Source organism: Hippoglossus stenolepis, chromosome 4 (genome assembly GCF_022539355.2).
Source record: "Hippoglossus stenolepis isolate QCI-W04-F060 chromosome 4, HSTE1.2, whole genome shotgun sequence".
Classification (NCBI taxonomy): domain Eukaryota; kingdom Metazoa; phylum Chordata; class Actinopteri; order Pleuronectiformes; family Pleuronectidae; genus Hippoglossus; species Hippoglossus stenolepis.
The window spans coordinates 8,368,873-8,600,256 of NC_061486.1; the positions used below are offsets into that span (position 1 = coordinate 8,368,873).

Below are 231,384 nucleotides of genomic sequence, written 5' to 3' on the forward strand. Positions count from 1 at the left end.
TCAGGCCTTCGCTACAGCTTTCTCATTTGGATCTGCGTGTCTCCTTCCCGCACGATCCCTCGCTGCCTGTGTTTTTCACTCTCGTCCGCACTGACAGGTTGTTGATGGAATAATGGAGGAGTTGGGCGTGCCACAGCTTAGCCAGTGATACAACCCTGATTGATGGGATTGTGGTGTAAATGACACATGCCGCAGCCCATATCCCAGGCCTCAGCCCAAGAAGTCATTAACCAACTGCCTGGAAATAATACTGGGACATACAGTGGACCGATAATGACGCCTGATGATTCATGAAGCTTTGCAAATGAACATATCCTGTAATTTGACGCATGTAGTTGTAATGTGCATCAATGTGTTTGTTCCTACGGACTATAATGGAGCCCCAGATATAATTATAGATAAGCATTGTTTGCTTTGAGAAGAATGGTTAATTATAATACGCAGTCACAGTGACTGGTAAAAATGTCCATGCATCATTAATACAAGGGAACGTTTATAATTGCACAAGTGATAAATTAAACTACACAACTCCTGCTCTCTGTGGCTAATTATGCTGTTGCACAACAGTTGCATTGACCGGTGTGCGCCGGTGAAAAATTACAAATGAGAAAGGAACGTGTGGACCTTGGCAGCCAGTTATTGTAAGAGTCGTTCCTCACAACGGGCACCTGAGATTGATCTTTCTCCCAGGTATTCATTTTCTATCCCTTTAGCATTTTGTCAGAGTGAGCAAGTTTAATTTGCAGGTTAATGTGTTGGTGGAGCGCAGGCACCTAAATGATCTGGACTTTTCGCAGATCACACAAACCAGAACAAATCCCCTCTGTTACTTTCATGCTCCCAGTTTTCATGCAAATGAACCGTCCTTTGCAAATTAGTCTGCCGTGACCTGCTGTTAAACTATTTGTTTGCTTTTTTACTTAATTAAAGTGGATGCATTCTTTTAGGAACCACGTTCAGGAGTCGTATTTTTAACTCGTACATCCCATTATTGTAATGGCTGCAATCTGCTGTTTCACCATAGACACCATGTATCAAAATACATCAGAACTGGAACGTGACTCATTCATTTCTTATATCAATTTATATGTATTTGAGCTAAATGTGGGGATTTATTTCAGGCAGCGTTTCGACTTGTCAGTAGCAAAAGCCCAGGTGTTGCTAATGGCATTAACAACGGTTCAATTACGAATAAGCCGTGACAGTGAGCCAACGTGCACAAAAGTCGGATCAAAGCAGCTGAAAGGAATTAAGTCACCATTAGCTTCATTAATGAAACCTGTGCTTTTCCTGTCAAATTGTCTGAGAGGTGAAAAAAGCCTTTTCTAATCATTTTTGAATCACTCAGGTAAATGAAATGACACGTATCATGTTTCCTTTTGTCAAATAAAGCAGGTGACAGTGGAGTTTAACTTCATATTTCAGTTCATGCTACATTAATGCAGGCAAGTTATTCCTCTCTTCACGTGTTTATCTACAGTCGTGCTTCAGATTTTATAACAAAATGTCAAATGACGCAGGAGCTGCTGGGAACGGCCCTGTTAGTTGGGTTGGTTTATCATAAAACACAAACTACTTAAAATATACAATATTTAAATAACACAGATATCAGAAACCATATTTCCATAACAGCAGATCTGATCCATCCTTAGAATCTGTCGGCACTAATAGACCATTTACCCTGTTTGAATCTATTCATCCATCCTCCTCCTCTGCAGGCAGATGGTGAGCTGTTTGCATGTGTCCATAATAATGTAAACACTGTTTTACAATTGTTGTTTGATTATAGATCAGAGCAGCACTGAAGAAACAAATTGTACAGTTAAAACCATCACCTGACTCTACACTGTACATTTTCTTCACTGCAAGAAGGTTTTGTATCATGGTGTGAAAGGACTGGAAATGGAATAAGTAAATTATGGGCTAAATGAACCTGATATTCAACATGTCAGATTAAGTGGGGCATAATTAACTGTTCTCTGTCGGTGAAACATGTTTTTTGTTGTATTCCTCTGTGTTTTCGCCCCAGGTTTTTCTACCTAATTGACGGGGGGGAAGCCTTCGGGGTGTCTGGAGATATGTTTAAAACATTTTTTTGAATCTAGATGTTTCGAATGGACAATAAACTGCCCATTAACAAAATATATATTTTCATTCTTTAAATAGACATTAGAAGCAACGACTAAAATGCCCGATGCTCATTCCAGGCCCGTAAGCAGGACGAGAATGTTCACGTGAACAGCTGGACAACTGTCCCGTGTAACTATGGAGACAAGGGACAAGCTAAGTGTGGTACAAGAAGACAAAAGATGGTGGAAGTAATGGTTACTAAGTCCCTGATATATAATGGACTGGATTGTTAGATAGATTCCACACTAAAGTCACACACTGTGGGAGACAATACTTAATGTCACAGGAAAAGCATTCGACACAGACTCACAAAGCTGCACAATGGCCATTTTAGATGAGACTCTCAAGTACTACACTTCATAGTGAGATGATCAGAAACCCACTCAGATTATTCTGATCCTCATTACAAATATCTGTACTTATGATCTAATCATTTTTTGGAATCAAATGTATGTTGCTATGTTGCCCTGAACATTAGCTTGGATCTAAAGTGTGTGTGTGTGAGTGAGTGAGTGTGTGTGATCAGCATCATGATTATTAATTATTGACGTGTGGTCACATTTTGTGTTGCACTCCGTGTTATAGATTGTTGTTTGGGATCATTTTTAGCTGCTGATGGTACATCTGCCTCATTCCATCATGTGGTTCTCGCTCCCAGCATTAGTGTAATTATCTTTTGTTTACCCGCCTGGTATAAAATAAGACCATGCGATGTGTAAAATTAAGCTCTTACTATGTTAAACGCTGCACTGGCATCCAAACACAGATAAATTGCACAGTCTACATTTGGTAATGTCACCATAAAAACCCCATTCTTCCCATGTTAACGGGAGCCGTGGTGACAGGCAGCTAACATGACTGGCTCCAAAACAAAGGTAAATGTCAGCGGTGCTTTTTAAATTTAGGTTTCCTGTCTGAACCTCCTGCCTCCTCGGTGCCTGCGGTAGCTTTAGGCCTAGTTATTACCTGAAAGTAGGCCTCTCTCCGGTAGGCACCTCATCAACATGACTGACACGTTTTGGGGGGAATGAGCTTGAGGGAGGCGAAGTGGAGAGGATCTTACAATTCACCTCCTTCGCTCAGAGCAAAGAGTAGCACATATTAGCTTTAACCGTACTGCAGCCTAATACCTGACGTGGCTCACATGTCAAGCAGCTTCTTTTTTTTTTTTCACCGACTGATATTTTGCACAACACATGCCACTCAGGGCCGTGGAGAGTGTTTTACACCTCTGTCGTCACTTCATTTTTGTAGCTCACTCAATCAAAGCTGGGAAAAAGGAAAACCAGTTTAACATCCCAGCGTGCAGAGTAAACTGATTTAAACCGAATGCACTCAGGGAACTTTTATTTCCCTTCTCTGCAGAGAGAGTAATTACACAGGCACTGTCGAGTAGTGTTGTGCGACATGACGATACATAGTGTGACAACAGCAGAATGTCTATCGTTTCATGTATTAGTCATTAAGGCAACTATTTGTCTTCTTCCACACAAGCACACATGCAGGCAGGAAACGTACATGAGGGAACACAGACAAACTTGGAGGAGAGTGAACGTGACACAGGTCATTCAGAGCAGGTGAAGGACCCAATAAAGTGGTTTGGGTAAAGATCAGAAAACCACACAAGGCACTCAAATCAAAAAGCAGTCCCAGGTTTGTGGATTACCGTCCATCAGAGAGAGAGAGAGAAAGACACCGTCAGGAATCCTGTGAAAAATAACAAACTTCATTATATGTATTGCATTGTTATATTTATTGTGGTAAACCTCCATGAGACTGCAGCAAAAACGTCCCAGGACAATTAAAAGGCTAAAGGTGTTAAAGGTTTTGTTAATCTTAGAATATTACAAGTAGATCAAGAATACAGGAGATCAGAGTATATGTGAGGTACTGACTATGATTCACTGTATATACATTCAGGCTAAGTCACTCTGGGATTTATATCTTGGGAGTATTTGCATTTTGTGCAATATTTAATTGGAAGCTGGTGTAGAGTCCACAGGATTCGGTTAATTTCATCAGTTTGATCGTTTCGAGTCAGACGCTGTCGGGCCCGTTTTCACTTCTGATGATTCACTGACGCCAGCAAAGATGGCAATAAAAAAATCTAAATGACGTTTTAAGTTGTGTAATTTACTACAACAGCGTCTGAGGCTCCTGTAGAAGTTGTAATTTTAATCAAAATTTTGTGTTGTGAACATCTGGACAGAATAAGGACAGAAATGCAGCCATTTAATTTTACCAGTTACTCAGTGAAAATATAATTTCAGAAAATTCTACTTTACACTAAAGTACGTGGTATAAATCTTTATGTTTAAACCGATAATTGATGGCAGCGGAGTTATATCATATCTTATATTCAAGGTTCAGCTCAGTCATTGATCCTCCCAGGTGGGAAACTCGGCTTGAACTCAGGTATGTTTACTTTACACTTAGTATTAATACTTTTCTGTGGAAAAAAAACATGACACGACCATGTTTATAGGAAAAAAACTTGTTTGCCTCAGTTTGTTTTGTTCAGATCTGCTTGTATTTACATTTGTACATTTGCCCTCGCACCTCTCGTCTCTCCGCTGCGAGTGCAATGCATGATGGTATAAATTGCTTGATTAGTGACCGTTGGTTGTACACCATGTGTCAAGATGCACTGTGGGAAAACAAGTAAATTCTCACTGAGAGGAGTCACTGGGAAGGAAATAGACACTTTTATTTTCAGCGCTGAAGTAAAAGAATAGCGGTGACCTTTTTAGTAAATAGAGTAACAACAATAACCGTGAGCATATGGAGACAGACACAATATTACATTTTGTGCTTGTTACTGAATTGTGCAATGAGGACATGCCACATTTAAAAGAACAAATTAGAACTTGTACTTGGACTAGAAGTTGTTGATTTTTTTGAGGGAGAATAAAATACCCCCAAAAGCTACTTAATAAAATATACACCACTATTTTTGAAAATGGGGCTGTGTAGTTGTTATTTATAACCCATTTACTATATTAGACCGTGCCCTAATTTGGAGAGAACTGGAACAGAGCTAGTGGGTTGTTTGTGGGGGGGGGGGAATGGGAGGCCTGCAATGCACCATTTTTGTGATTTCTTGGCATGTAAAAACTTCAGAAATGGCACCAGGCAATGCCAAGAGGGGTGGAGACGGGGGAGTATGCAGAGGCTGTGCAGAGTAGGTGTGGCAACACAACGAAAAACAGATTTGATCACATTATAACTTGGCATGATGGCGCGTCTCCGGGACACCGGGAGACGAATCCAGCTCCAATCAGGCTGCCAACTCTTTTTTTTCACTGTGTGTTTTGTTTTACTTGTTAGGTCAGCGGAGAGGAGAAGTGTGTAATGATGTGTGGTATTAGGGGTTTTAATGAGTGTGGTGTGACGTGGCTGTCACAGAGTTGTGGGGACTTTGTTGAAGTTGTGGGATTGGACTATTCCACGGTGCACAAGGAAGTGATGCGGTTTCCAGGGGAAATCGTACACTGGGCTCATTTTCCAACACCACTGACGAGAAGTTTCGTGAACCCCCCGGAAACACACAAAGCTTTTATCTGATCTACTCGCAGCACACATGTCTGTTTGGATGTGCTGTGTATTTTCTGAATAAGCATGTGTTTTCTTAAGCTGCAGTGCATAGAGCTGTCAGGGCCGCCGTGTTAGATATTCTGTGTGTGTGTTGGACTAAGTACAAACTGTAGGTCTTACAAAGTCTTTAAAAGCTGTGCGGGGCCACAGGCAGTCATTTTATAAAACGTTTTTGTATCCAGTTGCCGGCTGCCAGACGACATTATACATCTGGTATAACGGGAGTGATATTTCTGCAGAATGTCGTCGTCAGTCAATGAAAGTGTCTGCACCATCAGGCCTTTTTCAAACCACTGTCACCATGGTGAGCAACATCAGCTGAAAGACTCAAGGTCTCATGGGCAAATGTCAAGTTTTGCAAAAACCTAAATGGACTTAAATAAGTTGTTGGAGCCAACATCATATTAATTTAATCGTATTGTATTGTATCCAATTGTATCGTATAGTTTTGTATCTTATTGTATTTTCTCGTATCTTATATAGTATCGTTTCATATCTTATTGTATCGTATCGCATGGTAATAGTAAACCAATCTATAGACCAAACTATCCCGACAGGTTTTCCATCATGTTTTTGTTGCTATGATAATGAAATGTAAAATGATGGCATTGCAATTTAACTTATTGACTCTATAACTTTGCAGAAACACTGTAAGAAACTGACGAAGGAATGTCTACAAAGTTTCTGTATTAAAAATCCCATCAGTGTTCAAAGAGAACTGATCTTCCAAAAGTTGTATCCATTCATGAGATTCACAGAATAAGTTCATAATATTAAGAAAGTTGTAAATCACGAGAGCAAATTTTACAAGAATAAAGTAATTGATTTATTAATTATTTATGATTTTATTTTTTAAATCTCAGAATCATTTTTCTTGGATATGGCTCTAACACTGTCTCATTTAGTATCTATAAGGCTGTGGTAATTTCCTCGTCATGATCAGTAATCATAGGTGTTGTTGAATATCGATGTCCGTCGTCAGACTGCCACTTGCTCAGTGAGACAGAAGTCAGTCATAGTCGTAGCTCACACTGACCTGACACCATGCAGCTGAAGGGCAGCCACTGTCCCATATTGTATCAGTGAGCGAACAATAACAGTTTGTGACTTTGTCCATCTTACGTCTAATATGTCCTTTTTGAAATGTACAAGCAAAGCAGAGGGTGAAGCTGACTTTACAAACACCGCGCTCAAAGGAAAATGCAGCCATATGGATTTTTATGAGGCCATTGTTTTTGCCTGTTGACTTCCCTTTCTAATAAAAGCAGCACAACTGCGTCCAAGGATATTCCTCTCGGCAATCAGCTGCTCCCAAATGTAGGACAGCACGCTTAGCAGCATTTATCGTGAGGTCAAAGAAGTGGGAAATAACAAATGTGCTTAAAGATAATGAATACACTGTAAACCTGTCTAAACGAGTCCATCTAAAAACCCAGTGCTGCTCAGAATCAAATGAGGAATAGAGGGAGAAAAAGAAGAAGGTGTTGCTTGCTCGGTGTCGTGCTGAGAAAAATAAAATGTGCCAATAGTCTATACTTCAAAATCCATTTTTGAAAGATGTGATTTCAACCGTGCGGCAGTGTGAGAAATCCTTCACCTGCTGTGAGGACAGGAAATTCATTTGCTTGTTCTCCCCGACCATAGCAAGACTAAATCTCACACTGCTGCTCACAGTATGTTGGGCATTCTGCCCTTGAGCCAGGAATTAAAGCAAAGTCGGGACATTGTGTACCTCTTGATTATGTACATACAACAAGTCCTCGCTTTTTCCCATGTTTGACAAGTGAGGCCCAGAGATCGCTTGTGTGTGTGTGTGTGTGTGTGTGTGATGTGTGTGATGTGTGATGTGGAGTATTACCGGCTGAAATAGGGGCAGATGTGATGGCCGGGCGAGATTCAAGAGCTTCAATTGTTGCAGTGAAGGGTAAAAATACAGATTTGAAAATGCCCTTCCTCAAAAAGTGATGGAAGACATATGCGCCGTCCTATTTTCAGTGGAAATGACTGTGCCACAGGGTTTGAAGGTGTCAGGTCAGTGAGAGGACGAGCACGATGAATGAGGACAGTTTAGGAAACAGGAGACACTAATAATAATATGATCACAAGACCATGATTATGTTAAATGTTTTAACAAATCCTATGACCGGCAGTGCTACTGTTTAATAACATGTTACTGTCTAAAGTAATTCCACGCAAATTGTATTTTAACAGCGTTTTCATTATTTTTATGAAAATGTACATTTATGTCACAAAGCCTGATTTAAAATGCGAAAAGGAACAGGGCCTGTGTGAGTGCGGCGTGTTGATGGAGACTCTGGGTCAGAATCACCAGAAGAAAGCGTGGATCAATGCACATTTCCATCCACAGCTGTTGTGTGAATGTTAGGAGTTGGTTCATCGAGAAAAGCAGCTGCTGGAGCTGATTCTCCAGGCGGCCGCCATTAAAGCCCTGCAGAAGAAGAGGGCACGACCAGATGACGTAATCAACCGAGTCCAACCTCAAACTGTGAAAAATCACAGTTTGAATCGGAGAACACGATTGGGAATACGGCTTGAATCCTCATCTTTTGTTTTTTAAGCTGAGTGGAGGCTGCAAATTCACATATTTCATTTGTCATGTATAATTCTTTCTGCTTCCACTGCGTTCGGTTGAATTCTGCTTTTATGAGATAAAGTAATTTTTTTTTTACGATTAGTGATTTTTGTTGACGCCTAAAATTGAAAGTGCACCAGACAGCTGGCTGCAAACCCACCTGATACGTGAAGATGTCTGAAAGAAAATAGGAAAGAGACTAGACATTGAAATTTGTTTTCTCATGTATTGCATCGTTCATTTCTTTCTAACGTTTTATCATATTGTGATGTGACATCACACAATATTGTGATATGTGCTTCAGCTCCTATTCTCAGCCTCTCTGTCAACAAGCTGTTTGGCTGATGGACGTCTCTGTCAGTCTTTCAGTTTATTGTCTATTTATGAGTCAGCGAGAGGTTTTTGTTCACTTTGGCATATCGAAGCTGAAAACCAGTTGCTGACTGAATTAAACGAGTCATGTGGAATTACGCCGGATAATGGAGCCTGAGTTTATAGTTTGATGTGGATTGCTGAGACGTGTCTGACAGATAATGTGGTTGTCAGTTGCAAACATTGCAGCAAACCTCCTGTATCAATCTCTTGGGCAGAAAGTCAGGGTTTTGTTTTATTCCATGCATCTTTGTTGTATCCTCTGGCAGCCGTGATGCGTTGGAGTTGGATTAAAGATTTATACTTGTAGTTTTTCAGCATCTATAAACTTATATTTAGGTACAGTACAGGGCGAAGTAAGCGTGTGTGTGTGTGTGTGTGTGTGTGTGTGTGTGTGTGTGTGTGTGTGTGTGTGTGTGTGTGTGTGTGTGTGTGTGTGTGTGTGTGTGTGTGTGTGTGTGTGTGTGTGTGTGTGTGTGTGTGTGTGTGTGTGTGTTTGTTTCAGATGGTGAAGTTCTGGTATAACATTTATCTTCACAAAGTTTATAATCTTCAGCTTTTGTGATATTGTCAAAAATGCAAATTAAATTCTATATTTAATGTTGAGGTCATTCTTATAGATGTATATATATTTCAAGGGTTTTCTATTTTTCACCCTTTGGATTTACATACATGACGCATATTTAAAGCAACGTTTTTTAAATACATCCTATTAATACATTATGTAATTAGTGTAGACGTTGTGGCAGTTGTATTTGTTTACATTAGACTCTATAGATGCATCTAATTGAGCGTTGCAGTGAGCGCCCACTGTTAGAGCAGCTCTCCCATTCATTTTCTTCATTGATGTCTCAGAAGATCCCTTGTAGAAAGGACTTTGGATTTTGGAACCAGGCCCAGCAGCTACGAGATGAATCACCATCGCAAAACATTTGATTTGGAGGAATAAATAATATTGGAAATTGGAAGAAAGGTAAAGGCGGAAGATTGTTTACATAATTATTTTTGAGAGTGAAGAAGCTACGCATCGCATAAAACGTTGACAATGATCCCTTTCCAACGACTTCTAACACTTCTCTTCTTGAGTTTAACTTTGTGATTTTCACTCCCTTTGACTCTTTTCATCTCTGAAAAAAAAAAACCCTGCTACTTGTTATAAAAAGAAACCGTGGTGGCTCTGTGGTAAACATAACTTGGAGTCCTAGCCCAGATGATTCTTGCGGTTGTGGCGAACACTTCCATGGTAACAGTGAGCTCCATCATTCACAGACATCACTGAGTATTGTGGGTAGTGTAGTACCTCTACTTGACATCGCAGATGAAACTTGTTTTCCCTTCAAACACAGTTGATATCACACAAACTTGTGGCTTCTACAGGAGCAATAACATTCTTTCACAATCTCGTAACTTGTGCTAAATCCACCTTGGATGGTCACAACATTATGGCTGATAATCAACATCTCTATTCAAGAAAATGATTTGGATTTTTACTCCTGGAACTGTGCTGTTGAGCTCTGTAAAGTTAGATTAGTGTAAGTTCTCGATTGCCCCCTCGGTACATCTTATATTCAATGTTCATATAATTCAAATACTGACTGTCCCCAAGAGTTTTGTTTGCCAGCGCTGGACGCTCTGTTTGTGTTTGAGCTCCAAACTACAGATAATTACGAGGGCAGGGGGTTTTCAGATAAAAGGTAACGTTTAATGGGATAGTGGCAGTGTGACTCAATATTCAGCCGCCTCTGGGCAGGTTTGCTGCTTATCTCTGATGTCTTTTGTGGAGAATTTGCATGTTGCAGCGTCCCAACAACACTGTTATCTGATGGACTGGATTAGAGGTGCGATACGACCAAAATCTCATATCCCAGTAGAGTCCATATCATAACCAGATATCGGTACACAGCGTTACTCTGACTTACGTGTTACTCCTTGTCTCTAGCTTGTACATTGGGGCCTTGTCTTTGCAAATGTTGAGTTGTGTAACTGTTTTCACCGTGTGTGTGTGTGTGTGTGTGTGTGGGGGTTGTTTTGAGCACTCAGCTGCACTGTACTCTCATCTGTCGACTCTCTCAGTGCTGTTTGACATGATTCTTGTGAAGGTGTTAAAAGAGGTTAGTGGTGTTTGAATCTGTCGTGTGTGTCTGTCTCAGACATTTCACTCCCCAGCCACGCAGCCCCTGTTTAGGTACAAGCTCCACGTTTTGTCTTGGCTGCTCCTTCTCCTGTCCTCCTGTTTCTCCTGGAATAACCCCCCCGTTCTGTGTCACGCTCACTCTCCTCCGTGTTTGTTTGTGTTGTCCTCGTGCAAAATATCTTAGCTGCATCCGTTCTGCATGGACGAACGCAAAGCACCATCCAAATGAAGAAAGATTGGAGAGTGTGATTTTCTGCAAAACAAAACACACCACATGATAGAGCAATCAGTGCTCTATAGATGTAACAGGGATCATCTGTTTGTTTCAGCTATGGTGAATTTCACATTGTGTTGTAAGGTGTTTCACTGAAGAGGACATAAATAAACCATAAAGTCAAATTCATTTTACTAAAGGAAAAATACTTGTTGAATTTATGCTCATTTCTTACATTCCTATTACACCAGCTCAGATAAATTAACAGTATTGTTATGTTGTGAAATATTTCCCATATTATCACATTTTCTTAATCAACTTTCAGATATTCAGAGTTAATTTCAGAGCTCTATTTCATTTAAGGTGTCGGTGGAAGCATCTTGTTTTAAAATTGACTTGAATGGATTATAATGAAAGAAAATACTAAAAGTTGCTCTTTACGTCTTTAATACCGTTTCCAGACTGTTTAAAAGAAAATCTTAAAATGTTTATAAAAAATTAAATTAAATCAAATGAAAGTATAACATATATAAAAAAAGAAAAGCAAGTGTAAGAGGCAGGCTGTTTCTAACCAAACTAAAACTGCGTCAAATACGATGTAGAAATAATTCAGTTTTTTTCTGTGAGTGGGTGTACCACAAAACAGAAACTGATTACATCTGTTGAAAAACTTTGCGATGCATGAACCCGGCCGCGCTCCGTTTATCTGATGAGATTGAATTTCAATGCAGCAGTTTAATTTCTGTACTGTATCTGCAAGCTTTTAAAAAAACTCTCCAATAATTTAAAAAGAAGTCAGCATCGTTCTGGTAAACAAAACATATGAAGCTGTGTAAATGAACCAGTTGTGACCAACAAGAAGCATCATGGTCCATCGGTCAACACTTTCCAATGATGGTGGTATATGTAGCTGTTATGCAGTACATCATTACGTAGGTTGTTAGCCAGGAGGCAGTGACGGTCTCATTAAAATGGAACTTTAATTAATGATCTTGTCTATTTAATACAAGTGTCATGATGTGCATGAGTGCAACCCCTGCGCATTTACACGTTGTCAACACGACAACACACCCCGATGGCTATCTTTGGTTTATTCTCCAGGCATCAAGACAGTGTTTGCCTCATGAGGAAAAGGTGGGTTAAACTTAGAATTCGTCACAGAGACACCAGAGACACCTCACCCGCCCCCCGCCCACAGACACACTGACAGTACCTGAGGGTCTGGTCACTTTCATTATAATAGACAGCACAGAAGATTTGGTTTCTGCTGCAGTCACCAGGCAGCTGCAGGAGCACGGCTCTCTCACGCTCTGGCCCAGTAATTAGAAACCGGGCGGATGAGGGAACATCTCGTGTTTAACCTTCACATCCCTTTGTTTTATCAGAGGTGAATTCCTGCATCCTAATTGGACAACGTATGTCTTGCTTTTTTTTTTTTAAATCGTGTTGCCAGGGTCAGTGTTATAAACATTAATATGTATTTGTCGTCACAGTTGATTTGTTGTGTTTCATGTTCTGACAGTAATTAAATTCCTAATATTACAGATTTTGGATGTGTGCATTTTCAAAAAATAAGACATTTTCCATTTATGCTTATCAGAGAGCCTAGACTTCACAACTGGGGTCCAGCATAATGAGTTTTGAGGTGAGGTGTTTGGTCCTTATCCACACCACAACTAATTGTGTATGCCAAGTGGAATGCTTGGCTCGCTGCCCTTCACTGCATGCACTGAGGGAATCCCAAATTCCTGTCGTAAAAAAGCACAGGAAGCTGTGACCTCTTTTGAAAGACCATGAATCATCCTGTTATCTCCATCTCCTCAGCAGAGACTCTCATTCCCAACTATCACTGTCATGTCAGGGCTTGGTAAATAAAGTGGGAAGCCAGTGGTAATGACATTGCAAAGGCGTTCTCATAATTGAATTGGGGAATCAAATTTTCATGGCCTCAGGTGTGTAAACAATATTATGCACCAAACTCGAGAGGAAGTTTACATAGGAGGGAGCTTAAGTCGCACAAAAGGCAGAGTGATCGAGCGATGTGTTCAGAAATCCTCTTTTCAACAGTCTCGGGCAGGGGTAACGAAGCGCACACAGTCATTAGCATGCTCCGTGCGTGTCTAGTCAAATTACCTCTCGGTCTTGCCTCTGCGACTTAAAAACAACCAGCCCTTCAAGTCAGCTGATTAAATGCAGCATCGGCTGATTTTCCCTTAATTGGTGGTGCAACCTCAAGCGAAGTTCACACTCAAAATATCATTCTCGGGATTCCCAGCAGTGCTATGTTCAGCCTCGCCGGGGACCTCATTTATCCGGATACTCTTGAAAAAGACAGTTGCAAATAAAAAAAAGGTGATATTTTATTTTAGGGCAGTACAACAGCTCACTTACGTTCATTGGAATCAGCTGAACCACTCTGCAGGCTCATGCGGGGATTTGACTGTTTCACTTTGTTTTGTTCTGTCTGACGTGAACATTACATCTGTCTCCCACATTCCTCTGCATGTCTCCATATCAGTTTCTGGTGCTTTGACTAATTTCAGGCACTAGTGCAGTGCCTGTTTGGAATGGGCTGTTTGCTTGTCCTGTGGTGATGCTGGTTGCAGTTTTCTTTCTGCGGCCGTTGAGCCACAACAAGTGATGAGCGGCTGCAGGACTCCTCAGAGTTCACAGAACCCTCAAGCTGCACGTTGCTGCTCACCTGTTTGTTCACATGTCAGTGGAGCTCGACACAGGAAGTGGGGAGCAGGTGTCATGGATGAGGCCGTTGTCATGAAGGTGCTGTTGTCATGATTGGAAATGTCACTTACACTGATGAGCTGCCGGTGCCACAGAACGCTAGTCATCTTTCTATTTCTGCGTATCACATGTCCAAATCACACCAAATTCAATACATCTATCTATCTATCTATCGATCTATCTATCGATCTATATTGGGATAGGTAGTAGAAGTGTTTACATCTTTATGGATTCATTTTGTCACTGAGCCGGTAGAGTCTCATTCAGAACAATGTTGACCCTGCACCAATCTCCTTGGGTGTCTTTACATGTTTACATCTGACTTCAGCTAAGTCAAGATGTTGACTCAGTCCTGAAAGAAAAAGAATACTTTCACCCAATTGCTTCATTTGAACAGAAAACCTCCTCTCAAGCTTCTTTGCCTGAGACACTTTACACGTCCAAAAGTGGGAGTGTCGTTGGGCAGGGCGAAAGTGGAAAGCACTAAATCAACACTGCACCTTGACATTTTCGAAGACTCAATGAGAAGTTTTAATGCAGAGGTTAAAAGGCCTGAACACAATATTTTTCTGACCTTATTGAAAAGAACAGACAAATTCAAGACCTTGTTGAATGATATTAACCACAGACCCTCCTCCAAATGTCAATATGGAATTTTTATCCTTCTTTATCAACAAAGTCTGCAGCAAGAGAACGAACATCCCGCTCTTGTACAGGTCACAACGATTTCTCTTAAAAACCACTCCTGAGTTTTTTGACTCAATATCTATGGGCACTCTCACCGAGCTGATCAATAAATGAAGCCTTCATCTCTCATGCTCTCGACATCCTGCCTGCAAGGTGTTGGAAAAAAGTATATGGATCTGTCAGCCCTTATATTCTCTTTTATAATTAAAATCTCACTATTGAACGGTTCACTGCTTATTTTAAGAACAAACTTGCTCAAACCATTCTGGGGAAAAAGAAAAACTCTTAGGACGCTAACTTCAGGGATGATTTTAGACCAAATTTCAAGCCGCTCTTTTTTTTTTCTCTGTCTAGACTTTAGTAAAAAGGTGTTGCTGAACAATTTACGGCTTTTTTTTTAAACAAGAATGGATTCTTTGACGCATTTCAGTTGGAATTTAGGGCAAATCACAGGACAGAGACTGCACTCTATGAAGTGATGAATGATCTGCTGGTCGCCACTGATGCTGGAAAGTCTTCAGTTTTAGTTCTATTAGACATAAGTGCTGTGTTTGACAGTGTTGATCAATCAATTTCACTGCAATGTCTCAGAAATTTGGTTGGCGTCTCTGGTCTGGTACTTTAGAGTAGCCATTGGTAAATTATGGTCATCCTATGAGGACCAATGGAGTCCCTCAGGGTTCTGTCCTCCAACCCCTCTTGTTCACTCTTTACACATTATATATGAATAATGATAAGTATGCGGTTGCTGGTATTGGCCCTGACACAGTCAATCCTCGGTGTCAGAAGGATCTTGGCTCTTTGTCCCAGAATCTTGGTGTCTCGTTTGATAACCACCACAACCTGAACAAGCACGTTGAAAGAATAGCACAGTGTTGTTCTCTTTGCAGCTAAAGAGACTCCTGATTATCTGTTCAACATTACCCAGAAGAAACCTAGAGACGATCATACATGCTTTAATTTTCTCTTGTTTTGACCAACAGAGTTTACATTCAACACAACTTTCCAAAATGTAGCCACCAGACTTCTTAACTTATTCAAAAGACCATTAAATAAAAGATTTCTATTTAAGGAAATACTGTAATAAAGCACCTGTCTAGAATCCTATGAGTATAGTGGGTTGTTTCTACCAGCAGCTAACCACTTACCACTACCTACCCATTTAATTCTGTTGTCCAATTACTCAGGTAAATGAGACCTCACAAACAAGGACAACGTCTGATTGATAAAAGGAGGATTTCATGCTCCTCTGTCTAATCTGTGTGCAGGAACAGAATGAGTTTCAAAGGTCACCTCCCCGCCTCACACAGACATAATGGATATGTCACTTCAGTCTGCGCTTGTTGTGGCTTGATGTGTGTCGCGCCAAACTTCAGCCCTGAATCGTCAGCATGAAATTATATTCCGAGTCGTTTTAGTAAAGTACTGTAGCAGTTTATATTTTACAGTTTTCATTTTTTGAGTACTTGCCGTAGCAATCAGGGAGGTAAGCCAGAGACAGTGGATGGTGGTTGACCTTTTTCTTCTTGGCTTGCTTTACAAAACCAGGCAAGTTCATGGTCAGAACAGTTTCAATAGCGAGTCCTTTGCAGGTATGAAGGATTGTGCTCATACAGGACACGCGCCCAGGGGAAAGACACTGTAATTCAAAAGCCGTACAATATGTGGCATAATGCCAACTTTAATTCCTCAGCAAAAATCTGTTGGAGCTGGCCTCCTGCCACAACACTGAGTAAATCTTGCTTGTGCCAAATTAAAACATTATCCCAGCGTCTGTACAGGGTTTACTTTGTGGAAAGATGGCTAAAAGTGTGTGTTAAAGATGAATTAGTAAATTCTGTGGGTAATGTAGAGTAAAATCGACAATATTACTTCATGTGTGCTCGCCCCTCTTTTTTCCATTAAGAAAAAGAGGTAGGTTACGTTTTTGACCCTTAATGACTGTGACATTTCTAAACGTCCAGTAAAAGAGGACACATTGCCTGTCTTTGAGAGAGGAGACGGGGCAGCCGTTGGTCCGGCACTGGCCAGGAGCCCAAGAGATGGGAAAAGGCTAACCTTTTAAAATAAAATAAGATTAGGTCATTCATCCTTGTCTCAGCATTTCTATCGTACAGTTTTGTGCAGAGATGAGATGAAATCACAGCGGTCTGAACGCCCTTCACACCAAAACCCTAAAACTTGATTTCAAGCTGCCCATCTAAATACATAGCACCATACATATGGAGTAGCAGAGTATTGGAAAGACTTGCAGGATAGTTTTTTTTACCATGTGTCTTGCATATTGATCCCGGGAAGTCACTGCGTGCAGAACACAATCTCACACGGACTCATCTGTCAGGATTAGGGTTATATACAGATGCTGTTTGCATTAGAGAATATAATTCAGTTTGCTCAGAATGTGTACATGATTACTTGAGTTGATGATTAATTCTAAATGATGCTCCAGAATCTACTCTGAGCGCAGAGCCCACCAGAACCATTTTGTGTTAATTTTGACTTAATATTCATGCGTCTGTTCTTGATAAGCTTGTTGTCGGTGGGAAATGACTCATGCTGCTAATCCCTCAGCATCATTGATTGCGGTGATTAGTAGTCTCCAGAAGTGAATATTCATAGTATTTAAATGCATTGTGCTGAAATAAAGCACCTGACATTATTGTAGAACTAGATGACAAATTGATGTTTTTTTCTTTTTCACTCCTGATTTGTATTTAATTCCCAACATGTGATCTACTGACTCAATATCCCACAGGCAGTGAAATCAGAAATGAGATAATTACGAGTGATTATCAAAATAGAACCTGTACCTCTGATTCTTGTAGACAAAGTCATTTTTCTTCATTTCTTGCTTATTCATGACTTGTTGCTCTTTGGATTTGCTCGTCTTTGTGGATATTGCATTTGCAGATTTACATTCTGAGCCATTTTAATTCACAAGATTATAATTCATAATGAAATCCTCTTAAATCATTTCCAGCCTGCAAACCTGACTCCAGTCCGCATGCAGATCTCAAATGGATTTTTAATTAGGATTTTAACTTATTCTGCGATTGTGCTTCTTTCTTAAAAACAGACACATATCATCCAGTGAGGTGGCCTCATGCTGCTGGCTCACATTCAGCCTGCTCCTCTCCTCTGCTGTCTCATGTCCAGACACCGTCTCCTGTGCCGTCCCCCCTTAATCGTCTTCCGCTGGCATTAACACTTTCACTTGTCCGTCCCTCTTTACAAACTAGTCATTCAGATCCTGATTTACTGATTCTCAAGAAATTTCTCCCCATTTTTCAAATCTAAATAAAATCGTGGCATTCTGATTCCGGAGTACCTGCAATCATAAGCCTTTGTTACAGCCCAGATGGCATTAATCAATGCAAAAGTGGTGCATAATAAAACCTTTATTCTAAGGGGGTTTTCTGGCGTCCTGTGATCTGTTTAAAACCGAGAACCAGATAAAATATGGACACAGCACGGCCTTGGCTAAACAGTGTCCCACAGACTGTGATTTTGTCTCCGCGCCCTGGAGCTCTGGTTGAATAGGAGGCTGAGCTGAGCTGCTGTTCTTTCTTTTATCTCTTTGTCTGCCACTCGTCGGACATTGGCGAGTTCAATACTTATGAGGCATGTCTGCTTGGGATTGGATTGGCTAATCCCTTTTTTTTTTGACTATGTGATGATTTACTGCCCACCTGCCCCAAACAATCGTTTAACAGTACAGGTTCTGGACAGAAGTGAAAGCTCTGATAAATTCCAGTCTTGTTTTCATGGGAGGCATGGTGCTGGAATTGCTCTGCTCAGGGTGTGAAATGATATTTTAATGTTGGCCAATTCAGGGAAATGCTCTGTTTTGTTGCTACTTGACCCAAGTGCAACGTTTGGCACAGTTGTCCACTTAATTCTCCGTAGGCTCGCGCGAGCAGGCAGGTGCAACAGGAAGCAGGGAATGCTAATGACTAGAGTTTTTCTGTGGCTCCTGCTCAGCTGACGTGTGGTGTGCACCAATGCTCGATTCTTGGTCCTCTTCTTTTCTCCCTGTACTTGCTCCCCCTTGGTCTCTGAATTGGTCAGTTTAAGTGTATTTCTGATGATTATTATGCAGATGATGCACGGGTATATTTCTCTTTTATTCTAACGACCTTAGTAAACTGCATAACCGACATCATGGACTCGATTTGGGATAATTTCCTGCAATTTAAACATGACAAAACAAAGAGCATCACAGGTCCTTAGAGCAGCTTTTGAGAAATAAAACTGTGTCATGGTCCATAAGAAAATGTTTTACAACCTCAAATTTTTTTTTCTTTATCAACATATGGCTTTTGAGTGGCAGATGAGAAAAGTGGCATAATCATGTTTCCTCCGACTTAACTCACTTACTCAAGACGCAAGTGAAAACCTAAAGAGAAAACCCGTGTTTTATTCCCAAACTTTGTACTTTGAGAAAACCAAAACAGCTGCAGGGAGTCCGAGCCCCGGTCTGCATCGGTGAGTCAGAGGCATCAGAGCCTCCTGTTTTAGACCTCATGTCATTCCCGTTTAATATTTTCATTAAAGTGATTACACACAGAACCCTCTATGAATCCCGTGTCATTGTTTTATCAAAACCTAACTCACCGCCCGAGGAAAATACCTTGCCGATGACCTTTGGTGTGATAAAGATAAATCCCCAACTCTGGAGGTAGTTATTTTTCATGAGAACGCCACCGTCCTGAAACAGAATAAACCATTTTATCATGCTTGAGCGGTGCTTAAAGAGTACAACACAGTCAGGGGCCCCATGGTGCACCACCACTACCTCTTTCTCCATTCTTTATTCACTCTCACATCACAACCTATAGTGCTAATGCTCACAGCGTGTCCTCGGCAGGAAGATCAAATGCTGTGGTCTTTGGAAACAGTCGATTCAGCAAGGAAGTTCTGAGCTGCTGTGAAACGCTGTAATATGATATCTATAATCACCACTATCCTCAGTTTCAGTGGGATATTATTAAATTACACAGCTCGGCCTCTCTCTCCCCCTTCCCTTGTGTGATGTTGTGTGATATTGGCAGAGGAATTTATTTATGTGACTTATTGTGTTTCTGTGCTTCTCCCCTGGATTTAATAAAACATAATTTTTCAACAGGTTTAATACTTAGCAATTGAGATCCTTTAAGCAAAAGGAATTTTGGGGGGTTAATAAGAGAGATTTTAGCTTCTCACATACCGCATTGCATTATAGCAACCACACTTGTTTTCCCGTCGTAAAACTGGCCATTAATGAGCAATGATGCAGAATGAAAAGAAGCAAATGAGAAAAATGCCACTAAAAACAGAAGTAAAATATGGGTCAGAGGCACTTTTCCTCCAATGCTCGAGGCTTTTTATAATTTAAAAGCAAGAAATCACTATTGTCAGGCATCTTACAACACAAGCATGATTCCGACTAACAGTCCACATGCTGTGCTCTGTGATTTAAAGGCAATCACTTCAAAAGAGGAGGTCGCCAGCTTCCACACAATCGGACCTAGAGGAACACTCTGGTAATTCAATGTTTGGTCTTTTTTCCGTGCAGAGTCACAGCAAAGTTTTAAAAGGAATAGTCGAGGTGTTAAAGAGACGAGATGACGGCCAACGAGCAACAAAGCAGAGCCTCGCCGGTCTCTGGTGCATCATGAGTGAATTTGTGGTAAAGAGGCTTTTCACTCTCGCATTAACATAATTATCAAATGAGCATTTTTATGTTTGACATTATGCACCGTAATCATCGTCACACATCACGCAAAATATCTTTCCACCTTTTTTGCAAAAGCACCTATTAGAGGCTCATTACTGTGGATGTCAACACCATATATTTTTTTTAAACACATGAATCAATTCCGTTATAATTTCTGTTGAAGAATTAGAAGTGCACACATTAAAATTATTAATATCCATTAACCATCCACACAGTCCAGATCCTATGCAGAAAGCAGCTGACGAGGTAATTCAGATAAATGTATACACACATTAGGGATTCAGCTTTTTTTTTTTTTAAACGATGTCAGATGTAGTTAATTGAATAATTACCACTATTATACCCTGTGCAGTAAAACAGAGGTATGCTATAAAATATCATTATAGATGTTGGTATATTTTAAAAAGTGTGATGTCTGGAATAATATCTGTTTGTTCCATTACCAAAGACCCCATGCATTATTTAAAACCTACTCCCGTATATATCACGCCTGAATCATTTAGGTTCTGGTAAAAAAGACAAAAAACAGTGTGAGGACATAAACATCGCTGTCAAGTTTCTCATTATACGTCACACTTTAAAACCTGCTGAGAATACACAACCAAAGGAAGAATGATAGCTCCTGCTCGCAGCATCTGCTGAGCCTGATAAGCCTAGTGTAGGTGGTGTTAGTGAATCAAGACCCTTGATTATCTCCATAAGCCGCGTTGCAGTGGCCGGTTCCTAGATGTGGGTCTGGATAAGCTCTGGCCCCACACATCACTTACAGCTTTCTGCTTTCTGTATACCCAAGAGGATAAAGAAATAAAATCAGTTATGATACGTGTTGTACGGGTCGCCACACCGCGACAGTGAGACCACAGACCCCCCACCCCCTCCATTCAGCTGCTTTGTATCCTTAAAAACTTGGCACGTAGTCAGAGTCTCCTGGCGCGGCGGCTGCAACGTGCCCTCCAGCAGGGGAGCTGATAGGACGCTGTAATACAGGATTTTCAGGGAGATCAAATGTTGGTTTGTTGACAGCGTGACACAGGGTTGTGTTCGGGTGCGTGGCCCTGGGCTCCCGTTTGAATATCCGGCTTCTGTTTGTGGCCAAGCATGAAAACTGTGCGGCTGTACACTGATGCTGAAATGGACCCGTCACTTGTCAGGAAATGGCATTAAAAAGTAAACTTGACCTCCATAAATAAATAAATAGTCACCACAAACAAAACATAAATTGTGATTTTGTTTTTTAGTGTGTTTTTTGTCCTGTTGTCTCACGTTTTCTTCCGTTTATTAACGTCATCATCGACAAATTACCCTTAAATACTGGAAAAGCGTTGTTTTAACATGTTTGTCTTATTTTTGAGTTCAGGAACATCTGTGTTCTTGCCCCACTGAGAAGTCATATCGATGGCTGGGCTCCAAACACAAGGACTTTGAGAGCAGAGAATGGGGTTTATAAACCTCTCTGTCGTTTTAGGCCACTGAGACACTGTCATAATGAGAAGAGGTCCAGTTAGGAAAAGGCTCCTGGCTCATTGGTTCATGTTTTAAGTGAAAAATCTCTTTCTGAATACGTCCCTGCTGTGGGTTTGTGTTTACTTTAGTAGTTTCCTTCACTTGAACATTTGCAGGAAGCAACAACAGCATAAGTCGAGTTGATGAGCATCATATATCCTCATAAAAACAACCATAACAACCCTAAAACCTAAACTTTGTGTGCGACTTTAATTACGAGAACCCATCATTTATTCAAAATGAACCAGAGGCTACAAAAAGAAAAAGGAAAAATCCACTTTGTATGAGAAATACAGCACTGTGGCTGAATTCTTATTTTACTGCGGCCTACAGGACACGACTGACATTTGAAAAGGTTGAGCTGTGTGTGACACTTCAGAACAAGTTTAGAAGTATAGACTTTTTTCTGCACTTCAAAAAATGAATTACAGATAAAAAAAAAACTACATTCGTTTTGTTGTTTTGCTTCAAGTTTTATCTTCCAAAAAAAACAGTAGATAGGGTTTAAGTCTGAAGCTCCAGTGGAAATGGAAAAACAACAGAGCGGCGCTGCTCCATATTGCCGCGATACGTGGGTTAGCGGCGTGCTGTAAATACTGGTGGCAAATGTTGTTTTCTTTTGATATTTTCTTGTTTGAGCTGCTCCATTTAATGTCGGCAATAAGGTGAGCAGCGGCGCCATTACCTGTCATGAAGTGCCACATTAGCAGGGATCTAAATGTGCTCATTATTTATCGTTTAGTTTGGGTGCTATTTCTCCAGCAGAATAAATCTAAAATATGACTGTGTGTGTGTGTGCTGCGTGCAGAGAGGTGGGTGTGTGCATACGCTGGGCTAATGGGAGGCTAAATCATGGTGCCTCGTCTTCATCAGCGCTCTGTGAATTGCCTCACCGCAGTGGCCTGTGCGGAGCAGCTCTTCCTCTGTCCGGTGAGACTCCGGCTGCACGTTGATGCAATCTCTGCTTTCTGTAAGCTCTGCTATTGAATATCCCATAAAACACTCGGCATATTTGTTTTCCTCCTCCGAGGTGTGGCTACTTGACAATAGCATTTGAGTGTCTGCTAAAGGAGCTGACGGTAAAAGACCCCACAGATGTTATTTGTTGTTTCATCACAAAGTCATTAATGAATGTGAATGTGCATATTTTTACAATTATAAATAAATTACAGCAGCAGTCACAATAAGCATTATTGTCAGTAATTAGGCTAATGTTGAACACAAGTCTCCTGCATATTTGGCCTTGTTTTGTTAATAGAGGTTATGATTTAATGAAACCTCTATGAATGAGTGGAAACTAAAAAACTGCAGCGTGTGTATATTCACTCATTGTGGAGTCACACAGGGTTTAAACATCCCTAGTGTGTAAGATTCAGGTGAAAGGGATCTATTGAAATTGAACATAAGATTATACTAGTGATGTTTTCTCTCGTGTTTCATCTAAATTGTACAAATTGTTGTTTTCTTTACCCTTGAATGGGCCTTTTATATTTAAATACTTTGTATTTACATCTGGAGCTGGTCCTCTCTACGGAGGCCGCCATGTTTTCTACAGTAGCCCAGACTGGACAAACATTTTGAGTTTCTTTGACAACTGAAGCTACCACAGGTTCTCTTTGGATGGGGAAGGTGAGGTGAGGTCATTCAGCTGCAACATGCAACTTCACCACTAGATGTCACTAAATTCTACTAACTGAACCTTTAAGGGTTGCAGGGTGAGCTGGATCCCATCCCAGCAGACATTGGGTGACAGGTGGGGTACTACCTGGGCAGGTCACCAGCATATCACAGGACCATCATATAGAAACCAACCAGTCACTCTCACATTCACACATACAGACAATTTAGAGTCTTCAATCAGCCTAATCCCAATCTGCGTGTTGTTGGACTGTGGGACGAAGCCAGAATAAACCAGAGAAAGGCCCCGTGGCACCCAGGGTAAAAACAATCTGATACAGCTGAACCTCAGGGACGGCAGTTCGTGTTCCATTGTCTCACAGAAGCTGCTTCTGCTGCTGTCTGTTGTACCTGTACTTTTCTTTCCTCAGACAATGAGGTTTTTCACGGTGAATGTGTAATGAGCCCTTGTTAAAACGACACAGCGAGACTGCCAGACTCAGAGCGGCATTTCACTTCTCTCACCAGAGTAATAGGCCCAAAATTAACTTCTGTGTGATGTGTTAATCAAGCAGAATTGAATTCGGTATGAACCAGGCAACATGTATAAGATATAGAAGATTGGCTCTCAGTTTGGTGGTGAGAGGTCATTAGCTGAGTAACGTAATGAGAGAGACTTGTTTTGTTAAAATTTTCTTTTCTTTTTCCTTGTGAAAAGGTAGTTTTACTTCCCCTCCTGCCTTGAAACAATTTCAAATAACCTCAGCTTATCGGCCACCTGTAAGGACACGGATGAAGCGACTCAAGCTGCGCTGCTCTACTTTGGTGTTTCTATTTAAGCTGTGAAGTTTTCCCATCTCTCCCTTTGCCTGTCAATGCCTCAGCTGCCCTGCATCAGAATCGCTGCCCCTCCACCGTGAACTCCAACAGGGGGTTAGAGATATTTGCCCATCGCTCATTATATGCCATTATACCTACGTAATCATATCTGGAGGATGTCAAAGCCTAAACGCCAAACACTAACTATGTTCTGCTGCAGCATCAGACAAAAACAAACGTTGTCTGATTGGAACCAGCTTCGTTTTACGTTGTCACAAGCCAATAAGGTTGGAACCACTGATATAGAACATTGTCCAGTGTATGATCTGCTACATCTGCTGCTGCCGGCCTCATCGTTAAGGCCTGAGACCCTTTCACCGCCTGTGACTGTGACAATTCAACTTCAACTGTACATACTTCAAATTGTACATATCTTATCTCACCGTCCAAGTTGCACAATCCTTTTCTTGAGTTCACAAGGTATTGCACAATCCCTTCTCTAGTGTTTATAATATATTTACATTTAATTTTGATTGTTATTTTTATACTTTTTTATATTTTTGTTTACACCACAGCAAACTCCTTGTATGTGTAAACCTACTTGGCAATAAACCCTGATTCAGATTTTCACATACAACATTATATATTGTATATAACATTGCATTTCCTGGTGTCTCTCTCCTCTCTCTCTTTCTCTTCTCTCCCCTCCTTTCCACCCACCTCTCCTCTCCTCCCCATTATTCTCCGCCCACCCCCGACCAGTCCAGGCAGACAGTGGGCCACATTGAGTCTGGTTCAGCTCAAGGTTTCTTCCAGTTAACGAGGGAGTTTTTTTTTTTTGTCTCGTTTCAGGAACTGTCGGGTTTCTTAATAATTTTTAAGGTCTCGACCTCACTAACTCAAGTGCCTTGAGATAAAGATAATGTATTTCTTGATAAAATTGAATTGAATTGATTTTCATTCCAAACCTCAAATGTTACCAAAGCCAGAGTTTTTTTTATATCAGACACAAAAGCTCTTTGTTTCAAACAGGAATAATGGTTTGCTGTAAAAACGAACTAACTGCCCATAGTGAAAGCTGTCGGCAGTAATATTGTAATTTTCATACATTGCTGGAGGATTGATGAATACAAAAGCATCAATAATGAATAGACTGTCAGAGATATTGCAAAACATGATGTGCTCAACCCATTACGGACAGATCCTCATAAATAAAATGTGCAGACAAAAATTGATTTGACAATGTTTCCCTTTTCCCTTTGGTGATTTGTAACTCATTAGGTGTTGACCTCAACCGATATTTAAGACTAAATAACCTTGGCCTCAGTTGCACAGCAGATGAATGTTTGTCTGTTTAAAGTGATGCAATCGCTCCCACAGCTCAGCAACACCTGAGAATGATAAGCATCTCTCCGTCTGCATTTTCAATTTCTGCAGAGGAAAATATGTCACACTGCATTTTTCCCGCTAATTCAATCAGGTCTGATCAGGAAAGATTGGAGGAACTAATTTTGGCACGCTCGATAAACATGTAAATAGATGCAACTTTTTTTTCCGAAGCGCAGATTTTAAACTTTTGTACACGTTTGCTATGCAGGACTGGATTTTTGACCCTGATGGTTCAGTGGGTGAGTCAGGAAGCCTGTGTAAGGAGTCCCGTTGCAGATCTGATGAAACCAGAGATGGGAGCGCAGGGAGGGGTGTAGCATCAGCTCCTTTGATCTCCATCTACTTGAATGAGCACTGGCATAAATTGCTGCATCCACTATCAGCAGCGAGAATCAAATGAGATCTACAAAGCACGGGCCTAGTTCAGCTGATGCGCTCTAAGTATTGGCAGGGTCCAGATATAATTTACATCTTTGTAGTTGGAAGGGACAGATAAGACTGACAGATAGGCTGCAGGAATTAGATAGCCGGCTGTTTGGGTGCTCTTATTTTTTCCACACGCTTCCAGTCTGCATGGTGACGATGGGTGTGTGAGTGTCTGGAGTGTGTGTATTTTACAGAAAGATGGTGGAAGACAACATGAACTCTGAAGGAGTACAAGTTGTAGGTCAGTAAGTTTGGCAGCAACTTTAACTCCACCTCAGTCAAAGTATCATCACCATCAGACGCTTAAAAAGATTGTAGGCTGACACACACCAGCCTGGAGCTTATGTACGCAGATGTATTATTTTCAGAGCAAAGAAAGATTTTTCCATGAGAAATACACAATGTGGGCTGCCAAGAGAACTGTGTCTTTCTTTCTTCCCTTTGTAAAACGACGCAGCACAATCAATCTCCGCCATCGCCTTTCCCCGATGATGAGATCACAATCCGTCTCGCTGAAATTTGGCTTGGGACTTTCTGCCTACCCGTGTATATTCTGCACATCAATAAGACAATGTTGTGAGCGCCGAGTATTTATTCAGCGCAAACTTTATGATTGTGAGGAACAATGCTCTTGGCTGTCGAGAAATGTCCCCGCAGATATCTGCAACGTTCAAGGAATCTTTTCAAGATGAAAATGCTGATGCATGATCACAGTTTTCTGAGTTCTTTGAGGTGAGGCATGAGTGCCAGAATCAAAAAAGTGAACTCAATTTCGAACAGGCACTCGACTGAATTACATATAAATAAATAAAGCGTCGCGTTAGTTCATGCAGGACACGGAGTCATGTGCTCAGCTGTCAGAAGCTGTCAGCTCAACAGCTGTATGACCCCTCGCAGGATGCATGCTTGCATTCTTTAGTCAATAATTTAGAGGCCTGCATCATGTTTGCTGCTATATATAGATATTATTATTCTAGCGTGGTGCTAGGTTTCCATTGTTTGGGGTTTTTGCATGTGTTCCATGTTTTATATTAGCATGCTGCGTGGCCAATCCAGGAAACATCCGCGCCAAGCATGACTGTATTCCCATTTGTGCAATAAATGGTTAAATCATGACAAAGTGTTCCTGACTGAACATAATTTCCTAGAAAATGCCTGTGGATACATGAGCGTTGACTTGTTTGCATTTGTTCCAAAAACAGAGGTTTATTGAATTGAACAACTAATAACCTGTTGGTCCTGAACGATTCAGGCTGGTTTAAGTTCACTTCACAGCTCAGATCCATCAATGTCCTCCAACGTCTGTGTTCTGTTGTGGAGACAGTTTCACAGTGTCTGGTCCCACATTGAAATTCCGGTCCTGTAAAAGACACACGCATGGAGCTGAAAGATAACAAGCTGACTCCTAATCTCCCTAAATGTGTTGGAGGCAGGTGTTTCCTGTAAAACGAGGACACCACTGCAAGATCAAAGCACATTGCTTCATAAATTCTGTTGTCTCCTCCCGGGTTCGCAGTCGAAACGACCTAAAAGCTATTTGCTGTTTGGAAATGTTAAAGAAATGGAAAACACAGACGTATCTGCATCTTCAGTTCGATGATGGAGTCAGTATCTGGCGCTGACAAGGTTTCATTTTAGGTTTGGGCTGAGCGCTGAGCACTAATGGATAGTGCAGCGCAACATCTGGAAACATTTAGAGCCCAGAACAACAAAAGTTACTCTGGAGAAGTTATCCTTGCCATAAGAAAGGTCAATGGATAAATAAACGCGATGTTAACAGAAGTGGCTCTAAATCGTTTCTGTCGGGAGATACAGGGCCACCTCGGAAACAAAATTGAGTGTGCCGCTTTCACTGGGTGACGCCTTATCTGCACCAACTGCAAATCCTCTATTTTAGGAGAAAGGGAGATCTCTTTTTGCACAGGTTTCCTTTCCTTGCTGTTCAGTATGAGACTTCTCTTCCCCGTCTAGATTGGATATAACATCTTTGATAAAAAAACTTTGAAGAGAAAAAAGGCAGGCTACCCATATTCCCCCGGCCCAATTTAAATCCTGCGTTAATCTGATGAATCAAATCCACTGGGGAGGTTATCTGAGATCTCCTGGCCGATAACACCGACAATATCGTAGGAAGCTGATGTTTTGTTTTGGCATTTGAGGATTGAAATCTGTCGTGCAGCTGATAAACAGGGAGAATCCTCGGGCCTCCAGATGTGCTCGGTCACATCATTTAACCCGAGAAAAGTGGCTTTCTTTCACCGAGGCATCTGAAGAGTGAAGTTTAGTTGTTTAAACTCGGCAAGCGAATATCACACGATAACCTTTATTCAAACATGGCCGACTGTGTCCCATGTATATGCAACACGTCGCCTCACAAATGCTGCCTCTGTAATGAGAAATAGATTTGATTTCACGTGGCAGGAATCACTCTGGTGTCAAGAGGAAGCACGGGCAACATACTGCTTTTTCCCCCGGCAAACAAAATTAAATCAGTTCCTCTTTGCATTACACGATTGGTATCCGAAAACAAACGCTTTGTGTTGTTCTTCTGTTCTGGAGAGGCAGTTGGTGGTTGTGTTGAAATTCAGGTGCCGTCCCAGCGGATGATGTGTGGAATGGGCGACCATATGATCCTGTCTACAGTGATTACCTGCAGCATGGTTAGGTGAGTGCGTTCGGCTAATAAGTTGTGTGAAGTGATGAGTGCAGTGGAGTCGTCGCCGTCGCTCCTGATGGACATTCAACAACACGGCTGTCGATTTCTACAGCTCTCGTTGCTGTTATCATTGCGTCTTTGCACACGAGGCAAGAGGTGTCCATCTGTATTTGTCTTGTGTGAGTGTGTGTGAGTGTGTGTGTGTGTTCATCCACGAGTGTATGTGTGCCCAAGCAAGAGTTATATGTATAAGTCTTATAGTCTTACTGTCCACGGGATCAGCAGGATTAAATTCCCATTGTTTAAAGATACAACTGCAATTCAATTTTCTCCGATATCTTTCGATTGTTTTAGACCAGCAAAGCGTTAAAGTCCATATCGAGTATAGAGGAGGTGAAAATATATTTTATTGTCGATTTTTTTAATCTTACACACTGGATCTTTTAAACGAGTCTAAGACTGAATTATACCAACACTATTTGTTCTGAATGGAGTCCAAACAAAACAAGTTGTAAATTGTAAATATCTTGTTATTTTGTTTGATGAGTTGTTTTGATTCATAGTTTACTGGTTTGCTCACAAACAGGAACACAATAAATAATTCAGCTGGGTCCATTGTCATATTTCTCTTTAACGGATAATTGTTCCATCAACTATACTGTCGGTGTCAGATTATGGTGATATTGTGTGTGTATAAATGTATATAGATAAGCAGCAGCATCCACTGAAATGAGTAGATACAGTTAACATGTATATTTAATTACTGGGGGCAACATCAGAACTCAACATGTGGAACTATTAAAATATGGGATGGTCTTTTCTTTCTTTAAAAATTGATGGGAAACGGTGTTTGTGTCAGCAGCTCATTTTAAATGTACAGTAGCTGATGTGGTTGATGTAGATGATTTGTATGTCTGATGTGCTCCTGCCTCGGTTGAGTCACAGCAATGTCTGTTATTTATTGTTTTTATTAGATTTCTTTATGGTCACTTCCTGGCAGATTTGTTTTGTTATTCTTTTTTGACTTATTGTTTTTTTTTCATTGTTTTATATCATTCTTTCCAGATATGCCTGCTATAGTTTTAAATTGTATTTGATGTTCTCATCATCTTCTTATTATTAACAATGGGGTTATAGTATATTGCATATCCTTCTAGCCTGTATGAATAAGATCTTAGGACATTGCTGTAAAATAACTCATTGCTCAGTCAATTTTCCCTGAATAAATGATCATTAAAAGTAAAAGGAGAAAAACATAGGACATCATCAAAAGATAGGACATTATTTTTCAATAATTAAGTGTGTTTTTCTCTCTTTTTTCCCTTTTTAGATTATAGACATGATTTTCTGGAATAAAAAGTTGGAACCTATTTAAGTGCTGAATAACTTTCAGGTTAATAAGCAGATATTAAAAAGGAACAAAATGTGCAACGACACAGAGAGAATGTGGCCACATAAATCGGACTAAATCTGGTCGTAATGAACCATTTGACTTGCACATTTGCGATCGTGTGTGAGAGAGAGAGCTTATTCGCAATACTACCAATTTAGATTTTTAATTTCTCTTTGCAGCATTTAAAATAGTTGTTCCTGTTGTTGTACATGGTGTCATATCTTAAACTGTAAAGTTTGCAATACAAAACTATCCTCGACTGTACCATGGACAAGCAACAATAAATAAAGTGATCATGTTGTTATCCTGAAGTGAAAGTGAAAGTTTCCCAAAATCAAAATATTGCCTCTTTACTATGTTAATAGTTCACAGTGGCAAAATAAAAGCTTTATAATTATTATTATTATTATAAATATTTGATATATCTTTTGTTCCATTGAAAGAGAATAGTTTAAAAACAATCCAGAAAAGTTAGAGATCAGAGACTCTCCTTTCAGTAATTATCTGTCTCCATAATGAACTGTCTTTGCTGCACAGTTTCATATTTATGTTCTTTTTAAAGCACGCTGTGTGAAACGGCTCTTCTCTCACGGCTGTAGAGCTCCGGCTGTGCTCATGACATGTAGACCCACCCCGCTGCTGCAGGGCACAGCACAGACCACTTGTTTATTCAGAGTTTATTAATACTAAACGTGTCAAGTGTCCAAATTCCAACCAAAGCCCCTGCACCACCTGCAGTTACAGCAAATACAAACAGTATTAAAGAATATTGACGATGAGCAAATCGGATGAATGGTTCTGGAGAAACGTAAATTACAGATTCTTGCTCCATAGATGAGATTAGATGAGATTAGATTAGATTAGATTAGATTGGATCTTTTCTGCCTGCTTAGATCCTGTTTCTGCTCCCAATAACTCGTATTAGTGTCTGTATGTCTCGCCATTCCTCATCGTTAGTTCGCTTAGTCGTGCCTGACGGAAAATGAAGCTGACCGTAGTTCTGCTCTGCTCACAGTTTAGAAAGTGTAATTACTGTGTTCCTAATTATTAATGTATCATTTCACCACTGTGACCCATGCATTCAGAATCAGAGGGTTAATTTTTTTGGCCCGATCTGCAGATTAATCGCAGCGCCCGCTGGTATAATTGCAATCGCCACTCTCCATGTACAAGCTATGTGTTTAAAATGAAAACTAAAAATACGACAATAGGTCGATGTGTCACCCTCTGTGAGTTTTGGTTAAACCTTTACGATGTCCGGCCACCAAGCTGTGACTGAAAGCACAAGTATCATGCTGAGTAATAGTAAGTATGGTACCAGTGTGAAAATATGCTTCAGTCAGAACCCTGTTAAATATGTCATCCGCTAAGTTAGAATAAATAAAAAAGGTAAATTTAAAATACCTTCAAGTTTTCTTTCGCCCCCGGGACAATAGGATGCCATTAAACTCCAGAGAGGATTTTAGAGACATACTTGCAGCATTATGGAATAAAAAAATTGAACTGAAAAGACGCCGGCGATTCTGAAAAACTGTAAACTTCAAGTGTTATAATTTCAAGGTCTTTGCTAATTATTAATGATCCCATTGAATTATCTCTGAGACTTTCACAGTCGAGCATCGAAGAAAAGTCACTCACAGCTTTTCAAGATGCAGTAAACAAGTGACACGTAATTTTGATTTCTGTCCAGGATTATTAACATCTTTTTCAATTTGAGTGAAAACACACACACACACACACACACACACACTCTGTTATAGTCCTGACACTCCATTGTGTTCTGTGCCGTTAATATGCACATATAAACAAAGTGCTTGCTATTAGATGAAATTATCGCCACAGCTCGGTTTAATGAATGCTTGTGTGGAGCATAAAGCATCTGAATCTCCTCATCTATGGGAACTATCCAAAATGGGATAACTGAGGTGGCGGCTTAGCCAGCTTGTTTACCAGACAGATGGAAATGCTGTTTTCTATTTATGCTGGGCATGACACACCAACCCCCTGAGGCAACTTAGAGAGAGGAGGGAGCGGAGGGAGAGGAGGGAGAGCAAGCAAGCGCGTTGGTGTGGTGGTGATTATTCTGTCTTAAGTAGAGGGGTGTTAGCATTAGAACAGTCTCACTGCAGCTGTTTGGGCCTCACTCTCTCAGAACTAGGCTGCCCTTAGTTATGAGGGGAAGTCCTGACACGCACAGAATCCCTTTTGACAAATTGAGGCCACTGGGAAATAAAATTGCAGTGGTGGGTACAGAGCTGTGACATACTGCAGCGAGCCAAGTGCCTGGACTGTTAACGGTTTTTGTGACCTCACACTCAAGTCCACTCTGGCATCCATTCAGCGTGTCCCCCCCAGTCGCCGCCCTGCCTCCCTCCGAGGCCTCAGATCGGGATTGTTTGTGAGTCAAGGAGCTCCCCCAGACCTGCCTGAGTTTTGCACAGATTGACTTCTGGACCCTGCCAGGGGACGCAAGGTCTCGTCAGCCAACTTTTAACTGATACGTGACACCGTGGTAATCGGCCATGACAGCTCACTGTGAATCAGGGAAAACTTGTATATGAAATCATCATGCATGTGACACATGTGCCCCGTGGGGAGCGGGGTCATACCGTGAAAAGACTGGCCTTCAATTTTAGAAAACTGTCTAAGACCGTTGTGCTGCTGGTGAGCATCTGCCCTGCTGCGTTGTCCTTGAGCAAGAAAATTTAGTTCTGGCCCTGGAGCCATGCCTCACAAAAGACTTCAGTTAAGAAATAATGCAGTTATAAATAAAATATCACATTCTTTCTACAGTTCCCATTAACTGAAATACCATATTTACCTGTGATGAAATTCTTTTGTTGCTTTGATACTCAGACAGGTGGAGCGGCCCTGGGCTGTGCAGCAGAAACATCTACTCTCTTATCAGGGCTCAACATAATAAGCCGAATAAAAAATTATATTAGTAAGCGCAGCTCGATTTAACATTCAAATCAATCTCTTCTATCGACACAATTGCACATCATGAACATTTTCTGGCAGAAATTGGACGAGAAGTGTGCACGTTTGCGTGGGAGCCGGTTGAATGTGGCTCCGGCGTGAAATATAATGGTAGGTCTGGTCCCTCAGCTATCATTTGGGGGGGTTACAGTGGGGAAACTGGTGTGCCCATGCTGTCCACATTCACAGCGATTGCCTGTGGGGCCTGACAGTCTGCTGTTGCCTCTGGTAGGGTGAAAAGATGTGATGGTTAAGGAGGCTGTGACAGCTGGGAATAAGAAATGTTTTTAAAAAAGTAAAAAGAGTGGGTAGCTACTGATGAGAGAGCAGGGGTGGTGCAGGGTTTCTGATGGAGGCAGAGGAGTCTCCTTTCCGGGGATCTGACACTGTGCACCCACATCTGCTTACACAGACATTCATTCCACTATTCTTCTAACTCAATAACAAAGGCTTCGCTGCTTCCCCCCGCTGACCACGATACATTCCACTGAGCATAAAGACGGACAAGCGAAATGAGACTTGTTTCATGACGCATCATGGGACAGAAAAGGCTAAACGAGATTTTTATCCCTGGCCTTTCATAGAGAAGACGTGAGCGAGAATTTACAGATTCTAGATTCAAGGTCCTGTTCAGTGACATAAAAACAACAACACATAGACACAAGTAAAAGAAACACCGTTTAAAACAATTTTCAAGCAAAATAAAAGATTAAAAAGAGTCGTAAAAAAAGGATATTTTAATTGAAAAGAGGTAAAAATAAATTAAAAAGGATAAATCTGTAAAAACGAGTTGAAAGGGAGAAAGCAAAACAAAAAAACATGATAACCATGTAGAATATTAAAATAAAAGTAGAATCAGGCAGTTGGTTCCTAAGAGCTCTTCAGTGACTGCTGTTCTTCCAGTGTTTTGCTATAATGGTTGTTATCGGTATTAACACTGGTGATCACACAAACTGCTGTAGGCCAACATTATTTCATGGTGTTATGTTGTTGTGTCGACTCATATTGTGTGCCTCTGATATTGATTTTGTGTGGAGCTTAAGATCACTGGCAGATGGCCACGTTCTCATTATTCTCTCAGATACTGAAAGAAAGACGGAGTCAGCATGCGAGTGTCTGTGATTTGTTATTTTCCACATTTTGAAAAGATGTTCAAAGGATCAGACCGATCAGATGTCACAGGGCAAACTTCTACTACCACAGGAAGTGACATCATTGTAGACAGCAAATGTGTACAGTTACATTTCCTGGGTCGTCTATAACGGTGTCACGTTTGAAAGGATGTTAAATGACAAATTAAAATGTTTGTCTTGGTTCTGTAGTGTGATACAAGACATCTTTCGAGTTGGAGTATTTATACTTTAGCACTGTTGTGATGTCACAAACCTGAGAAACCAATCCTGTCAACTTGTGGGTGTGGCTCAGTAGCTGCAATAGGCACCTTTCCTGTAGGTGGCGCTGTGAGAGGGGTGGGGGTGGGCATGTAGCATATTCATGGGTCCAGTCACAAAAGGAGGAAAGTAAGTGTTGAGTTACATTTAATCCATTTTAAGGTCTTGAGGGGAATTTTGAATTTTAAATGTGTAATTTTGAGGAACAAAGAAGAATTGGAGTGTAATAACCTACATGCCGGAGGGGGGACTTTAACTATATTCAGAGGATCCTTTATTGTTAAGGGGTTTGAAAAGTCAGTAAATGTTGCAACAAATGCACTAAGTTGGAAGAGCAACGGTTCCATTAGATTAGATCTGTGCCTTTTAAATCATAGAAAAATAACTTTCTGTAAAGCTGTCAAACGAGACGATCCTCCTGTTCCACCTTTAAATTGTCATCTGACTTCATTCTCTTTCGAGTGCCATCGAGGAAGATGACCCGTCGTGATCAATCATGAATCCATACCTGACCAATCACCATGCATTAGCCGAAAGGTAACGTGTTGTGCACAAACCCCCTGTAAGAAAAACTACGAGGCATCAGTATATTTTAAAGTCTGATACATAACCAATGCTTTATTTACCAAAAGAAAAAGAAAATGGGGCCTTTATGTCTTGAGAGATTAATAAATAATTTAGCTGTTTAGCTGCATCCACTCCGATGCATTGAGGACCAAACCTTGTGACTGCCCTCTCGCTGAACTGCAGCCAATTTTGGTAAAACTGCATTAATAAAAAGTGGACAGGCTCTGTGGACAGCCTCTGCAATCCCTCACTCACTCAGTCATGGACATTCGGGGATTTAGCTCTTGACTGTGGAAGGTTTTTGCAGGCGTCTTTCTAGCAGGCTCCTCTCTGCAATAAGTGAGTGTCCTTGTTGGACTCTCAGATTCATCATAATGCAAAAAAATGTTATGGATTGCAAATGTTTTGATTCGTTAGAGGCAAAGAAAAGATGCTGAGTGGAATTTCCTTACACCCACTTTCTGATGCAGAGGGTGGAGGTCAGAGGTCACCTGTCAGAATGGGCCTTGCTTTCGCAGGCGGTGAAAGCAACTGACAGTTTTCACATGTCAGAGAAAATGTGTTTTCTTCAGAGTAATGTTACCAGAGGAAAAAAAACAAAACAACATACATTTGTGTGTAGTATTCCTTAACACACACACACACACACACACACACACACACACACACACACACACACACACACACACACACACACACACTCACACGTTGACATGAACACACAAATATGCTCAGACTCCCGGCTGATTTGTGATCTCGTTATATCGACGAGGCCACAGGCTTTGTAAGATGCTGGCTCGTCCAACCAAAACAGCAAACAGAAAAGCAGCGTTATTATAGTATTTAGCATCATGATGGGTTTCTTACCTCCTCAGCTCGACAATGAACAAGTAACCTTGTCTGTGTAAATTACAGACCACTGTGAGCTGCGTCAGGTGTCCGTTGATGTTGCTTTCATTGGTTTGTCACAAACAAAACAAGTCATTCAGCGGTGAAGGAAAAACCTGTCTCTCCCACAGTGGCAGTGGATTTTCAATGCGCTGAGCAGTCGACTATTTAAAAGCTGTTTGCTTTCATCCTCCTCGTTCTCACACAAAGACCAAACTGGCAAACATGAATCTGCTTTTCCTCACAAACCCAAGTTCTTTCCTCTAAATCTTACTCATTTACTGAATGAAACACAGACGCAGCCTCGTCACCACAGCTCATTTGCCTTGGCAGTCGTCGCCTGTGAAGAATCTTGTGGTGCGATTTACCTACAGTTGGAGAAACATTACCAAAGGTCGCTAGGGTGGAAATTTCATGAAAGACTGAAAGGTGTTGGAGACAGAATTTGAGCTGCTAAAGTAAATTAACACTTGAGTCCAGCGGTTCCCAGGAGACTCCCTCAAACAAAGGAAGGTCAACCGCTCCTCATCAGGGTTCAGACGAACTCTAACAGAGTCAGTTTCCTTGAGCTAGAACTACCTCCACAATAGAGGTTATGTGGAGGGGGCGGGGCTTGACCCAAGGACCAACCCGTTACATTTTCTTGTGAATCTGGATCAGGAGATGGATCCAGGAATTGTTTTCACTTTGTTAAACATTGGAAGGTTTTCTGACATCATTTATAGATCTTGATGAAAAAAAGAATTTGGTTTGACCTTGTGCACCAATTGTGGTATTGCAGTAAAATATAAAATGGGAAGGACTTGACAAAGGTTAGTTCAGCAGAAAGATTGAAGGTTATTGAAAATCATCTTGTGACCCCTCCGACTTATGTTGTGACCCATTGGCCCCGGAAACTGATTTAGTCAATTCCATGAGTGAAAATGCCAATTTAATGGACAAAAACATGTAATGAGCTAACTTATAAAACAGTATTATCTGTTTTGAGAAGCTGGAACTGGATACAAATTGATTGCTAAAACGATTTTGGTTTATGGACTAAGTTTCAGCACTATATGCTTTCACAGTTCATGTTACACATGCATTGATGCCGTATAGATTTTCGTGGTCATTTGCTTTCGGATATGGTTCCCTGGCAGGAAGAGTTCAGAGGTCACCCTGACAGGGATAAACCCAACACAGCCTCTTTTCCCTCAGTCAGTTGGGGCCCACATTTGATTTAGAGACGTTAAAACCAGACCAAGTGAAGCAGCACTCCGAGTAAGCAGTAAGCATTTCCCTCAGGACACCCTTATCATTTATTCTTTCATTTGTCCAAGGCGAGGTTTGAGACCCTGAGACTCAGGGGATTAATGTCTGTTGTGATAACTGACAGGATGTGCCGTCGGACTGCAATCGACAGCGCCGCTGAACCATGACGCCCCCTGCCAAGTATTTCATTTATATTTTAGCAATGAAATAAAAGGAAATAACCAAATCAAATGAATGATAAATGGAAGCACAAGGATAAAAAAAAAAAAGAGAAATTACATTCAGTGTCATTTTAAATGCAGAGCATATAGGTAGAGTAAAAATGAGGAGAGGAGGCACAAGGAATGCTAACCCGGTCCAAGTGCTGAGGATTCATCAGAGAGGGGGTCAGGCCGCTCTCATCACCAGCAGGTGGGTTTCATTAAGTTGTCATCCTCAGCAGCAGCGAGCTGTTTGTGTGTCGCTGCATCTCCACGGTGCTGAAATCCTCCACATTGGCTGACTGGGATGAAATGCACAGTTTTTCCAATATGTTCTCTCCATACATATATCTTTCACACAGTTTAATGTGGAAGTAGATTCATGAATATTTACAACATACAGGGTGTTGATTGGTTAGTTAGTTGAGCTTTATTTAAGGTTAATGAATCAAATTCTCATTGAGATTGAGAACTTTTATGTGAAAAATTACGTTGAAATTCTTTTTTGACATATACACAGACCCAGGATGTGTGATCAATCAGTGTGCACGATATTAACAGGCCTATAATTGCATTGCAATTGTATTCCAAAGTGAGCGTACTAAATGATATATCTCCACAGAGTGTGAATAGCAGGATTTCCCCCGCTCTTCCAAACATCATGAAAACGATACCAGCTCCCTTTTTATAAAACAAGACTCTCACCCTCAGGCAAAAACACTATTTCAGATAATGAGGCTGTCCAGTTATTAAACTGATCATAACATGTGATGCTACAGGATCTGAGGGAAACTGGAAACAGTTGGGCTGGCATGGTGGTGCGGGGGGTTCACAGCAAGAAGGTTCTGGGTTTGAATCCCAGCTTGGACGGAGCCTTTCTGTGCAGAGTTTGCAGGTTCTCCCCGTGTCTTTACTCCGATTTCCTCCCACAGTCTAACTGGGCTAAGGACTAATTGGCTGTATCTGTGAATGTGAACGTGAACGGTTGTTAGTCTCGGTATTTCGTCCCTGTGACACCCCTCCTCTCGTCCATGCTGTGATCGGCTCCAGCTCCCCCGGTGACCTTCATAGGATGAGTGGTAAGATGGTGGATGGATGGATGGACAAAGTGAAGTATAAATAGTAACATGGGACTGAATAATGTAACTACTAAAAATCAATGACTATCGTCCATCCCTCTAAACTTTCTTCTTTTTTTTATTTGATGCATTAATATTAACGTCTTGTTTGGCGGACAAGAATAATCGGCAGCAAGAAAGAAAAGCAAACAGTCATCATTAAAGAAATACGGATTCTGTGGCTCAGAGACGCTGCTAATGGAAATTTTATGCCGCCATTGGACCCTTTACAGAAGCGCCATAAATTCATGGCTGTGATGCTGCGTGTAAAAAAAAAAAGAATGGTGAACTGATGATTGAAGCAATTAGTGCCATTTAATTTAATTGTCCACATATTCCGGTTTAATTGCCCCTCTCATGCATATCATTCCTCTGGGTCTGAGAAAAGGGATATATTTACAAACTGTGAATGTCACTTCAGCCTGATAGAAGATGATGGTGGATGGAAGGAATTAACTCTCCAAAATAAGAAGATAAAATACTGTACCTAAAGTAAAACAAACACATTATACATTTTATACTTTTTCGCTATAAGGTCATGCAAATATTGCTCCATTTGTTGGGGATAGAGATGACGACTGCAAGAATGCAGTCGTCATTTGACTTCCTCCTGACCAGCAGAAAATGCCTCCGACCTTAATAATACTTTATTTCCCTGCATTTGTATCCCTTGTGAGCCTAGTGCAAAGTGCGGCCTTTAAAAACGAACCTGTCATACGCAGGATGAGAGTTTCCCAACCCGAGTGTGTCTTTGTGCAAAGAAAAACAGCCCAGTTCATTAGGAAGCATTTGGCATGGAGCACCGGCTTATTTCTCGGGGATCCACCAGGGCTATAACTGTGATAACCCCACGGTGACATCATTTGATAAAACTAAGCAGCATCATTATAACAACTCGGTGCGCGGGTCTGTTTGTGGGATCTGGGCTCTACAAAGGAACAAGGAAGACGGCGCAGCAGCAGAGCGTTTAGGTTGTCTCGACCAATCACGCTGCCAAGGACTGCTGATTACAACCACAATAATCAATGTGACATCCTTAATAGGCAAAAAGATAAAATGAAAAACAGAAATCCCACAACGTCTATGAGGGATTCGTACCCATAACACACTCGCCGACCAAATGATCAGATGAGACATTTTATATGTCGAGACGTATAATTACATTTTTAAGCAGCAGTAAATCAGGGGTGTCTGTGTTTGCGGCTACCTATTGGAAAGGGATCAGGATGAAATATTGGTATTGCTCCTCCGGGCTGAGAAGATGCTTGTTTCAGCATGTTGAGCATGTCACCTTTCCCACCACAGCCCCAATCAATGCCGCCTTGACAAATCTCCCCCAGAGCGGGAATCATATTTTCCAGGCGATTGAAGGGCATTTGCTCACCCTGGCCCTAACAGTGACCCAGCCCCGGCTCCCATTTATAACCTTTTCACGCTGCATGACACATTTAATCCGCTTTGTATTCACACACTGTCCCGAGGATGGCATATAGCTCCACGCTGCTCTCCATCTGTCATTGAAATCGTATATATATATATATATATATATAGGATCAGGACGTAAGATTGAATATGTTCAGCCAAGCAGTATTTAGAAGCATTTAAACACTCCAACCCAGTAATGTATTGTAACCCACCATTTTTATGACACCATCATTTTCTAATAAATTGCTCTGTAGTTTCCAGGAAGGAGCTGTGTCATTTGATATTTCATAGACATTAGTAGACCGTTGTAAATATTACTGCTCATTGAATCTAAGTGTTGAAAGTGAAGTGTGTTGTCATTTTTGACCTAAGAGTGAAAATCTGTACAATTGTCTCCAGATATAAAGCAGTTATTTATGGTAAATGTACTGTATTTATACACATTCATACACACATTCATACTTTTTCAAACACACACATCAGGGGTTCGGTCTCTTGCCCAAGGACACTTCAGCATGCAGACTAGGGGTCAAACCACAGACCTTCCGGTTTAATGGGCAGCCCGCTCTACCTCCTAAGCCACATTTTATAAAGTTTCAAATAAATTAAAGAGGAATGAAAATTTACTTGCAGTTAATTGGAGCCATTCTTTCGACAACTTCTTATAGCGTCAACACGGCCAACTCAATTCTACCTAAAATAACTGAAAAAAGCCTTTAAAAAAACTTCAGTAATTGGCATAAAATTATTCTTTTATCATTATATTCTCACTGGAGTGGGATTTACTCAGCAAAGTCCAAATGATAATGAGTCATTTCTGGCCTAGACTTGTTCAGTATTTGCTTATTAAAAAGTTCAGTCACCACTAATTCACCCACGTATGAATTGAGTCATGAAAAACAAGTCGACTTTAAAGATGTGTGCGCGCTCAGTGATGATCAGGTATATTAAACTGAGAGGCAGGTTTACTGGTCTCCCCCCGAAGAGAAAAGACTTTGTGATGCGACTGAGGTCAAAGTGTCAGTTTCTTATTTGATGAATTATGAGTCACACTTTTTTAGTAAAGTGTCCTTCACAGGCTGATGAGACCTACAACAATGTGTTTTAGGAGAGGAAGTGTTGTGCAGAGGTGGGAAATAACGAAGTACAAATACTTTGTTACTGTAAAATCTTTCAGATGTCAGAAAGATAAAACCTCAGGTAAAGAACAGATAACTTTTGACTTTCGCTCCCTACATTTGAACCAAAATATCTGTACTTTCTAGTCCTTACATTTTCATTGCCTTCCTTGTATTAAGAATATATATAACACACATTTATCCCCTGTTATAATATATTTTATATTGTTCTTTTATTGTTTTTTAAAGTAGGAGTGGTTTTAAGTTAAGTTGTCTTTGAACTGCATTGATGTGACACAAGTCTCAGTTTGTTTTGTGCGGATACAGTCAGTAGAAATGACCTTCAGAGGGTTTCATTTCTACCTTTACACTTTGAGTCCATTTATTTCAAAGGCTTTACTTTTATACTTTGTACTACTTTATACTACTTGAGTAAAGAGGTTGAATAGGTACTTATACGTTTACTACTTCAACTGCATAAATACTGCATCAAATCTATAATATAACATAAACATGTGATTCATGTTGTTTTTTTATCTGCTTTTCTTTACAGAACAACACAAATATATGTGCAACATTTAACATTGGTTTTATTTGAAGAAAGTAAATTCACTGGAAAGTTTGTGATGGTGAGGATGTAATTGCGTTAATGAAGACGTTTTTTATATCAGTGGATATAGAGGGGGGGAAAAATCCTTAACTTTCCCTGAGTTGTTTCTAAAAGCCTCCAGAACAAAAAAATATGGCTCCTCACAATTTGTGTATTTTAAAAGTTTCTACTTTTTCAACATTTCACCGCCCACTCTGTGCACGAGTGCACCTGATGTGCAGGCGTATAAGTGAATGTTATAAAGGCTTTGACCCATGATATCAGCCGACCATGTGAGTCAGATTTTAAATTGTTCCTTTTCTGTTGGCGAGTTTGCCTCCAACTATAACGTTTGATACACGCTAACCTTTAGCATGAGGAGAAGACACGCACCAGACATAAGTATGAATGAAGGGGCCTCTCAGGTGAGAAGGGCAAAATCATCCATTCATACTTTCTAAGTGCTGGGAAATGCAGCACGCCCGTATTTTGTCTGACATTTTAATATACAATGCTTTACACTGAATTTAAAATATATGTTTTTATGTCTTGGATTTTATATTCTGATATCCAATCTGCCAGAATCATTGAAATAAACACAACAACAAACTTCATTTAAAAACATCTCTGAAATAGGAACATGCTCTAAATTTGTGCTTTGGGTCCTAAAAGTCTTTTTATTAAATCTACAAAATCTTCCTTCTAAGTGATGGAAGCATGTTTTCATTTGTCTTTCTTTGTTCTCTCCAAGATAATTAATTATATGTGCAAGAAAAGCCAAAACGGTGAAACACACAAAATTACAGTTTTTTAAAAATCTCCATAATAAATTGGAAATGAAACACAAAAACAAACACATGAGGTAAGTGCCTTGTTCTGTGGATCAGTCTTGTAGCATTTCATATTGTGATTTTGAAATCTCAATGAAATAATAACAATAAAAATGAAATGAAATAAAAACTAAAAAAAACACTCTAAACTAATGTTTATGAGAAAGTGCCATATTGTTGCCAGATAATCGCCTTTCTTCCAGCTTTGAATGAGAATTAATTATGGGCTTAAAATAACCAGCAGATAATATAGTCAATGTTCTCCGGAGAATATATCATAGGTGAAATGAAACCAACATGGTGAATACAGCGCTGTGGCGTTCAGGGCTGAAGCATGTCAGCGCCAGTAGGGAGTTAATGGTATGATTTGAATTACATGTTGTGTTCCCTCATCACAATCCCCCAAAAGGTCAAATAGGGAAAAGAATGTCAGAGAAATCCTACACCCACCAAGGTAAAGAGAGCCTTGTCTCAAAGTCGCCTTAGTTATATATTATACATGTAAATTCTATCGCTGCTATATTACTGCTCACAGTTTTGTAGAGTAATAGAGATTCGACACGAGAGCAGAGCCTCCTCTGAAAAAGGAAAGATACAGCAGATAAACAGCCCTATAGAGACCCAGTGAGCAGAAGCTGTGCAGCACCGCAGTGACCAAGCACAGGTAGTAAAGGGGAATAAATAGAAGAAAGTCACGACCTAAATGTAGGGCAGTGCGATAAGGGGACACACATAAAACCTCTCATCTGACAACTGAACCCCTCCCGAAAACAAAGGTGCACCTGCAGGCGGACGAGAACAATGAGGCTGGGGAACTGCTGGGGTCAACTTCCGCATTGTGCCCAAGATGGGAGCTGGAATTTGTGTGTTCCCACGATGGTTTATCGCTGTCTCCCTGAGAACATGTCGGATAATAGCACACAGTGTTTTTGCAAATGTCGAAAATCTGCAGCCACAAGGAGACGGAAACAGTGGCCGTAACGGAAAGTATTGATGAATGAGCTTCTCAAAGCCAAACTTGGTTTTCTGCAGTGACGTCACCCGCCTCACAGCAGAGCCCCCCCCCACGCCTGCCTCGGCCAACTCAGGCCAACGACATATTCAACCGTCACATACATGGCAGGTGGCCGCGGGCTTCAAACACGCTTTGTACCGTGCCACAGTCAAGAAAATACTCCTGGATGGAGTAGAAAGAAAAACTGTAAAAATTCAAATGAATGGACATCTAATTATTGTCCATTAATTTGTATCATATAACCAGCAAATTTGAAGTTCTACATCTTACTCCTAAACCATTTTAAGTTACAAATTTTCTTTTTCAACTGAAATGATTATGCAGCCATTTCAAAGGATACGAGATCAACCTCTGAGGAGTTTTATTCTACTGAATAATCTATTCTGTTCAGTTCCATGGAGACGTGGTTAAATTCAAAGTATTCTAAACTAATTCACAATTTGAAGAAAATGATAATGGGGAAGTGCACGCTGCATGTTAAAAGAAAGATCCAAATCCAAAGCTTGTTTTGAAACGAGAATAGATTAGGGATGAAATGAATGTTTGGTACCCACAGGAAAAAAGGAAAACAAAAGCAACACAATTCACAAAATTAGATACGTGGATTATAAATTTTGTAGTTAAGTCGTCAAATTTGGGGTTTTTCGGTCAAAGGTCAAGAGAAATTTTATCCGGAAAGCAAATTTTCCAGATGTCCACTTATACAGAGACAATCTAAAGCTTTAGAAGATTAATTTTCCATCATATGACATCGTATGATATGTGATATCCTGAGGAAATCCCCCCAAAAGTCAGAAAATAACATCATGCATAGGTCAAGCATTGAGGAAATTAAGTGATAGTTAAGTCAAGCACTAACTTAGGAAACCAGTAAGGTAGAGACATGATGTGCAGCTTATTTAGATTAACTCATCATAATATGACATAAATATTCCAGTATAAATAAGTCAGCATTGGACACGTGCAGGTTATGAATCGACCCTGCGACGCTCTTCATTATTTATTTATCTCTTTTTGTCTTTAAAATAGATTAAATGAAATGTTGCTGTTCGTTTGCTGCAGACTTCTAATGCTCTCTGTGGCCACAAGGTTATCTCTTTGTGGAGGAAATGTCCTCAACTATCTTCTAAATAAAGAATTAGAAAAAAAAGGAAAACACGGAGGCTGCCAACCACACTCTTAAACTTTGAAGGTGATACCTGATTCTTTGTATCAGCAGGAAACTGTTGCCAAGGGAACAGAATTACTTGACTGTTGATAAAGAATGTCAGGCAATCAAGAGGGAGCTGGAGGCGCCGAGGCACATTCTGAGAGGGCGGCAACTCCACCTCCTCTCTGAACAAGGATGTGGGAACCCTGACAATCCATCAGCTTTTCCATGGTTGCTGGTCAGATTGACTGGGATCAGCTCCAGACTGCTGTTGTTGTCTAAACGTCTCTATCTGAGCATGACTTCTGCAGTGGAGGCGAAGACAGTGAAGCAAAGACATTCATAATGACTGTCATTACCTGACAAAAATAGACCTCGGAAGGTCACCTGCGAGGCAGAGCCGGTTTTACACAGAGAGGCGGCTAACAAATGTTGCTGTGTCGCTCTCTGAAGATCTATAGCTTGACATTTTTCCTCGTCCTTTCTGCAGCATGTTGGCTCCACAGTTTCAGGGGGGGGCTGTGAAATCTGCACACAGGAGTCTCTTGTCTTTATGTAACGTGTCTAATTTAATGCTACTTGTTTCAAGTAGGAACTCTCATGGGGGCTCCACCAAGGGATCAAGTGTAAACTGGCTGAGAAATATTTTGTTACAAGCTCTGGACTTTATTTTTATATCCTTTATCTCCTGGGACTAAATGTATAAACAATGCACAAGAGCAATATTTCATACATATAGAAGCATCTCAGTGTATGAACCTTTCGGGGCAGAGGCCAATACCAATATTAGGATGTAACAAATTTCCTATACTGATATATTAGCTGATATATATATATAAACAATATAATAATGATTCATAATAGTTATCAAAGCCGTATGAAAAAAGAGAAGTAATTTAGCCTTGATGTGTTACATTCAAAGCATTAACTTTATATGTACTCAAGTAAAAAGAAGATACAAAAACAGCCAAATATATAAAAATCGAATATAAAAAAATAGCATAATTAAATGTTACGTAAACAAAAATGCATTTGTTGTTATTGTTTAATCTATAAAAAACTTTTCATAATGGTGCATATCTGCAAACATGAACGTTGGCTTATGGTGGACTTTTTTTTAATAATTTAGAATACACAAATCCATTTTCTGTTTCGCTCTGAGTCTCGGTGAGATATTGAGTCAATTAAATATATATTGAATGTATGTGAGGTATTTGAAGGCAAAAATCATTATTTAGTGTAAACAACTCTGCTGCCAAAAATCTTGGACATGAGTGATTTAATCTGTAGCAATGTGTTCGATTTTTAAAAAGTGTGTTATTATCCTCTGTGGAAAAAGGTTTCTCTTAAAAAAAAGTAGTAGCTAAAGTCATCGAAACAAATGTGGAGGAGTAGTCGTACAATTTGTTTTCTACAAAAGTGCAAAGTGGAGTGGAAGTAAAAAGTAGCATAAAATGGAAATACTCGAAGTACGAGTATCTCAAAGTACAGTACTGGAGTGCACCAGTGACCTTCTCTGGAAATAAGCACAACAATCGGTACAGGCTTCGTTGCAGAATCTCACCCGTCGCACAGTCTTTCGAAATCCCACTATTTTGCTGTTGTTTTCATCGAGAGGTGTAAGAACTGGAGCAGGCTGAAGTATTAGTAGGCAAACAGGTGATTGAGGGCAGTTACTGTGGGAGTGGATTGTGTTTACACTTCCACAATGACTGAGAAATATAAAAGTGGATCTTTGTGACATTAAAAAGCAGGTTTCTGTCTCTGTGCATATGCAGTTTAATAGATTGTATCAATATCAGAACATGTAATATCAATATAATATAATGTAAAAAATATAGATTAACAAATTCATTTAATAGAAAGATTATGACGGCGGCATCAAGTGATTCAATCTAAAGCGAGAATAGATCCGAGCTTTGATCAAAACCTGTTTGCAAATTCATAAAATACTGTCATGATTACCTCAGTGACATTGTATATAAATAATTCACTTTTTAATTTGCAGTTGGATTGATAGCACATCTTTTCTTCAAATTGTTCAACATGTAAATGACAGGAATTATTTTTAGGGACTGTCTGTTTTTCCCTCTTTTTTATTGCTGAAAAATTCTCATTTCAGTCAGGTATTAAATAATGACAGGTTCACTGCAGAAGTAATTACAGGATCCACCGACCAGCTATTGCAATATGAATGTGATGGTAATATTGAAAGCGAAACAATTAGATGACTCGAAAAAGGAGCTCACCACCATTATGGACAAAGTGGCTATATACCGTCATTACTCCATCACTGGAATGTAGTGATTTCAAAAAGCATCTCGTGTTTTTGAGCGATTTATTCTGAGGTCTTCAAAGTGATGGAAGCAGAGAGCAGGGTGTGCGAGCTCGCCGTGTTCCCGTCTGAATCATGCCCCGTTCAAAAATAGTCTCAGCATCAAATTGGAAGTAATTATGATTCATTTAACGCAAAATCACCTCTCTGAAGACTCTCACCAGCTTTAGTGTTTGAATAACATCTGAAGAAGGAACATTTCATTCCCATAGTTGTGTATATAATTAAAACAAATAACTAAAATGGTAACATTATATTCAGTGAATACTCCCGGATACACCCCGGTCTCGTTGTGCGGTGACGGGATGACATGAAAGCTGCAGTTAAGGTAATGCTGGAAGGAGGGGGGGGGGAGTCTTTTTGGCTTTTGCCTGCATGAAATTCACTGATGTTGAGCCATATTTTTAAGTGTCTTGGCAGAACTGATGCAGAATTAACTGTCATATAGAGACGCTGCCAAGTTACCACCGAATCAGAATCCACCAAATTAATAACCTTGACTAAATTACAGTTGCTCTGATTTGGATTCACGCAGAGCTTTGTAAGGATCATCCAAATGTAGGTTCGTAAGTTTTTATTTACAGGTGTGAAATGACGGGAACTAATAGAGACTAAACGGAGGTATTTTGATCGAGGATTACCGTTGATGTTGCTTTTGTAAACTTATCAAACAGCTTTTTGTGAATATTTCCATATTTATAGTGATGTGTGGATATTTGAGACACTTAAGAACAGTAGTAGAAGAAATACAGTAAAAGAGTATTTAATGTGAATACTAGAATCTAACTAACCCTCACCCCTCATTCATGTCAATGCGAAAACAAATAATTTCTATTTAAATGTAGTTATAGGAAACAGTGAGTCCATGAAATACAGCTCCAGACCAAGCATACGAAACTGCAGGTGTCCACTTTGTTTTGGTAATGTGACGTATTGCATCGTACCACAAGATGGAAAAAATAACGAAAACCAAGATTGAAGGTTTTGTTTCCTTTAACAACCCACTGCTCTTAAATACTTCAGCCTAGGGCCATTGTAGGTTCACACAAATATTGATCCAGAGGAGGTAATATTGTGAAAAATACAGTTTGACATTAAAGTCGTAAATTTACAAGAAAAAAAAGTATAATCTCACAAATTTGCAAGTCACATAACAACCTGCGATGGATGATAATCAAGTTATACTGTGATTAGGGAAACTTTGCAATCGGATTAAGCGATGAGGAAATATCTGCTTGTGTTCGTGTGGGAGAACTGTAAATGCAGAGCACAGCTAAAAGTGATAAAATGGAGATTTATTGGGGAGATGAGGGTTGTGGAAGGTGAAGGCTGATGGCAGTTTGCAGGAGGGAGCCACGGAGGCCTGAGCTGGGAGCGGGGCTGGATGAGTGGCCAGTCGAAAGGGGAATGAGGTGGGGGGAGCGGACTGACGAGGCAGGGGGCTGAGTGAAGCTGGAGACAGCTGGAGAGATTGCTCATTCATAGGGACTGTTGAGTTTCTCTATGATGTTGTAAGGTCCTGACCTTATTATGTAATGTGCCTTGAGATGACGTATGTTGCGATTTGGCAAAACAACATGGATAAAAATGTATTGAATTATAGAGAGGTGCATTCTGTGGCATGCGTCCCCACTTAAATCTCTGAGAATATCTATTTTTTCTCCTTAACATTTCCTTAAAAATGTCTTGCAGTACCACTATAAAAGAAACAAGGAGGAAGCGAATGGCTTGGCTCCATGCGAAAGTAACAAAAGCCTGAGAAGTGCGGTTGGATGGATGGAGTTACCTCAGGGCCACACCAGCTGTTTCCCCATTTCCAGTCTTTATGCTGAGCTTAAACAAATTAAAAGCACACAAAGAAGGCTGCATTGAGATGTCTATTTACTGCAGAGTAAGCATATGCTACCTCACTTCAGGTCATATTCTTTCTCTGCTTCTTGTGCTGTAGATTTTTTGCTGGATAAGGGCTGCTGCACACTAGAGGATAATCAGGCCCATTTTAGACCCGATTTCCCACTCCATCCTGGGGCGTTCCTGACTGCAGGTCACCCGGTGTCGATGATCAACCCAAATAATCCTGATGTGGTTTACAAAGCAAACTTAATGCTATCGATTGAGTCCCTGATCTCGAATCATCATTAATATCTAACATGTTAGAGCGAGCTGACTCGGCAACAGGACGTTGCGTAATTGTATAAAAAGAACAATACATTTCCAATTTACCTAAATGAATAAACCAATTCCTCCTTCTGAGCCATGATTTCATCCGTTGTTTGTTTTTCTCTTACATTTTGTTTGTCGCTGCAAAACAGAGCACACAACGTAGCTCCTCCTCCACGTTTTTAATTTTCCTCTGGAGTCGCTTTTAATTACACAAGATTTCCGTTTTCCACACTCCGCCATTTGAAAAACTGAAGAAGAAGAATCAAGCAGGTTTCTGAGAGATCGCAAGACACTTTGAAATCATTTCCAACAAAAGTGTGTGGTCTTATGCTTCGGCCAAATCGTTACGCGTGTGTTCTGACGATTATAAGATTAAAAAATCGGTTAAATCTGTCATTATGTCTTTGATCTCCCACCTTTTTTGAAATTGGTTAAGAGTTGAAAATCCTTGTGTGTGCACCAGGCTTTACTGGAGATTCAGAGTACAATTTAGACAGGGAAAAAATTAGATATAGTTCAAATGCTGAATTGGATCTGTCATTATTTCATAGACACTGCCCATATCACTTAACATGAGTGGATGGGAGTGATAAGTCGTCTATTTCCAGAGACGATTTTACACTCTACCTCCGTTTCCAAAGAAACTGGTCCTGTTCGCTCTCTAACTCAGAAACTGTTGAAATGAAAGTGTCCTCCATGTTTCCGAACCTGTTCGAGCAAATGGCTTGAAAGTGTGAAATTGTTGCGTTATCATCAGATAAAAAGACACCTCACAAAACCGAATTCCTCAAACTGAACAAAAGACGAACAAGTGGGTCAATTGTAGTCGTATATAACAGTAGTAATCCTTATCTAATCGGAATTGTTCTGAGAAATCATTAAAAATAATTCTAGCAGGGAATGAATCTGCCGAGAGGCCCTGCTCTCCATTAGCTTCATTGTTAATGATCACACAGTTTTCTGCACTTAAATGAATTAATGTCATATGTGATTTCTAGCCGTTATTGCCTCGAGCACGTTGTGAAGAACATTTGATGAAATTTCAACACGTCAACGTGCGGTTGAGTTTAAGTGCATGCGAGGTCAGGTAGAGCTGTTAAACTCCATCTCCTTATTCCTCTCTCACTCAGATACGGGCAGACTCGTACAGCCAGTATCTCCGTTTTCCTTTCTTCAGATTCTTTCCATTTCAGCCTCTCTCTCTCTCTCTCTCTCTCTCTCTCTCTCTCTCTCTCTCTCTCTCTCTCTCTCTCTCTCTCTCTCTGTGTTGAAGTAAAAAGCTTTTGTAACGACAGGGTTCCACCCTTGGTATGAGTTCAGAAACAATCCCCCGGTTCTCAAAGATGAGATGTGGAATTGATGTTGGCGCCACACGAGCCAGACCCTGAGCCAGTAATTTAGCCAAATATGATGCTCTATCCTGCAGAGGCGAGTAGCATCAGTTGGCTCGGTGCAAAAAGAGAACAAACAGAGCAACAGTGTGTACTTTAACTGTGATGCAAACCCAACGCTCCCCTGATGAACTTCTGATGAATTTCTCATTAAATAAACCTGCGCATGATGTTGGATAAGTGGAAAGATAAAACTCAAATCCTTTTGAACAGACATAACTGAGGGGAAAAAGTACCTCAGGGCTGTGTGTCAGGTATAAAAACAAATAAACTTTTATTTTCAACCTTGTCTTCTACATATTATTTTTTACTCGTTTCGCAACGGCTAAAGCATTTTGAAAAAAATTGGATTACGTGTTTTTATTGAAATTTCGAGGACACATTTTTATTAACTGCTGCAAGTTCAGGTCATTCAAACTAAACGGCAAAATAAGTCATTTGCGGTCGTCCTTCAGAAACACATCTACATTTCCACAGTAACTGTAAGTGACATTTTGTGAACCCAAACAGCCATCCTGGCCTCTTGTGATATCATCCATCCATCCATCATCTATTACGCTTGTCCTTTAAGGGTCGAAGGATGGCTGGAGCTAATCGCAGCTGACATTTGGCGAGAGAGGGGGGGTACACCCTGGACAGGCCGCCAGCGTATCACCAGGGCAACGTTCAGAGACAAAAAACCATTCACACTAACTCTCCAAGTAACCTAACCCCAAACTGTATGTCTTTGGACTGTGACAGGAAGCCGGAGTAACAGGAGAAAACCTGTGTGGACACGGTGAGAACATGCAAACTCCAAACACGCAGGCTGCTGGCCAAACCCCGACTCAAACCAAGAAGCTTCTTGCTGTGAGTCCCTCCATTTTTATGATATCACAAAATTGATATCTCACTATTTCCTCCTTTGCTTCAGACGGATACGATAAATAATTCCTACACGAGACGGCTTTGTCCTGTGAATGTAAACAGCCGTTGTTTGGGGGCATTCACAGAAATAACTGATGCTGTCGTTTTTCTTCGGAGGACGGTCTCGCAAAGGTATGAAATGTCGTGCATTTGTTCCCCCCCCTACAATTTCCGCTCATGGCATCCAAAGCAGATTTAGGATATCGGTGTCGGGGGGTTGTGCAATATGTCACCATTCATTAGTATTCCCCTACAGGGACATAAATCTTATCTTATGCAACTGTGCTGCATTCACCCGCTGCACACCTCTAAACACAGCTATGACTTCTGTGCAGGACAGGAACACGATACATTGCGGACTAGGAAGAAAAAGCAATCACGTCTTTCTCAGAACCGTTTACTCGTAGGTAAAAATGACATCTTAGAGGCAGGGTTGCTTTTGGCACGTGTTGCCGAGATGTCATTTCAATGATTCGACATATCAAACGTTTGATCCTGTCTTATCGATGTGTATCTGGCCACAAACTGTATACCAGGTACAGCACTGTCATGGTGCCTGAAGAGATTTCACGCATTCTCAACCCTCGTTGCCACATTTAATTGCTCAAAAGAGTCGCTATGCTGTTAAACCAAAAGAGGATTAAACATCAATTGATCTTCCCCCTCATGCCTTACACTGACATCCTTTACCAGGGAATGCATCCTATAAAGGCGCTAACAAGCATGAGTCCTTACTGCTATTCACATTCTTTTTGCACAGCGCTGCACAGTTTGACTGCTGTGTCTTTCTATGAACACCGCCTATTGAGACGTTATCTGTCAGAAGTGACTGAAACTCAGCATCTTTTAAAAAAAAGTGGTTACTGTGCGTTGTCTTTCTTTGACTGTTTTAGCACCTGCAGCCTTTTCAAAGAACTGAAATATTAACCCAGTTTAAGGAGCGATAAATAAACGTCTGCATGTGTTTCACGTGGAGGTTTTGAGGAAACATTTAGTTCATCGTAAAGATGTCTCATTTATGCAGTGAGAAAAAAACAGCCTGGTTAAATGTGTCATGGCTTGAATATATTATACCCAGTAATGCGGTCATGTTACATAGTTGCTCCATTTATATTAATGCAGAACAAACATGTAACTTGAAACGGTTTTATTTTTCAGAGTTTGATCCCTGGCAGAGATTGAGCTGTGATGATATTGGTCAGGGAGAGCAGACGTATCACAGTTGGTGCTGCATGACAGTAGCCATTGAATATTGAATGATCAGTCCCTGGGGAAATTAATGGACTATCACAGCAAACAGGCTCTATCACAAGTCTGCTTGAAATGACAGAGGCAGGAAAGAGGCGAGGGAAAAACAGGAGGCTCAAACGCTGAGCGTACTTAGTATTATCTATTGAAGTTGCAGAGCTGCAGGTGCCGAAGGCTCAACAACACCTTTCTCTCTTTCTTTCTTTCCCTCTCTCTCTCTCTCTCTCTCTCTCTCTCTCTCTCTCTCTCTCTCTCTCTCTCTGTCTCTTCCTGTGTACATACTTGACTCCTGTGCGGAAAGAGCAACAACAGCTGTTTAACCTGAAGCGCTATTGTCCAACTGTGGGATTTGTGGATAAAGGCCTGTCAACGTAGAGACAGAGTCGCCGCAGTCGCCCTGTGAATTCATCACATTCACTATTCCACTATTAAATGACAAGTATGGAGGCTGAACAGCTGCTCCTGAAATCAGATTTTGCCTAACGTGCAAGATCCCCATACAAAAGCATGCCCCGCGAGAAAGAGGAGAGAACTTGAAACCAATAATATCAGATTTCGTTCCCTGTGTTCAGGGTGTTTTAATAGCCGATACAGTTTGCGGGGAAGCCTGAACAGGCTGCCTCCCTGTTGGACAGCTGTACTAATGGAATCATGCATAGTCTCAATTAGCCAAGTCCCAGATCTGCTCTAAGTGCCAGGTGGAAACAAGACATTGTGTATTCACAATTTTGTTCCTCTACTGCGGCCTAACTAGAAAACATTGAATGAGAAATTAGTGTCAAGCCTAAAGGCAAATAGAGACCACATCATCAGAAAGGTACATTAGAATCAAGTCTAATGATTGTCATGAAATAATCTTATGCATACAGTATCAATCACACTTAGCTTAGAGGGGAGAAGTGTATTTATTAACATACAAAATCTGCATCGTCAGGGAAAACTGTGCACCATGGACAGTAAAGTGCAACAAGAATGGAGGAGCATGAATGACGCCTTTGTTTTATTTGTGCAATGCTAAAGACTCGCTGAATGCAGCCTGATGCAAACGTGACATTTTTTCACGATGCTCTTCTGTGGGATAAAACCACCACTTAAAGCATTTTGTGACAGCAGGTGATGCACGACTCAGACATCACCACCTGGAGGCTCTGGAGCAATGTGCCAAAAGACCATCAAAGAAAGAGCGGTGTTGGTCTGGGGCCAGGATGTTTAGTCTTTACAAGGTGTAGATGAATGTCTGTGGAAGAGATTTGTCTCGATTATCGCTGTCGTTTTTTCAGATCCCTTTTTTGTGTGTCAATTTCCTCCTAGATTTAAGATACAAACAGAAACAAAGGGCTGGTTGGCACAAAATCACATAAATGAATGAAAAAAGCCGTGGGTTGAGGGAGAGCAGGTTCTCCACTGATCGCGTGGTTCATATCTCAATCCTCAGCTCCCCCTGACACCATGTTCTTAGGGACGCCGGCATATTGCATGGTGACTTGCTGCCATCGAGGTGTAAATGAGTGAATGGGAAAGCAAAACTATGTAGCTCTTTGGATGGAAGCACAATATTACTGCGGCCCTGAGAGCTCCACGCACTACAATTTAAGAAAGTATGTACAAATACACACAGCACATGTAAATCAAGATCAATTTGACAACGCATGGGCTGCAAATAGAAAACCCACGCCAAATACTATCCATGGATCTTCATCAAAGCATTGAACTACAGTCAGGTTCATCACTTGTTTAGGTCCCCTGGAAACATTTCTGCTGTCGTTTTCGCAACTTTCAGTGCGTTTCTGTATTTGCTTGTGTTGTGACTTTTTCCAGTGCATGTGTCGTCAAATTGATGAAGATGTTTTCTTATTTTGTTTGTGTCTTTTCTATTTGCATGTGATTTTTAAAATTTCCAGTGCGTTGAGCTTTCTCGTCCACCGTAGTTTCTTTTAAACATTTTTTTTACCTCATTTGTAACTCAGTATAGTGAATGTTGCACCTCAACCCACAGAAACTGAACTGCTATTTTGATTTTAATTATAATTTAGATTTTAACATCTGTTTATCTGATTTTATGTCGTACTAGTGAGCCAAAGGCAATTTTCCACTCTTGGTGGGCTGTAAAGTTATATCCATCCATTCATTGACTCATCACAATGTGTGAATATTATCTGTGCCATATTTTATTGTAATAAAGTGAAGCAAAGTTAGAGGTTTTATTAGGGACCGTCAGTAAACCGAGGGGAGAACGACCAATAGGGGGCGGTATATACAGCTTGGAGCTGCTCCACAGTGACGAAGATGTCGACGCAGCTGCTTCAGAGTTATGGACTAAAACAAAAGTCATGTGACAGAACGTCAAAGGTGAGACCTGACGTGTATGAGTATATATGTTTCCATCTGAGGTGAACTTCACTTCAGCTCTTGTTCAGCTGCTGCTTCAGTGTTGGTGGTAGAAAGTTTCCTCTGGAGTCTGTGGCTTTGTGTTGTTAGCATCAAGTAGCATGTGTGTCGGTAGCAGCTTTGTGGACATGTTCAGTTTGTATGTTTGGTGTTTGTGTTTGGTTCATGTGAAAAAGGTTGTTATGGGCGTTTAGTCGAGCTTCTATCGGTTCTACTGAGGTGTAGCTTCTCCATATTTCCTACATGAGACCTCATCACTGTCTGGTATGTTCACCTGCGACCAGGTGAGTTTCAACAGGTTAAAGAAACTGTAGACATGAGTGTGTGACTGTGAACTTGTCTTCTAGTGTCTAAATCATGGACTAGTTCATTTAGAATTTTATGAATTGAACTTTAATAATTTAGTAACGTGTGGACTCAAACTGAACTACACCCACATCAAGCTTAAAAACCCAGTGAACTCTGTATATTACATATTGTTCATCAGTAAGGATGTAAATGTATCAATGCCAATTATAAAGCATTATTCCGTGTCACATAATTCAATGTGCATTTGAATTCATTCCATTTTATTTAATTGTTATAATCACACAAAATGTTTGTTAAAGTCCTGTGCCCCTGCAACTTTTAGGGGTCCCCTACTTATAAAGGTGTAGCTGTGTCTCAATTCAGCGGCTGCATCCTTCGGAGTCTATTTTTGAAGAAAGATTGCGTCGTAACTAGGCCCAATTCGAAGGCTCCTTCAAATGCGATCTTCCATCCCCCGACAAGCGAAGGCTCCATCAGGTGGATCCTTCCCAGCCCAACCTATCCCAGGATTCATTTCGCTTCAGTGGTGAATCGTCTTTCAAAGAGATAGAGCAAGCGATGAGACGTCCAATGTTTGAGTATCGCGCCTCAACTCGACCGAACAGCTAACGGTGCACGTGTTTAAAAAAACGTTCTCATTGGCTTTGTTGCTAGGCAACAGCAACAAGGGCTGGACGAGCTGGTAAACTGCGATCACGGAAAGCCTCTGTAGACCGGACCTCCTTTGGCAGATAGACTATGTCCTCTGAGGGATGCAGCCCTTGAATTGAGACACAGTTTTTCCCTCATGCTTCACCTCACTCCTTTCTATTGTTGTACACCTTGGGAGAGGTACGTGACATTTGGCTCATTCAAGTTCTTGTATGTTAGCTTCTCTGTCATTTTAAGTTGATACTCGTTGGTTAAAAAGGTATTGTATCATATGCCACCCTACTTCTGATGTTAAATTTGTGAAGGAGCTCCACATATGTAAAGATTGACCGGAGGATTTGTTTTTCCCTTGATTTATCAGAATAAATGAAGATTGCCTCCACATTAGTTATGGGATATTTGGGCCACTTTTGCCATTTTACAAATGGGCCACTTTAGGCTCACATCCATGTGCCATCCGGGATTCTTCAGTTCATAATGAACCCGATACCGCGTAAACATTACCAAAATCACGTGGCCCAATAGTCAAGGTCTGAGCCGGACCATGAATTTGGAGAATCGTTCCACCCCCACTCATCAGTGAGCAGCTCTGTTTCACCCCACTGAACACAAGTAATGCATAAATCAGCATCTGCCCTAGGGCTTGACTCGCCCTCCACCCCCTGAGTGTTCCCTTGTGATTGAAGCTGCTTTGACATTCACCTGTCTGCCCTCACAGGTGAAGTAACAGACCAGTAGCTCTAACCTTTACTCAACCAGTGATTTAGCCTGCCTGTCCACACTGATAACACACTCTATCAGAGTCGGCTGGAGAAGAGGAGATGAGGGCTGCTCTGTGGTGCCGCTGTGCTCAGGTAGGGCCTTTAGTCACTGCCACCCATCCTCTGCGTGTTAGCCGGCAACCACCTTTTATCTCAGTCTTGGTAGCCTCTATTCCTCACACCCAATGAACCCTAGCACTCATTTATTCTGCAGTATAAAACCCTGTTGTGGAACCTTGAAACTCACCAACATGGACTCATACAATGGCAGCCTACAGATCCATCTAGTCCTTTTATCCTTTCACTCACTCTGAAGCTCAAATCACCTCATCTATGGGCTGACCGGGGCTTCACTCTGATTGAATGCTGTCATTTTGATGAGATTACTTTTTGACTCAGAGATGAAACGCTTGAACATTTCAGACATATTCTAGACTCCGTATTCACAACAGCTTTAACTCAAGCAACAATGGCTCATTGATAAGCTGCATGACTAATTTCTGTCTGCATTCTGCAAACGAGTACAATATAAAGGAACCAGTGTTTTATATCGCAGACCTTGATGTGCTCTGCTCCAGCTCGAACACTGACGGACTAAATTTGTCATCACTCATTACAGTGCTAAGGTTGAGTTTGCGAATAATATCTTATATAACCTAATAAAAATGTAATATTATTAAAGCTGTCAGACAATATACACATTTCTAAAGTTGGACAGTCAGGTTAACAGAAAACACAAATTAGGTGAACTGGTGATATTGTAAAACTTTAGCGAAGACTAAATGAGCTTCATAACGTGAAGCCCAGGATTTTCAATTAAGAGTCAAAACTTGTTTGACATTAAGACTTTATGTCACTCCATATTTTCCAATGCAAAACATTGAATATAAATATTCATTCAACCGGTATATGTCATCAGTGATTCTCTTTGAGTTTGTCTCTTGAGCTTCCTGCCTTGCAAATGAGGTGCATAGGCATATATCTGTGAAGTCTGAAAAGTCTCCGTGCTTCTGTTCCTGATGACGGGGGACTTTTACAGAACAATCATCACCTAATATTGTGCCGCTTGTGCATTCAGCTCAAAACGGTGTTTAAGTGAATGTGTATGCGGCATTTCCCCCACTGACAGATGTTCTCTGAATCTGTGCTGTGAGTGATTATGTTTGTCAGGACGATGGTGTGTTTGCCAAGCACTGGAAAGGGAGATTGGGAAGTGAGAATAGACAGCTGAAGCACTGTGTTGATTGCCACTTCCTCTTTCAAGATTTGAATTTGGGTTTCTCTGGGTAAAAAAAAAAAAAAATTGTATTCGCCTACTGCCTGTCTGGTGCTCGTCCTGCTGCACTGCCAATCAAAGCAGTGTCCACCTCATATCACGATGCCAACGCTTTAGTGGCTAAACAAGCCACATCGCAAAAGCAACACAGACCGAGCCCTTCGTCTCGACACCAAGATGTTCCAGCCGCTCTCGCTCCTCCTCTGACTGAAGAGCCGTGATAAGACAGAAAAGAACAGTGGTCCAGATAAACAATACAATAAAAGGCTTGTGTACGTGCAGTCAGACTCTGTTGATCTTGTAATAGGAGTAACAAATTGTCTCCCTTGTAATCAGCCTCTCTTTGCCTGCTGTTCTCATCAAAATTCTTTTGAATGCTCTGTTGCCATGGTACCTTGAAAAATCTGCTGCTGAGATTTTTTTTGTCTTCCTGGTATAGCACTTCTCATATTTCTGTCCGCTTACCTCACAGACGAAAACACTTTGGAACAATTTGAGACAAAATTAGTACATAATGTAAAAACAGATTGTTTGGGGTGGGGGGGGGAAGAAAGACACTGAGAAAATAAAAGAGGAAGTATTCTGCTGGGTTCCCTCTGCTATATTTTCTTTGGATTAATTCTGTTTAACTCCAAACTCTGTAAGAAATACGAGGGTTGTGAAATTGCTCTCATCAGGACGGGTAGGATCAGGGCCAGTGGTTGAGATCATAGTCACATCACCAGCACCATGCACACAGATCTAATGATGTAAAATCTACAGGAAGGTGCTCTCCGACTTCTCCACCACATTTATACATAGGTTTTAGATAGAAGTGCAGAGTTTACCTATCTAATCTTTCTTTCAAAGTATGACTTTCAGAAATATAATACGATCAGATATAACCTGCTGTCTATATCTTTTACCTGTCTGAATCCCAGCCTCATACATCAAGAGTGCAGTGAGTCACATTTTAATAATACTGAGTAATTTTCTTTTGACGAGATTTAAGATTTCACGATACTAAGATTTCATAAATTCTGTTAAGATGTACTTAACATTGAAATTTCATATGAAAGGTGGATAAAATAAATGTAAGTGGACGATGCTGGATGTAAAGAAGAACTCATAGAGAATTAACCCCTGACTCAGGTCTCCTTTACTTCTATGCAGCATTTTAGCCTCTTTCAACTTATTGTTTAGGTTTTACAGCTTTAGTGTTGTGGTTCACTCTCACTGCTCTCATTAATCCTGTATTCAGGCGCTGCAAGCAGCTTTTTTTATTTCATCAAAAATACTCGGTACACTACCTGCACAGCACCGAACAGCAATCAGACACAGTGAGCAACTAGCCTGTGAACACAGCGGCGGATTCAGTCGGATATTCAGTAGGAGACTCTGCGTGCTAAATGGAGAATTTACATTTGTCAAGGAGCCAATACTGAATGCTAATGTGCCAGCTGGATGTGTAAATAAGCAACTGCAATGACTTTATGAAGGGCTAATATGACAGTGTTGTGTTTTCTGCTTGTGATGCATCCCCCAAAGTGGCCAAAAACATCAATGAAAGCAGCTTTACTAGAGCTCATACCTCCACCAAGGCCCAACAGTCACCTCGTGAAACCACATTTTAATTCACTGGTTCCAGATTTTTATTTGGACCTGCATCAAATTACACACACTCATAAACACCACTCCCTTTAAGATGCCTGATTTGGTTGTTTTTTTTCCAGCAAACACATGAATTATCCTCGGAGAAATCTGTGAAAATGTTAAACATGCTGTCTCGCAATTTCCTGCCAATCCACACCAACATTTGATGGGTTCTTCCCTGACCCACATTGCATCCTTCCAATAAGCTTCATGTTAATCCGTCCTGTAGTTTTAGTGTAATCTTGCTCACAAACCAAACCAACCAACAAAGGGACAAGTGTGAAAACATGTCCTCCTGAGTGTAAGAAATAGAAAATATAACTTTTGCGACGCTATGTGTTGAGATTACACCATGTTTTTAAACAAAGGTGAAATGCATTTAGCTGTGTTAGCTTTTTTTAAAAATCCAATATAAGTTGACTTCCGCAAACCTTTGCTTGCTGATGTGCTGACTGACGTGCATCTTTATGTTTAAGGGGTAAAAAAAAGAAAACAGTGTTGCCCCCTTACAGCAAAGTTCAAGATCAAAAGAAGCAAAGAGGAAGAAAAAAAATCCAGCTGCTCTCAAAGAACAAAGCTTTAATGTCAGAAACCCTCACTCTCAGCGTTCAGCAGGATTACTTGATAACTTGCAGTCGGTGATAAAGGTATTCAGTAATATCCTCGACGCCTATAGACGTAAATGGCTCACTATGAGAAAAACTGAATTTTTTTTTTGTAAGACTGCAGACATGCAGAGACTCATTAGCTGTAAAACAACAGATGTGATGGATGATTTCGTGGCGCTGTGGAAAGTGAAAGTAAGTGCTGAAATACTGAGTTACTGAGTGCAGGAGCTCCATTAAGAGATAAGGTGTCAAAAATCTTGTACAGAGCCACTTTAAAGAGGCCAGACATCCCATGTCTGCTTTTTCTTTTATTGCCATCAAAAAAGGTGTCTCTTGGTCCAGAAGGAGGTGATTTAAATTTCATTAGAAAATAGAAAGAGAGAGAGAGAGAGAGACCTTTTGGATCTTAACCCAAGAATTGACGGGGGACCTGATTTTTAAATATATCCTGCAGCTGTTTCAATATGGTACAATGTCAGACCCTTAATTATGTTTCGTGATATATACTTTTTAATATTTTTTTAAATACTGGCATCTACGAGGTTATTTAAATGTCCTTGTGAATTAACTATACATGTAATCTTGTAAGACCGGTGAAAGCTTCAGCAGCTAAAAAAAGAATCCCATTTGCTCTTAAAGCTTTGTCTGGTGTTCCTACACAGCAGCAGGATTCCTTTCAGGCGAATAAAGACAAACTTGGAGAATTGCTTGTACCTCACACTTCCCCAGATGGCCTATGTCTATCTTTAAGATTTTTTCCATACAAGGACACACACTGAAGAGCCCTTAAAGCGGCCAAGTAGCACTTATTTTATTTAGAATAGAGCAGGCCAAGGCTGACACACGCAGTGCACAGGGAACATGAAAGAGACTGTACTTGCGTGACTGGTAGGACAGGAATAATGTATAACATTTGTGTCATTTGAGACACAGGTATAGCGTGAGACTGACCCAACATTCTTGCCGAGGCAACAGAAAATGCAGAAGATCCCTTGTGGTGTGGTGTGCGGCACATATTCCTCCGACTGTAAATGTCGTTTTATCATAACGTAACCGGAAGCGCTGTGTTCTTTTGATCCTTTCCTTTTGATCCTACCCAGATCCGGAGACAAACCCAACACAACAAAGAAACACTAAGTGCTTTCATGATTGCTGAATGTACCTGGTACAGGCCAATCTGAGATAAAACTCCACGTGTTTATTCTCTCGATTCGCCACTCCATGTGTAGAAAAAAAAACAACGCTGATAAACCGATGAGAGACCCTTATTACATCTACAGTGCTAACTCATTGGATGGTAAGATGAAGGCTGTAGAGCACTTTTAGATGAACTTACACCGTGAGAGAGAGAGAGAGAGCTCTGATGTACAGTGTGATTCAGCTGTATAAACAAGACTGATCTAATCCATTACAGAGCTGCTGCAGTCATGTTGCTGTTCCTGAAGACAGTGAATTACTGTCTCTGTCACTGTACACAAAGATCGACGACACGGCAGCTCCCCAAAAGTAAAGCCAAAGCATCTTGATCGACCTCTGGTGGCTGGCTGCAGTATAGATCATGAACCCTTACTCCTCCATGTTAGTGGATGGGACGTGGACCAAACTGAAAACGCCCAAGTACACGTGGTTTTAATTGGTTTGGTTTTAATTAGTCATTTGATGCTCTACGCTACAGTTTTGCCCATTTACACACATTCAAACATTGTGTGTGTGTGTGTGTGTGTGTGCAGAACTTTCTCTGGGTTTGAACTGCCGACCTTCTGGTTAGTGGACGACCTGCTCTGTCTCCTGAGCCAGCACGCGTATCGATAACACACCTCCAAACCCTGATCGTTACAGGGCAGACTGGCTCCAAGTGACATCAAAGGTGCATGACAGCCTTTTGCTTTAGGGATATTTTAGCTCCATTCTTTTGTACAATGAGAGCAAGTGGAGATGTGTCGTCCATCTTTTTATGCAGTCTATGGTTACTGCACTGATACAAATCCCAAGTCAAAGTACATGCACATGCAAGACTACTTGCTGACATGTTGAACTGATGGGGCATTACATTTGAGGCCCTCAGGCATGTGCAGCTGTGTTTCAATTGAAACAGGCCTCTATTGACATGAAAGGAATAATTCACCCCCATAAAAACATAGTGCAGCACAGAGGAGCTGATTTTTATAGTGTAGATATTTATCAGTTTAAACTCACAAAGATATTTAACCCTCGATTTTGAGACACTGGCCACGGATTATGAAGTTCAATGCACTCGGTACATTTTAATCTGTTGGAAGCTGTGCTCTCCTTCACCTGATGCACGGTGGTCTCCCTCTCTTATCTCAGGATAACACCACTGGGGTGTCTCCCCCATCTGTAATGTATTCTCCCTATCGATCACTGTCTTTACAATCAGGTAGGCCTGATTTATCCTCTTCGACCTGCTGTTGCCTTCTAAATCTTCCTCTGTGCGGCCGTAACATTTCAGGAAATGTTGTTAAAATGGCAGTTAGCATACATTTTTTATTGCGGCCTGCATTTTCATTCTGTATTTATGACTTTTGTGGTAGTCTAGTGTTCTCTGTCAGTAGAGCTATATTTTAACTAGTCTATTTCCCCTGCAGGTGATGTGAAAACTTAAAGTAATAAAATATGAAGCTATTCTTCTGATCCTGACAAAAAAAACCTCATATATATACTGCTAGCATTATATTATAGAAATAACTCTATTCACTCTTATTAACTATTGATGGTTTATCTCACCAACACTGTCAGTAACTGTCAAAACTTGACCATAGCAACCACCAGCCTCCTTGTTTCCTCACCTCAGACTGCATCCTTCAACTCTGAAGGGATTTACTATTACAAATATATATTGTTGAGGTATTGGCGGGGCCCATTTGGACTGCAGGGGCTGCAGGGGAATACTTTACGACCCAGTATTGCTTTTATAGTTAATTTAATTTCGGGGATTTGTTAAAGCTGAACCAAAACACATTGTGCTATTCGATGCAGTTGCTGAGAAGGAGCGATGCTTCTCATTCCAAATCACAAATGCTGTTATTTTGGATTTTGATTAAGGGAATTGTTTGGATTATTTTGAGCCGTCCATTTTGTTGAAGTGCACAAAATGCATTTTAATTTAAAGTCTGAAAATGTACAAATATTGATGCAAACTTAAATTTTTGCATTTCCCCCTCTTTTAATTATGTATTGTTTTTTTTAACAGGGGTTAGGGCCTCATATTAACTTTTAACACAGGGCCCCATAAACTTAAGCCCTCTGCTCTCTGGGCTCAACCAGGGAGTCACTGTCCTTAATAGAAATTGATCCGAGCAATTTATAAAACCAGTCACAAGGGCTGTGTTATTTCAGAAATGTCATTTCTAGGTGGACATGTACAGTCACTGTGTACATGTCCCCCTAAATTGAGCCGCCTCTGTGTGTGATATGTTCCAGGTCATTAAGCAGCACCTCTGAGGGTATTAGTGCTGGGTGTGGATCTGAGTGCTGAGACCCCCCCACCCCGCTCTCTCTGCTTGTGTTTTGCAATGGGCCATAGGCAAGAGTGAGATTCTTTATTAGAGTGGCTGGGTCAGACTGACCTAATATGCTGTTATGCTTTCAAAGACTAGTGTGCACTGTGCAGTAATTTCATCACTTTTGCCAGTGAAGACAGTTAAGATTGACAATATCCCTCAATATCACACTAATCAATCTCTTTTACAGCACATTACTATGAGAGGGAGCTTCGCCCCATGGAGTGCAGTCAGATATAAATAGCAGATTGGCTTCTTTCACAGCCCTTTTTCAATTCCCATCAGTATTCGCTGCATGCATCCTATGCGCTCACCCATCTCATGAACACACATGCTCATTCACATCGGGCCCAGTGCGATCACATAATGCAACTTAAGCTCTACACACCAGGTTCTGTGGCACAATGACATTTTGGAGGATCGGCATCAATTCGAAAAAGCACAAAACTAGTTTTCAGGCAGCATTTGAACAACCTAAACTCAGCCGGTTTCAACCCATTTGGAGATAACTGTGCAGTGAGTATTTGCTGAGTAACAGTGAAGTGGTAAGGTTTTGGTGGAACTGCTGCTTCTCGAAAGAGAAGAGAGAGTCTTTGTGAGTGGCCCCCGAAAGGAGTTTGTGTCACGTTTCCCTGGTCCATTTAAAATGCCCTGGCCGTGCTCCGCCTATTATGATGTGCCCTTTAATTACAACAGGCTGCTGCTCTTGTAGTGAGAGTTAAACATCAGATAATTGTGCCACCTGTCATGTTGTAGCTGTGAAACTAAAGGATTATATGAAAACCTGCAGCTACGGAAGTTAGATATCAGGAAACAATGCAGAAGAAAAAGAAATAGTCATATCAACTTTTGCCATTTCTATAATAATTTCCTGAAACAGACATTAAGGTAATGAGCAGCATCCTTGTTAGTTATGGTACTTGTATCTCCTAACATTTCCACATTATTATCGTCTTACACTTGGGAACTGTTTTGTGTGATATTTTTATTGTATCTTAAAATCTCTTTATTAGACGAGGAACCTGATTAATTCAGCTCACAGCAGACCTATTCCATTTAAATCAATTGCACTTTAAAGGTGAAATTTTCTGCACGTCTCAGGTCTGTAATACATCCATTTAATATGCAACGCGGTTGCAAGTGTGTGCAATGTGTGTGATGCTGCTGCAGTGAAATCAATTGGATTTGACAGGATTTGTCAAGTCCACCAGAATTCCTCCTCTCGTCACATGCGCCTGTGGCCTCCGTGCAGGCGGGCAGACAATACAGTTGGGGATGAATATGCAGAAAAAACCCCCACAGACATTCAAAACACGTTATCCTCTTCTTAGAGGCATATTGCGTATGTGCACATTATGATGAAGGATGGGCTGTCTGCGGCTTTTCTTCTGCAACTGTGAGAGGATTACCCTTTCATTTTTTTCATTTTTTCTTTATCTTTCTGGTGGGTTGATATTCATGTTCATTTTTCTGTGTATATATATACGCTGGATCCCTGTTTTGACTGATCTGGATCAAGATGAGTGCTTGTCCCAAAGTCACAGACATGTGGGTGGTCAGGTTGTTGTGATGGCCATTCAAGACTGAGCCGGGCAAGGAAATAGGAGTAGAGCAAAGCAGTGGACAGCTCTGATCCCCATGTAGAGGGGTGAATGGGATTTCTTTGTCAGTGCAGCAATGACCCACAACCCCCTCCATCCCCTCACCCTCCTTCCACACCCTTGCAGTGCCTTGTTGTGCTGGACTGAGCCACCAGCCCATCCGGAGTATCACAAACACCCCATAGCGCCTCCTCTCTGCACGAGCCCACTGATCATGTTCAACCTTTTCTCTCCTTCTTCTTCTCCTCCTCCTCCTCCTCCTCATCCAAACCCTCGCTGTGCCTTGTCGCCCTAAATGTGTTTTAAATGCAGCCTAAGTGACATCACATTGCTGCAGTGCTGCAGTCCATGAAAGGTGTCAGTCGTCTCCTCTGATAACCAAGAATTTGTCCACTGGCCACTTGGCTCTGCTCTGCTCTGCTCCAGACATCATGGCGTGACTGCGTGTATTCATTTGCTCTTATTACGCAGGTGGACGCCCGCATGAGGAAGCAGATAGAGGCGCAGCTTTGGGGGGGGGAAAGCTCTGCCTGTTCTCCGGGACTGAGCAACAACACCATCGCCCTGCCGCCACATCCCACCACCGCGTCGCTTCGCTGGAGGAGCGGACAGACAGGAGTCATGTACGAGAACTGAACTGCTGGGAGGATCGCGCACGGTGCCGGAGGAGAACGCGTGTGATCGGGTGCATGGGTGGGATTCCTTCATTGCGCCTCGGACAGGGGAAGTTATCACAACAAATGGCCTCAGCAAAGGCAAACAGCTGCCGGTGAACCAGCCGTGTTGGGGATCGAAACCCGGCGTGGACGCACAGTTTTCGACCTTCGTGGGTTTTTTTTTTTTACCCTGACGGACTGGAAGCCTTGATTTCACCGTGAAGCGGCTTTTTTTTGGGGTATCCTCCAGGAGCGCAAATCATCCTGGAGCTTTCCCTCCTCTCTCCATCAATTCACAACACGCGTGAGGTTGTTTTTTTTTAATGATCGGATATGTAATCCAGCGTTACAAACCCTGTAGTCTACGCAGGGGACTTGAAACGACCACGTACTGACGCTTTAACCCATTTTTTCCTTCTTAGCCCGGCTCCGGTCGCGAGCGTCACACTCTCTCGGATTTGGGGGATTTCAGCTTCACACGTTCTGCCTCCGAAAGCCTCAATCGGATCGTACACTGGGATTTAAAGGTGGGGTTTGATTCCACACGCAGGTAACTGGAGGAGAACACCCCGCGGTCCCTGCTCGGTGACACTTCGGCAGCAGATTGTCCCCCTCGTCGCGTCCTTTTTGGATTTTTTTTCTCCTGCACAGCCGCCACGGTTTTTTCTTTTTTTACGCGTGAATTTGGGAATAAATGAACTCTCGTCAGCACCTGAGATTCGCCGTGTTTACCCGGGGAGACGAGTGCGTGGACGGTGGGAATCATGTGCAATAGGATCAACCCTCCAGAATCTGCGGTAACGGTCCCACTTTTGGTAAGTCACTTATAGACTTGGTGAGAAACGTGCAATGGACTTTGGCACCTTTTGGATGAAATGTATGTCCCGCTGAACAGTGTCTGATGTACCGCATTGATTGGGCAAACTAGTAAATGTAGCATAGAATAATAGGCCCTATATCTATCTATCTATCTATCTATCTATCTGGTTCTGTGGGACGTTTGCAAAATCTTATTTCCTTGCTCCACTTTAAATGCAGCCATTCACAGCAGTCTCCTGGTAATGCTGATGTGATGTTGGGTCTGATGTGCTCAGGTTACTTGAGAGAGAGAGAGAGAGATCCAGCCCACACGTGGTGGAGCAGATATTGATAGTATTAGTGCTGCTCCACAGTCTGTTATAGGGCAGAGTCCAGCGGGCCCCCAGAAATAGCCCCGTCATACCGTGTGGCCGTGCTGTGGCTCCTGTAACTGTGCGAGGAAGATGGTTAAGATTGGAGTTGAATTCCCAGAGACTGGAGCCGCATGTGGAAATGGCCCGGGCGTGTCTGCATCAGCACGACGCATGCAGAGCCCGAGACTTTTCATAAATTAGCAGCAGCACTGAAATCCTCCCATCCTCCCATCTTGGGCCAAGTGCACTGACTGGTGAGAGAGTGGACACTTTCACTGTGATTATGAGGGGGGGGAGACTTGCTAATGTCCTGTGACTTGAAATGAATACAGCTAGGTGATTGTTTTTAGTTTGGTAGTGAGGCCTGGTCCCAGCAGGATGCAAGTGTGTGTAGAGTTAGAGGGATGCACACCTTTTGTTTATTATAATCAGCCGAGCACGTTTAGAGATGACAAAGAGATCCAGAAGCACTGATGCTGCATGATAATGATCTCATGGGTGCTGTGAGTAAATGCTGGTGATTACGTTTGCAGCTGGGATTTTTAGCCCCCTCATCATTTTCCAGTTACCCAAATAAGCTCAGCCTCCTCAAGTCCAACTCAGCATTTGTAGGAAGTTTGTGGCACTCCAGCTTTTTCTAATTTGGTGCTTAGTGCCAAAAAGGTCAGTGTCTGGTCTGTGGACACGCTGTTCATCACTTTAGAGGACACAGGCAACAAAACATGGGAGAAGCGAGTGTCCAGGATGGCTGCGTTGGACGCGGCGAGGTTGTAAATCTATTAAATTGAGGTGGGGTTAGATGTCAATATACTTACACTAAAGTCAAGTGAACATCCCTCATACAGCTCTGCTTTATCCACATAATGCCATCCAAGACATCCCCTGGGGAAGATGTCGGCACTGGCCAGCTGTGTTGCCACATCAGGGCGTGCAGTGAGTGCTGCTGCAGCTTGCATTGCCTTTGGGAAACACTGACTAGCAGATGCATCTTTTGTATGCACCGTTATTTACCCCGACTGAGCCTTAGGACTCTATGTATGTTACTACATGGCAGAGCACCACCTCTTCACAGCTGTCGACTGAAATTACACAGCGAGATGAAATATGAAAGTTGTCACAGGGTCTTGGCTTTGTTCCATATTCTGACAGATGCCTCTAATGTCTAAGAGCAATAAAACACACTGTAAACATCAGAACAGGCCTTTATGGTAAATCACAAAAACAAAGGAGCAGCTAACTCTGGGACTCGGCTCACTGTTATTGTTAAGTGTTTAAGTAAAGGTTGAGCCCAGTGTTTTTGACTGACTGTATGAATAGAACAAATTGAAATTGTTTTAAGCCGTGCATCACAGGTTTTTAATGCAGGGGACTTGAAATGACTCCTAAAAACAGGGGTTAATGAGGTTTCTTCTTAGGATGGTTGATACCCTTGAGCCTTATTGGATTTGTAATTTGAATTAGCAGTGCATGCAGAAGGGTGCCTACGTATTTTAGATGTCTTTCTCTACTAGCTTTGTGTGCTACAGTAAGTGGTGGCGTTCATGTCTTGGGCTTGTCAATGAGTTGCAGACTGTTACAACAGAGGCTCGGAGCGCTTGCTGTCATGCGTTGGCCTAATGCAATCAGGCAGGACGGTCATTATCATGCATTATTGCCAACACTTCTATGTATAGCAGTGCAAGTGCAGGCGGGGAAGCACTGCAGAACAAATTCATATCTCAGCAGGTAATGCAGAGAAAGAACGTGACAGGGTGAATGAAAGGGACAATGTGTGTAGAGGTTCCCCCTTCTTCCTAGGTTGCCATATATGGGCCGTGGGGTGAGATTAATGGGGTCTCTCTGCCCCTGCCATTCTGTTGCATTGTATTACAGCAGCCGCTCATGTTGCTGGGGCCATGTGTTAGCATTATGAAATTGGTACCAGTAGAGGGTTATCAGCCACTGCAGGAATGAGAGAATTACAGCAAGCACAAGCTATTGATCCGTGTTTGGAAGAATGAAAGACTAAGGAGAATATGTGGACCTGTTTTCGTTCTTTGTACAAGACATAAGAAAGTAGCCATTTACAGTGAGTCATGCTCGCCGCTTGAAATTTGCAAAATACATTTGCTGAAAAGATAAAACGTTTACCAGGCTACTCTAAGATATTATTATAAATGTCAAAATGTCAAAAGTGATATTCATGGAGTTTTTTCCTATCTTTATTCTTCGAGAGCATTATTTAATCATTTCACGTTCAGATTCTGTAACGTTTTCCCACAAAAGCCTGTGCTCGCTCTCAAATAGCTTCTGCTGAAGCGCAGATTTTATCTGCTTAGGCTCAAAACTGTCTACACACAGATTTACTCTTGCTGCACAAATGTCCTGTACTTGAATTTGAGTCCTTTTCCTCGCGCTCAGGCTGCCTCTGTGCGCACACGAAAATAGTTTCGCGAGCGGATTTTTGTGAAATGACCCTGTCCAAAATTCCCCAACCACTAGAATGTCAGGTATGATGTTGACTAATGACATTGCCAGTGCCTTATTGTGGGCGTGTTCGCTTTACTTCTCCCAAGAGGAGAAAAAACTGCACCGAGGCGGGGGCTATTTTAGCGAGAGGGCAGGGTTGAGCAAAAGAATCTGAAAAATCTGAACGTGAAACAAAGAACTTATGCTCTTAAAAAATAAAGACACCACTTTTGAATAATGTTGAAACTCTATAGCTATTGACTCCATGGACATACATTAATATGGATGAACAGTATCACAGTACCAGACCCCAGAAGGTTTGTCTCTATATGAAGGAATGTGCAATTTTACTTTTAAAATCCAAGCCGCGCTTGTACTCAGGCATTATCTGGAAATAAACAACAAAGGATATTATGATGCAAACCATGACAGACTTAAAATAAGGGTTTTCAGTAAATAAAAAAAAATCTTTATATCCTTGTTAAAATTTTTTGAAGTCTGGACTCAGAAAAGCACAATTAAAGAGTAGAAAATAAGTAGCACTACCAATTAAGTTGTTATCAGTCGACAGAAGGAGATGGATGTTCCTCCCAAGGCAAGTCAAGTTGTTTAGTGCTCAACTTGAAGAAATGCCATAATTACCACTAGCCCAAAAGATCAGAAGAGTAGCCAGCAGAGCGCTGAAGCAATTAAACCAGCGCTACCCTTGGAATTTCTTTCTTAAGAGTAGCGAGCTACAAAGTGACAGGGAAAAGGCAGCGCTGCAACAAAAGTACTGAACACAGGTGGAACAGGTAAATAACACACAGGACTCAAGAGGCATAAAACACTTTCCACTTTTCAACTTTGCTGCATCATGAATTTCACAAGGAGCAAAGCGTTACAGCACTAAAATATTATACTAAACGGTTACTGCAGGGATATTTCACAAGTCGTAAACCCAGCTGCTGGTCACATATGTGAGATATTTGATAGCATATGTATAGATTAGCCTGTTTTCCTTCTTCAGTGCAGAATCAATTATTTGACAGGGGTTGAGGATTCAGAAGATGTTTTTTTGCAGAACATATTGTCTCACATGAAGAGGTGAGATTAGCTCAGATTGTTTGCATGAGAGAAAAACCATGAGGTAAAAGAAATCCAAAGACGTTCGTGTGAGGAGGATTTTAAATGTTGTTTTGCCCGTCTGAAGGTGAATGTGACTTTATTAGCCCTGTGGCAGACTTGTGGCCTGTCTAGACTGTACCTTGCATCTCCCTCAATGCATGCTGGGAGAGGCTGCCATTCCCCGTGACTGTGCACAGTTTTGAAAATGGACGAGTGATCTGCATTATTTGCTCGAAGTGACTTGCTCTGTTGCCAATGCCACAACAAATACGTTAACAGTCAATCAAACGCTCCGGCTAACATTTGTTCGCAGGGCTCCAGTCAATATGTTGGGATGAAACAAACTGTCCTCGCCTGCAGTACAACAAAGCAGCAGGAATCGAACTCCAATAGAATTTAAAATTGCCTAAACTACAGTAGATGGACTTTATAATTTTTTGCACTTGGTTGTGTTTTTGCATGTCTGGAGAGCATTTTAACCTTTGGAAAAGATGGTTCCTTTTTATCCCGGAGGCTTTTAGCCCCTCACATCTGAGCAGTACGTCTGAATAAGGGAAACTGTCATTTACTGTCGCAGAGCGTGAATGTGTGCCTGTGGCGTGCCTGTTCGCCACGGCTAAGGTGCTGTTTGTTTCTGACAATGACTGATAAAACAGCTGAGCTCAAAGAACTACTAGTGCTTAAGGACTGACCTTCTCAGCGCTACACGACGAGTGTCTCATGTAAAATGGAGCAATATGGTGTGACCAGAATGTTCAATGGGAGCGGGCGTAGGGGGCAGTGCAGAGTTATTTTCAGAGACTAGCTGTCTGAAGCAGGTGTAGAGATTCACATAAAGATCTATAGAGGGTCAGGGAGCTAATTCTTTCAGGGATACTGTGCAGGATGTGGTATGATATTGAACACCCAGCTGAGCCCGGGGATGAGCAGCAGCAGTTACAATCCAAACGTTCCATATTCTGCCTATTCAGAGCAGCTAGTGTCCTCACACAAATATTAAATGGGGAAAACATGTCACCTGCTGCAGAGCATATGGTATTTAAACTGCAGAGGAGCATCACATTTTATACCCAGGAGGCCTACTGTACTGCACGGCCCCAGACACTCCCCCATTCCCTCTGTTGACTCGGATAAGAAAATTATTGGTGGCATCTGTCTTCCACAAGAACCACTGTTGTGCTGTCATCCTGCCACTATGGCGGCATTAAACAGTTGATCCTGACACGGTGTGTCAGAGCCTTTATATGGTCATTTAAATAAAGCGACATGATACTATTATGTAAAGGGGAGGCGATGTGGTACAGTGCAACGGCAAAATTGCCGCTGACGTCTTACACCGCTGCTTCTTGCCTTCTCCTGTTTACCTGAAGGTGACATTGATTTAGATCATGCTTTCAGTAGCCGCATCTGGTCATATTGATCAATATCTTCTACCAGAGCAGCATTTCCCTTTTGCTCTCTTGAGAAAGCCAATTAAGTGAGCTACAGTACAGGCTCTCATACAGAACTTGAAATGCACACAAACACTATCTTCCCCACAGTCCCATTAAATAATGCATAAGAACAATATATTATTGTGCAGCGCTTATTATTACCATAGCTCTTACCAGTTCTATTTCTCGTCTGAACTCGGTAGCATCGGACAAAACATGGAGCATTTAATGCCCTGTTTGTTCTTGACTGAGACATTAGGAGGAAGATAATGCCTCGGTGAATTATGCCTCCTGAATATGCCACTGTGATGAGAGATCATTCTGTCCTTACATATTGATTTGTTTGTCGGAGAGTCGTACGGCGTGCTCCTCATCAGACTGCACCCGTCTCATTGGAGAGGTGCAACTCCTCCGCCTATTAAAGTCTGAGCTCACAGAGGCATTCACTTTTCTAGTCAAGCAAACCGTTAAGAGCCTCAGCCTTCACATTCTGTTGTCTATGTTTGGATGAATGTCTGGCTTTAATAGACGCATGCATTACATTGCACCACAGAGCTAAAACAAGGAGCCTGTGAATAACATCTTATCACTGCCTTTGTTTGTATGTTGTTTTATTTTGAAAGTGTCTGTGCATGTTGTTCCAGGACAGCTTCAGGGACTGGATATATCTTCACATCATGCTGTTTGATGCTGTGCAACCACAATAGGCTATTGTTTTTTACATTTAGATGAATCATAGACGATCATTACAATAGTTTTGTTGTGCCTACATTTTTTATTTTTTTGTATTTTAAAACTTAATCAAAGGGAATGTTGAATTCTGAGAGATCTCTGCTTGGCATCTTGATTTATTGACTCGACAAACAATAGTGAGGAGAACAACTCTTCTGTCCTTGATAAAATCTCTCCAAAGTCTGAGAGGAGACATTTTACATTACATTACATTTCATTTAGCTGACGCTTTTATCCAAAGCGACTTACAATAAGTGCATTCAACCATGAGGGTACAAACCCAGAACAACAAGAATCAAGAAAGTACAGAGAGAGACATCACCGGTCTCACTACTAAAAACGCAGAGCAGCTGGATATCTGTACATTTGGCTCAGATCCATGAATTCAGATCTACTCTGTTGCAGGCTTTGTTGTATGTGTCATTTGATATGTATCTAAAAGAGTCACAAACTGATAATTTACTGCTTTGGGCTATTTTAAAGCAACAGCCACCTATAGAATGTTTAATCTCGGTGTGTGTGATGTGTTATATTTGTGTAAAGCTGCAAATGAGCCATTTAAATCCTTTGAGACCACTAAAGGCTTTAAAGCTGTGAAATACTGACCAAATTATTCTCAGAATAGATTTAAGGTGTAGTATTAGAAGAAATGTAGCTCAGGTAATTGCTGATTAGCAGTATTGATGGATTTAGCATGTATCGCCACTGCAGATAAAATGTGTTTTACAAACCTAATCTGATTGTATGTTTGATTATCCTCTTAAACACTGCATGCTAAACTGTGAATAATTGCAAAACAGGCAAATTAAGTGACAACCACATGAAATGCTTATGCAGTGGGGCCCATTTCTTTGGGTTCAACTCCTTTAAGTAAGCAGAACACATTGATCAGCACATTATTGCACATACATGAGCAGAAGGTCACTAAAGCCGGGTGGATTTCATGCTGACGAAGAGGTTGGACTGTGGCTCAGAAAATCTATTCCCCACATCAACATCTATCGGATATTTAAATCCTTGTTTCCAAACGTGTTCACTCGAGTTTCAGCTATTAATTACACAAGTTGTTGCTGATGCACTGTTTCTAACTGTGAATTCATTTTAGTAATACCTCAGTTTGGTGCACTATGTATGGGAGTAGGGTTTGGCGCAGGTGGTGGAGCAGGTTGGTGGTTCGATCCCCAGCTCCCCCGTCAGGAAGGGCATCCAGTGTAAAAAAAAAAAATAAAATAAACAAGAAAAGCCAAATCAAAAACGCAGATGGTGATCGGCTGTGGCAACCCCTCGCGGGAGCTGCAGGAAGACGACAACAACAACTTCATTTTAGAGATATGTAAAGTCTTGTTTCTTTTGGTTGGTTTTTGTGCCACTGGAATGTGCCCAGCGACTCCCAGGATGACTTGCTGCTCAGTAGACTGTATAAATCCTGCAGAACCTGAAATGTTCATGTGTTGCATGTATTCAGTGCTTGACCATGCAGAGTGTTGCATAGATTAGCATAATATAATTTACATGATTATAGCTATAGCCTTTTTTCAGGGCTAGTCAGCACACATTGTCAGTCCTTTCACGGACATCCACCCATCTATCTACATTCTGTTGCCAGTTGCCTGTAATGTCGGACTCTTTTGGGACTTTTGTTTTCTGTCCTTTTTATTTTGGCATAATATTTCAATTCATAGAGCCTAATGGGGCCTCCAAATCCACAGAAATCTGTGTGTGAATGTCTATGTATCCATTTTGTCCAGCTGCCAATTCGTCTGTCCTTGGTGTCACCGTCTCTGAGAGCTCCCCTGGTTATTTGGCAAATACAAACATATTACCAGCGCCAGCTTCAGCCAGTCATGGGACGAACCAAGGAGAGCGTCCACATAAAAACAACTAAGAGACTAATGAATGGCAGTACATTGGGTGTGTAATTGTGTTTGACATTACACTGAGTTGTGATTAAAACTAACGCCATTTTCCAGATACTGAACAGCAACATTGTTGAAAACGGGGAGAAAACACACACACACACACACTGTGGCCTAAAGAGGATTTCTGTCAAAACCTTTTTGAGGATGCTTCTGTCCTTTTATTGGAGCACTGACAATATCCCCAAAATCTTTATTTCTTTTGGAACCGAGCCTCATGTGAAGTGGATCAAGTGCACACTCTGCTCTGCTCTGCCAAGTCACAATGTTGCTTCAGCCAAATATAGCCTATAAAAGGCTATAATTGTACATTCTCTGTACCTTACCTGTGCTTAAAGCTTGTGAAATACCTACAGTAGTTACTGTTGGGATACAGAGCGGCGGAAAATGCAGTTTTACCATTTAGTGCAGAGAAATGGCCACGCTGACAATGTCACCAGCATTTTTTAAGAATAAAGACTGTATCCTATATTGCAGTTGGTGAAGTGTGACCGCATATCGTGTCCTACATAAATGGAAATCTGTACAAGGGAACGAGCTAAAGCTTGTTAGTCCTGCACACTAGTTTGCTCTCTATAGGACACCGGCGTTCAGCTGGGGCGGTCAGGTCGCTGCCAAATGTCTGCAGTTGATGCGATGCTGTTGAAATAATTATGAATAATGAAGCATGCATAAGCTCCTCTGACAAATGGCACAAATGTAAATGGTAATGTGGTGGTTGGGATTTTAAAGAAAGAATTAGGAATCTCTATCTTATGTCCAATTAACCGAGTAGTAAAGGACATTTGAGAGGGTTTTTGTTCTTAGCTACTCAATTTCTAAACTGACGTGCTTACATAAGACAAACCAGTCAGAGGGTGGGGGGGTTGAAATGCCATGTTCTCGATGAAATCTCTTGTGATCTGGGGAATCATCCGGAAGGGCCCGTATTGAGGGTTGCTGCCTGACGTGCACGAGATGTGAATTGGCAAAACAAAATCAGACCTCACGATTTGAAAGAAAAAGCGTCAGTGGCGTAACAGTGTCGGCCTTCAGCGTACCTGTCTGTCAGGACGCATTGAGACATGCCAACCAAACTCTGCGTCACGGAGAACAGTCCCCAGCAGAAGGTCAGATGTGGATCTCGTTCATACGAGCGGCGCTGTGACGTTAAACAATACAAAAGCATTAACGTTTGATACCATCATCTCATACCGTCATATCATCAATACACCCTGTGGCAAACTACCAAATAGTATCTTCCAACAGGCGGTGGCTCCGTGCTTTTGGTTTTTTAGAGCCATGTAATGCATCCAGTTATTGACGAGGCACTTTGACAGGCTTCAGCAAGACCGGTTCATTAGATCGGTCTGACAAACTACTTTCGCCATCGAGATGCTTGATAGATGATGACTGGATGCGTTCGTTGTGGGCTGGGTGTCTATTGACTCAAAGGGCCTCATTAATGGTGGCCAGGATTAGTGATGTAGGACATTCATAAAGTGTGTCGGCCTCCTCCTGCAGGTTTGGATGGATGGTTGAAGGCACCAGGTTTATTCTGCAGCGATGGGAAAATAAAGTATGTTTACAGATTTGCTGTTCTGTAGAGATATTAGTACTTAACCCCCGCTTTTCCATTCTGCATGAGTGTGTACTTCACCACATTTCAAAGGGAAATATTGAACCTTTTTTCCGCACCACATTTATCTGATAGCTGTTGGTACGAGCCTTTAAAATGGACAATCTTAAACCAATGCTCCAAAGGGTTTATTCTCCAGAGTGAGTGTTTTGCATGATGATACTTAATGGCTTATTTGAGGTGTACTGAGGTAAATTCATTATCACTGGGAGGTTTTTCTTTACATGGAATATCTTTACACTTTCACATCGCCTCTGTTACTAAGCAAAGGATCTGAACACTTCCGGTGCCATCGGGTTTCACTTAGTTTCATACTTGACACTGAAGTCAAACTGCAACTGTCACTTCTGTTTTATGTCTTTTTATTGCTTGTCCTTTTAGAATGCGAAAAAGATATTACATTTAGAGACGCTCATGTTTTTTTCCCATTATCGATAAAGTTTTCTCATTATATTTCACTGATTTGTTCAGTTCAGATCTTTATTATCCCACCAGGGGATTTATGTTTTCCAGCAAGATGAAAACTGTGAGAGCAGAAAGCACAAACACAGTAAACACACAAGATGACAAGCAAAGATTAATCAGTGAATGAGATGGAATAATATTCAGTTTACATTGATATATGGCAGAGAGAAAAAAAACACGGAATCCTCTAATTTGCCAAGATGAAACCAGGGAATATTTACAGTTCTTCATTATTCTTGCTTGAAAGAACGACTTATAAGATGAATCACTTATTAGGAGTTTCAGTGTGTTTTTTCATATTAATCAACTTTAAGATTAATCGACTAATCATTTTAACTCTAATTTGCTTTAATGTCACACAAGAGAAGAAAGCAGCAAATCCTCACAACTGAGACGCTGCAAAAGAGAATGTTTGGTATTTTTGCATGAAAAAAAACCAACCTACACAATGAATAATTTATCAGAAGAGTTCATTTTCTGTGTTAGACAAATAATTCTCATTCTACGCAATAATATCACCTCTAGTATTTAAACAGTATTGGAAATTGGATGTATTTTCATATAGTGTCATTGTATCGCACATATCACAGTCATAGATTCACATTTATCTTGAGTCCTGAGTCGTATTGCCCCGTTTTTTTCACAAAATTAGTTAACGATGGAAGAAACGTGTCGCTTAAAAGATTATTGAGCTTCGTCTCCAGTGTTTGGAGCTCCAGGAAAATCTTTTTCATGTACACAAATCTCCATGAAAGTGTCTGAGATCCTGCTGCAGAGATGACGTGACGTTAATTTAGGGCACATATCACATATGTCACTTTCTGTAATTATTAATCCTCCTAACCAAAGGCAGCTTAGATCTGTCAGCTTGAGCTCAGCAGGTAAGAATGAATCCCAATTATTGATCATTAATTGACTCAAGTAGGCCTCTACAAATGACACAAATACATTATCTAATTGGAAAAGTGCTGCGTGTTAATTCGACAAACGGGGAAATCTACAACTTTAAACAGTTGCCCTTTCCCTGATGTCTCCTACGTTGTTTTGCCAGATGATTGGGAGCTGCTTTGTGAATGCATGTCTCGGAGGAAATAAAGCTCCAGTTCAGGATGACAAGGAGATAACGTCTGAGAAATCCAGAACGAGCGCATGTCACCAGCGCAGTAATGGCAGATGGATGCCGCTTTGATCCATGGTTGGGGAGGAGAAGTCGATTGAGTGACTGCGATAAGGCGTTCAGCAGTTAAGCACTTCCATTGTATCCTGACGTGACTGTATTAAGACGCCACTGACATTTTAATAACGCTATTATTTAAAGAGGGGATTGAAATTGAATTACAACATATGTATAATACGACTTCAACAATCTTGACAGTATTTTTTAAAAGTGGTTTGAAGTTTTGAATCACATGTTAACAAAACGATACTGGAGGAACATGTGTTCATCTACCGAGTGTCCTATTCAATCGTGCAATTAGAGAATTCCACGTGAACGTCTTTACAGTTGCAAACGTCTTTGAATTTTGACATGTCAGTAAATTTTAGATTAGAGAGCCGAGCATGCAGGACTCTTGGCAGCTGGCTGTCACTTGAGCAGCTTTGGGGGAAGAGACTTCATCGTATTAGACAGTGAAATGCGTTGTGCATTTTACGCTCTTCAGTGATGTCCCCGGTGATCGTTACACGTCGCCAGAGGAAAATTCCATTTTAAATCACACATTTAAAGAAATGATTGGGATTAGAATGCTAATGTTGACGTGCGTCTCTCTTAAAGCTTTATATAAAACACACGGAGACCAGATTCACTGGTAATGCATAGTAAGGTTGTATACTACTAAATACTTTTTCAATTAAGGTAACATTTATTGGAATAGGATTAATGCATTGCCATGGCAGCGAACATCCCTCAAAGCTGTGTTTGTGGCATCCCGATGGCTCAGCTGGATGAAGTGTGTGCCATGTAATTGTGATGTGCTGTGTTTGAATCCAGCAGGGACACTCTGTTACAAATCACTCTTTTCTCTTTGTCCTGTCTCCTCTCTCTTCTGTATTCAACCATAAAAATAACCTTTAGAATGGATCGCAAAGGAAACTCTCACCTGGGAAAAAAAAAACGGAAGGAAAGATATTTGAGCCGGATGCTCAGAATGATTCTCATCATCTTATCCTATGACAGACGGTCATGAATGTTTGTTTGGGAATATGTTGATGGACGCTGATTTAAAAAAGTCACTCCGCAGCCTTTCAAAGCAGTTTATGTGCTGGTGAGCGGTGAAACTTTAAATCAACCGTCCTTTTCAATTAGATACGCAATAAAGAGACTTGAAGGTCTAAAGCAAGCCTCATCCTAAACAGATGCACCTCCATGTTTGACTTGAGGGGTAGTGTTTCTCTCAGCATGGCTGCGGTCTAATCGGTAGTGTAACATATGGCTGATGAGCCTACAGCTCTATCATTCTGGTCCAACCACACTTAATAGACTCCAAATGATTTGGCTCCAGGTGAAATAGTTTTTGTGTGATAGAGAGGGGCCTATAACAATGAAGTTCATCTGATGCAAGCGTGAACACAACTGTGCAGTAGCTGTCATAAGATGTCAATACGATGCCCTCACGTTCATACATTATTTGGTTGCTTTGACATTGAAGAAAAACCTCATTATAAATACAGTTCTCCAGGTTCTTTTGCGTGGAGTCGCACGTTCTCATGTTTCTCTGGATACTTCTGCTTCCTCCCACAGTGGAAAGACATGCAGACTGGGGTCAGGTCCATCGGGGACTGAATTTTTCCATTGGTGTGGAATGTGAGATTGAGTAGTTTTTGTGTCTGCATGTCGGCCCTGTGATTTACGCTCGTCCAATGTCAGCTGGAATTGGTTGTTTCAACCTTTTAACATGACATTTAAAGCAAGTGTCTTTAGTTTTTAGCAAAGGTTAAATTAGGGTTAGGTTGCAATGCTGTTTTTTTTGCAACGTATATTGTGAATTTAATCTGCCAAAGTATATAGTTTCACCATATACACATATACCTAAATTTGTCTTATTTCTACGTGTCTTCTTTTTGTCTTTTAACAATTGGATAAAAAAATCTGCCTTTATCCGAGGACAGATGTGTCATTTAGTTAAATGACCTTGGTGAAGTGCTATAAGAAAAATCAAAGGGTCACTAAAGTTGAAGGGATTTAATGTCCGGGGATCGTAAATATCTGAATGTCATTATCCGACATTATGAGTCATCCTGTGGAATTCATGAATGTCTCTACATGAATGTTTCATGGCAACACATCCAGTAGTTTCACCTGAAAGTCAACCTAAGTGGTCGACCTTAACATTTGTGTTTGAAGAAAATGTGTTTCCCTCTGCATTCATCACTATTTAAATAGTTCTTGCAGTTTTACCTTCAGCTAGTTTGACTCTGGCTTTTCACATAATGTCCTGTTCTTTCATATTTTGCATATAAAATTGGCCTTTGATTTCACTGTAGCATTACATCTCCTCGAATCAGCCGGTACCTTGTTGCTACTAGTTTCTATTCACCAGTTTCCCAGTGCCCACTTCATTGTAATGCAAGTAGATGCAAGCAATTAAGTTCATTATGGTTGCTCGACTATTATTCAAATGTTCAGAGTAATATGTTTGACTTGGAGTTTGTTGGAACTCCCTCTTAATCATGTTGGATCAGATTACTGTGGATTCTTACAATGACAATTATGTTTACTTTCCGCAACAGTGATGCTCAGGTGATCCAATTGTGTCTCTCATAAATTAGTTTTTAGGTAATACACTGATAACCAGGAAGAAGTTATACATCTGTGTGATGGCTTATGAAGTTCCCGCAGCAACCAATTTGCATGCAAGGGGTGGATCAATGTCCACATGCAAAGATAATGCAGGATTTATAATGCAAATGTGATGAAGTATCTGCTAATGGTATGCAATTAATAATACTTCTGTCATTCTGGGATCTAAGATGCAGCTGTAAATGTATTTTTTTGTTTTGATCGACAATTTTTATTTCTTGGCATATAAACATGAAACACTAATGGGAAAATATGAGGAAAGATGATTGTGACATCTTTTCACATGAAAAATGCTCGAATGTACAGTGTTCAGATGTATAATTTATCAGCGGGTGACTAACTTTCAGAAGTGACATTTACAGCGGACTTCTATTTTAACAGCAGTCAGGAAATGGAGATTTAGTTTTGAATCTAGACAAACGGCAGATTTTTTTTCTCTCTTAATCTGATTTGTAAAATGTTCCCATCTCTGGTGACAGCAAGCGACATCACAGAAAAGCGCCATGAAAGAGACTTTGGACTTTGAAGTAGCTGAATTTAAATGACAAAGTCACATGGGAAAACCATATCCAGATGAATAACAATTAACCGTATGAGTCAGCTTTTAATTCTTTGGGGGAAAAAAGCTCGCCTTGAATTTGAAAACATTAGAGAAATCGTAGCCACAATGGTCTCACTGTTTTCATTTGAATTATTAAGATAGCTGCACAACAGATTTAGCTCAACAGGCCAAGGCAGAACCAAAGGATTGTGGGTCACAACAACCTGATATGAGGATATCTCTCAGAATATGCTCAGAACAGAGCAGTGTTTAGTTTTATAGTGTGTAAAACAAGCATTGGAGTTTTTTAAATAGGTAATTAAGGAGTTTCCATACATTGCAGTGCAGAATTCAGGATGTTAGGTGCTCAGCCGTGGCTGTGTTCCCTGAGACGGAGGCTGTCCATGAATAATTAGCTCAGTTTTGGGCTTACTCGTTAAGAAGCTTAGAAGTGCTATGAGCTAAAGTATAAGCCGGCTTAGTGAGGTAAGTCTTGTACACCAACTATTGACCACATGTTCCAGCATCTCTGAATAGGTGGGTTGCTGGAGCCCGATCCCCCCCCATCGGATTTCGGTGCTCAACCTGGGGTCATAGAGACGTAAAGGTGCTACAGCACATTAAGGGCTGAGCTGTCACCGATGCTACCACAGAGATCCCACATCCTGTAAGTGCTTGAAATGGTTATGATAGGAGCAGTGTTTGGGATTGACACTGACTCAGTCCGCCATGTGCAGGTTTCACCGGCAGAATCTCTAAATGAAGTCTTTTTGTTTGCTCTTTCCTTCCTTTGGACTGTACCACTTACGAGTGAGTAATTCGGCAGCGACCCTTTATGCCAGCCTGTCTAAGCTGTGATGTCAGTGTCAGTGGGATAAGAAATGTATAATGGCCTTGTAGTCCCAGTTGCCTTTTTAAGACACCCAGATTTTCCAAGCCATTACCCTTTGAGAGATGAGCACCAGTAAAGAGTGAAATGTCCTGTTTGAGCAGCACTTCGCACCAGCATTGACTAACACCGAAGGGGACCTTGTTTTTGTCAGTAAATCAACATGGCCTGTGAGTCTTGTGTCTGCACGCGAGGTGGAATCATTGGCAGTTCTTATCGTTCAGGTTTCCCGTTGTCCTCTGAACACTCTGCTTCGTTTATACGCACTGGATACCAGGACCTGCAAAGAGCTGCAGTATAAACTAATTTTCTCTCCATAAAAGCAACATCTGCAATATTATGACACACTTTAAATGTCTAGCGTGATTACAAAGCTAATTTGACCACTACTACAGACTAAACAGGGCCAGAATAGTAAACATTTCTATTTCCGGGAGGTAGAGAATTAAGACTTTACCACCATTAGAGCAAATGGTGCATATCACTTCAGTGTGGGGCATATAGCAACCGAGTAAGTGCCAATAAATGTATCCTTTCGTCAGGCGAGAATTTCTTCATCCACCATTTCCCCTTGACATCTTTTATTTCCTCAGAATTACAATAAAGCTCCATCTGTCCATCCACTTTAAGATACAGCACAAACAACTTTTGAGTCTATTCTCAAAGACATAGGTGGATGAGATGTGAGGAATATGAAAAGTGGAGGGTGGTCTCGTGCACTTCACACACCTCAAAAGAGCCATTAAAGAGGATCTCTGGACCTGGAAGACAATGTACTGTACCATTCATATGCATTTAAGTGTGTACTGACATTTAAACATGTTGTGCATCTCCATCTACACAAAAACATACTTGTGTCGTCTTTGGCCCAGATACAGTATCATCTCTGCTAGATTTTAAGTGAGTGTTTAATATTTTCCTAAATTATGAATGTTAAACTTGTTTGTTTTAACTTTAAGAGTCATGCAAATGGCCCCTGGCAAATGACTCTGTAGCCGGATAAAGTATTTGTTCTACATGTGGTGCACTCTGTATACAGTATTTACATGTTAACTAACATTGATCTGCAGACTTCTCTCAGATCTGGCTAGAATAAAAAAATCTCGTGTTTTTATGATAACTGTCTTGACCAACTACCGTCAGCAGATTTCCTTCTGCATGTATCTGAATTTGTAGCAGAGCCATGTAATATTAGTTTGAAAGAGAAAACTGGATTTTGGGCTGAACTTAACTTAGCTGTTTCTTCGTATTATGAGAGGATAACAAATGTGAGAAATCCTTTGACACTCTTGGAGTCCAGTGTTGTTAATCCACTGTATTCCTGTGAAAAAATCCTTTATAACACCCTAAACAATTCTGACTTTTTTACTCTTTTATACAATGAATTGTAGCCCATATTTTCTTACATGGATTTCGTGCATATTCTTTAGGTGAAGAGTTGTTTGCAGGACCGGCTTTGATATTTTCCTGGTTTCCTGTATCCTTTCGCTGCACAACCACAAGAGAGAACCAATTTAAAGTGGCAAAATATAGCTCTTAATTGCCTTGGTTGATTTAAAGACTATTTCTGAGATGTGGAGATGGAAAGAGGCACATTTTCAAACCCAGTGTTGCAGTTCGCTGCTCTACAGCTCGCTCCTGCTATTGGCATACAGTCACACTGCATCCATTATTAATCGCATGGTCTTCAAGGGCGACGTCTGTGCAAATTAGCATGCAGAGAGCACGGAGATCACTTACCAGCAGTGACTTTAAAATTAAGTGTTGAAAAAATAAAATTCTGGCCCTTCCTTTAATATGCGGAGGCCGCATCTTTCTGCTGCACAAAACGGCCATGGGCACCTAACTGGGAATTTCAAGCTTCACAGTGTTTGCTGTGAAATTCTCTGTGCGTGACAGATGAAGATGTTGCTGTATTATTACCATTTTTACCTCCATCTTCTAAACTTGGTCCATGAGGGCTCTGCAAATGAAAAGAAGGGAGTCACTGAATCTCTCGCTTAACCCATTTACAACATACGAGCAGTTGTGTTATGATCATTGGTAACAAAGCAAATCTCCTGACATTATTTCCGTTTGCATTCAGACGACTGATGTCAGTGGGAGTATTTTAGATAAGTCGAGTTTGGAATTAGCCTTTGAACGTATCTCATGATCCTCGTCAGCGGAAGGATTTTGCGTAGTTATTATTGATTTGTAGATATTTAGATTTCCTTTTATTAATTTATTCACTCATTTAATCCGCCATAATCAAAGTCCTTTAAGTGTCTGCATGGGGGAAATAGAAAATTCATGCAGTTTCTGCGGTTAAACTCCATCTGCTGATGAAGATAAAGTTGGACCAGCTGTTAGTCATTTCAAACTTAGCCTTGTTATAATGTAAGATATTTTATGCATCACTGAATTAATACAAGTTTCAACGTTTAAAGTGGTTCTTTCGTCTCACTAAATATTAAACCTGTAAATGCTGCATAGCTGACCAAACAAACTGGCTTATTGAAATATTTTAAAGAGGTTTGACCTGACCTGAATCGAAGTACTTTTTAATTTAAAAAGGAACATTTTAATTGTGTTTCACTAAACACACAGTATACCTCAGTTTCGAAAATGTTCCGTCAATAATGTTAAACCAAAAGTCTGTTTCTCATCCATTTTGAAACGTAACAAAGCTGGTAATGGCTCATTTTTACAGATGTATGTAGAATAAAGTTATTTACAATGATTTTCAGATAAGTGTGATATATTGAGGGCTCTCCTAAAATAGTTTTTTGAATTGGGTTACAGCTTTTACTGTCCCTGTGAATTCAGTTTTCAGTAGTACTTTAAATTGAATGGACATTACTCATGACTAAATGCTTCACTAACTAAGACTAACTATGCGAGCGTGGCTGTTCATAAACCCACATTCACTCATATTCTGTCTAGAAAGAAGAGAATGTCTACAATAAAGAAAGAAAAAATTACTTTGTAGAGGTTCACAGATGAAGTTTCAGCCAAAATCCCTTATGGAAATACAGAAAGCTATTATGGTTGGTTATTAAATTATCGTGTGGATGATTCAAGACTTACTAAAGGTCTTCTTTCATGTCGGGAACTGGTTGAAAGGCAAGGCTCTGTCAGTGCACACTTAGAGCCTGACATTCAGCTAATGAATCGTCATGGCGTGATATATTCATCCCCCTGCTGTTTTCTGAGAACAGGCTGGATTTGGATACAGAGGGATTTGTCACTTTGCTCGCGACTCTACACACTTTGAGCGTATCAGTGGGTGAGCAGCCCCCCTGAGTAGGGACCGGTCACGCAACTGCTCGGAGGCATCGGCCTCAATACTTTGCCACTTCTCCATCAACAGCAGCGTGACATGGCCTCGCCTCTGTCTCGGAAAACGAGGAGTCAATTGGCCGGTGGCCGGAAAAGGTATTTGGGGAGTTCAAGGAACGAAAGTAAAGCTCTGAAGTTCCCTTTCGAGTGGAACTTCGCCTTTCTGAAAACCTAATGTGGCACTTAAAGTTAGCAATGGATCCTAAAGGAATTGCACAAGAACAACAGCATCTAATGGTGAGAGCATCCTTTCCTCCGTGTGGAATTACTCTGCCAAACCTTTACTGTGCATCCGGAAGAATGAGAGGGGACTCTGGAGGCACTCTGCCCTCTCACCTGTAAATGCAGTGCACTCTGCCGACTCCGGTGGTCTAAAGTCTTTTTTAAGCCCTCAGAGTGCACACTCCTTCTTTGTGTGTTGTGACACATTCATACAAGTTACAGAGAGGAAAAGTCAAGAAGCCTAGCTCATTACACATCACCACAGTCTGGAGTTAAGATAAAAAACGACCTCATGTGTGTGTGTGTTATGGGCCTTGAAGACTAATAAAGGAGAATCCACGATGCAGAGAGAGAAATCCCCAGTGCCAGCTCACTCAGGTTCACCGTCAACCACTGACTGAGATGTCTTTGAACTCAAGATTCCAAATTGATTTTCTTTAAGTTGCTTTAATGGGCTGAGGCTGCCACCCTATTACCACCACCTCAACTCCTCTATGACTTTTTCCCAACACGCTCTCATTAAATTCGAATGCGAGACGGGCATGCTTCAGTCCAGGTGGAATCATCACCGCTCCCCTCAGTCGCACTGTTGTGACACCTTTCCCCCCCCCACTGCCTGCTGACGTTGGTTCACATGCTCGCAGCTTCTCACATTCAGTCGTGGAGCCACAAACACAGTCACCTATTATGTACGATGTGTCACTCACACCAGAGCCGGGCATGTTAGTGAGCTGATTTGGGGGATGAGATGATTGGCTCTTCAGGTCACTTGATCCCTAGAGGCAGTTAGTATCATTAGGCCCTCGAGTGCAAGACACCTAACCTGGCCAGTTAATCACCCATGCTAATGAAGTCTGCTGTGAGTCCATATGCTGAACTTCAGAGGCCAGCGATGAGCAGCCTTCATCACCGCCACATTACTGTGTGTTATGTGTGTTGCCAGTTCAGGTAAATATTGTGTTAGGTGACACGCTGCATATCTGACAAAGGCCATGGCTTCAAAGTAACAACAGCTGCTGAAGTATTGACATTATGGCCTTCTATTCTTTAATACCCCATGTCTTAGGGTATCTATCTACAAATGAAGCTTAAATATCCCATATATTCCATCTTGCACTGATACATTTAGAGAAAAATGCAAACTTGAATACACCAGTGCGATAACGACTTCCTAAAATAGCAGAAACTATCTTTGAGAAAAATGTATTAGAAGCATACTTAGATTTTTTTGTTGGGGTCCATGTCCAATCCACTAACATTGAGGAGGAGGGGTTTATGATGTATACTGCAGACATACTGAGACTTACAGACTTTTACTTTCAAGTATAGGCCAAGCTTCAAAACCACAGGATCCTACACTTCCTATAATGTAACCATTCATCCATCCATTATCTACACCGCTTATTCATAATGTTACCAATTACCGTTTTTTTTCAGACCCCCCCAGGTCGACCAACATCTTTGGAGCTATTCAAAAAGTCTCCAAGCTCAAGATGAATGGCTCAGGCAACAGTATTTTCAGATTAAAATTAGTGGAGCGCTACTTTAAATTATTTTTAGATACACAACCTTTTTTTCCTGCAGAAACAGGGATTTCTTTTTTTACAGATGGTTGATTCCAAAATAATGAAGATTTTCCCTCATGTGAAGCTGATGAATCCATAACTTTCTATTGGATTTTCTGCAAAGTCATTTCAAAGGCACCTCTGTAAAGTAGAAAATCTACATTGTTTGCCTTGTCCATTTGAGCCTACCCACCAAGTCTCATTTAAATTCCTGCTAACTTTCCAATGGAGTCGTCCAATTACCTTTAATCATCTCTCCAGGCCTGCCATTACAGGGGTTATATCAGCCCTAATTGATTCTCCTGCTTGTTTGCTCTCTTACTCTGTGATCGGGGGAGAAACTGAATCAACACTTGAAATGAGAAGCTACATATAACGGCATATTGTCAAGTAATAACATCTAACTGCAAATGTCATCCCATAATACAAAATATGCTTGACAAAATATTTTTGCATTTGGATGAGGATTGTCACACTGTTGTGTATATATATGTTTTTTTTCTTTTTTTGTGATACCTGCTCAAGAAACACCCACACACACATTTGCACAGTTCATACGGATGATGTACCTTCTGGTACTGAAGTGTTGTTTAATAAAAGAAAAACTGTTGTTTCAATAAACTTAAATTAAAAAATCTATTTCTTCACTCTGCAGTAAGGCACAACACATTCATAGCAAGTGGCAGGTGGTGTTTTTTCTTAAATTGGTTTATTAGAATTCACTCATTGTGTTCATTCATTGCGAAGGTAAACAATGAACATGTATACGTTTTAAAAAATTCACATTGCTCCTGCAAACACACCTTTCAGCCATAACACTTCTATAACCTGTGTGCTCTTCCTTTTAGCTGTGCTCTCAAAGACCACTTAGAAAGACCGCAGTTGTCTCGTGCCACACTGCTCACACTCAATAGATTTCCAGCTCTGTAACATGATGCCGCCCGGCCCTAACTGCAGAGGCCTGCCTCAGCCCCATCCAGCAGCGTGGGCTTTTATGCCACTGCCATTCAAATTACCATTAAACACAAAAACAGTTGTGTGCAACCCTGTGCTTACCCAATGTCTCATTATGGGATACTGCTGCTCGATGCACAAAACATACGACCAGAAAATGTGTCTAATTTGCCAACACATTTGTGTAATCATTAGCTTGTTTGGTGCTGAATGCCTGATTGGCTATTGCAATAATAGAGGAGTAGACCATTTAAAAGGTTTTAAAAGGTTTTAAAAGTGAATGGACTATAAGTGCAATGACCTGCTGTGCTGTATAGCACAACAGCCATTTCCCCCTTTTTTTCAGCTGAAGCATAAGAAGACAGTTAGAGAACCATAGGTTAAAATCCACACACTGTCTGTAAACGTGGGTGAATCTGGAGCCTCTCCCTCTCGCCCTCTGCAGCAACTAAAGGTGGTGGTGAGGAAAACATAGCAGCAGGGAGGCACGGTGCAAAGAGAGACCACCGACTCAGAATATGTATCAGCTATAAGGGGGCTTTTGTAATGCTGCCCTTTGTTCTGGCCCCCTACACAGGGGAGCAGGAGAGGAGGAGAGGAAATCATATCTCCATGGAGATTTGTAGAGATGAAGTCATCCACATGAGATATGATCTGGCTGATTGATTAATCATTTAAGTCATCTCTCAAGCAGCGATCCAACACAACCTATAAGTTTGTGCCGTTGAAGAATATACCGTCTTTACGAAACTGCAATTATTTCAGTCTTCTGACATTTTATAACCCAAATAAACAAGAAAACATGCAGATTATACATTAATAAAATAATTGTTAGTTGCAGCCTTAAAGATATAATATGTAACAATTCCTCATAAAAATGTGTAAATACCCTCTAGACCCCCAAAGAGAAATCCCTAATTTTTATTCAAGGTAACGGGACGTTTCATTTTGGTCTTTTAATTGCGTTATATCAGCTTAACCTGTGGATTTGAACGTCTCTGCTCCATGTCGTCCATGGTAATCAACGTATGATGAAGGAAAATCACATTGCTGGCCGGCCGTTTTTTTCCTTCCACTGTTTGTTGTTGTGACTTGTAATGGATAAGTGCTTATTTATTACCGTTTGCTGCGTAACGTGAATAAAACGATCACATTACCTCATCCGTGAACATAATTTGTGCCTGAGTTGCGTCAGGAAGATGGTGGTGAAGACAACTCCCATGATCCCACACTGCTTCATGACATCATTAAACTAGGTCTAGTGGCCAAAATTACACATTGTACATTTAAATCTATGACACTATTCTAATTAGTCACTAGAGTATTGGTTAGAATTATGGCTGCAACTAATGGTCATTTTAACATCTCCCTTTCAAGAAACTGTATGTAAGGGCTGTGTAAACTAACAGGCAAACACTACAGTCACACCACACCACAGTGTTTCACACCAACCATGACAATAACACGATATTCCAGCTGTTAAGAAGAAGCAACATGCACAAATATCTTGTTAATATGAAATAAAAGACAAAATCTATTTAAGATGCAGAAAAAGAAGCAATCTATTTATCAGTGAAATATCAAACAATATTGTTAAATGCACGTCAAATCTTTCCACAGCTCAAGGTGACATCATCATTCAGTTTAATCTCCTAAAACATTAAAATTAAATGTTTGACACAAAATGATTTAGTTGTCGATTTACTATCAGTAGATTGACAGTAGGCAGCACTGCAGGGGTCAAAAACAGTAAAAGAGGCATTGAACTTGTAATCAATGGATTAATATGCTGCATATCTTTCCTGACCGTTGACTGTGTGAAACATAAGCATATTAGTATTGTGTGTTTGCTGCATGGCATTAGACCAGATAGATCTATAGACCACATCCTGCACTGCAAGAACAGATGTTAAAAGGTATTGGAACCTCTTGAAACCCACTTTCGCTGCAGTATGTATATAAAACAGAGGGCGTACAAACTTTCTATAATATAAAATGTTGCCATTGAGCCCAGAAGCAACCATGTTGGGCTCGTTAAAGGATTTATCATTGGAAATATATTCAGCTGTCGCCCCATTTGTCTTCTGCTTGCCTTATTGGAATTTTGTTTTCCTTTATATGTGCTGACTGCAAATGTTCTTTTTATGTAGAACCTGTTACTGATATCATTTTTCTGTAAACGCGGTATATAGTCCAACCACGAACCACAAAATTGAATTGCGGCAGCAGTAATTCCTTTAAAGCGCGAGGACTTTAGAGATCAGTTGTGACTTGTTGGCTTGATAGATGTGGGAGCCTGCACGTGTTTATGGGGCTCGCCGCCCAAATGTAGCCTCCGTTGTACATATGATATTGTCACATAAATCATCTCGGTTGTTCCTCTACAAAGCTCACACTCTAGGCCTTGTGTTGTGTCTTATCTCTAGGCCATCAGGTGCTCAGTGCCACCATAATGTTATTCACTGCAAATAATATGAAATCATACATGTGTGGTGTTGTTCCCTGTAAGGACACTTGTGGGAACCATCGAGTGGTGATAAAAGGCTGGTGAAGATGCAGAGGCTTTATCATGTTCACTAGAATAAAGCCTGGCTGCAGTATAATGGGCTGCTCCTGACCTATTTGGACACTGTAATGATGTCCCTGTGGAACTGAGCACACAGGGTAAAATTACTTAACCTGGTGCGATGGCTGGACATTTTACAGTTGATAAGTTTATAATCAAGAATTAATCCCTCGGATTTTTGACTTGTGGCCCCGATACCAGCTCCTCCTAAAGATGTTATAGATTCTTAGGCAGCTGGATGCTTCTTATTGAATTTAATGTAATCTCTGTCTGAATTTTTAAAGCGAGACGAATAGTGATGTCTAAAACCGATGCTGTTTGATGCAGTGCAGCACCTCACATTATATAACTTTTTAATAAAAGCATTGCCACACTATTCCTGAAAAAAAAGAGAAAGAAACTGTGTCACATCAGCCTTTATCTTGGGAAAGGTCTCAGCAGAAGTAGAACTTCATATATTTCCAATGCGATCAGTTGCTGTCTGGTCCAGTTTAGCTATGGCCGGCCTTGCAGCGGTACTTTATGCTGGTGTCACTGTAAATTCACTCTCCCTCGAGAGCCTTTGGCATCGTCACTCGCATGCAGGCATATACCTCACCATCCTTTTCACACCCCTGCCTCTGTCCCCTTTGTCTCCTTCCAAAAAGCACCTGGTCCCTGCCTATGCCTCATTCATGGTCTAACTCTTTGTTTCAGCCTGTTATATCACCTGTACGCTGAAAAATTTGACTGGGAAGACACTAAACACCAACCTCCCAGTGTTTTTCTGGGTCAAGTGCAAAATGAGATACAGTAGGACTAGTCAGGGATGCACCAGTGCTGGTTTCTATGGTAACTGCAGGGCTGTATTTAGTGCAGTTGTTTCACTGCGCCTGGCTCTCTGTTTTCAACCAGGCGAGGAGGAAAGAGTGAGGACTGTTCCCAAGGGGGCTGAGCAGAAAGTGGGGCAACATCTCCAATCACCGTCAAACAAAATCTCTCAGCTTGAGAAGGGATCATGTCATGAATTCCCCACCTTGTTTCAGGAAGAGAGGAGGCACAGTGAAGGCACATTCAGTCACAGATGTAACAGACATCACTCATCTGTTGACACAAACTCAAACTTCTGATCTTTCAAGGTTGCATCTTTCTATTGTGTGTCGTGTGGAACAAATAGCTGAAAGCATGGATTTTGTGAGCATATGCGGCAGAAATGAAACACTACTGCTGCTGTAGTTAATACAATTACTAAGTAAAAAGTAATATCAGTTTATTTACAGAGTTTTGAGTCAGTAAATGTCAGAATTTTAAGCTGCAAGGTATTAATATCCACCTAATTTATTATGGCACAAGGATAATCAAGTAAAATTAGATTTGAAATGATGGTCCAATATTTACCTTAGCAGTTATTTGTGTCGTGTATTGTGAAATAGCAGTTGCAGTAGCTGAATTGCTCTCATATATTTCTGATGTAAATCAAAGTAAGTGAAAAACTGATTTATAAACATTAATCCATCATTCAAATATTTCATCCCTACATTAAGTACAATGATTTGGCCTAACGGTGTTCAAATTGCTGTAGGATTTTAATGGGTTAAGGTTATGAATCAACATAAACTATTCATGTGTTGCAATAATAATAATGACTATGGTTACAACTAAATGTATCTGTTTTGTTAGGTGTGTGCAAAGCACAGATAATGAGTGAAATAAACATATTTAGTAAAGATGCAGCACTCTTACATAATTTCCCCCCCAAAAAGCAGACCTTTGTTTACTTACTAATTAATTAAATATTGCTTTATATGAATGGTGCTTATAAGCAAATGGGTGAAAACATTTACCGTAACCATGTTTTTCTCATTGAAAAATATGTTATTGAAGATCTGGACAGAAGACATGCGATTATTGTACATTTTCTCAAAACAATGCAACGTCAGGGACACTGTTCAAATATCTAAAAGTCCCAAAAATTGAAATAGAGACTCACGTATGCAGGCAATCAGGTTGCTTACTTTCAAAGATTATTTAATCCTACATAAATGAATGATGCAAAGAACATCTGGCCAGATGTGTTGTGTTTTCCAAGCTCAAACCTCCGGCATACGCAGTGCATTTTCCCTTTAATATTGCAGAGACCTGCTGCTCGTGACTTGGAACAAAATTAATATGTGTTGAAACACAAAGGCACATCTCGGTGCCAGGTGACTTCAAGATATGAGAAAACAAACGGGGGAAAGTTCAAAGCCGGAGCACTCTGGGATGTAGTACTGAAATGAGGCTGGATTGAAGGTTTGACTGGGGAAGGTCTACAGCTGTTTGAAGTTTGACAGTATGTCACTGCCTACACTGCTTCTAGCAACTCATTCCAGGTTCAAGAGGATCACTCCAGACCTGCACCTGCCACACACGCACATGGGTGTTCACTATTTGAGCACATAATGATTAATTACTCACCAGGAAATGAGTCACAGCAATGGATTCAGTCAGAGCATTTTTTCTTTGATATTTCATAGATGACATGGTTTAGCTTCGACCCGAATACCTCGAGATACAATTTTGTATTATTTACCATTTTCTTTGTAACTTTAGAGCCTTTTTGGGGTTTTATTGCACGTTACATGCAGCAGTAAAGCACTGCAGTTGACATATTGACATTTATAATGTTCATAATTTGAGCAGCAAACGAGTTATGTAAATTAATAGATGATTGACGGGTTCTGCCCCATAAAAGCAAAGAATCAAACATGATCACAAAATGTAAAGTGTTCTATGAATAATGCAAATTGAAGGTGGAATGAGCCAAAAAACACTTATAATGTTCATATTTACGGAGCAAAGTGTGACTCAACCATTCACAGTGTGCGTTTGTCTTGCCAAAGAGAATTTCCGCTGCCTTGCAGAGCTGTGTTAAAAACAGGGCTGTGAGCGCAGCATGTGTTGCACATAAAGAACTATGTATATATATTTATATAAATGCCCCTCTTGACTTTTTGTTCCTTATTTTGTGTTTCAGTTGATTTTCCAACTGGAACCAATTGGTATGTTTCCTGCTGGTCTGATGATGTTAGTTTCTGCGCGCCATCCATTGACTCATGGCTATGTACCACACCTGAATTTTCAATGATTCTCAAGTCCGCTGTGTATAATATTACTGCATTTATCATTATTTGCCAGAAGTCGTTCTGTCACACAAATGGCATTATCAATGACATTGTTTCCCATGCTCTGCTCTCTTCATTTGCTGCAGTACACTAATATTCCTAAAAGCTACCACTGAGATCAGCTTCAGATGTCCTGCATGTGCTTCACAATACATTTGTTTGAAAGCAGTGGGCGTCACGATTCGTGGTAAGAGCTCAGGCAGGGAGGACCCATGCACTGACACAGGCTGGTGCAGTGAAGGAAATTAAAGAGATTGAATAATGAAGACCAGCCTCAGACACTGATAGTGGGGGCAGATAGACTGGCAGGTTACAAACAGGCTGGTTGTGAGAAGGGACAGTGTTGGCAGGGACGGTGGCCTCAGGCTTGAGGCCTTGGATGGCCGATGCAGGCACAGGCTCAGGAACATGCTTGACGTCAGCTGGGATTCAGACATAGATGAGATATCGGCTGAGTCAAGGTTCAACTCGGGTTGCTGGGCAGTGGAGGCTCTAATGAGAAGCAAAGGTGACCAACAGCTTCAGGGCACATACTGCCTTCTAGATACTTCAACATATACCTCTTGGAAAAACAAGACCGGTACCCAGGAAGGGTGACTGCTAAAGGTCTCCAGGTGCAGAATGGTGGCTGGCAGGCCCAGGACTAGCTGAGTCTTAAACTCCAGCCATCTGTGGCGTAGGGCAGGGTGTAGCCCACTGGTAGTCAACCAGCAGTCCAGTACAACCAGTGCGCCTCATGTGGTTTGTAGTGATGCATTTTGTTTTGCTTTAATTTTTACCTTAGCTAAGAAGGTTATGTTTTCATTGTGTGTTTATTGGACTTTGGTGACTTGATGGGAGTTTGTTGAAGAAGTCATTGGAATGTGCAGTTAGTCTGGACAAAGAGAATGGTCAGGATTTTTTTGCTTTCTTGAAAATTGAAAGATTAATTTTTTTACATTTCTCCCCATTTGCCAGAGAATAATAAATGCATGTTGATGAGTAAAATAGTCACATTAAGGAGCCTGATATCGGAGTGTGTGTAATTTGGTGCAGATCCAAGTAAATCTAGTGGATTTAAACGTGGTTTCATCGGGGGACTGGTGTCATATGCGCTCTACTGAGTGCTATCTTAGCAAACCTCCACTAAACCTCTGCTACTGCTGCTCACAGCGGCACAACGTTGTTTGCAAGATGTATATCTGCAGATTATACCAATAATCCTGCGTGAGGAAATGTGTGTCTGTTACACAGTAAAATATAATAATTTTACTGAAGACGAAGTGAAGATCCTCAGCAGGTGTTTGCAGTGGCTCTATTTACATGCAGCCCATCAGCCTGTTTATTCATTTATTATGATCCATGCTTTGCAGAGTGGAGGCATGATCGACATTAATTACTGAATTAAATAGAAAAAAGTCCTACTGTTGCACAGTTAACATTCTCCCCATATGATTTACTAGCGAATGGCTTATTACTATAATTGAATTAATTTCACTTCGAACATACTCTGAAAATTATACTGAACTACAGTATGTGTGAGTGAAACACATTCTGCACAGTGTTGGTGTTTATCCGCAAAACAAGAACACATTTTTTTTGTATGAAAGACAAAACAGTTTCTGACTTACCAATTACAGCCGAAGGACAAAGTGTGAAAAACGATAAACAAACGTTGAAGAATCTCTGCCAATAATCGTGCTTTTTGAATAAGTCAACCGAGGGCACGAATGCATTCAGAAAGTCTTTAGTCATTTACTCAGAGTGCATCACAGCCAAATTTTACACCAAGCTTTCCAATCAGATCACGAACACAGGCATTAACGGAGACAGCTGCACTGTAGCAAAACAAATGATTGTGATTCTCGTGTTAAATACCAGCGTGTAGCTCTGAGGTTGGTCATTTAACAGACTTCTACAAATTCAGCATTCATACGGGATTAATATTGTATAACAGACAACAGTATCCAGGATTAAAAATGCACCCTGTCATCCAAGATTCTGTCACAGCCGCCTTTTTCAACTGAGGCAATTTGTTGTCCCTGGATGTGCGTGACAGACTGCTCCCTCTCACTCTTCAGCATTCTGGAGAGATTGATCAATATACACCAGTCACCACAGTCTGCCTTCTGTGTTATTATTTTTATCTTCATAATTTCTATTCCATTATATATCACTCTTTTTTTGCGTGGTATATATTACATGCACATATACCTTTTGTAAATTAATAATTGTTATAGAATAAGCTCGATAATCACATCTGAATAGTTAAATTTGCTATGTTAAGATCCAACGTATGCATCAGAAGTAATTATCTGTTATAATATGATAACCCTGATTGGCCATTTTTCTGCATGGCCAGTATTTTTCATTTGCATTACTGAGAGTAAATTTAGCAAATGACTCGTGGACAGTAGCCAATCAAGTTTGTCATGAACAGTTTAACTTTACTTCTTAGAGAATGTTCCCTGCAGGTTTATACACGTGTGTCTATAGACGACCGATGATATTCCTGGAGATAATGTCTCCTGTATGATTTATAATGAGTGAATCTGCCGCGGAGTAATCCACTTTTGAGGCGCTCGGAGCTGAGTGGAGAGCCGTATGATGGCGAATAAAATTACCTACAGACCAGAGAGCTGCCATTAATCAGACCCTTGGACTCCGAATGCCTGCTGCTACATTCTCCTCAGACCCTGTTGTGGGATATTTATGTTGATTGTCTGTACAGTCGCTCTTACCCCCCGTCCTTTCCCATCCTCTTGCTTCTTGTCATTAATTAAAAGCAGTAATCATTTTCAACTCAGAGCCCCCCCTAAAAAAAAAAATGCAGGCTAATTTTCCCAGCGGGCTTTTTTCTGCATGTCGTCTTGTGTCTCGGAAACTCTCTCTCTCTGTCGGTGACATGGGCCAATGTGCCTCAGCTTACTGTAGTCTTATTTCAGCTTGACACTTGACGGCATGACCATGTCTTTAGGATTAAAAAAAGGGTCTGTTTAGTGATGGTTTCAGGGCTAATTGGCTTGTTGTGTTCCTTATGTGAGCTGCATTCAACACACATAGTCATCACTGGTAAGCTTTAGGGAAACTGTGACTTACTACGCTGAGATGAGCACTATCTAACTGTGACAGTGTGTGGTGTTGGGCAAGCGACGGCCCAGTGTCATTTGCAAACTAGCCACAAGAGACTGTTTCAGCAGCTACTCCTTATGTATGTAGATTATATACAGTTTGAAACTGTTTAGTTATGGAGGAAATTTTAAAAAATGAATTCCAGGAGCTATGCAACAGAGAGCAAGACACTGTACGTAGGCAACCGGCAAAACACAGAGGAGTAATCCTAGGAATAAAAGTGTTCTGCAAACATAGCACCGTGTTCCCGCTGTCGAAGACGCAGGCTGCTTTCATAAGACGACTGAAAGAGCCGCCTGTCAGAGGAGTGCTCCATTAGTGCTACACCAAAGCTGCTCTTTTCTCAGACACACAAGGTGTATCATTAATGGAGTCTGCCATTGTTTGCATATTTAGCAGCTCCTGCGGAAGCTGCGGCTGAGGGTGGTCGTTTCATTCTCGTCTTTTTTTAATGCTGCTGCTGGGGTGCGGCGGTGAATCTTGATTCCATGACAGACAGATGCCAACTTTCATCTCTTTTTAAAAAAAATTTCCTTCAGAGAGGCTGAGGACATAAATCTAGAGTGAGCCTTAAAGCGACACCCATGGCGATTTTACAAGCAGACTATCCAAGGTGCCCGAACCATCTTTTGATCAACCCGATGCTTTAATATTAAGATTGACATTTTCTTAAAAGTCCCATATTAAATATAAACGTATACTCTGAAAGTGCTCAATACATGGAGGAATGCATATAGACCATATTCAAGAAACCATGCCATAATGTAAACGGTCAGGACTTCCGCAACTCTGTGATGTCATTACACAACCGTCACCGCCATCAGCTATGAGGCCAAACTGGACCCACCTTCCAACTTTACAGGATTTGGGTTCTTGGAAAAAAAAATCTGTCAAAAATGTATATCTATCAATGAATCTTAACATTTTCTGTGGTGTCTTCAACCTTCATTTCAGCTTTTTTATCTTTTTAACACTATTCTTCTACCAATCGTTGGATAACCTTTATCTTGTCGTTTGAAGTTTCCTGTTTCATAAATCATGTTGTTTTATGAGTTACCCTTGGAAAACCAGATATTATTATGGCTGTTTGTGTGGATCGCAAACTTGCTTACTCACAGTTGGAGAATGAAATCCACGGCCTGGAGCAGGAGCTCCAAAAAAAAGGATAAGCTGCTTGACAGCTCTGTCCTCGTAGCTGCCGCTCAGGCAAAGCATATTTCCGCCATAATTTCCCCATATATGGTGCCATCCCGCCGCCAGCAGTAGACTGTTCTCCATGCGCTTGCATCTACATCCGCATGAGTATGGTAGTCTGCTCCTTCTCATGGTAATCCCTCTCGCCAGACGTGCCCGCTAGTCTCAGATTCTGCCGCCGTGCACGCTCCACTGGCACTTCACCGGTCCACCTGGAGGGTCTAGCAGCAGAGGAGAGTGAGCTGGAGGCAGCGACAGTGAGCTCCTTCACTCAACCACAGGACCTGGACACCGCATTATCTTGGACTGTCACAGGAACCAGGCCCAAGGCTCCGGTGTACAGCTCCAAGTCAAATTTAGTCTGAAGTTGATCGTCTGTTTGGCTCATTTCATTCTCCAATCATTATCTGTTGTCAGCAGCCTCTCTTCAGTACTTATGGATATGGATATCTAAACTACGAATAAAACACCAGAAAAGTGGAAAATATGGGATCTTTCAAGTTAATGAGGCTTCTCCTACAGTTACAAGGAAAGTGATGTGATCTGGTTTTCTTAAGTGCTTTAGTTGATTTTAATTAGCATATGGATGTGTTGTATTTTAAGCTACACTTCACACAGGAGCTGCGCAGAGTCAGTAAGGCATTCTTCATGTGAAATGTTATTGTTCGTTGGGATGTGTGCCCTCGGGCCGAGCATTAAAATAATCAAACGAAACACACAATATAGTCGAAGCCGGCCATTCTCCTGCAGTGTGGATGTCGTTGTTGTTGTGTTAAAAGATGTTTATGGTCTAGTGAAACCGCTCAGATTTCAAGGAAAATGGTTAAGATTTATTAGGTATCGAGTCCATTCAAACGACAAAGCCATTTATCAGGCAGGGAAAGTGCTACAGCAGCAGCAGCTCAGCTGTGGAGTAAATAAAGTAAACTTAGCCTGTTGTTCAGGTCACCTCACAGGTCGGACAAAGGGGTTTCCACAGCTTTGCATCACTCGCATATTTTGTATTGTATTGTATTTATTTTTGTCATTTGAATCAGAACTTTTCCCGTCAATACACAGAATAGGCTTTCTCATTTCAGGATGGATTTTTTTCAACGTGACACTCAGAGATAGTAAGACGTCACTCAAGTCATGTCCTCAACAGGCTGCTAAGATCGTGATTTTGGGGGTATTTCGTAGAGTACAGTACAAGTGTGAAATAGGGAGAGTCGTATCTGAACCCTCAATCACTGCCCCCGTATGCTATGATTATTTTAATGTGAACTTGAAAGTGCCCCAGACTTACTTTATGTCTGGGTTTTTCCCTGAGTAGCCTGAAGTGAGCCGCAAGTGTCAGCAGATTTAAATTATGCAAACATTGGATGAAGCATTCACTTTGAGTCTTAAAAAGACCAGTGTTATGCATAATAGAAACCTGTAGTATTCTGAAAGTCAAACACTGGCGTCTTATTTATTACACCAATATATTTGTCAATGGTAACAAAATATATAATTGATTTGTGTGGTAAAGCACTCGGTCCTTCCTCCAAAACATTTGCACATAGTTTGTAACAGTCACTCACTTTATTTGAATAGTATTGCTCTTCATTTTCATTGGTAGTGCTGCCGAGGGCTCGATTTGATTGTTAACGATCTGACAGAAGTTTCTCAGTTACTCCGAGTTGGCTACAAGTCCAGGCCTCTTTGAATTAATTTACTTAGGACAGAACACTATGTTGTTACAATTAAATTAAAACTAATTCTCAACAAAATATGTACTGAGAATGTCACAATGCAAACAAAAATTCATTGTGGCATTAAAATGCTGTGGGTGTTTAGTATTCAGTGTGGTTACTATTGATTCCAAAGTTTCACAGTGAGAAAAAACAACTAAATGTCAAATGAGATGTATCTAAACTCTACTGCAGCATAATGCACCTCTGTATTTTATGCATGTTGAGAGATGTTATATTTTCATTGACATATGGTGACACATCCCTCACATGAAATGGTTTATATTAATTAAAGCAATTATAACTTGTTATTTTACTCCTCAGCTGAGATTCAATATCTGGTGCTGCATCACCATTTGATATTATACAAAACCATAAATCAGTCATAAGCATTACATCACATGTCTCATGTTAGAGTAGGACCGGAGTCTTTATTTCAACTGTGATTCCATATATACTGATATAGGACACACGTCAATAACTAAGTGATTTGAGAATACAATACTAATGTGATTAAATCCAACCTGTGTGCTTTAAAAGCTTTCTGGTGTTATTGTTGCACAACTAAATAACATAATACTCCTTTTTAAATTTATTATAACTTTTTTTTCTAGCACTTTTCAAAACAAAGTTACAAAGTGCTGTACATAAAACAGAGCAAAACAATGAAAGACATAGGAGAAAAAATGACATGAATAAAATCAATGGGGCCAATTTTGGAATATAGATAAAATGAATAAAACACACTGACAAAAGTGAGATGAATCATCACAACCACCATAAAATAAATAAAACCAAATAAAAGTGTCAGAATCAAGAACTAAAATGAGGTTTGTACAAATGTGTTTTAAGGAGTGTTTTAAAATGGGTGAAAGATTCAGAGTGTCAGTTCTCCTCGGGCAGGGCGTTCCAAAATCCTGGGGCTCTGACAGAAAAAGCACAGTCACCTTTTGTTTTTAGCCTCAACTTGGGTACGGATAACAGAGATTTGCCCGAGGATCTCAGGTAGCGTGTTTGGTTACAGGGGTAGATCAGCTCAGAGATAAAGTGGGGTGCCAAACCGGACAGGGCCTTTAAAAGTGTTTAATAGTATTTTAAAATCAATTCTAAAAGACACGGGTAGCCAATGTAAAGAAGATAATATCGGTGCGATATGGTCAAATTTTTTGGAAACTGTTAAAAGCCGAGCTGCAGCATTTTGCACGAGTTGTAGGGAATGGAGAGACTTCTGGGAAAGACAAGTGTACAGGGAGTTGCAGTCGTCAAGACGACATGAGATAAAAGGCATAAACAACTTCCTCCAGATCAATAAAAGACACAAAGGATTTCCTTTTTGTAAGGTTCCATAGCTGATGAAAACAGGATTGGACAACCTTTTTTACATGCAGTTTCAATTTAAGGTCCAAGTCAAATATGACGCCAATATTTCTTGCAGAGGACTTTAAGTTAAATTGGAAGCCAGTGGCCCAGGGAGGTTGTCTTTGATCTGAGCCTTAACATGAGCTGCAGAAAGTTGAAAGACACTAGTTATTGCTTTTTTTGTTTTGTTTTCAGGAAGTACCCACTATTGTTTTTTACAGTGAGCAAGCGGCTTTATATGTTAGAAAACCATTTATGTCACTGTGGGATTTTTAATCCACTCCTGAACGCAGTATATTGGTGTTGACTGTCGATTGTAATATTGTAGGATCACCTGTTGTCCCTGTGAACTGCCATGTTCAGGTCAGGCAGCTAAAGGCCTGTTCAAAGCCTGCACAACAACACTACAGCAGCAAATGACTAATGGAGCCTTTAATGGACCAGATTGCTGTTTCTGCACGTTTAAGCCCATTTGTTATAAATCAGAATATGACAAAACTCTGCCTGTGTGGTACATTTATGTGCTTGTAGGAAGACAAAGCCGTCTGAGACGTGAGAGTCGTCTGCCAAACGTCTTTTAAATGCAACAAGTTTTCCTTCCATCATCATCTCTAAACACCCATTCCTGCCTTTTTGTTTTTACCCTTATAGTTACATCTCCTGTTAGCTTGTAAATGAATGTTGTCTCAAGTGATCGAGTTTTGGATGTGGTACCAGTGTGAAAGCAAGGTGTTGAGAATTGATAACATACAGTAAGTGTCTATATATAGATATACAGAGGCATATTTACAGAGCACAATGTGGAGCTCTCAAAGATTCAACAATTCTTTTTGTAGTTATATAGTGTGGTGATACAAAGGTTTACCCTCAGTATTCTGATGGACGGTGTGCCAAATATCAAAGTATCGAGCATTGAAGTGTTCTTGTACTTGGCTAAGAGTGCTTGGTGTGTCTGGAGGAGTAAATCAATGAAGAGAGGCTCTTGCTCTTTCTCTCCATTGACCGTGAAAGAGGTGAGACCACTGACCTGAACTAAGTCACTCACAAACAAAATGCAAAGATGAAACCTAAGTTTTTTATTTCACACATGATAACTTTTGTGTTTTTTGCCCAAACCTCTTCAGGGACGGGAGTTCCTACAAGACTGTGTTTCATAGCTCACGAGCTTGGAACATCAATACAGCAACAGCTTGTGGCTGAGTTTTAAATATGGATAGCTGCAAGAATTGTTTATGAGAAGAGTGATGGAAAATGGAAATGGACTTTTCAAAAAATGTATATACCTTTCCTACAACTTAGCAGATGTCTGTTCAGAATATAGGCCTGTTCCTGCTCGCTAATTAGCCTCACCGGTCATGGATGGTGATCGTTAGCACAAGAATACTAGAACTCATTCAAAACAACCTCCATCTGTTTAGAGTTAGCCATTCCTCGTGAATACTGTATGTAAAATAAAAAAGGTGCAGTCGTTTGGCTGCCTGCTCTTCAAGTTGACAAGGAGTGCTAGCTTTGACACTGATGTGCTTGTTTCTCATTTGTGCAGAGGATCGCAAAGTGAGGATTCACAAGTATTTTACTCCATTTTGACTTGCATCTGAGAGTAGACACTATTTTGGCTCCAAATAGAAACAAGAGCTAATTTATTCAGAAATGAAGACATGCAATACACCCTGTCAACATTTTAAAGAGGCCAGTATTATGGTCCAGAGTAAGTATTAAAAATATTGTGTATCTTCGGCCTTTCTGAACCGTGGACAAGGCCCAGTGGGGTTAGGTGGTAACCTCCTCCTGTCTGGATTATCAGTCCCTGACAGCACACTGCTCTCTGATGGCTGCTGGCGTCACAGGAGCATGCATCACACACTTGTCAAAGCGCCTCTCCTCCACCCACCCCCTTTCCGCTGAAAGTCAACACCATCGTCTCACCACACGTATACTTACGTGCTCACACACTCTCTCTCTCTCGCAAGGCGAGCGTGCACACGAGAACATGCGCACACATACAGTACACATATACAGACACCGTTCCCATTATGGTGACAAATCCTGCCTGAGCTAGCTCCCATCTGTGAGTCATGGTGTGGCGTGTTGTACGAGTCAAACTCCCCCGTCATCTGCCTTTCACAGATGAATCTGCGGGGTATCAAAAGGCCTTGTCTGGTGGCCATGGCTGCAGGATGGTTCAGATTCCAAACTCCCGTGGTCACAAATGGAGGACAGATACAAATTTCCCAAGCTTTGAGGTATAAAGGGGCAACTTTCCAACATTGGGGTCAGCTTAATCATCACGGCTTGACTCGGTTTAATCCATTAAACCATGAGATCACCCCTACATAGCTTGAGTTGGCTGAATCTCTGCACTGATCCCATTTCCTCTGTATACATATCCATTCTTTCACGCTGGCTCCTATTTGACCCCATAATGGGATTAACTCCAATGACACCAATCTGGAATCTAGCTTTAAACTCTGCAGGGTGAGTCTTATTTCGCTGGTTATTCCCACGCGGGATAAAACATGCTTTGGATTACATAATTAGATTTCTCTCTCCCACCTAAATATAAATGATGACACACATTAATGATAAGTAGCTCAGTGTTTGTACTTCCTGTTTTATGCAGGCCTGGTTAAGACGCTTCCAGTAACATAGCACATAACCTAAACATCATGTTAATCAACATGTCTTTTAGAGTAATTAGAGGGCACATTCATTAATAATGGATCCTGTCAAATGGCCTCGGTGCCTGAACGACTTCGGTCCTGCGGCAAATAATGCCTTGTCAATGCTATTACTTTTAGCAATAAAGATAAAATAGGTTTACTCCACGCCTTCTCTTTAAACATAATACATTCTCCGTTGTAATAGTTGTGCCCACCAATAACTTTTGAAACACAGCTATTAAGAAAGCTTATTATCGAGCTCTTTCCCCCCTTCCATAATAAAATGAACATGGAACTATTGACCTTGGCAGAACAAGAACCCTTTCACTCCTCTCTGCCTCGTTCTCATGGTGTAACAAGACATTAGAAAGCAGTTTCATTTCTTTGTCTCTCGTCATTCCCAGAGCCATTAACAATCAACAATTTCCTCTTTTTTTTCCTCAACACCCTCATCTCTGTTTTTTTTATTGCAGCACAATACAAGGCCCTCTGGATTGTGTTTCTGCAACTGAAATGTGGAGGAAATAAGGCATATGGTTGTTGGTGATTACTTGTGGGGATGCATTGAACTGTTATCCACCACATTTGACCTCATTTATCTGAATCTCCTGGAGGGTTTTTCATGAGGCTGAAAGCGTTTTTTTTTTCTTAGAAGGAGCTCTGATCTGTAATTTGCTTTGTCATTGTGGATTAAATTGATCCACACACAGCACTTAATGTGCACATGGATTAAAAAATTCTGCATCACTGCTTGATATTTCTTAGCACACATTTTTCTAGTAACAATCTAATGCTCAATTGGACTTGATTTCGCTGATGTTTTACAGCCATTCTGCGTCGTCCATCTAATTTTAGTCACCATTCCCTTATGCTTGCATGATGTTTGCATTAAAATATAGAAATTGTGCAAGACCTGTATATACAGGACTGTATGGGACAATGCAGCTAAATTGAGAGATAATCCACTGCAAGGTTTCACAAGTCTTATCTTACGTTGCAACAGTAGCAAAGCAAAGATATTGCATAGGAGCTTCACAAAGGGCACAGTGAGTGGTACTGTGTATCTTAATGCTACACATGCAGCTATTGAAAATAGAAACTCAAACTCAACTGCTCTGGAAAAGGGTTTAAAGTAAAGCTCTTTGTGAAGTTATATATTTGAAATGCAGGTAGAGCTCGGTGGTTGAGCCCAGAGAACACAGGAATGGTTTCAATCATTGCCCAGCATCAGTCTTTTATCACAGAACTGTATGGAATATATTAAGAAGCTCAGTGGTGCAGCATTAATGTTCGCAGCCATTCATTCACATTTAAAAGGATCATCGTGAATCTACTGATGTCAAAGAAAGCTTTTAATACCCCTTTAAGTGTTTAATGTCCTTTTAGACCGAGCTTATTTTTAGCATCCTTTTGTTTGAATGTAAAGCTGCAAATGTTTGAGGACCAGCATTTGTTGCAGACTTTTATTTGTCTTCACAATAATTTGAACTCTTTGATAGATATTTAGAAAGATAACTGTAGTGAAGATGAGCAAAAATTCACTAAAATGGTCAATAGCTGTAAGGAGAACTACAGAAAAGGATATTTCTTTGTTGCTTTGCCTCTGTGTGTGATCACTTTCATATACAAGCACACAGCTCTGTAAACATTTCTTTATATACTGAAAGAATATTGACAATCGCAGCTTTAAGTGTTAAGAATAAATGGAATCTTTTTCAGTGTCGGTATTCTCCACGACTTTTATTACATCCAACAAGGAGATCTGTTCACCCCCCTGTCCCTTGGTGGTATAGTTTCAGCAGGATTACACGAAAACTACTGGACATATATCCACCAAACCTGGGTGAAGGATTGGACATGAGCCGAGTAAAAGCCCCTAAAAATGTTGGAGTAGATGTGGATAATTTTCACTTTCATTTCATTGCGAGATAAGGTTGTTTTTTGCCATTTTCTCAAATTTACCAGAAAATAATGTATAGATTGTGATGGGAAAAAAAACTGGCCTATAAGATGACTGGTATCTATGTGTGTTTGTGTGTAATTTGGTGCGGAGCTGACTATATCTATCTATCTATATCTATCTATATATTTTATATTTTATCAATGCACAGTATTCGCTTTGAGCTAAATACTGTTAAATTTTTTTTTTCTTTCATCTGTGCAGACGAGCTGACTTTAGGGCATAAAAAGTTGTTGATATTTCTTTCCAATTTCTTAGCAAACAATGTGTTTGACTGCAGTGTGAGCTCCCTGCCTCTCACTCTCCCTCCTCAGAGTCTGCTGGATGTATCCAGAGAATTTTTCCAGTAATATAATTTACTCATGCAGACGCATGCCCATATTTCTTCAGTCGTCTTTCATCTTTATCAGACATAGATTTCCTGAATTGGATCCAGCTTTACATTTTATGGAGGACAACACAAACATGCGACATGAATATGAAAGGGTTCAGTATCACAAAGCAGAGTCAACATAACTAGGTGGCAGGAGGTGCGTTAATGCATATATCATTTGGAAACGGGAAACAAGATTACTGTCAAATAAGAAATCAGTGATTGTCTTTCATGAAACCCTGCGATTTTCGTGGCCTTTCTATCAATTCATTTTTCAATTTATCATAATGGAAATTTCTGCTGTTTTTTTTTTGCCCTGAAGACCAAGAGAGGCCAGGGCTGGAAATGTATTGAAGCCAGAAAACAAATTAGATGGTAGAACACATCCATACTGTGAAGAGGGGGAGGTTTCTTTGGATAGCAGCAACAAACGAAAGCCTACATGTGCCTTGTGTGTGCGTCACATTCACTTACATATGACATATCAGTGATGCCTCTCTATCCCAATCGCTTAGAGTCTGATTCACGCTCATGACACATCTATACAGTGACATGTGGAAAAAGTCCAGGGTGAGGCACAAAAACGGATTGGGCGTCCATGGCGGCTAATTCTGATTCAAGGAATAGAGGGAGCTGTGTTAAGGATGTTAGGCATTAAAGAGTTGTCTTTTTCATGGGATTATCTGCGAAGGAGGAAGTCAGTATTCAGACGGAGCTGACTGGCAAGGCAAGATCAGCCCTCATCCAAGTAGAACACTTCTTCAGGCATGCTGAACATGCAGACTTAAGTCACATAATCCCTTTCAATATCAGCGGGGATGTCAATACTCTGACATGAATGGATAGGATAGCACGGTTTTGCAGGCTTACTGTTGTTCCCGATCACACTGTTGTGCAGTGGTAGCTGGCAGGTTGCTATTATTAGCCACTGCAGTGATATAAATGTTACTGTGGATCCGCTGACGCTGTGATGACAAAACATATTTGAACCATTGGTGAAATGCTGTCCGTCCAATAAAATATCATCAGGAGTATTCCAGGTTTATTCGTTGCACCCCAACACAGCGGCAGTAACGGGGCCTGCAGATATTGAAGTAAATAATTGAGCACACAAAGCAAACACTGACGCACATCTCAGGGGATAAACAAACAATGGCACACTCTGCACGTTCGGTGCCCGAGTTCAAATGAGGCTGTGGCTGTGTATCACAACAGGGCTTTGCTGGTGTTTTGTGGAAGCACAGTTCTGTCAGCGTGACTAAGCAAGGCTGTCCAACGCAAGCTAACCATGACTGTTTGAGAGCGTCAAACAATGGCCTTTCAAAACAAAGTGGATCCAGGCGAATTGTTGACGTTACACGTTCAGATGTTGAAAATGGCTTCATCTCTGCGCCTGTGTCGTCCTGCCAAACATCTGAAATCCTATTGTTAACACATTGGAAATGGCCGTCAGGGCTGAACACAACATATTTCTGGTTGTTCTTATTATAACTTATCAATATATATGCCGCTGCCGCCTGCTGTTTCTTCATTGAACTCATTAAAGTTTCATTGTATCTCATCTGATCTCATCTCATTTTATAGATTTAGGGACAAGTAAATAGATTTCAGTGTTTGGTCACATCTAGAACCTGAGAACAGGGACATCATGTACCTATGTGTATTCGTTCATTTTGGATATTTGTATGTGTATCCAAAGCCAGGAAAAACATCCTCATTGTTCTCTGTATCATTAAAATCTTAAAATTTCTGTCCTTCTGCCTTTTCTTCGATTTTTTTTTTTGACAGCCGCTCATCAGATCGACTTCAAACCGAACCAGCTGCGACGCGTTTTGAATGATCAATCGAGCGTGAACAATGCTCACCACAGACAGACATTTTGATCAGGCATAAAACACAGTTTAAAATAGCAAACAGAAAAGAGATTGTAATTACAATCTGAATTGAACTTCAGATTTGAATAAAGTTTTGTATGATTTTTCGGATAGTTTGGAAAATGGAAGCTTGACATCATCTTTAACTTCATTAGATAGCTGGTTATAAGCTGTGGGCTCTTAGTGACACATTTGGGTTTAACCAGCAGACTTGAAAGGAAATCTTTTCACTTTCCATTTCCAACCATGACAGTGCAGTCTCTCATCAGACTTCCCCACTCCTGTCTTTTTTTTTTTTTGTGAATGGGCACATCTAAAATTAAAAAGGTTGTTTGATCAGTAAAATGACAGCCTGTATGTAGCAAGATATATATATTTTTTTATCGTGTCTCCCGTTCTTCATGTTTTGAAACCTTGACTGCAGCAAAGCTCCATTTCCAAGCAGGTGCAAATGCAGGTTGCAAAATGCTAATTCAAATATTTTGGCAGCAATCAAATATCAATGCGCCAAGGAAGGTGAAGAGACAATAGTTTCCCCAAACAGCTGTTTTGACTTGTTGGTGCCAAGCAGACAGAATGATACAACAATCTTTTGAGAAGGTGCTGAGGTTTTGTTTATGCAGATCATCGTGTGCAGCAGGTTTGTTATTCATTTTAGCAGAAAAGTGTGGAGGCATTTCCTCAGACCATCCCTAAGTTTAAGGTGCCAGAGGAATATTTCATGGGTTTAGTTGGTCAGGGCACAAACATGCAATCGGCTCCAAAGTCATCTAAAGTGTATGTTATTAAATGATCGTGGTAGATTCTTACTAATAATACTATGCACAACTTCAGCTGTTTAGTCGCTGTTATTTAAATCAGTGTTTGTCCCTTACTTACCTTCGCCAAGGTTTTGCACTCCTGTTCATTTGTATGTTGGTTGTTTGTACGTTTTTTTTTATATAAGCAAAATTATGAAAAAACTGTTGGATGGATTTCCACAAAGCTTAGTGGAAGGATTGCGTTCTGGTTCAAGCAAAATGGAACATTACATTTTGTTCACTTTCTTTATTGTAGCGAGATCGGGTGTTCTTCAACATTTTGGTTGATTTCATTGATCTTGATGTATAATTCAGTCATGTTTAGAGGACTGATATAATGAGTGTGTGCAATATGGTGCAGATCTAGTGGATTTCAATGCGGTTTCATTAGACTGTTTGGCATTGGTCGGAGGTAGATGCAGTCAATGAATTGAATTTCTGACATGCTTCCCCAATACCTACATGAATGCGTTCGCCAACTCCTGGTTGGTAAATTAACATATATGTTAAGTTCCCTGAGCTTCTTGTATGTAGCTGAATGAAGGCGGAGGTAAATGAACACATATACATAATGTACACATTGAACAAATTATGTCTCAGGAAACACAAGTTTAATTTAAACTCTATGGCCTTTTCAGAATATTTGCACTGCAGTATAATCGTGTTTTGGGTAATGCATTGTGTTTGTGCTCTGGGCCTTTGGCACCTCCTGCACAGGACTTGTTCCAAGACTGGATTCTCCTTGTTCCCCTTTAGGAGACAATCTGACTTTATCTGCCATTACAGAAGCTTATCCCAGCCCAGCCAGCTGATCATTGTGTTTACTGCTCCTTCTCCTTCCATTTCTGTGAAACTGACTGCAAACAAATGCGTAAAATGTAAACTAGTGGGGTGGGATTATGCACTCTTGGCAACCAGATGCTCAATCTGATTGCATGGGATTTGTTTACACCTTTTGTTTGCAATAATGCAGAAAACCGAACCCAGTTTCACAATAATAAAACCCCACGTGTGTCAGTCTCAGTGCAAGTATCAGTTCTACTAATGCAAGAACTGGAAGTCTTATCAATGGGATCCATATAAAAAAGAAAAACACGATTTAGATCGAACTAATCTAAACATTTATGTTATTGAAAAGGAAAAGCATAGGTTTTAGAAACTAGCAGAGAACAGCAAAAATAAATGTGAAAATGTGGTAAATTAATTCAGTGGTAGTTTCAAACATTAACCTCATAAATCATGACAAATGGCTCTTATCCCACATGATGGTACATTAGTTATTTTTTATAATAAAAGTGTCAGAGTTTTGGGAGAATTATTTGGTAATATAAAACCAAATGTCATGGTCTCGCCCACCTCTAGTCGACACAGAAAAGAGAGTGTATGCAGCAGAAATTTGAAATGTTGCTGACATGGGATTTTCTTCTCTCTGAGACCTTATCAGTAATGTTCAGTCCTATCAATATGACCATTAAAGCCATCGTAGCCATTAATACAGTCAGTCACTTGTTTATGACTGCATTAATAATAAAAACTCTGTTTTCGTTCAGAGATGAGTATCTCTGCACAGACTGAAATATCGTGTCACAACCGTAGACTGTATATATAGATGAACAACATGGCCGCTCCCCAAATGGGAAGCCAAAGGGTGCTGGCTGCAGTATAGGAAATAAACCCCACCTCCTCCCTGTTAGTGTAAAGGACATGAACCAAACACTGATATGTAAGTGTTGTTTTTTTAATTAGTGGTACCCTTTGATAACCTTTATATCTATTCCCCAATCGCGTGCTGTGCATACTCCAAATAACGTCTTCAGTGCAAGATGGCAACGTTCATATCCAATGTGCATATTTGTGGATAATGGAAGGAAGTGGAAATGCATCGACTGTCTTATATACACTCTAAAGTCCCTGGGATGGTGCGAACACTGTGCTTTGCTCTGTGAAAGTAGGAAGCAAGAATTGCTACATTAAAACAAGCCTTTGCCTCTCACGCACTCGCTCCCATGCCTACTGATTATTTCTGTTGTGCTGGTGAATGTGCTGAGCATGGGTAGGTGTATAAATAGTGGTATGGACATCATCAGAGTCTTGGGTCACAAGAGGGATAGGGGAGGGGAAAGAGCTTACTACTAGAGCATCGGATCATGAGCATCAGAGACGATCCTCCCTGACTCATCAAGACCGGAGCCACGCTCTGATCCCTCGCATGCTCCCATTCTGCTTGTTGGAGGCTCATGGGTAACCCTGACGACCTCTGTGACCACTGGTGCACTACTTTGTTTTGTGCTTATTGCATAATTATTCATATGAGATGACAAGTGCATTATTCTATCACATTGTTTCCCTTGGTTCACTGACTTATGGGGGACATGTTTTCGGAGGATACAGATATGCAATAGAAACCCTTTTTTTATTATTAAAAATAGCTGCATAACCAGACCATTTATTGGAGCGTATATGATGTGATGTTATTCTCTCAGGCAACTTGTACAATTGCTCAGTGTCACCACGGTCAGTGTCTGCACCACGACAATGTTTCTTTGCTCACATATGAGTCACAGCATCCAAGTAATTGTAAATATCAGCAAAACATCCGCGCAACATTTTTCCCTCATCTTTTTTTACACCTCCGCTACAGCCATTATCTCTGTGTGCTCACGTGTTCCAGCGCTCCGCAGTGCAGCCCACAATACAGGCCTCTGCGATGCCTTGGGTTGTTGCCTTTGTCTGGAGCTCTCTCATCTCTGGAGGTCACATTTGCCGCCCTGGAGGTACTCAGGAGGTAATGGTCAGTGTGCCAACTGTGTGGGCATGCTAAGAGAGCCATATGCTGTCTGTTAAATCTCTCAGCGGAGGCAGCAGAGTAACAGGGCTGCTTGGTATCTCATGAAAATCACAACATGCTGAACATGCACGACGGAGGCGAGCGCTGCAGCGTATTAGAGCAGGTATTTCTCACATCCGTTCCTTTTCTTACCTTGTCACTCCTCGTTTTGTATTCTGCACTGATCTCTTCAAGAGCCGGGGATTAAACAGGTGGAATAACCAGGCTTTTCTCAGACTCCATAGGATGGCCTCTGCTCACCATTCACTATTCATCCAACTGGTTAGGTTAATCATGGCCAAACGTCAAATACATGTTTCTTTATTTGATTTGTATTGGGGCTTTGTAATAGCAGTGTGGGTCTCGGCCTCCAAATATTTATTTTAGCCTTGTGGCAAGTCGAGCAGAGAAATAGAGAAGTGGATGTGCTGTGTGCGCAGCATTTTCACACATGGTTCAGACGCTGCTTTAGAGAGCGTTTTCACTCTTCATTAAAAATTCTAGAGGGTGTTTTTCGACTGCGAGGCGATAATGTTTCTATGGACATAGCTGGCCTTGACTCACACACACCAGGTTCTGCAAAACACAGGCAGTAGCATGTTTCCGTTTCAAAGCTGTTGGATCTGAAAGGAAATAAAAAAAACACACTGCAAAATGTGTCGGGGAAAAAAAATGTCAAAAGGAACGTCCATTTTGTCACTGTGCGGAGGCATAATCCGAGCCTTCAGTTATCCAAACGCCTGCCTCACCCTGTGTGAAGACGCTCTGAGACACTGAACAAATAGCTGCTTGTACTTGATGACGGCCACAGATGTTTAAATAGAGAGGAAAAGCCAAACCACCACCCTGACAGCTGCAGTTTAGTGTGTAATGAATCACAGATCATAAATCATTAAAATATTAAGCTTTAATCTTTAGTCAAATTAAATGGTTTATTGCTTATATATACAGTATATACAGCTAAAACTATACATTGAGTATAGTATTTTAATTATCCCAGTCATTTTCCAAACATAAACGGCAAATACTTTCTGCTTCCTGCTTCTCTTGTTCTTTATATACTTTAACATTCATTTTCTTTCACAGTGACTCATATTAACAGTGCACAGCAGTACGTAACATAGCTGCTGAGGGCGGACATAGCTGCAGTATAGTACACAGTTGAATGTATTATTTAGTTAGTTATGTGTAATTATAATCATTAGGTCCACTTGACCTGTGTGAGAGAACAAGGATTTAAAATCCGCTCACACAAGGCTCCACAGTGAGACCATAGTAATCATTCAATTGCACACTTATATTCGAATCACTAATCATATCGGCTGTTCTTTCCGTACTGAGATGATTTTTGAAAATGTAAGTGACCAGAATTTAGTCGAAAAACTGTTCCAGATACAAGATAATTTCCGTCGCTGCCAACAAAAGCCTGTTATAGTTCTGTTCTCTTCTTAACTGTGCAACCTCAGAGCTGGACAAACCAGACGATCATGAGGAGGGACGGCACGGTGTTGCAGTGGTTAGCACTGTCGTGTCACCGCAACAAGGGTCTTGGTTCACACGCATGTTCGGCTGTGGCCTTTCTGAGTGTTTGCTCTCCCGGGTCTGTGTGGGTTTACCTTCCAAGACGTTCAGATTGGGGTTAGGCTAATTGGAGACTGAATGCGAGTGTGAATGGCTGTTTGTCTCTATGTCGGCTCGACCTGTCCACTGTGTACCCTGCCTCTTGCCCATTGTCAGCTGGCTCCATCACCCCCCGCAACCCTCAAAGGATAAGCATCTTAGATAATGGATGGATGGGTGTATGTAAGGATGGACGGATGGATGTCCAGGGGGACTTGAGTGTGTAGCAGTGCCACAGCGTACGGATCAAAGCATTTACTTCTCCGCCACCGTGCCGTCACAGATCAGAGAAGCTTGGGTCCATTTATTTTTGTAAGTCTGAAGGAAGTGATATAAGCTCTGTGTAAGTTTTTCACTTGTGTAACTTTGAGTCTTACGGACTTGAATGTCACTGAAGCGTCACCCCCCATATTCCTTCGCTCTCTGCAGAGGTGAGTGAAACCCATAAGTCTTGTTCCCGTTGGGACTCAGTGTGAATGCTGAGGTTAGAGGAGGAGTAAATCATCAACATACACAGACCTGACACAGAACCTCTGTCTGGAACACTACAAATGTTTGTCAATTTATTGTGAAATTTAGAGGAAATTAATCTGTATAATAATTATTGTTTGATTATAATTTGTGAAATGTGTGTGTAGTCTGACAGCGGATTGTTCCCTGCTTCTTAAATGTGAGAATCAGAATTGTTTGTCTCATATGATAGCACATTAAATGTATTTGGATTTGTAATGGATGGTTTGATAAATCAAGTAGTTTAAATATGTAATATTGGGCCCTGGGAATTTATAATCAGCATGTATCACCATTTTCTTTCAAATAAATGCTTTTTTGACTAAATAAGGATGATGAAAATAGTCATATGGAGATGCAGCCATATGTATATATTATATCAAAGCTGCGAGTTACACATTTCAGTAATGCTGTTGCATTAGCAGAAGTGAAGATATTCCTGGAGGCAGTGTGTGAGCCTGATGACATCCGATCTTTGAAAGATGTTTAGACACTGGTTATGTTTTCGAGCTTTTACCCTCTGCTCTGCGAGTCACGTGTCCCACTACCAGTGTTTTTCATCAGGAAAACAACAACAGTAAGTAACAATGAAATGCAGAGGAAAAAAAATCTCTCTCACAAAGCTAATCACCGTGTCGCTCGGTCGAAATCCATGTGCTTGCAGTGTATGCGTCTAATGTATCTGGGTGGGAGTTTGATGAGTAAATGGAGGGGCAGTTAGCATACAGTCACAACATGTAGGTCTGCAGCTAAAGTGGCATGAAAGGCTTGTGTGTGTCTGTGTGCACATTGTGTATTAATCAATTCCTCAGTGTTGGATCCTTCAGGGGACATGAATATAGGATGGACGCTTCAGTAAAGTGAAGCATGCGTGAAATTGTACTTCTCACATCACTGTCTTAGGTTTGTCAGAGATCTGGTCATTGGATGTTACATAATGTATTAAACACTGTACAAACTGCACATCCTGTCACAGAATCCTTAATAAGACCTTGAAGATTTTTGCTCAACATTTTAACCTGCCTGTTAACGGAGTTCTTAGTAGATGGGAGGTGAGGTCCAAACACGAGAAGGGGCGCGTCTCTGCTGGATGTAATGGACAGCTACTCACTGTTGAAGGTTACGTTAATGTCAGGGTCTTTTGTCGAGGCCTCGCTTGGTTACACATTGGTAGAAGTCGCAGGTGGGTTTGGTAAATACGCCTTGCTTCGACAAACATCTTGTGTTGCTGTGGCTGGGTCCGATAAAGAGGACGGCTGAGATTCTAATCAAGATTGACGCTTCGACTCAGAGAATCCGAACCTCCTCTTTGCTTTTTTGCTATTTTAGGATAATAATTTGAATTTTTTTTTTTTCTTCATCTACAAAAGTTTCAATTAATTGTGATTGCTCAGTGTATGTCTTTAGCTGTGCACTGGGGAGGCGGAGAAGAAATTGTGGCTCCCTTGAACCGTTTTAGTCCTTTTACATCACAGCAGCAATTTAAACTACAATGGCACTCAGTGGAGCGCATATCACTGCCAGGGCCCAACAGTCCCCTTAAAGTCAATCAAGCTGCACCAAATTGCACTCATAGATATCAGTCCTCTAAATATGCCTAATTTTTTTCATTAAGATACATAAGTTATTCCCTGGGAAATCAGTGAAAATGTCAAAAACATTTTTTTTTTTTTTTAAATCGCAATTCTAAAGTAAGAGATAAAAAAAAATCACTGGATCCGTGTCAAAATGTAATGAGCTCTTTCTTGGCCAATGTCCAATCCTTCCGCCAAGTTTTGTAGAAACCCCGTTGAGTAGATTTTGCATAGTCCTGCTGACAAACAAATAACGGAAGGGACAGAACAGAACCTCCTTGGTAAAGATAAGGAATTCCAGTATTTATTTCTTTGTGTGTGTGTCTTCTGAAAGCTGTTAAAACTAGTTTCTTTGTGTCACCACAGTCCTGCAGAGTTTAGTTCTGTGCGTGTGGGATTGTTGTCATGAAGCCCAGGTGTGCATGAAAACACCTGAAGCGCTTGAAAATGCTTATATTGTACAGAATTTATTCGCGCTCAGCAGGTGAAATCACCAGGGTATAAAGAAAGTCTGTAGATGCTGTTAAGTGCAGTTTGTTTATCTGTAGTCAGTCAAAAGAATACAGTTTGTAGATGTTTCCTTTTTTTGCCAGAAAAGTATTTCAAAGGCTCTGCAGTACTTAATTTTTAAGAGTTTGGAGGACGTTGTGTTTCCTTTATCATTCTAAAACGTGTAATGAAGGAATTACAGTGTGTTTATCTGCTCTAACATGAGCTGCAGTTGAAAGCACTGCTAAATAACCAGCAAGCCTATACAGTAGCAACCACACAAACGAAGCACATACCTAACTAGCTTATATAAATTTATTGGGTTACATGTTGACCCTAAAAAAAATAAGCCTCAGTTGTGACCGGTCTATCTGCTGTGCTGAATTTCCCCATTGCAGAGAATCTGGTCCTTCATGCTTTCAGATTTTATGCTAACTTTAGCTCTGTCCTCTGTATTGGATTTAAGGGAAGTTTACAGTCCTGCATTGCCTTCCAAAGCATGAAATCAAAGTTTTCGCAGCCACAAGGATCCTAGTCTCGGCCAACATGATGGTTGCGGAGAGCCACTGGAGCACGGTCACCTCTCATGAACTGTACTATACTATATTATATACTATTAACATTGTTTTATACATTTAGATTTGATCCATCCATGGATTGCTCAGGGATTAATGGCATCCCAATATATCACCATATGTGGTACATGTCAAAGTTAAATTGAAGTTCCCGTAAAGCTCATTATAGTGTTTATATTGAGACACTTCACTGTGGAACTTGTGGCTAGAGAGCCAAGTATCGTGCAGTTTTCCCAGTAACCATTCTTGCTGTTTTTATTTGTTGCTGTTGTTATTTCCTGGTAATCCTCTATGAGATTTGTTTTTGGGGAGAAAACACGACTGCTTATGTTGGGTCAACACAATAGACAGGCTGCTTATAAATTTCTTATCATGGGTTCCAGTGTGTTTGTGCTTTTCTGTTTCGGCTGCTCGCTGCTCAGGGAGTCTATCTATCCATCTACCCATCCATCTTTTATTGGCGATACAGTAATAAGTATATAATGCAAGGTTAATCATAACAGTGACTATGGACGAATTATTATTTATGCGTATAAGTCAGACAATAATCTACAAAGACGGAAGCAGGTGAAGTGATATTTTTGCCTGAATTTCTCCTTCTTTAAGTTTCACCTGGCACAGAGGCTCTGGGCATAAAGTAACCGTTCCCCCCACGATAGACATATCAAATCATTTGTATTGAGTCTGAGATGGAGTCAAAGATTGATCTATAAATTGAACCTTTTTATGATTCTGACACTATTACAACTGGTGCTGTGTGGCCCCCAATGTTATTTGTGCTTGCACATTAAGGTGTGATCGTTTGTTTCTCTCTGCAGACTGCTCTGAAGTGAACCTCGTGCGGAGCATCCAAAACAACACAGTATTCTGGTGAGTTCCCAAGCTGAAATTAAAACCCTCTTCATATTTACATAATATACTGCCACTCATTATCCACCCAGACTGTGAGCACGAGCAGAACGTGATGAGGGTAGAGGGGGGAGGGTTTGGTAACAATAAACTAGGAGGATGTGTCCATCCTGTGAGTCGATCGATCACTCAGTTTTTACCCCACAGGGTGAGAATATCCGACTCACCGGGCCTGCATATCCTCCCCACGTTAAACACAAAGGCAAACCCACATTATTTCCCTTTTCTCATGCATACATTAAATATAATGCAGGCAGAGGAATATAGAAAAGTCTCCTCCTCTTCTTCACCTCGTTCTGAAGGTGTCACATGCAGATTTAACCACATGTTCACACAGACAGACAGACAGACAGACAGACAGAGAGAGAGAGAGAGAGAGAGAGAGAGAGAGAGTCTTCAGAGTGACACCGTTCGCTGTCCTCTCGCAGAGGCAGGGTTGGGCTGGTGCCACGGCTGTTTGCCTCATAGCTTGCGCAATGGGAGTCGGCTCCATTATCAGAGCTGCTGCTTCGCCACCCTGCAGCAAACCCAGCATCCTCTGCTCCTGCAGATTTAATTTATTATCTCAATAGGGAAAACAGCCCCTCTGATGAACAGCAGAAATCACCTAGGGCTGCTGTGAACACGGATTGAGACTACATACGATAGATAGGTCTGATTAACTCATGAACGTGCACAGTACTTTTATACCTCATAGGAATTTGTGGCTGGTCGTGGACATTCAAGGGGATTTGTTTTGTACCGTAAACAATGATTCAGAAAAATGCAGCTCCCACCATTATACAGCAATCAAACAATTATTTGTACCATAAGCACATTTCAAACAATTTGCTGCCTCTGTTATTCTTGTCTTCATTTTACCATTTGCAGATAAATGAAGGCATCATGTAGACTGTTGTACCATCCCATGACAAACCCAGCATGAACCGGTGCCACACGTGTGCCGCTTTTGTCGCATTATCACCTCACAGAGAAGCAGCTGGTTATAAAAATGATGTAAGCTTTGTACATACATTTTTTTTTCTCCCATTTGCTTTATTTTTGATAACCAGCAAAATGTCTCCTTTGCTCCATTTGGTAAGAAGTCAAAATCCATAATGGAACTGAATGATTTGACTTGTTGTGGCTTTTCCAGCCTCTTACTAACAGCTTCATCAATGTCTCCAAAAGCTACTACAGTGGTAATTGTGTGTCAGCTTTCCCAGGCACTAAAACAAGAGTTATTATGTGAACACAAAGAAGTTACGTAACACGATATACCCTGGCTAAATTAGTTTCCTTGTCCTTTACTCTAATCACCTTGTAGAGCTGTACATACTGGCTCTAGTGCTATCTTATCTGTGGTGTAACACATCGAGAATAACTTATTACAACCATGAATATTTCAAGATCTTTTCTTGTAAGAGTTTAAGTGGCGGCGGAGGAAGATGCTTTACTTATGTAAGCAGAGGAATACGGCAATATAAAGTACAAGTAAAATGCGTGCATTCAAAATTGCACAACTATGAGAATACGTGTACTGTATGTACTTACTTGTATTGTTATATTATTTAATTATGCTTCTGTGAAAAAATTATTAAGTAATAGTCATAAGCTAAATATTAAATACTGTCCACTGGTGGTTTTAGCTTTTGCTGAAAATAACTAATCCCTACATTAAAACATTAAAAAAATATCCTTTTGAACATTCCTTACAAACAGGCACATGTACTGTTGTAGTAGAACATTATGTGTGCTTGTGCACAGACGCCATTTCAAAGGGTTTATGACGGACATGAAGAAACGGCAGCTGTGGCAGCCAAACGTTGCCGATATTGAAACGGATGGTTTTCAGGTGGCTGGAGTTTACACAATGTGGCAGCGTGAGAAGACATTGATTTTTCCTGCTTCAAACTATTAGTCCTGCAAGATGCTTCTGTGCACAAGGCGATATGTCTGGCTGCAGTATTGCAAGAGGAGGCAGGAATCGGCCGTATGAGATAATTTATCAATTTGGGTAGAAATAGAAAGTTAATAATCCATAGTATGAGCAACAAAACATCTAAAGATTGTGTACGTGCATTAGTTATTATTTTTTTCCACTGAGAGATACAAGGAAAGAGAGAAAAAGCTTCTTATGTTTTAAAGAAGCCAGCAGGATACTATTAGTGAAGATGAGGCTGTGTTGAATAGCTGGTTGTTAAGATTCTTTGAAGCAGATTAATTTAGGTGTTTTCGATTAAGCCTTCAGAACCTCAGGCACAGAGAATATTTTTGGTGTGTGAAGTTAAATCAAACACAAGTCGATGACGTGAACATGAGATCATTAATCTTATTTGTTATATACAAGAAGGGGACACTGGTCTTTTTCTTGCTGGGAAATTGAGTGCAGGTAATAAGTTTGACAGCTTTGACATTTTAGTACCAGGTCTGGGTGACAGTATTCTTTCATGAGTGTGTCCTGGAAGAGCAGCTTCACATAGAGAGCCTACACAGAAGGGAGGGTAGACTGGTTAAAGTGTTTGTTGTGTTCATCGTTTGTCTGTCTAAGTGGGAAGGTGTTGAATTTATATGGAGTTGTTTTAGGTCTGTAAAAACTGTGTAGAAAGCTCAATAGGAGCTGAGCAACAAGGACACTACTATAGACAGGAAGCGTGTGAGAACAGGGGATGAAGAAGATTTCAATTTAACGCTTCCTCTGTATTCGGAGAGAAAAGTGAAAGGGAAGAAAGGAAGTGATTTGCACATTCAGATGCGCCGACGCTCGTGTTGACAAGTATTTTCATTAGATGTCCTCCTGCTCCAACTAAACAGATGTAAAATGAGCGTATTTGTTATTTCTTTTGTGCAGAATCAAAGATGTCAATGCAGATCAGGCAAAACAAATCCCATCTATCTGTGTGACCCTCTCATCACAGATAGACCTCAGAATGAACACGGTAAACAAACAAAAAAAACTAAAATGCATTTGATGATGGTCGTGTAAGATTGCAGCAGGTAAATAAATAGTTATGTAATTTAATTAGCGCTGCTACTTTGCGATGCTGCTGAAATGCTTATTTAACAGTTCTCCTTCCCTGAAGTTGGACAAAGGCTTCATTTGCATTACCTCAGGTTGTGAAAATACTCAGTGTTTTCTATATAGAATGAAATCATTACCATAATGCTTAATACAAGTTAACGAGCCCTAAGGAAGGTATTTAATAAATGATTAATCATAATGAGCAATGCAGAGGATATGTGTGAAAGTATTTCACTTCAACATTTAATACTTTTTATTCAACTCGCTAAGATTTCAGTCCTTCAGTGTTTTTCATTTAACTTTCATATCCTGAAGTAAATATTTTCCTCATGTTATCTTACGGCAGGAAGAAGTCCAATCAATTGACATGAGTCTAATATCTCACAAAAATTGAAAACACTCACAGATTAGCCAATTTTCCTGCCGGCGCACCAAAATATAGATTTTTGACTTCCGAAACAAGACTCTCTTCATCCAAAATAGCTGTGTTGATGTTTTTTGTCTGCATCTGTTGCTTTTCTCAGGGCGCTATAATTAAACAGGAGGAGGCCGCAACACTTCTTTATTCTGTGTCAGTTTGAGGAATGGCTGCCGCGCGACGCACTGTGTCAAAGCAGAGCGAGTCGAACAACAGCTAGATTTCACACAGCGGAATCCCATTTTTTCGGAGAGTGTGTATGTGAGGATTCTTGAATTAATTCCCATTGTGGCAGTGGCGTGCATGTCTGAGAATGCACAAAAAATACAGTTTGTGGAAAATTTGCTCAACGGCATCACACTGTGATTTCCATTCATCTAAGATGCATCAAACCTGAAAATCAAAACTTATTAAGGCACATTACAGCTGAAAAACCCTTTTGAAATGCTCAGATCCCTCCTCAGAGTAACAGCTTAATCCCTGACACCCACAATTACAGATAAACGCATTACAAACTAGGAGTTAATAGTCAATGTTGTGAAACATTTAACAGAATTAAAGCACCTTGAACTTAATTCAATTGTTTCCCAACATTTTCGGAGCTGCACTCCATCACAAGATAAGTAATCATTTTGAATTATGGAATAAACTGACATATTTTTTATTTACTCTCTACGTGTCACCGCCCAGGTTTACACCCACAGTACATCCCCTTAATCTGACAACATCCTCGGGATGACTCTCATATATCATCATTACAGGCTCAGGCACTTTGTCAGAGTTTGCAGTCCAGTGAAAAGGTACAAAGGGGGTAGAAAATAGATCTATTTGATGAACAAGAGATTATGATGGAGAGGTGAGCAAACATTTCTCCTCATTCGCTGCCCACATGTGCAGAGCAGCAAGACTTACCGTCTCACACACAGCAGCAAATTGCTGCCTGATCCCAAAGACAAGCTGCAAATGGGACATAATCCTCATGGATCTTTGTTAAAAACTACACTGAAATGTGAATCAAGCCTCCATTTAGAATACAAGCCTGAGACCCGTGTTTCCAGAAATAATCACATGAATATAATGGAAATGAATCAGCATATGCCATTTACATATATTCATTATTTATAGTTTTATCATATGTACTTTAGAGGCTGTTCACGTACACGTACATTCCAAAGAGAGGCTTTCTTTCACGGTCCTGTGTGTCTGAATTATCAGAGCATCAGCAGCCTCTTTCAGCTTGACTGCCATTGTTGTAATAAGATATGTGAAAGTCTGACATAAAAATGTCCACTGTGCTCTGTGACTCGAGAGCTCACCCTGGATGGTTCTGCTTCAGCTGCATCTGTTTCACAGGTTGTGGTTGTGGTTGTGGTTGTTGTTGTTGTTGTTGTTTTTTACAAAGTTAGAATCGTTACTGGTGACTCTCAAGTGCAATAACACACAGTAGATCACAGACAATGGTTTTATTATAATATACGTGAACTGATTGAAAAAGCAGAGAGTGCATAGCTCTGCCAAAGTTATCTCATCATGTTAAACTCTCATTTGGGTTCCTGTCTTCAATTTGGGTTATTACTTGAAAAGGTTTACATCCTCTAATGTTCATAAAACTAATCAACTTCTTCATACTGTCTATTGCTGCAACTCAAAATAATAATTAGTTTTAGCCCTACAGTTGAAACAATGCAGATAGACACAGTGTAAAGTTTTTTATTAATTTATTTTTCATCAATGCAAAGCGTCTATATATGTGTACATACATATTTCATAAATAACCCTTTTATGTGTATGTATCTTTATGTAAGTAGGACAGTAAGAAGCTGTTTGAAATGTCCCAAGGCGACCTGCAGCTTAATTGTTTTCTACTATAAATATTCCATACGTTTGAGTTTAGCTGCTGAGGAAATATGATTATGAACCTAAATTTATCAAAAGGAAAAACTTAATTTTCTTATTTTAATCCAATTAGAGTCTGTGTAACTCTAGGCACAGGTGTACAGATATAAATTACTGGGGTTACCTTTGATCATTTGTTAGATATGGATTTATTATTTACAGAATGTATAAATTTCATGACTATGAAACATTGGAATTGACCTTTATCCTGGACGGACATCGTAAATACGATGATGATAACCTCAGTGTGAGAAGGATGTCTGTGCTCAGTGTAGTGGCTTATCTTTTGTAAGAAGATTTAAGACTGTCAGGTTGTAAGTGGGTGACAGTTAAACAAAGTGCAAAAACAAGGACATACTGTTTATATCCTTGATGTTTTCACTTACATCCATATTCTCATTAGCCTCATATCAAATTCGAACAATCCATTATCACACGACTGCTCTGGTAAACATAGTAATTACATGGAAACAGAAATTTCAGCGTTGTATAAATTCCTTGTCTCATTGCTGAGTGTAACAGCGGCTGAGAAACATGAATCTTAGCAAACTACGTCTCCAACCTGCAGAGTCTATAGTGATTTTTCAGTATCTGTGGAAGATTATTGTTTGTACATGTGAAGAAAGGAGGAGGCAGGATGCTGCGTTTTCACAGTAACCTGCACTTGGCATGTTGTTGTTTTTTTTCCTGTGGCTCACAAGAACTTGCTTTAATTAACATGAGTTTGATGTAAATATGTCAGGTTCAGTGAAAAGGCTAATTATCCTATCTATAGTCGCTGATCACGTGGCTGTTGCACACAAACGAGCCGATAAAACACGATCAAGGACACAGATAGAACCTATTAAATCCATCAGAGACCCACACGAGCACATGCACCAATCAGACTGTCACAACAAGCGATGATATTACTCACCACACAGGACTGTAGTATTTTGTGAATGACGCGACCGACACAGTAATGGCAGAAAAAGGCACTTTAAGGTTCCCTGTGCTGTTTTTATCTGGGCTGTTAATAGCTACTCTGTCTCTGTTTTGTTCAGTTTGTCCAACAAGGCCAACTTAAATAGTCATTTGAGCCTGCAGCCATTGACTCACACAGAAATGCAATATGTTGTCATACACAGAGGAAGGTGTGGCAGCAGCAGCAGGGGAAAAAAACAAACTGTACGAGGCATTTACATTTTGCTTTCCTTTACTTATACGGGCTATTTTTTGTACTGTGTTATCTTTTTTCCCCCCAGTGTGTTGGCCTTCCTGCAGAAGAGATAATAAATGTGTTCTGCCGTGCTGGTGGAGTTTCAGTAAGAAAAGGCGAACAGCCTCTCAGTATGAAGTCTTACACGAGTGCCATGTTTTAACGGTTCACGCTGTGAGTTTCTCTGGAGAATTGTGTCAGTGAGACCTGGCATCTCCGGAGACAGACGTAGTGGGACGTCCCGGGCTGCAGGAAGATGAGAGTCATCAGATTAAGAGTGCACTAAAATGCAGCTTTTCCTGCTGTCTCATTCCAACACCCACAACTGCTGTTTTTTTTATTTATTTATTATTTATATCTAAGCAGCTCAGGAGGCAGTCAGCTACATCAATAAGGGCTACATGTCAGCAGTTTGATACATCAGATAAGATAAATCTAATACAGATGAAAACGCGGGGAGCAGAGGAACGACGACGTGAGACAGAGCAAAACTGAAGTTCACAACTGACATCATGTTCCCTTTGTTCGAAATAAATCTCCCCTGATTGTGCAGCACAACAAGAGGGGCTATAAATTATTCAGGTGCTCCCCAATGGCTGCGCGTTTACAGCCGCTCACGAGCCTCTGACTGGACGTATTCTCCTGCCATATTCCTCAGTGATCTGCCCGTTTTTTAAAATGGCAGCAAAATGCATGTGACCTCCGAGTAGGACTTTGCCTTCACTCTAATGCTTAATTTATTCATTACCCTGCCGCCTCTATTGGGTACGTGCTGCAAACCCCCCCCCCCCCCAAGCAGTAAATACTGTAGGATATCAAAATGAATGTGAAGGGGAGGAAACACAGAGGATTATTACAGCTATATGTAAATAAAAAGGTGAAATATGGCTCCGTCCTCATCGCAGTGCAAGAGCAGCAAGGAAATGGGCGAGAGAGGAATGAGAGAACGCAGTAGTCAGATAATAACACCATTTGCTGTATCGCAGCCCATGAAGGACATTTCTCTCTCCCGACACCCCGACTTGTCATCTTTCCTTTGCTGCTGTTCCTTCACTCATGCTGATGTGGGGTTTGCTGTAGCATGTGGCGGAGAGGGGAGATGGTTGAGTGACCGCTCTGTGGAGCGTCGCTGCTTATATCTCCACATCAAGCTGTCGATACTGTTCAAGGGCTCAGTCAAGTTTTTGCAAATATATGTTCATGACATTGGAGAGTGGCACACAACGGTAAATTCTTGCAGGGTATCAGTCTGTCTCTGGAGATTGTGCCGTTTGTTTTCGGTTTCCAACAGGCAGTCAGTGTTGTTTCATGTTTCTCATGATCATTCCATATCTTAAACTAGAATAGTTCCGTCAAGTCCCCACTGTCCCCTAAAGGAACCATATTTAAATTCACAAGATTCTTATTTTTACATTACATTACATATCATTTAGCTGCCGCTTTTATCCAAAGTGACTTACAATAAGTGCATTGAACGATGAGGGCACAAACCCAGAACAACAAGAATCAATTTGGATCTGCATAAACTTGCACACACTCATAAACATCAGTCGCCTAAAATGCCAGATTTTTTCCGTCAAGATCCATAAATTATCCTCTGAGAAATCAACGAAAATGTTGAAAAACATTCATCTGATCTCGCAATGTTAAACAAAAGGGAAAAGAAATCCTGAATCCTGCCCCCTGATCCAGATCTGCAACGAAATTGAAAAGGTTATTTCTTGAAACCAAACCACTTCCTTCCTCCAAGGTTTGTGGTAATGCCTCCAGACATGTTTGCGTAATCCTGTTAACTAACAAACAACCACAGATGAAAACTTAATCATGTAATGACAAAGTTATTGATGACAAACGTCCCCTTAACTTAATGAAATGCTAATTCTAACCCAAACCCTTATTTTTCCCCTAAACCCAACCCATCTTTTTTTGTGCCTAAACCAAACGTAAACCAGAGCCAGTGTTGTCACATCATAAAAACAGATTTATTTTTTCGACAGAGATTTGTGACAGATTCGGAAGATTAATGTTGATGCCCGCTGATCGAGGCGTTGCATCAGAGAAACACTTCTTTATGTTTGTCTCTCGAGGGCACGGACAAGTGACACACTTTGTCATTTAATTTGAACGACTTGTTTCGAATTGCCTTCGGACGCACAAGAGATTCGCAGGAAACGGTGCAGCCTGTTCTCCGGCTTAATGTCAGTGATAAGTGATTTCTGATTACACTGTGTTATAGCTGTATAAGTTACTGCCGATTCAAACAGAATATCTTACTGCTGCCGCACGGCCTGGCTTTTGTTGTGAAGAAGCCAAAGGAAACACACACATTAGTTTTAAGATTCTTCATTAAAAAATGCATCTAGATAAGAACAGTCATTTTCATAATTATTGACAGCGGACAATTTAAAAAAAAACATATTTTAGAGTCATGGAACGAGAAGATAACAAACCCCGCTGTGATCTGCTGTTGTCTGGAGGAAAAAACTACCATCGACATCTGCAGCAAGAAATTAGATCAGGTTTCTGTTGATGGAGAACGTCTGATTATTCTCTGACTTCTTCATTAACATGGAGCGAGATTGTTTCGGCTGCAACTTCAGATAAAACTGAACTTCTTCAGCTCGCAAATCTTTAAAAATGTTGCACAGTGAAATGTCGTAAATCTCTTTAAGATGCTGTTCGCCCTCGGTGACACAAAAAAAAGTCTTTTTAAACACAAAACTTTCCTCATTTAAATTCGCCCATTTTTTATCAGCATCGCAATATCACAGCGAGACACAGACTCAGGAATATGATCTCTAATGAAACAAAAATGAGATCCCCCCCTCCTACTATAAACATAATGTGCCGCAGTATAAGTCATTTAGTCGTTCACATATTCTGCACTTGACAGTTATGTGCACACCATTCAAAGGCAGACGAGAGAATAGGTTTTTTAACGTCGATTGTCGATTTGATCATTCCCCGAGTGTGAGGTCATCGAGGGACTTAAAGACATAAATTGAGGTCAAGTCCGCTCAGTTTGAACAGAGACGCTGCCCAAACACATTTATCAATAACTCCTTTAATCGCTTTCTCACTTTGATTCTGGTTAAGTCTCTCTCTTGAATCCCTAATGAGAAATTGACCCTTATTTAATGTTTTTCACACGGACCTTTTGTATGAGAAGATTTGAGCAGGACAATCGGAACATCTCATCTCCAAGTTGACAGTGAAACATGTTTTGAAATGTGGCTGAAATTGAAATGACCTTATCTGTTTAATATTAATCAACATTGTCTTTTCTAACTAAGTGTTTGTCAACAAAACTTGTCAGCACGTTATGATTGGAGTTTGTCTCAGTCATTGATCATTAGTCACAGACCATTTCCCGTTTCAGGACGTGCATGTCATGGCGAAGCGAGCGGCTGCTGCTTACAGAGCAGAACCAGTTTTCAGCATCAGGGTGGCACTGTGATTAAATTCCCAGCCTGCGCTCGTTCCCTTGTGTCCTCTCCTTTTTGCCAAATAAATTGGAGTGAGCTGACCTTTAATCAGATATGCACAGCAAACTTGAGTGTTTAAGCTCGGAGAACCAGACATGTTAACTTCAATTAATCAAGTGAATGCCATTACAGCAGGTTACGTGTACGTGACGGTTCACTGCACCGTCTACATATTTTACTCATCATCACTCCGAGGCATTACTTTCCGACGGTTTCCGAGCGGACGGGGCTGATCACTGGCCCCTGCGCCGCTGTCACGCTCTGCTCTGCAACACTCGTGTGTACGTGTGGACTTCTCTGCTACTCTGCCGTCATGTGTTATCTTCAGTTAGGGTTTTGCATACAACAACAGTATGGTTGGCCAATATTGATTTACAAGACTCCACAAATGCAAAAAAAAGCCAGAATCATATTGCTGCATATATATTTTCAAACAGTACATCTCAAAATCCAAAAATACAGAACCCCGTCCTTCTTTTGAAGGCTTTGAAACAAATGTACTTCAATTTTTGATGGTCTGTGCACCAGTGCATTTCAGGATTCGGTCGAGCATTTCACGGAAACATAACTCCCCGAACTCCACGAACTGATAATAATTTGAACAGTACTAAAGGAAATAGGAAATTCCACTTCACCTGGATCACAGGGCTCAGACAATGTTTTTTATTCCTGAATATTTTTCTACCAACCTCAAAGAGTAGAAGAGGAGCCAGCCCTCAACTGTACAACTTTCTGTTGCCTCCATAAGCAAGATGTAACAAACGATTCAGGCTCAATCCTCTGTTTGAATCTTATAAGTTTTTTCTTGAAACTTGAAAAAGCTGTAAGTTTTTAAAGATGAGTGATTGAGGCTTCATTAGCGTATTAAATCATTGTGAGACAAAAACAAATATACAAAGTTGTGAAAATGTTTCTACAAATGTTCTCCATCTGCTGTAATCTGCAAGAAGGGGATACCCATACAATTCCATAAATCAATACTAAAAGGTGTCGTCTGGCAGCTAACAAACAGAAAATGTATCCGCAACAGTTTTGTTAGTCAATAAATCATTTTAGAAATTTAAGAAAAGATGCCAAATATCATCTTGGTTCATTTACAATAAGATGATTTTCCACATTATTGTTTTAATGTTGTTTGATAATCGGGCAAAACAAGACATTATTAGATGTCATCGTGGTTTATGTGAGATTGCGATGTGATACTTTTTTTTTCTGACATCATATATACTTGAACAATTCTGAATTAGTGCAGACGGCTTGATTTAAAAATGAAAATAGTTTTCAGCCCTCTATTGAACACAGTGACAAGTGATGTTATAACGAGGTTTTGTGGCAGGAATTACGGAAGCTAAACCGTAATTCCAATGGGGCATAATTAAAAAAATACAAAAAGAAAACATGATCAGTGCAAGTCAATAAAGTCCCCAGACAAGGTCAATAAAAGTAATTAGGCAAACAGTAAATAAGCAGGAATTATTGTATATAATGTCAAGTAAGACGGCCAAGATAATGTAGAAGCTTTTTTTTTTTTTAGGAGCTGATATTTTTACCCACCAAAGCTCCTCACAGTCTTGAGGGGAAAAGTTAAAAATATGTATCATCAGTGGAAAAACTAAGGAAGCTCTACTGTAACATCACTTAATTGGGGCAACTGTGATCCTGCCTCTCAGTTGGCTCGACTGCAGATGTGTATCTGGTGTTATGAGATGTGGTGATGAAAATGAGATGTAATAAAAGCACGAAGAACTTCTTTTTTAACGGTTGGACGAGACCATATTTTCTCGGTACTTATAGCAGACGGAACAGCTCCTTACATCATGAGACACTTATGAACAGACATAACAGGAATAACCAGAAAGGCTGCAGATGTTTTGGTTTTTTTTTTATAGTCAGATTAATAGAGCTGAGTAGATGGAAGTCAGCGATCATAGATTCATTATCATTAGCTCGCAGCTTAGTGATGTATCTCAGTTTGGAGATGTGACTCTATTTCTGGAAGCAAATCATTGAGGTGAACCTCCTGCTGTAATTGAACAGAGGATTCACGTGTACTTGTTTCCTTACAGATGAGATATGAACCTCTTTTTATTTTTAACGTTCTATCAGTGCATTGTAAAGGTTTCAACTCGTGGGTGCTCACCGGGGAAATAGATATCTTGTTTTGCAAATAATTTCTCATGCATGCAGAGTAAAGTGTACCTGAGAGTGTAGATAGAGGAGGTGTTCAGGGGGTGGAGGGAATTCACTTGTTGCTGAATGGTTTGATCTGTTTGTTGCAAATGTTATTGAGCAATTTGTATCGGCCTCCATCGTGTATCGACAGAACATTTCCTCTGAATAATTCAATTACAGCAAGACCCTTATTGCCGACGTGTTTTTCACATTGATTTAAAGGCTCTTTTGTAATGAGCATTTAATCAAGAAAGAAGCTAAAATCAATCCACGGAAAACTAAATCCATGAAATACAGTGGAGAGGAAGCACCGCCTCTAACGGCAGGAAATTATCCATCAGTAAGTTATGGTCTGAGACATCTGAAGCGCAGTAACTGTGACATAAGCCCTTTTTTCGTGGAGCTCAAGCACGATGGCCTGGTCTGTGGTGTCAACTGCCTCACGGAGATCAAAAAGAAACAGAGCAATCACAAGCACAGGCGGCGACGACGGGAGCTCAAGGGAAAAAACAACTTTGGGCCTTGGAATGTCTCAAAACCTCATTTAACCTCCTCGACACATTTTTATTCAAAGCACGCAGTAGTTCGGAGAAACTGCCTTTCTCAGAACATTGGCGAAATAAACATTTGAAGTATGTAAAAAGAAGACTGCTGTATTGTAATCAATAACAAACTGCACATCTTGAGATTGAGAAGAAGATTTACTTCAGGTTATTAAATACTGATTGGCTGCCGTACGCCAGGGGGAAGAGCTCCATATTGACTTACATTTAAGATGGACATATTTCCTGATTGCACTCTGAAATCTCTGAAGGCCTGACAGTGAACGATTGACATGTTCGTAATTTACGCTCTGGATATTATTCATGGGAATTGCAGAGTATGTTTGGAGATGTCCATTTTAACATTTCATAAAGTCCCAGCATCTCACTTGAGGTGACTTGTTCCACCCCACACGGCTCCATATCCATTATAGATGGGCGGCTCAGCCCGGGCCAGCAGTATACATATGTTTACAGATGTGAAATGCAACATGTCACTGAGAGGCCTTCAAAAATACCCATCTGAATTGGATGGATCCCGAACACTTTGTTTGTAACATTATTCTCATGAATATATCAATAATACATAGAGATGCATGTATAGAGTCAAAAACAGGACCAGGAATCGTATACTGTTTGTTAAAGAGGTTGGTGGAAAATCGTTCAATTAACTTCTTAACAAAAAACACACTTTTTCCAAATCATTGTACTAACTGTAATTACTGATTGTAATTAGTTTATATGTGAAAAACTTTGCAATTGATGAGAATTCACATTTCAAATTAAATGGATGAACAACGAAGGGTGGATGGAGGGAAGAGATGATACGGCTGTCAGGTATTTGAAAGAAAACCGAAAATGCCTAATTCCCTATATTTGCTGAGGAGGATGAATAAAACTTGTTTTTCTGAAGACAGCTCCGCCTGAGTGTGAGATAGTGTTGTTGTAAGAGGTGAAACAGAATTTAAGATGACCGTGGAGTACATGAAAGTTGTCCCCCACTTAAACCCTGTTTAAAGCGAAAGTTGCCTTTGATTGTGGGGTTCAAGACCCTGCCGGGCTCCGAGGTGTTGCTGGTTTTTCACTTTTGGGCACACGGCTTCAAATGTGATTAATAGTTTATGTTTTGAGGCTGGTGGTTCTCAGTATTTGCTTTAAGGAGCAGGGGAGGATTTTTACACTTCCAAGATATTCAGTGAGACTTTGTAGACTAAAGGTCTTTGTCATTCATTGAAAAGTTTGAGCTCATGCATTTATGAGGAACCAACAAGTCAGGCAGGAGTTTATTTACCTACATTTAATATGAACACATTTAAAAAACAGCAGGTGAATGTAATGGAGTTCTTTCTGTCCTCTTATGAACTGAAAAATTGAGGTTCAGGCAAACACTGATGAAAAAACATAACCCTGTCTCTTAATACTATGAAACTGTTTGTGGTCAGGGTGGATGGTGGGGTCGACTCTGTGAGGATTTAAGAGCCTGTGGTGCTTTATTTGGCATCAAATGCTCTTATTTTGTATAAAGATTGTGTTTTTAGTTAAAGTTACTACTGCAAGTGCCTAAAAAAGAAGATGAATAGTGCTGGAGTTGCTACATGAAGAAACATAAAGGGGGGAGGTTTGTATGAAAAAAATAGGCACATCAGAAGACACCAGATTAAACCAGATTAAAGATGACATGACGATAGTTTCTCAGATTAATTTACAAAATTACTTAAGAGTTTGCAGCCATGCTAGTGGTTCTGTGAGGCTATGCATAGCAGTGCTTTGAGCTCAAGGCTAACCCCAGCAGGCTAACGATAACAATGATGATGTTAACGTGCTAATGATAAGCAGGTGATGTGTCGGTGTCGTAGTCGAGTTTACAGTGTGTTAATCTATGTTAATTGACTTTAAATACAAACTACACCTGAGGCGGATGGGAATGAGATTACTTCGGCAGGTGTTTCGACTCTGACAGAATGAATACCTCTCTTCACCCACCCCTTCCAAACATGAAAGAGAAGGACCTGCTCCTGATATTAATATAAAGTATTTTAATATAAAGGGCCCATTCTAGGGTAAAGAAAACAGCAATTTGTATAATTTAGATGAAACACACTTGCGAAAACATCACTAGTATTATTTTATATTCAATTTCTGCCAATAAATCCCTTTCACCTAAATCTTACACACTGGACCTTTAATGTCATTTCAGGATACAGGAAACAAACAGGAGGAAGATCTCAACTCATAAGTAATGACAATGCTCCAATGTCACTGTTGCACAGTCTGAATCTCTTTCCCTTTTCAGTGCAATGATAAAGTAAAACACCCGGGTTGTGTTAGTAAGAGGGAAGCTTTTGTTATTTTCTGATCGAGTCGAAATCATGTTGGTTTTGAAGCCTCTCAAATCCCAGAGTTCTCTCCATCGAGTGAATTTCTCCTTCACCTCCTTAACCTCCTCCGACAACAGGGCTCTCTCCACAGTAACTCTGTTTGTTCCATCGTCTGCCACTTCCACTACCTGGGGAAACGAAATCTCTTCTCTTCTCTTCCTGTTTTAGTTTAGCACTCTAAATTGAGGTTTTTGTTTCCCCAGGAGATTTCGTACCCGGTGGCATCAAGGTTTATAGCGAACTAATCCAAACGCAGATGGTGTCATTTGTAGTGTCAACTGTCAACGGGAATTCAATTCTGCAACTTAAACATTTACCTCTTGATAATAAGAAGTTGTCTTTTGCCACTTTAAGGTGTCGACGACGACAGCAAACATCACCGAATGAAAAATGGAGGCAAAAAAAAGCACATCTCAACTTCTGTAGCTAATGTGTTTCACAGTGTTCTTGTAGTGCTGCTATGTTAATTTAATTTCTGTTACAAGAAAGCGACTAAGGAAAAATAAACTAAATACATTTTTGGGGATTCTGCACCAGCGAGAGCGAACCGAGGAAATCAGATCTCCTCCCTGTAATCTTCTTTTGACATATTGCAAACGATATTATCAACGCTCTCCCTTCCTGTTTGGTCTCTTCATCCCGACTTGCCTTGACAGACAAATCCTGCCACGGTTGGCAATAAATTCAAGAACGAAACACGAATTACAAAAAGCGCGAGTATTTACCAGCCTGGAGAGAATTGGGATGTTTTCATGAGGGGAAGGAAATGAAGAGTTCTTGTTTTTTAACCTGTTTTGTTGATGACTGCTGCACCGCCACCTCCACAACCTGTCAAAGTGACAGCTCTGGCAGCGCTCGGGCCCAACGCTGACATTATTTGGAGATGGTAAATAAGGAAGAAATATCTGGCGACTAAGAATGATTCATAGTTAGTCCCAGCTCCTGTTTCCAGACGAGTTGTCACATTCATTTAGCAAATTACGCTTGTGCTCGGGGCTCCGTAAAATGGTTTGGCCCTCCCACTTTATTGGAGGAGAGGGCATAGTAAAAATAATAAAAGCTTTTTTCTCTCCCCAGCTTTAAAATCTGTTGACTGAGAATCCCCCAGAATCATTGATCTCTATGAAGGGATTATGCAGCAAAGGTGCCAATACTTTTATTGCACATTTTTCTGGGGTATATAATTAATTGTACAAAATTTCAACCAGCTCAAGGCAGCTCCATTACTCTCTCATAACCCCTGCTTAGAGGCTTGTATGTAACAGGATATGCTAATACTTGTCGTACTAAGCCCTTGTAATCTTCATGCTTGAATTTGTGAACAGAGGACCAAGTCTTTTCCACATACTGTAAATAGTGATGGCGTCATATAGCTGTGTGTGTGTGTCGGGGGGGGGGAAGTCATTTTGAATTCCCCAGAGTTTTTAAATGTTCCCAAAGAGCAAGAAAGTGTGATGGTGCAGCACAGATGTGCAAGATGAATGCGACTGAATTATTAGGGATTAAGGTAAGATTCATATGCATACCCCCCCTGTATATTACGTTTTCCTCGCGACTGCAGTCCATATGCTTATGTGTTTGTCAGTGAACCATGAAATCACTTGGTTTTCATGAAGTCGATTTGCATTTTCAGGTTAAAGCTCAGTGGGGCAGTGGAGGCAGCTGTAAAACCTCCATTCGGTGCATCAAACCAGTCTTTTCTTATTATAGCGGCACAAAATCATTAAAATGTCATTATTAATGATGTGATGCAACGTGCTAATGGCATTAGACATGCAGACGGCAACACCACCTCACACTGTTTTTTAACAACTACAGGGTGATCTAAATTTGGAGCGTTCTTCGTCGTGAGCTGTTTTGTATTCTCTGTTTGCAACATTTAATGAAGTTGGATATATTCACCCAAGCAGGTCACGAACACAGCACAGCGAAAATAATAGAAGAAAACTTTAGATTAATTATTGTTTTAGGTTTTTAATAATAGCTGCTTGAGTGGTGGGAGCCCTTGTGTGCCATTCATATTAATCTTGTCATGTCAGCTCACAGCCACATGAAGATTCTGCTACTATTCATTCATCTAAACCCTGGTAATAAATCCTCCTGACCTGACATGAACATGTCAAACCCCCCCCCGAAGATTTCCATAAACTGCACCGTGCAGACTGGTGCCAGTGCCAAAACCCGTGCACATCGCATGAAGATGTACAGACCTGCCTGTGGAAGGATTATGTGTGTAATTGGCGGAACCACATTGCAAAACAGTCCTTTGGGAATTAGGGGAATGTAAAAATCTAATCCCAGTGAGCAATTTGTTCTCCTGGGAAAATATAGCTTGAGTTTGATCCAACAACACTGAGACTCACAGGAGATACTGGCACATGAGCTTGTCTTTAAAAGAGTATTTCACACTCCACAATAATGCTTCATACTACTTTTTACACATTAGAGGTATTTCCTCTTTAACATTTGGCAAACATAGCCAATGAAAATGATATGATGTGTTTAAAAACCATAACAAATGCAAGTAAGTGAGCTTTTTGTTGGTGTTGTTGTGTTTAACAACTATTTAAATGGTTAAAAATAAAGTTAGTGTTTTTTGAGTTAGTGTAGAATTTGTACCTTAAAGGAGCAAAAAAGGCATATTACACTTTATAACCTGAATGAAAAACTTCACGTTAACATTTATATCGACTCGCTGCAATCTGTGGTTAAATGATTCATAACTCACCAGTTGCTTTGGATTAATATCATATTAGGATGTTTGATGTGTAGTAAAGCTATGACCTACTATGAAGTTTTACAAGCTTTTGGCTGATCATATCTCTAAATCATGTCCACTACTTCCCCCAAAGTATTTGAGTGTAACTGGAGCCAAAAACGATCTTAGAGACATTTCACAGAGCAGTTTGCACAAAACCACTGAGATCTTTCTACTTTTACCCAAATCACACTGCTTTATATCTCGTGTTATGTCCTTTTTTATAACTTTGATGGCAGAGTTTTTTCTCCATTATGTCCCACGGATTCTTTCAGAACTGAAAACATTAATCAATTAGACGATTAGTCAATTCAAACACTTATCCTGGCAGCGTGGCTGTGGCGATGGCAGTATTAGTCTGTTGGCTCCGTAATTTTGAACCAGACTGAAATGTGTAACCAAACTATTGGTTGGATTGACATGAATATTTGTGCAATCTTTTTTTGTCAATCCAGACAACGAAGCCTCACGATTTTTGATGATCTCTGATTATTCTTTGAGCCACACAAACAAAAACTATTGTGTAGATTGCCATGATATTTGGTGCACGTGTTCATGATCCTTCTGAATTTGAGTGATCATTACCTCTAGCACCATCTTCAAGTGAAGATGTCACTTTGTATAATACTTTGCTTTATGACCAAGTAACATGCTGTTATTCTATGCATTATTTGAACTCCTGTAATGTTAGACATAAAGATACATTCTAATTCTGTAATTCCTGCGAAGAATAAATATATGTTTAATAAATGACAATTCAATGTATCATAGCTATAGTCATGTATGTTGTATGTAGTACAAATACTTATTTAATGGGACACATGTCTATAAATAGTAGATAATGTATCAACGTATTATCTTTATTTAAAATAAAATATTTCCAGTCAATAACCTCAAGTGTAACCTGTGCTGGTATTTGACTAATGTTAGTGCTGTTGTTAGAAAGGACTGATCAGGACATAAATAATTAATCGGGTGAATAATTGATTAGGAAGTGGTACAAAAATAGCAGAATCAATGATTATTATTTTATTTAATCAGGCAGCCTCTCAAAGATTAAAATCTCTTTTCTAAAATAGATCTGAGAACAAGAGACAATCGCAAAAACACAATCAACGAAACAAAGGGAGCACAATTACACAACGCAAGGAACTAAGAGGAGAGGAATGAAGAAAAAAAACATATTTTCATAATCAAAAAACATCAGTTAATACAGCTTTAAAACCTCCAGGGAAAGTGGAAGACTCTAGTTCGAGTGCAGTTCGCAGTTCATTCCATTTTAATGGTGCATAGCCTGAAACCAGCTCTGCCAACATTAGTGCGTGCATGAGGGATATGTAAGGTTAAGTAGTTACTGGATCATTTTCTGTAGATATGAGATTTAAATGAGAGCAGCGATATGAGGAAGTCTGGAAGCTTCAACGGGAGAGATGGTGATTTCATCCTGACTGTAGGGAGATCCAACCCACTGTGTGATACAGAGAGCAGTGGTGAGTTATGGGTTTTAAGTTGAATATTCTTGAAGATTCTTCAGCAATATGGATGCCATTAACATTTTTTAATGCCACCTCACTTGAGGAGGTGGAGAAAACCTATTTTGTATTTTGTATTTGTTACATGTTAATTGGTTATTAGAGGAAGAGCAAAGTTATAAATAATTTCCATAAATAATGGAAAAGGAACATTGGAGTGGAATAGTCTTTATTTGCTCATTATATTGAATGTTATTGTAAAATTGGACCGTTTTATAATTTCAAAGGTGGAGCAGTGGAGTGACATGCTTCTTTTTCACTGACATTTAAACACAGTATTTCATATATACTGATTATGGACTCGGTAGGAGCGTGTGTTGTCTGTGCGCATGTTTTACCCTTCGTTGCTTCTATCTTGTGATGTTATGAGTAACGTTTTAATAGTTGCATTATTACCAAGCTAAGTCAGTTTTAAGGACCTTGGGGAGAGAAGCTGCCTCAAGGCTGTAGCTGATGGGGATCCTGATAAAGTGAAATGATAAAAAACGCTGAACTAAATTTCCTCACCTCTCCATGACAACGGAGTAAACTCTATTCACATGTGAAGGCCACATGAAGCGGCTGCAAGTGGACCTTCAGTCAGGTTATTTTGTCAGATAAAATTTGCCAAGGTTTAGAATGAACCTTGAAGTTCATCATGTTTTTTTATGATTGTAGATCATCGAACGCTGCCTGTGAATGATTAGTATGTGTGTAAACAGTTAATGGGATATTAACAGGATTTGTTTTTATGTGTAATCATAAATCACCATTAAGTAGGGCTACAGCTGTGTTATCATCCGTTCATACATAGATTAATAAAGGAGAAGTTATAAATGTTGACAGAAGATATAATAATGATAACATAATGGATTATATTACAATGGGATCATTTGTAGTACGAACAGCTTATTAAGTGTTTATATACTACTTTTAAATGCTAGATTAGGGACGGGATTAAAGTTAAGTGTGACTATTTGTATTATATCTTTGTAAATTGAATATCTTTGTATACTGGTATATTGTTGGTTGTTGTGAATACATATCTTTGGGCTCCGCGGGCATTTTCCTCTATTTTCGGACATTTTACAGACTGAAATATTGATGTATAAATTAAGATAATTGGCAGATGAGTCACAAACTGCAGAATTAGCTGTCAGTGAACTGCACTTTAAATCTCTAATCACAATGTAAAAAGAAAAACTTCTCCATCTGGATTCGAGGATCTGCCAACGTAAGCAAAAAACTAACTCTATGTCCAGACCTTAAATCTAACCCATGCTGGTGTTATTGGATGAAGAATATCCCGTGTGCGCCTCAGTGCATTACAGATGACCTGAACATGTGATCCTGATCCATCGCTCTTGTCTGCTGGACCCAGCCTTAATTAACGCTGAGAGAGAGGTTTTTTGTGATCCTGACCTGCTTCTTTAGTTCCTTCCCTCTGTAACCTTGCCCTCTATAGCAGCAGCACATTCTTGAGTATTGATCGGCTGAGGGACACAGACGTAAGCACGCGCACACACACACACACACACACACACACACACACACACACACACACACACACACACACACACACACACTGCATCTGTTCTTGACCTCTAAAGCCGAAGGTTTGTAGAAGTTAATAAAAAGCTAATTATTCAATCAAACTGCTCCTACGAGCAGTTTTCTTTGAGACAGTTTTATCTCATTTCAAGTACAGCGCTCGGTTCAGTCGGAGTCAGGCCGGTGGGATGGCAGCGTTCATTAGAGTCTGATGGTGTTTCAGATTAGCAGAAATGGCCCAAGACAGAAACAGCTGCTCGTCCTTGATAATCATCTCACTTCTGTGGGTTTGTCCCCAGTCGACTCTGAGAATTTCTGCAAAAAAACAGGAATATATCAGAGGAATTTAAACACACTGGGTCTGCGCATACAGTGTCTTCAATATGTTGGCAGTCTGGGGCCTTTGCTGTTCATGCACACCTAGTTAGATTTAATTAGGCTTTGACTGTGGCAACACAGTTTCTGAAAGTCCGTGAATGCGTGAAATACTATGATTGATATCTGGCCATATAGTGTTTGTGATCCTGTGTGTAAATAAAGTCATTAATCAAAGTGCTGACGTGAGGAGGAAATTACAGTAAAGCCAGGGAAACGGGGGGGAAAAGCTCTGGTGTTCAGTTTCACGGATCTGCTGAGGATGAGTTTGACCTCACAGTTATGACAAGTATCAGGCTACTCTACACCTCTGAACAGCATCGACGTTTCCTCAACGAGTGGCTCTGTCAGTCCACTGCTGAGTCATGATGACATTGAGAATGTCCTTTTAATAAGGGTGTTACAGCTGCGGCCGCTTTATTACTCGTCTTCAACTCAGGCACTGCAGTCGCTATAGATACGGAAAAGAGGAACTCGTTAAAGAAAAAATGAAATTCTGACCCAAACCTTTACTGCAGTCGGATCATTGGAAAATAATGAAAGTGTGTATTAAATACACCAAACCCTCTTCACACGGCTGTGGTTGAATTAATTTCCCACACTGCTGTCGTCTTTACACCCTAAGGCTCCTTGCTTACCTGCCAGTAAGCTCAGGAAATCCCATCACTTCTGTCGATATCTGGGAAATGGTGCACAAAGAAAGGCGACTTTCTTTCAATATGAATGCATTCACTCAAATCTATAATTGATTGGCGCTCTGAGGCATGCTTTTGTCTCCCTAGATGGTCAGCAGGATCAGATGTAATGAGATGCCTGAAGGTTTTTGCAGAGATTTCCTGAACTGCTTTTACAGAGCTACTGCATGAAAAGAAAAATATCCTCCCTCTCCTTATGCCAGCAGGGAGACAAATCTGACAACCTTTCCTTAATGTGTAATTTGTATTTTAAATGCGAAGAGAAAAAGTACAAATTATATTACAATTTTCAAAAATAAATCATCATCACTCTATTCCGCTTATCCTGTTACTTGCTGTAGGCAGAGGAAATCTTCAATTCATAATCATACATCATTCTCATAAAATCATATATATTCACTCAGCAATCTCATTTATATATATATATATAATCATATATATATATATAGCAATCTCATTTATATATATATATATATATATATATATATATGAAGATGATGCTTTCACTGCAGATGCATTCGACTATTTGTGTTCAAAGTCTGTTTGTAGGTCCATGAAATATATATCGAGCGTCGTTCATTTCAAGAAAATGTGTTCATTATAAAGGTGAAAATCAAGGTTAAGGTTGTTTTGTCATGAAAGAGCTTAAAAAGGAAAAGTTTTTCATCATTCCCGCACCTGTCTGGCCTAATGTTTCTTTATGCCGCACATACCAAGACGTCTCTGTGTGAATTGACAGACAGAATATAACTTTGGTGAGTTAAAAAAGAGAATTCTCAGCCGCCCCCGTTGTCATACCGGAGTATTCCAAGTAACAAAGCCGGCAGCAGTGGAGGCTGTCTGTCTCCCTAACAACTGTCTTTGTCTTGCTCAGATAGGAAGGAATCACAGTGATAGATAATGACTTGACGGAGAATGTCCTTCGGCCAAGGTTGCCTGGCACTGAGGATTTTAGTTTCTGTCTTTTCACTTCATATAAGGACCAGGAGGGGAAAGCAAAACGGAGAAATGGAGAGGTAGAGTCTTGTGGCTGGGAGAAGAAAATGGAGCAGGATAGTAAGAGTGTTTGATAGAGTGAACAGGAGCCATGTTGGAGATTAAGTGAGACCGGCTTGTCCTGGGCTGACACCCGACGTATCACACAAGGCCAGGTGACGATCCGATGCGTGGAAATGAAGATAAGAATGAAAAATCCGTTGTTGGACCAGTCGGGTCGCGTAAAGGGCTTTTTGTTTGAAACAAATTCAAACGTCGTGCACCTCCCTCCCAGTGGCTGCTCACTATCACATCACAGTCCCACCGCTCACTGTCACTCCGACTGCCGCACACACACACGAGTGGAGGCCGTGGAATGATCAACCCTGGAATTTGTGACACTTACAATCTTACTTTGTTTCTCTCCCTCATTTCTTAAACTCTGACATGACAGCAACCGACTCAGCCCGGGATGATTGAGATGACGTATGAAAAAAGCAAAAGCTTGCATCATAAATACTTCATTGGCTGGATGAAAAGCTGAAGGTGACAAGCCTGAAGTCCCTCTCTGAATACAAATTGATGTACAGTCGAGCTGGAGGAGGAACCTGAGTGGAGAATTCAGTTTTTTAATGCATGAAGGCTCTCTGCAGACAAATGCGAGTGATATGGTAATCTCTCTCTCTCTCTCTCTCTCTCTCTCTCTCTCTCTCTCTCTCTCTCTCTCAGATTGTGTGCTGCTGCACTGCAGGCAGAGCTGAGACATGTCAATGAGCTTGTTTTGAATTTTCGGGGACAAGTCAGATACTGAGGGTCTGTGACCTTGGCAGTCACCTCTGTCCGGTGTGAGGGGGGGGGGGACGTTTGTAGTAAAAATAGTCAAGTGATCCTCATCTTCATCCATCTTCATCAGTTGGTGCAAAAAAACGCATGTTAAAGTGTGCTGTAATTATTTGGCTGCATTAATCACCTTATTTTCTCCCACACAAACTCCCATCGCGAGCAGAAGTTCTTTGTTTTGCACGGATAAATTCCAAAGCTGTGTCAAAACATGATTAATTTTTCATTATGCTCCCCTTTACACTTTGTTCTTCTTCTTTAGCTACAATGATGCAGTGAAATATTAATGACAGGACACACATTCATAGTCATGGTATCTCCAGCGCTGTTTTTCTGGGGCCTCTCCTGCTGCTTATGCTTCTTTCCTGTTGTTTCATAATCAGATCAGCGTACATATCTCACCCAAAGCTGCCAAGTGGAAATGAGATTATGAATGTATGACTGCTTCTCCATCGGCTGAGGAATGTTGCCGGCATCCTCCTAGAATCCTGACTAGAAGCAGATGATAAACATCCAGAAATGTGTTTGAAGCAGCCACACTCCTGGCAGCTTTTTCAGCGCAGTATGCTAACTTGCCTCCGCTGTAACATGGTCCCAGGCCTAATGAAAGGGCTAAACATGTTTTTATCCTTACAGGTGCTGTATTTCCTGTGACACCCACGGGAGTCACCTGCCTCAGCATTGAACCTCTCGCTGCCAGCTGAACAGTATGCTGATGTGAAACCAGCAATGGAGACCAGGGCTTGATATCCGGTGAGTGTGTTGTATTTTCCCAGGCGCTGCACAGTGAGCGCGAGCGGCTGCAGCTCCGCCTTCAGCTGGGGCGACTCTAACTGTGCTGAAAATGTTGCGTTAGCAGTGGTGCATCAGCAGATTGAAGACGCAGTACCGTGCAGATCACCGGTGGGAATTCATTACAGAAAAGACAATGAAACTACAGGTGCAGAACAGAACTGGGTCAAATTCTTTTTCAATTTCTTCTTTTCAGCAACGTTTGTTTTTCGCACACAGTTTAAACAGCCATATGGGTGGAGTTTGTTTAATCCTAATCAGCTTTGTTGGCCAGGTATGTTCAGACATCGAGGGAAGTTGGCACAGGTTGTGAGTGGCTGCTTTCACACACTTCTGTCAACAAACGTATAGAAAGGTGGAAAAATACATGCATCTACACAAAGCATAAATCAAAACAGAGATAAGCAAACCTTAACATATGGCTGTTGAACACACACAGGCAGCTTCTGTCGGGAATAATAGAGATAAATACAGAAACAACAATGCACAACAGCATATAATGTCTGCAGGGTTATAGAGTGTGTGGGAGTATGTCTCTTTATTCAAACAGTATGTTGATTTTTGACAGAACATTGAGCCTGCTTTGACAATTAGAGATTATATGAACAAATTGTACATTAAACAGTCTTATAGTCTATATAGATCTTTTAGAATTACAGAGTCTGGTCCTGGGACTGTTTTAGATTCTGATAAAACATTTACGCTCACACCATAGACTGTATATAAAGATGGATGACACCTCCTCCCACTATTCAGAAATCAAGCTAAAATATTCTGGATGAAAACGCTGTCATCTTGCACATTTGGACCCTGAGTAGGCGCAGTCGCGATCAAGGGACGGAGCCGCGCTATCGAGGTCCCGCTGATATACACGCTTGATCAATCGTGAGTCAGCCTCAGCTGTCAATCAGGAAGTTTCACCCTGTTTTTATAGCATCAAATAACTAATTAAAACCAACTTGAACATGTATAAGTGTGATTTAAAAACTACCTCAAATGACAGAAACAGAAAAATGTCTTCAACGTGTTCAACACGTCTTAGTTTGCTTCATGTCGCATCACTAAGAAGTGGCAGGGTTTATGTTCCATACTGCAGCCAGCCACCAGGTAGCGATCAATATTCTGGCTTCACTTTTGGGGAGCTGCCGTCTCGTGCAGCAGACAGAAGCAGGAAGTGACGTATTAACTCCACTGCCGAGATAACGTGATTTTCTTTACAGCACACAGACACCTTTGTCAGCTCAAATCACCACAAACCCTCTTGACATTTTCGGCGGTGACCTCTACGTGTGTGACACCACTTTTTCCCCCGTGAGATATTTCTTTTCTTTTTGTTGTTTTCTTTTTCATTTTTACGTCTGTCGCGCATTACAAGCGTCATTAACCTGAAAGCAGCTATAGTGCACAGCCTCCATCTGGGTAACAAACTGCTGCTCCGCCTCTCTGCCACTCACTGAACACAGTAGAAGCACAGAGAGGTGTGCCTCTCGCCCGCAGGGCAGTAGAGAGAGCAACTAAGGGTTTGTCCACAAAGTCACCAGATTTGTCTTTAGGTGCTTTTAGAGAATAGGAGTCACTAAAGGAGTCTGACCATGAAAACTGTTTGTTCAGATTCATTGTGAAAGAGAGATGGCTAATGGGGACAATCCCAAAACTATCCTGGTAGTCCAGTCATGCAGTACTCAGCCAACCAATGACGATGAATTAAACTCAACTCAACCCAGTGGATCACTCTGGGATGTATAATTAACTATATGTAGATGAAATGGCCCTGCAGACTACATCAAACCTCCACCAGTGACTTAAGGGAACATATATCTGTCTAGACTGAAAGGGAAGACTCAGGGCAAAATAAGGCCACAATGCTCTCTCCTCCACCACTCGTTACTGCACGTTAAAGTTATTGCTTTGAGCCTGTCGACATTTTCATCATCTCTTCTACTTTGTCATCATTACAGTGAGAAGATACTGTTGAGAGATTTCAGCAAGTAAAATGCCTAATGACGCACTTCTGTGCTTTGAGGGCTCACAGCGCTCTGTAGTACCTACCAGTGTAGAGCTGGGTCCGAGGTGTAATTTCACTGGCTCACTTTCCTGAAATTGGGAGGTGCACAAGTCCTGATCTTCTCGGTTCTCGTCCTGTTTGGTGATTCGTATCTAACTGTCGGATATGTTGGCCGCTCTATGATTAATTACTCTCTTTCCTAGACCACTTAACAAATTTTGCCAAGTGTTTCCGATGATGTGACCCATGTGTGATACAAAAAGCTTCTCTCTACCGACTGCGTCTCTAACTAACCTGAAAGGAGCCATAAACTCTCCCCAAAACGCTGCAGCAATACATAAACACAGTTTCATGTTTCAATTGTACATCATATAGCACAAAACTATTAATTAAAACCCGGTACACGAGAGGACAGAGTTAATGATCTGTGCTCTGTCTTCAGAGAGCAGTCAGCCGAGAATAATTGTGTGCATCTGAAGTGCAGTAGGTACCTGTATCCCCCAAACATCTGTCTTGTGTGCTCAGAGTAGGTTTGAATCCCAGAAAATGTCACCGCTCCGCATCTAAGCACTATATCGGATTCAGCATGCAGCCTGTAAGTGTACATTGCTGAGGGCGTAGTTTTCGGGAAAGGGCTGGATAATTCCCCTGGGCAGGGTTCAGTAAGGAAGGGTGTGGGAGGTGGGGTTATTTTGCCCACCTCTGACCCTCTGTGGTCAGACCCCTGTGGTTTCTGCAGCCAGGGGGGAATCACCCAGTTCTGAGAACAAAGAAATATGATGGCTCCCACTTGTCCTCTGCTGGTTCAAAGGGAATGGCAGGGCAATGCTAATTAGCCAGCTTGCGCTACTGCGTGGAACGTAACTGCTGTTCCCTTCTGTGCCCCCTCCTCATCGTGCGTCTAACAAGCAGCATCTACACCAGTCATGGACCCTGCATAACTCTGCATATCTTCTGCACTGTGAGTCACCCCGTTCCATTTCTGTCCTAAAAAAGACAAATAATTCCCATAGTTAAATGAATCCGTTCTAAGAGAACTGAATTCACCAATCTCATCAAATAGGAGCAATTTGAGTTGGGAAAGTACGGCAATTTTGGCCCATATGTATTCATCCTGCAGCCTTGCCCAGCTGTTCTTTTGAGTGTAGTTTAATCCTGGTTGTCAAGTTTGAGGGCGATAAGCGGCGTAACAACAGGATTCCCCACTAGTTCATCTGGGGATCGCACAAAATTATGGTACTACAAGTGAAAAAATGGCCGTCAGTAAGTACGCAGTGAATACATGCTTCTAATCAGGGATCGAGGGGAGAGTGAGGAGGAGGTCAAGCTATTACCCTTGCATATTCCGAATTCCAGTGGCGGCGCTGTGCTCGTATGCCTCCCCTCCGCTGTCTCGTGTTCTGCTCCTCTTGTCAAAGTGATTGTAAGGAGTCTTGCAGTCAGTGTTTCCTGGAATACCAAGTGTTGGAGGCAGTGACGGGTGGCGTGGAGCAGCGGCTCAGGGCTTTCTTGAGGTTCACATCACATGTTGCCCTGTTCAGATCTCCGTGCCCGATTCTGTCGCTCTAATCAGCCACACAAATAACACGCCACATCATCTGCACGTCTGTGACTAACAGTTGTTTGGGTTTTTTTTGTGAATTTGAAATGGGGTAGCTGAAGCTATTTCAAATAATAGTGGTAAAATCGAAAACACACCTGCGTGCGTGCGAGCACAAGTCAGATACAATAGATGCGTTGCTTCAGGGGAGTCGTGCTCTGCGTCTGGCTGCTCTCTCTCTCTCTCTCTCTCTCTCTCTCTCTCTCTCTCTCTCTCTCTCTCTCTCTTTCTTTCTTTCCCTCAGTCAGATCTCTTTTTGTTAGTGCAGATGCTCTCAGTGTTGGCAAGACATTGAAGACTGAGTCACTTAAACAGCCACATCTTGACACACAGCTGACTCACACTCAGTTATTTTCCTCATAAATCATATTCTTTTGTGCTGTTTGTTGTCGTTGCGTGTACGCGAGGAGGGAGGGTGATGTTTGAACTTCTCTGAGCCACGTACGTTTCACTGGGAGCCTCCTGATTTGCAGCATCGCACGATTAAAAATGCACAGGTATGCTTAATGACACATGGAGGTGGAGCCTTGTTTCATAAGCATCCTCATTAGTTACAAGGAACAAAACTGAGTTTAAGAATCCATTTACATTAATGGGCAAGGGTTGCACTGTTTGTGAGCGTAAATAAAGCTTCTCTCCCACAGCAGCAAAACAGAGAACCTCTGATCTGTGTTGTCATGCATTTGTAGAGCCTGGAGCTCACTCATTCAAAAATAAAAGGTGCATTACATTTCCGTGTAACTTTTACCGCAGTGCTGAGAGGCTCTTAACCTAAAAAGGGATCCGTAACCACAGACAAGTCTTTTTTTCTGCTCATACATTTCTTCTCTATAAATTTATCATTTCATTCACTTTCGCAGAAGTCAGCAGGGCATTGGAAATTACAGAGCAGGACAAATGTGTCTGTCTCGTTTGTGGCAAACAGAGACAGAAGACAGTGAACCGAAGAGACGGAGGATAAAAGTTCATCAACACAGACGGATGCATGCTCAACTAATTCAGCACTGAAATTAAATCGTTCTCCCTGAGGCGACACCAAACCCACAGTATATTTACACTAGGCTTACACTAATTATACTTTGTTGTGTATACTGTATGAATATTGTATGGCTGTTGTATGTTTGGACTCATGAGTATCATTTGAGAAGCAATGCTGGACTCACTGGAGTTTCATTAATGAATAATATATGGTGCTTTTTCAAGAGAATCAAAGCTTTTCTCTCAATTTGGTAAATACAATTCCCATTGAATTATGATATGATCTTTAATGCAAATAAAAAAGGGTGTTTATTTAAAGTGATATTTTTAAATATATACCATAGCTCAGGGGTAAGGGCTTTACCTCCTGCTGTGCAGGGAAACATGCAGAAGCGCACCTACTGTGCTTCCCTTCCCTCTACTTCATCTCACTACATGTGAACGTCTGAGCATCCTTCCTCAAGTCTCATGATATAAAGTGGCCATCTGTGCATTGGTCTTAACAAGGCCGTGACAGGAGCCCCCTTCCCTTCATATCATTTACCAAACACAGAGCATGGGAGGAGGCTGCATGATAGTGGTAGACGAGGAGCTGGTTATGAGCCACAGCTCATCCATTGTCTAGCGTGCTGGAGAAAGAGTGGGAGCCCCTAAAGAGGCCTGGCAGAGTCCCTGCTTCCATCTGCCCGCATGCCTCACCATGGAGCCCAGCTCGCACCACTTGAGATTATACTCACGTCCAAGCTGTTACTGTAATTTGCACTGGCTCATAGTCAGAGAAGAGTGAGGAGTAGGAGGAGCTGCACATGAGGCTGGGATGTAATAAGTGGTCCTGGCAACACAATGAGCTTGCCTGGGTCTAATGGACAAGCGACATGGGCAGAGCTATATTAAAGTGCAATAATGTCAGTGAGCCGGTTCCCCAGCTGTCCAAGATTATGGTCTGTGTTAGTGTCTGGACTATATTATAGAAAGGTAGTGTTTGAATCGTGTGTGCTTTATAGCTGCATTATTCTCAGGCCTTTCCCCATAACTGTCAGTTACAATACATGAAATAAAATCAAATATTCGCCGTTCCAAAAAACCATGCTATTTGTTTGGTATTACACTCATTAGCCAGGGATCTATTCATTTCTTTGAATCCATTTCATGAATGACTGCTCACCTGGAGGAAACCTACGCAAACACTGAGAAAATAAACAAAGTCTACAGAAATGGGCCGGGACTGAGGATGAAACCAAAAGACATAAACACATGAGCTCCAGCGCTGCCCTCTCTTTTTCAGATCAAACATCAAACCTGGGAACTGATTCTAAAATCTCTAAGAATGTATTGAAATGCAAAGCAGCAGTTTTATTTACAAACAATTTTCTGCACTGAACAGACGTCTGCAGTGAATATGGCCGCCGCCGCCGCCGCTGCAGCAGCCGTTTTGGGAGAAGCTGAAAATGTGGAAACTGCTTGATCTGGGATTCTGAGTTAAATTCACATTTTACATATTGAAATGGAAAAAACAAACAAAAAAAGCTTTTTCAACTCAATCCCACAGAATTTTCTCTGGTGTCATTTTTCAGGCATTATTTTTTTTCCCTGACTTGATTGCATTTGGCCAGTAATTTGGTTCAGCGCCGAATTCATCAAATTTACTAATTAACTATGTCCGGAAACTAAATAAGCACAATGGACCCATGGTCTTCTTCTTCCTTCTGTCCATTAACACTGGCCAGTATGATTCTTCATAGTTTAAATCGATTTGCCAAGTTTGACAGACATCAAACAACTTAACACTGACTTTCCATAGTTAAGTAAAGGTTTTACGGTTTATTCATAGGATAGAATTCAGTTGTATTAACTTTGTGCACAGCGCAGCTCCGAAAATTACAGATAATAAGTATATGACTGATAAGACAGAGCTAAATGTGTCTTTCTCAAATAACAGGCCTGACAGGTTTGTGATTAGAGACTCGCAAAGTGCGGCATGAGCTTATCTGCAGTCGTTCTAAACATTTCATTGATATAATTACTAATTATACAGATATGTCATGGTTTAAAGCCATTGACCTCATTTCTCTAAACAACTGTGACTGGAGGTAGAAATGGCAAATAAAGATCTAATTCACCAGGGGAATCATTCATATCAGTGCTTTTTAAACACGACTTCTATTTAAACACAGCAGGTTAAACGTGTCCACTTTGAGATATAAAATGGAGGCTCGGGTCTTTCATTTTTATTTTCCTAACATGATGAGATATTTAATGATGAATAGTTATCATGGTTATACAGACCTATTTGTTTGATTAAGCCGCAAACTTTACAAAAAGGTTGAGTAAACTTTGAAGTCCCCCTCCAGTGAGTGTTTTATGGTCACATGTCCCCCTTGTATCTTTAATGATGAATTCTATATTTAATGTGAAATAAGCTGTCAGAGCCATGGTTGAGTATTTCCACGTTAACACTGCAGTAAACAAATGGCGCTGTGAACAGATTAGGGCAGCCGGGGTTTGTGATGTCACAAACCCACGACACCAATCCGAAGGCTCCTCAGCTGCAGGCGAGCTGTGAGGGTGTGGAGACGGGGAACAGGGGCGTGGCTATAGTAGCATACTCATGTGCTCTCAGTGATTTTAAAATCTCTATGCTTTGATTTATGTAATGTATTAAATGTAGTTATTATCACACAGCTTTAACTTGAATGCAGTTCAAACAAGTCTGGATTGCAGACTATAGTCCAAGTGGGCCGCAGACCCTCCAGGGGCCACAACCCCAACAGACCATGTGTGTGGTAGTTACTTCGATTATTATCTTTTGACTTTTTGATACTTTGATAATTTGATAATTAGTGGGATAAAAACCTCAAAAGTGTAGTAAAAACTGGAACGTAAAGCGGCTCCTAACATATCACAAGGCCCTACTGCAGATGGTACTGTGCTTTCATGTGGGATTTAATCAAATCATCCTAAACTATCGGAACCACAGAAAACTCTGAGGCTGGTCAGTCTTCTGTTTTCTTCCATCTCACAGGCAGGGGTCCTGTGGGATGGACGTTTTCTGGGAGCTGGTGAAAGGCGGCCTCAGGCAGCAGCTGATGTCTTAGGCAGAAGAGTTTAATGTAGACTTGATGCATCAAGGAGACCAGAAGGTGAAAGAATATATCAACGTTAACAGAGTGACATGTCTGAAGATGTCTCACACAGCACTCCAATTTAACCCCCTCCTCCCCACCCTGCATCACCCTTTACAACAACACGTCAATGAAAGGTTGGAATTGCTGTCACTCTTCTATTGCCACTCTCAGACATCACCTACGGGGTAAAATCTGGAGAATTGGCTCCTGACTTTACCCGCGGTTTGCCTTTCACACATGCACAACACAGCGGGAGGTTCTCAGCACAGACGAGTTCACAACAGCTTCAAATCCTCTGCATTATTCAGGTGAGAGGTGGCGCAGCTGGGTGCAGCAGACAGAGGCAGGAAGTGACGGATTTACTCCGCTGCCGAGAAAACGTGATGATGTTTACAGCACCCCGACATCGTCATCGGCTCTTACCACCACAAACTCTCTTGACATCTCAGACGTGGTCTTCTACGTGTATGACGCCACTTATTTCCCCCTGAGTAATTTGTTTCCTTTCTGTTTTCTTCATCTTGCGTTTGTCCCGAATAAGAAGTGTCATCATTAAATGAGACATGCTTTGTCCTCCTAATGGTGCTGCACAGATGTGATGTGTGAGGATGGTCAAAAATTCCTTCACAGCCTGTAGGGGCCCGCAGTGGGTTGTCCTCACACTCCAGTTAAGGATTATATTTAAAAAATACATGAGAAATGACAACATGACACCACATCACCCACTACTAAAGTAAAACAAGATCCAGATGATACAGACAACATTTGGTTTGTTTTGTTTTTTCAGTCGCCACAGAAAACAAATAAAGGAACTTGGTAAAAACCGCGACTGTAGATAAATCCACACCTTAATGTGTATTTGCTGCTCCACTGCCACTGGGAATGCATTTCCATTGCGAGGTGCTTTTTTTTTGACCCAGAGACCAGATTAGTGCGGCTCAGACAACCTGTAGTGCATATATGAATATAATACCTGACAAAAGTTCTGCCTTAACCGTCTTTTTGCAGGCTTTCCTGCGAAGTGTGTCAAATTGAAGTCGTGTGGGTCCATTATTCCAGTGAATCGCACACAGTCGTCGCTGCCTCATCCCGCGGTTGTTACACTCTCTTGTAAGCATTACAGCCTTGAGTGAATTTGGACCGGTGTCTTCTATATCAATTAGAGCTGTACAAAGTTTTCATTATTTCTACGGCAGATTTATTTATGTGGAGACCGTAAAGGTGATAAATCTCAATTGATTTTGTTAATTAAATGATACTTTAGTCACAAAGGAGAAGGTGCACATTGGATATGTACTTTGTATTTGACTTACAAAATGATGAATGGGGTCATGTATACATTCAGTAGGTTATATGCTATGTTTAACAACACTTAAAGGGCCAGTGTTGTCTCTCAGGTAGTGAAATTATACCACCCAACCCTTTCAAGATCCCAAACTTGATTGTCCAATAATTCAGGCATCAGTGGGAATTTGTCTTTTACTGGTGAATGGCACACAACACAGACAGTAAGACATAATACATAACCTGGAACAACATTTCAGGAAAATACAAAATACCGCATAGTATTTAAAATAAAGTAAAAAGTCCGATCATCTCTTTTTAACTTTCTGAAACCGACGACACCCACGTCACTCTCTCTCTTCTACCTTTATCTCTCTGGACACAACCATTTCCTACTTTTCATGCGAACAATCAAATGCAACACAATAAATGTCTTATAGCAGCGACTGTCTGGAAATGTAGGCCACGTCTCCCTCCTCTCTATGACAACAGGCTCTTCACTCCGCCTTCAAGTGCAGCCGTTCATAACAACTATAAACGGGTTTGACATCACATGGTATGAACTAGTTGTGCTTGAGTACAAAATAACCTTTAAGGAGTATATACTGTAGCCATGCTTGGAACAGCATAGCTTTAAGCTTAAATGCTAATGTCACCCAATCAGTAAAATAACAAAATCCCATTCTCAATTCATCCTGTAAAACTCTGAGATTTATGTTGCTGAATGGGAGAAGAAATATTGACCTGCTGGTAGCTCTAGATTTAATGTCAGGGAATCACCAGAGACATTAAGATTCATGCTCTGGATGGATTCCCATGAAGTTGCACAGACAATTCAGTAAAACCCCAAAATGTCAACTTGACGGTGGCACCAGAGGAGGAGAAGCAGGACTAAAGTCATTACCATGCATCCCCTGGGGATCCTGAATGCCTGCAGAACATTCCAGGCCAATCCCTCCAAGTAGCTGTTGAGATATTTAAGGGTTTAGAGAGTGCGTTTATATTTGTTTTTAGAAAATCTAAATTTGCCTTGTTTTGTTATAGTTGATTTAAATGAATTAATAGTTTGTAATTTGATTATATTAGTTTAAAGTCTCCATTGTTTGTCTCAGATATGGTTCCTTTCCATAAGCCGGTCAGTAATCCATCTCCAGTGGTTTTAAGTTCAGCCATTTGATACATATGCTCTCCACAGTGGATCTGCTCTTCACAAGAGTCCGCTGTGGCAGTGCGGCACATAACAGGAATACATAATACCTTCCAAGGGTACATCCAGAGTGGGATCAATGCTGTATTGGAGCCCAGGGAGGGGGATTTGAAACGTGAAAGTGTGGATTCTTTAGCATAACTGTAACACAAAGTGGCACCACAAGGCACCGATTCAGGAATCTATTCAGCTCGTCCTCACGGAGCAAGGACGGCCAGGAGCTGCAATGCCAAGGAAACAGAGGACAAGAATAAAATAAAAGAAGTCAGTGGATAAAATGATATGCCTATGGAGGACAAACAAGCATGAGGGAATAACAGAAGTGTCACCACATGGGAACACATAGACAAGACAGTCGTGCAGCCACAGTGTTTATAATGACCAGTTCCTGTCACTGACCCTTGCTGGATTTCAAAAATATCTAAGACTAGGAATAGAAATCATCATAAGCTGAGTGTCATTGAGAATCACTGTCCGACCTAATACTGTTTGCTCAAGCACCTCCTGCTTTTATCGCAGCTTGTTTAGCCGTGTGTGTGTGTGTGTGTGTGTGTGTGTGTGTGTGTGTGTGTGTGTGTGTGTGTGTGTGTGTGTGTGTGTGTGTGTGTGTGTGTGTGTGTGTGTGTGTGTGTGTGTGTGTGTGTGTGTGTGTGTGTTTTCTTCTTTTTTTGACGAATATGCCAACTGTACTTCAGCAGTCTCTTGGAAGGTGTCAGAGAAACAGCTACACGGAGAAAAGAGTAACAGCCCCACCGTGTATTGTCGAGGTATTTGTTGATGTCAGGACATGCTGCCTTCTAGAAGAACTAATTTAGGCTGAGCCCTGAGTTATCTCTATTGTCACTTATAAGCACACATATGTTGGTATATTGTACCACATTAGCAGGCTATAATAGTAGAAAGTGTATTTTAATTACCTCTGGCTATGAGGTTATGTTTCCAGCCCTGAGGTCGGATCCAGGACATTTTGTTCACTTTCTTTAACATCGCATTTTTCTCCATTTTAAAAAGGGGAATGTCATTTATGAGTGCTGTAACTTTGGTGCACATTCAAATAAAAGATCTGGATCGAGTGAATTTAAATGTGGTTTCATTAGGGAACTGGCCTTGGCGGAGGTATGCGTTCTTCTAAGTGCCCTTCTAGTTTTATACCATTGTGTACTTCCTCTACTCCACCACATTTCAAGGTGAAATATTTTCCTTCAACTTTTCTACATTTATTTGGCATCTGCAGTTAAAGTTTATTATGCAAATGGAAATATTTAAGGTTAAGAAAGAGCATATAAAATACTATGCATGTTTTTACAGTATATAAATGCCTGTTACTACATCCATAATAATCTAATAGTGTAATATATAGTACAGTTATACTGACAGAGACCATTTTGAAGGCATTGCAGGTACTTTTACTTTTAAACTTTTATATTACATTTTGAATGTATCATTTGTCTCATTTATTATTTGTTTTTAATTCAGTCACTGTTGCCTGTTGTGTATTTATCTTGCTATTAGATATTATTGCCTATTTGTTGCTTCAGTTACCGTTAACAAATTACTTCAGTTGTTTGGTTTTTGAACTGGTTCATATTGTCTATGCTGAATAAGCTAGTGAACACCTTCATTTCCTATCTCTCTATCTATCCAGCACCTTTTGCCAAAAGACTGAACTGATTGTTGCTCATTTATTTTCTTCTCTATTGAGGTGAAACTAGTGGGTTTTTGGTATTTTGCCCTGACAAAGAAATCATTCGATCAATAAAAAGTCAGAAAATTGTGAAGCATTTTCATAAAAAGTGGATAAAACCGAGTCTCTCTTAATTTCTTGTTTTGTGTAAAACCCCAAAATGCTGGAGCAGCAATGATAAGATATACAAAATATGTGGTAAAGTAACACTGACAGAGCCCATTTTGACTTTTGTAGAATTGTATAATTCATTTTATTTTTTTTATTCAGTCACTATTGCCTGTTATTATTAGTTGTTTGCCGGCTTGCAATTAGATGTTATTGCCTCTTGGTTGCTCGTAACAACTGGTGTTAGAACTGGTTCGTATCGTCTGTGCTGAATAAGTAAGTGAATGCCCTAAACTCCCCTTCTTCTATAATTTATCTAACACTAATTTCACTGTAGTAAAATGTTGAATCCGTGACGGAGTATTCTAAAATGTGGTTTTGGCTAATTTAATAGTCAAAGATACTTTAATACCTGATGTCATTAAAGATGAAGCAGCTGCAGAGTCCTCCATCCAGAGTGAACATCAAACCGGCCCAGAATCCTCTCTGAACGTGAAGCTCTGCAAAAGCCTGTCACTGCACATCTGAAACAGACAAGTGGCCGTTGTAAATCAGAGGCCGGTGCGTTCGGCTCTTTATTCTATTAATCATGACGGCTAACAGATGCTGGCAGAGGGTGTTTTTTTTATTTATTTTTTGGCACAGTTACGGAGGCAATTTGTGGATAAAATGGATTGACTGGAACAACAGCATATCAAATAATTCCATTATGCATCATATGGCCCTTGTGATGGAGTCTGTTACACCGAATACGTCAGTGAAGGGATGTGCAGTAATCAGGAGTCTGTGCAGAAATGTGAGACTTTAAAAGAAACAATCACTTCACATGGAAAGGCGCTGCTGTGTCATTCATGTGAATCACAATCATTTCCACTGTAATTATGTGTGCGTTCTGACGGGAGCTTTACATTACATTATTATATTTATATTAGTGAAGATTGTCTGGTGTGGACAATATCTTTAAAATATGATGTAGATAATGTATCTATTATCTATGATTAACTATTAATCTATTATTTAATATTTCAGGGTTTTCTTGGTCATCTATGATAGTAAATTTGATTTATGTTCTGGGACATTATAATCAGGTAATAGTTGATAATTATTATTAATATGATTATTTTTCACTATATTTAGTCATTTTATAAACGGAGCAATTAATTAATAATAAAAAGTAAATGGCAGATTAACTAGAGCCCTACAATCAGGTAGATTTGTACACAAGTACTTAACTGGTGCATATTAACTACAGGTATTTTTGTGTGAATAATTGTAAATTTTAGCAGATAATATCCAAGGGTGTACTTATGGAAAAGCAGAAAAAGACATTTGCAGATCCTGCATAATTATCATTAGTTTTAATTACAGCAGCTATTTAGGCTTGATTGTATCTGTAAGATGAGTTATTTAAAAAGGGAGCTGGTAAAGAATAAATGTTCAATCGACAAGTGACGTGCACGACTGTACTAACACAGTGCCAGTGTAATCCTAACGCTCTCAGTCTTGTTTAGACTCTTACAATTAAAGTTTATGGAGCTGTAATAGTTTGTGCTTCTCATTTCTTCTTCATTGAAAGTTTTAAATGGGATGTAATTGAGAAGACAGTCTTTGCATGCAGACATAATTATAATATGCAAATGCTCCCCCTGTTTACGACGATACCCCCCACCCCTCTTGATGATATGCAACCAGAGATCCCCCAGGGCTGCGGAGCCTCCGTATAGGCGTCCGCTGGTGGAGACTGAGCTGACTCCGATGAACTGTGCCTGTCAATAATTATGCCTGCATCTTGACAAGAGTCACACAAGGGCAGCTCGCAGTTCATCTCCGGCACCGTCTAATTGGCATTTTACGGCTTCCTTGACAATGTCATGTCCAGAAAATATTCCTACAGCACACCTGCCCTGGGCAGATGTTTTTGTTTATATTGTTTGTATTTTGCTACAAACTATTTTCAATGTCACATTCAAAATATGCATGAGCCTCAACTCCTGTAATTGTGATCATGGGCTTCCACTAAGCATTATTTTCATTATTTTCCCAAAATCGCTAGATTGCTTCAAAATATTATTAAACAGTAGAACATTTTCATTATTTCCCAGAATTTAATTTAACTGTGTAAAACAAAGAAAACCAGAAAACACATTTAGCTGCTGAAACTGTCATGTTTCTCTTTTTGTCTGTCATTTCAATTTCGATTTCTAGCAGTAGACCTTTGTTATTCCCACCCTCCCATTCCTGTCATTGCGTTTCACCAAAAAATACAGAAATAATTAACTGAGTAAGAAACCGCTTTGCAAATTTTCTGATTTGAGAAGGTGAAACTAGTGAATTTGAGGCATTTTCGCAATAAAAAGTCAGAACATTGTGAATAATGTTCAGGGCAAGTGCATAAAATCTGAGCGACATTTTCACGTCTAAAATATTTCAAGGATAGTTTGTCAAAGGGTTGCACGGCTCACGGCTGCGAAGCTGGAATTATAAAGTATCAGTGAATCTATCAGGTTGATACATTTTCTACTGATTGACTCATAGTTTCACCTCTAGTATAATCTCACACAAGGCCAGTGGTGGCTCTAATCAGAAAAAAAGCACAGACTCTTCTGAGTCACGCTGTCCTTGTAACAAGAAGCTATTGTCACCACATTATTGTCCAAACATTACATCAAGTGAAGCCATTTTTCATTCGGAGTGAATAAGCTGCAGGTAATGGCTCATTCCTCTACAGTTTAATGATGCTAGTTAAGACACATACACATTATTCTGAGAGAGGACAATAATTAAGGAGACATTGTTTGAGCTGTGTATTGATTTATTTATAAATTTTTGGTGAAACTCTGATGTGTTGCTCTCCTCGTTTGACATCTCTGTGATTTATGAGATATCCTGAGTTGTCTTCAGTTGTTCACTTTGTAAAAAACATTACTTCTCTCCGGTTATTTAATCATGAGAATATCCTGGAGAATCCACGGGTGCCCTAATTAAAAATGTCCAAGGTTGTTAATGCCGCACTTGCACCGCAGTATCTGGGTGTAACTGAGCAGGTGAGGGGGGAAAAGCAAAACGTTTTTTCATTTAGCTGTTAAAAGGAAAATGTACCTTCTCTGAAGTTGTGGAGATGCGTTATCGTCCCCACAGCTGCTCGCCCTGTTTAATATGTAAACTGGATCCTGTGTGTTGGGAGTGCCGCGGCAGAAAGGTGTTGCACATTCAGATCGGGGATGAGCGTCTATCAGTTTTCATTTGAATCACGCTGCATTATTCAGGGCTCTCTCTAAGTTCGTGTTTAAGTGAGCATCTGATTGTTTAAGGATTTGCACAAGCACCTGCTGCCGTGTACTATTTGAACAGAGCCTTATTGTGAGCATGTGAACCAATAAGAACATCACCGTTATGTGTAAGAACACAGGTATAAAAACACAGTACGTCTCAGCCAAGACACGTGAAGGGCAAATTTATTCTCCTTTTTCTTTGTTTGTTTGTATGTTGCTGAGATGTATAGCTTTCTGTGTTTGTGTGTGGGCGGCTGGGTAATGTTCCCAAGTGTACTGCACATGCCTTGTACTGCAGAATTACGCTTCCATGTAAATATGGAGAGTACATTCTCTTATGTCCTCTAAAAGATAATATATATACTGTTAGGCTGGCACAGTATGTGTCATGGGTATCACTGTATATCTTGGGTGTATGCAAATGTGTGATTTTGCTGTAACTATTTTTCTTTCTAAATACAACACAATGTAAATAGAAGCTTTTCTTAATTAGAAATGCAGGTGTCTATATAATCCCTCTTTGGTTGGCCTTTGTGCTCCTGCATCACTGGGCGCAAAAACAAACCTTGACTCCGGTTCCCCTTGTGCTCCCTCTCCTGTTGTCTACGTATCGATTTGGCAGCCGGCACTAATACTAAGCAATAAAACCGAAATAGAAATGTGAGGTGGAGCTGCCCTTTTCTTTTTAATTTACTTGCCCATTCAGACATCCGTTCACGTCCCTCCTTGCCTCCTCAGCAGCCCATTAAGGTTGACGCTCCGCTTTGAAGGCAGCTCGACATCATCTTAATGAAATTCAAAGGCCCATATTCTACACCAGAGTTGCCGTGGCAACAAAGTTTCCCCCTTCACTCCCTGAGATGCTGAAAGATCAATAAAGTTTTCTCGATGGTGTGGCCTGGACATGCTCTGGCACAGATGGCCCTCTTGAGAAACCATGAGCTGTGTGGCATAGTCACTTTGTGAATACTAATAAAACAACCCAGCAAGGTCAGTATTGTGTTGTAATTTAACAAGGTCGGGTAAAGAAATTAGATCAAATCTGAACCAAAGATCTTGGCACTGTTAAAATTCACCTATTCTCCTGTATAGTAGATCCAAAGGAACCTATTTTTGAGGAAGCATGACCTGCAGTGCAACACACTGTGCTCAGCCTTAAATACAACTTTGACTTAAGTTACTTTAAAACAAAATACCCTACAAAGAATTATCTTTCTATTTTGTAGCTAAAATCCAAAAGACATTTTTGGCTAAAAGATTTTTGGAAATGATGAACTGACGATGAAACAAGTTGCTTATAAACCTTGTTTTCATGGAATAATCAGTAAATAATTGAAGATATTAAAATAATGAACTGTTTTATTTGGTTATTGTATCAATCTATTGTCTTGTCCAGATTCAAGGCCATCATAGCTGCTGGTTTACTCTTTATCCATTTCTACTTTGGCCACAATGATTGTGAAACAGGTATTAAAGGTTCAGTATGTAGAATTTAGTGACATCTAGTGGTGAAGTTGCATGTTGCAGCTGAACCCCTCACCTCACCTCACCCTCCTCTTCCAAACATGAAAGAGAACCTGTGGTAGCCTTCAGTTGCCATAAAAACTCAAAAGGTCTAAGTTTTTCCAGTTTGGACTACTGTAAAAAACATGGCGGCCTCCGTAGAGAGGACCCCCATTTTTATATAAAGGGTTTATTCTAGGGCAATTAATATATACAATTTGTACAATCGGGTGATCATACACTTGTGAAAACATCATGAGGATTATTTTATATTCCATTTCTGCCAATAGATTCCTTTCACCTAAATCTATACACACTGGATCTTTAAGTTACATTCAGAGTGGAATAATAAAGAGAATCTTAACTTTAACTCGTTGAACACTGCAGAAACCCTGTTGTAATTTTTACTTTCTTAATAAAGGAAATTTGGAGGATTAAGCACGCTGTGCTGCCAACATTAAAGGAGTGTTGTTAAATAAATAAATTAACTCTCTCTGGGGGTTTGGAAATTTCCTCACTCGGTGTACCACCTAGTGTGTGTCTTTGTACGAGTAAATGGTTTAACCTCACTATAAATGACTGAACACAGACAATAACTATGTGTGCGTGTTGTATCTTTATCTTGTTTGTATGTTCTTTGTTGAATAAATTGCACGGCACAAGTCCTTTATTTATTTTTTCTGATTTCAAACAGTTAAGGTGGTTCTGCCTCAGAAACGGAGGTTAAAGCCGAGCCTGCCGAGTCACAACAAAGAGGGAGGGGAATGAAAACACAAACCCAGCAAAGGTTGAAATTTGCGAATGGTCGTGGGAAATGTAGAATAAAGTGGAAGTAATTCTGTCACTGTCGATTAAATCTCTGACAAACTATCCCACTGGTTTGAACTCGTGTTTCAAGCTGTTCTACTTCCTTCAGAAAATGACATCATACAATCCCGAGATTTTTAATGAGCGCCCTGATTGGACAGCAGCATCTATCGCTAACGAGGGGCCCTGTGGTCTGTCAGACAGTGGCCTGTGTGTGTGTGTGTGTGTGTGTGTGTGTGTGTGTGTGTGTGTGTGTGTGTGTGTGTGTGTGTGTGTGTGTGTGTGTGTGTGTGTGTGTGTGTGTGTGGAGAGAACGAGTGAAAAAGAGGAAATAAACCACTGAGAATTTCCTTTGCTGGCTGGCGAATGCAACACGGGTTGTAAAACGACAGCAGTGCACTGACCATTTCTCACTATCTTGAACATGCATAACAACAGCATCAGGCCAAGTGTATTAGGTTTAAGAAGTGTGAAAACAGTCTCTGTGCACAGCGTACAAATATACGTTCAAGTCTGAGGAGGGAGGAGGAGAGCTTGGTTTACACTTTTCTATGAAATTGGACACGTGACATTGGAAATATTCTGTAAATTAAATAGAGTTTCATTAAGGGGATATTGGTACTCTGAGCATTAGATGCTTTTCCATTGGGCACCATGGGGGACGGAGTCGGTGTCATTAAGGATGTCAGCACCCCCCCCAGTGTGGTGGAACATAGATTGAAAGGCTCATATTAGTCATGACAAATTGGACGGTGCATCCGAATTGCTGAAAAACAGACGACTATTATCTATTTGTGTTTGAAATCCACGGCCAGCTTTTCTCGAGTGCATTTGAAATCATTTCGGGTGACCTCTGGAAAAACAGACATTGCTGTTGATTGAAACATTGGATCTGGCGGGTATGAGAACTGTCGCCCTGTGGGATTGGATGAGGTGATAGGCTGCAGCTCTACCCGTATGCCCTTGTCTAAACCTAGAGAAGAGAAGTCAGCTGTCATCTCTTTAATTTGTCAGCGTTAACAGGTACTCTCATCAACAGTGAAGCTCAAGGCGTTACCAATGAAGATGAATGCCAAGGAGAGCATCAGCACATCACTGCTGCTGCTCCACTGGGGTCTTTGATGGTTATTACAGCCAAGGATCACTTTTTACTCCTGTCACCACAGGCGTGTTCTCCTCTAGACTGAAATCAATACGTCTAAAGGGGAATCAGAGCATCAGAACATCCTCCAAACCCCAGAATCATCCAATAATGCCTCCATCGGATGGGCTGGCAAAAACAAGCCCCATCTCCGGTGTTTTCACCTTTACTTTTTATTGCTGTGATTTACATGACAGGTTTCTGTCTAATTTTGCAGTACGTCTCAGAAGCATCGGGTGAACAGAGAGAATGAAAAGGTCATAAAAATCCTTGACCGCTGCTGACAAGTGCCCTTTTCTTAATCCTCTGCCCTGATGTGGGAACTCAGAGCAGGGAAAACACACAGGTCTTGTAATGTGATGGAAATGCACACGCGTTGCATGGAAACCTAATATGGGAAAACTGTTGTGTTATCATTCACGAAATTATATGGTTCAGTAGTGATGCAGCCTGGTGGCACAAAAAAATGTTCTGTTATTCCCATTAAAAGGCTACAGAGACATGAGCTCCTGACGGTGTTGGCGCAGCCTTTCATCATCCCAGGTGCCATTATTTCAGAAAAGCTCCATTTCATTTTGTGATTGATACCTTGCTGGCAGCCTCAGCAATCTTGGTCAGACTCGTGGTTTTTGCAGCAGGCTCTCATAAAGGCCATGATGCTATTTATTAATTCAAAGCTCTCCGGGTTTTTTTTGACTCAGTGTCTCTCTGTCTGTCTCACGCACAGGACCTGGACACCGATCAACGATGGAGCGGCTGCTTCTGTGCGTGCTGCTGTGTGCAGCTCTGTCGAAGGGTTACAGCTGCCCCGGCCGCTGCATCTGCCAGCACCTCTCCCCTACTCTGACTCTGCTCTGTGCTAAGACCGGCCTGCTGTTTGTGCCCCCCACCATCGACCGCAAGACCGTCGAGCTGCGGCTCACGGACAACTTCATCACCGTCATCCGCAGGAAAGACTTCTTCAACATGACTAGTTTGGTCCACCTCACCCTGTCGCGCAACACCATCAGCCAGATCACCCCCCACGCCTTTCTGGGCCTGCGATCCCTGCGGGCGCTCCACATGGATGGGAACCGCCTCAGTGCGATAAAGAGCGACCACTTCAAGGGCCTCATCAACCTGAGGCACCTCATCCTCGGAAACAACCAGATCCACCAAGTGGCCCCCACTGCCTTCGACGAGTTTGTTGCGACCGTAGAGGACTTGGATCTTTCCAACAACAACCTGCGCACCCTTCCCTGGGAAGCCATAGCCAGAATGACCAACATTAACACGCTCACACTGGACCACAACCTGATTGATCACATTGGAGCGGGGACTTTTACCCTGCTCACCAAGCTGGTCCGCCTGGACATGACCTCAAACAGGCTGCAGAAGCTGCCACCAGACAGCTTGTTCCAGCACGCGCAGGTACTGTCCGACGCCAAGAGCACCAGCTCGTCCGCCCTGGCTGTGAGCTTCGGTGGGAACCCTCTCCACTGTAACTGTGAGCTGCTGTGGCTCCGCAGGCTGACGAGAGAGGACGATCTGGAGACCTGTGCCTCACCGGATCACCTCATGGACAAATACTTCTGGTCCATCCAAGAGGAGGAGTTTATCTGTGAGCCCCCGCTGATCACCAAACATCTCAGCACCAAGCCCTATGTGATGGAGGGGCAGGGTGTGACGCTGAAATGTAAAGCCGTGGGTGATCCAGACCCAGATATTCACTGGCGGTCACCGGACGGCAAGCTGGTGCATAATAATTCCCGTACCATCCTGTATGATAATGGCACCCTTGATATTCTCATCACTACGCTGAAGGACAGTGGAGCATTTAATTGTGTGGCGTCCAATGCTGCGGGCATCGCCACAGCTGCTGTTGAGATCAACATGATCCCCTTACCCTTGTTTGTGAACAACACGGGCCACATGCGCGAGGACCCCGGCCTCTCAGACATCACCACCTCCTCCAAATCTGGCAACGACACCAAGGGCTACGACAAGCAGGACAGGAGGGTGATGGTCGCCGAGCTGACCTCCTCCTCCGCTGTAATCCGCTGGCCTTCTGAGCGCCACATCCCCGGCATCAGGATGTACCAGATTCAGTACAACAGCTCGGCAGATGATACTTTGGTGTACAGGTAAGCCATGGAGGAGTGGGTGGGTGGAGGGAGGGAGAGGAGGGTGGTAAAATAGGGACACGAGGAAAGGTGAGACATCTGGAGCTACCATCTGCTGAGTGACACGAGGCTCCATTAAGACAGACTGACGGATCCCAAAGATGCAAAATGATTAAGTATGTCCAAAAATAAGTAGAACCCCCCACAGTGTACAGTAAAGAATATTTTTCCATATATTGAAATACAACTGAATTTATTGATGTATACACAGAATATACAGTTTAATCAAGATATTTACAGATAGTAGTAAACAAGTTTCACTCAGCTATTTAAGTGTATTGTGTGAATAAATACTGGAGCCAAACATTAGGACTAAAGGGTCGTGTCAGCATCATTAAAACATGATATGACAATAAACAATAACACCAGGACAACTATTTCACTGCGTGTTTCTATTTATATCATTAGCAAGTGTCTGCATTAATTGGTTTCAACACAGAGTGTGATTAGATGTGGTTGTCTAATGATGGGCCTGGCTCCAGTGGTAGTATTCAGATCACTGACTAACAGCAAGTAAAAGGAGCAGGACCAAGCTATAATAAAAACTTGTGATAAGTACCTGCATTTACACTTTTTTTTTACTTTAATAAAAGTACTATTAGCATTATAATGAGTCCATTAGCTCAGCGGTTTTCAAACTAGCGGTCGTTCTCTTTTTAAAGGGTCACAAGATAAATGTGATGGGTGGTGAGAAGATAATTGGGAGAGGAAGGAAGAGCAAATACAGTTTTACTACTCTAATCTGGGTATTATTTAAAAAATTATAATATTGGGCAACTTTTATCTCTTTGTGCATTGAAATATAAATGAAAATGAAACCATATTTGATGCTGATAACAACCTAAAGATACTGTTTCTGAAATGTGATGAGGGACAACACAACATTGCAAGTATAGCTGAAAGTAGCACTGGTTTGATTTGTAACTGCATTATCATGTGTTTTTCATGTAACATAACTAGAAACCACAGCTATCAGAGCTCGTGGATTATTGCCTCCGCCAAGGCTTCTGTTTGTTATTTAGCAGCATCACTCAGAAACGATTTCCATGTCATTTTTGTGGACGAGTGGTGCATGACCCATGGAAGAACGATCGGATCCGACATAGGGCGTTAGCCTTGGTGGAGGTGTGCGCTCTCTGAAGTGCCCTTCTAGTTTCCCTCTGAAATGTAGTGAATCACAAGTTTCAGAAAACAGGAAAACAAAACTGTGCTTTACTACAGTGCTTGAATAAATGTACTTAAACAGTTTCCATCATGGTTTTAATATCAGCAACTAAATGTTATTAAAATGTCAAATTTAGAAGTTCTTGGTTTGCAGCATGGCTCCTGACAGTGTTAGATAAGCACTGGATCATTCGTACTCTGTATTTACGTGTAAATGTTTTAAAGTTGGAGTCAAGGTGGGGCTATTTTCTGCTACTTATGGGTAGTATATATATGTATATATATATTAGATGCTTTTCACATGTTTTGTGAGTAGAGTATAAAATGAAAAATGTACTGACTGTACCGATGGTTGGTTGCAACAAGGTATATATAAATAAGTTTGTTGTAGTAAGTTGCAATATACCATATTAGTTGAGATGCCATGTGAAATATACAACGTGTGTCCATTGAGAAAATGAAAGACTGAATCACGCTTAGTTACAATGAAAAGCTGAGTCATACTTTATAATTAGCACCCTGTTTTTAAAACGACTTTTGGCAAAATGTATTAGATTATGTCTTAAATATAATAATTAATTAAGTGTGTTTCTTAAGCAGTATGTGACGCACTTAAAGCGAATCTAGTGTTTGAGGATTTATGTATTTGTGAAGCGAGTTAATTATAGTGGTCGACTCACTTCCTTTTTTTTTTATGTTTTATTAGATATAATGAGTTGCTCTCCTGTATAATTTTCTCATCCAGTTTAGGCACGGAGCTGAGTGTTGTTTTGTCTTTAGGTGGTACATTATTACCTACAAATGATAACCATCAAAGTCTCCCTTTAGGGAAAAGGAACAAGCTTCTAATTATATTAACGCCAGTGTTGACCTGAAGACAATGCCTCTCTCCTTCCTATTTAGAGTCGCGTAATCTCGCGCTTGCCGACAAAATGTGACCTTAGGTATTCACACATCCAGTCTGCCTTCACGTCATGCATCACTTGTCCTGCAGCTGCCAGCTGCTGTGGCATATTCTTTAGACACTTCTGCCTTGTTTATCACCTTGACGTTTACCTTTCACTGTCATTTTATACACAAGCCCAATAGAGCCACTTCTCGTCGCTATTTTATAATGTAACATACTCCCTCATAAGTCAGCTTTAATGGAGCGTGGTGCTTTTTATGCTTGTCTCCCGGAATGAGTGATATTTAATGCCAGGGCTGCAATGGCCCTGTTGTCTTTCTGTTGTGTGGAACGGACACCTTTGTGTGATTTAATACACCTTATGCAAATCAGGCTATGTGGGCGTTGTAATAGCGATGATTAATCCTCTGTGTCTTCACCACCGCTCTATGTTTCTTTCCTCTGCAGAATGATCCCATCCACCAACAAGAACTTCTTAATCAACGATCTGGCCGCCGGACGGGAGTATGACCTTTGTGTGCTGGCGGTTTATGACGACGGCATCACATCATTAACAGCCACACGTGTGGTTGGCTGCGTGCAGTTCCACACAGCCAGTGAGGTCAGCCAGTGCCGCTTCATGCACAGCCAGTTCCTCGGAGGCACCATGATCATCATTATCGGTGGTATAATTGTTGCTTCAGTGCTGGTGTTCATCATCATCCTGATGATCCGTTACAAGGCCTACAGCAGCCCGGAGGACAGCAAGACCAAGGTCAGCTCCAGCATGCACTCCCAGACCAATGGCAGCCAGCAGCGGCTCCAGCGCTCCGTCTCCAAGCAGCCGTCTGATGAGGGCCAGCGTGAGGCCCAGGTGCACAAAGAGTGCATGGCGCTGGTGCTGAGGGTGGACAATGAGAAGAAGGAGGATCCAGCCGCCACTACTGCCATCCTGGAGGTGGAGCTGCCTCCACTGACTGTAGACAAGCTGAAGAGAAGAACCAGCCTGGACGCACAGCGCTCTGGTCCCCCGTCTGAGGACACGCAGACAGACAGTAGCCTGACAGGCTCCACCATGTCCCTGTGTCTCATTGGTCCCAGCGCCGGCACCAAGGAGGCTCCCAGGCTCAAGGACAAGAAAAGTGCCCTGGCTAACATGGGTTTGCTTCCCAACGAGCTGGCACGAACTAGGCATAGGTTCTCTTTTGACGGTGGGGATTACTCCATATTTCAGAGTCATAGTTACCCACGCAGAGCGAGGACGAGGTGGCACAAGTCCACCAACCAGCTCGACATGGAGTCGTCTCCGCTCGCCAACCGGAGAGTTACGTTCAGCAGCACTGAGTGGATGCTCGAGAGCACAGTCTGAGGAAACCAGTGTAGCTGAAGCGCGGCTCGGCCACACACGTGTAAAAACACAAATATAAACCTACATGCCATATGATGCACTCTTTTCCTGCACACAGCGAACGATAAACACAAGCACATTTACTTACACGTGAAAACTTTCTGTGAGTTGCTGGAGAAGAACAGTCTCCCCTCATCCTGCCTCCCCATCATACTCCCAGAGAGGTTTGTCGGCCATGTCCTTTCTTTATGCAGCAGTGCCTTATTCTAAAAGATGTACGAATGGAGGACGCTGCTCACTGTAGTCATAAACCTTTCCTCTCTTATCATTGCCTCCCACCGTGATAATGTGGGCGCGTTACTTTGGATTTATAATTTTCTCCTTTTTCTGTGACATGCCAAGGGGGTGTTGCGTTTGGATGTATGTAACTGTTTAATTGTTTAAAAACAGAAAAAGAAAAAAAAACTCATCATAACTGTAAAGTGAACAGCCAGGTATCCTGTTATGTCAATCATGTTTTGGGTTCTTTCAAAAGACAAACAAAAAAAAAAACTTTTGCACAGAAGACACGAGATACAAGGACAAGTATCAACCACCAGTCTATACAATAATAATAATAATAATAATGAAAAAAGAAGAAGAGAATTTTACACATGCCAGTTTCTAACGTTAGCGCAGAGAGGACGGACCTGGAAAGCTGCCATGGATTCCTCTCCGGCTGTGGGACTATATGATGTTTAATAGGTATTGTTCCAGATGTGACTGTATATTAATCGGTACTGTATCTGGCTGGTCTAGATAAAAAGACAACAAACAAAAAAGACATATATAAGTATATTAAAAACATTGGTGTATGTGTACTAACTATGTAAGTAAGTAAGTCATATGTCACATGACTTTTTACAAAGCATTTGGGTGTTGGCTGCAAGTTTTTACATTAAAAACCTGTGTCATCACACCTCGCCCTATTTAGTATGTCAAAGTTTGGACCATTTATCCCCTCGCGAAGGGTATTAAATTTTTTGTGTGGGTTAACTGTATAAGTGGTGTTTCCTTCTTGTGCTTCAGGGCCAGCGGTATTTGTGTCCACTGCAGGAAGGGACGCACCGGTTGAGATGATAAATATTTGATTTGCCCGGTTACTATTTATAAGGCCTCGCTGAAAGCCGCACCGTGGCCGCGGAGCAGAGCTGGGGCGTGGAGCGACCAGGGACATGATAACTGGAGGATGAGATGCTGAATTCAAATGCAGCCAGCTGTTCTTTACAAGGGTGTATCATCGGGTGCTTACCACTAGGGGGACACAACAGACAGCATTATGCCTCATAAGAGGAGTTTTCATGACAAATCCATTTTTAAACACTTAATATGTCCTATTATCTGCGCACAACTGTAGTATAGTGTGTTATAAACCATTTTAATTGTATTTACACTGCATATAAATGCCAAACGTGGGAGAGGATTGATAAGCGTGACAGTGGGAGCAGATACAATCAGGTTGGAGGAGGGATATTTGTTTGCTGCTCTAGAAGCCGCCCTCTCCTCCTGATTACAGCTACTTAGAACAGGCTGAGATCAAAGAACAGCGGCGTGGACTTCACAGAGATAAGTCACACTGGCGCTTTTTCAATCCTCTCGACTCTGCGATTTGCATCCTCAGTGGCAGAGAGGATTGAGTCGAAGAACGGGGTCATCGCTCTTTTTCTTTTTTCAACCATCTCCCGTTCACCAGGTTCCAGCCCAAATCTGTTCTACTTTTTTTCCAGCAGGGAGAAGACTTCACTTTAGGGTGTAAACTCTCGGCTGTGTCCCTTCATCCATCTCCTAATTAAATGCTGATGCTTTCTGCTCTGGAAATGCGCTGCTGACCATTTCTCACAGCGGGAGAGGTACTTCTGCCTGCTCCTATCCGTAACCATTATTCAACACAAAATCTGCTTAGGTAGGAGGAGGCTGAGACATCACCCAGGCTACGGAATTGGCCCAGACAGCCGAACTAGTGAACACTGGGGATGGAGCAAAGTTTGTTGTGTCTCATCAGCAGTTCTGAGTAACTGCAAAAAAAAATGTGCCTTGACTAGGTGTATGTTGGGGTTATTTCCACGAAAGATCCCATTATATGTTTAACTCGCAGTTATACCGTGTGTGTTTGAAAACTTCAACGTGAACCTGGTTTTAATATGTATAAAATTTAAAGTCTGATTCACAATATCATCAATTTCTCTCATTCCTCAGTGTGCTGACCCGGCAAGTTTTCTTCTACGGTTTATTTATGTTATACTTCACATATAAAATACTACTTAATTTCTGGAATCTGTTTTCTCATCGGCAAATATCTAATCGAGACATTATACAGTTTCTGTGGAGAGAGCTGAAACTGAAGAACAAAATTAGATTTGTTACAATTCGGAAGTTCGAATTTGATAAATTGTAGAAGCAGATTATTTCCTAACACTGCTGTTATTCTCTCTGTTTGAGGAGCCTGGTGTAACAGATATTAGCAAAACATGAAGTCGCACATACATATCCATACATACATTGTTTGCACATATTAGTCACCTAGTTCTCCTAGGTCTGCAGCCATGCTATAGTGGTTTAATGAGGCCGTAACATACATGTGCAGAATGATAATGTGAATATGCTCAAACTGGCCAATGCTGTTACTGATGTTGAGCAGAAAATATTTACTAGGTAATGTTTATAAGTTTATTTCATCAGCACTAAACACAAAGGACCAAAGTTATCAAAAGGGGGGAGGGAGAATGAATGTTAATGGAAATCCATTCTCTACAAATGTCTGAACATATTTTTTGTTTCTATCCACATTAGCAGCACCACAGTGATGCCATTAGTGTAGCATAATGATGAACTGATAGACTGACATCCAAACACCCAGAGCCACAAATCCTATTTATAAGTTTTTTTCTTAATAGTTATTTTCTGAATAAGTTGTCCTAACTAGAGACGCAGCCATAAAACATGGATTTTCTCTTTTGCCGAATGCTGTTTAATCTTGAGAATCTGTTTTTAAAAACTTCCATCAACACTGATTAGACAAGTTGTTTTTCCTCTTCCAGGATTCGGGCAGTTGGAGCCGAGCTCAACTCGGCCCACACAGCTGCTTAGAAAAAAAACCTTCAGTCTATTGACACAGACTTAGCAAAGTGTTTCAGGCTTTTCCAGTACACACACACACACACACTTTCAATACAGTTTACCAGCACTTACTCAGCATCAGATTATCTAACAAAAAAGAAAACCCAGATGGGACAGGGCTACTGCTTATTACATGATTTACCAAGTGCGACGGGATGAAACCAGAAACCAGCGACGCAGACGATGAGGTTCATTTGTTCAGGGCTGTTTATGGAAATATAGGAATCTTTTTCTCAGGCATTAAATTTCTAGTTTAGCCGTCATAGAGCGCTTCCACATATATTTGTTGACCATGCGTGGCAGCTTGTTAAACTACTCTGTCGTCATTGATCCAGAGCGGCTTCCGTTTAATTCTTCATAAACAACCTGGCTAATTAACAAGTCACCGCACATCAAATCAGATTTTTTTTTTCCTAATGCTATCTCAGATTGTGAATTATTAACTCTGTTATCTGGACTTACACTTCCATCTCATTACATTACACAGAACTAAACCGGCCGGTGGAAGCAGGTTCCCAGAGTTACTCTATAATATGTTCAGGAATCCAATGATAATTTCCTTCCTGTGACACGTGGTAACACATCAAATAATTTGTGTGAAAGGGTTTTTGTCAACTAATCCAATGAAAACATTAATCCAAAGTTAACATTGTGTTGATTTATCTCTTACTTCTGTCAACTTATCTTTGCACAATTTACCCCACGCTGCACAAGTCTCTAAAGCAGGGTAACAAATACATGGGTTTATTTATTTTAAAGAAGTCAATTTCCTTCCGCCACTCTGCTGCAGTGTAGAAAAACATTATTCATTCAGGAGGAAATTGTGCATTAGTCTGGGACTATTTTCAGCTCCGTGTATTAAATGAACACACATTTGGTGTTCGAATGAGAACTAGTGGCAGCAGAGCGGTGGATGTGGGATCAGCTCAAAATAAACGACAGCGTCTATGTTTAGTATAATGACGGTACATGACGGCCAGGGCAACACTGATTCATTGGTGTGGTTTTACTTTAAATGGAATAACAGAAGTTTGAACCTTATGTTTCGCTCTGGAAAAGAAAGTCCTGCCCTAAGGTTATTCATGTTTGTCCTCTGTATGTGGCTGCACCTTCACAGCAAGTGGAAGTTGTTTGATCAATTTATTAAACTAAGATTCGGCTAAAAAGATATTCAGATTTTACTAATAAATCAAGTCGATCAAAACCAATCATTTTTGTACAGTCCCTAATCTATATGATGTTTGTGTGTTGCACAGTTTTAAAATAACAAAACAATTTAAAAAAAGCATATTTGATGTTTATTTTTCACCAGGATAATGCACTTGATAAAAGTATTAAAATTTAAGAAAAAAAAAGAATAAAACAAAATACATATTCTATCATTATTGGCGAGAAACGTTGCACGAATGTACTTCTTTCACTTTTTATATAAAAAAACGACGGTCATTTCAGGACAAAGGCTCTTCACGTGAGACAGACTGAGCGGAGACATGGTGATAAATCAATGAGCCTGCAGCCAGCAGCATTCTTCATCAGGCAGGTGGTGGAAACCCCACCATCTCTCCTCACGCTGCCTGTGCTGTCGTAATGTGCTTCAAGCCACTGCAGCGGTGATGAGATATCGCTACAGCGAACACCCTGGGAGAGGGCTGACAGCACAGGTTGGTTGAAGTCTAACAAAGTACAATACAGAGCGGCCCTGCAGAGAAAAGCCCTCTGTGCAGTTAAGACGAGCAGAAGAATCCGCAGTCGTTTTCCTGCTCATTACTACCTGAGCTGTGTCTGTCCACGTTCTGTGAATCTCAGTCAGCCGAACTATCATCTGAGCTCCCGTCACCTGCTGCTTTCCAGTTTTTCCTTTTCTTTTTTAAATTCAGACCCGACTCGGAGTCTTTGTGGAAGTCCTGTTTTCGCTTTTTGCGACTGTGGGTCCGTCTCTTTCGTTCTCCATCATCACTGCCCCCTGAGCCGCTGTCATCGTCTCTCCCTCTGGTTTTCGCACTTTTCTTGTCTTTGTGTCGACTCTTGGTCCTCTTCCTCCCCTGCTTGTCTTTGTTGCTGCTGCTGTCGCCGCTGCTGTCGCCGCTGCTCGAACACTTGGCTTTCTTTTGACTCGCGTCCTCGTCTTTTTTCTTCTTTTTCTTTTTCGACTTTCGAGAGGATTTCTTGGAGTGTCTCGATAAGCTTCCTTCTGTGTCAGACTTGGACTTTTTCCTTTTGTGGCTTCCAGGCTTCTTTGTAGATCTGATCAGATAAAAAAAAAATTGAATTGAAAGAAAAATAATCGTAGGCAAGAATAGAATTTGCATGCAGCCATTCCCATGTTTATGACCCCAACGTACATTAAACCAGTTTCATGATACAAACTATGGTCGTTAAATGATGTGATTGGTGCATATTTGTTTGTCAGATGTGGACATTATTTACAAATTGGGCTAGTTGCATTATGGGAAATGTCGGATCTACTCACATTTTTTTTAATTTATCTTTTGTGACACCCAACGCTAGTTCCCTGGACCACACCTTTAAAATCAGAGTTTCATTGTGTAGCTCAGTTATAATCTTTGACTTTTTGGGTGCGATGCAGCATTCTTTCTTACCTGTCCCTTTTAAACTCCTCAGGATAAAGCTCCTTGAAGCCACTGTGTCCCCATCTGTGTTGTGATACAAATGAATTAGCTGCAGAAAGTTGTGCAGAATGACTTCAACAGCATTGAAAAAAGAGCATGAGATCATATACTGTACCTGTCAGGATCTTTGGCCTCAAACTCGTACAGTTTGCGTGTCCAGTATCGAGCCTCTCTGTCGTCGTGTTCCGAGACTCGCTCTCTGCTGCGCCTCAGGTCCCCGGTTTGATCTGCCCCTCGTTGATCGGCCCCTCGGTCACAGTGCATTTGGCCCCTAAAAATACAACCGCTGTTAGTAAATAAACAAGCCATCACACGGTAACAGCTCCCTGGAGTGAGAGCTACGTTATGAAAGACGCTCCCAAATGAGCTTTGGTGTCACTTGTGTGCAGGTGGCTCAAATTAAACTGGGACATTCACAGCTCCTACCTCACACACACGGTGTCCGATGATTGTTTGGGGTCGGTTCTTTGGACCTCCCAGCCTCGCATTTTCCACATCTCCGTTTCCTCTTGGATCTGCCGTGGGATGATGTCAGGGAGTACATTAAAAGCTGCCCACACACACACACATACACACACACACTCTGACACACTGACTGCTTTATTTGAACTCACCAAAGGGAAAAGTATTTAAAGGATTCCAATATTTACACAGGTTGTGAATAGAGATGATCTGATACCAGGATCAGAAATGCCTCTAAAACTGTATGAGGTGAGTACACAAGTCTATCTACTGCTCGGATACCAAGACTTTAAAATGTATAAGTTTCACCCAGATAAAACTGAAATCACTTCTCCATCACTCAGTAGTTGAGTTGTACTGCAGATGGCAAGCGCTGCTTTTACAGCAGCGAAGAAAATGTAATTTCTAATAGTTTGGTGTTAGCCGGAGCTTAAATGTCAGCAATACTACGGTTTTCGAGGGCTGACACACACCAAAATGTGTTGTGCATTCCCAGATTTAATTAATCATGTTCTTCTTCAGTAGTGGCTGTCAAACTAGGTAATAAAATCAGTTCTACAACACTCATTCTCTATGTATTTCACAGGGTTTAACCTGAGCCAGGCCGTACAACAATGACAGCAGTCACCACTTCCATAGAGGGTTGGTAGCATAGAGCTGTTAAATACCTTATACAAGTTCCTTCTTGAATACACTGGTATCCAGTCAGTACTTGCTTTAGGCTAATATGTGAGGTCCAGGTATCGTGAAGGAAAAAAATGGTATCAGAACACTTCTAAAAGTGAACATTCAACTTGTAAGTAGGGAAAATACATCTGCAAGTTAGTTTGTGTTCATGCTCAAAGCTGCCAAACATCAGTATCACCGGCTGGACAGAGAACCAGATAGCTTTGAGTGTCGGGGGGGTTTAAATCTGAAGATAACTCCTTTACGCTTTGGGAGATTGTCACGCACCCTTCACTCAATTGTCTGACATTTTCTGCAAAAGGAAAATGAATCAACAGGGTGATTTTGTTTCCCTCCACACAGCCAACACTCAGCTACCACTCACCCTCATGCATCAGCACAAACTACATGACCACAGAGTTGAATCAACACCTCTCCATACAACTCTCAAGGGGACAGGATTCACAGCTAGCTTAGTTTGAGTTAGATGTACCTAATAAACTGAAAATAAGCAGGACCCCTGATGATCAGACCCCTGGAAACGGATGTTGCCACCAGCTGAGTGTCTCCCTCCCAGTTCCCGTTGTTACCACTTGTCTCACACATGTTGGATGTATCTCACCTTGTTGTGAGCGTCCGTGTGACGGATCACGTTCCTCAGCAGCGTCTTCCCCAGCGGCTGATAGGACATGGTGTCTCCGGGCAGGACCCTCGTGTGAGTCTGGACGAACACAACCCGGAAATGTAAACAAAGAGGGCAGAAACACCAGCTTCTACTCACACGGTGGCCGGAAAACGAGCACTCACCTGTTAGCCTAGCTAGCTAGCCAGCCAACACTGCTGGGTATTCAGCTTGAAGGACGAAGTAGAATTAAACTGTGTACTTCTGACAGTGTCTCCCCGCGACACGACACCAGTACTACCAGTACACGTTCACCAGTCCGTGAGTGTGTACACTGTGTTCCAGGACGTGTCGTTTTCAAGAGGAAACACACACACACACTCAGCTCAGAGAGTTTCCGGTGTCGTGCCTCAAAGTGATCGTCTGCCAGCACCTCATCTCCGTCCACGGGAGCGCGCGAGCCGCCTGTGAAAGTTGTGTCTCCTCCACGTTAATGTTCGTCCACAGCCGCTGTTATCAAACTGTTACGAGCTGCTGATACACACAAGTTCGTCTCCGCGGGGACAACGAACGTGTTTGTGAAATATTTTTTAAACACAACTGACGCGCAATTCGGTTTGTTTGAAGATCAATCAATTAGTGTACATTGTATCAATGTGACCGTCCGAGATCAAAGACATAGACAGAGGGTTAGGTAGATGTACTATGAAAAGAAGTGAATGTCTTCTTCTTCTTTGATCGGTTTATTGGCGGGTGGCAACCAACAGCAAGGCTCACTACCGCCACCTACTGTGTGTTTCAGATTTCTGTTTCAGGCACCTTGTTGCCAACTACCAATAACCCGAACAAAGAAGGAGAAGAAGAAGAAGAAGAAGAAGCATCCATAACCTGCTCCAATAAAAAAGAATGCGGTCGTAACGATGATGGCAAAAAACAAAAGATGATTTCTTTATTTTAACCCATCCATAAATCTTTTTAGTCACGGTGTAGTTTCCAAATATTGCCAAAACATGAATAATAAACATAACAAATATATATAAAAATCAGAGGCGATCACAACACAGTCATGTCTGACTTTGCAATTAACTTCTATGGTCTCAATTGTGATCGTAGCGTAAACTTGGAATGTTTCACAAACATACATTCGTTATCACCGCAGAAATAAACGTATGTGTATTAGAGCGTTATAACCCTCAATATAACAATGTACAAAAACAGTTAACTAATCTTCATCTAAATGTAGAAAATAATTTTCAATGGTATGCCTTTTGAAGATCAGTTCATATCCTACTCACTTTACTATTCACAGTAACAGACTAAAAACTATTTTTGCAACTTGATCTACACTAAAACCAATAAACCACATTCAACGGATTCACAAGCTTGTGAGGAAACTGAACATCTAGTGTTCGTATTAACGTCATCTAGGGTGAACATCTATTTCAGATTATGATAAACAATTAAATACACTGGTGAGATAACAGTGAACAGCTTTAAGCAGCACTCTGTATCTCCACTCAGCTGTATTTGTGCTGGAATAAGGTTCAAACAAAAGCTCTTTAAGTTTATGTCTCCTTTAAAAATCGAACAAAATAAGTATGAAGTTATATATTTAGTGTTCATATCAGCATTTGTGTGTGTAGAGATACCGCTGTTTTAACTTAAATAAATGTTTATATTGATAAATAATCTATATATATATCTATATATATATATATAGATATAAATATATAAATTATTAGTGCATATATATATAATCCACTTTGATGTTGGTTGCCACCCACCAATAAACCGAACGAAGAAGAAGACTAGTCCCCTCCTCCTCCTCTTCCTTCAAGTTAGGGAAGTTGACTTTAACAGACTGCGCGCGCTCCCGCGGACGGCGGTCAGTTTCCGGTCGACGTAATGACGCACATCCTACGTCATAGGTCGCCGGTAAAATCTGGGCTGTGATTGGTTGTGTGAGCCCAGTTTGAACGTTCGTGGCTCGAGTTTTCATTGTTGTTCATTGTTTCACATGAGCTCAGTAAAGTAAAAGTAAAGATGGTGCTGATGGTCCCACTGAGGTCACAGATATATTTAATAATCACCCACCAAATAGTTTTGTTATTTGTAAAGACAATAACACACATCTATTTTCACTAGATTTTAGTGTTTCTGATATTTTATATTAATTTTAATATTTACAAAGCACGTTTGCTTTCAATAACTACCATGTCATGTGACCCGCTGACTCCAAACCAACGATGAAGTGTATTATTACCTGAGATAAACACCTATATTTACTAGATTTTATTGATTTTGGTATTTTATATGAAAATGTATATTTTTTCAATCATACTTTTTCAACACCTTCTATGTCATTAATCATTAAACAAAAGAGTCTCTTGGATTTTGTTCAGCCTTATTGGAATCTGCAGAACTGACGATTTCACTTAGTTTTCAGACTGAGCCTGAATGGAGACTTGAGGACATCTCCAATGAAACCAAATGGTCTCATCATCTGCATCTGCATGTGTCACTTACACAAGTTGTATGTAAATGTAAATACACAGTTTAAACAGCAAATACTTGACTCACTGACATGATTGGGGTCTTGTGATGGATCTGGGTTAGCTGTTCCTCCTTTTACAAATACATGAATAAATACTGTTAAATAAACATACCAATGAAAATAATGTGAGATGATTAAAAGTATGTCTTACAGATTTGTGGGTATGGAACTTTTTAAATAGGCACGTTTGAGTATGGAAGCAGAGATGTGCACTGTACACGTCTGTCTTCAGCCTTAATGTCACTGTTTTTAAAAACGACATTATTCACCAGATTTAGTTTGTTTCCTCTCCAGTTCATTCTCAATATGCTCAGCCCTGTCAAGGACCGAGTACCGACCGCTGTGGACAGTTTTTGACACAAATTACTGCTGACTGATGAAAGTATTTCCTTTTAAGAAAAACAATATCTTTTTATAGTTATATTCTCTCAAAATAGATCATTGGTTCAAACCAAACAAGGTCCTTTCAGTCTTTATTGATCCCGACAGGTAAAAACAGATCCACAGTAGTTTAATGTACTCAATTTCCTCAATCTTGTCCTTCAGTACAGTTTTAAGACCCTTTTACTTTATTTATTTCCATGTTTTGTGACTTCATACTTCTACTGTCTTGTAGCTGTTACTCTGTTACATTTATCTGTCGGCTACAGTTATTTGTTACATTGTAGATTAAAGTCTTACAGATAAAAACAAACATATGGTTAAAGTTTAGATAAAACCAATAATGACACTTGTACTGCTACATTTTCTTAAGTAATAGGATCTAAATATTACTCCCAGCTTTTCCATCGAATATAATTTTGAGGTCATATTTTTCAAACTTATTCGTTTGTTGCCTGTTATTTGTCCATAAACACGTTAACATTTCAGTAAAGAAACAAATTTGTATTATTCTTTTCTCAATAACTATTAAACTAAAATTCCTTTTCATGTGAACATTTTCTGTGATAAAGAAGGATGTGCATTTGGCAGAGGTGAGCTCTGAGTGCCTGACAATTTTCAGATAATTAAAAATATTTTCAAAGGCAGATATTTGGTGCACAGATATTTTAGACTGCAGCTGCCTACTGACATAGAATGACTTGTAATTATTTCCCACCCTATCCACTGTCATTACCCAAACAATAAACGTAAATCGCCTCAGAGTTCCTTTACAAATTGTATCTGACAACAAAGACTTAATGGGACTCCCAGGGACAAAGGCTTATCAGTGTGTGGCGCTTCGTACGTATCTGTCTGAAGGTCAGGGAAATAAAAAGAGACGAGTGCCTCTTGTTTCATTGCAGGCACAATAGTAATTTACAATCAGGACCCACAGTGACCATACCAACAATCTGTTCTATTTCAGCAGCTCATTTGATTTACAAATTGTCCGACTGCGTGCCGTCCCTGTGGCAAAGCGGCTTTCTTCCTGCCTCCCCAGTGGTGGAATGACTTTCCCACCACTCTTTGAACAGCAAAGTCACTCCTTATATATCATCCACACATGAATTCAATATTCTCTCTGTTAAAATAAACATCTTGGTACCCCTATTCCCTCGGTCAAATCCCGGCGTGCCATATCGTCATTGTCTCCCTGCTTTGTACCTGAGGTCGTCCTTGTCTTTTTAATTGTGAAAAAAATATAGCACTGCAAAGAATAGACATTAGAGCGCAAAGAAAAGGTAAAAAACGTTATGAAGAAGTTCCTGAAAAGGTTTTTCAGAAAGTTACTGAACTTGCCACACTGATATAAACGCTTCTTCCCAATATTCATGCCCCAAATTATTCTTTGGAAACTACACCTGGACTAAGTTGAGTGTTGAGCGTTGGATGGTCCCACTTCAGGTGTATGAGTCTAATCCATGCCCAACAACATACTGCGGGGTGCAGGAGCCACCTTTATTCACTTACCTAGACAGATATGTTTGTTTGGCTGTATATGAAAGAAAAAGCATATATAGACAATTTTTCCTGTGAGTTCCAGTTTTACAGACTCCCGCCAAAATATTTTATAACTTCAGGATGTTGAGCATGTGCTAAATATTAAATTTAATTACTTTGCAGACTGAGATTACGTATTCAAGATATAATTAACAAAATATATTATCCTGTGTTGGTATAGATTAAACTATAATAAGCACTACAATAAATAGTGCTGCCTCTACCTGCTACAATGCTTTGAGGTGTAATTTTGTCCAGTTCTATGATATATAGATATATATATATATATATAGAGTATATTATTTTCAGAGGGGCTGAACTGCAATTACTTTGGAGACCGATTTCACAATCTTGCTGATAACACCAGCAACGGCAGCGTAATGACAGGATGCTCAGTCAGAACACTGTTCAAGAGTCTACTTAACTCGTGTCAAAGAAATCTGCTGCCTGCTGCGCACGTTGTGAAGCTTTTTCACATTATGCTTTTACCTGCTGGCTCCAGTGGTGCTTTTCCAAAATATATTAGGTTTTTTAAGGCTGTAAAAATGAGGCTCACTACACACAATACATGGTAAATGTAGCACTTTTCCAGTCTTGATGAGCACTCAAAGCACTTTACTGCGCAGGTGTTTTTTGCCATTCACCCATTCTACATGAAAGCTGTAAAAAGAGCTGAATTTTAGACCAGTATGTACAAATACACTCTTAATAATAATGGAAATACATAAAGCCACCGGTTTAGGCATTATACTTTATGGCATATGATACATGTACACATTTTTCGATTGAAGATTCAAAAAAGAATTATGCCTCAAATGATGACTTTATGTATTTCAATTACTTATTAAATTGCCTTGTAACTTTATTGCATAGGTTCAATGTAAATGTTGACATTTAATGAAGGGTTTTCCATCAGGTTGAGTTAGCGTGAATAAATCAAATCACTTGAGAGTGATTTGATTTGTGTGTTTCATGTATATATTTACACTTTAACCTTATTTGATTGAAAAGCCCTCAAGTTATTTGATTCATTTCCACTAACTCCACATGATAGAGAACACTTCATTAAATGTGACCCTTTACATTGACCTCATGTAATAACCAGGAGATTTAATATGTAATTGAAACACATGGAGTCAGTGGTTTAGGCGTCTGAATGTTTTGAGTATAAATACCTTCTTTCTGTTGGTTTATTTTTAGATTCTGACTCTAAACCTGTGAATTTAGTATACAAACAAATATCTAATGTCTCTATTTTCCATGCATGTGCTGGTTCTTTATTTTAGCTGCAGTGAAATACAGTAGAGAGATCAAAGGGAAAGCAAGGAGGGAGGAGGAGGAGGAGAGATCCCTCCTCCTCCTTGTGAAAGGAGAGAGCAGCGAGGGAAGGAGGGAGGAGGAATGAGGGAGAAGGGGGAGGGTAAACACACCCAGGCAGACAGAGCCATGTCTGACATCCTCGCTCAGTGAAAGAAGGACTGATACAAAGCCTGGGCGACCGAGCAGAGGAGAGATAGAGGGAAGGAGGCAGGGAGGGAGGGCAGAGGTAATACATGCACAAAACAAGAAAAGGGCTGAGAGAGATGCACAAGAGCTGCATCAGTTCTCGTGCAGCAGGAACAAAAAACATTGTGTTCGTGAATGGGAGCTGGTGGCGAGAGCAGTGAGGAAGCAGCAGCCAGACTCCAGCCTCTCCTCTGTGCCTGCAGCCTCATGGGGAAGGCGCAGGGCTTCTCTTTAAGATCTGGAGGTTTTTGTGTTTTCAGGGAGATGCTGCAGGAGCGGATTTGAACGTGCTGTTGTTTGTGATTGAACACAGTGTGCGACGTGGAGGCTCCTGTGGCTGCAGCTGCTGCTCTCAGGGCTGCTCCCCTCCCTGCTGCCTCCATGCTCCTGACAGGGAAGCAGGGCAGCAGCATCATCACCATCAGCACCCAGATGCAGCGCCGCTGTATGGGAGGTTAATCCTGCACACACCAGCATGGGAGCCAAACAGATGAAATGGTAAGAGATTTTATATAAATTGTTGTTTGAACACTACAGGCTGCTGTTGTGTGTCTGTGATGAACGAGAGCATCAGTGCAGAGAGATTTGAGGCCTGAAGTCAACACACTACACATTTTATTTATCATCTTCATCAGCATCATGTGTCTGAGTGTTAGTGTTAGAAATAAATATCACCATAACAACCGACTGATCCTCATACTGCAGGTTATTGTTCAGTGTTTACAGTGAGGTAGGTGTGGGTGTGTCCCTCTGTGTGTGTGTGAGCTGAGCCATTGCTTTAGCAACCTCAATCTAACTTTCATCACCAGCTCTTCCATTTCATAATTCAGAGGGTGGGTTATGAATTTTACATTATTTTAGAATAATAAATACAAGATGTGTGGGGTTCTTTTTCCTTATTTTTTTTAGAAAAATAAGGATGAATTTTTGGATTGTGAAGATATTGAAAATTTACTGCTAAATTTAAGTATTTCTACTGCATATTTATTTTTCATGCTGATCACTGGTGATGGATAAATTTGCCAACAATGTAAAAGTACATAAAAAGTACTACATTTTAAAATCCTACTAAAGTAAAAAAAATACAGAAGTATTATCAGCTAAATGTATTTGAAGTACTTAAAGTAAACATAACTGTAAAAGTATACTCATACTTGACGAATTTATTATTATTGGTAACATGACTCGATTATTTATACTCATTTACAATTTCTGCTGATTGAGGTGAAGCTGGATTTAACTTCAATAAATTGTATCTTATATAAGCACTTGTTTTGTAATGTAAAGTCTTTATATGAAAATGTACCTATAAACAATACATGTGTATAAATGTAGTGAAGTTAAAAGTACAAAACTTTTCCTCTGAAATTAAATATAAATGTGATGTAGCAAAACACAGAAATACTTTAAGTACCTCAAAATCAGACTTAAGTACAGGGCTGGGGTAAATGTATTTAGTAACTTTCTGCTGCTGCTGATCAGATGATGTTAATCTGATGCACTGAAGCTCATCTCTCGCAAATCCCAGCGTTTAATCTGTGGTTTAGCCCATATGTTCCAAATATATATATATATATAGACCTTTGTGTTCTGTTGGTGCCGCCAATCAACAAAGAGCATCTAAGATAATGTGTTAGAATTTGAACTGGACCCTGAGACATGACAGAGGGTTTCTGAATGACATGATTAGTGGGAGGCCGCCTCTTTGTGAAGAACACTGAAGGATAATCACAGCAGCGTCTGATAAGACCTTTTTTTTTTAGTGTGACCTGTTGCAAGGACTTTTTCTGAGAAGGATCAAACTACCAGACGTTTCTCTGTGTGGTGATTGCAGCCTGAAAATGTCACATGATTAAACTAAAAAAAAGTCCAAATTACAGGCCCCCAAATTATATATACTTTTCTTTAACCAAGCAGCAGCCTGAAGGCAATTTCCCCTTTCATTAGGTTCACCATGAGTCCAGACTAAAATATCTCAACAGCTTTTCATAAGTGACAATGCATGCGATTTGCAGTTTTATTTACAAAAGGAGAGAGAGCAGTGAGGGAAACGGCTTCATCTCGTTTTTAAGGGGATTTGCAGACATGAAAAACATAACTAATACTAACAAATACACAGATAGCAGTAATGATGATACAATAAAAATAAACAAAGCAACACAATGCAATAGGATAAATGATAAAAACTTGACCAAAACCACACATACACACACACAAGGCCTCTCCTGTGATTCCAAACCAGAGGCTCTACATCTCAGTCACAAGTGTCACTAACGTGGAATGAAATAAACGATCGCTACCAAACAAAGTAACATTCTGTCAAAGTACTGATTTGACCTATAAATCAAACAAGAAGATCAATACAATGAAATGCTGAAAGAAGCACAGCTGAGCTAAACAAGCAGAAACGTGAAAGTAACAGATGTGAGCGAGTTTGGTGAGTTATTCCAGTTCTATGGTGTTTTTAACTGAAAATCACAGATTCCAGTTACTTTAGGAATTAATGTAAAACAAAGAAAGAGTGTTGAGTATTAAACTATAACTAAAAGTTGATTTACCATATAAAGGATAGTTAAAGTAAAAGTATTTGAAAACAATCATAAATGTTTAAAGTTATCAGACATGACGCAATCATGTATAAGACAAATCTACAAATGTTCCATGTAAAGTACATTTAAAGGATGAAGATGTACTTCAGTGGTTATATAATACCACTATAATAAACTGATTGTATTGTGAGACTATGATACAATCTATAGCTTTATGTGGTAAAAATATATTCAGAATAGATCCAATGTCGAGATATGAAATATATTAACTTCCATTAGTGGATATGAAATATGTGTTAGGAACAGAAGTTAGGTGCACATTATAATGAATATATATCACAGTTTATTTCATACAGAGTCAGTGTGAACATACAAGTGACAGATTATAGTTTTACTGTCTGTGGGGATATTAGCTTTTGCTGAGTAATGCTGTTGCGATCCCAATCTTGCATCCTGGCACATGTCTGGGAGGAACATGTCCAACCAGGCAAATCCCTCAGGACATTCATGGGTTTCTAAACGCAGTTTTTATTCCACAGTTAAATCCACAGTTTGTTTTTTCACTTCTTAGTTTTAGCCTCAGGAGGAGGGCCATGCATTTTGGTGCTTTTCTCTCTCTCTCTCTCTCTCTTTGCTCGCACGCAGTTTAGATCGGTTTCCACAGATGCCGGCTTGTTTTCCCACGCAGACACAGAGGGAGAAAGACGCGATGGCCTGTTAAAGCACCATGCATAATGCCATAGGTCACAGGTCACAGTAGCTGTATACTATTTCCACAAACAGATCGGAGTGAAGACGACAGTCGGCCTGAACCTCGGGCTACGAGCGATGCTCTCAGAAAACACACAAAACACAGTGTATTCATACAAGCTGCGGGAAATCCAGCCTTTCAGGATCCACACAAACATTATGTTTTGAAATTATGGCTGAAGGGGGGGTGTAAACTATGTGAAGAATTTCCTGTTGGAAAAATGACAGTGTTGAAAATTCCTGCCCTCGCTGACTATTTTGTGAACAGGTTTCGGTTCTGGTCTGTCCTGTGTTTTCATTCTTTATTATCTGTTGGTCTGTGATATGCTTTAAAAACAGATACGGTTTAAAATATTAAGCCCTGATAGGATTCATTCAATCATTTTTGGTGCTCTATATGGGAAGTTGTATATCTCCATTTTTATGCAGCTCGGCTTATTCATTGCTGTTCATTTGGCAGGAGATTCAAACACACTCACTCCTGCCTGTGCCCACCATCTGTTTCAGTCTCAGCTCGGCCAGCCCTGCTCACTCCCCCAAAGAGGAGTATGTTATCACCCAGTTCAGTGACATCCTTAAAGAGGAGGCCGTCCACGATCAGGCCGAGGACCATGGGGACTCTCGAGAAGACAAATCTGAGCTGACAGAGAAGAAATCTGTCGCAGGTCGGTTGGATGCACGTCAGCTCTTGTGCAGTGAATCCAAACGTCAGATAAAAAAAAGCACCTCCTTATGTTCTTCTCTTCCCCACAGAGGAGGTGTCTCTCTGTGGACTGTGTCCCTCCCTCGGGCACAATGTGCAGGAGGAGGAGAAGTCCTGGGAGGAGCAGCTGGACGCCCACCAGGAGCATCTGGAGAAGGAGATGCAGGAGGCCAGGAGGATGGTGTTCCGCCTCCAGGTAAGTTCCTGGTGACAAAACACTTAAAAAAACGAAACCACATCGCTCAACACACAAACACAGAAGGCACAAAGACTACAGGAACATCTGAGGACGGCAGCAGCTTAAATTTAGCATCAGTGAATTTACAGCCTGCTTCCACACTTCAAATCCTCTGCCCACGTCTGCAGGGTTTTGCACAGATTCACAAAGATAAAATAACTATGCAAAAAATAAAAAATATATATAATCAAAGATTTAATTTAAAAAATGACAGTTTACTCTGGGTAGCAGGGTAGCAGGATTCGTCATTAACGCCTAATTCCCTCTATATTCTATTTCTATCATATATTGTTATGTGTTGGTGGAAATATTTGTAGATAAATGATGATGCTACTTTAAAGTAGAGACAGTTCAAGAAGACTTCCTGTGTCATGAGTGTTTTGCCACTGCCCCGCCCCTTTAAGAGACAAGTGAAACAGCCGATTAGGGTTGGGTTAGCAACTTCCAAACATTTTGACTATAAAATGTTATTTTCCAAATCAGGACAAACATGAACTTGGTCTGAGATCCGTCTCTGTGTCAGTGACACTGTCTCATGAGATCTGTCCACAAAGATGTCTCTGTCTCTCTGCTTTCACTGCTGTGCTGCTGACGTCACTTTCCAATGGATAAACAGAAATTTAAAGGGACTTATACACGGAACCGTAAAACTTAAGATCTGAAAGCTCGTGGTTCTTTGTTTGATAATATCTTTCAATTCCTATTACTACTATATAACTATTCTTGGAGGGGAAAGAGAAAAACTCACATGATCCTTTTTTATTGGTAAATAAGCTCGATTTTCATGACCTTCATGATACGTCTGTACGTGTCCAGAGACACAGGTTTTGAAACAAGTCAATGCACTGTACAATATTTAAGAAAAGATGTGTGAGGTGACCTGTACAGAAATAACTCTGTTTAAACCACATGTCCAAACATTCAACATGTCAACATGTCTTTATATGTTTCATTCTGAGTTTGTAGCCTGGTTCCAAACCTCTGAATCTCCACATCTCAGATTGTCTCAGTAATTCAAATGAATAAAGTGAAACCAAATGGCTATTGAGATATTTTAATCTGGTGACCTGATAAATTAAATCAAACTCTGGGCAAATGAAATACAATAGAGAGAATAACGCTGCGATCAGATAAATGAGCAAATAAACACCCTCCAGTAAATGTCACTGAAAAATGTCCATTATTAATTAACAGACTTAGAAAGATCTCTTTGATAAGTTTGGTAATTCTGACTGTTTATCAGGGGGATGGTTTGATTTCTGTGTGAGCGTGTGTGTGTGTGTGTGTGTGTGTGTGTGTGTGTGTGTGTGTGTGTGTGTGTGTGTGTGTGTGTGTGTGTGTGTGTGTGTGTGTGTGTGTGTGTAATGGAGGTGAGAGGATGAAGTCTGTGTATACTTCTGTTAGCTTTTCAATTTGATTTCAATCTGATTCAGTCGACTGAATTCGCTGGCTTGATTAGCTGAAATGAAAAACTTGTTGCGCAGCCGAGTACAAAAGAACGGCTGTATTTACAAATACAAATACACAAACGTATATCGGGCTCCTCTGCCATGAAAATTTAATTAAGACTGCTTGCATGTCTGTACTCTGTGTCTATACACAGTTTATATGTGCTTGTGTGTTTTTGTCCTCAGGCGCTGCTGCTCCACGGCTCCCTCCCTGAGGAGGACCAGGATGGATCCGTGAGCTTCGGAGAGAACCGGGCGAACGCTGAACAGCAGCTGGTACGGTGCCCTCTCTCTGCTAACTCGAGAAAAAACAACACTTGCTCGCCATTCTGTGTGAAGTGTCAGTGTCAGCCCGTCTGTTGTCATGAGCACGGCAGGCGTCACTCCTCCTGAGAGGACTGAAACCTTTGTCTGATTTGCGTTCCTCTCAAGAGGAGCACGGATGAATCTCTCTAATCTGCTGGCGCGCTGTCGTGCAGGCCCGACGTCTCCTCATGCATTCTGACATTTTTCCATCCTCTAATTATGTTCCTCGTACTCTCTCCCTCTGAAGGTTCTAATCCGCAGTCGTCTGGACCAAAGCATGGAGGAGGCCCTTGATCTCAAGGTACAGTAAGTAGATGTGATCAGGTTTATAACAGAAGAGCTGCCCTGTGAACAAAGAGCCCCTCTCTCTAATGTCTCTGTGCATTTGTGTGGCTTTTAGAGGGAGCTCCTGAGACACAAACAGGAGGTGCGACACGTTCAGGCCATCAAGGTAAAGCTCTCACTCTAATATTGTCCTTTGTGTGCAATCTAAAATAGATTAAAGGATATAACTCTGACTCGTCCACCTTCCTAAATTGATGATTCTGCAGTTTCTATCTTGCACAACATCCCTTTTTGATTTCAGTTCAAAGATGATAAAGTTGGGAGATGGGTGTGTTCTGTCCATATTGCAGGTGGATGCAGTGCATCTGTATTCAGGTCTTCACCGGACGTTTCTTTGATCTCCTTCTCTCTCTCATTAGGATGCTCTGCAGCAGCGGCTGGCAGTGCAGGAGGACGCCGTCCTGCAGCTAAAGCAGGAACTGCTGAGATCCAACATGGCCAAAGATCAGCTGGAAGGGGAAAATGTGAGACAAGTGATGATTTCCGTTTGACACGATATAATATATGCCCTGCTTGACCTATGGATGCAGGTTTATGTGACAGAGCGGGAGAGCGCTCGTATATCACACTGATGTATCTGTTTGCAGGTAGAGCTCAAACACAAGCTGAGCGAACAGAACAAATTGCTCAGTGAATATGAGGTATTGTCTTTTATTATTTACACTTCAGTGCATTCCTGAGATGTAGACATGCATACAAAGATTCACGCCGTCCGTCTTTCGTGTCACAATTAGCAGCAGCTCGGGAGGAAGGAGAGAATACTGCAGCAGCAGCAACAAAAACTGGAGGACGCTCAACATAAAGCACATGAAGTCAGCCTCGCACGGGTATGGAGCACGACACGTTTCAAGTATTTACTATTCATAGAGCGCTTCTCAAAACTTGAGTCAGCAAATTGAAATCAGGGAATTGCAAAATCAAACGTGAAATTGAATTAGCTAACAAAATGTATTATCCATTAACTGGATCAGGATAAAACAAGAAAAGATTAAAGACAATTTAAGAATAATTAAGTTCGTTCTTTAATAAAACTACGATTCATTTAGAGATTTATCTTTTTATAATGTGACCACTCACTTGTGAAAACCCACCTTTAGTAGCCCTGTTTTATTTTAGGATCCCCATATCACTGCAACAGCTGTTTTCAGTTTTGTAGCAGGTGAGCGTGCAGAGCATTTTGTGTGGTAACAGGTTGCAGTAAGCTCGTTTTGCATACCTACTTGACAATAACACTTGTGTTTGTGTTAAAAAATATTAAGATATTTCCTAACTTACCTGTGCACTGTAGTTTATATAAATACAGGTTGTAGTAGGTTTGTCGGGGACTACTTTCAGCTGTGGATTAATACACATTTGGAGCCCTAGGGAGTATTTTTGGCAGCAGTAGGGCCTGTGTGAGTTAAAGTCAAAATAAACTACAGTACATGTATTAATCATAATGAAGAGAAACACTGTAAAACAGAAAACAGGGTTTAAAACCTACCACCTCTATTTTTTATGAATCTTCTCCACATTATTTATTTAACATTTATTTATGCCGTGTCATCTGTTTTACAGTCATACAGGAGTGAAAGTGGTGGTTACAGTAACTCAGTGGCTTCAACATCTCCTCCATCATTCCAACACATTAAACCGGTTTGTATCCTTCTTTATTTCAACCTTTTTTATCATAAAACACTAATGTTCAGTTTAATATTTTAATTTGATCTTATTGTACAGCAGGAAAAGCTGAATTAATTAAAAGTTAGCTTTGATAAAAATAGTGAGCACAGATTATAAGATTCTAAGAATAGAGAAGATGTATGTTGTCAAAATGTTGACTTGAAATTATAAAATTCTATATTGTAATAATGCTGCACGAGGTCAAAATAACAATATGCTAAGTTAGATTTATTATAAGTCAGATTTGTCTTTTTTGGCGTACAAAGTCAAAATGATGAAATACTAAATTAATACGGAAATAAGTCAATTTAACTACGTATTAAACTTGAATGAATGAGTCTAAAATCTGATTTATTATCTCATGAGTTTGACGATGAGTTTTAATTGAATTTATTTGTATACATCTCTTTGTATATTGACATTGATATCTTCCTTTGTATCGAAAGAAAACTACATTTATAGAAAGTGTATGACTATCAGGAGTCTGTGTCCGCAGGGAGAAGAGCTGCAGCTGGTCAGGGAGGCACTCCGGAGTTTGAGGGACAGTTTTTCTGGCCACGATCCCCAACATCACACCCTGGACACTCTGGAGCAGGGCATGTCCAGCCTCATGGAACGATTACACACTTTTGACACGCAGCGCAGACAGGACCGAGGGGTAAACACAGACGCACACACACAGCAACACATGTCACCTGATGGATGGTGATTCAACAACGATGAAATCTGTCAGTGTGACGTGATTTACTGGTTCTTCTTCTAGGAGGAATTCAAATCACCAGGACGCAGAGCCAACCCGACAGACCGAGAGTCCTGGCCGATGACCTCGAGTGAGACAAACAAATTCCTCGTTTTGTTTAGGATTTGTCATCGTCCCAACATCTCCACAACAACTGCTAAATCTGTGTACAGAGAAGGGCCTCATTGGCAGTGGGGCTGGAGCCATTTTCAGGATCTGATTGTGAAAAACAATATTTTGGTGTGTTTTGTAATTATTTCCAGAGATGGCGCACTCACACAGCAGCCCGGGGTTGGATTCCACCGTTTCAACTAAAGTGCTCTACTTCACCGATCGCTCGCTCACTCCGTTTCTGATCAACATCCCAAAAAGGTGAAAATAGACACTTTATGTCGGGTTTATTTGACAGTGTTATTGTTTGATCCCTCACTAGAAATGCTTCAGTGGCTGTGCTGGTTAAATGCTTATCCTTAGAACGGCCTAATGCCTCTGTGGGTGGTTGTGTGTACAGACCATGACTGACAGCTTGTTTTCACAGGCTGGGCGAGGTGACACTGCGAGATTTCAAGGCCGCTGTGGACAGACAAGGCAGTTTCAGATACCACTTCAAGGCCCTTGACCCGGAGTTTGGCACAGTGAAAGAGGAGGTAGGTGTAGGAGCACTTCATTTCACATTAGCTTCTACACGCGAATCTAAAATATCAGGTTAAGACTAAGAAATGCTAATAATAGCCGTGTCTGTTCTGTACTTCAAAACACGGCGAGGTGACTTATTTTCATCCCAGAGAATTTGGTAACACTGAGCAGCTATTTTCAGTTCCCCATGTGGACCTTTGTGCTGTTCAGTGGATGAGTCTCTCTTGGATGTGTAAATGCTTGATGTCGGCTCTTCAGGTTTTCCAGGACGGAGCGGTCGTGCCTGGCTGGGAGGGGAAGATTGTGGCGTGGGTGGAGGAGGACCACGGGGAGCGGAGGTAGAGGCCAAAAACAAGAGAGCACCACAGCAAACCTCAGTTGTTCCCACTGGACCAGAAAAATAAATACTCGTGATGCCATAAGAAACAATAACACAATTAACTGGGACCAAAAAGATCAAATACAATTTCAGTGTAAAACGATGTTTTAAAAATGAATGTTTCATATGAAGAATTTGACTTGAATTTCACATTTGGATACTTTTGTTTATTTTATTTTTTAAAGAATGCGTATCAGACACTGTTTTGCAGCTCATACATTAATACGGGGAACTAAAAGTTAACGGTCAGTAAACTTGAATCTCTGAATTATTAAAAAAAAAAGGGTGATTTACAATAAATAACATGGGATGAGCTAAAAAAAAGAAGCTGTTATCAGTGCTGACTGACATTTTTCACACGTTCCAGATTGCCAAATAGTGATGTTGTTATTCCCCATCCATTGTGATGTTTTAATAAAGGCAAATTACTGCATGGATCATTTTGTTGTCAGTTATTCCCCCGACGTGACGCACTGACACCGTACACCAGCTCCTAACCACTACACACCACGACTTGTACACCCACACATTAATAAACAAAACCCACAGACTGTCATTCAAGTCAATTAATGCGTTTCGGGTTGAGAATTAAATTTGCTGCTGCAGATCAACCCACACTGTGAAATACAGTATTTGTTACAGAAAAACATTAAAGATTTTTATGGAAGAACCCGTTTACAGAGCAGCTGTTGTTTTCGCTTTGCAAAGAAGGAATTTCGTTTCTTTTGTCAAATCATTTTGTATTTATTGTCAGTGTCAGAATTTACTCCTAAAGCTTCACAGTTTCCTCAGCCGATTCCAAGCAGGGCTGATCGCCTCTTCTACGCTTCTTTCTCAATCAAAACAAACGGTCACAGAACATCCACCTTCACTGCAAGCTGTCGTTTCTTCTTGTTAAAGACGGCAGACGCAGTGTCTTCATTCACAGCTACTGGAAAGTCCAGAAGCAAATAGCAAACATCCTCCACTTCCAATAACACGTCTTCCTGCAGAAGAAAATACATTCAGCACTTCACAACAGCAGGAACAGGCCAGTTATGCTTTTTTAATGACATCCAACTACGCTCTGACCCACTATGGATTCTAAAGGGGTTCATTATAACTTTGTACAGGGGAGTGTGTAACCGCTAACCTTGGAAATTCTCAGCTGGCAGTCTGACATGGAGTGAACCTTTGGCAGCTCTACTGTCAGCTCCACGCTGCGAGGAACTCCCGCTTTATCAGTTTTCACCTCAAGTCGGTGCCTTGGCTTCTGAGGCTGCACAAATGTGCTGGAGATGACCTGGATGAGATCCTTCTTTTTGTTCTCCGCGGGTCTGCAGATAATTTGGGCAGCCGGCTCGTCATCTTGTTGCTCCGAGCGCAGAGAGGCGATCTGCTGCAGGAGGGAAGCTGGGGTTTGACTGGCTGTAAAAAACAAGAGTGCTCAGGATTATTAGAAACAGTGCTGCAGGGTAAAAGATGATGCCCCTGCAGCAGTAAAGAGGCAGTTACAACATAAATGAGGGTGTAAAAGTTATTGCTCTACCTGTGTCGGGTTGGCTGGAGGTGTTGGTGGGCCACTGCTGAAATCCAAGGCGGCGGTTCAGGTCATCTGGACTACTTTGTGGGCTACATGCGATGACAGTGTACTGCTGAGATAACCTCAACCCATGTTGCTGCTGGGCAAAAGTCAGGGCCAGCGTATACAAATCTGATTTGTCCTTCTTATCTGTTTCCAGCACTGCAGGGTTTAAGGCCACATCCAACACAGTGTACAAGCCTGAGGAGGAAAAACATCCAATTCATCAACAACAGTAGTTTTCTTATTTATATCATGAAACACATGATCCAATTCTTTAGCTTGTGCTGCAGCACAGCTGCGTCGTTCACCTGGACTTTCACTTGTGCCTGTTTCCAGTTTTCCTGAACATAAAGGTAATGGCTTGCTGGGATCCTGAGGCGCCGGCACACGTTTCCAGCTGCATATGTTGAGATACAATAACCCCTTGTTCGGCTCCTGTGGAGGACAAAGATTTGCTGTCTGTAAGAAACCTGATCTCTAACCTATAACAGGATACAGGTATGACAGCCTCACTGTGTGTGGTGAAAGTCAAATGTTTTGTATTTAAAGGGTAGGCAGTTGAGCTGGAAGGAATAATTAAGTGGACAGATGGAAAATTAAATGGAAACAACTTTAATAATCTAAAATTTCACTCAAATGTTAAAGTAAAAAAAGGGTAAACAAATAACAGGGTCTAGTCTCTGGTTTTCTTTGCCTCGAAGAGTGAATACAGGCGTTGAGAGTGTGTGATGATTCACCCTTTTCCCTTTTCACTGACCAAAAAATAGATTAATCAACCGTAGATTAATAAGAGTCTTTAGATGCAGACTTAGTAAATAGAAACAAAGATACTCGATTGACCTTTGTCACTTTGGACACCTTCACTTAATTACACAATTAAAACACATTCTGGTGCCTATAGCAATTGGCACATTTTCAGGGATGAACCCTGGGACATGAGGTGTTTAGGGTCTTTGATGACACACTCAGCAAGGGGGGGTCAGCCCATGACTTGTGTCCAAGTGGCCTGCATATCCACTGATCTCCCCTCTGGATCCATAATATCAATAATAATTGACTTTGTGCCTCATCTTACTTGGCGTTTAAAATGTACAAAAATAAATAAAACCGGAACTTCCTCACGAGGCCACAGAACCTGGTGGGTCCAGGTTTGAGTTTAACACCTGTTCACACCGGGCCCTGATTAACGGGACACACCTGAGCTCCCCCCGCTCTGACGTCACGTGTCCGTCGTGAGGAACAAATGTTTCATACGAACTTTTTAAAACATCTTTCAAGTAAATCTAACAAGTTTCCAGTCAACTCACCAGTATGTCAGCGCACAGACACGAGTCGAGCTCCGGCGGGGAACTGAACCCGGCTCCCTCCTCCAGCTGAGTGTGGATGAGCTTGCGATAAGCTGCGGGGTCACTGGTGGAAAGCTCGTCCAACATGGACCACAGCTGGGTGACGTGCTGCAGGACATCCTCTTTGCAACCGGCCGAGGACATTTTTACAGTAAGGGACAAACTCAAATCGTGGCAGCGGTTGCTCCTAGAGACACTTCCGGTGTCAACAGAAACTGCCACTGATATGTGAAGACCGCTGCCTTTGATGCCACACTGCTTCAGCAGCTGCCTTTGTTGTCAGCTGCCTTTGTTGTAACACAAAAAGAGAGACTCACAAAATTTGACTTTCCAATTGCTTATAAACCATTTACAGTTGTATTTACTATCATAAGTTAACTTTGGCCAAAGTGTTTTTCTTATGACGGGATCTCATTGGCATTCTTCAGGGACTCTTATTTAAATACACTAACATCCATAAAAACATTTAAGATATACTTATTGTTACTCCTTCAACTTCAAAATATTTTTTATGAGTTATGAACTTCTATGGTGTAAAAGCATCAGTACATATACTAGACAAATGACAAACGAAGCTGTACACAACAAACAGCTACTGACCTACTACTTTTTTAATTTTCTCTAAAGTATTTATATGAATTCAGTTAACCCCATGGACAGCAATATTGATACTGGCTGGCTTATCCTGTTAAAATAAAGTGAAATGTACTGATACTGAAGCAAACTGTTATTTAGTATACTTTCCTGGCTAACCAGTAATTTCAAGTACATCTCCATCAAGGTTACCGAGTACAACCTGAAAAATAGAAAGAATGTTGCTTTTGATGACAGACATTCAAAATGTGTAAATAATCGCCTTTTATTTTTTTATGTTTGAGTAATTTGTGAAAATGCAGATCATAATAACTAACTTAAAGCATTGAAGTAAAGCATTGTCTATTGTAACGACATATTGTGTCAGTGATGATAAATGTTAATAACGGAACCTTAAAAAGGGCAACAGAGCTGCAATAACAGACACAAACAGCAGGTTTTACATGTGTAAAAGATAGCAAAGGTATTGTAGTATGGACTGGGTTAAAGTGACTTTAATATTAAAAAATCTTTGAAGTTCACAAGGCACGAACATTAATTGGCTAATGATACATTAATAACAGCTTCTCACCATCATCATTTCAGACAGAGGAGTAAAGTCAAAGCAAATTTAAGTTTTTTTATATAACTCATTGAAAAGAAAGCAGGGTCCCAGTTATAGTCATTAAGCATCATGTTCCACTGACATCGCTGCCAAGTCCTACCACATTGGTGTGTTACCAGATTGTTGTACGTCGTTTTAACAACAGCTCAACTCCTGGATAAAGGTCATTACACAGAAAGACACACCATTCCCATTGGCATCAGACACTGGTTACATCACCTTGGCAGCCTTGACATGATTTGCCCTGAGACTGTTCTGTGGATCTGAAAAGTACAACTGACTCAGTATTTGTTATATAAAACACTATAGGCTAACACACCTTGAAATTGTCTCTATACGCGAGACCACCCGTGCCCCGGATCAATAACAAGTAAGTAAATGTTCACAAACGAGTTCAAATCTCCCTGAATAAGTCACAAACAGCGGCAGATGCATCCAACCAGCTGTGGCATCTGACAGCTGCCTCAAATCGCGGCAACTGCCTTTCCAACTCAGTGGCAGTATCTGTTGCCACCGGAAGTGCCTCTACGAGCTGCCGCTGCCACGATTTGAGTTGGCTGTCTCCATTTTTAAAGGTAGATGTTAAATCTCCAAACACTGTGGAGGTAGCACACGCTAACGCTAATTAGCCGCTAGCTAGCGCCCAGATATGAAAACAAACAGATAAATAAACATAAGTGGCTGGAAGTTAAATATTATAGAGCATTAGCAAACATGTAACAAGCTACAACTAGCTACCACTTGGCTAATGTTGTGTGTTGCTATGGAGACGAGATGGTGTATACAGGAAGTGTTCTGGGGATGTCACCTAGCGGTCAAAGGGAGAACTGCAGCTCAAAACATATCAAAGACACTACACAGTTGAGTAATAGGCTTAATTTATATATAGTACATGAAAAATACAACGTAAAAATGCATGTTGATGTGTCCACTCTGTCTCTGCGTGTACATCATGTCACAGACACTTAAAGTATAAATGTGAACTGTAATTTTTTTCCCAGTGTGTCAAACAGTAATATCAGCAGCAGCCTTTGTGCACCAGGAGCTCTCCTCAGTAATCCTGCGAAGACAAACAGTCATTATTAGCAGTCAGTGTTAAAATAAACAGTAATTATATTCCATTGTGAAGTTTCAAACATTCAATCTCAACTGCTGAGGATAGAAACATCAGGATAACGGCTGTGTGTGAAATTACAGAGCTCTCTGCTGTTTCTGCAGTGGTGTAATGTCTTCTTTTATTTGTGTAAAAATGAGGATTTGAAAATACTCCATAAGATCAACCCTGTATTCCAAAAGGGCTTTAAAGCACTGAAACGAAAACAGTATCAGCAAAATGTAGCATCAAAATTAAATTAGATTGGTTATTGGATTATCTCTATTGCTGAGGCATCACATACTGTGTAAGCAGCATTTCAATGTCAGTGTCAAGCTTCCTTACACACTTGAGTCCTCTAGTGTGCAGCCTCATAGATTTACATTGTTTTGATACTTGATCAATCATAATTTCCCTTTTTTTTCATGAAAATATGCCAAACTTTTGATGATTTCCTGCTTTTGTTTCTCTTATATAGTAAATTGTAGTGTTGGTGTGACAAAACTAATATTTTCAAGACATCACCTTAGTGTTCTGGGAATAAGTAAACATGAAAATAACTAAGGAATAATCAATAAAAATGTATCGATAACAGAAATAGTTGTAAGTGGCCTCGTTAAATTTGAGAATGCATCATATTTTATGGTTCGTTTTATGTTTTGTATGCATTTGATGTACATTGTATAACTGTAATGTAAGATATATTTCCCTGTAATGTTGTGGACTAAAAGTATCAAGTAGCCTCAAATTCCACTCAGATACACTAACAGTACTATTCAAATATTTGATTTCGACAACAGAAATTCTTAAAATTCTCTTTACCTCAATCATGTTGTAGATCCATCCCAAGAATTCTGCCACTTTGGTGTAAACTCCCGGATGGTTGGGCTCAGCACATCCTGTCCCCCAGCTGACGACCCCTACCAGCCTCCACACATTTTCATGCTGGCAAACCAGGGGGCCCCCGCTGTCCCCCTAGTGAGGTAAACACACACTGTTCATTATAGACGGACCTAGTTTTCAGCATGTCGACCATTCCATTGTCAGCCAATCAGAAAAGAGGATGAATCTTCATTTCTGCAGGGTCGTGTTCAAAACATACATCTGACCTGACATGCATCCACTTTTCCCTCTGTGTATCCGGCACAAAGCATCCGTGACGTGATCTCTCCATTGTACATGCAGGAGCTGTTACACTTCTTTGTGCTAATTATGGGAACTGGCGCCTCTTTTAGGGTGTCGGGTGAGTGAACTGAGAGGGAAAAGACATATTTAAGGCTCCTCTGTCAATACAGTTAGACGAGCAGTTGTAAATTTGACTTGGAGCGCTGCAGCAGCATCTCACCTCCGTCAGGTTGTGTGTATCCCCATCCGGATATCCAGCACTGCGTACCTCCTGGAAGATCATAGTCGTACTGAGGCAAGCAGACCGGCCTGATTGTATCTTGTTAAAAGAGGGAAATTAATATGTTCAGCCTTTTTTTTTATAGAAATTCCTCCAACAGAATAACTTGTTATTTTAGTCACGTTCTTTCTCCAAGGCCGTTGTTTCAGGCTGTTTCAGAGATACACACATGCTGCTTTTTTCTCCTGTTGTGTATTCGTCTTGCGTTGGGCTCCCACAAGTTTACCTTGTTCTCTGAATACAGTCAGGTTCACAAGTCAGTTTTAAGTAGGGCCCTTAAGTCCCCCTTCACTCAGAAATGTGTTTGCTTATGGCTGCGTCCCCTGGAAGTTTGAGCTTCACTGTGCAGGGTGATGTATGTGCAGAGTTTGACACTAGAACACTGTTTTTCACATTCATCCGCTGAGAGGGGAATTTTTCTCAGAGCTCACCGGAAATCTCAATTTAAGACGTGTACAAACAAGAATGATTCATGACGTGGAAGCTGATCGCGGTCCAGTGTGTAACTTTCAGTTGTGTGATGTGGAAACAGGAAACCTTCACTGTGCATACACTCAGAGACTGTAAACAGGAGACATCACCTAGTAGTTCAATTTTGGAAATGAAAATTATTTGAGCACATTTAAAGATACTGGATTTCACTATGAGGGACAAATAGATGTGATTTTAAGATGATGTTTTTTACGAGATAATTTGATATGGAAATATCTTATTAGACCAAAATTATTACTCGAGCAGGATAGTTACTTAAACATGTCTGCAGGGAATTTTTTAACTTTGTTGAGATTGAATGCCTACATTTGAATTAATATAAAGATTTAGTTCTATTAGATGGTGTAGAGAGGGATTTGTGATGTGAAATCCTTTATCCTTTTGATTCATAATTAATATAATCGTGTCATTAATGTCACAGAGGATAATAAACCCTACACCTGCGGCAATGATTAGGAATTACCTCCGCCAAGGAGATTCTGTTTTCACCTGTGCTTGTCTGTCAGTTTTCCGGATTACACAAAAACTACTGGACGCCTGATTACCACAAAACTTGGTGGAAGGATATGGGTTAGGAAATAAACCATTAAAATCTCGGTGCAGATCCAACTTATTTCACAGGGAATAATTAATGGTTCTTGATGGTCACACGGATATTCATAAGTGTGTGCAATTTGGTGCAGCTTGATTGAATTTGAGGGAACTTGATGGAGTTATATACAGCATGCGCTTTTACTAAGTTTATTATACAGAAAACAGTCATTTTAACAGAATTAAAAAAGTTATTGGTGAAATGTTTAAGCATATGACAGTAAAATTGTAAACAGAGACCATAGTATTGAGATTGTTTCTAGTACTCGTCTGTTTTGCAGTGCTGTGATCTCAAGTCATTTGTTGTGTGCAAATCTTGTGAGGAGGTTCTCGCACTGACCTGAGAAATTCAGCGGCGTCCGCAGTTTCATCAGGGCTATGTCACTGTCGTGGCTCCTGTGGTTGTAGTTCTTGTTGTAGATGATCTTCTCCACGGCGTACCCTGTGTGCTGAGCCATTTTAGCCGAGCTGCGCGTGACAATGCCGGCATAGACCACCCAGCTGGAGACCTGAGGCAGCCTGTAGCTGCCATTTGACAACAGAGAAGCGGAGGCAGATACTGATAAGAGAGAACTGTCACGTGTCCAGTGGGATGTTAATGACGGATTGTTCCCGCTCACAGATGCTGCACCTCTGACCTTTAGTGCTCATAAAGCCTGAAGTCTTACTTGTGCACACAATGGGCAGCTGTGACTACCCATTGACTGGTGATGATGGAGCCTCCGCAGGTGTGACGGTTGCTGTTGTAGAGGCTGACCTGCCACGGCCACCTGCCCAGCGTTGCCTCGACTCCCCCAATTATCCTGGGCAACTTTGCTCGTGTCCCGCACTCTGAACGGAGATCCATTTATCAAAAAGCAAAAGTGAGATTGGTCAGAAAGTGCCGCAGCAAGTGGCATCAATCACTTTCTCTGCCACTGATATAAGACTTGTAAGAACTAGAGGGCTTTGTGTTATCTGCAAAGTCAAACAAAAAGTTAAGTTTAATTCGCTCACCAAAACATTGCAAAGCGATAACCTTCCCTGTGACACAGCTCCCCCTAAATGAAAATAAATTGGGTAACTAATGAAGCATAATTAATGTGTTAGTAGCCACAGTTTTCTCTGCATCATTATGAGGAGATGTCCTCAGACAAATTGCTTTACCTGAATTGCCACATATTCTCCAGGCTGCTCTTGTGCTCCGAGGTAATTTGTATAAAGCCATCCGTGTAGTTTGGCCCGATATCTGTTAGATTCACTCCTTTATGCTTGGTCAGTCTGGTAACAGAACAGAAAGGCAAAATGGGTGGAACTGAATATTAAGATAATTCAGACTCACAAGATGTGAAGCAAGATTGCAAATGAGGAATTAGCAGATCATAAATAAGCTGAGCCTTCAGCCTTGACAAAGCAGGCTAATATTAAACTAAAAGATAGCGGGTGAGTGGGAGCTCAGGTCTCAGTCGGTGCTGAGGTGGTGTGTGATTCTGTCAGGAGCGCAAACCTCAGATAACCCAGCTGTCTGCAGACCAGCGTTCCCAGCGAAGAGTTCCACCTCTCGTAACACACGGGCAGCCAGGTGGGCAGCTTCCCCAGCTGGATCTCCAGGAGGGAGTTCTCCGGGCTGATTCTGTAAAACACTGAACCTGATTGATTGAAAATCCCTCCAGAGACAAGCTCTCAGTCAACAGTAATGAACGAGCCGCTTCTATGAGTGGGAAATGGTTGAGAGAAAAACATGACCATCTATGCTAATGTAGTCAACACAAGCACATCATTATGTGTGATGTTTTAGTGTCAGTCAATGGGCATCTCTCAAGAGTGAACAAAAGGCAACAAGAAGCAGCTAATGAATGTTAATTTTGTTACTGTTCAACTAAAAATCACTTCGGAGGTGAACCGTGATGCAGATGGATGACTCGCATAACAATAAGCTCAGCAACCACACAACCCTGCGCTGTTTGCTTATTCATAAAACAATAAACTAAATACCTGACACCAACAAACACCAAACAGAGGGAGGAACACAGACCTTTCCTGGGGTCGGAGATGGAAATGTCCTCTGTCACGTTGCAGAATGGCGTCTCCTTTGTGTCCCCGAGTCCCACTGCACTTTGGGAGGAGGAAGGCCTCAGCAGGAGTTTGACTTTTTGTAGAAAAGATATAGTAAGTCAGTTGTTTAATGTGCAGCAGAAACCTTTTCATTGTTTCTGAAGTTTAGTAGCTTATATGCAGGAAAAGTTGAATCAAGGGCAACATATCTCGTTTGACAATCTCCGGACATTTTGATCAGTATTGGTACACAGAGAAGTCAAGTTACTTTACTCTGATATGTAAAACAAAGGATTGCTCCTGAATGATTCAAAGGACATGGTTCATAAACAGGTTTGCTATGGTAAAAACAGGAATAATTCATAGTTTTAACATATACAAATTCTATCAGATCAGTATATCAGCCAATATTGCAGGTTTTGACAAATAAGACATTTTAGTACAGAAATGCCAACAGTATGATTGGAATCATTTAAATTTAGGCTGCCATGAGGTTAAAAATCCAAATTTGGCCAAATATTGAGCTAATTAGTCAAAAGATATTTCTTAACAGGATCAATTAACTCAACATTTGATGGTTCTAATGTCTCAAATAGTGCTTTTCATTGTCTTACATTAAGATATTATGAATTTCTGGACTGTTTTCAGTTTTTTACTATGTTCCATAGACCAAAGGAATGATTGATCAGCCGAGGGAATAATTGGCAGATAATTCAGTGATGAAAATAATTAGCTGTGGCTCTCCATCAAATTTATAAAACTTTCAAATCATCATCGAAGGAATCCAGTATCAGTCAAGCTCTTCTTTGAAGTGGAGCTTGAGTCGCTGTGATTGGGACGTTTTACACATTAATGCCCGGTTACTGGTTACTGAAAAGCTCGTTTCAACGATTCTCGCTCAGAGAGAGTGACTCACCTAGAAACCAGACACCTACAGCTAAACCTCCCAGGAGCCCAACTGCACACAGCGCTGCCAGCAGCCTCACCAGCCTGTGAGCTGAAGCGACAGTTAAGACCCCAGTTAACCACCTTTGATCCCAGATATGAGCTGAGAGGAATGATTAAATGTCAGCTGTTAAAACATAATGCACCGAGAGATGGAAATTAATAAACCATGTTCTGTACATGCACAACACTTAAGGGCTGAAATGTAAATCTACACAGTGATTTAAATTATATTTATAAGAAAATGCTTCTCTACCAGACTTCCTCTAACTACACTGCGGATTCAGTCTGTTTTATTTATTCAGGCTTATTCTTCACATTTAGGTGCTTTGACAGCTCTGATGTGTGTGTTATTTATTTATTTGTATTGCTCTAATGAAGCAGTATTGCTGCTGCAGTCGGAGGTTTGATGCACGTTAAGTTGTGCACCGCCGGCTCTTACCGTGAGTCGTAGAATGAATCCCTTTTAACCAGCCCTGCACTCTTTTGGTCCCTGCGACTCCTGCGGTTTTCTCCGAGTGAAAAGGATGACTGACAGCCGCCGGGTTCTCGATCACTGATAATGTGTCTCCATCAAGACTCTATAAGAATGACAGCAGGCACGTCATACCTCATTTACAGCTTGTCCCCAGTTTGATAAAGTTTCGGGAAGTTTTCTTCTTGCAACAAATACGACCTAGAGACCATCTGCTCCTCAACAACTTTGCACCTGTCAGGCTCTGTCAGGTTTAATTAGGAGCGCCGTAATCCTGGATATGAGCTGCCACTGACCAGTCCAGATGGATGGAGCTATAGCTGTGTACAGGTGTGTGTGTGTGTGTGTGTGTGTGTGAAGCTGAAGCATTGACATTCATGCTTGTCTTAAAATCTGGTTAAAACACATGTCCTGTTGTCTTCAGAAAGGTTGTATCGTTAGAGTGTGTGTGTATTTTTTGTTGGACTCACTCTCCCTGGAGCATCTGCTTCCATAAACATACTGAAAGTATTACAGTAATTATAATGAAGTGCTCCATACTACAGATGTGACAGCGGACTTTGCATTATAGAATTACAGCAAAAAATCTAAATAAACACCAAAGCATCTGCTCTCTTTCTATTGCCGCAGCACTTGAGTGTAGTGAGACATGTAATTTTGACTTCTGGAATTAGTGTGTGTTGTATGTGGCGCAGGAGCAGTTTAGAGATTCGCTGCAGGTACACGGCACAGGTCATAAGATTCACATGAATGGTAAAAAATACTTAAACATAAGGAAGGTTGACGGATACAAGTGTGATGCAGGTCTGAAGTGAGTACTACATGTGTAAACAGCAGCTGTTGGCACAAATTGGGAGTGTGCAAGTGACGCTAACAACGTGAGAAAGGTGGTGTTGTCAGTACGGCTTCCATTAGACAGATGGAGCAAGGTGAAGTGAATATATTTTGTCCCTTTTCTTACCATTTTTTCCCCGCATACAGTCCTGAGGAAAAGGCAGCGGTGTCCGTGCTCATCTGTAGGCCTGCGCCGGAGGTAGAGAGGTCTGTCCCGCTCGCAGTGGACGCACCATTTGCCATTTAACAGAATGCAACTCTGGATTTTCCCTTCACAAAGAGACAATGAGGTCAGCAGTGGTGCAGAGAATGAGGCTGTTGTTTGTCCAGGGGGGTTATGGGGCCTGTGGAAGCTGAACCGGGTCTTTGTAGGGGGGGAGAATCTCCAGAGATACCTCCAAGCTGACTATTGATAGGACACCAGGCGGGTTGCTAGGTAACACTCTTTACCTCTGCCAAAAGATTGTCCATTTTCACCCGAGACGTGTTATTACCTGCGACAGTTTGTAGCTTCTGAGAAAAGGTCATTATTGCGGATTGTTGAAAAGTCTCACATCACGTCAATCCCCATCATCTGGAATCCAAAGCCGTTGTCTCTCAACACTCAAGACCTAAATGAAGTCTGTTCTGTCCGCCGGCTCACAGATGACTTTCTCCTCTCTTCACTCTTCTAACCGGCTCACAGTCTCACTGTTATTTGACAATATTGTTTCTCTGTCTCTTCTTTTTTTCCCAACTCAGTTAGAGCAGGTGGCTTCGAAATGAAATCATCTAAAAATAGTAAAAAATAATTAACAACTGAGCTGAGGATGACGTGCGATTTGAGCACGGTGAGAAAGGAGCTCAGTAAAAGATCAAAACCCCGTCTTCACTTGATTTCCTGAAAGAGAGATTAATTTTTTTTAATTTCGAAAAGATATTGCTAATTAGATCCTGGTAGCAACAGGAACATTTGATACAAAGGTCGTTGATGACTTTCCCACATGCAAGCTGTCGGAGTAGCGAGAGTCCAGGTGAAGGGAACAACTGCCAGCAAGAAAATTCCTCCCTCGTCTCACTCTCGGGGCTGAATCGAAGAAATGGCCCAGATCTATTTGGCTCATCTAACAGGTGCCACGGAATTATTTGGAAATCAAACACAGAGTAATGAGCATTGCAGCACTGGTGTAAATCGTGTGTGATGGATCAACACCTGAGATTCATATCACTAGGGTTGTGAGGTTAATAATGTTTGATAATTTACTGCAGCAGAGGTAAACAGAGGAGCACGGAGGACAGAGCCGCTGTCAGTTCACAGGGTTTTTAATGGCTCCCTCTTCTGGTGAAATTCTTCTCCGACAGCCGATTAAACGGTGATTTACAGAGCTGCCATTAACTGGACTCACTGTGTTAGGCTTCATTTGAGGAAGATGAATAAAGTAATTTTAATTCAACAATATTTCCCTTTACCCGATCAGTGTTTTATCTTACATGCATCTTTTTTTTTTATAGTCCCGAATTATCAAATTGACAACTTGACTTTGTATCTTAAGTCGGTTTTACCAGGATTTTATGCTGTTTTCTTTTGTGCTTCATGATTTAACAGGCCAACCAACAAAAAGACAAACATTTCATTTGGATCCTCACTTCTGAATGAAAATGCATAAAATCCACTTAAGCATTTTACACTCAGCTGCTATTTATTACTGTAGTTTAGCCAAAACTAATGTAGTTTAATACAACAACCCTGCAGTAAATCCTACCTTTTTATGAAGGTATTAATGTTCAGTCTTTGTTACAGAGAAGTGTTGGATTCAGGTATTTTCAGAGCTGTGTGCCATTGTGCTGTGCAAGTGTGTTGTCATATTTGTGCTGAAATGATTAGTTGAAAATTAAGTTGATCAATCACAGTTTTGAAAGATGTCATTTATCTAATAAACTTTCTAAATGTCAGTTTCCAGCTTCTCAAATGAGATGATATGCACATGTTCTTTCACTGTTACTTAAAAGCCTTAATATACTAATATATCTACAGTAGAAACCGTCATTCAGACAAAACAAGCAATTTGAAATTGTCGTCTAGGGCTTTTGAGAAATTATTACTGTAGATTAAACATTTTTATATATTTCCTCATTATTTTATATGGTCATGATGTCCTGACATTTTGTGAATATATATATATATATAATTATCCGATAAATTGAAGCTAAAAATAATCTATAGTATCTTTCGAGTCAGAATTAATTTGACTTCTTAGTCTCTACATATAAGTGGGGCGGACAAAAAGCATTTATATGTATTTGTATAACAGAACATTACCACACTGTAAACTGCCTCCTCTGAAATGGTCATGCATTAAAATCAATGCCTCGCTGAAGGTCGGCTCTATGGAAGCACTGTTGTGCAAGATAGCGCCGGAAGAAATGGACAAAAATCACTAGATATTGATAATTATCACAATAAATGTCAAGTTTAAAAACATATTTTTGCTCCAGAGTGAAGGTTGTGGTTTTAAACTCTCCTGTGACCTCAACAGAGAGAACACACTTGAATAACAGCAAAACATCTTATGAATCTGAGGAAGAAGATATGAAATGTTCCCACACAGTCGAGGCTCCACAAACATTTGAATCACCTCCCAGGTAACGTTTCGGGTACCGGCCCCTTCTTTATTTGAATAAATGAAGAAAGATCTTTGAAACATTACAACCAATATGTGTTAGACCTTCCTCACCAAGCTCGCTCAATGCATGTTATACATTTGTTATATTGATTAAAATGATATTGTGAATGTGTGATAGGCTGTCTAACATATCAGTTATTATTATGAGAAACAACCGCAAAATCTATCCTGGCCACTAAACTTATATCAATATCATTAAAGTAAATATATTCAATGAGTAACTGCCACATTTTGGCTTATATTCATGTTTTTGATTTGAAATTGAGATTCATGAGTCAATCCCTCTTTGCGAGCGCAGCGGGGGGGCATCGGGTTGTCCCAGACTTCCTGGTGCGGACTACTTTCATTCATTTATTCATGTAGCACAGTCTGAGGCTCCACTGTGACGAGGCTGGCTGCAGCTCAGTTTGGAGCTGTATCTGTCGGCTCTGAGGGGGAAACGTTGTCCCTGTTTGGTGTCGGGAGATTTGATCCGCTCCACTCTTATCTGGGCCATTAGTACATGTGCCTCTCTGTCCAAACCCTGAACAACACAAAAGAGGGAAGCTTCTTTTTAACGTTTGGCCAGCATTTGTCTCCACAGCTCTTTGTCGGAGTCCCACCCTGCACCAAGGCATTTAAAAGCAGATTTATTGATATTTTAGGTCGTTATCAGAGTTGTGTTATTGAAGCTGTCGGCCGTGACCTCTCTGCAGAGGTGGCCATTAAAGTTTGGAGAGCCCACAGATGTAGGCAGAGCAAACACACAATGAAATGCAGAGGTGGAGGATTTTTATCTCGTATACTCCCACAGCGCGGTCAGATGAGTTCAAGGACCTGAACACCACCTGTCATGTTTCATATGTGTTCCTCTAAGCTGGTTTTAAACTGAATCTTAAGGAATTGATTGATTGATTGACATTTTGGTAGTTAGCACATCATTTTACTTTTGGTTATTGCAGGCAAAGGCTGAGTGAGAAGGACAAAAATTGTATAAAGATAGTCAGTCGATATCGATTAAAAAGTAATGTGGGTCACTTGTGGTTTTAAACTCTTTTTTAAAGACAGAGAATGACAAACCAATATATTTAACTAAGATCAATGTAGTGTTACATTTCATCACTGTGCTGCGCAACACATGTGCAAGCTACATATTGGACATTGGTTAAATTGCTGTTGAGGAAATTATATTGCACTGATTATTGCTATTGTTTTATTTCCCAGGCGTGTATCAAGCTACCCGTTTCCCCTTGTTTCCAGTCTTTATGCTGAGCTAAGCTAACTGTCTCCTGACACATACAGGATGGTCTTTTTTCTAAATCTCTGCAGGAAAGCAAATAACATAATAATTATGCTGAATATCAAACCATTAATTCAACACTGTTAAATAAAGCCTGTGCACATACTTGTTAAGGTTTTGTAGCTTTTCTTTAAAATGGCTTGAATTCGTACGAACTCATACTTCTACTCATTGTCCTTGTAGCTCAACATTTTTTACTAAGAATTCATTATTATTGGTTTCCTGTGCAGTCATCCTGTTGTCGCTGCTTATTTGGGTTTGTGACTAGTAATAGTAAGAAGCAGCCAATTTTAAAATCTATTTTGGTCCAGTACAGAAATATCTCTAAACATCCTGGTTGGAAATCTTTTTTAAACAAAGCTGGAGGCTAGGTTTTTAATACAGTATAAATACAATTTACAGGTACTATATTTAAATATCTAATATTGTAAGATCTGTTGCTTAAAGGTTTGTTTGCGATTGCACTTGTGAGCCGTTCACCAGCAAACCAACCATCCTCACAGATCCACTGTCACACATGAGGGGGGCTTGTTGTGTTGCACAGTAAAAAATGGAATTTGTTCCACTTTGGAGATACGACAGGTTTTATGAAAAAGTTTTCTGGCTCAGCTTCGGGGGGTAATAATTTAGCTGTTTGAGGTGTGTCATTACGTCTTCCAGCCAGCATTTATGAGATGTTGATAACAGATTTTTCAATGTGAGGAGAATCTGTTATCGAGCCAGCAGTGCGGAAAAAAGCCTCAACAACTGTTTGGTTGGCTCGCCCCAAATGGAGCAGTCAAAGGGTCAGAATCAATAACTGTGCCACATATGTCTGAGAGGGCAATAACAAAAAGTCCAATACACAAGACTGTGGGTGAGATTATTATTTTAAACTCTTGTGTTTTGTAAAGTTTATGGTCTGATTGGACCTTTAACTTTCTAAAAGCATGAAGGAGGTTGTTGTTCGAGTGTTTTCAGTGTCGTGACCCAATCGTCTGCTCAAGAAGTTAAACAAACCCTCTAAAGCTCCAGGTCGTGATTCAGCACAGAGCCCACTGATCTGTATCTACACACACACACACACAGACTGCCAGGTTCTCTCCGTGTGATTCAATAATTGTGTTGTTCTGCTGGCTGCCAGTGAGCTCTGCCTTCCATGGAGCAGTAAATCCTCTGAGCTCCAGACACTCACACCATCTGATCTGCATGTCAGCTGTGGTAGCATACTGCCCTCTTCTGGTCTACTTGAATATGTCAGTTTAGGTTTTTGTGACAGCTCAGAGTGAATTCTGGATTAATTTTGGTGTAAATATACAGAAGTGTCAGGTTCATACAAAAGTTTGGAAAATAAAATGTGTGGTGATTTATTGCTGGTACAGATTTCAGTATTTTGAATGAACTCTTTTGAGGGACGTGGGGTCACACTTGATAAAAAGAGGGGATGAATTATCTGAGAAAAGCAGTTACTTTGCTGGACAGTGTGTTTCTTTTGTAGTTTCTGACAACTATTTTAATGTGATGTGTTGTTGTGCAGCATATTGTAATTACAGGACAATGGATTTGTGACGGGCCTGAACGCGAGAGCGGCCTTGTCACAGTCTCTAACTGGTATGCAGTTGTGTCTGTATTGGAAGTGGCAGGATGAATAAATAGCTGTCATGTATGTGTTTGTGTCTTGTCTTGTACAGGCTAATGATAGTGAGGGTGGGTAAGAGCAGAGCTGCTGCCCACCAGATGGTGGGTAATGTGGTTTGCTTTAGCTGCCCACCACGCTCGCTCTAATTAAACAGAGGAGATTACATTAACGCCGGCTCCCTCTCAATCTGCTCCTCCACTGAGTGTGGCGTTGGACTGAAGGCAGAGGTTAGACTGGAGGTGGAAGGGTTACAGAGGTGGGTTGGTTTTTTGCAGGCTAAACATCACATATGAGCTTCAAAGCTATTTAAATGTTTTTTAAAAATTTTTTATAATATCTTATTTGGTTGGATTATGTCCGCTGTTGACTCTGAATGTCCTTGAGCAAGGCACTCAACCTCCATAAGCTCTAGTTATTACTTCAGTGGTCAACACACGACAGTGGCTCGATTATGATGCCCCCTAAAATTATTTCAAACAGTCATAATAAATTGAGCAATGAACAATAAATCTAATTATACACAGGATGTAATTGGACAATAAAAGAGATTATATCATTTAGAATTTACAAATGAATTAATCAAAATCAAATGGTTACTAAACAACTAAATGGACGTGTGATGTTAATTAATTTGACAATGCGTTTTAGCACAAGGGAAAGAGTTTTTTTTAAAGGAAATCAAACAGGGTTTTCTCTCCTGAAATTGCAGTTTGATAGAATTTATTTATCCCCATTTGCCAACTCTCTTCTCATTTATGAACCTCTGAGTTCTTGTGGCGTTAAAACTTTTTTATATGCTGTTATCTTGAAAGTTCTCTCATTGGCAATCGCCTGGAAACGCCATCCCCCACCACCTACTGCTTATTTCAGTGATTCCCATCCATTTATGTTTATGACTTTAACTTGAAATCTACTTCTGTAAAGTGTTAGCTCTTAAAGCACAGATTGATTTTCTTCCCCTGCTTGATTTAAGTAGTTTTTAGAGACACAAATGATTTAATATTTCACCAGAAAAGCAGTTTGAGTAACTTTAAGTTAAGAAAATCAGATTTTTGTTTTCCTGTTTATCACCGCCAGATGACCCTTGGGCTTCCTAAACCCTGAGGCTGAAAACCGCAGTTTCATGTTCTGCTGGTGTAAATACGAGAGCGTTCAAGGCCGGTGGGGTGACCTGAGATTCTACAGAATCTCCTTCTGGGCATCAGCAGAGTTAAAGATTTGTTGTCTAACAGCATTCACACATACATTTACAATGTTTACGCTGTTGGACATAAGTTTAGTGGGAAGACGTGAGCGGAGTCGCATATTGTACCTGGAATGAAGCTTAAATTATTCCCTGTGGTGAGGTGGAGTGAGCTGAATTTGAAGCATTAGAAAACAAGAGTGCGTAATTATTGTAAAGACAAACTGTAAACACTGCAGGCTGGAATTTAGCTAAGGGGGTTGAAGTCTTACAGCTAGAAAGCAAAATAGACAATTAAACATTCACAACATACTCAGCGATTTCTTTATGGGCAAATTAAGAGGTTAGAAAAGAGGCACATTAACCTGCTAAATCCAAAAGGTATTGGCTGAACTTAAAAAACTAAATATCAAAAAAATATATGTACAGTAAATGCTGGCAGAACTTGAAATGAAGAGGTCTCACTTTCACTGTGCAGGGAGCAGAGGCAGACCTGAGATACCGTTTCTTAGCTCCTTTCACATCTGGAATTAAACACAGGCCAGCTGTGGCTCTGGCAGAGTGCCATCAGGGGTCACCGCTGAGCCTGGAGTGACTCCAGCTGTTTGCAAGAAGCCCAGATGACACAGAAACTCTATAAACAGCTTGAGATTGTGAATGTTTGTGGCAGGAGCCAATAAACCGTTAAGAGGGATCAGTGGCATTGGCTTTGTCCAGATGATGGGCAGAGCTGCTGCAGAGCTGTAAAAGTGAAATGTTGAGGTTGAATTCGGGGCCTCAGAGGCTGTGAAGAGAGGAGCTACAACGTGCAGCACTGATTCCCAAAGGGATACAAGAGCCCTGGGGACATTTGTGAAGTTTCTGTGCTGCATGTTGAAACATTGATGCTTAATTCATTTGAAAAATCTCGTTAGCCTGCCAGCAGGGAAGCCTGAGCAGTCATCTAAAGGTAATGAATTAACGGCTGATAAATAAAAGTAATGTGTAAAAATGGTTGAAATAAATTGAAAAGATAATGGGTTAATTGTTAGAATAATTGACTAAAGGTGATACAATTTGATAATAATGTATAAATGGTTTAAACCATTGACTGTAATATAAAGAAAGACGACATGATGGCTCATCATGATGCAGTCATAAACCATGCCTCCTCCATGTTAGTCGATCGGACATGGACCAAACTAAAGAGTCAATGTACAAGTCAAATACATTTTTCTCAATTCTCTATTTCTTATTAATATTATGGCCAAAAATTATATCAATCGATACCGATGATCACCATGATAAATGTCACTTTAATATTTCTTTTCAGGTTCAACAAAGTTTTACTCCTGAGTGAAGGTTGTGGTTTAAACACTTAATGGACCGAGAATGACAACACGTTTTATAAGTTTGACGTTGAGCAAGTATGTGTTGTATCTCCTCACTGTGCTTACACAAAGCATAGGCATTGACTTTTGTTGATGAAAATAACATTGCCATAATTAATGATATCGTTTTTCTGGGCAGTCTCTGGCTTCAAATGACATCATTGTCACAAGATGGCAGTGTTCGTATATATATTCCGGCTTTGTTTCTAAATAGTGGGAGGAAGTGTCATCCGTCCTTTAAACATTGAGTAAAGTTGCATAAAAAAAAACTAACAGTGTCCACTTTATTGTAATCAATTGCGTTAAGTACCTCATAGTTAAAAAGGGGTTAAGATGAACGCATTTGGAAAGTGATGTGTGTGGATGAAGGGGTGAGTTATAAGAGGCTGTGGGGGTCATCAGATGAAACACAAGGCAAATGAGACAGGATGCATAAAATAGTAAATTGTTTTATTTTATTTTTTTTATACCATGCCACTGAACACTGACGCATACAGAGTTTGTGCCTGAATCCACACTGAGAAAACACTTTCACACACTGTGTTACAAAGCTGTAATGGAGAGGGATTTTACTGCACACATGGCAAGAAGAACAACCCTGATTGGATACCAGGTCGAGCTTTGATCTGGCCCTGAGGTAGACAGACATTGACATAATCTAAACAATGCTAATCACATCCTTCTAGGACACATCAAATAAAAGGACATCTGCATTATCACAACATAGAAAGATCAAAGAAAAAACCATTTTCAAACAAAAGTGCTCTATTTCTTTTGGTCCACCGAAGAAATCCATTTATAGTGCATGTTCATGTAGAGTAGATACAGTGAATGTGTGTTCTCATGGCACTGAGTGTTGGTGGCTACTTAAGAAGGCATCGGTAATGCCCACATGACGCCAAGATTTGCTTTACACACTGTTTTCATCCAAAGATCTCAGTCCATTGTCACTTTGAAGGAAACGATTTGAGACAAGCGTGTACGTTTACATCAAAATTGCTTGGAACTTGCATCAGAGTATCGGCCACTATCGCACTATGTTGCTTCCAGTTGCAATGTTCAGACAAAGTGGATCTACATGGCAGTCTATCTTTAGTTAAGTAACAATAAACAAACACCCAGAAACAACTACCAACAGCACAGACCCATGTACTCAAGCACATTGATGCTCTACTTATAAAAGAGGCACAAGGGAGGGATCTTAATCAAATCAGAGACTTATAAAACACACACTTTAAGATGTTTTCTCAAATCATACCAAATGTAAACAAATAGCAAATTACTGTAATACAAAAATACAACATGTTTAATTCTATAAGGCCTGTGCTAGGCTCACATAAGGGGATAACATACCATGACAGTTTGTACATTACAGCTACACTACGACTGACAATAACCTGCTCATAGTGATTCAATGTCAGAATTTTCTTTTCATGTTTTGTAAAAAAAAACTACTTCTTTTAATCTTTTCTTCAAGAAAATTCAGAATCTGTGGTTTTATAAGACATCTATATATCATTACCGATTAAAAAACTACACATAAAAGCCGCGTTGAGGCTCTTCGCATTTTTTACACATTGTTTGACCATTTAAAATATGATTTTATTTGTTAGAAAAATTAAAACTTAAGAGTGGGTGAATAATTTGCAGTAGGTTTAAAACAAACGGTGAAAAGTGAGGAGAGGTAGAGCTCGCTCTACTAGAAGTCATCCCAAGAGACGCCGACTGCGTGATGAAAACCAGCACATATTTGGTAACAAATAAACAACATATAAATAGCAAAACCTATTACATTGCAAGAGAAACTCGTACTGTGAGCCAGTTACCTCGGAACAATAACACCCACTGCAAGAAAGACAAGGCAATTAAAGAGATCAAGCTTATGAGGTCAAAACGTGGCAGCCATTCAAGTAAAACATGCAAACAAAATAAACAACTCCAAAATAAAATCCAACAGCAGAAAAAAAGACAAAAAAACAACAGAGTAGTCACAGGAAATTAGGAGGGAAAGTGTCGCTAAGTTCAGCCAATCAAGCCTTCGTGGAATTATTTTCAACATCTACTGCACAATCATAGAAGATGACTCGTGTTTGCTTGATGGTTCAGCAATCAATCCAAAAGCTCCTGCTACAGACGAGTCAGCTGTCACAGCCATTGTGGCATTGATTTTAACCACAGTGGATCCATTAGAGATAGTTGTTTATTATATGTGAGAGAGAGCGAAATGTGTGTGTCTGTATCAGTGAAGTCTTCCGGAAACTGTCAATTCTCAAATGGCTCCTTTTCTACTTTTTTGGGGGGGAAAGAGACCAACGATTTCCTCCTTCTGAAAATATAATAATTTGGGTTTTTTATTCTCTGTAAATGTAAACTGAGTCTCTTTGGACTAACTTTTGTGATTATCAGTTGACATGTTTCAGTTTCCTCACTTCTCGGTAACAATAATCAAATTGCTGAGGAAACAGATGATTATTGGGAGCCCTAGTGTTTAGACCAATTTGTATTCATGAATCCATGTCAGGTAAAAAAAACTTTATCTCCCACTGTGCCAACTTCTCACAATGCATTTTTTTAAACCCATAAAGACACATTTAATCTGTCAGCTTTAAAAATCAGCAACATTGAAGTTTTTAAGGTTTTCGCCCAACTGTGTGTGTGCCTGTGTGTGTGAGTGTGTGTCACACTGTGCGTGGGGGTCCAAGTCCTGCTCAGACATAACAGACATACAGGTAAGTCTTTTCTATCCTCCAGTCTGCCGGCACGTCCTCGGGTTTGTGGCCCTTTATGTGCTTCTGCATGGCGGCCAGGCTCGGGCAGAAGTCCTGGCAGATGGTGCACTGGTACGGAGACGCGCCGTTGTGTGTGCGCAGGTGCTTGATCATAGCAGAGTAGTCTCTGGACCGCTGGTGACACAGCTTACACTCGAATGGCTTCTCACCTGAGAAATTCAGCAATAAATCATTAACCTTACACATAGAGCCAGAGGCCTGTCAGGTGAAACACTATTCACCTCTATTTCAGTCCACTTGTATACTGGGGTGTGTGTTTGTATTTGTGTTAGCTGATTAGACCTATATCAGTTGCCTTTACTTTGACATTAGATATTAATCAGTCAGTGTCATCCACCGCAAACTCAGTTTGTCTTCGACCTAAGGTCATTAAAGTAAATAAGTAAAATAATCTGAAGGTAAATTGACCTACTGGCACATTAAAATGATATTATTTAATTGTTTAATAGCAGTTCCCTGTAACAGTCACTTCCCTATCCAATCAAAAAGCTTTAAATGCTGCTAATCCATTAGAATTTGCTATATTTAGCCTCAGGGTCAGTAACATGTTTAATGTACTATTTTTTTAACTCTAAAAGTAAACATCTTTGGACATTTTAGCTTTACAAATATATTTTATCTTTTGTCAAGAAAATAACTCCAAGTCAATTTATTCCTTTTGAAACTGGACATATATTTATTTTGTAAAAAGACTCAATCATTTTCCTAAATAATTGTAATTCTTACTCAAACAGGTTCAGTTGTAGGGACAGTTTTCATCTGCATATTAAAACACATTGAGTTGACAGCAGCAGGACAGTGTCTGTGGTATTGAGTCAAAATAAACTACATTGGCTGTGTTCATATTAATGATGAAACATGTAACCCAGTGCAACAGTGCAGCTCTTTGATGTGTTTTTGTATTACAATGAGGTCTGGGGCTCAGAGGACTGACATATCAGGCTTTGGCTGTAAAGACAATATTTGTTATTAGGATCAATTGATTATTTGTCTTTTCACAGGATTAATCTGTTAATTGATTGAGTGTGATTAGGAATATTCTATGTTTTTTACGTCCTGTTAATTTAAATTATTAAACTACTAAGAAAATCAAGCCTGATAGCAGCACCAGTACAGCGCAGACCCTGCTCTCCTATATATTTGCGTGTGTTTCGGAACTCGTACCTGTATGTACACGGTAGTGTGTCTCTAGCTGGTGTTTGAGGCTGAACCTCTTCCCGCAGCCGTTGCACTCGTAAGGCTTCTCTCCTGTGTGGATGCGTTTATGGCCCCTCAGCGTGCCGTCGTCTCTGAAACAGCTCCCGCAGAATTCACACTCAAACGGGTGATCGCCTGAAAACACAGTTGTGTCACAACAGCAGCCGCGACACCAGCTCAGCCCATTATCGTGACAAGCATTAAAGGCTGACACTATCGTGGCACGACATGGTATGGCGCATATGTAGCTGCATAGGTCAAATAGTCACACGGCCCTTTGTGCACATGCATATCAAGCAGGGAAATAAAGTGCTTTCAGACGTTGCTAATGTTATGACACGGGGACACTCCTCTTGGCTGTCTGCTAATAGCTAATAAAAGCCCCCCGGGCTTGGGCTGCTCTGTTCTCTATACTGTAGTTAATCTATTTCTCTCCTAGGCTGAGGGTTTGACTCATCTCCAATGACCTATGTGCCTCATTATCTCAGTGTCCACAGCAACAGCCAAGTCAGAGGATACATTGCTCTCCTCATTACAGGCCGAATCTCCCCAATCCCCCACCCCACTATGGAGCAGATGACATTTACAAAATGTTACTTCCAAGCAGAATGGCATACAAACAAGATACGCTGCCATGGCCAAAACTCCCTTCACTTCTGTCTCTTCACATCAATTATGTATTTCTCCTGTCTAGACATCAAGCCATCCTGACAGCTGGGAGTGTTATTTAAGGTAAAAGAAGAAAGGGGGACATCTTTTCAGTAAATATCTCTCTGTCTCCTGCGGCACTAAGACTCACCCTCGGTAGAACACACAGACGAGTCATTTCCATTTGCTTTTCCTTCAATATTTATTTGGGTTTCCTCTATCATTTTGGGTGAACCACACTAGAACTGACAGCCGTGAATTGCAGAAGCCCAAAGGCTGTCTAAGAACCCAAAATATAAACAGGATGAAATTGCCCAAAATATGCACCGGCCATAACGGTACAGTGCTGTCATCAGAGAGGTGAGTCATCTTATAGAGAAGGAAAAAGGAGGGTGGGAGAGGATGCATGCAAATTGAGTAAAACCTCAAAGCCAACAACCTAAGGAAATCAACCCAAATACAAAAATAAATACCTCCGTCTTTCTCTTTCTCTCTCGACGTGTGCATGCGTTTCACACCGAATGTTTATGTTTTGTGACAGGAGATAGCGCTGCAGACGGCGATTGTGGTGCAAATAATCCGTGTCTTACCCGTGTGCGATCGCAAGTGTCTTTTGAGGGTGGTGTGGCTGGGGAAGGGGCGCTCACAGTGGCTACAGATGTAGCTGTGCATGCCTGCATGGACCTCCATGTGCTGCTGCAGGGCCTTCTGGGTCTGGAAGCGCTTTGCACACAGCAGACAGAACACTGCCATGTCAGTCCCTGGAGAACGCACAAGACACAGACGCACAGTTATTTCAGTACCATACACAGACAGGGCCTTAAGTGGGGAAACTGGGTCACTTCAACTTTGTGTGAGTCCTCTGAGGGAAAAGCTTCTTTCAAAGAGCGAGTGCCTCTACCTAAACCAACTCTCCTAAAAGCCCAGAGGCACTTTCAACTGTGAGTCTTTATGCATTCTATTTTAAACCATGAAAGTCATTGTTTTCTTTAAGAATTTCCCACACAATGCACAGCATGCCAATCACACAATCAATGGCTCCTTCCTGGTGTGTTAGATGTGTAATTATTCTCTTCATTCCCCATCAGGAGTCAGCTCCAGTCTGTGAAGTCCTCTGTCTCTGTGCTCAAAGAGCGGCTGATAGTAGCTCCACCCTAAATGATGCCTACACCATGTGCTCTGTGCAGAATGTTAAGTAGTGATATCAAGCCATTAAAGGCAGGACTGCAGGAAAAAACACAATCCAGTTTAATCCTGTGTGTGACCTGGCATCTCTTTGGGGCTGCTTTCCTGTTGCACAGAGTGTGGAGAGGAATACAGATAGGGAGTCGCTGGTGGGGTAGTTTAAGTCAAAATGGCTGTGTGAAGAAGATCCATTGGCTGTCATACAGTCAACACTTGATCTACAGGCTGTGAATGCCAGAATGGATTTGAGTGCCTGCATACACAGCCTCTAGATCAAGTGTTGACGGTGTGTGTGTGTGTGTGTTTGTGTGTTTGCCCGAATTGCAAATGCATACGGGAGGTAAGACTGGTTAATCAGCTGCATTTTGGACATAATGCGCATGTCCCGGAGAGCGAGGCTTTAATGTGAGATTATGAGGTCCTTATTTCTCTGTCTGCTCAGGTTGCAGATCATTTACAATGCTAGCAGGTCCCATTGCTCCTGACTCGGATTCAATCAGACATCTCCAGCGGAGGATCATTAGTAAACAGAGGACTGTGCCAGCACTTCATTGGAATTCAAGTGGGGTTGCTGTGTCGCATTTAAAATGCAGTCTGATGAGGTCCACTAAATCAAATCATTTGTTACTGTTATTGAAGTGCCTTGAGGCAACTGGCAATTAAATTGGAATTAACGCAGGGAAAGGGATACAGCACACTCATACTAAGAGGGAAGACACTTGGTTTAGGTTCAATCAAGTTAACAGACAAGCCTGTTCAAAGTAGCAAGAAAAAGAAACAAATCAAGCAAATTCACATTTCAGGACAAAATCAGAAACATTCATTGTGTGTTTACTAATCCACGTATCGCTATTCGCTCAAACAAAGGCGCTGTTTTAGACTTAACGTTTCACAGATAAGTACATTCTGGCATAGATGCACAAAGCCTCCTCTTAGAAAATTATAGTGCTTCTTTTTCAATCTAGTTTTGAAACTTTCCCCCCCAAAATGGCTCTAATGGAACTGATCATTCGTAATCATTGACAGAAAGAGGACAGGATGAAAGACATTCCCCGATCTTAACAATCCGTCAGGGAGGTGATCCGCTGGAGTGAACTGCACCTGTTCCGCGGCTTTATCCTGTGGACTTTTGCACAAAGGTTACACAATAAGGTTCAGGCCCTCATTGACCAAGCCCATTAGTCATAGGCTACTCTCGCAACTCCCACAATCCCTGTCTTTATGCTGTCGCCTAATGACCACGGCCTTTTCTCACCCACGTATCACAATATTTTAGTTGAAAACAAAAGACAACTCCATTCTCAACGCCTCTGCACCCTCCCCGCTCCCCTCATCCGCTGACCATACAGGAAATCCTTTCACTGTCTAACTAGCTTCACTTTCTGCCTGAGTCATACCTAACTAAAGCCAGTTCATTCTGCATAGTGCAACACTGCAGTCTGGATAATGATCTATCTAAAAATGGCTAAAGACATTAAAGAGGAACAAAAAAGCAGTCTGTGCATGACCTGTGATGTTCATCCTTGATTCACTTTAACTAGATCCTCTGGTAATATTAGCTGCGGCCAGCAGGGGGAGTGCTTTCTGTTCCAATGTGTCCAGGTTAGTTTAGCTGCAGGCGAAGCAGAGCAGAGCCCTCAACCAGCTGAATAACACATTATCCACCTTGTTGTTACTTCAAAGCTCCTTTAATTATCCTCTCTCCTCTCTCTTTATTAACGATCATATATTGTAAATGGCTGTTTCTGTGCAGCCAGCATACTTTGTTCTGGCTGCTGTAAAACTTTAACAATCCCGTTTGTTTGAGGAGGTAAACCGTTACTCCCTGACACACTCGCAGACGCTCACAGATGTATATCCTGATCCCTCTGTCACCAACAATACCGAAACTTGAGAAAAGAAATCTGACAAATATTCTGTCACAAGAATCTCACTCTTGATCTCAGGTTGACACGCGGCGACGACAGCTTCGCAGTCGTTTTAGATTTCTTCCTTCGCAACTGACGCCGAAAATAAAAATAACAAATAATATCTTGAAGTGTAAACAACAACCTTCGGAGGCGAGGAAGTGTTTATGTGTTAGTGGTGGCATTTCGCCTCGCTGTGCTCTGTTAACTTTTCAAACGAAAAGGATTTGCAGTTGTGGAGTTTTCCAGTAAGCTTTGGTAATAAGTGCAGAGGAGCTTCTTTATGAGAGAATAAGCCCTAAAGTTGGTTGTCATTGCCCCCTGCTTTCTCACCCTCAACCAGACAATGGGCCTGGGATTTTAGTTTTAAGGCACAGGATGACCCCCTGACCCTTGGCCCTCAATGGGGTAAATACCATGTAATCAATGGTATTCGTCAAAGGCTTGAGAGTTGACTGAGCATTGTGTTTAGTGGGAGGGAGCCTTAACAGTGGGAATAATGATTTACTTTCAAGCAATTCTGCTATGAGGCAGAAAACATAAACATTTACTGCTGATTGTCCAGTGCACAATTAGGTTTGTAGTTCAGGACAGTTTGATGTTTTTATGCTATTTCGGCATATCTGCACAAGAGGATGTGTATGCTCATGTGATTTAACATGGTCTGCCTTCATGCATCTGCCACTTATTCACTCCAACTGAGGTGGGAGCCAGCCAGGCTCTCACGCTGCCTAAGAAACAAAACCATGTGTCTAGGCAACCAGATAGGATCATGGTCCTTGTTGGGGTGAAGTGTTCAAGCTAATCCCTTCATTCACAAATAAGCGCAGCCTGTTTCTTTTCAAGCCGCAAACAAAAGTTTTCCCACCCTGAGAATCTGGGAGTAAACCCCACTGCAAATTGAACAAGAGATTGTATTCAGTGACGCCCGCAAATCTGTATAATTTCCTCTGTGTTAATCTTAACTTGGGTGTCCGCTGGCCACCAGCTACACTGATTGATTTGTGAACAATTCTCCTTTAAATATACTTATCTCTAAAGAATCCCAAACATTTAGTATTTACGATTATTATGCAAATGTGTGCCTTAATTTTATCAACACCTTCAGAATCTGATCTGTTGAGGTACTTATTTCAGTAAATAGTGTGGGGGGGGGAATCCCCTGCTGCTATAAAAAGAACAAGGAATTTCACAGATTTACCAAATTACTATATCACATTACGGACGATCATGTCGATCTGGTTGAATATGCAATTTGCAGACACTACAGACGATTTCCTAAGGCCGTGCACAGTGCATATACAGTGTGCTCACTGTCTGCTGGCTCACTGATATCACACTGTTAAACATACACAGTCATGCAGGCTACATTATGTGCTAGACCTCACATGACCCTGTGCGTTCACGCTACTGTGTTCACGCAGACAGCTCCCCATAGATGCGGCAGCTCAGGAAGCACATACACAAATACTACAGTACCTTAAACAACCCCGGGCTCTCATCAGCAGACTGCTAATCTACCCGAGTGAAAAACAACCGACTCAATAATTAATGCAACAAGAGATACGTTGCTCGTGTTTAACCACCATTCCATGGACCCGCTCATTGAGGTCACGCACTGTTTCATTCGCCCTCGATTCCTAGAATGTTTACTATGTTTTCTCTAACTACTGTATCTCTCTTTGCATGAAAGGACAGGGCATCCCAGCACTTTGTGTATCATGACAGTCGGTGCAAATAAACATTGGGCACACGGAGCACAGTTCATTTCAGTTAAAGGTTCGTATGAATTACAGCTGGGTATTACCGCAAGGGTGCAATATGATGACGGGCACTCAATTAGGCAAGCTAAAAGGTCTGCGTTAAGAGGGCTGTATTATAAAGCATGTATCTGAATGGACTACAGGACTGTTTAATTAGGGCTCGGACAGAAGGTAATAATATTCACTTGATGAGGCAGCTCGTAATGGGTGGAAACGGTGCAGCTGCTGGGAGTACACAAAGGCAGCTTCTTCAAGGCAAAGGCCACAGGAGCCTTGTAAGCAAGGTGGCAGAATGGTCAGCCAGTGCGGGTTGAAGGATATATAGCTCATTTCTGTGCTTGCTGTAGATAAGCTACAGTCCTGGGTTTTCCAGCATTTGAAAGCTCGTTGCCCCAGAGCCTTAACTTGCTCTGATGAAACAAACCCCTTTGTTGTGAGAGCAATTCAGAGACAGATCCATTCTTTTATTTTGGGCTCTGACAAGTAGGTCAGAGGAGACTATGACAGTGCTGTGGTGAGGAGTAAACTGCAGCACATGATGTTGTTTTCCTCTCAGTCCTGGCATCCAACACCAGCAGCAATCCTCCTGCCCTCAGGAAGTCCTCACATACCCCCTCCTACCCCCCCGTCCCCCTCCCGTCTCACGGTCCACCCCCACCTCTCACTTTGATCTCTCTGACTTCAGCTACCCACGGCCATTCACCTCTGACATATCAAAACGGCTAAATACACTTTCACTGTAAACTACTCTTGCAGCCAGTGTTGCCAAATTGCTTCAGAGTATCAGAGTAAGGTCTCCCAGAAGTGGTATTATTTCCCCTCTAGAGGAGGTGGACAGCAGTGCTGCAGCTGCTGAGGTCTGACAAGTGTTAATCGGCTAAGAGGAAACTCATTTGGCTCACTGGTTATGCCACATGGCAAATTAAAGCCACGGCTGCACCACTGGCACTAAGCAGAACACTGGAAGATCATGTGTGTGTGTGTTTGGGAGAAATACAAATCCAGGTGATGCTTATTAAATTGGAGTTGGAGCAATGTCATGATCCCCCCCCAACACACACCACGTCAACACAGCTGATTAAATTACCTGTTGCTCATGTCATCAGCCGTGAGAGTCAGTAAAAAGGGTCACGCGTCACAGCAGGCCGAGCTGAGATCATGACAAAATGAGGGAGTAATGCCCTCCTGGACCCTGCTCCGGATTCAGTGCCAAGCTGAAACCGAGCTCTGGGTGTTTACAAGTTGGGCAGATAAGGGTAGAAACTTCTGGGCATCGCTAACACCCCTCCATGTCCATTTCCATTAAGTATTCATACTGTGTGTGCCACCTGGAGTTACAGTTACATGCCAGTGCTCCTGAGAGGGTTATCACCTTTCTCTGACAGTCGCAGAAAAGGTGTGGATTCAGACACTGTTGGGCATATGCAGCGCCTGACAACAATACCACTGTTTTTCACAGTTAGAGGTTTGTGTCAACACTCGGTGCAAAGTCTGTCGCTACAAGCTAATGGGATAATACTCACCGCAGGAGGCATGCTTACAGTATGAAAGGCTTTATAGGTTGTCAATAACGGTTTTATCAATGATTGTAGTCATCAGTGCTTTTAGATCCAGTATTAAACTGTTGCGCTGTAGAGCGTTCCAGGCTGTGGCTTCATTTTTAAACTCGCTGATCATGTCAGTTGATATTTTATTTAACATTTATTCAGTGGAAAAAACTGGGTCATTGGGTTTTTGTCCACTTTGAGATAAGATTGCAACTAACCCATTGTTTTTGTTATTGATTTAATAGGCCTATTATTTTCTCGATTTATTATTTGGTCTGTAAAATGTCAAAAAACACTGAGAAATCAAAACTTCACAGAGCCCGTGTTGGTTTGTTTCTCCAGCAGTCCAAAGATTTAGTCTCTTAATCTGTTACGACCAAAACTAAAAACTAAGAATCCAGCCAATGTTGTGATTACACTGTAATCACAACATTGGCTGGATTCTTTGTTTTTAGTTTATATTACACCATCTGAAAGTAGAACGCTATGCTCAGTTAAAATTACCGAATTATAATTAATTGTCTATTTACTAATCAATAAATCGACTAATTCTTTAAGTTACATCAACAGGCTTTAAGCTCCAAATACAATATATTTATTAAGTCATATGTTTTTTTAAGTCTGGTTTCTGAAGCTTTCTTTCAGAAGGTGTCAGACAATTCATGGGTTGTTCCGTCCTTAATTTATCATAGAGCTGAAAATACACAGTGCGCCATGTTAGCAAAGAAAACATTCCAACAAAATCCTGCTTATTTTTATTTGTTTTAATGGATTATTACTGATGATGCATAATTGATGAATGTTGTGTTAAGTTAAAGGATTTCAGCTTGTTTCTGGTCCTAAATTTAAGTTGTTCGACTTAATTATTTATAAACCATTAATAAAGTCATTACTGACAACTTATAAACCATTTTATATATTAGCAGTAATTATTTAGCAATACTTAAAGTAATAACATATGGTAATACTCTTATTACCATTAAGAATATACATATTTGGCTGGATTTTGATTTTAGGACTTCATTTGTAATACACCTTTCTCCCTTTTCTATTATTAAATATATATAACTTTATATCTTTTTTCTAACAATCTAACACTTTCTAACTTCAGTTTTAGAAAGAGCAGCTCTCCTCAGTTTCTTTGTTTGCAGAATTGATTTTAGAAGATGAAAATGATTTCAGCTCCTCCGGCAGGTTGTTCCAAACTGTAAGAGCCCAGTCTGCAAAGCACCAGTCACCATCATCCAGGTTTGTGCAGCCGCTCAGCCAGAAAAACACAACTTTAAGAAAAAAAACATTTTGACTCATCTTAGTGCCAACTGTTAATGGCAGGTGCTCACTGGAGCAGAAAGATTTAGTTCATTTGAGGAAAACTGGAAGGGACAAAAGGCGCTCATCTTGTTGAGTGTGCCGGTGCAAGGTAAATAACTCAGCAGCAGGTGAGGATAGCATGTCTGTGAAACGGTAACACTGGTGCTGTAATGCTTTGGCTGTGCCCAAGTGGAATGCAGAGGGTCTTGGATGCCAAGAGATATTAGTGGGTGATATGTGAGAGTGCCTCCCACCTCCCTGTTGATAAATTATGGAGCATCATGACAGGAACAGTTTAACCCAGCGAGCATGACAAGCAAATTTAGACCCACGATCACAAGCGAAGGCTTATTCACCAGCTCTGTGCATGCTGTCCAGGTTAAACATGATTCGTGTATGTGTGTGTGTGTGGCGGAAGTGTTAGTGCATACACACGTTGTACCTGTACCTGTGTGTGTTTGCCTGTGGGCTTCCAGAGCATCCTCTGAGGAGAAGGTGGCTCCACACTGATCACACACCAGCGCCTCTGCAGGAGCTGTGAATCAAACATATGAGATGCGTATCAGACATCAACACAAACACATGCGTTTGTAATTGTAGAGTAAAGTCAGTTCATTTAGCACAGAAAGATATCACTGGAGAAAGCAACAAGAGGGGAACAAAGGCGCCTCATTTCAGAAGTCAGCGGAGAGACTTGCTTGTCACACACTTGTGCTTTTCAGGTGTTAACACAAGGAAGCGAACGTGCAGAGTACAATGGAAGAGAGGGAAGCGCCGTAAAAACACAACTCAGGACAAACAAAAGCACCAGACAGGGTGCAACGGCCCTTCTTCTCGACAAAAAAGAGCCGAGCTGAAGAGTTTTATTTACCGTGCCCTGTTATCAGTCTGTGAACAGTGAGCAGACTGTCTGCCTGAGAGGCCACAGAAGGACTGGGTGTTCTCTGTACAGCAGACGCTTCCCGCCTGCGGCACATCCCTTTTATCAAAAAAAACACTTCAGAGTCAACACCCCAAATCCCATTGCATGCACTGTAACTACAGTTCCCAGTTCACCTTTGGAATGCCCTTGTCTATTCTGATGAAGACATAGAAGAGACGAGGATGCATAGAGCTCGCAGAGACATTCAATCCCGGTCCAACACTCACCTCACACCTGCACACACATGCACACACACACACACACACACACACACACAGACACACACGCAGCTGTTTGGATGTGGGTTGGCTCTCACAGAGATGTAAATCGGTTGCAGATCCATACTGGCCCTGGGCTCATTCACTGATCTATTTTCTGCTCAGCTGGCTTTAAATGAAGTTAAAATGACTCATTAAAACACCCACAAGCTTTGGGAACTCTGAGCGCTCCAGCCTAAATGTGGTCCTCTTTCAACTCTTATGATGCCTCGACACACAGACACTGTGCCACTGTTCCCAGTGCTGCACACAATCACAAAAAAGACCCAATTTGTTCATTTCTGAAAACAACAGCTTCTGAAAACAAACTGTTACTCTTTTTTTGCGATGCTGTGTTTAGTTGCACAAAAATAAAACTTGGTTGGGAGCAACACTGTAAGTACCACTGAGGCGGTGTTGTAGATCCTGATGTTGTATGACGCTGTCCAGTGTGGTGTGTTGTACTGTGTGAGATTGTGTGATAAGGGAAGAAGAGAACATAGTGCATTGTCTTGTGCAGTCAAAGGCACGGAGTGTGCTCTCATCCATAAACCATCAAACTGTCTCCAGACGCGGCTGCAATCGTCCTCCATCAAAACACTTTGTCTGGCATACCAAAATAAGAGCCAGCATCGAGCTGAATACCAAATCAGCCCATTAGAGCGGTGGAGCACTCGCTCCTTAGCAACCAGCGGGATCTAAGGCTGCTATACCGAAATACACAGTGACAAAGAAATGAGATCCATATCTCTTTTTTTCGTGTGTTGTATTATGGGTTGACACGTCGGGATGGGGAGAGTTTACGCAAAAATTCAAATTGGGTTAAAGGTGCTGCTGTTGTGGATGTCACAGCGAATTGAAAATCAAAGTGCGTTGTCGGGGTCTGTGAGTAATGCGAGACAATATGTGTGTTTAGGGTTGTGCGGAGGGTATAGACGGGGAACAAAAAGGGACGACTCAGGTGAAGTTTAAAGAGGCAGATTCTCTAAAATCTGTCAGCAGTATGTCATTCCCGAACAAGGGACCTCGCCTTGTCTATACACATATTCTAGTTGAGGTTTCTGTTTTAGTTTCATTTTTAGTCCCTGATCCCCCCATCTACCCCTCCACCCCCACCACTCCTCTGCTCCTCTTTCTCTATTTTGGATAAAGTAGCTGGGAGAGCAGTCAGGTCTGATTAAGTCTGCATTTGGGTACAGTGTGTTCCTGGACACACATCTGCGAGCGAGCCATCACACACGCTTCGGAACACTGGCAGAACACCCAGGCCTGCCGGCAGCTGATGATGTCATCACTCAGAAGGGGCAGAGCTGGCGAGCTGCCAGAGTCTCCGAAAAAACACAGAAACGATTCAAACGGAGAGAGAGACTAGAGAGAAAGACGGGGAGGAGAGGAGAGGAGAGGAGAGGAGAGGGGAGGGAGCGGTACACAGACCTAAGCATGGAGAAGAAGAAGGCATGATCCAAGTATTCGGAGCAGCACTAACTGGTGGGAGGAGGGAGGGGCTCTAGCATGAACAGGTGCATTTGAAAGGCCGCACTATCAAGAGGCTTCATGAGCACCGAACACTGTGAGATGAGTATATAAGAGTTAGTAAAGTACCTGCGTGAGACAGCATGTGCATTCTTAGCCGCATGCTGTCCTGGAAATGTTTGCCACAGTATTCGCAGCCGTGGCCCTTCTCGTCGTTATGCAGCCTCCTGTGGAAAGACAAACACTAATGTGAGCATGTTAACAGAGACGAGAACAGAGCGGAGAACGCACTCGTGATGATAAAAAAAAGTATCTAGTTTCTGCGTTTTTTTCTGTAAGGTCTCCCAAACCCAGAAGCATCATTGTCCTCGTAACAAGAGGAGCATGTTTTAATTCCGGCAAGAATCCCTCGCTGAATGCAGCATCATTAGTGTAAGAGGCCCTTGGAGTTGTGAATCACAACGCATGAATGCTAAAAGAACACAGACAATAGGATATCTGGCTAATTTCAGAGTGCAGACATACGCGTGCCTCCACCCGCCAGCACTGCAAGACACTGGGAATGCACAGAAACACACACACACACACACCAAAGGCATGCACGCGCACTCACAGCCCCAAATAACATGCACGCACACACACTTCTCCTGCAACTGCAATGAATAGGAGAAAAGAAGATGATTCGCTGAAGCTCTGCCGGCAGCATAACCTATCATATCATATCACACACATCCAAGCATGCAAGGCATCTGTACTGTTATCCTTATATCACCCCGCCAACAGTGGCGCAAATGGACAAAAGAGAGTGCACGGACACACACACAATTAGTACAGAGATGTCATTTTGCACACATGAAATCAACATTTACATATTGATTTCAGCCACATTCCGTCAGTTTTTTTTACTCTACGTTTGAAGATTTGACCGTTTTTTAATGATGCTAATTTACTTGAGCATTTATGGGATTAAAAAAAAAAAGCTTTTATTTTGGCGTGTTAACCATGTGACCGTGATGTATACATTTCCTTTTTTCTCTACACTGGTAACTGTTATAATGATAAAAGGCAGGAATACGGAGTCAGTGTCCTTGGTGCCTCGGGGTCAAGACGCTGACCATGTAATCACAACATTCCCAGTTTGAGCCCAGATGGAGACATTTGTTGAATTTCATTCTTCATCCCTCTTCTCTCCTCATTTCCTGTCTCCTCTCTGGTATAAAAGAAGACACTCGCAAAATATTTAATAAGATACAAATTCCATAAAAAAGAATTTGTATTATTTAAATTCTTAAAGAGGATAAAAAATTTTTAAAAATAATAAGCTAATTTAACCTTGGAAAATAAAATAGTTTTTGCTTTGTAATTTCAGCCATATTGTAGGCATCACCTTTTAAAATACAATTTATATTTCAAATTTAAAACATTTATTTCTCTACTTTTGTATTAAAAAACAATAGTGTTAAACCGTTGTGGTTTTGCAGACTGAAGCGGTTTCAGGAGATGCTATTTTAACAACACTACAAATGTCAATCTGCAGACCAGGTGTATGCTCAGTGACCTGGTTACAGACCAGCAGCAACTTCATTACAACCTCAAGCAGCGCCACCAATGCAACTCTGTCAACCCGCGGACATCCGCCTGTCTCCATGAGTAACGCGCATCACTAAATATCCCACAGGATGCTCTGTTTCACTGGGCGGTTTCAACACTGCTCTAAAGTGGCACGAGGCTGAAATGTCAGCCACAGGCGCGGACGTAGAGAGGCTGCGATCCTAATCATGGGTTTGCTGCATATTAGGACTTTGGGCTCGGATCATCTTGTTTGTGATGATTAGTGATGAGTCAAGCACTGCGAAGCACGCACAGTTATCAACATCTGCATTCGAGTTCATCAGAGATGGATGCAAGTTTTGTGTGTTTGTGTGTGTGTGTGTGTGTGTGTGTGTGTGTGTGTGTGTGTGTGTGTGTGTGTGTGTGTGTACAAGAACAACTTATAAACTGACGAGCACATAAATAATGAACAGAAAAATAAGGGGAAAACAACAGCGAGTCAAGAGGCACGAGTTATCCATCATCGAGCTGAAGCGTCCAGCCGGGTCCCTGCTGAGAGGCTCCTCTCTGCTGATGCAAAGGAGTGCATATCAAACAGCCTGGGAGACGGCGAGGCGCACGTCTGCACAAATAATCAAACCGAATTTCAGAAATCCGGCTTTGTAAATAAGAGCTTTATAAGACACCAAGGCCTCTTTATATCAAATCCCTCACCACAGAGACCCGATTGAAAACTTCCTGACACGTCTCACGGTGAAGACATGAGAGCAGGTGTCCCTGAGAATACATTAGCATATTTATTGTTGCTCCTTCAAGCTTTTAACTCGCGTAGTATTTTAACAAAACAAAAATCCAGAAGAACAAGACAGATGAATTCAGCTGACATGTGTCCGATGCTTTTGTTAACACCACAATCTCCTGCTTTAGTTTACATTCATCGTAGCACACAAGCACCTTCAGATTCCCCCACGTCTTTTATTAGACACAACATGTTTGTCAGTTAAATTATGTGGAGCAGTGCGTGTAGCAATGTTGTGCGTTTTTATTTCCCCCCAGAAAAATGTCACTGACTAAAAACTATGACCTTTTTCCTTTGGCTTTCATGAGTGATAATTAGGTTTTGGAGCCTAATGTGAAACTATAAGATACTAAAATAGATGCAAAATGAGCTGCGATGCCGCTGTGATGTGTAAAGAATGTGGTGTTGATTGTGTCACGTGTGTTACCTGTGCTGCTCCATGGCCTGTCTGCTGTGCAGCTGAAGACCACACTCGCCACAACACTGCTGGCCTTGGGCCTGGCCACTTTGCCTCATCCCAGCTGCAAACTGGCCCAGCCGGCTGAGGAGCTCTCTGTGCAGCAAGCCCTGGTGCAGCAGGCCGCTGTAGGCCCTCGGATCCAGCGGCACGCCCAGGGACGGGGCCACTGACACGGACACCATCCCCTCCCCAGTGTGGTGGGAGGGCACAGAGTATATGGAGGGCAGATGTTTCTCTGTGATCCCGGGGAAACAGTCAAGAGAGTTCCCCCCCACTTGAGCTCCGTCTTCGGGGCCCGTGTGCAGCTCTCGAGCGCTGGTGATCACGCTGCCTCTCAGTGGCGTCCCCGGACCCTCGTCTTTGGGCTGGTCTGACAGGTAGCTTCCTTCCCCGGCGCTGGAGGACCTGCCCTCACAGCTGTTGGCTTCATCCACCTGCATGTTCTCTGATTTAATATTTCTAGCAGGATCCAGGGTCGAGGCCTGGGACAACTCGTGCTGCTGAGGCTGCTGGGAACCCTCCATGTTGACATCCAGCTTGGGGCTGGATTCAGGAGCTCCCTCAGGGTCCGGACCAGGAGAGCTCCTCTCCGTCATGTGGTACAGTGCCAGGTTGTGCAGAGCAGTTGGGCTGGTGCGTGTGGGTCCGTCCTGTATGGAATGCTTCTTGGACATCAACATGTGCCTCCAGTGCCGGGCCCGGCTGTGGTCACTGTGGTCTCCGGAGCTGTGATTCCTCGCCGCCGCCTCCTCGCTCTCCTCCGCCTGGATGGTCTCCAGCACTTTCAGACACTGCTCCTCCAGGTACTCGATCTCCAGGATCTCGGCAGCGTAGAGCAAGTCGTCCAGGTCCTCGGCCGTGGCCTGGAGGGACGCGGTGTAGGCGTACTCCAGGATCTGCTGGAAGGTCTTGGGGGACAGGAAGTCCAGGGCGTACCGCAGGCTGCTGCGGTGGAAGAGAATCTCGAACATTTTGCTGGTGCAGGCCAGAACGGTGCGGTGCGCCGGGAACTCCTGGCCGTCCACCGTGATGATGACATCACACAAGGTGCCGGTCAGACGCATCTGATTGGCCCGCTGCAGGAGCGTGCTGGGGTGAGTGGGATTGTGGAGCTGGAGCACACCCATGATTTTCTGACCCGTTTCCACTCGGACCTCGGCCGAGCCCACGCATGAGGTGTGGCTGTGCCGCCTGGTTCACTGGTCTTCAGCTGGTTGTAGGTCTGTGGTGTGGAGGGGGTCATTAGCACCTGTCTTACCGATGATGCAAAACACAGTTAAATATACTCACTTTCCTCCATGCACAATCAATAGAAATATTTATCTTTAATAATATGAGTTACAAAACAAACAGCTATATAAATATATTCTATGAAATATAAACGCACGTCTGATCATTTCACAGGTTTTAATTCATTCCTCCAACATGTTTATTTATTCTAATTAAGAACCAGAGGCAGACAACAGGTCGATGAGCGCAAAACAACCGTTTCCCTGTGCAGGTGATTAGTCTGGGGGTCTCGTTGAGAGGCGGTCACGTCGCTGTAATAACGTCTGCATACTGAGAGGTGACGGTTCAATCCATCAGACTCTCACACACACACACACACACACACACACACACACACACACACACTCTCAGACTCACGCACACACTCTCACACTCAGACACTCTCAGACATCATGCCCTCAACAGGTAGACCTGTCATTAACAAACGCCTTGAAGGGCTGATTAGTTCATTTAGGCTGCGCACGTCCATGATTAGACGCGTAAGAGACAATTAAGACACTCAGTTAAAAATCCCTAAATAACTTATCAAACTATGTGATCGATGGAGCGCAGCCCCGACGCCTCCCTGCTCCTCGGTGTTTGTCAGTGTTTAAAAAGCTGAATGAGGTGATGTGCGTGTGAGGTGTGTGTCTGTGTGCGTGTGTGTGCGTGTGTGAGGTGTTTAGTGTTGCGCTCAGCTGCTCCTCCAGTGATGCTCGCAGGCTGCATCCTCAAGTCCCCGCAACAGCAGAGCGCATCAGGTGCACGCACGCACCTTTTTTTATTATAGAGACACACGGCGACGAATTAACGCGTGTGCACGTGTGTGTCCGTGTGCGTGTGTGTGTGTGAGTCCTGAAATAAAAGCGACATTTCTTCCAAACAGCGCAGTGACGTGATCCCGTCCGAGCTCAGTCAAGTTTGTAAAATCCGAAACGAGGCTGCGGACAAACTTCCTCTACGTGCACATGTCCGCTGTCACATCCAGCCGCGGAGCTCACGCGCACAAAGTGTCTGATGATGAACGACGAGTTGCACAGACGCAGAAGTTGACGAGAGAAAACACACGCGCGCGCGCGATGGAAGTGGAGGAGCCACAGTTCTTACCTCAGCGCGTCTCTACCGTCCTCCGCCGATCATCCACACAACGTGATGCGGACACATTTCACAGTCCCCGCTCCAAACTCTCTGCTGCTGCGGGAGAGCGAATCACCAGCGAGCCGCCGCCGTCACCGCTCCGCAGGACACCCCACACATCCGGGAGGGACCTGCCACAATAAAACACCGCCTCCTAACCACGTGTTGACGCACAGAGAGCGGTTCTGATTTATTGTTGAGAACAGGGGGAGAAGGGAAAAACTGATAAAGAGGAGGTGTCCAGTTTATTTATAATGGTAGTAACAGGCCTAGTGGTAATAATAGAACAACTTGGATTTATTTATTTGACCTTTAAATGTCCTAAAGGTTGATTTATAGAGTCCAAAGAGAGTGGTAAATATAATAAAAAATATGATGCAACCAACCCTCTTATTCCTTTAGTTTGCTCAGACCATCAAATTAAAATGAAGAATGATTTTGAACATCTTGAGAAGATGTTAGTCAAAATATATTCATTTCACACAATGATATGATGTAGCATTAATGAAGCTATAGTGTTGGAAATTAAAAAAAAGCGTAACTATTGTGTTAGATTTGTTGTTGTCCCTGTTCTCTACCTTGGTAGATCAAACCAGCAACACTAGAGTGGATGTGTTCTTGTTCATATTTAAAAGGTGCATATTTCCCAATAATCACTACATTTCCAGAATTTCCAGTAATTATAAATAATAAAAAAGTGCTTCTTTAGTAGAGGTTGTCTGCTTCAATATTAAATATAATCAATATTATCAATTTTGCATATTTCTAAATGTATTATGTTGCTTATATTGATTTTAATACAAAGTAATAGGCCCTACTTGTTTGATAAAAGACTTTAGAATGTCCTCTAAGTATCTATCTCAAAAATACAGGGAGAGAAAACGTGTCCGAACAAACTTTTGTCTTTAAGTCAACCTCAGAGCAGTGTGAGTCTCTTTAGTGAGCAGTCACCTCTGAACAGGACGGGGGAGGGGAGTGTAACAAGGAGCCTGTCTTCATTCATTCAGTCTGTTTTCTTTTGGGACTTTTCAACACACGAGTGCAAATCTGGTGACCTGGTGTTTTAAGATGCTGACTGTGGTACTTTGTTAGCTGATCAATACATATTCTGGGTTTCTTTTTTCTTAACATGTTATTTCTGCCTGGAGTCAAATCCTGGTAAATACAGAAACAATCCGGATTTCCCTCCTTTACTGTTCATTTAAAATAAGTAAAATGTTCAATAAATGTACTTAAAATGTAAATCCTGGAATAAGTCGACAAATACCCACAATGTAAATGGAGAAGGTGAAGAATTGTAAGTGCAATTACTCACTTTTGGGGTACTTATACTTAATATACCCACATTGTTATTGTACTTTACTCTTTCACCCCTCTACATCTATTAAACAGTTACATTGCAGAGCACTAAACAAAGTATGATAAGCTGAAGAAATACATGTTATTGTGCACAGATACTATTGATTATGTTGTAAAATAATTGAAATTACTTCCACATATATCAGCTGCAACATTCCAATGCCCCTTTCATCACTAATAATAATATCATAATGTGTT

The 231,384-nt window shown here is 41.0% G+C and overlaps 6 protein-coding genes across 9 annotated transcripts; 2 read left to right on the forward strand and 4 right to left on the reverse strand.

Moving 5' to 3' along the window:
* Positions 1-54,833: 54,833 nt before the first annotated feature.
* Positions 54,834-167,288, forward strand: lrfn1 (leucine rich repeat and fibronectin type III domain containing 1). 3 transcript variants are annotated; one of them, XM_035155421.2, is made up of 5 exons: positions 54,834-54,895; positions 117,297-117,348; positions 141,819-141,935; positions 161,416-162,811; positions 165,369-167,288. In XM_035155421.2, the coding sequence occupies exons 4-5, from the start codon at positions 161,436-161,438 to the stop codon at positions 166,267-166,269; spliced, it is 2,277 nt and encodes a 758-aa protein (XP_035011312.1). In that variant the 5' UTR covers positions 54,834-54,895; positions 117,297-117,348; positions 141,819-141,935; positions 161,416-161,435; the 3' UTR covers positions 166,270-167,288. The 3 variants fall into 3 exon arrangements, with proteins under 3 accessions (XP_035011312.1, XP_047195663.1, XP_035011313.1); XM_047339707.1 differs by lacking the exon at positions 54,834-54,895 and adding an exon at positions 65,572-66,764; XM_035155422.2 differs by lacking the exons at positions 54,834-54,895; positions 117,297-117,348 and adding an exon at positions 65,572-66,764.
* Positions 167,289-170,679: 3,391 nt separating this feature from the next.
* On the reverse strand, positions 170,680-174,527 carry nkapd1 (NKAP domain containing 1). Its single transcript, XM_035155316.2, has 6 exons — positions 173,970-174,527; positions 173,785-173,883; positions 172,461-172,549; positions 172,150-172,305; positions 172,005-172,058; positions 170,680-171,648 (listed from the first exon to the last, which is right to left on the reverse strand). The coding sequence occupies exons 2-6, from the start codon at positions 173,851-173,853 to the stop codon at positions 171,207-171,209; spliced, it is 810 nt and encodes a 269-aa protein (XP_035011207.1). The 5' UTR covers positions 173,854-173,883; positions 173,970-174,527; the 3' UTR covers positions 170,680-171,206.
* A 5,122-nt stretch (positions 174,528-179,649) lies between these two features.
* Positions 179,650-189,959, forward strand: dixdc1a (DIX domain containing 1a). 2 transcript variants are annotated; one of them, XM_035153602.2, is made up of 16 exons: positions 179,650-179,807; positions 180,081-180,265; positions 183,574-183,731; positions 183,820-183,965; positions 185,642-185,731; positions 186,009-186,062; positions 186,162-186,212; positions 186,466-186,570; positions 186,694-186,747; positions 186,841-186,933; positions 187,664-187,741; positions 188,265-188,426; positions 188,532-188,598; positions 188,771-188,879; positions 189,046-189,154; positions 189,402-189,959. In XM_035153602.2, the coding sequence occupies exons 2-16, from the start codon at positions 180,243-180,245 to the stop codon at positions 189,483-189,485; spliced, it is 1,383 nt and encodes a 460-aa protein (XP_035009493.1). In that variant the 5' UTR covers positions 179,650-179,807; positions 180,081-180,242; the 3' UTR covers positions 189,486-189,959. The 2 variants fall into 2 exon arrangements, with proteins under 2 accessions (XP_035009493.1, XP_035009494.1); XM_035153603.2 differs by having other exon boundaries at positions 179,665-180,265; positions 186,844-186,933.
* A 286-nt stretch (positions 189,960-190,245) lies between these two features.
* pih1d2 (PIH1 domain containing 2) lies at positions 190,246-192,629 on the reverse strand. The gene is made up of 5 exons (XM_035153605.2): positions 192,394-192,629; positions 191,395-191,521; positions 191,051-191,284; positions 190,655-190,929; positions 190,246-190,508 (listed from the first exon to the last, which is right to left on the reverse strand). The coding sequence occupies exons 1-5, from the start codon at positions 192,574-192,576 to the stop codon at positions 190,374-190,376; spliced, it is 954 nt and encodes a 317-aa protein (XP_035009496.1). The 5' UTR covers positions 192,577-192,629; the 3' UTR covers positions 190,246-190,373.
* Positions 192,630-193,991: 1,362 nt separating this feature from the next.
* tmprss5 (transmembrane serine protease 5) lies at positions 193,992-201,735 on the reverse strand. The gene is made up of 13 exons (XM_047339616.1): positions 201,627-201,735; positions 200,627-200,771; positions 200,162-200,242; positions 199,226-199,339; positions 198,698-198,833; positions 198,358-198,471; positions 198,208-198,251; positions 197,880-198,042; positions 197,552-197,736; positions 196,069-196,167; positions 195,833-195,975; positions 195,546-195,698; positions 193,992-194,690 (listed from the first exon to the last, which is right to left on the reverse strand). Exons 1-13 carry the CDS (start codon positions 201,627-201,629, stop codon positions 194,682-194,684), a joined length of 1,389 nt encoding a protein of 462 aa, XP_047195572.1. The 5' UTR covers positions 201,630-201,735; the 3' UTR covers positions 193,992-194,681.
* An 8,306-nt stretch (positions 201,736-210,041) lies between these two features.
* zbtb16b (zinc finger and BTB domain containing 16b) lies at positions 210,042-229,951 on the reverse strand. The gene is made up of 7 exons (XM_035153601.2): positions 229,798-229,951; positions 227,389-228,643; positions 224,741-224,838; positions 222,408-222,494; positions 214,837-215,007; positions 213,566-213,733; positions 210,042-212,550 (listed from the first exon to the last, which is right to left on the reverse strand). Exons 2-7 carry the CDS (start codon positions 228,546-228,548, stop codon positions 212,321-212,323), a joined length of 1,914 nt encoding a protein of 637 aa, XP_035009492.1. The 5' UTR covers positions 228,549-228,643; positions 229,798-229,951; the 3' UTR covers positions 210,042-212,320.
* Between the last annotated feature and the right edge of the window lie 1,433 nt (positions 229,952-231,384).

Bases quoted from the DNA above. Each gene is read 5' to 3' on its own strand.
- lrfn1 (XM_035155421.2), top strand. From the start codon at position 161,436: ATGGAGCGGCTGCTTCTGTGCGTGCTGCTGTGTGCAGCTCTGTCGAAG. The intron at 162,812-165,368 runs GTAAGCCATGGA...TTTCCTCTGCAG, and splicing joins GATGATACTTTGGTGTACAG to AATGATCCCATCCACCAACA.
- nkapd1 (XM_035155316.2), bottom strand. From the start codon at position 173,853: ATGTCCTATCAGCCGCTGGGGAAGACGCTGCTGAGGAACGTGATCCGT. The intron at 172,306-172,460 runs GTAGGAGCTGTG...TTGTATTTTTAG, and splicing joins TCGGACACCGTGTGTGTGAG to GGGCCAAATGCACTGTGACC. The intron at 172,059-172,149 runs GTACAGTATATG...ATCACAACACAG, and splicing joins GAGGCCAAAGATCCTGACAG to ATGGGGACACAGTGGCTTCA.
- dixdc1a (XM_035153602.2), top strand. From the start codon at position 180,243: ATGGGAGCCAAACAGATGAAATG. The intron at 183,966-185,641 runs GTAAGTTCCTGG...TTTTGTCCTCAG, and splicing joins GGATGGTGTTCCGCCTCCAG to GCGCTGCTGCTCCACGGCTC. The intron at 186,063-186,161 runs GTACAGTAAGTA...TGTGGCTTTTAG, and splicing joins AGGAGGCCCTTGATCTCAAG to AGGGAGCTCCTGAGACACAA.
- pih1d2 (XM_035153605.2), bottom strand. From the start codon at position 192,576: ATGTCCTCGGCCGGTTGCAAAGAGGATGTCCTGCAGCACGTCACCCAG. The intron at 191,285-191,394 runs GTGAACGACGCA...TTTCCTCCTCAG, and splicing joins AGGCACAAGTGAAAGTCCAG to GCTTGTACACTGTGTTGGAT. The intron at 190,930-191,050 runs GTAGAGCAATAA...TGTTTTTTACAG, and splicing joins CTCCAGCCAACCCGACACAG to CCAGTCAAACCCCAGCTTCC.
- tmprss5 (XM_047339616.1), bottom strand. The intron at 199,340-200,161 runs GTGAGTCACTCT...TTCTACAAAAAG, and splicing joins TGTAGGTGTCTGGTTTCTAG to TCAAACTCCTGCTGAGGCCT. The intron at 197,737-197,879 runs GTAAGACTTCAG...GTCAAATGGCAG, and splicing joins GCTGCCCATTGTGTGCACAA to CTACAGGCTGCCTCAGGTCT.
- zbtb16b (XM_035153601.2), bottom strand. From the start codon at position 228,548: ATGGGTGTGCTCCAGCTCCACAATCCCACTCACCCCAGCACGCTCCTG. The intron at 215,008-222,407 runs GTACAGGTACAA...TGCGTTCTCCAG, and splicing joins CCACAGGCAAACACACACAG to GGACTGACATGGCAGTGTTC. The intron at 213,734-214,836 runs GTAAGACACGGA...CTGTGTTTTCAG, and splicing joins ACACTTGCGATCGCACACGG to GCGATCACCCGTTTGAGTGT.